The following is a 232,428-nucleotide window of genomic DNA, read 5'->3' on the forward strand; positions in this document are numbered from 1 at the left end:
AAACACATCCCGGAACCACCACATGCCAGAGCGGGATGCTTCCTAGCAAGGTATTTTGTGCATTGTTTAGCAACAGTATTTCTTGACAGATCGCTGCCTTCAGACGAGATAAGCAGTGTTTGCTAGAGGCGTGTGCGCAGCCCCGTGACAGAGACCTCGGGCTGGGACATAGAAGCACAGAATCATTAAGGTTGAAAAAGATGTCTAAGCTCATCCAGTCCAACCATCAGCCCAACACCACCATCCCTACTAAACCACATCCCAAAGTGCCACAGCCACACACTTTCCGAACCCCTCCAGGGATGGAGACTCCACCACCACCCTGGGCAGCCTCTGCCAGGGCTTCACCACTCTGTCAGTGAAGAAATTTTTCCTAATATCCAATCTAAACCACCCCTGGTGCAACTTGAGGCCGTTTCCTCTCATCCTATCCCTTGTTACTTGGTTGAAGAGATGCACCAGCTCCTGTTCCCATGGCAGGTTGCTCCCTCATCCGGAACCACCTCCAAGACTGGGTCCAAACTCAGCCACCTTTCTCTTTGAATCCTTCCCCCCACCCCTTATATGCCCATACATGCAGAACACTACATAACCAAGAACACTTTTCTAAAGAATACCCTAAAATCATCAAGTCAGCAGTGCTTAAACTGCCCTGACTGCCTCTTAAATAATCAATTCATATTTAATTAGCTTACCACAAAAATTCCATTAAATTTAAATAAATAGACATGGCAGGAGTTCTCTGAGGCACAGCAGGCTCCGTTTAAAGAATTCTCTTTGAGTTTGCTAGGTTGGTCTTTAGTCAGTTTGTCGTCAGAGTCCTTGTGTGGCTCTAGCAGGCTCCTGGGCTGCTAAGTAGTAGCCCTAAAGACGAGGATGGGGTGCTGGTGGATGAGGAGCTCAACAGGAGCCGGCAGCGTGTGCTCACAGCTCAGAAAGCCAACCGTGTCCTGGGCTGCATCCAAAGCAGTGGAATCAGCAGGGAGGGAGGGGATTCTGCCCCTCTGCTCTGCTTTGCTGAGACCCACCTGGAGCCCTGTGTGCAGTTCTGGAGTCCTCAGCACAGGGAGGACATGGAGCTGTTGGAGCGACTCCAGAGGAGGCCACGGAGATGATCCGAGGGCTGGAGAACCTCCTGTACGAGGACAGGCTGAGAGAGTTGGGGTTGTTCAGCCTGGAGAAGAGAAGGCTTCAAGGAGACCTTAGAGCAGCTTCCAGGGCTGAAAGGGGCTCCAGGAAAGCTGGGGAGGGGCTCTGGATCAGGGAGGGCAGGGAGAGGACAAAGGGGTAGGGTTTGGAGCTGGAAGAGGGGAGATAGAGATGAGATCTTGGAAGAAATGTTTTGCTGTGAGGGTGGGGAGGCCCTGGCCCAGGTTGCCCAGAGCAGTGGTGGCTGCCCCATCCCTGGAGGGGTTCCAGGCCAGGTTGGATGGGGCTTGGAGCTCCTGATCCAGTGGGAGGTGTCCCTGCCCATGGCAGGGGGTGAAACTGGATGGGCTTTAAAGTCCCTTCCAACACAAACTATTCTATGATTCTATGAACTAGCCTCAAGCAGACCAATTTCCAGGACCAGATTGGGGACATTCATGACCAAAAAGGGTTTTATCCTGCCTGGGCCTTTTCCAGCACCAGTATAGGCACAGTGCCTCTTCATCGCCCCGATCCCTGACATTACTGGCATTTCTGCATCCGAGAGGAAGCTGTTGCGTCATTTTGTCATTGCGGCAACTGCAGGCAGAGCATCACCAGAGAGATTTTGCCCAGGGAGCTGCTGGGACAGATGGAAAGGACAGATGCTGCTCCATCATGTGGAAGGGAACTCCCCGGTGAGACTCAGGACTGACCCTTGGAAATTAAACGGAGATTTGTAATATTGCACATGGGTCATTTTGCAAGGAGGGGAAGGGGAGCTCCTCACGGCTGGGTTTGCATTCCTGTTGTGAAACGTCCTGCTTTATTTCACAGGGCCGTTGAGAGGCTAACGGGGAGGGGGGACACACAGAGACGTGTGATTCCAGCTGGGGTTAAAGAGCTTAACCACTCTGCGAAACAAGGAGCTGTGTGATGGGAGCAGTTTGCAGAGCCTGAGTTTTATTGGTCCTACCATGAAACAGTGAACAGAGCGTGGCTGAGCTCCAGGTTTCAGGGGGAGAGAAGGAAAAGCCATGTACCAAGAAGGGCACCAGTAACCCTCACCCCAGGGGAACCCAAATTAGGAAGAAACAAAAAGTTATGGGCGTCCAGAATGAGGGAAGGCTTTTGCAAGGCTGGGCAGTCAGAGGAGGGAGCTGGTGTCAGAGCAGGGGGCCAGCAGCATCCCGCCCTGGGGCTACCAGGGCAAACGGGACAAAGGCACAGGGCTCCGGTTGGAATATTTAGTCTGATGGGAACAGACTTGCCCACAGTAAGGCCCATCACATGGATCTGACCTGTTACGGTCAACTAAATGGGCTCGATACTCCAGAAGAGAGATTGCTGAAAAGGCAGTGGAGGAGCTGATGTGCGCCTCGAGCTCATCTGTCACCCAGACGTGAGCATCCATCACCTCAACAGGACACAGAGCACCCTTCATCCAAACCCAGGGCACCCAGCTCCCATCCCTCCGCGCGGGTCCCGCACCCCCTCCGCATCCCCTCCCCCGTTCTCCCGTGCCGTGGGCGCCACCTCGCGGGGCAGGGCGGGAGGAGCGGGCGGGCGCATGAGGTGGGCGGGGCCAAAGGGGGCGGAGCAAACTCATTGTCTACTGTTGGGCGTGGCCTCGAGCGGAATGGGCAGGGCTAAAGGAGCAGTGGGCGTGGCCAGGCAATGAGTGCGAACAAGCGGCAGCACAGGCGCTGGTGGGCGTGGTCTCATTCGAAGTGGGCGGGCTAAAAGAAGGGGGTTGAAGAGGGCGTGGCTAGGGAGTGGGCGGGAGGCCAATGTGGCAGTAGTGACGCGGCGGACTCTGGCAGGCGTGGCCCGAGGTGATTGGGCGTGGCTAAAGGGACCGATGGGCGTGACCAAGCGGCCGCGGAGACTCGGGCGTGGCCGGGGCGGACGCCATACATGGCCACCACATGGGCGTGGCCAGGGCGCCAGTGACGTGAGGGCTCTGGAGGGCGCTGGTGGGCGTGGCCAGGCACGGGGTAGGCGGAGATGGGAGAGCGGAAAAGCGGTACTTGCGGGACGGTGTTGGGCGTGGCCAGAGGCAGTAGTGCCTACGGGGCGCCGGTGGGCGTGGCTAAATGGTGGGCGTGGCCAGAGCGAGACCGACTGCGGGCGTGGTGGGCGTGACCAACTGGGCGTGGCCATGGGCATCAGGGACCCGCATTGGCTGCTGAGCGTGGTGGGCGTGGCAGCAGCAGCGGTGATGCGGCGGGCGCTGGGCTGCCGGGGGCGTGGCCTGTCGCTCGGGGGCGTGGCCGCGCCTCAGCTGACCGGCCGCCATTTTGTCAGGCGCTGGGAGGCTGAGCGGAGCCCGGTGTCGGGGCGTGCGGCCGTCGGGGCCGCCCCTGCCGCCTGTCCTCCCGCCTCCCCAGCCCGGGATGTGAGCCACCCGGGCCCGCTGTTCTCCCCCCGCTTCTCGCCGTAGCGGCCCCCGGCCCCTCAGCCCCGAGCGCAGGCCCCACGGCCCGGCCCTGCCGCCATGGCGCTGAAGATGGTGAAGGGCAGCATCGACCGTATGTTTGACAAGAACCTGCAAGACCTGGTGCGCGGGATCCGCAACCACAAGGAGGATGAGGTGAGAGGGACCGGGCCCTGCCGGCTGCCCTGGGCCGGGGGCCCTGGCACCCGGGGCCGCATCACCTCCTCGCTGCTTGCCAGCCCTTCCCCTGTCAGGCCCTGCTCCTCAGCCAGGAACGAGGAGGAGCTGGGGGTTCGGACACCCTGCAAAGTGGATGTTGTGTGGGGCATGTGGAAGCAGGAGTCAGAAGAAGATGACGTTGGTGTAGGCCACATGGGAGAGGCAGTGGGAGAAGTAAGCGTTAGGGGAGCAAGGAGGAGGGAAGGAAGATGAGGAGGATCAGGCTTGGTACGTGCTTTCCCATTGAGCTTGGAGTTGAAATCCCTGGTACGTATCTGTGAGGAATTCCTGCCTGTTGCAGTGCAGTCAAGGACTCTGCGTACCTAATGAGGGAAACTGTGAGGTCTTGCACATGGGTCCAGGCAGTCTGGGGTATCAGGACGGGCTGGGGGGGTGATGTGAATGGGAGCAGCCCTGAGGAGAAGGAGTTAGGGTACTGGGGTATGAGAAGCTTGACATGAGCTGGCAATGGGCACTCACAGCCCAGAAACCAACCGTGTCCTGGGCTCCACCCGAAGCAGTGAGACCTGCAGGGCGAGGGAGGGGATTCTGCCCCTCTGCTCTGCTCTGTTCTGGTGAGACCCCACCTGGAGCCCTGCTGTCAGTTCTGAAATTCCCAAGACAACAAGAACATGGAGATGTTGAAATGGTTCCAGAGGAGGCCACAGAGATGATCCGAGCGCTGGAGCACCTCCTGTACAAGGACAGGCTGAGAGAGTTGGGGTTGTTCAACCTGGAGAAGAGAAGGCTCCAGGGAGACCTTAGAGCAGCTTTCCAGTCCTGAAAGAGGCTCCAGGGAAGCTGGGGAAGGGCTTTTTACAGAGGCGTGGAGTGATAGGACAAGGGGGGATGGCTTTAAATTGGAAGAGGGACGATTTAGATTAGACATTAGGAAGAAATTCTTCATGATGAGGGTAATGAGACACTGGCCTGGGTTGCTCAGGGAAGTTGTGGAGATACTCAAGGCCAGGTCAGATGGGGCTTTGAGCAACCTGATCCAGCCTTCTGGGTGAAATGTGTTCTTATTTCACAGCTTTTGTGGGCAGAAAGCGGTTGCATGTCCTGCCCTGTTATTCTCTCTTGTATTAGAGGCATGTGATCAGGCAATTAGTATAGGTGACATGACTAGTCATCAAGAACACGTTATGTGAGACGTTCCCTGGAGTGTCACATGTTAACTGGGAAGTAACGGACACTAAGGATATGATTTCTGTTCTTTTTCAAGTAAGTAGCCGTGGCCTTAGAAGCTTTCTTATGAGCGATCAAACAGGTTTACTTACTGGAGTATTGTTTCATTATTGTAGAGTTAGTGACAGACTGAAACTATTTGTAGGCAACAGTGTCTCTTTGTATGAGTATGATATTCAAGTGGAATCAGCTACTGAAAGTATCTGGAAAGGCTGTAAACATTTGACTAAATGCAATACTTCTTTTGGAAAACTGTGATCCTTATTACTGGTGTTGTTGGGCTGGAGCACAAATACAGCTTCCAAAACCACTTGTAAGTTGAAATGGCTTTTAAGGCTGTTGTGGATAGGACAAGGTGTTATTTGTTAGTGATTATACCTGGGAAATTTGTAGAATCATTAAGATTGGAAAAGACCTCTAAGATCATTCAATCCAACTTTTATTTTTATCTTAGTATACGTTAAATTTATGGATCTTGATTTGGTGGCAGAGGAGATAAATGCTACTCTGAAGTGTGCAGTGCCCTGCAAAACGTCAGAAGCTATGTGGAGAAGTGAAAACAGTATGTTTCTGTGAACATGAACACACATCCCTGTGTGTTGTGTTTCACTCTGAGCTGGAACAGGTGAACAGTGTGTCCATGGAGCACTTCCCACAGTAGGCTTTGGCCCTGTGTGTGTATGTGTTACACTGCTTTTAGTGAATGGGCTTTATTCTCTTGTGCACAGGAGAAAGTGTTCCATCAGCCCTCTGAAGATACCCCAGTGAAGGTCCAGGCCTTTGTGGCATCAGTCCTGTCTGAGGAGGACTGAAACGATTTCATGACAAACAGCACGTTTTCCGGGACTTCACAAAGAGCATGAGCACTGTTACACAGTCAGGATTAACAAGTTGCTGTGTATCATCAGCCACACCGAGTTTCTTCTTGGTCTGTGACAAGAAATTGGCTTTGATCTCCTCTGGAGTTAGGAAAAAATCCTCCTCAGACAATTTTGTATTTGAAGGAAGGTGTTAGAGGTATGCACGCTCTCTGGGATTTGGTGAGGTCAAAGCACGTGCGTTTTCTTTTACTGTGGGTAAGAGGCTGATGTGAGTTAGTGTGGCTGGGCTGTAGGATGATGGTATTTAAACGATTGTAGCTTGAGTTTGAAATGCAGGCCGACAGGTTTTAAAGCAGGTAACTGTAGAGACAGTTCCTGTTTATATCCTCATGTACAGGAAAAATTAAACCCCAAGCTTCAGGATGTGTTCAGCTGATCAGTAGATGTTGCACTGATGAAATGGGTGTCTTCTGTAGCATAGGCTGTTTCAGAATCTTGCAAAGATTTTGCTTAATTATAAAGAGTGTCTGCAAACTGCACAGGCCTCTTCCTTTTTTCAGATCAGCTGAAGAGGGCTGTAAACCTTCTGCTGGGTGTTGATTCAGTGCTTCACTGGCAGGGGTCATGGTGTTTGCTAGTTTTCAAATGATGTTTCAAAATCAGAATAGTATTTTAGAGGAAGTAGCTGCAAAAATTCTTCCTCCTTTTCTTACAGTACTTCCGTAGTTCATTGGGTCTATTAAATATTGTTCCAACATTTGTGTCTCTCAAGAAAAGTATCTCAGCTTGAGACATGCTCTGTCCTGTTCAGAAGAGCAAATCTGTGTACTTTGGTAGTGAGGATGTTACCTGTTGATCTCAGCTCACAATAATTGCTTTGTGGAAGAGATGCCTCTGGAAAGGAGGTGCTGTGGTTTTAAAATGAAAATGGCATGGAAAGAAATGGAAGTGTGATTGGATTTGTGATTAGATGCTGTTTGGATTTGTGATTTCATTGTGCCTTTTGCAGAAGGCTGATTTCATAGAATCATGGAACAGTTTGGGTTGGGTTGGAAGGGACCTCAAAGCCTATCCAATTCCTGCCCCCTGACATGGGCAGGGACACCTCCCGCTGGATCAGGAGCTCCAAGCCCCATCCAACCTGGCCTTGAACACCTCCAGGGATGGGGCAGCTACCACTGCTCTGGGCAGCCTGGGCCAGAGCCTCCCCACCCTCGCAGCAAAACATTTCTGCCTAAGATCTCATCTCAATCTCCCCTCTTTCAGCTGAAAACTGTTACACCTTGTTTTATCCCTGTAATCCCCAATAAAGAGCCCTTCTCAGCTTTCCTGTAGGGTGTTATTCTTTAGTTCTTGTCTTTTGGAATTTAATCATATAGAAATTGTGCCAATATCTTTTTTCCCTCTCATCTTTCTGGGCAGCCTCTCCTGGTAGATAGTACAATGTATTCCTTTCTGATTCTTTTACAGGTACTATGACAGGCAAGTGTATCTGGCATTTCATGGATGCATTGAGGATGTGTTTGTAGTGCAGGATGTGCCAAATGGTTGTCAGCTGGGTTCAGATGTTGGTTTCTTGATACAGCTCTTCAGCAGACCTGCTGTGTTATTTCTTGGGGGATTTATATTCATTTTATGTTCATCTTATATTGCTGGGGCTCTTAACTACCTACCCCGAGGCCTGTGATGAAGAAATAGAGTGCCATGAGCTCTCTACCCATGCATTTTTAAGTGTCTCCATTGGCTCTGTAGGGGGGACTGTGAGGGTGCTGGAAGCTGCTTGGTGCTTCAGTTCATATCCTTGCTGCCAAGTGCTTAATTACCTATCAGAGGCCATTTTCTTTTTTATTTCTGGCCTGTATCCAAAGCTGACCCATCTATTTTGAGTTTACAACATGGGAAGCAAAGTGGTGGGCTCCCATAATGATGAGATAGTCACTGTCCTGTGCAGGCATACTCTGTCCATTTTCCAGTCTTCTGGGGAAAGCTGGAGCTGCATCATCCTTCTATGAAGGAAACACTGGTGTGGAAGGAATGAAGTAGCATAATGGCATTGGATCTTTTCCTAGTCAGATGTCTTTTGTATACTTTTCAGCAGCCTACAGATGCTTTGATTCCTGGGGTGTTTCCCAGTGACAGCTTAAAGTTTGAGGGAAGGCCAAACCTACAAGAAAGACCGGATTCTATTCCGTTCTCCCCAACCTTCATTCACATCTAAGATCTCATTCTCTCTCTTTCATTGGGAAAATGAATCCTTTCGATAATGAAAGCGGTGAGTCTTTTGCCTGTTAATAGGTGGTTTTGTTCCCCATGGAATAACTTCTGCCACTTTGTGCTCACTTTTTGTGGATGTGCTGCACAACACACTCAAGAGGGCAATGGTTGATACAATAGGCTCTTAAAAATGTAATGGATTTTTTCCCAAGATGTTCCAAGCTGAGAAATTATTTCAGGTATGTTCTCCTGAATGTGAAATAAAGGCAGGGCTAATTCTTTGATGCTCTTTCACTCTTGCAGAATGTACTGCATTTGCAGTTAAGAAGTTTGTTATTCACAACAAGAAAGCTACTGATGCTTGCTATGGTAAGAGGTTCTTTCGTAAACCTGAGATGATGAAATAAAGCAACAGAGGTGTTAAATGAGTGGGGCTTTGTCTGTTCAGACTATAGCCCTCTGTGTTCCAAGCGCCTTTGATTTGCTAGAGGACACTTGAGGGAGAAGGGGTTAAAAAAAGTCCTGCATAAAAATTGTGTTTGCTTCCCTATCAGCTTCAGAAAATCGCCTCCCTCTTCCTTCAGAAAACCTGCTGCTTGTGTGCCAGGGTTCACTTGGTGCAGTTTTGGTAATTGATCGTTTCAGGAGAAAATGCACTACAGAATGCATATTTTCTTGTGTGTGGTGTTTGGAGAGCAGTATCTCAGTGTTTGTTTGCATTTAAGTAGTTGTTTTTTTACGGAAGCAAGTTGGAGAAACGAAAGGAGCAATCGGTGTTTCTGGTTGGAAAAAATATAAATGAATTTCAATTGATAACACACCTCTCCTCTAACATTATGTTGTGTCTGTGCTATGAAAGATGTATCTTGGTGCTCAGACTGGGCTTACCAACCTAGCAGCATGTTCTCGCTCTCACCTCTTAGTGACTGGTACATGAGGACATGATTTGTGTTGTTAAAAAAACTTTCTCCCCTAAATATAGGGCTGCTGCACGTGACTGCACACTTCCAGCTGCTTTGCTGCCACGTTTTAGGATGAAATCATGGTGTGAGGAATTTTAAGGAACCTTTTAACACCACAAAAGTCTTTTGGGCTCAGCCTGTCATCAAGGCTGAAGATCAGTTAACTCAGTGGTCTTTTGACAGCTTGGCCTCCACCCACTGCTGCAGCATCAGCGTTCAGTGGGAGTGGATATGGGATGGAGCATAAGAGGGGATTTTGAGGAATGGTAAAGAGCTTGTTGGTGCCTAAGGCTGAAAACCAGCCCAACTGATAGGCAGCGTGCAGCTCATTGATGACAGAGCTTTCAGGCGCTGACGCTTGATCAGTTCCTGTGTGTCATATGTGTGTTAATATCTTTGAAGGGAGCTCATTATTCCACCCACTTTCAAGTGGATCTGGAGTTGCTATTGTTAATTCTTTGAGCCTGTGAATCACTGGGAAAGACGAAGTCAGAAATAGGAACAATGCACAGAAGAGGGTTGCATAAGGACCTTGCACCACTGGTAAAGCAGCAGACTGGCAGTGGCCTCCGAGACAGCCAGGCCCAGTGTCCTTGTGTCCCTGCCTTACCTGCTGTGTCACAGAAAACACAGGACCTGGAGCATGAGCCAAGACGTGTGCTTTTTTTTTTTCTTGTGTGATTACAAGCAGAGAGCAGCTGAGGCTTTGCATTAGTGCTGCCTCTCATTAGCTTCTTGCTTTCTCCCGTGTTAAATATTACTTAATTGACTGTGGCATAAGTGGGGCTAATAGCTTTGTTGCCAGCCCGGATCCTTTTGTAGCTGTCTCTTCTGAAGGGTTTGAAATGCTCAAACAGATCGCTTTCTCAAATGCGCACATAGAAATACTGCCTAGGCAAGTCCAAGGGAGAGGAAGAGCTTTCTGATTCCTGTCCTATGAAATGTAGTGGCCCAGGCACAGCAGCTTTTGTGAGGCCAGTGGGAGAATGGCTAGAAAAATCAAAGTCGAATAAAGATACCGTGTGTCTGTACTGAGGTCATATTTGGAGTTGTTTGTTTGGTGCAGCGCGCTTTGTCCCAGTGCTGAGTGCAGAAAATGGGGCCTTTTGTGATTTTCTTTAGTGTCAGCAGTGTCCACAGAAGCTACCGAGAAACCTCTTCCTCCGCAGTGTGGGGTGGTGTGCAAAAAGTACCTGTAGGTTTTTCATTTGAGAGTGTTCTGTGGTAGCGTGTGCGATGTGAAGAGCAGTGAGACAACCTGCATGAGAAAGATGAGTCATGGGACCCGTTACAAAGCAGCATTTGTGTTCCTAGGGTTATTAAAAGAAACCTGATCATTGGTGCTGAAAAATAGAAAAGCTTCATAATCTGAAGGAGAGTCTGCTCAAAATCAGGTGGCAGGAAGCGTAAATATACTCTAGTAAGGTAAAAGGTGCAGACTGCAGCGTGGTTAGTGGTAGTCTTAGCTCGTAAAGGAGTTAAGGGCATTTTTTGACTAAGAAGAACACATTCAACATAACTGACAGTGCTTACAAGTCCTGTTGGATACCGCAGCGTAACTGAGCACAGCAAATGTTCCATCCACACTAGCTCACCTCCTCCGCCTCAGCCAGACCAAGTTTGTACACCACGTAGTTGAGTGCTGGGTTTTGTATTAGCTGTTTGTGTTTCATTGTTAATTCTTTTATGACTTGGATGTTCACCCCCGATAGTTTCCACTGAGAGATTCCTGTGTTGAAAGGTGGATAAAGGTAAGCAGGCGTCTGTGTGGGAATGGTGAAACTTTTCCACTGGGCTTCATCTTCATGGTGAACTCAGGCTGCCGGCTCTGGCAGTGTGACTGAGGTCCAGCCTTGAGGAATGTGCCTTTGGCTGGAGCGAGTGGTATGATTGCACAGCAGGAAGTAGCTGAACAAATTTACTTTATTGACGCAAATATTTGTACTGAATTGAAGGAGTCGGCGATGGCTGTGAACCATCCTTTTCTTCATTATCCTCACTTTTTCTTAACTGAGAAGCACTCATAGCTACTTTTACATCTGTGTGATATTTTGTGTTGCATTTTGAGATAATATATCATCAAGGATCTCTTTTTTTGCTGTTTCCCTCTGAACCAGTTCCAGTCAACTGAGTCTTGGAAACAAAAGCTACTTTAGCTCCTTAGAAGGGAGTGGTTCTTACACGCACAACAAAATGTGTGCTGGTAACAAAGCCCACCTTTATCAGAGCCTGGAAATATGTCTGGAACCAGCAAATTGAAAAAGCTGCTGTAAAAGTACTTGCATAGTTTTTTTGCATAGTAATGTGAAAATAAAAGTGCGGGGATAAGTGCTTTTATCTGACACAGCTCTCTGGTTTTAAAAGTTGTCTGCTCACGTATGATTTAGACATCACAGACCCCTGAGGATTGTTTAATTGCTGTGCAATTAAATTAACAAACACTGTGATCAGGCTGGAGACGTATTTGTACGAAGGGGCTGATCAGGCGGGAGATCTTTTAAGTCACGTCTCTCAAGCTGTGCTGCTGATACGCAGCTGCTGACGTGGGCTGGACTGGTTGAGGGTTTGCTATCCCAATTCCCATGGCACCTCAGCCTAGCTCGCCTGGGAAGGTGGTCCAGGATGGCTTATGTAGCTGTGCTCCAGTCTCCCACAGAGGTACTCCTTTACGTGAAATATTCCCTTTGGGTAAGGCGCAGAAGGGAGACTGTCAGGATGCGATGATGCTTCGGGAGGCTGGGGCAGCCACCTCAGGGGGTGCACGTTGGCCAAGGTCTCAGTTGGTGTCACTTTGGTTGGGCAGCAGGCACTCTACATCTGTTTCTTTTCTGAAATCCAGTCCTTCCATGTTACATGGCTGAAGGGAAGATGATGTGTTTCTCTGCAGTGCCTTGCGGCTCTGAGGTGTTTTGTTGGGGGTGGTTTCTATCTGCTCTGACACTGGTAGGCACACACTACTTGCTTAGTAATTCATAAAATAAGGTTCAAAGGTTTTTGTTCGTTTATGAATCGGTTTAGGATAGATGCGAAAATCATGCCCAATTTCAGCTGGAGTGGATAATTTCAGTAAACACGAAGAAAAATGTGCACATTAACATTTCACATTCTGCCCTCAGTGTTGTTTGACCAAGGAGTCTGCTGTCTCGCTTTGATTGTGACTGACAAGAGGATAGTGGATCTGTCGTGTTTCTCATAAATTAGAAAATGAGATGGCAGAGGATGGCCTTCATGCCTCCAGTGTGTATCACTGGTGAGAACAGCGCTTTGGTCTTGGATCTTACAGCTGTCTACGGGATGGGTGAAGAAATCCCTGGAAAGTTAAGTAGCAAAGGCAGACTAAGGGATGTTGAGACACCTATAACAGTGCTGTATTAACAGCCGAGTGTAAGATAAGCTTGGCTTTTTCAAAACGCCTCTCAAGTTGTAATGCATTTTCTGAGCTCTTTATTGCACCTTGCTGCCTCTGCACCTCTTTGCTTTGTTGCGACAAAACTGCTTCAATGCATGGTGTGTAATTTCTCAGTTGTTGCTGATATTGTTGTATGTTTATCTAACTCGCTCAGTTTATGATTTTAGTGAAGTTAGTTGTGAGGTAGTGCATGCCTTAAAATTCTCTTTGTATCCAGACATGGCATACTCCCAATGAAGGATCCTGTTACGTATCTCAAGTAGCTTTTTCTGCAGTACCTAATGTAGTATTTGTGGTTACCTGTGGAAGGAGTTAACATCTAGCATGCCTATCTCTAGGGCTGTGTCCAAGTGAATGGAAAGCAGCATGTTTGCTTTTTTTATCCTCTTATCTGTTTCTTTGGTTGGTTTATTTTGTGCTGTCATGGTACACTGCTTGTGTTTCAGGCACTGTCGTCAATTGTAGGTGTATAAATTCTATTTGGCTAGTTCAGTAGTGTTCGTATGAAGCACAGTGCTGGGCATTTTGATAGAACTCTATCAAGTGATACATGTTTCTTTCCAGCCTTCTTTCTAAGTTGGGGGGTGGCAGCCAAACTGTGGTAACAGGATCTTCTGCCTGAAGCACAAATTCAGAAGTTGCTTGGCCTCCCCAAGGCACCTGTAGTGTAGCTGTGTAGCTGCCATTTGTGTTAAACATCACGGTCACGTTCTGTGGCTGTGTCCAACAGGTAATATTTATTAAAATTATAAAATGAAATGGATCAGTTGTTGCTGTTCTTCTGGCAGTTGGAGCAGAGGGCATCTTCCTCTCATGTGAGGCTGTCATGTGCCTGTGTTCAATGTGATTTCATGGAGTTTAATGGCAAGCATATGTCTCCAAGTGCTGCAAAAAAAGAATAATCCTACAGTGCTTAAAACAAAAGAAATGTCATGATTTCTTCTTATTTCAGTTAATTATTTTTATGTTCTATTTATTCCAAACCTTTTCTGTTTAAGAATGCTGTAGTTATGTGTTTATATCGGATCATATCTTGGTTCTCAGGGCATTCACTGTTTATCATCTTTTCCTTAAAATGCTAATTAACCCTGAAAGTGCAGGAACAACAGGGACTCGTGTTCTCTGGCATTTTGCTGTTTCATCTGGGTGGGAAGCACTGTGCTGTTGCAGTAAGGAGGAGGTTTGAACCTCAGATGAGTTGCGGGAGATCCAGTGGGTTGAGGCTGGATCCTGGCATAGGTTTTAGAGGATTATACTGCATTTGGTTTGCTGGGCTGTGACCCAGGGGGTGAGAATATGAGTTTGCCTTCTCTTGATTTCAAAAGATTGGTGAAGACAAGATCACAGCTGCTTTAATTCTGTTAGAAATGAACACCTTTCATGATTAAATTTAATGTAAATGTTCTGCAGTGATATCCATGCTAATCATTAGCTTCTTCTCATCAGCTGGCAGAAATGCAGTGTAGAGTCACCTTTCCTAGGAGTGTCAGTGTCGTTCCATTAGGTGATTTTCAGCTTTTCAGTCATACATGGCTTTTTTGTGAGGCCTTCTGAAATTGTCAGCAAACCCCAAGTTCTGGCATGGCTGGAGCTTGAAACACAATTTGTGTTTTTCGAAGTTAATTCAAAAAACATGGCTTGGGAAATGAAAAATCCTATAAACTGACAGTTTTGGCTTCTTACCATGACCCACTTTTCCCTTCTTCCTGTGCTCTGTTTCAAAAGGATTCTGTCTTTGATCCTCGATACCTTCCTTCTTACTTTAGCCAGTTGCACTAGTTCAAATGCACGTATCTTCTGGGTAAGGTCTTGGAATTTTTCAGGAGTTTGGGCTTATTTGAAAAATTGGCTGGTGTATTTTGATAATGGGTATAAAATGCTTACTGCATCTGTTTGGCAGAATACATTAAGGAGCAGCAGTCGTGACTTTGCGCTGTGTTCACAGCCTTGAGAAATTACTGTTAACATCTGCATGGCTCCCAGTGTGTTGCTGTAATCCTCCTCCTTCTGAGGGGTGGGCAGAAAAAATATTCACCCTAATGGTTGCTATAGCATTTTGTTAAGGAGCCTTTTCCACCGGCTTGGGAGAGGCTCCATTCCCACTTGGCAGCCTCATGCAGATAAAAGAGCTCCTGTCAGCTCTTTTCCCTGCGCTATCCTCTGCCCTTCAGGTTGTGATGGCAGGCAGGGCAGGCTGGCAGCTCTGCCGGGGCTGCCACCACTCCAAGGATGTTCTTAACGCTTAATGGCTCTGCTTGTTCTCCACTTCATCGGCACTGAAAGGCTTCATTGGAATTGCCTCACTGGCTCAAAGCAGTCTGGCTGAAAATATCTAGAGGTCTGTAAATATTGTGATTTAGCAGTGCTCCTGGGCTGGCTGTCCAGAATGCGTGAGGATTGAGTAGCATCCTGGGAAGACTTCAAATAAAATCCTCACAGAATCAGCGAGGAATTAAAAGTTGAGAAATATATTGATAATATAATCAATACTGTGTATGTAAATGAACCCTGAAGTGTTTTCCTTTTGTATCCCTTCCTATAAGGAATCGCAGAAATAGTTAAGGAAAAACTGAGCCAGTTATATCCTGGGAAGTACTCCTTTTCAATTACCACACTAGGAAATTGCTATATTAGAAGGATTTATGCAAAAACTATCAGTGAATCAATGCTGGGAATAGTGTCCAGATTTTGTCGTGTGTGTAAACATGGGCTTTTTTTTCCTGTAGACACATAGGCCTTCCTGAGTGCCTCCCATTTATTTTTCCCTTCTCTGCATCCAGTAGCTGTTCGTGCTCTCTGGCCTGGCTTGGGCATTGAACAGCCTGCAGTGTGAGAACAGAGGGTGTCTGGCAGCAGGGAAATGCTTTGGTGCAGCCTCCTGTCTGGCACTTGCAGAGGTCAGCGATTGCACAAGCCAGCAGCTGGGGAAGGGCTTCCCTCAGGATCCTCATGCATGGACTATTTTCTTCCCTATTGATGCAGACATTAAGTGTGGCTGCAGATCTGGCTGAGTGTGGTGGCTGGGGCTCAGATTTATGTGTGAGACTAAATAGATCAGTTTTCTTCATATCGCATGTTTCTGGGAGTGCTGCTCCACAGGGCTTTAGCAAAAAGTTAATACCTCCTGATCCTGTAAAGCTTTCTATATATAGGGCCTTCCATTCTCTGTGGTCCTGTAGGATTTGAAGTGCAGCTGTTTTGGAAGGACTTTCTTCTGTTTGTCAAAGCGCCTTATTTGAGTTTCAGATCTGATTCCGAGTTCTGTAATATACTTTCCCAAAAGTCGCTCATTGTGTCAGACTGGTGGCGGGAGTGCCTGCAGGCTGCAGGGGACTTGGAGAGTCTGGGTTCAGCTGTGGCTTTTCCTTCCTGGTGGCTCCTAAGAGCTTTCCTGAAACTTAAACTAATTTTCAAGTAGTTTTCAGATAGATGTACTGGGAAATGACAATAATGCTGTCTGGTCATGGGCATAAAGATGACAACCTGCCTGTTGGTGTTCTGCACTGAGAATCAGCACTGACCTTGCTGACCAAAATGCAAGCATGAAGGATCCCGTGGTGCTCTGATGTGTGCATAAAATATTCAAGGCTGGGTACAATGTATTTATAGATCTGTTGGGTATTATGCAAGTCGCTCTTTCAGCATCTTTAATTGTGTGTTTCCTATTGTCAGAAGGTTTTTTTAGTTTAGGCTGAAGAGTTTAAACTGCCCATGGGAGTTGTCTGGACATGAATGGCCCTCAGGTGATGGTTTAGAATCCCAAATCTTGTGCACCCTGGGAGAAGTCACCAGAACTCTATGATGTTAAGCATTTTGAGGCAATGCTGGGTCTGATTTTGACAGATGTGATCTGCTCACCCATATCCCAGAGGACAGATGGTGTCTCTGTGGAGGAAGGGGTTGTTTGGTGTTTAGCATGCCCTCCCTTAAAATGAAAGTTCCCAATTTTTAGCATTTCTACTCCAAATACAGTCATTTAGAAATATCTTAAATTTCTTCAAGTACATTCTTTTGCCAGCAGTCCTCCCTTGGACGTTCTGAGCTCTGCTCTTCTGGAGAGCAGGGCTGCTGAAATGGCTCAGGTGAGAACTCCTTGAAGGTCAACAAAGACTTCTAGTAAAAGTCTCAAGGTAACAAATGTCATTGCACATGAGCCTATACTGATGCCATAAAGAGCTGGCTTATAATCCTTCCAAGTGCAAGGTTTGAGAGAAAAGCTAATTATTCTGCATGTATAGAAGCTGTTAAACCAATGAAGCTGCTGCTCCTCGGGATTATGTATATTCACCATGCGTCCTGATGGTGGATTCTAATTCTGGTATTGCTAAACTCTAAATGATAGCAGGGTAAATTGTTACTACATGGCTGTTGCTCAGGGTATGAAGTCCCCACATTAAAATTCCATTGCTATCTTTCCTCACCTGAATCACTGCAGAGTCTCTTTGCACTACAGACTATGTACAATCTCTTTATTCTCACCTACCACTTATTAAAAATAACATTCTCTGCTTCTAGTAACAAAATTGTGCCTTGAAGCATGAGTATCCCTCTAGGATGTTGTAAAATACCCAATAAATGTTTGGAATAATACACAAAATGTAGTATAAAGGGGAGCAATGTTAATTAAAGGCAGGTCAGTGGACTTACATGTTGGAAATATCTTTTTGTTGGAAAGCAGTAGTGTCCAAGCAGGATTTTGCTTTGGAACTCTATAATCTGTTTCTGACCTGGTTCCTTTGGCAGTTTTATATTGGATATGAAACGCTGTAGTGCGTGTGGCTTCCTAAGGAGAGATTATTTCTCTGCGTTTAAATTTCCATGATTTCTCTAGCAGATACCCTCAGTACTTAAACCATAATTGTGCGGTGAAAGAATCTCGGGACTGAGCTAAGCTTGCTTCTAAAGTAAAATCCATATGGTTATTTTTAAATCATGCATTTGTCACATCCCTCCCACAGGCCCAGGCGTGATTGTTTGGAAGGAAGTGAAGGACCAATATTGAAACGTAAATATTGTGACGTTTGCCTCTCTGTATTACTGAGAGATTCGTACAAATAACAGTTGCTTATCAAAATGCGTAAATGGCAAAGTTGTGGCCTTTGGAGAGGGAGGAAGTCTTGGCACTGTTGTGGGTACACATCTGCAGAGCCATCCGTATAGAGCATGCCCAAAAGTAGAGTAAATGACAGTATTTTCATCGGTCACAGTAAATTTTTGGGCTGTTAATAGTGTTTGACCTAGTTTTGTTCTAGACAGGTCATGAATGGGTGATCTCTAGTTCCCTGATCCAGTGGGTTGGAACTAGGTGGGCTTTAAGGTCCCTTCCAACCCAAACCATTCCGTAATTCTATGATTTCCATCAAGGCGAGTGGCTGCTATGTGCTCTGGAAATGGTGGAACTCGTGTTTTGGTCAGACTGTGGGCACACAATCTCCATTGAACAGCTTTTTTTCCACAACTATTTGAAGCTAGAGCTCTGGACTGAATGGTGTAAATTGCAGGTGGGTGGAAAGAGAGGGGAAACCACTGAAGGAATATCTGTGTCTTTTGGGTTTTGCAATAGAGCTGGAATTTTTTTTTTTTTGTTAATGAGTAGTTTGGTCAGAATGAAGTGCTTACCGAAAAAGAGTGTGTGTGGGGAGGAATTGGTGTTTGCAAACAATGAATCCTACTGCTTCTTCCCTGACATGCTGGAAATCTGCAAAACTGGTACATGAGCACAAATTATTGTTTGTTTGTCTTCCTCAGGCGAAATACATTTCCCAGTGCATCGATGAGATCAAGCAGGAGCTGAAGCAGGATAACATTGCAGTGAAAGCAAATGCCGTCTGCAAACTCACCTATGTAAGTGCCTTGCTGCGGTATGTTGTAGTTGCATCTCTTTTTAATTCCTTGCTGAAGAGGAGCTGGTCTCCTGTTGGAACAGCTTTCCTTAGGCTGCTGCTTCTCAGGCTGCTGCAGGTAAAAATGCTCCCACGTGTGTCTGACACCAGAGGCTGCACCTTCGTGTTGGGTTCATTGGGCTGGCACCAGTACTGGTACAGTATTATTTCATTTAGATGGGTCAGAAAGCTCATCTCATTTAAAACAAATCCAATTTAAAAAGTTGTTTTCAATTGGGTTGTTTCTTAACCCACAAAGTGCATGAGCACTTAAAATCGGTGTTTGTTTCTCTTTGCGCGGTCCTGTGTTGCAAAGAAGTACTGTTAAAGATTCTTTTTGTGTTTTGTATTTATTTAAAAACAAAATCCAGTAAAAGCCCTTCATGATGACACTTATATACCTGTGTCTGTAGTATCTGAGATTAATGCAAACTGCTTCTGGTGGAACTTGGAGACTTCTTTCATTACTGCAAGTGGCGTAGAGTGAAACATTCTTCATGAACGTGAGATGTTTTATAGTATTAGATTTGGACTTTTGCTCCATCTGCAGTGTTCTGAGGTATTGTGACCTATTTTCTCGAGTCTTGTATTTCAAAGTTTGTTATCTTGGCTTCTCTGCTCACAGTTGCAGATGCTGGGCTACGACATCAGCTGGGCTGCTTTCAATATTATTGAAGTCATGAGTGCGTCGAAGTTTACATTCAAAGTGAGTTCTCTTTGTAACTACAGCTGTCCTCGCTGAGCTGTTTTGTGTCATGAATGCATCGGTACAGCATCTTTTGGATTGCTTTCTTCAATACAGGAAGGAAAGGGATCGTATTTGTTTATAGTAAATGGATAATACTTGCCCTGTTTTTTTCTGCTGGATGCTTGACTGTAGCTGTCAGATCTCTCTTGTGAAAAAAAACAGGGTATTTTTATGTGAAGACCACCTCAGATGCCCAGTAGCAGACATATTTATTTTGTTATGTAATTTTAATTTTTCTTGAAAGGTCTTGTTCACGCTCTGCGTTGGAGCAGACCTTTTTCTCTGAAAAGGGTGGAATATTACTTCTTAAGGAAAAGTTTCCAAACTGGGCTTTCGTACCTGAAAGTCAGGAGTCAACAGAGACAAAATAATGTCATAGTCTCTTCTTCTCCTACTGACAATCCTGCCGTGTTTCTGTATCTCCATGGTCATTGAACCTGTGTGTTCTAGCAAGTAGAGAAGTCGAAGCTGGTTTATTATCCTTAAGATAGTTGTGTTACCACTAGAGGTGTTACTTGTCAGACTTTATTCTTTCCTGATATAAACCTCCTTTGCTGGAGAACACTGTCACGCCTCATTATGCAAACGTCCTGCCTGATTGTTCATCATTTTAATATTCCTTATGAAACTACTAGTTGTTGTTCATCTAAACAGTGTCCAAACTTACTTTAAAATGTTTCTTTTCTCCTTGCCTTTTTCCAGAGAATCGGTTACCTGGCTGCCTCACAGTGTTTTCATGAAGGAACTGATGTCATTATGTTGACCACTAACCAGATCCGAAAGGTAAACCCTTTATTTCAGTAGTTCCATTTTTATTCTTGCACTTCCTCCCTACTTGTATTTTCAAATTTGTACAAAGTATTTATCTTTTAGGAATATAAAGGTGTTTAAGTAGAGTTCTAGTGACTTGGTTTACAGTCTGCTTCCATTCTACAAGCAGAAGGATTGAAGTTCTTAGCAGTCTATAGGCTTCTCTTCTGCCTCGTAGCAGCTCTGTTTGTTGAATACAGCCAATGATGACAGTACCCTGTGTTTATATTGCTGGTCTGTTGGGGTTCCTTGTCAGAGTGTAAGGGGTAAGGAAAGTCCCCGTTGCTGAAGTAAAATGCAGATGTCACCTGGCTCTACAAAATCTCTACCTATGAGGGCCTGTGTTCTTCTGGCAATAACAGATGAGGCTTTGGGCTCCTTTGGTATGTTTGTGTAAAAATGGTGAGAGGCGTGTATAAAGTTGTTCTGTGTTAGTGTACTGGAGTGTGTTGTATTCATTTTCAAAGAGCTTTATCACTTGAATTTTTTTGGAGTTATTGGCTTGCAGCATTGTTTTCCCATTCTTCAGATTGCAGTTACATTTTTAAGGCTCTTAAGTTTAATTTTTTTGAAGTGCCATTGATCTAAAACTTGACTGGTCCAGTACAAGATGTGCCTATATATTTACCATTTAAGCAGCTAAAATGTCTTTTAATCGCTTCAAAAAGATCAGTGGGATGTTACCCAGTCTCTTTCCTAGAGAAAGAGCTTTTCCCTTAATCTTTTAAACTATTCTGCTCTGACAAGTGTATATTTTTAATAATGTCCATTCATTTTCTGTGTTATGGAGGCTTTATTATACTGAATTTCAGACACTTAATAGGTGACTTTGTTCTCTTTTACCTGAGTTTTTACTTAAAAGCATCTTCATTTATGCCTTTTCATATTTCATTGGTCTAGCAACCTTGTACTTTAAGGCAGTTATCAGTTCTCAAAATCCATTACAGAATGAACTGTGGTTTTGTTGCTGCTTAAGAAGTAGATGTCATTATTCTTGAAGTAAAATCTAATTTCCTACCGCCTGCAAAAGATTTTCAACTGAGTTGCAAGTAGTGCAGAACCCTGATGGCCTGAATGTGTTCAGCTCTCCTAAAGCAGCCTCCATGTCCTTGTGAATCTGTATGGTTAATTCTGGTAGTTCACATGGGAATGCCCTGGGCACTTCATTTCTTATTTGTGCTTCCTAATCCCTCCGGTTAAGGAGTGATCCTGAAATGCTCTGTAGTCAGTGAGGTCTGGGTTTATAATTACATTTGAATGTACTCGGATGTGAATATTAAAGTTGTAAAGCATCTGAAACTTAGAAATACCCAAAAGACAACATAGAACTGAAGTATTTGGCCAACACCCTCAGACCCATGGGACAAACGTTGGGGTTGTCCTGTTCAGAGACAGGAGCTGGTCCCAATGTTCCTCATGGATCCCTTCCAAAATGCTATAATTCTATATACATAAGTCCAAGGAAGCTTGACCAATACAATGTATTTTACGCTGCAGCTCGTGTTACGTCTTGGAAAGGAAGTAATGTTATTTCCCTAACAGAGTGATTAAGCTAAGGCACTGTGAGGCCTTTTCCTAGAGAGCTGGTGATGGTTGGGCTTTGGCTTAGCAGCGTTGTTCTGTAATTTCTTAGGACTTTAAACATGTTTGTGATCATGTCATGAGGTTTTTAGCATTACTTGCCATTCCTAAACCACCACCAAGGTGTGATATCTCCAATTGATTTTTATGCTGCAGTCATCCATCTGTTGCTTAATTACGATTCCTCATGCCTGTTATTAACCCGCAGGCTGGCTGTATTTTAGCAGGGTTTGGTCCTGTTTTTGTTAAGAGTTGATACAAATATTCCCATGAAGTAGAAGCTCCACTTCATTGAGTGAATGAAATTGGTCTGAGAAAATTGATTCTCAGCATCCTGTGTGATCTTAAATTTTTGAGCCTGTTTTTCCTTTTTTAGGATCTGAGTAGCCCTAACCAATATGATACTGGAGTTGCACTGACTGGCTTGTCCTGTTTTGTTACTCCAGATCTTGCCAGGGACTTGGCAAATGACATCATGACACTGGTGAGTCCATAAGGTTGAAGTAACTTTTTCGTGTGATTAGAGAGTGTTAAATTGTTCAAATCTGGTAAATATCTGTCAATTTATAACTGTCACATGCAAAAACCGACTCTTTGTTCCTGTGAGGTTGGAATACCTTGAACGTATGTTATTGTTGGTGATAAATGACAGTATTTTGCTCTTTCCCTCAAAGCTGGATTTTCAGAAAGTAGTTGAAAGAAAGAAAAGAGAGAAAATTTCTTTCTCCCAGAAAGAAATTTTGGGACTGTAGCTTGCACATAGGGACCTTGAAGAATTCTGGAAATGCAGATTTGCTACGAGCCTGATTACAATTGTTTCATTAACAGATGTCCCATACAAAGCCTTATATCAGGAAGAAGGCAGTGTTAATCATGTACAAAGTGTTTTTGAAATACCCAGAGTCCCTCCGTCCTGCGTTTCCTCGCCTTAAAGAGAAACTTGAAGATCCAGATCCTGGTGAGTGGGTTTTAGTAAGTTAATTCTGCTCCAAAACATCCACGTATCCATGCTTTTAGGGCTTGTGGAAAGAAAGATACATGAAAAATGCTGTAATGATCTTTTGGGTGACGATTTGTCTGTCTGATAGGTAGGTGAGCACATGAGAGTTTTGACAGGTGTTACCATATTAAAAATAAGTACTTTAAAATGTTTGAATAGCAAACCCAAAGCTATTTAAAGTGTATCAGTGGCGTAAACCTTAATGGGGTGAAGCTACTTAATGATTCCTGATTTGTTGCTCATTTAACTATTGAAAATATTCTAGTTGGATTCAGGGTTTGCATTTTTGTTGTTATTTCCTGTGCTCTTTTACAAAGGTGCAGCTGCTGGCTTGCAATGATAATAATTTCACATCATTTAATGTATCTTTTTGGTGTTTTTTGCATTTAAACCTTGACTCCAGGCTGCTGTTTGGGTCCTTGAGTACCGTGTCAGTGCAGTGCAGCTGCAGCACAGGACATCTGCAATTGCTCTGTCATATTCACGCTTTACTCAGTCTTCCTGGAAGGTGCTGATCTTCCCTCACTGCACCAAAATGCCCTACGTTTGTCTCAAGAACTGCGTGTTGCAGTTCTGTGATCTCCAGTTGATTTGTATAGGTTTAGAGGGAGATATTTAGTTGTTTATACTGGACTAATTTGGTGCAAGCATGAGATGCATCCTCTGGGGACCATGTTTCTAAAGAAAATCAAACAAACCCCTCTCGTCTGCAAACAGAGGAAGGCAATACCTGTTATCCTTGATGGAGAAAAGGGCTGCTCTCCACTAGAACCCCCCCACTCTCTGGACTTATATTTGGACAATATTCCAAACTGAGAACAGTCAATTTAGGGGCTGAGCGGTTAGAAAGGAATGAACTTGTCTTGTCAGGTTGTTTAATTACTTTTGTGTTGTAGTTACGTGTGTCTAAAAAATACGTTTTAGAGAGACAAGAATGTTTTGAAACTTTATGGTGGGTAGGATTATAGATTGTTGTCTGTGTGCCACAAACAAGCTGCCCCACAGTAGGTGAGGAAGGAATGAGGCTGGCAGTGTCCTGTTCTCTCTCATACTGGACCCAAAGCAGATACCCACCTTGATGGATACATCAGAAAATAGCCAACACTAAAGAAAATCCTTTCTCTGTTGTTTTTTGCATTCTTGTGTTGACTCCATCCTGGTTGTTAATGAGACCGAACCGTTCCTCTTGGACACACGACTGTGAACCTTTAGCTGCTTTTGTTCTGGGGGTTCTGCACCAGAAACTTCAATTACAATTAAGGCATTGATGAGATTTCTGCTTTTCCTGCTTCCTTTTCCCAGGTGTGCAGTCTGCTGCAGTAAATGTTATTTGTGAGCTGGCTCGACGCAATCCCAAAAACTACCTTTCCCTTGCTCCGCTCTTTTTCAAGTTGATGACGTCGTCAACCAATAATTGGGTTCTCATTAAGATTATAAAACTGGCAAGTATTCTGGATCTATGTCTACAGGATTGGGGTTCTCATTAAATTACATTGGGTGTGAAGATCGATTTCTTGTTTGGAGTCATAGTTACCATTAAATTCGAATAAAAAGAAACCGGGAATGTCTTCTAATGTTTATGATTGTAACCAAAGAGAGAAAAAAAATTAATATAGCTTGGATTAAATATAGTAAGCTGCAATTTAAATCATTTTGTACTCTTTAAAAGCAGCTGTTGAATCAACTTTCACGTCTGCACTTCTTTTTTAACAGTTTGGTGCTCTTACTCCGTTAGAACCTAGGCTGGGCAAGAAACTGATTGAGCCTCTGACCAACCTCATCCACAGGTAGGTGTGACAAGTGTTACTGTGTTCATCGGGGAATTTTTTGGATGTCAGCATGAATTTCTCCAAAGCATGCATGAAAATTGGAGCAATTTGCTTTTGTTTCACTTCATTTTAAGCCAGAGATTGCTATGGAGCTATACAAAAACTCTAGGCTCTTCTGTTCTCCTACACACGTTGCTTCTTGACTTGTTTGGAAGTACCTTGCCCACTGAAGCAGCATGACAAGGAGAATATTGACGTTTTTCCCATGCGTTTGTCAGCCCTGGCATGTTTTGGAGGAGGTTGGTTAATGTATCTCCTTGATATAGATTAGATAAATTTGACAATATTTCCCTGTCTCTTGTTAAAGCTGGTTTGTAATGTTGTTTTGTATCTAATTCTGCTCTTAAAACAGAAAGTAGATGTCTTGGAGGGAATACATGCATTTTCCAGTTCTGAAAAGGAAGAGTGGTCTTACGCATGAGTGGTTAAATTAAAAAGTTTGTTTCTTTTCATGTGGCAAAGCAAGAAGATAGATGGGAGTAAGCAAATTTTAAATGGATATTAGTGTAGCCACGGAAGCAGCTCTAGCCAAACCATTTCTGTCTGTCTTCCCAGTATTGCTTTAGGGCTGGTTCAAAGCTGACCAGCCAGCAACCTTGCCTCTAGGTACCTAAACAGGGATTTTACAGCAGTAAGCAGAAACGGCACTTCACTGGAAAAAGTAGGAAGATGGACAGTATGTCTTTGAGTGTGTCTTCTGTCCTGCACCTGCCTCCTCTCCCCATCTCCCAGATTATTCATGCATTTTATTATTTCTGAGGACTTAATCCTCTTCAGTTTGGTCTCCATTCAGTCATTTTGGATCTCCTATTGCATATTCATAAGGTAAACCACCCTGCCACCACCACAGACTGGATAGGAGTGGTTCTGAGCGTACCAGAGTCACATACACATGTGCTGAGTGACCTTCATGGTATCGCTGCTGACTGCTGCCTCCAGACCTGTTTGCTCATTGCCTTTGCAGCCCTTGTTTCTGAGTCTGCTCCTGTGCTACTGGGGTGGGGGTTGCTATGTTTCCCTCATGTGTAGATCAGGATTTGTAAGTACCTTTGAAATCCTCTGCACCGTGCACTCAAATGGCAGAAATTGTCATGAGTTTAAATTTTGGGGGAAATTAGACATCGGAAACGGCTTGCTCATTTATAAGGATGAGCACGTGTGTACCTGCACACCAGAGGAGTCTGCTGCCTGCGCATGACTCGTTCGCTTTGGATAGAGAGACTTGATGTTCTCCATCTGCCTGCCTTATTGTGAAGTTTTGACCTTGGGCAGAGGATTTGATTTGATCCTTGGACAAGATTGCTTCAGTGGTTCCTGACTGGTACTGATATTTGAGTAACCGCTCCCTTCCTCATTCCTTGTGTTGTAGTGCTGTTCCTTGCTGCTTCTCCCAGAGGATTATTAGTTTTTTAAATACAAATTAGCCCTTCCTCCCCGCAACAGTTTCTAGGTGATAATCATTTCACCTAGTTGGAAGGTAGATGGAACAGAATACTGGCAATTTCTTGTGTGATTGAAGGTGTTAACTAGCTCCAAGATACTGCTGACACTCTGGAAAATGTGCTGGCTTTATTCCTAATTTAAAATATTTGATTTCTGTTTCAGCACCTCAGCCATGTCTCTCCTATATGAATGTGTGAACACAGTAATAGCAGGTGAGAAATAAAATTTGTAACCTAGAAAAAAACCTTGATGAACTTTGTCATCAATTAACACCATCCGCAAGCCCGCTCTTAACTCCAGTGCTTTTTATAGCTGAAATAAGTCGCCTGGCAAACTTTGATTTGTGTTGCTGTGTAATTGTAACCAAAATCCTTTGTTGTCAGTGGATGAGGTGAAGTTACTACAGCTGTGTTGCGTTCACTAAATGCTAAAATGCTGAAACTCCCTGACAGTAAGTGCTTATTTATATGCGAGCTCCAAAATGTTGCTAGAACTACAAAATATATCAGCAGCAATAGTTAAAAACAGATTGGCGCCTCATGGAAACTTTTACAGTGTTTTATGTGATGAAAGAGCAGGCTTATTTTTCTGTCTGCAATATCATACCTAAAAAAAATTGGTGTGATTCCCTAGAGGTCACTGGAATCATTGGTTTACCATTTCCGTTCTTGAGTGGGGAGGAATGTGAACTCCATAATGGGAATGGAGCGAAGAACCAAGGCAAAAAGGGAAAACACAGTATTCCGGCTCAGACTTGGCCCTTTTCCTATCGCAGTGCGGAAGTAGAGGTCTATCGACACTCACAGTCTGGCCATAAGCCTGTCTCTTGTGGGTGGTTTGGATAATGATGCAGGAATGTGCCGTGCTGGGTCAGTTTGAAGAGGAATGGGTGATCTGTCCCTCCCTCTGTATTTGTTCATTCCTTCAGGGAAATGTGAGATGACATTATGATGGGGAGGGGGAATTAATTCCGTTGTGGACAAACGTGTGCTTCCGTGAGATACAGTAGGATAATTGTGTGGGTCAGAGGGAGATTGGCACGCCCCGGACACCTCAGGAACTGCAATGTAAGACTCGGATTCAGCACAGGAGATGCGATGCTGGTGCCTGCATTCGAGCAGCACTTTGCATGGACAGCCAGCTCTTTGCTTGACCCAAAATGATGGCATCCAGCATGCCTTCCCTGAAATGCAGGTTTATGGAGACCAAAATGCCACTATACTGCTTAGTGACCGAGGTCAGCTCTCGGTAAGAGCTGGTGTTGGCATGGACACGCGGTACAACAGCGGCCGTGAGCAAGATAACACCACCTTTTCTCTGTGGGGCCATGTGGTGCCAGAGAATTAAGAATGTCCAATGTAACCAACAATGGGACCTGATTTTTACCACAAGTCTTTTGCTGGCTTGATTAAAGCTCCAGTCTAATTACATTAAAGTCTGGGATTCATTGCTGCATCGTGTTGTGTTATGGAAATGCACACTTAAAAATTCAGCTGTACAGGAGCTGATGAGATATTTACAGCATTGCCTGCTGTGCCATAGAAGCACAGTAAATCTTAACGAGGGCAAAGCATAGGGAAAAGCAGCTTTGACCTGGCAGTTCCAGCAGTTCCTACCTTTTCACCTTTTTCTCTCGCCCTGCTCTTGTTGCACGTAAGAGGTTTGGAACTACAGTTTGTGTAGCAAACATCTCTCTTCCCTTAGACCTCCCAAAAGTCCAAGCAAGCAGGCAGATGCAGATCAAGGCCTGCCTGTTGAGCTGTAGGATTTGTGGTGTTGCATTTGTTCAGAACACAGATACTAACTGAAGCTTGCGCTTGTGTATTTCAGTTCTGATCTCCCTGTCCTCTGGGATGCCCAATCACAGCGCCAGCATCCAGGTACAGTGCTGGGGTTTGACAGGGGTTATTTGTTCTGCTCTGCTGTGTAATACTACGGGCTGTGGGAACATTAGATTATATTCCTCTGCCAAAAGTTAAAGCAGTAGCTCACTGAAGCACTGGTACTTAGAATCGTGGAATCAGGGAATGACTTGGGTTGGAAGGGACCCCAAAGCCCATCCAGTCCCACTCCCTGCCATGGACAGGGACACCTCCCACTGGATCAGGGGCTCCAAGCCCCATCCAACCTGGCTTTGAACCCCTCCAGCGATGGGGCAGCCACCACTGCTCTGGGCAACCTGGGCCAGGGCCTCCCCACCCTCACAGCAAAACATTTCTTCCTAAAATGTCGTCTAGATTTCTGCTCTTTAATCTGAAAACTGTTCCCTGTTGTTCTGTCCTTGCACTCCCTGGTGAAGAACCCCTCCCCAGTTCTCCTGTAGGCAGGTGGAGTCCCTCAAACTGAAGCATTTGCTGGATAAATTCTCTGATTTCCTTTGCTCTACAATGCAGACTCTTCTCATTTAGAGTTTTCCTAACTCATTTACTCTGTTGCTACTCTCAATACAATCGTACAAAGGTTCCTTTTGTTTTGAAGTCTGTTAATGCATGAAGGCCCTCCTACCTAGAAGCCCGGGATCCTGGTCAGAGTGCATCCTACTGTATTGATATGAAGAGTTATTGATATGAAGAGTCTTTTATTAAAGACTTTTAAGGTTTGTAATAAGCATGGTGTGGTCTTTTTTCCAGCTTTGTGTTCAGAAGTTAAGGATATTGATAGAAGATTCTGACCAGAACTGTAAGTATGTTGCTTGTCTTCATATGGAAGCTTTTAGCAATCAAGCAGTGGAGAGAAATGGCCGCAGTCTCGGAGCAATTGTGTCTGCACAGCTCGTTCGGTGTTGTAGTGCCTGGGGCGTTGTAAGCAGTTGCTGAGGTTTTTAATGTGGAAAGGATTTTTGATAGCGTGTACTTCTTTGTAGTAATCTTTTCTTAGACAAATGACATTAATTACTGCTGTTTGTTGTCTTTCAAATCTAAACCAGTTCTCTTCCCTTGCTGAGGTTTTCCTTTTTCTAAACTTCTTGCTGGGAAAGCAGTGAGGGATGTTCTGTACTGTAACTTGCTTTAGTGACTGTAGAGAACAGTGGCAAGTTCTTCTTTGTGCAAACTTTTTTCCCAGCTTATGAGTTTTTCCCATTGAAAGCAGGACTCCTACTCAACACACCAGCCTCATTGATGCTTTTGTAGTTGTTTTCATCCTTGGATGCCTGTAGTTTATATATAAATTAATGGCAAAACCTGAGGTGCAAGAAGACTGTAAAGGAGAATATGTATGTAATTATATGCCTGTATATGAAATGGAGATCAAAGACTGTAATCTGTGATAGAAAATTTCTCAAAAATTCTCCTCTCGTCCTAGATTTGAGTGTATTAAAGTTGATGTCAGTAGCAGCCCTGGGTAGTAAGATTTCAAGCTCAACACAAAACAGTGTTTCTATATTTGGAAAGAAGTTTTATTTTGTCTTTCACAGTGAAATACCTGGGACTGCTGGCTATGTCCAAAATCCTCAAAACGCATCCTAAATCAGTTCAGTCTCACAAGGATCTCATTCTCCAATGTCTGGATGACAAGGATGAGTCTATCCGACTCAGGGCTTTAGATCTCCTCTACGGCATGGTATGTTTCTACACGCGTTTCCTTTCTTCTCCAGCCCCCATGACCCTTTAGTTAGGAGGCTGATGTCTTAAGATAAACATGCAGCATTCCCTTCCCTTCTGCCCAGAAGTCTTGTGATAACTCCTGTATCTTTGGCACTCTGACAAGTAAAAGATCTAGAACAGCATAAAAGGGCTTTTAAAACCTTTGATTCAGACTGGAAGAAGTTTCTGAGTTCGGGTGCTGTGGAAGGCTCCTAGAAGGCTGGTTTTCAAATTCCTGGGCCCGAGCTGCTCCTTCAGTCCTTCATCTCGGTGCCAAATGGACTGTGGGAATATGGGATAGGTCTGTGCTGTTCTAGGTTGCAGCACACCATAGCTCAGGTTGACATAAGTTAGGCAGCCTGGGAAATGGTCTGGAAACAACAGGAGTTGGCAGCTTTAAGCTGCTTTATCATCAGATTTGCCCTTCATTGTAAAATCTGTTATGCCTTTTAATTATCTGTACAGTTCTCCTGTGTTTTCCTGTGTGTCACCAGCTTTGTGCGTGCCTTCTGCAGCTGTGCAGGGCATAAAATGTGCCTTGGCTGCTGGGACAGTCTTGCCATGACGACGTTTGGTGTCCAGAAGGACTGTGCTTATGATTTATATAGTGAAGTCCCTTTTGTTCCAGGCTCTGTTCCTCCCTCCCCCAGCAAAGTGCACGAAGGGATTGTGATGAACATGTCCTAGTTTCCTATTTTGCGGGAGAAATTGAAAAGTAATAACAGCCTTTGTCTGGCTCCCCTCATGAGGTGGTAATGATAGGATAGTGGTTTTAATATCGTTGCAAAGAGAATTGGAGTTAGTTCTGGAGGTTAAATTTTGCTTATGTTTTTAGTCAAAAGAAAACCTAGGAGAAAGGGTCTGCTGGTTTGCTCCACTACTCAACATGTTAACTGACTGTTTTGGTGGATTTATTTGGACAAATAAGCTTCCAGAGAAGTTAATACAGCTATGATTGAACTGCTAGATTTCTACTGGATGTTTACGACTGTTAAATTTGTTTCATTCTGATGCAAAAATGTTTTAAGCTATTAAATTTGCTGCCTGGCAGAAGCTGATAATTTTCTTCCGGATTTCTGTATTGCTGCTGGTCATTCTTATTCTAAACTCTGCCCACAGCATGGTCTGATCTACTTGTGCTGGTTCTGCTTTAATAACAACATTGAAAAGAAAGAAACAGGTTCCTTTTTCTCTTGTGACTGAAACTGGTGCCTAGAGAGGTGGCTCTGATTTCCTGTGTACACACGACAGGCCCATCAAAGAGCTCGCAGTTGCTTTAATGTGCTTGGCACTGTGGGGAGTGGCTTCGTTTTAGCTCAACTCTTCCATAATTCTTTAACAGGTGTCGAAGAAGAACTTGATGGAGATAGTGAAGAAACTGATGATTCACGTGGATAAAGCAGAAGGGACAACGTACCGGGATGAGCTGCTGACCAAAATCATAGATATTTGTAGTCAGTCCAATTATCAATATATCACAAACTTTGAATGGTCAGTGGTTTTATGTCAATTTTGAGATTATCAGCAATGGTAATGCCTGATTGTCTGCTGATAAAATTGCCTCCCTTTCACTCTTTGTAGGTACATCAGTATCTTGGTGGAGCTGACCCGGCTAGAAGGCACACGGCATGGGCATCTCATAGCAGCTCAGATGTTGGATGTAGCTATCAGAGTTAAAGCTATTCGGAAATTTGCGGTTTCTCAAATGGCCATGCTCCTGGACAACGCTCACCTCATAGCCAGCAACACCCAGAGAAATGGGATCTGCGAGGTGCTTTATGCTGCTGCGTGGATATGTGGGGAGTTCTCTGAGTAAGTGCAAACAGAAGGCAAGACATGGATTGAATGTCATCTTTCAGACAGGGAGTGGGGTCACTGAAAAGTATTTTTTGAGATAAATAGTTCATAATGTGCACCCTAAAGCTAATGGAATGATTGATTCTTTCATGCTCCCTCATCCCGTCAGACTCCAGTTGTTTTTAGCCAAGACAGAAACTTCATTTTGAATATCTGGGGGTTTTTTTATGTCTCTAGTCCTGTCAACTCCTGCAGGAAGAGCTGTGTTACTGTTGTGATTTAGAAGGGGAAAATACGCAGAGAGCAGATGATTGTGTTTGTAGTCTGTCCTGTCTTTCTGCAGCATTTCTTATTGCAATGAGACTTTTGCAAAGTTCTTCTCCATGAGGACTGACGAAATGTTGAGATTTCTTAATTGCTGCCTTTTGTCTGTCCACTGTCTCTACAGACACCTCGAGGAAGCAAATCAAACTCTAGAAGCAATGTTGAGGCCTAAAGTTACAACTCTACCAGGCCACATCCAGGCGGTTTATGTGCAGAACATGGTAAAGCTCTATGCATCCATCCTGCAGCAGAAAGAGCAGTCTGGGGAAAAGGAAGCAGCTCAAGAAATCACACAGCTGATGATTGAGCGTTTGCCTCAGTTTGTGCAGAGTGCAGACCTAGAAGTTCAGGAGAGGGTAAGAGAACAAAATTACTTTGGAGTTTATCGTAGTAAGTCTCTCTTTTGTGTTGGGGTGTATATCATAGAATCACCAGGTGTATGTAACATTCTATGGACATGCATGGCTTATCCAAAGCGTTATTATCAACGGATCGGGGTGTTTGTTCCATAATTGGTGTAATTTGGTGGAAGAGAAGCTCTAGAACTTGTGGGGGAAGAGGGGTGACGTTTCATGTCAAAGCCCAGATCTTATTCTGGCTCAGTACCACCTCTGAAGATTGCTTGCAAGAATTTCACTCCAAACAATTTAAATTTAAAATTAAGCAAGCACGTAAGGACACGAAAAGGATGCTAGAAGTGAGGGTTAACAGGGTTTGGTTTACATCTGCTCTAAACTTGCAGTTTCTCTTAACTGCTCTACTTCCTTAAGGGAATTCTATACTGCTCACTTGCATCTCATTTGATATTTTTTTTGGTTCAGTTTGTTAGCACGAATTCTAAAATTACTCCTACATTTGTTTTTAGGCTTCTTGCATCTTGCAACTAATAAAATATATTCAGAAGCTACAAATAAAAGAAGTCCCTGTAGCTGAGGAAGTAATAGCTTTGTTTGCTGGCGAGCTGAACCCTGTGGCTCCCAAAGCACAGAAGAAAGTGCCAGTTCCAGAGGGGTAAGGTTCCTTCTCTCTCCCAAAGCTGCTGTTAAACTCTTAAATAGTAAAGTCAAGTATATGATGAGAAACACTGAAATACTCAGGGGTGTTGAGTCAAGCTCTGTTTGTGTTTACTGCAATTCTTACCAGCTTGGACCTCGATGCCTGGATCAATGAACCTCCATCAGACAGCGAATCTGAAGATGAAAAACCTAAAACGATTTTTCATGATGAGGAGCAAAGACACAGACACAGACAGCCAGAAATGGATGAAGAGGAACTGGCCAGAGTGAGTTAATGTTCAAATGCTTTTCCCTACCTAATACAGTAGTAGTGTTGCTCTGTATCAGCAGAAAAAGAAGCAGCTTCTATGCATTACTGTAGCTTAACTGTTTTCCATGTTTCCTCCATTCTTGCTTCTCACCTTTGTTTTCATAGAGCATTTAATTGATAAGAATCTCCACTTCTTCCTCTCTTTGCAAAAATAGAAACATGTGAATTGCCATGAAAATACGGCCTTCAGAAGTTACTCGGTCTAATCTGGAATTAAAAAGGCTGTTCTGGAGAATATTAGTTATAGTATTAATGTTATTTGTAGTAACATTCTATTATGTCTTATAACTCCAAACTGGTTTATCACACTCGACCTGCCATCCTGTAGCCTTTTGACAGTGTTGATGCAGTGTTGATTCCAGAAATTCAGGGATATTGGGTTTTGCTCTTTGATGCCTTTTCTCTATTTATAAACAAACATCCTAACTACAAATCTGCGTTTGCTTTCAGCGTCGGGAGGCCCGGAAACAAGAACAGGCAAACAACCCATTTTATATTAAAAGCTCTCCTTCTCCCCAGAAGGTGAGTGAGTCTGAATTACAATCTCTCACTGACCTCTCTTATAATTCTGTGAAGGCTCGGGGAATGTCAGAGCTGCAGCTTTCCTCTGAGACATCCCAATTACTCCCGGGGCAGTTCTGATCACTTAAGAGTGCTGGTTGGAGTGGTTGCCTACGGCTGAACTTGTTTGTGTTCAGATAGTCACAAGTGATCTGGTGTCACCAGAGCAGGCAGCTTTCTACATACAGTACATTTTATGGACATTAAGTCGTCTCTTCTTCACACCATTTTCAGGAAAGAACCTGCTTTGTTCCCTTGCGTGTGCTAAGAACTGCCCCATTTTCCTCAACTCAAATACCAAAATTTATCTTTTGAAGTGGCACATCGTTAGCAACAAAGCACAAACCACGGGTTCTCGAGGGAGTTGCAACAAGCCTTCTTCAGGGCAGCAGCAGTGTTACACTTTAGCTGGAATTAGTCTTTTATAATAGTTGTCAGCTGGCTTTAAAATACACCCTGCTATCATGTAGGATTTAGTACTGAGCTCTTTCATTCCCGTCCTTTAAAATGTTCGCTTAGAGGGTTGAACTGCCTGGAATGTGTTTATTCATGTAGATTTGTCTGGCAGTGCTCAGAACATAACAGCTTCTCATTTTCCCAGCGATACCAGGACACTCCAGGTGTGGAACATATACCTGTGGTCCAGATCGACCTTTCTGTCCCCTTAAAAGTTCCAGGTAATTACAGAAATTCAGTTAAGCAAAAGTAATGATTTCTTACGAATTCCTCCTCCGGTTTTTAGGATGTGGAGCATCCTTTCGTTACTCATAAATATCTCCTTAACTTATGTGTTTGAAAATAGTGCTTTGCAGTTCCTCTCAAGGCCGTATTAAATGTAATTTTGTGATTAAATGTATTGTGTAGCAAAGTCCATAACATCTAAACTCATGTTGTTCAGTGTAGGAAACAGCCACCTTTGGAATATCTTTAGGGCTTGTGAGGGTGAGGGTGATGAGGTGACATGGAGTGGAGTCCAATGACTGTTTTAATATCCTGTTTCAAATATCAAAAGACAGTTGTGTATCTTTTGGGTGGTTTGATAGCACTGAAAAGCTGCTCATAGTGTGCAGCACATTGCAAGTGATCACTTTTAATCGCAGCTGTTTAAGGCTTCCATAACAAAGGCTTTTCCAAGTTGTCAGTGTTAGTACAGCAGTGGCACCAATTCTACTTAAAATATGAATGTTTCGGTTCTCTTTGTAATCCAGTTAATGCCAACAAGAATCTGGGAGCAGAGTAGAGGTCTGTCCTGTTTCTGGAGAGGGGAAGTGGGATAGTAAAGCTGTTGTAGAGGGGCTGTGTGGGGGATGATACAGAAGCACAGAGAAGTGTTGATCCTTCTGAGAAGTTATAGCAAGGTTCACTCCTAACGCATTGTTTCAGCAATCGATGTCGATGTAGACTGTGTCCTGAAAGTATTTTGGCTTCCTCCGCAGGAATGCCCATGTCTGACCAGTATGTGAAACTGGAAGAAGAGCGGAGACACAAACAGAAACTGGAGAAAGACAAGAAAAAGAAAAAGCAGAAAAAGGAAAAGAGAGGTAAACATCATCGCCACAACTCTCTGCACACGGAGAGTGAGGAGGATATTGCTCCAGCTCACCATGTCGATATCATAACAGAAGAGATGCCAGAGGTCAGTTGCTTTGGTTGGTGGTCTAAGTTATGGGATTTATGTGTCTGCTCCTCTGGAGACGCTTTTGCCCAGGAATTGCCAGGCAGTCTGTATTGTTGCAGTTCAAGAGCTCTGATTTTGTGCAGAGCTGTTTAAGAAATGATTGAGGTGGTCCTACGCTCTTCCTTGCAGGGGAAAATGATTGTCTTTGTGCACAGAAAGACAAAAATTGCCACTGGAGCTATTAAAATGCAGCCAACAAACCACATGCACCTCTGCTATAAAAGTGATGCTGTCCAAACAGTCACTTCATTTATTATGCTGTGCTGCTTCACATTAACTTACTGTCTAGTCAGCAGGTTTGCAGCTGATTATAATTAGTTGTGCATGCTAATGATGACATCTGTATTTGTTCCTAAGATTTTCCTTTAATCAAAACTGAACAGCAGTAATTCAAATCCTGCAGTTCATGAAGAACGGCTTTCTGTTCTAAATTAATCTTGTAACTAGATGCTGCATTGAGGTACATTGTTCCTATGGCTTATCGCACCTGGCTGCAGGCTGGCCTGGGCCAGGGTTAACCGTAAACTGGGGTGGGGATGTAGAGCTTTAGCTGCAAAATTGCGTGTGGTTCCCGCTTCAGTGGGTGGTCTTTGTCTCCTGCAGAATGCTTTGCCCAGCGATGAAGATGACAAAGATCCCAATGATCCATACAAGGCACTTGATATCGATCTGGATAAGTAAGTATAAGTATTGATCTGGATAAGACAGTTTTGTATGTCGCTTCACTTCATTGCTACCCAGAATGCATGAGGGAGAGTTTGGGGCTGAACAAGCAAAGGCTCTATCTAGAGTGCACCAGGTGAAAAGACTCATGTCTCACCATGTCATGGATGCAACCTTAGATCATCAGCCAAGCTTGGGTTCCCCCTGCAGTGTAGATAATAAAAGCGAAGCTGCTGAAGTGGCAGATGCTTGGGAGGGGCAGGGGAATTGTTTTTGTGACCGGATGGAGTCAGAGCACAGACAGTTTGTCTGGGATCAGATGAGAGAGTTAGTCTGAACTCTTGGGGGTACCAGGATCTCTGATCTAACCTGCATCAGCATTGAGTGTGACCTGCATTATCTCTGTTTATCTCGGAGCCCCTGTACGTGTGGCAAGCCTGTTGTGATAATGTAACTGGTGACAGCCAGTTTGTAGCATCCGTGTTGCTCTGTGGACATTCAGTGTGGTGCCACTGTTGAAAAATGTTGTTCTGGTGCCATCAAGTGACCTGCATGTCATAACTTTGGCCAAAGTCTGGTCACCATTCAGCTACTGGAGCTGTTACAGCGCTGGCACCCCAGGCTGCAGCACAGCAGAGCCCGAATCCCTGCATGCCACCTGGTACTGCAGCGCAATGAGCCCAGATCCCTGCATGCCACTTGATAATGAGCAGGAGGCTGTTAAGTACTGCACTCGGGGATTTTTTTATTTGCTGTTTTACAAAATCACCACGCTAAAAATAATTGCCAATTTATGGTCTGTGGATGCCTCCTGTAAAGTTTGGAAGACTGTGCAGACATGTGCAGAATGCATAATATTTCTCTCTCTGATACTTTGTGCCATTCTCTGCAATTCTCAAACCTGTAGGGATCTGGCCCCTTAGTACCTTGCAAAAGAAGCGGTATAGCATTATTTGAACACTTTCTGCAAAACTTCCTTTTTGTCACGAGCTGATTGCATTCCTCCAAGTCCACAGGGGACATATATAAAAGGAAATTAATTTCTGCCTGTGGACCTTGTATTTGCATGACAGACCTCGACAGCATAGAAAATACTGAGCAGAGCAGTTTCTGCATGCTGTGCTGCAGGAGGCATCTTTTGGCTTTTGTATTGTTTCCATCTATTCTCTTCCCACTTCATAAGAGTCAGTGTGCTCTCCTGTCATGTTTTCTCATGTCTCTGTCCCTCTTTCTCTTTCTGTGCTTGCACTGCTATGTCTGTGTCACGCTCACACGCAGTCTGGTTTCAGGGAAGCCTTCCAGGTAAGAATATATTGCAAAGTGGCTGACCTTGGTCAGCTCAGGTTGCTTCATTTCAGTGGGCATAAATAGTTGGAGGGTGGTGAGAATATTTGAAGTCGTTGACCTTCAAATTAGTGAGTCTCTTTCATTGCTGATTTTCAGCACTGATCCCTGTTTCTGTATGGGTATATAGCTTGAAGATGAGATCTGTTTACTGTTCAAACAGATGGGGGGCTCCAGCTTGCCCCTAGAGCATATGTTTCAAAGTGGAAAATGAATGGGGTCTGGGTCTTCATGCAGTATAAGTAAAAGGATGCGGATCTGTTGGAGCGAGTCCAGAAGAGGCCACGGAGGTGATCCAAGGGCTAGAGCACCTCCCGTATGAGGACAGGCTGAGAGAGTTGGAGTTGTTCAGCCTGGAGAAGAGAAGGCTCCAGGGAGACCTTACAGCAGCTTCCAGTCCTTGAAAGGGGCTCTGGGGAAGATGCGGAGCAACTCTTGATCAGGGAGTGCAGGGATAGGGTGAGGGGGAATGGGTTTGAGCTGAAAGAAGGGAGATTGAGATGAGATTTTAGGAAGAAATGTTTTTCTGTGAAGATGGGAAGGCCCTGGCCCAGGTTGCCCAGAGCAGTGGTGGCTGCCCCATCCCTGGAGGGGTTCAAGGCCAAGTTGGATGGGGCTTGGAGCTCCTGATCCAGTGGGAAGTGTCCCTGCGCATGGCAGGGGGTGGAACTGATTGGGCTTCGAGGTCCTTTCCAACCCAAACTGTTCTATGAAAAATTTCAGGCAGGTGAGACCATTAGAAATTTTCTTGAATGGGTGTTTGCTGCTCACACACAGAAATTAGTGTTAAGTAAAAAGTGAAGAAATGGAATAAGAGGCCATCAGTGAACTTCCCACCAATTTCTGGGCAGTGTTTCAGAAGAATGGAGGAATTTCTTCTGTTTTTTTTCACAAGTAATGGATTTGGGGTGCTGTGTAAATCTTAACCACTACTCATGCCTTTTGGAAGCAGGTATCTGAAATTAAACACGGGTTTGAAAATGTAATGGTAAAGTACAAATTCATAGTATAAGCTTCCAAAATGAAACAGTTTATTGCTCTAAGATAATTTTCAAATGGAATGATGTGTTCATCAGTAATAATAAAACCCACACCCCTCAAGGGCCGTTTGAGCCAGCCTGTCATTCCACTGCTTCAGTTTCCCACTGTTGCAGATACTTCCCACTCTTTCCCACCTTTGCTTTTCCTTTGAGAGTGGTTTCATAGAAGTGCAGCGCTAAGTTTGTGTTCTTCTGTTGGTGTTACTTAGCCTGCAAGTCTGCAGGTATCACTTTTAAGAGTGATGAGGTATCAGCAAGGGTTTGACTCTCTCAGTCCCCTTCAAAATATTTCTATTAACTTCTAATCCACAAGGGCAGTGTCTGCAGTCACATAAATAAACTTTAGGCACAAAAGCATGCACTTATTTAAGATTTTGGGACCCAATTCTTTAAAAACTTTATCTTGGATGTCCAGCAGATCATCTGAGCTCAGGGAGACTGTTTGGGTGATGCTCTCTTTGTTTTTAAGACCTTTAGCAGACAGCGAGAAGCTGCCAGTGCAGAGACACAGAAACGTTGAGGCCCTGAAGTCACCAGACTCAGAAGCTCCCCCGGTGGAGAAGAAGAGCAAGAAACCCAAAAAGAAGGAAAAGAAACACAAAGAAAAAGAGAGAGAGAAAGGAAAGAAGAAAGAGAAGGAGAAAAAGGTGGTAGAAGAGGAAGAAAGAAAGAAGGTAATTCTCCAAGATTATCATTATCTTAAAAACTGCTGTCCTGAGCCAAATTATTGCTGTTTTGTTGCTTGGGAACAGTCACATTTGACAACTCAAGCAGCTAAACATTCTCAGCCTTTATTTCCTTAATTTTTTAAAACCGTAATAGCAGGTATTTAAAAATTTCTGTTAAGAAAGATAACATTTACTTAGCCTCACAGGTTAGTGGAGTTCAACTTCCTGCAGCCTGCACAGCAGATCTTCCAGAACTCGTCCAAAAGATGAGTTCACTGATATTTTGTCTGTTCTTAAAATGGGGAATCCCCATTCAGTTCCCTGTTTACTTCAGAATCCTCAGTTATAAAACGTGACATAAGTTGTCAGTTACTCTGGAGGCTTGAAGTATTCTTCTCATCAGCTGCTCCGCAGAGACGCGCGTCTCTGAGGTGCAGCCAATGTGCTTCGAATGCCTGTAGGTATTGTGGTGTGCAGGGTAATTAGCAGTTACTGCCAGCTATGGCTGGGTTTGGAAGTGTGCTTGAAGTCTAAAGTTAAGCTTCTGGATCTATTTGCTCCTAAATAATAGCAGCGTCTGTGTGTGACCATTCTGGAATTACACATTTCTCTGAAAAATTAAGATTTTAATTGATTACTATGTTGTTTTTTTAAGAATGATATCAAAACAACCCTAATCGTTTGTTCTTTCTTGTAATTAAGGAGGAGGACTTGGATTTCTGGCTCTCCACTGCTCCGCCACCTGCTCCCACTACCCAGCCACAGGTAGGCACCTTGCCACGTCGCAGGAAACCTTTTCTGACAATTGCATCTTAGCTGTGACACCAGCACTTTGTTGTGCTCTGGAGAGAAGGGAGAGATACGTTTCATCTCCTCAACTTATTGATGCAAAGCGATGGCATTTTATCTGCCTGATTTACAGACGCTTAACGGGAGGTTTCAGGCTCATTCTGCAGTGTAGATCAGTGGATGGAAATAGAGATGCAGCTACAGGCTTGGTGGATTTTAATATTATTGGTGGATTTTAATAGTATATTATTATACAGGTTTATTTCCTAGCTTGAGCTAGACACTAGTTATGTTAATAGATGTGGGAGAGAAAGTCTTGTGAATTTTGATGGGAGCTTTTAGAGGGAGAGGCAGGGAATATAAAAGGATGGATTCCTTGGAGAGGAAGTCTTTTGTGTCTTTGTCCTCAGGTGATCGTATTTGCTGGATTTGAGGCATAATATGAAAGGCTTGATGCCATGTTAGTGTAATGTAATTTTTGAAATAACAGTTGTTGTGGGGGGAGTGTTTCTGTGAAGGTTTCTTCTGGCGTGGGATTCAGTTGTTTCAGCTGCCTTCTGTTAGAGCCATAATCCTTCTACTCATCTCCACAGAGTGAGCCTGAAGCGAGTGCTGCTGTTGTGGCTGAACCTCAAGAGGTAAAAAGAGAAGAAAGGGAAGAGCATGAGGAGGAGGAGGATGAAGGAAAGGTAAGTGGTTTAAATTGCTGTTATCTTTAGCCATGTTCTCCTAGTGTCTCATATTCCTTCAGAAGCAGCAGGCGGGAGGTTCCAACAGTTTCCTAGTCAGTATAGTGACTGCCTGCAAATAGGCAGCAGTAGGATGTTATGCCCTTGAGGAGCTCTAAATGCTTCCTCATAAGAGGTTTGGTTGTTCCTTAAGCCAAAGGTCATGTAGTGTTAAAGCTGAGCTTCCAAACAGCTGAAGAGATTCAACCTTCTACTAGTCCCAGGCTGCCTTGGGTTAAAGTATCGACCTGTGAGTGGGGAGCAGGGGTTTCTGAGGACTTGACGCAGAGTTGCTGTAGGGGTTTAAGGACTCAAGGCTTTGTTTGGGGCTTCTGCTGTAGAAGGAAACTGTGTTCAGTCATCCAGAAGGCTGCACAGGGCAGAGTCTGTTGTTGAAAGGCTGGTAGAAGGGTCATGATGTAATGACCGGAAGTGTAGGGTTTCTGTAAGGGTTTGTTGTAGTTTCTTGTTCTTTTTGGTAGAAATCCTCCAAGCATAAGAAGAAAAAGCACAAGAAAGAGAAGGAAGAGAAATCGAAGGATAGAAAGAAATCCAAAAAGAAGAGTCATCACAGTGAGGAGGAGACAGCAGAGTCGGTGCAGAATGGAACACTAGAAGATGAACCACTACCAGTGAGTAGCTTGCCCTGGGGAAAGGCAGGAGATGAATTCCTTTGGGAGGGAGAATGACAGCTCTTTTCAGAGATATTGGTTACATTATGACCTTGATTTCTTTCTTCGTTTTCAGCCGATGTCCAGTTACCGCCTTCTCGCTGAAAACCCATACGTTAAAATGGTGAGTGTTTCACATTCACATCCAGGTGTCTGTTCTTGTTGTGTCCTCGAAGAGAAGAGGGGATACCCTCGGGATAGCACAGCAACTTCGTGTAGACAGCTTTTAGCTAAAGAACTGTTGAAAGCCTAGGAAGTAGAAACATAACAAAGCTCTGCTTCCATTCCTTTGGATGTCCCACCTAACAAGATTTGAGTTGATATTTCCCCCTACCTAACCGTACTGTGGAGTCGATCACCAGTGTGTGTTTTCATTCTCCTATAGCTGTGCCAAATCACCTTATTTCTGAAGCTTGCTTTATTGCCATACTGTGTTCTGCTCTTTGTTTCTCAGTCTTCCCTGTGTTGTTTTTTTCCCTTCTTTTGCAGACGTATGATATTCAAGGCAACCTCCAGAACGATAGCCAAGTTACTGTCTCTGTTATCTTTGAGAACAAAAGCACTAGCTTCCTTAAGAGCATGGAACTAAATGTCCTGGACTCTCTCAACACTAAAATGCTCCGACCAGAAGGATCATCAGTACACGATGGGATACCTGTGCCCTTCCAGCTCCCCCCTGGTACGTGTAGCTTCACACAGGGTTCTTGAAGTGTGTCTAGTCCTGCACTGCCCTCCCGTGGAAAGAGTTGTTTGAACATCCTGCTGCTTGCTGTTGTCCAGGAAGAGCTGTCCTCCTGCTTTGAACACGCCAGTATTGCCAGCAGAAATCCCAAATTCATGAGGAGCTTGCTATGAGATTTAAAATGAAAAGATTCTTGTACCATTAGAATCTACTCTGGATTTATTCTTGAGCTGTCATCCCACGGTTTTAACAGCAGAAGCCACATGCAGTGAAAGTTCGTGTTAAGTCTGTGTTTATTTAATGGGAAGAAGTATTAGGCACGGAGATGAAGGATCATGGCTTCATACATTGTACAATAGTATGGGTGAATCATTGAGCTTCTTCCAGTTTCACTTTCTTTGCCAAAGCATTAATTTGAATTCTGAAGAAATCTTCTGGGATTTAGTGGCCTCAGATGCATTTTGATTCCCCTGTGGAAAGCAGTGGGGTAGTTGTTTATTCTGTATAAGGCAGTTCTTGACTTGTGTATGACTTTTGTATTGAAAGAAAACCATAGAAACAGAATGTGAATTAGTTCTGAACTCCTTGGAAAGGTGTACGTTTTTCCAGTTTAAATACCTTGCCACTGTGATGTACTGTGCCCAGGCACTCGCTCTGTAACTTCTAGCAGGTGCCAGTGGTCACTGCTGCTTCTCAGCGACCTGAGTGCTGTAACTCTGTTAGCTCACTAACAGAAACTGTGCGTATAACCCTTTCACCTACGTGGAAAACCTCTAACTTGGTTGAGAGACAGTCAGTGCATAAACCTGAGTCACTGCTTGTCTATTTAGTTTATTCTCTTACTTAGGTATGGAAACCATTGCCTGACCTGACTTCTCCCTCTCCTTTCTTTGTGCTAGGAATCTCTAATGAAGCCCAGTTTGTGTTTACACTTCAGAGTATTGTTATGGCTCAGAAGTTAAAAGGAACACTGTCCTTTATAGTCAAAGTAAGTGCAGCTTTCAACTCTGTGCTTCTGCTTCCTTTGGAACCGCGTAAGGGAGCTTGACTTGGGTGGAAAGCACTGCTTTCGAGCTTTTTTTAGGCATCATTTCATCTCTGCTGCACCAGCCCATTCTGTGATGTAAGAAGTATTTTTACATGACATCTTGTGCAAAGAGTGTCCCGAATACTGCGGAAGCATGCCCTAAATTGTCATTCTGGGCAGCGTTTGAGCAATGCAGCCTGAAACATATGCCACATCGTCAGCTAGAAATTCACTGCGGTGGCGCATCTGCTGGGGAGAGGAGGTCCACCAACAGGCGACAGAGGCAGCCCAGAGTCTGTTCCGTCTGAGCTCGGTTACCTAAAGATCAGTCAGACACTTCTACCCAGTACAAGGCTGGAAAATCAGTAATAGGAATTAGACACAGTTAATTAGGATGAAAACTAAGAACAAGAGCAAGGTCAGCTGAAGACATTGTTCATTAGGTATTAACCTGTATAAGACTGTGGGTTTCTAGTCATATTTCAGTAAAATTAATGAAGGAGCTGTGTGAACAGCTTGAAGGAAGTGAACGGAGACAATTGCGTCTGCTTCTGAGTCAGCCATCATCTATTTTAAGGGTTTATTAAAAATAGTGAACTAGTCTTATTTTTAGTACCTAAGAATCTGGGAGATATTCATTCTTACTTTGCTGGGGAAATAGTCAACTGTAAATCCACAGCTCCAAGTGTATAAATTCAGCAGAGTGCAATCACAAGCGCAGCCAGGTCCTTTCAGTTGTGTCCCTCACCTGCTGTAGGTGTGTATCAACCCAGCTACCCACACCTTGTCTCTAACTTCCCTGATGAGGCAGTAGCATGGTGGTTGTTCTCAGACTGATCCTTCAGGCTCAGTCAGGGTCTATCAAAGGGAATTGAGCCCCGAGGTCTTGATCGGTGCCTATTTGGTAGGTGGGGGTGGTGCCTCCTCTTGCTGCCTCGGGGCTCCCATTCATCTCCTTTCCTTTGACCTGTTGCAGAATGATGAAGGTTCAACCCATGAAAAACTAGATTTCAAATTGCACTTCAGTTGCGCTTCATACTTGATCACGACGCCTTGCTATAGGTAAGTGCTACTTAGGGAGCACAGCACTGGTGCTTTTGCCAATCATGTGAAGCTGCGCTTTGGCTGCAAGCCATCTCTGCAAGATATGCAGCGTGCTTTTGACTTTGGTTGCTTGTGATTGCTTTGGCTTCAGTTTGGTTATCTCATGTAATGTTTGACTGTTTAAAATATGCCCAGCAACTTATTTCAAGGGTTTCTAAAGAAGGAGCTATGTGCCCTGTGGGCTGGCAGAGGTTGTGTGGAAGTAGCTCTGGTTGAGGTCACAGGGGATTCCAGTGGAATCCAAAGTGTAATTCCCCTGTTTCCTGTAAACCCATTTGCGTAGAGCTTGGTCGTACTTAGCCTTCTGCATCCTGCGGTGTTTCAAGGTCTGCATGGGGCTCGTGGCAGATCACACTTGGATTTCTGGTACAAGTGTTTATTTTCCTTCTTGTTTTGCAGTGATGCTTTTGCCAAGCTCCTGGAGTCTGGAGACCTGCACATGAGTTCTATTAAATTAGATGGTATTAGCATTTCTTTCCAACATCTACTGGCAAAGATCTGTTTTCATCATCATTTTTCAGGTGAGTCTTCCTCAGCGCAGAACCTTCTGCAAAATTCCATCCTCTCTAATTTCTGTGGTGCTTGGCAAGTGCCAACGCTCCACGGCCTCAGCAGTGATGGAAGCAGGTGATGTTCACATTAAATAAATTGGGAGAGGAGTTTTTTCCCATTTTGTGATACATTGGTGTCCTCAAAGCATGCAACGTTCTCAAAATGAACTCTCTTCTGTCCTTGTGGCTTTCCTCCAGCCCAGTGAGGCGCGTGGCTGGTGTCACGGGAGCAGCTTGCTAGCAACTAGGGCTGTAGCTGTTCTCTGGAGGGCGTAGTTGATCTTCAGTGCTTCAGCGTCTTTCCCCAGTGCTTTGTTTCAGTAAGGGAGCTATTCAGGGTTGGACATAATAACACAAGTCCTGGCTGAAGCAAAACCAGTGGCTCTTTCATCATGCTCTGGAGTATGCATTAGATGTTGCCTCACTGAAAGTATTTCTGGGGAAGAGATTTACATTCTGGTCAGCACTTTTGCTACAAAACGTTTGCAGCTTACTTAAAAGGCCAATGAGTAACCTCCCGATTGTGAAATATCCCAGATAGGACAGGAGGAGCCAGGCACGTACATTTGCTCAGCCCTGACTTCTTCCCCTCACTTGCTAGAACCTTCTGTTCCTTCAGGCCAGACAAAGCAGTAATTCCTCTTTGCGGGAAGCAAGTCTTGTATTAAAGGTTGTCTCACTGAATGAAAACTTCTGCTTTCTTTGCAGTTGTGGAACGTGTTGATTCGTGTGCATCCATGTACAGTCGTTCTATCCAAGGCCATCATGTCTGCCTACTGGTAAAAAAGGTGAGAGCATTGTAACACTCAGAGATGACCCCAGAGAGGCTAAATCTGCAGTGTTTCCTGTCTTAACAGAAAGAGAGAAATGCTCCTGTCTAAATCAACAAGGGACACCATGGGCAATGTAATCTTCACAAAGAGGGTGGGGAGGCCCTGGCCCACATTGCCCAGAGCAGCGGTGGCTGCCCTGGAAGTGTTGAAGGCCAAGTTGGATGGGGTTTGGAGCCCCTGATCCAGTGGGAGGTGTCCCTGCCCATGGCTGGAACTGGATGGGCTTTAAGGTCCCTCCCAACCTAAACCGTTCCACGATTGTATGAATTCTTCTGGCCCCTTTAGCTGTGTTTGCTGTGCTGCTACCAAGCCTGTATCTCCCCACAGGCTTTCTGTTGCCCAGCGTGTACCTCATGGGCAGCAACACCGCTGACCCCTTCCCTGAAGCGATCTCTCATTCCTGGGCAGGAAACTGGCTATTTCTAGTCTGGGAATAAAACTATCCCTGCTTAGAAGAAGAGCTAATGTATTTCTTCTTTTTCTTTCTAAGGGAGAGAACTCTGTATCCATAGATGGGAAATGCAGTGATTCCACCCTGCTTAGCAACTTGTTGGATGAGATGAAAGAGACATTGTCCAAGTGCTGAATATTCCTTATCAAATACTCCAGCTACAAGAAACACGATGTGTAAAGACGAGCAGACCCAATGTTAAGTTTCTCCCTCGTACGCATGTACTATCCTGGGACACGTGCTTTTCAGTTAACTCCACCATTGTTTGCAGTTTAGACATTTTAAGGCTGTATGTTACCTTTTGAATTTCCAAACTTTTTACAAACTGTGGTGTTAACCCTTTCTAGCCCAAAGAGATCCTGGTGACATGACTGGAGAAGGGAGGGAGGGAGGGAGGGAGGGAGAGGTGGCCACTATTTATTCAGCAGCTCACGGTGATCCCCTAATCCTTGCTATCTGCGTGGGATGGGTGGACTAGGCAGAATTTATCAACAGTAGCACAGAGTCTGTTGCTTGTGCTTATTGCCAGGGAAGGTTGACCTGATCCTTAGCCAGGGGATATGTCTTCAGGGCTGCTGTAGTTGATGTACATTTTTAGCAGAGGCTGGTGCTGGACCTGAAGGCCTCTTTCTTTTTTTTTTTTTTTTTAAATACAATTTATTATTATTGTTATTATTATTGTTATTATCTCAAGATCTATTGTGATCAGCATATAAACATCCTCCATCTCCTTGAGCTAATCCAAATGAGCCCTGTGAGAACCGGAATGTTTGAGTTTGTTTATAGTAGTTGCCTTGAGCCTTAACCTTCTTTTAGTGACAGCTGAGAGTCGAGAGTGAATGCATGGAACAGGCTGGAAGTGTTACTGCTCGGTTCTCTGCTCCCGCTGACCACCCTGCAAATGGAGTCTGTCACGCCTCTCCCCTTTGAGCAGTCTTTGCTGATGTGTTTTATGAGTCCACTTCAATTTCACATTCCTGAAAAGCTAAGGTGTAGCAAGAAACTGGAAATCCAAAGGGGTCTGTTCCTGCTTTTTTGTTATCATTTGCTCACCAGCTGAGGTTGACCACTACCAGGTTACAGAATGCCCGCACCTGTAGTCCTCTGGATTCTGAACAGTTTGCAGCGACAGCCCTGTCCCCTCCTTCTGGGCGGTCAAATCAGAGAGATCTCGGTGCTCCCGTAGTGTCCCACGGTCCTGCGCACGCAGGAGCCGGTGCAGGTTCAGCAGCGTGAGTGTGGCTGGGGCCCTGCAGCAGATCTCCTGCGCGGCGTGATGAGCGGCTGCGGCCTTCAGGGGTGGAAAGGGAGGGACTGCAAAGTGAAACCCCTCCTGCTCTACTCAAGTCTTGTGCAATCACCAACTGGGATGTCAGTGTCTTTTATGGAGATGCCCAACTGACGTCCTTCCCTAAAATCTCTTGCTTTTCACCCCCACTCCCAGTTCTTTTCCTTACTGTTCCATACTTGACAAACTGGGAACAGGTGGGAATGGTTTGACTCCGAGGCACAGGTCAGGAGTACTGTGCCATGTACTTTAAGCGTGTCTCGTGGTCGTTACGCTCTTCCCACATTGGGGTGGGAATTGCTGGGACCAGCTCGGTGTTCCGACTGCGCTCACAGGGATGCATCGGCAGCAGGCTTCATGTGCTGGGCTTTGCTATTGGTCAACCTCCCTTGGTTCGCCAGTTTGTGTGGTAGAAACTGAACATATTACAATTGTCTTAAAGGATAATGTTCCTCAATTAGTGTTGTTTTTTTTTAATTCATGGATAAAAACTGTCACTTTAGCATGTAGAGTCTTCTCTTAAGGAATCCTGTGCAGTGATTCTAGGATTTTGAAGCTGTATGATGTGTTACATTCACAAATTTATTTGCTATTGACATTCCCTGGAGAAAATAAAAAAAAACCCAAGACGAAGAGAACACCGTTCCACAGCTGCTGTAATGATTTTGTGTGAGATGATCCAATAAACTTTGAAAACAAAGTTACATTTTGGCTTTGTCAGTGGTCCTTTTACAGGACTCTTTCAGGTCCTATGGACCCAAGAATGAGACAGGGATGTACGTGGGTCTTGGATGCTCTTTGGCAGAGGTAAGGGCAGCTCTCTGGAATTCCAAAGGCTGTGGAGGAGGCAGGATGGCATCGCTAACACCCCAGATGTGAGGTTGGGGTTCCCTGGCCGGGAGCTGGCCTGGATCCATGAGGGACCACTGCCAGTCCTGTATCCCGTTGGGAAACGGCAGCAGCTCGAAGGCAGGAAGTACCAGCGCAAAAGGTCTGAAACAAAGGAGGTGGGAAGGGAAGGGTGCTCGTGTTTTACACTGAGCCCATCTCTGGAGCCACCAGAACTTTGGTTCTTCCACACTTGGAGGAAGGAGGTGCTCAGGTGAGGGAGTTGCTTCTGCCTTCCTTGTGGGCTGGGACTGCAGGAACCTGGGGAACAGCACACGGACCTTCCACCAGCCTTCTCCAAGGGAAGGGGAAGGGAAGGGGAAGGGGAAAGGAAGGGGAAGGGGAAAGGAAGGGGAAGGGGAAAGGAAGGGGAAGGGGAAGGGGAAAGGAAGGGGAAGGGGAAAGGAAGGGGAAGGGGAAAGGAAGGGGAAGGGGAAAGGAAGGGGAAGGGGAAAGGAAGGGGAAGGGGAAAGGAAGGGGAAGGGGAAAGGAAGGGGAAGGGGAAAGGAAGGGGAAGGGGAAAGGAAGGGGAAGGGGAAGGGGAAAGGAAGGGGAAGGGGAAGGGGAAAGGAAGGGGAAGGGGAAGGGGAAAGGAAGGGGAAGGGGAAAGGAAGGGGAAGGGGAAAGGAAGGGGAAGGGGAAAGGAAGGGGAAGGGGAAAGGAAGGGGAAGGGGAAAGGAAGGGGAAGGGGAAAGGAAGGGGAAGGGGAAGGGGAAAGGAAGGGGAAGGGGAAGGGGAAAGGAAGGGGAAAGGAAGGGGAAGGGGAAAGGAAGGGGAAAGGAAGGGGAAGGGGAAAGGAAGGGGAAGGGGAAAGGAAGGGGAAGGGGAAAATAAAACAATGTACAATAAAAAATTATAAAAAGGTAGAATAAAATAACATAAAAGTTAAACCAAAGGAGCACCGCCCCACGCCCCCCCAGCCCCTCCTCCCGGCCCCGCCCCTTCCCCCCGCGGGAGGAGCCGCGGGCGGCGCGGGGTCGCGGCCCCTTTAAGAGGAAGTAGTGCCGGCGGCCGCGCGCTGAGAGGGGCCACGCGGGGAGCGCCGGGTGCTGCGGCGCGGGCGGGGGGCGGAGTGCTGCGGCCGCACGAGGGGAGCCGCTTCCGCGCTGCTGCCGAGGAGCTGCGAGCGGGCAAGTGCGGGGGGGCGGGGGATCTCTCCTGGGGTAGGGAAGCCTTGGAATTGGGGGGGGCTCTCCTGAGGCAGGGACCCTCTGGAATTGGGGAGGGGGCTCTCCTAACACAGGGACCCCCTGGAATTGGGGGGGGGAGCTCTCCTAAGTCAGGGACCCCCTGGAATTGGGGGGGGAAACTCTCCTAATGCAGGGACCTTTTAGAATTGGGGGGGGTTCCAAGGCAGGGACCCCCTAAATTAGACTGGGGGGGGTTGTCTCTTAAGGCAGGGACACTTTGGAATTGGGGGGGGGGGTATCCTAATGCAGGGACCCTCTGGAACTAGGCGGGGGGGGGGCTCTCCCAAGGCAGGGAGCCCCTGGAATTGGGGGTGTCTCCTAAAGCAGGGACCCTTTGGAACTGGGGGGGGCAGGCTCTCCCAAGGCAGAGACCCTCTGGATATGGGGATAGGGGGGGGTTCTCTAAACTCAGGGACCCTCTGGAGTTGCGAGGGGCTCTCCTAACCCCGCTGGGGGTTCACAGGACCCTCCATGGGGCAGGGGGCTGCCTGGAGAGAGGTGGGACAAGACAGGGCCCTCCCAGGGCAGGGACTTGGCTGTCTTTAGGGTCCCCCTACCTCCGGGTCCCAGCTCAGTGCTCCTTGCAGCCCTCAGGAGCGAACCCCAAATCCCAGAATTGGGGTAAACAGCGTGGAGAGGGGCCTCTGGCAGCATTTCCTGCCCTCTGCTCCGCCACACCCTGTGCTTCACTCCTCATCTCCCCCATCCTCCCCCAGCTGTGCTGACAGATGTTTGTGTCGCAGGTAAGGGCGCAGACCTGAGGCTCAGACCCCACTGTCTCCTCAGTGCCCGGAGAACAGGGATCCCCGCTTCCCTGACTCTGTGTGAGGAGGGAGAAATGTGGGAGCCAACTCTGCTGGGAACTGCGGGATGCTGAGCTCACAGCAGAATCCACCAAGAAACCGTTCCTGAGTGCCAGGACAGGCAGAAAGGGGAGAGCGGGAATTCCTCCAGAGGGAGATGAGAGGGGTTGAAGTTGTCCAGCGTGTGGCACAGATGTTCAGAAGAACCATCCGTCATTAAGCTGAAAGAGAGGAGATTGCAATGAGATCTCAGGAAGAAATGTTTTGCTGTGAGGGTGGGGAGGCCCTGGCCCAGGTTGCCCAGAGCAGTGGTGGCTGCCCCATCCCTGGAGGGGTTCCAGGCCAGGTTGGATGGGGCTTGGAGCCCCTGATCCAGTGGGAGGTGTCCCTGCCCATGGCAGGGGGTGGAACTTGGATGGGCTTTGAGGTCCCTTCCAACTCAAACCATTCGTGATTCTATGATCTCTGGTGCTAGGGAAAGGCGCGATCCCTTCTACTGTTTGGAGTTGAGGAGTGGCTGCACTTTGTCCGTTTCCATCCCTTCTTTGTTTAAAGCCCCTTTTCCAGGCTGGAAGGCTTCTGCCAAATGCGGGACAGGGGGAACTTTTACTGGGAGATGGATGTTTCCCCAGCCACCTGCTTATCACGGGCCCCAGGGCTGCATCTGTGCACTCCCGCTTCCTTTCCAAGCCCTAGGCTCACACCCAGCCCCGTGTTTATCTGTTGCTGTTTCTTGGACTCTGTATTCCATATCTTAAATTCACTTTCTGTATGAGTCACATACTTGTGGAGTTAACTTGGGCCAGAGCGTGTGCTTGTGACCTTCAGAAATCCCCGGAGAGGAAGGAGGGGAGTACTGGGAGCTGGTACCAGCTTGGAGATGTGGGAGCAAAAGCTGATGCTCTGAGTTTGGGCTGAGGAGCTGAGTCCAGGTGCTGAGCACGATGCTGGCTCCCCTTTTGGGACTGAGGATGCTCCTTGGGGTTGCCATCGTCAGGAATGAAAGCGGGCGCTCCTGTCTGCTTGGCTGAACCTTGGGGAGCTCGAAGCATCCTCACCACCCTGAGTACCATCCTCCTTCATGGCTTCAGCTCCCCTCCAATGCTGGAGCGGTTTGCTAGATGCTTCCTTGCCCACGTTTGGCTCTTTGATGGGATGCAGAGGACCCCCTGAATTGGAACTGAACTGTGGTTCAGTCCTGTTTCTAGAGGCTGGGCTGTATTGTCCTGTACTGGGTTTTATAACTCCTGCTTCACTGTAAATGGACCAGGGACCTCTGTGACCATCGGATGCGAAGGAAAAGCATTTCCCTTCTCAGTTGTGAAAGCCTGTGGGGTCACAGCTGGGATATTGCAAACCCTGACCTGCCCTGCACACGTCATTCGGATCTAGGAAGGGAATTGCCCTCAACGTCTGAGTTTTAATGTCTTATAAGACAGGAAAGTATTTTGTGATACTTGAGCCATAAATGCTGCTGTAAGTGGATCCATAACCAGCTTTGCTGGAGGTTTAGGAGCTTATCTTTAGGAATACGTAATATCCAGCTAATGCTGTCGATGAAGAGTGCACCTTGGGCTGCGTCTTTATCCTCCCGTTCCCAGATGCCCCTGGGAGGCAGAGTTCTCCGTGAATCTTGTTTCAGCCACTGCTGGCTTCCCGCTGGAGCTGCTGTGCTGAGAGTGCCGTTCTGCTTCCAATGAAACGGGAGATCTTGGGGAGAAATGTTTTGCTGTGAGGGTGGTGAGGCCCTGGCCCAGGTTGCCCAGAGCAGTGGTGGCTGCCCCATCCCTGGAGGGGTTCCAGGCCAGGTTGGATGGGGCTTGGAGCCCCTGATCCAGTGGGAGGTGTCCCTGCCCATGGCAGGGGGTGGAACTGAATGGGCTTCCAACCCTTCCAACCCAAACCATTCTTTAGTTCTACAGCCATCTGTACCCTGTCCCAGTTTGAAGCCAAAGCTCAGTAAGGCTCATGGCTGGATTGAAAGCCACAGCATTTTTTTTTCTTTACCCTGACTGCAGGCTTCTTCTGGGGCTGTCTGATGGGCCTTTGGTTTTTTCTCCCTTCCTTCTCTTTCTCCTCTCACTCTGTGGCAGCAGGTCCTGTGATGTGGTCAGTCTTGAGGTGATCTCCAGCTCCACATCAGTGGGCTCATTCCTAGTCCGGAGACATGCTAGTTTATTGCTTTACTGCCATATCTCCTCATGGAGGGGAGGGCAAGCCTCATGGGCATCTGCCTTCAATGCTGCTTTTCTTCTGAGAGCATCATGTTAACTTGGGGAGAAGAGGAATTTATTTGTCTGTGGGATTAGCTCTGCCGTGGGAAGCGTTGGCCTTGTGTCTGGCTCGTGCTCTGTCTCAGTCTCTGGGTGAAGGCGCTCGTAGCCCTTGCATCTCCTGTGATTCAAACCTTAGCCACCCTGTTAAAACTCTTTTGTCAGCCTAAGTTAAAATTCCTGCTCCAAACCGGTGTTACCTTCTCCTTAGGTGGGGGCAGATCCCAATGGAGCTGCTATTGGCTCAAAAATATCCCTGCCCAGCATGGACAGTGATGGGGAGCCTGGAAAAAAGGTGTTCCAGGCCAGGTTGGATGGGCCTTGGGCAGCCTGATCCAGTGGAAGGTGTCCCTGCCATGTGGAACTTGATGAGCTTTAAGGTCCCTTCCAACATTCATATTCTATGATTCTCTGAAAAGCAGAGCGAAAGGTGTAGCTGAGAACTTGGACTCAGCAAACACTGTGCTGCTCCATGCGATTCCTTTGCTGGGGGACGGAGTCTGGCTGCAGGAGAGCAAAAGCCCTTCCCGAAGGAGCAGGATGCAAAACACGGCCCCTGCAACCTCACAAAGAGAGCGCTGCTCCTAGCGTGCCGCCAGCCGCCCACTGCCTGTGGTTCATCCCAGGAATATTTGTCTGTGCAGTTAACCTGTCTCCTGGAGTCGTGACCCAGCTTGTCGGCTTAACTCAGCGCCTGCGGAGCCTGCAGCGGATTAGCTCTGCCTCCGCACGCAGCCGGCTTGGAATTGCGAGCGGGATCCGTGGAACCCTTCCAGGAGAGCTGTGTCTCTGGCATCGCTACGGATGCAGATGTCGCGTAAGAGGCAAGAAAATGGGCTCAACATCAGTAACACTTCAGGCTCTGACAGGGATTCCTGCTATGCTGCGGCCACTTCTGGGCTTGCAAGTGAAGATTTTTAAAGTTCAGCCTCTGCTGCCCGACCTCCCCCTTTTGGGAAGAAGTGACCTTTTACAGAAGTTACTTTCTTGTGTGGCTTTTCCACCCGCCGTGGGGAGGATGCCTGGGGGCTGAGGGGGCACCCCATGCTGGAAATCCAGCCTTGCGTGCAGAGGATAGAGGCGCTTTGGCCTTCCCTCTTCCCTGCTAGAAAGGGTTCTCCAGCCCCATCCTTACCTGCTTCCAGTGAGGATCTGCTTGTGGTGGGAGCTCCATCACACAAACCCCGTAACGTCCCTTCTGCTGTCGCCACGTGGGCTGGATCCATCCGTGAGCTCCAAGGTGGGCGATACCTTGCCTGCTTCTCCATCCTGCTCCTGATGGTGGACAAACGTCTCTCGCTGCTCGGTGAGGGGGAGCGGTTTTCAGCTGAATGAGGGGATATTTAGGTGAGATCTTAGGCAGAAATGTTTTGCTGCGAGGATTGGGAAGCCCTGGCCCAGGATGCTCAGAGAAGTTGTGGCTTCCCCATCCCTGGAGGTGACCTGGGCTTTCCGCTGCGTTTCTGTGTGCTGCCCCACAGGCTCTGCTTGGGTCACTGCGTCTCCTGCTAACCCGGCTGTGGCTCAATTTAACAAAGCTTTTGCCTTTGTGGTATAAACTTAATTTGACTTTAAAACTAGTCTGAAGACAGGGGAAATGAAGACACCGGTTAAAGCCAGGTATAACTATTTTTGGTCTTTTATTATTATCTGCTTCCTTTTCTTATGCATAAGGCAATGCAATAGGCTCTGTGTTTGCATGGCTTAGAGGCGTGTAAAGGGATTGCCCTGCTCCTCTTTCTGGGAAGTACCGGGAGCTGGGCTGTCGGTAAGATTCTTACTTGGGAATTTCCATATTGTGCAGCAGATTTGTATCACGGGGCTGGCAACAGCAAAGCTTTCTTAGGACTGACTTTGTAGTGTGATATAAAGGGCTCTTTGTTTGCCTAAACCTTGGGATTTCAGCATTTAAACTGTACAGTTTCTGTTAAGCGTGTTGCGAAGGCTGCAACTAAAGCAGTTTTCCAAGAGAAAAATGTGGGTATTGTCCTGCAGAGCAGCAGAACAAACGCGCTGCTCGTGTCTCGCCCAGCCTGGGGCTGTGGGTGCAGCTGGGCTGGATCCTCTCACGGCTCCCTCTCCTTTAACTTCAGAGCAGCTTCTGCTGCCAGGAGCTGGCGTGGATGAAAACCAAGGGATGCCGAGGCAGCTGCTGGGTTCTGCTCCTGGAGCAACCTTGCAGCAGAAAGGAGAGAAACACGACCGAGCTTGCGGAGGGGAAGGATGAGCCTTTGGGAAAACGCTGGCAGCTCCCTGGGCTGTGAGGCCGGAGTCAGTGCCAGACAGGAAGCTGGCTGACGTGGAAGCGCCGTCTTGCTGGGATTGTGGATGGCTTGGCGTGCCTGCCGTGGCCGCGCTCAGCTCTCCGCCTGCTCTGCATGCTCCTCGCCATGCTCTGCCTGGGCAAAGGTAAGCGTGTTGGACGAAGCTTTGCTTCTTATAGCGTAGAATAGTCTGGAAGAGTAGCGCAATCCTCATCCCGTGAAGGCGAGCTGTTGCCAGAGCAGCTCCAGAGGCAGAGGAACCGGCTGTAGTGAGTACCAGTCCGGTCCTGCTTGTCCTAACTGGTCTGATCCTCACTCTCCATATTAAAATCTCTGCTTTGATTGTAGAAAAACGGGATCCTGTGAATCTGAGCTAGTGGAGAACAACAGTGAGAAGGTGTTTGTGAAAGGAGGAGGGGAGTTAGGGGAAAAAATGTCCTTGTGCGTCTATCTGTTCTTTTTCATTTAAGTTCTTCATTTTGAAGCCACTTTGATTCTTTATTTTCAAGCCACTTTGCTCTTTGGGTGTACTCTGCAAGTTCAGTTTTGACTTGGAAGTGCCGGCTGCATCCAGTGCGTTGTGGCTGCTCTGTGAAACCAGCAGGGATGGGTTTGTGTCCTTTATTTGAATCTCTGGCCTGAGCGACGTGATAGCAGTGAGCGAGGACACTGAGAACAGCGAGGGGAAGCCGGGGGTTCCGTTTCAGGGAGCCGTGGGGAAGGAGTGACCAACTCAGAATCATCACCGAAGGGCTGCGATTATAGGAGTTTTTCATCTGGAGTTGGTGCAGGTGCTGAGCATGTCGGTGTCACCTCACGGGACACCAGCAGAGCTGCCTTCAAAGGCAGCGAGAGATCAATTCTTTTCAGTAATGCCTTGCGCTCAGGGGTTTTACGGGCTCTCTGAGCAGCCAGGGAGCAGGATGTGAGCTGCTGCGGTGCTGGGGTCACTGGAGGGAAGTGGCTGCTGGTATGACACCTCCCTAACCAGCGGGACCCTGCGGATTGCGGCCGCGCATCAAACGGGACTTTCATCCCCCCTCCCATTTTGAAGAAGGAAGCTCTGCCCCAGCGCCTGCAAGCGCTCCGAGGAGTTGAGGCGAGAGCTGAGCTGTCTTGGGGTGATCGGCTGGCGTGGAAGATGCAGGTAGGGGCTTGCTGGCGGGCTGACTCGCGGTGAGTTTGTTTCCCAGCTGCTTTAAACCCCTGCACAGCATCAGCGGTGGAGGGGAGCGCTGGGTGTTGCTCAGGCAGGCTCTGACGAAGCAGTCGTGGGGCTCCTGGGAGAGGGTTTTGGCCATTCAGCCTCTGCAGGAGGGCAGAATCCAGCAGGAATGTTACTGATGCCTCGAAAGCTGCAGCGGGTGTGTGAAGGGAGGTGGTGTCCCGGTGTTTCGGAGGAGGCAATTCTTGCCTTTTTTCATCCATCTGAGCTGTACTGAGGTCGCAAAGAGCAACTGCTCTGGGCGTCCCCTGCACAGCGCCTGGTTTTAGAGTCAAGCAGCACCGCAGGATCTGCTGTTCCCAGTGAGGGAAGAGAGAGGAATTCCCAGCAGAGCGTTTCCTTGGATCGCCATCGGCAAGAGGGAGGAGGGGAGAAACTGAGCTTTTGAGAAGGGCAGGGGGGGCCAGAGCTGGATCCCTCTCGCTGGGAAGCAGGGGACTGAACTGGTGTAACATGGAGCTGCTGCTCCCATGTCCTTGGGAGCAGCGGAGGAGACGGAGGTTTGTTTGTGCTCAGCCTGCCACAGCACGGGGCTCTGCAGCAGCTGTGTGATCTTGGAGGGGTGGCCAAGGTCCTCTCGGAGCACCGGTGACGTGGGCTGTAATCTTGACTGGCTGGAAAGGAGGCATAAACAAAACGTCCTGCGGGTTTGTTTGGGGAGATTAATTTTTTCCCTTCGTCTTTGAAGCTTGCGGATCACATCCAGGTGCTTTGCGTGTCCCATAACCTGATCATCCCCAACCTTTGCTTTCTCTTCTGTGCAAAGGCAGTGCCTCAGCGCTGCCCGGGCTGTGACTCCTGCCTGTGGAAGTAGGTGTTTTATGTATGATATCATCTTTGAGCAATGTCAGGGATGCTTTTGGTCTCTGTGCCTGTTTTTTTTCCCTAGAGCTAAACGTTTCTATAGCTCAGCTGCAGCCCAAGACTGTAATTAAACAGGCTGCATCTGCTTGAAGTCCTAGCTACTCATTTCGCTAATGTCTTCAGATGGATGCTGGATGGACTGAGAGACGGTTGCTGCTGCGTCAAGCTTCCCGGTTCTCATGAGCAATCTCTCTGTAGGAAGAGGAAGTTGTTTGTAGGACAGATATTGCCTCGATACCAAATAAGCCATGTTTGAAGCCTCTTCGTCCTGCTCAGATGACAATTTCTTCTGAAAAATGGTCCATGTTTGCTTCTTGTTGCGGGTGGCCCAGCCCACGGGATGTCTGGGTGTTTCCCCTGTGGTTTTTCCATTGTTTCACCCCATCCCCTGCTCTGTGCCGAGTCATAGAATCATGGAGTGGTTTGGGTTGAAAGGACCTTCAAGCCCATCCAGTTCCACCCCCTGCCATGGGCAGGGACACCTCCCACTGGATCAGGGGCTCCAAGCCCCATCCAACCTGGCCTTGAACCCCTCCAGGGATGGGGCCACCACTGCTCTGGGCAACCTGGGACGGGGGTCAGGTCCTGTAGCTGCAGCCTGAGCCCTGCTTGAGGATCGTGTCCTTATCCAGCTGAAGGGACACTGCCTGGCTGCAGGCTCTGGCCAGCATGGATGCACATGGATTCACTGGAATTTAACAGATCATACGGAAAATCAGTGGGAATAGCATTGAACTGTGTTGAAGGATGCTGCCAGCCCTCCAGGGACTGTGGAAGGTGATGCTCGTGCTTCTCTGTGGCTCTTTTCTTTTAAAGGATGTTTCTTTCTCCATCTTCAGTGTAAGGAAATCATTGCGTGCAAGTCCTTCTGGGACTGATTTCCTGCTGGGAAGAGCTTGCAGACTCAGCACCTGCTCTCTGCATCGTTGGTTACACGGAGGCCAATCCTGCCTTCGCTCCGGACGTGGCACCGCGGTGGGGTGGGTGCAGTCCCCTGGTGTTTCCGCCCACCGGTGCGCCTCGGCGTTGTGCCGCAGGATGTGGCCAGGCTCTGACACAGCTCTGGCAACCAAAGCTGCCACCTCATGCTCGACCGTCCCTCGGCTGCTTCCTCTAACCATGTCTGTGGTGGATCACACACCTCATCAGGATGTGTTTGCTGGGAGTGTGGATCTCCCGTAAGAACAAGTCTCACAAGGAGAGGCTGAGGGACTTGGGGCTGTTGAGCCTGGAGAAGAAGAGGCTGAGGGGAGACCTCATCGCTCTCTGCAGCTCTCAGGAAGGAGGTTGGAGCGAGGTGGGTGCTGGGCTTTTCTCCCAAGAGAAGAGACTCAAGTGATAGGAAGAGCTCCCAAGTCATAGGATGAGAGGAAATGGCTTTGAGTTTCACCAGAGGAGGTTTAGGTTGGATATTGTGAAAAATTTCCTTACTAAAGAGTGATGAAGCCCCGACAGAGCCTGCCCAGGGCAGTGGTGGAATCTCCATCCCTGCAGGGGTTCAAAAACCATGGACATGTGGCACTTTGGGACTTGGTTTAGTAGGGATGGTGGTATTGGACTGATGGTTGGACTGGATGAGCTTAGAGGTCTTTTCCCAACCTTAACAGTTCCATGATTCTGTGATTCTGTGCTCCTGCACAGAAGAGGTTCCTGAGCCTGTTTCTGCAGGAAAAGCAGCACTAGGAAATGTCAAGCCTGTTCTTAGTGGGACAAACTGCAGTGGTTTGGGTTTTCTTCCTTGCTATAATTAAATAAGAAAAGAAGAGGCCTTGGTTTAAATCTTTTTAATCTTTCTCCAGGGAAGAAATGCTGATTAGCGCTGTGCAGCATCTGTTAGAGAGGGGCTGCGTTGCAGCAAAGGTAGTTTTGACCTTGAATTTGGGGGTTTCTTGCCAACATGAGGATATTATTTGCACAACACTGTGGATCCTGTAAATCCAAGTAGATTTTTGCTTGGTGAAAGGGTTTTGCTTTGCTTGCCTGCTTATCAAAGTATGGAAACTCTTATTTGCCAGATTCAGGAAGGCATCAGCTTTAGTTCGTTTCTGTTACTTCATTTATTTCTCTGTAAAATAATATTTTTAGTACACGCAGCTTTCTGCCGTGAGCTTCCATCAAAGAGCAGCTTGACACGAATTATCCACAGGGATGGATGTGGGAACAAAGGAGGTATAATTAGCTGCAGATAAACAGCGCCCTTTCAGATCTTAGCATCAGTCTCACCCTCTTGGAGCTAATTCCTTTCCACAGACTGGAAGAGGAAGGCGAGGTTTCCCTGTTCTTCCAGCTTTTGACCAGCCTTCAACTTGAAGTGAGCTAAAGTGAAGTGAAAAACATATTTATGGTCTGTCTGCACCTGCAGAAGAGGCTGTGGCTGATGTTATTTCAGGATATTCTCTTTCTGGGTGCCTGAACTGCAACTTCTTCTTTTTCTTGTTCCTCTCTGCTCTTCCGTGTCCTGTCCTCAGTGCTGCGGCTGCGCGTGTGGCTCCTGCTTTAAATGGTTGGAGAGCACCTGGCAGGAGAGAGAAGCTTTATTGTGGGTTGTCATAACCTCCCCTTTGAGGTGAACTCGGAGGGAAGGGTAGGGGAAAATCCTGATCCAGGTGAAAGACTGGTCCAGGTAAAACCCATCTTAAAGTTTTACCCCTCTGTGGTGCGGCGGAGCTGCGTGGTGGTGGAGTTTCTCCGTGTTTCTATGCAGTTTGGGTCTCGGTGTGGTGATGCTGGGGGTGAACGGCAGCCATGTCCCACAGAGTCGCGTGCGGAGCCCACCCCTCGGTGTCTGGATTTGCTCCTTCCCATCCCATCTCTTCTCTGTGGGGCTGGATCCTTCATCCCTGCATCCGCAAGAGAGACTGTGCAGGGCTGACTCTTCCTTCAGCCTGAATCACCCCCGAGAGCCGAGCCGACACGCTGTAAAGGGGAAGGGAAAGGAAGGAAAGCTGGCGTTGGCTTCCTCCCCCTCCTCAGATCTGGGTCGAGAGCCCAGATGGCATCCCAGATCTCTTCCTATGGGATTGAGGCAAGGTTTCCTGTGGAGAGAGCTGCTCCTAATCGCTGCCCTTCTGTGCTGCCTTGCAGATCAGGACCAGATGAGCAGCGGGAGGTTGCTGTGAAGATCAGAGTCACCCCAGCCCTGCCCCGGGAAGTGACCCAGCAGCGCTGCGTCTCTGGTTGTCATCGCTACGGACCTGGAAAAGAAGAAAGAGAAGAAAAATGTCCCATGCTTTAAAGCAAGTGTTCAATAAAGACAAAACCTTCCGGCCCAAGCGTAAGTTTGAGCCGGGGACTCAGCGGTTTGAGCTGCACAAGAAGGCTCAAGCCTCGCTCAATGCTGGCCTGGACTTGAAAGTCGCCGTCCAGCTGCCACCGGGCGAGGAGCAGAACGACTGGGTGGCTGTGCACGTGGTGGACTTCTTCAACCGCATCAACCTGATCTACGGTACCATCAGTGACTATTGCACAGAGCAGTCCTGCCCCGTCATGTCGGGGGGACCCAAGTACGAGTACCGATGGCAGGACGAGCACAAGTACCGCAAACCCACAGCCCTCTCTGCTCCCCAGTACATGAACCTCCTGATGGACTGGATTGAGGTACAGATCAACAACGAGGACATCTTCCCCACCAATGTCGGTGAGTTCAGCTCCAGTTGTGACTGGGAAGCTGGTACAGAGCTTTCTCCTTGGAGCCCTGAGGTCTTGTTTCTGTTCCAGGTGATGCTGTTGGTCACCCTTGTAGCAGGGTGGTTTCGTTTTGTGCTGCTCAGTGTAATAAGCTCTTCTGAGCACCTGGGAGACTTCATAGCTCTTCTGGAATGTTAAAATACCCAAAGCTGTGCCAGGTTTGGAGGCATGGGTACCTTGAGGAAAGCCAAGCTGAGCCTAAGCAGCAAAAACAAGAGGCTGCTATTAGAAAAGTCAGTCTCTGGCAGAGCAAAGCTAGAGGAGGCCGTGAAAATGATCCGAGGGCTGGAGCTCCTCCTGTATGAGGCCAGGCTGAGAGAGCTGGTTTTTTTCAGCCTGGAGAAGAAAAGGCTCCAAGGAGACCTTAGAGCAGCTTCCAGTCCTGAAAGGGACTCCGGGAAAGCTGGGGAGGTCCCTTCCAACCCAAACCATTCTATGGCCCCACTGACGGGCTCCTGACAGACAGCTCTTCTAGAGCTGATTGTTAGCTTGCGTTGAACATGTGTGCTCTGTGTCTGGTGGCCTTGTTTCCATAATGAGCCTCTTTATTATTACAGGCTGGCGTTGGCTGACTCTGCCCTTTCTGGCTCGATGCTTCCTGGCGTGCCCTCGGTTGTTTGTTGCAGCTGGGTGGGATGCTGACACGTGCATGGAGGGAGGGGCAGCGTTTTATCTATTGCCAGAGTGATGGAAACCAGAATTCGACCTAAGACACCTAAATCTGCTTATCCAAACACAGCTTTGTGTGCTGCCTTTGGGACGAAGATTGTTGGGGTTTTTGTTTATTTTGTGTTGAATAAGATGTGAGAATTCAGTATCTAAAGCATTAGGTAAATGTGATTGATCCCATTCAGAGCTCCCATCTTCTGGGATGCAAAAGATAAAACGCAGCAGAGTTCCTTTTACTCCTGCCCCAGCATTTATCATAGAGTCGTGGAATGTTTTGGGTTGGAAGGACCTTAAAGCCCATCCAGTTCCAAACCCCTACCATGGGCAGGGACACCTCCCACTGGATCAGGTTGCTCCAAGCTCCATCCAACCTGGTCTTGAAAGACCCTTCCCTAACCCTAACTTGGTCTTTATCCCATCAAAGCCCGGATGGGGCAGAGTTGGCCCCTGCTTGGGACACATCTGTCGCACAAACATTTCCAGGTCTCCAAACGCTGCTTAAATCTGATACCGAGTGAGCAGAGGAGGGGGAAACAGGGCTGAAACAGCCAGTCCTTCCGACAGCCAGAGCACTGCAATCCTCCCCACCCGTTCCTCCTGTTGCCCAGATGCCTGCTGTGCTGCCTGGTGTTGGGACTCTTCTGCCAGACTTTGGGGACTCTGAACAGGGTGTTTGTTCTGACAAGCTTCCAACAGCAGGAGGGTTGTGGTTTGGATTTTTTAATTGTTATTGTTGTTGTTTTCAGCTCAGCTTTTCCCAGATTCTTCGCCCTGAAGTGCTGCAGTTCTTGCAGGGCACTGAAAGGTTTCAACTGATCCTCGCTCCTCCAGAAACCACCCGGGTGAACTTTAAACCCTGATATTCTCCTAGGGTGACCAGTTGGCCAGGCTTCGTTGCCAGGCCTCGGCTGAACAAATCCCAGAGGACTGATGGCTTTAAAGAGGACCTTAATGTCTTTAATTTTTAACTGAAGAGCTACAGACATATCAAAAAACGAGATAACTGTGGGATGCTAACAGCACCAGCTCTTTCTTTTGGGAAGTTGCTTGGTCATATCTAATGTTTTGCACTGTTTATGTAAACGGGCTGAAAAGGAGAAGAAGAAAACTCTATCAAACTGAAACAGCTGCTGGGGTTTTCAAGGCTAGTCTCTTGTTTTCAGTCACCGGCAGTGATCAATGGTTTGCAGCACTCTGTCACTGTGCTTTGAAATATCTGATCCAGACGGAAAGGGAAAAGAAGAGGGAAAGTGGAAATTTCCAGGGGCAGAAGCTCTTCTGTCTCAGTTTGTCTGTTTTATCAATTTGTTTTAGCCCCAAGGAACCAGTTTTAACTTCACTGAACGTTTCTCCTGGTCCTGTCTCCCCTCCCAGGTACTCCCTTCCCCAAGAACTTCCTCCCAGTGGTGAAGAAGATTCTCTCCAGGCTCTTCCGAGTCTTCGTCCACGTCTACATCCACCATTTCGACAGGATCACCCAGATGGGGTCGGAAGCCCACGTGAACACTTGCTACAAGCACTTTTACTACTTTGTGAAAGAGTTCAATCTCATAGACACCAAGGAGCTGGAACCACTGGTGAGTGGGATGGAAGTGGATCTGTCCAGGGCTGCAAAAGGGGTGGAGGAGTTGGAAAGGTCTCTCTTGGTACCTTCTCAAAACTGCCTAAATTGAGGACATCAGTTGGCCTTGCAGTTTGGCTCTCAGGAAAATGGGAGTCAGGATATACAGACACAGCCAAGCCAGGGTCATTTGGGCATCAGCTGGGGGAAGCTGATGTTCTCCAGTGACTTCCCTGCGTTTCTAGCAGCTGGCTGGCCTTGTTTGCGTGCCCCGTGTCCTCCAGGATGTAGATGGCTAAATCTGCCTCTCTGAGTTTAATTCTCGTGCTGAAAAACAAGGGCAACACCACTGCCTTTGCCGGGGGTCTGAAGGATGAGGAATGTGGCCAGGAGGTGGGGATGCACTTTCTAAAGCTGTGAGCAGCAGAGCGAACCTGCAGAGCCGCTGGGCAGTGGAAGGGTGTTGTGAGCGTGAGTGGTGGTGGGAAGACAGCCCTGCCCAATCCGCAGCTCTTAGTAACAGCGTCACTGCATGCCTGAGAAGAGTATTTACCACTCCACACAGGTGAGGTTTTTTCATCCACACCCTTACCTGGCAATCATAGAATTATGGAATGGTTTGGGTTGGTAGGGACCTCAAAGCCCATCCAGTTCCACCCTCTGCCATGGGCAGGGACACCTCCCACTGGATCAGGGGCTCCAAGCCCCATCCAACCTGGCCTGGAACCCCTCCAGGGATGGGGCAGCCACCACTGCTCTGGGCAGCCTGGGCCAGGGCCTCCCCACCCTCACAGCAAAACATTTCTCCTTAAGATCTCGTCTCAATCTCACTTCTTTCAGCTCAAAACCTTTCCTCCTGATCCCATCCCTGCGCTCCCTGATCCGGAGCCCCTCCCCAGCTTTCTTGTAGCCTCTTTCAGCACTGGAAGCTGCTCTAAGGTCTCCCTGGAGCCTTCTCTTCTCCAGGCTGAACAACCCTAATCTGGATCTTCATTCATGGTCCCTTGCTTTTCTGTCCCTTTGACAGAAGGAAATGACCTCCCGGATGTGCCACTGAGATCAGACCCTCCTGCTCCCACCTCGGCGTCTCTTCTGAGGACTCAGAGTCTCACTCCTGCGTTGGAGACATGATTCAAGGGGAGAACAGAGACGTTTTGTTAAAGAAATCTCTATATTTTTAACGAGTTTCAATGTAAAACTGTGATATTGCAGGAATATTTTTTTAAAGATGCTCTAGATTAACTAGTTTTTTATAGTAATTTCTATAAAAAAAAGAAAATATTTGGGGCCTCTTGGTGGAACTGCTTGCTCTTTGAGGAGGGAAGAGCCGCCCTGTGTTGCCTCGTCCCTGTCTCCTCACTGCAACGGCACCAAGCAAGCCGAGCCAGATGCTTCAGACAGAGCCGTGTTGTGTAGCTGGTGCTGCCATGGAAGCGGTACTTCCCTCTGGACACCCATTTCCCACTCGTGAAGGGAGGTTACGTGGGGATTGGGGAAGAAATGTTGGTGTACGTGGATTCCCTGAGGTGCTGTTTGGTTCCAGCACCTCTTCCACTGGCTGTGAATCCAGTTTTTGGACAGAGCTGCTTTTGTGTTCGCCCTCTGCTTGGCATCCTCTCCCCAAGGCTTGGCCCACCTTGCTTTCCCTCTGAAAAAAAGTTGGACTTGGATTTCTTCCTTGGCTGGACCAGTGCTGCTGCTGCTGATGGAGCCGTGCTGGAGCGCTGCCGATGTGAATCTGCTCTTGCATTTTATACCAGCTCCAAGCTGAGCTTTGCCCCGTGCACAGCCCTGGCAGCATCAGGCCAACCAGACCTGTGCCTTGTGGTCATGAGCAGAGGGAATGCGCTGGAAAAGGCGTGGGGAAGTCTTCTCGAACACCTGCACTTCTCCACCTCCTTGTGGTACGCTGACCCTGCTGAGAAGGAACTGGGCTGCTTGCTTTCCAGCTGCCCGTGGACCATTTTCTGCTTCCCGTTAGGGTATGGAGCCTTCTCCCTGAGCAGCACATCCCACTCAGCTGCACAAATCTCATAACCAAAGTCTCTGGTGTGAAGGCAGAGACCACAGCCCTCGCCTGCTGCTTCCCCAAGCGACTCTGCTGCCTGCCGAGAGCTTTGCAGCGCCCCAAGGTAGGTAGATGGCTCTACCTAAGGGTCTGGGGTTACAGTGAGGGCAGAGGTTTCTATGAACAGGGACCAAACCACCACTAACTCATTCTTCCTTACCAAGTTTTCCTGTGTCCTGGAATCTCTGTACGTACGTGACTCTCATTTCTTGTACTATCGTTAGGACACTCGTACAAATACCACTATAATTCTCTGAAATGGATCCAATAAATTATGGTGTATTTACATAGCGCACTCCGATTGCTAAACGTCTCATGATTACAAGCTCGTCAGAGGCTTTCTATCGGCAAAACAAACACAGTGTGTCTGAACTTCTCGGGAAGCGTGCTGGAGAGCTGCTCCCTACAGCGCCTGAAGCTCCAGGTGTTTGCTCCTGGCTCTGCTGCCCTGGGCTGTGATTCCTCTCGCTCCCCAGGTGTCCGGACTGGGCTGCTCTGAGCCCCACGCACGTTCCCAGGGCTGTGGGGCTGGAGCTTGACCAGCAGCCTTGTCCTGACTTGCGTCTGGAATGTCACTATTCCCAAGGGGTGATTGTCCCAACTCTAAAACTGGAGTGGATGTGGTCTGGCAGGTTCTTCGCTGCCACAGAAAGGAGCTGCGGGCACAGACATCCATGGGGATGGACCAGGTTGGCCAAGTGTTGCATTCACTATCTGCAGGTTGTTTTCCAGGCCAGGATTGGGCTCTGCAGCTCCCGGTTCTGCCTGCTCGCCACCCATGGCAGAGGTGCTGAGCCCTCCCACTGCCCTTGCAGCCCCTCTCCCGGCATTCCCGGCACATGGCTCAGCTGGAGCCACATCTCCTTTTCCCGACTGGGTGCTGTGGGCAGAGCCCCCCATGGAGCTGAGCTCCTTTGCTGCCTGGGTGAGGGTGCAACACCCACCCAAGCCCTGCAGTGCCCCGGGAGCGAGGCTGCATCCTGCATACAACCAGGGAAAGGCACAAATCCTGCAGGGAAAGGACCTGAGTGCTGAGTTATGGAATGCTGTGAGCGGTGCTGGGTCAGCCCGTGTTGCTTCTCCCCTGTTTTCTCTTCCACACGGACCTCGGATGCTGTGAGCGCCGTGTCTGGGTGTGCGCATCGCCTGTCTTGCTGTCACCCACACAACTGCAATGCCCTGCCTTAGAATCATGGAATTGTGGAATGGTTTGGATTGGAAGGGATCTTCAAACTCATCTGGTTCCACCGCTGCTTTCCTCTGTTCTGCATTTTTGGGGGTGAAAGAGCTGGCTGCTTCCATGCAACACCAGCTCAGCCAAGGGGGGAGGAGGAGGAGGAGGAAGAAATACATCATTAGGGGAGAAGAGCCACAGGGCCTGAAGCTGCAGCTGCAGCTGAGCCTTTCCTGTGCGGCAGTGCAGGATGTTGCCCTGACAGGTTTGCAGAGCCACCGCAGCCAGCGCTCAGCCTTGCTCTACTTCTGCCTCCGCCTTTTCCCCCTCCGCCGCCCAGGCAGCTCCCTGCTTTCATCTCCCCATGCGGGGCCTCCTGTTTACTCGCCTGTGAGCCGCCAGCTGCTGCCTGGCTGCAAGTGAGCTGCAGGATGCTGGCGCATGGGCTGCAGCGAGCACCGAGAGCTGAGCCCAGCCTGGGGGCTGCGACCTGGACCTGTCAGGGCTTCCATCGCCTGTCTCCTCAGGCACCAGTGGGCTGCAGACCAAGGCATGGCAAACACTGCTCAGAGCCCAAACGAGAAGAAATTTGTAGGTCTAGAGCACAAATCCAGGCTCGGTGGAGAATGGATTGAGAGCAGCCCTGAAGAGAAGGACTTAAGGTGCTGAGGGAGGAGAAGTTCAACACGAACTGGCGATGCGTGTTCACAGCCCAGAAACCACTCATGTCCTGGGCTGCATCCAGAGCAGCGTGGCCAGCAGGGAGGGAGGGGATTCTGCCTCTCTGCTCTGCTCTGATGAGACCTCACCTGGAGCCCTGTGTGCAGTTCTGGAGTCCTCAGCACAGGGAGGACGTGGAGCTGTTGGGGTGAACCCAGAGGAGGCCACGGAGATGATCCGAGGGCTGGAGAACCTCCCACCCAAGGACAGGCTGAGAGAGTTGGGGTTGTTCAGCCTGGAGAAGAGAAGGCTGTGGGGAGGCTTTAGAGCAGCTTCCAGTGCTGAAAGGGGCTGCAGGAAAGCTGGGGAGGGGCTCTGGATCAGGGATTGCAGGGATAGGATGAGGGGGAAGGGTTTGGAGCTGAAAGAGGGGAGATTGAGATGAGATCTTAAGGAGAAATGTTTTCCTGTGAACACACTTAGGTTTCCCAGCTCCTGCTTTGCACCCCCATTTCGGGGCTGCTCCCCCACGCCAAGGGACCCCCAGAGCTCAGAATGAGGATGGGACCGAGGAAGGGTGGGCGCCCACGGGGTGGGGAAGGTGGTGCCGTGCCTCAGTTTCTCCAGGCAGAGGAGGTGCCTTGGGGTAAATGAGCAGCAGAAACCCACAGCCGAAGCAGCTGAAGAGAAGGCACAAACCCATCCCAGGGTGATTTCACCCCAACAATGCCTTTAAGGGGAGATGTGGAGAGCATCCCTCGTCTCTCATAGGGAAACGGCCAACCCAGCTCTACCACCACATACGGGCCAAAACCCAAGGGATAAAGAGATGGAGAGGATGGGCTCAGGCATCCACAGGGGAGATCATGGAATCATAGAACCATGGAATGGTTTGAATCGGAAGGGATCTCAAAGCCCATCCAGTTCCACCCCCTGCCATGGGCAGGGACACCTCCCACTGGATCAGGGGCTCCAAGCCCCATCCAACCTGGCCTGGAACCCCTCCAGGGATGGGGCAGCCACCACTGCTCTGGGCAACCTGGGCCAGGGCCTCCCCACCGTCCTCATGAAGAATTTCTTCCTAATGTCTAATCTAAATCACCCTTTTGGGAGGGAAATCCCTGCAACCCCCCAAAACCAGGAGCAGGAGAGCCAAGAGCTGTGGTTTTGGGGTGTCTGGGGAGAAGGGGAGGGAAGGGCCTTATGCCACATCACAGTCGGAGTCCCACCTTGATCACTGGTAGCCAGGGGGGAGGCAGTTCCAGGCAGAGTGCTGGAAGATGCTCGTGGCTGCATCCCCGTCCTGGAAGATGCTCGTGGCTGCATCCCCTGTGCTGGAAGAAGCTCGTGGCTGCATCCCTGTGCTGGAAGATGCTCGTGGCTGCATCTCTGTGCTGGAAGATGCTCGTGGCTGCATCCCCTGTGCTGGAAGATGCTCGTGGCTGCATCTCTGTGCTGGAAGATGCTCGTGGCTGCATCCCCTGTGCTGGAAGATGCTCGTGGCTGCATCTCTGTGCTGGAAGATGCTCGTGGCTGCATCCCCATCCTGGAAGATGCTCGTGGCTGCATCCCTGTGCTGGAAGATGCTCGTGGCTGCATCCCCTGTGCTGGAAGATGCTCGTGGCTGCATCCCCTGTGCTGGAAGATGCTCGTGGCTGCATCCCGGCAGCCCGTGGGGTTCACAGGAGGGGGGGGGGATGTTGTTTGCCAAGAGCAAAAATGAACTTGAGACTCCTGTTTTTTTAGGCTGCCGCTGGCAAAGCACCAGGAAAGCCGCGACAGGGAGGGAATGTCCCCTCCTGTGGGGACAGCGCGGGCACAGAGCAGCAGATGCCCCCAGTATCGCCTGCGAGCCACGGGGATGGGGACACGCTCCCCTCTCCAGTGCTTTCCCAGAAGGGCCACCGTGTCCTGCCTGTGTTCCCGGCACGGAGCCAGCGAGCTGCTGGCCGCCAGCCCTAGTGACTGTCCCCTTGTCCCAGGAGCAGCTGTCACCTCCTCCATGGAGCCCCAGAGCCCAAATCCAAAGGGGGATAAACCCTCTGCCCAGTTGCTCCGGTCCGGATGTTGGGTCAGGGTTGGGGGGTGCCAGGGCTCTGCAGGGTCCCCGCGGGGTTCGGCCCAAGGGGCATCGGCTGCTCTGGCTAAGAAAGAAAGGACATTTCAAAATGCTTGGAAAACTGCCGGCTTGGGATGAGGGATGGAGGAGCAGGTGGCCACGGGGCTGCCCGGGGCTGGAGCAGCTGAGAGGGACAGCAGAGCTGCTTGGGGACACCTCCTGTGCCATCCCATGCTCCTGTTTTCCCAACCCCAAAGGTGCAAGGAGGGAATGAGCTTGGGATGAGGCAGAACCTTCTGGGAATGGGAAGGGGAGGTGAGCTTGGGATGAGGAAGGACCTCCTAGAGGTGGGAAATGCAGCCTGGGGGCCCTCCAGAGGGATGGGGTGGGATGGGATGGAATGGAACAGATGGGGTGAATGGGATAGGTCGGGATGGAATAGGATGGAATGGTACAGATGGGGTGAATGGGATGTCGTTGTCCTATCCCTGCCCTCCCTGGTCAAGAGCCCTTCCCCAGCTTCCCTGTTGGCACAAAATCATGGAATGGTTTGGGTTGGAAGAGACTTTTCCAACTGGGAGCAGCAGGGATGGGGAAACCCTGCACTCCTCCCGCTGCTCCTGCCCGTGTGGGGCTGACCCACATCCCAAGGGATGCAGCGATGGGCGGCTCTGGGCATGGCCAGGCACCATCTCCGTTCCGACTCGCGCTCCCTCCGCTCTCCACGCCAACAATAGCCGTCTTCCAGCACGGCCCCGCGCGCTTTCCTGTTTTCCCTCAGCCGACCTCGGCGCGTGGGGCTCTGCCAACACACAAGGATCTCCATCCTGGTGGCACCAAGGGACAGGCGGCGCTGCAGAAGCACGGCCACCTCGGGGGTGTTTCGCTGCTTCCGTACGCCGGCAAAAAGCAGGACACGGTGGGTTTGCTGCCGCTGGCCCCGGCTTTGCAGTCCGTGGAAGGCTGGATGGGACCATTGGGTGGAGTGAGGAGGGCAGAGGGACCACCAAGTGGATGGGTGGCATCAAATGCATCCAAATTGCATCTGCTGAGGGGTATGGTTTAGGGATTGTTAGGAATGGTTGGACTCGATGAGCCAGTGGGTCCTTTCCAACCTGGTGATCCTATGATTCTATGAAATTCACGGTTCTCTGAAAAGATTTGGATGCTCTTTGCCGCACACTCCAACCGTGAGGGGTCCAGAACAGCTCTTCATGGTCAACTCTCCACAGGGACAACTCTCCATGGGGACACGGACAACTCTAACCCTAAGTCTAACCCTGATTCTAATGGCTCCATGCAGAGAGTTGTTCCATGGAGAGTTGACCGTGATGAGTTGACCATGATGAGTTGACCACGGAGAGTTTTCCCATGGTGAGTTGTTCCCATGGCGAGTTGTCCCTGCAGAGACTTGTCCTATGGAGGATTGGCCATGGAGATTTGTCCCTTCCTGGGCCATGAGCTGCCAACGCCTCCTCTTGCTGGGCGTTGTCATGGCCTCTTCCGCTGCCCATGGCTTTGTTAGGAGCACATGTGCCGTTGTCGCTGGAGCCACCGGAGCGGGGACCTGCTGGAGCCCCACACCTGCGAGGGCTGCTGGGAAGGGCGGATGCAGCACAGGATGTCCTACTTCGGCCTCCAAAACACACGGGCACGGCTGAAGCCCGGAGGGAAGCAGCCGGGGTGAAGCTCCGGGGGGAAATTCAGCTGGATGTGTCCAGCAGGTTGTGTGGGAGACAGGGAGAGATGTGTGATGCACCGGCACAAATGTGTGTGCAGGCGAAGTAATGACATGTGAGCTGGCACTGGTGTGATTGCCTGTGTGTGTGCATGTGTTTACACATGTGTGTGCATGCATACATGTGTGCATGTTCATGTGTGTGTGCATACATGTGTGTGTGCGTGTGCAAGCCAGCCCTCGGGTGACTGCGCAGCTCCGAGTGATGCACCTGGAGAGGCTGTGCCTGCGTGTGTGTGTGTGTGTGTGTGTGTGCAAACACCACGGGGGACGATGCTCTGCCACCTCCTGCTTTGCACACACACTCATGTTCCACGCTCACTATTCACTCGCTGCAGGCTCCTGGCCTCTCTGCGTGCTCTGCACGCTCCCTCCAAGCTCACTGCTCACACTGCTCACACTGCTCACACTGCTCACACTCTCTATTTGCTCCCTGCAGAGCACGCAGAGACCAGGAGTGTGCAGGGAGCGAGTAGTGAGGGTGGAGTGTGAGAGGGAGTGTGCAGAGCATGCAGAGAGGCCACGAGTGTGCAGGGAGCAAATAGTGAGTGTGGAGAGCGAGCAGTGAGTGTGCAGGGAGTGTGTAGGGAGTGTGCAGAGCAAGCAGAGACCAGGAGTGTGCAGGGAGGGAGCACATAGTGAGTATGAAGTGTGAGTAGTGAGGATGGAGAGAGTGTGCAGAGTGTGCAGAGCATGCAGAGAGGCCACGAGTGTGCAGGGAGCAAATAGTGAAGATGGAGAGTGAGCAGGGAGTGTGCAGGGAGTGTGCAGGGAGTGTGCAGAGTATGCAGAGAGGCCACGAGCGTGCAGGGAGCACATAGTGAGTGTGAAGTGTGAGCAGTGAGGATGGAGAGAGCGCGCAGAGAGCGTGCAGAGCATGCAGAGAGGTCATGAGTGTGCAAAGAGCAAATAGTGAGGATGGAGAGTGAGCATTGAGTGTGCAGGGAGCGTGCAGAGCATGCAGAGAGGCCAGGAGCCTGCAGGGATCACATAGTGAGGATGGAGAGTGAGCAGTGAGAGTGCAGGGAGTGAGCAGGGAGTGTGCAGACAGTGTGCAGAGCATGCAGAGAGGCTGTGAGTGTGCAGGGAACCAATAGTGAGTGTGTAATGGGTGTGCAGGGAGCGTGCAGAGCATGCAGAGAGGCCAGGAGCCTGCAGGGAGCAAATAGTGAGTGTGAAAAATGAGCCGTGAGCATGGAGGGAGAGCGCAGTGAGTGTGCAAGGAGCGCGCAGGGCACGTAGAGAGGCCACAAGCGTGCAAGGAGGGAATAGTGAGCATGGAGGGAGCGTGCAGGGAGGCCGGGAGCCTGCTGCGAGGGAACAGCGAGCAGGGACACGACACGCAGCGCCACGGTGAGCGTGCATCGCACGCGCGGCGAGCGCCCGGCTAAGGCAGCGCCGCGGGCTGGGCGAGCTCCCAGCCAGCCCTGGGTGTCCCCGCCGCCACGGGCACCCCTGGGTGCCCCCCCCGGGGCTGTGGGTGCTGCCACCCTGTCATTAGCGGCTCAGTGACCTACATGGCAGCGTGCGCAATTTTAGAGGCATGTGGCTCCGCTGCCAGAGCCGCCCGACGCGGCCGGCACGCTCCATGGCATTGGCCCTGACCCTGGCCCCATCCCCTGTCCTGGATCCCTGTCCCCATCCCTGTCCCTGTCCCCATTCCTGTCCCTTTCCTGGTTGCCTTTCCCCATCCCTGTCCCCATCCCTGTCCCCATCCCTGTGCCCATCCCTGTGCCCATGCCCTGTCTCTGACCTTGTCCCCATCCCTGTCCCTGTCCCCATCCCCAGTCCCTATCCCCACCGCCTATCCCTGTCCCCATCCCAGTCCCTGTCCCCATCCCCTATCCCTGTCCCCATTCCTGTCCCTTTCCTGGTTCCCTGTCCCCATCCCCTGTCTCTGACCCTGTCCCCATCCCCGTCCCTCGTTCTGGTTCCCTGTCCCCATTCCAGTCCCTGTCCCCATCCCTGTCCTGTTCCCTGTTCCCATGCCCTGTCTCTGACCTTGTCCCCATCCCTGTCCCTGTCCTGTTCCCTGTCCCCATCCCTGTCCCTCGTTCTGGTTCCCTGTCCCCATTCCAGTCCCTGTCCCTCTCCCTGTCCTGTTCCCTGTTCCCATGCCCTGTCTCTGACTTTGTCCCCATCCCTGTCCCTGTCCTGTTCCCTGTCCCCATCCTTGTCCCTCGTCCTGGTTCCCTGTCCCCATCCCAGTCCCTGTTCCCTGTCCCCATCCCCAGTCCCTCTCCCCATCCCCTATCCCTGTCCCCATTCCTGTCCCTTTCCTGGTTCCCTGTCCCCATCCCTTGTCTCTGACCCTGTCCCCATCCCCTGTCCCCATCCCCTGTCCCCATCCCCATCCCTCGTTCTGGTTCCCTGTCCCCATTCCAGTCCCTGTCCCCATCCCTGTCCCCATCCCAGTCCCTGTTCCCTGTCCCCATCCTTGTCCCTCGTCCTTGTTCCCTGTCCCCATCCCTGTCCCTGTCCCCATCCCTCGTCCTGGTTCCTTGTCCCCATCCCAGTCCTTTGTCCCCATCCCAGTCCTTTGTCCCAACCCCGGCAGCCAAACCTCTGCACATTCCCCCTGTCCTGCAGCCGCTCCCCCCGCCCCTCCACTAATTAAGGCACCCTCATTAGCAGCGCTAATGAAGGTCTGGGGTGCCTGCGTTGTCCCGGCTCTGAGAGGGACACGGGAGCAACTCCCGGAGCCCCCCGGGATTGGAGGGCAGGAGGGGGGCTGGGACCCCACACTGGGGTGGACCAGCCTTGGGGGGGCTGCAAACACAGTTTGGGGGGGCTGCAAACACAGGTTTGGGGGCTGCAAACTCAGGTTGGGGGGCTGCAAACAAAGGTTGGGGGGCTGCAAACTCAGCTTGGGGGGCTGCAAACAGCTTTGGGGGGCTGCAAACACAGGTTGGGGGGGCTGCAAACTCAGCTTGGGGGGCTGCAAACAGCTTGGTTGGGGGATCTGCAAACACATTTTGGGGGGGGCTGCAAACACAGGTTTGGGGGGGGCTGCAAACAGCTCGGGGGGGGGCTGCAAACTCAGCTTTGGGGGGACTGCAAACTCAGCTTTGGGGGGGGCTGTAAACCCAGCTTTGGGGGGGCTGCACACTCAGCTTTGGGGGGGCTGCAAACTCAGCTCTGGGGGGGCTGCAAACACAGGTTGGGGGGCTGCAAACTCAGCTTGGGGGGGCTGCAAACACAGCTTTGGGGGGCTGCAAACACAGCTTTGGGGGGCTGAAAACACAGGTTTGGGGGGCTGCAAACACAGATTGGGGGATCTGCAAACACATTTTGGGGGGGCTGCAAGCCCGGCCTTGGAGGCTGCAAACACAGGTTTGGGGGGGCTGCAAACTCAGCTCCGGGGGGACTGCAAACTCAGCTTGGGGGGCTGCAAACACAGGTTTGGGGGGGGCTGCAAACACAGGTTGGGGGGGGCTGCAAACACAGGTTTGGGGGGAGCTGCAAACACAGGTTGGGTGGGGGGCTGCGAACTCAGCTTGGGGGGGCTGCAAACTCCAGCTTTGGGGGGGCTGCAAACACAGGCTGGGGGGAGCTGCAAACACAGCTTGGGGGCTGCAAACCCAGATTTGGGGGGGCTGCAAACCCCCCAGTGAAGAGTCCCCAGGAAGCAGGAGGAGGAGGAGAAGCTGGGGGGGGGTGCAGCGCATGGCAGTGGGGTCACCGGCTGCGTCGCTGGGGTGAGGGGTGACGTGGGGAGCCCCAAGGGGAAACGTCTGCATCGGAACGGGGTGGGGGGGGGTTCATCGGAACGGGGGGGGGGGTTCACTGGGTGCGCCATGGCGGCAGCGGGGCGCGCAGCCAATGCGGGGCGCGGGCGGTGAAGTCATGCACGGCGGTGTTGCAGCCATTGGCCCCAGCGCTGCAGCTCAGCGCAACGAATGCGTCTGTTCTCAGCGCGTGGCGTCACACGAGTGATATTGGGGTGGGGGGGTGGGGGGGGGAAACACATGACACCCCCACACTGTGACAGCCTCCCATGGTGCTACTGAGCCAGGATGGGGGTTCTGCTCCTATATGTGTGTGTGTGGCCCCCCCCACCAGCACCGCTGGACACATCTGGCAGGGCCTGCGCAGGCCGTGCTGCGGGGATGGGGGGGCAGATGCAACCCCCCCCCCCCTCATTGAGCCTTGGGGTGCAGGAATGAACACAGGGCTGGGGTGTCCCTGTCCTGGGGTGCAAGGGGGGGGGCTCCAAGGGGTGTCCCTGGAGGGGACAGGGACCAAAAGGGGTGTTACGGGGGGGGGATAAGGGGGTAAAGGGGTGTCCCTGTTCTGGGGTGCGATGGGGGGGGCTCCAAGGGGTGTCCCTGGAGGGGACATGGACCAAAAGGGGAGTTACGGGGGGGGGGATAAGGGGGTAAAGGGGTGTCCCTGTTCTGGGGTGCGATGGGGGGGCTCCAAGGGGTGTCCCTGGAGGGGACAGGGACCAAAAGGGGTGTTACGGGGGGGGATAAAGGGGTGTCCCTGTCCTGGGGTGCAAGGGGGGGCTCCAAGGGGTGTCCCTGGGGGGGGTGTCCCAAAGGGGTGTCTCTGACCTTGGGTGCAGAGGGGACTCTCCAAGAGGGGTCGGCACGGAGGGGGGTGGGGGGGGCAATGTCCCAAAGTGATGTCCCTGAGCTTGGGGGGGGGGGTGTCCAAGGGGTTGTGTTCCTGCAGGGGGGTACATAACAGGGACCCCAATGAGTGCCTCAGGATTGGGGGGGGTCCCCAAAGGGGTGTCCCTGTTGTTGGGTGCAGTATAAGGTGCACAGGTGGGAGGTAGAGAGGGGGCCCAAAGGGGGGGGGATCCTCATCCCCTGGTGCAGTGGTGGGGGGGGGGGAGTCTGAGGGGTACCCCCATCTCTGAGTGCAGGGGGGGGTGCTGAGATGTGCCCAGAGAGAGGAAAGGGGGGGGCTGTGCCAGGGAGTGGGGGTGCAGGGGTGTCCCTGCCCCCCACCCCCGCAGGGGTGGGGGGCGAGAAAGGAATGTGTCCCTTGGGGGGGAGGGGGTGCAAAGGGGGTGTTTGTGTCCCTGGAGGAGGGGGCACAGGGAGTTGTTTGTGTCCCTTGGGGGGAACCAGAGGGGGTGTTTGTGTCCCTGGGGGGGGGGCACAGGGGGACATTTATGTCCCTTGGGGGGATCCGGAGGGGGAGTTTATGTCCCTGGGGGGGGGCACAGGGGGACGTTTATGTCCTTTGGGGGGATCCGGAGGGGGTGTTTGTGTCCCTGGGGGGAGGTCGAGGTGTGTTTTTTTTGTCCTGAAGGGATGTATGGGGGTGTCTGTGCCCCCCCCGCAACACTGGAGGGGGGGGGGGGTGTGTGTGCAAGAGTTGGGGGGGGTGTCCCCGGTAGGGTCCGGGGGTGCTATTTGTGCCCTGGGGGAAGGACCGGGGATGTCAGTGCCCCTCCTGCAACACTGGGGGGAACCTGGGGGGGCTCCGTGTGTGTGTCCCGGGGGGGGGGGGTTGTCCCTTGGAGGGGTTCGGGGGGGGTATTTGTGTCCTGGGGGGGTCTGTGGAGGTGTGCGGGGGGGTATTTGTGTCCTGGGGGGGGGTGTCTGTGTGTGTGTCCCGGGGGGGGGTTGTCCCTTGGAGGGGTCCGGGGGGGGTATTTGTGTCCTGGGGGGGGTGGATTGTCCCTTGGGGGGTCTGGGGGGGTATTTGTGTCCTGGGGGGGGTCTGTGTAGGGGTCCAGGGAGGGTATTTGTGTCCTGGGGGCGGGGGGGGGTTGTCCCTTGGAGGGGTTCAGGGGGGGTATTTGTGTCCTGGGGGGGGTGTGTTTGTCCCTTGGAGGGGTCCGGGGGGGTATTTGTGCCCTGGGGGGGGTCTGTGTGTGTATTTATGCCCCGGGGGAGGGACAGGGGGTGTCTGTGCCCCCCCCTGCAGCACTGGGGGGGTGTCTGTATGTATGTCCGGGGGGGGTTTGTCCCTTATAGGAGATCGGGGGGGGTTGGAGGGGGATGTTTGTGTCCTGGGAAGGGGTTCCGAGGTGCGTTTGTGCCCCCCCTCCCCGCAGCACTGGGGGGGGGAGATCTGCGTGTGTATTCTCGGGGGGGGGGCGGGGGGTGTCCCCGCGGCGGGGGCGGTACTGGGCGGTACTGGGAGGTACTGGGCGGTGCTCTGCCCGGTCTATAAAGCTGTCGGGGGCGGTGGTTGCGTGTCCCCCCCCCGGCGGTGAGGAGCGGAGCGGTGCGGGCTGCGGCACCACCAGCAGCGGGGCGGCTCTGCGGGTGCGCTGGGAGGAGGAGGGGGGACACTGGGGGGTCCGGGGGGGGCTTACAGCCCTCTGACCCCCCTCTTCCCATCCCTCTGACCCCCCCCCCCTCCTTCCTCTCCCCGCAGGTCTCGGCCTCCCCCCCCCCCCCCGACTCCCCTCCTCCGGCTCTGCCCGTTCCTCCGCCTCCCGCCCCCCCCCCCACCTTCATCCTCGGTTTTTTTTGGTTTTATTTTATTTTTCAACCCCCCCCCCAACTCCGTCTGTGCCAGCAACGCCCCCACCCCCCCCCCCGCAGCAAGATGGTGCAGAAGAAATCAGAGATCCCGGGGTTCCATCGCTCCTTCAAGGTAAAAGGGGGTCTTCCTCCTTCCCTGAGATGCTCATGGGATGCTGGGGGGGGGGGGCTCTGGGGGTTAAAGGGGGGCTCTAGGGGTTAAGGGGTGGGGGGGGCTCTGGGGATGCTCCTGGGATGCTTTGAGGGGGCTCTGGGGATGCTCCGGGGCTGGGGGGGTGCAGGCAGGGTCGGATTCTGCGCTTTGCAGTGCTCTGTGCTGCATCCCCTGCCTGGAGTGGAATGGGGGGGGGGTGGAAATGGAGCTGCTTTCTGCCCCTCGAAGGAGGGAAGCACTGGGGCGGGGGGCTGCCAGCCAAAGCAGGCAGTGGGAACACCCCCCCCACCCCCCCCAGTGTCCCTTCTCCCTGGGATGCTTTGGGGATGTTCATGGGATGCTTTGGGGGGTGCTCCTTGGGGGTTGAGGGGGCTCGGGGATGCTCACGGGATGCTTTTGGGGGGGGGGGGCTCCTGGGGGTTGAGGGGGGGGCTCTGGGAATGCTTCAGGCCTGGGGGGGGGTGCAGGCAGGGTCGGATTCTGCGCTTTGCAGTGTGCTGCATCCCCTGCTCCGGGGGGGGGGAATCGAGCTGCCTCCTGACACCCCCAAAGGAGGGAAGCGCTGGGGGGGGGGGGGTGCTGCTAAAGCAGGCAGTGGGACCCTCCCATCCCCACTGGGTTTCGAGTGCTGCTGGGGGAAGGGTCCGCAGCCCCCCCCCCCCCAGCCCTGCTGCAGCCTTTGCTCATCCTCAGGGTGGATGGGGGGGGGTGGTGGGCTGCACCCCTTCACCCTTAATCTGCATTTAGGGTGCTGGAGTGGGGGTTCCCTGCGGTGCAGGGCGGGGGGTGTGTGTTCCCCAAGCCCAGCCCAGGACCTGTTGTGCAAGCATTTTGCACGAGGGCCAAATCCTGCCCGCACGGCGCACACGTCCTCCAAGGCAGGGCTGCACCCAGGGGTGCTGCGAGCATTGTCAGCGCCGCATCCATCCCAGCTGCTGTCACTGGGTTGGGGAAGGGGCCTGATCCTGCTGGGTCCTGACACCCCATAATGCTCACTCTTGTCCCGCTGTGCAACCGAGCAGCGGCTTTATGGGATCTTTGTTTAGTTTGGCATCCCAGCGCTCCGAGGGATGCTGGGAGCTCACCCGAAACCTGCCCGGCTTATTTTAGCTGACACCTAATCCTGCTTTGAAGGCTTTTGGCTGGAGTTTGGCTCCCCCCCCAACCTTCACCTCTCCATGGGTGGGGGGGGTGTCAGGGATGGGGGGGGACAGACACCTCGGATGCACGGATGGAGCACAGCGTCCGCCCCGCGTCTCCCATCCCCCAAACCTTTTGTGTGATGGTGCTGCGGCAGCTGGCAAATCCCCGTACCCCCATGGAACCCCCCCAGAGAGGCCTCATCCTGCTCCTGGTGCAGGGATGTGGGCTGAAACAGCTTCTGCTGGGGGTGGACGTGGGCTGTGACCCATGGCTGGGGGGGTTTCTGGCATCCGAAGAGCGATGCTGCCTTCTGCAAATTCAGATTTATTTTTCTTGGGGGGTCGTTTGGCCCTGGGGATTTAGAATGGTGCTTGGGGAGGGGGTGCTGTGGCTTCTCGGTGGTGGGGATCCCCCCCTAAGCTCCCCCAAAAGGGCTGCGGACAGGAGCTTTCTGGCAGTTTCTGGCGGTGGTGGCCAGAGTTCACCGCTCTGCGCTGGCACCCAGCCCGGGCACCGGGGCACTGGGGCAGGTTTGGGAACGCCGCCGGGAGCTGCCACCTCCACCCAAACAGATTTCGTAACCCCACAAAGGATGGGGCCCTTCTGCCTCCCCATCTGGGCACCCCCGGCTCTGCCCTGGCCTGGGGGGGGGGGTGGTTTGGGGGGCAGAGGGTCCTGGGGTCCCCTTTAGATACAGGGACTGGAGCCAACTGCTGGGATTTGGGGGGCAGAGGGTCCTGGGGTCCCCTTCGGATACAGGGATTGGAGCCAGCTGCTGGGATTTGGGGGAGCAGAGGGTCCTGGGGTCCCCTTTGGATACAGGGATTGGAGCCAACTGCTGGGATTTGGGGGGCAGAGGGTCCTGGGGTCCCCTTTGGATACAGGGATTGGAGCCAACTGCTGGGATTTGGGGGGCAGAGGGTCCTGGGGTCCCCTTTAGATACAGGGACTGGAGCCAACTGCTGGGATTTGGGGGGCAGAGGGTCCTGGGGTCCCCTTCGGATACAGGGATTGGAGCCAGCTGCTGGGATTTGGGGGGGCAGAGGGTCCTGGGGTCCCCTTTGGATACAGGGATTGGAGCCAACTGCTGGGATTTGGGGGGCAGAGGGTCCCGGGGTCCCCTTTGGATACACGGATTGGAGCCAGCTGCTGGGATTTGGGGGAGCAGAGGGTCCTGGGGTCCCCTTTGGATACAGGGACTGGAGCCAACTGCTGGTATTTGGGGGGCAGAGGGTCTTGGGGTCCCCTTTAGATACAGGGACTGGAGCCAACTGCTGGGATTTGGGGGGCAGAGGGTCCTGAGGTCCCCTTTGGATACAGGGACTGGAGCCAACTGCTGGGATTTGGGGGGCAGAGGGTCCTGGGGTCCCCTTTGGATACAGGGATTGGAGCCAACTGCTGGGATTTGGGGGGCAGGAGGCAGTGGTTGCCACGCCCTTGGCTTATCTGGGGTGCAGGGAGGCTTTGGGGGGCAGGAGGCAGTGGTTCCCATGCCCTTCACTTATCTGGGGTGCAGGGAGGCTTTGGGGGGGCAGGAGGCAGTGCTTCCCATGCCCTTCACTGATTTGGGATGCAGGGGGAGTTTGGGGTGCAGGATCCATCCCAGCTTGATCCCACCACATTGCTGATGCGTTGCACCACCAGAGCGGTGCCGGGTGGGCTCCAGCCCTCCCCGATCTTGCAGGGAACTGGGAGAACTGGAGCCTGGTGGCTCCAGAGCCCATCCTACCCTGTGGCTTTTCCTCCTTCTCCCTGTCTGTAGTTCAGGTTTGGGTGGAGATTTGGGTTGGGTTGGTGGAGGAGGTCCTGAGATCATCATCCCCCCCTCCCTGACCCCTCGTGCTGGCCTGGGGCTGCCGACGTGGAGGCATCACCCCATAGCATCATCCCCATCAGGAGATGTGGTCAAGCCCTTCCTCCTTCTCCTCCCATGGCTCTACCTGAGGTTCTACCATGTTCTTTGGTGTCCCACGCGTGGGGTGGGTGAGCAGAATGTGTGCCAAGACCAGGACCACCCTACTGGACTCTATGGCTGATCCATCTCACTCCGGTTCTTGGCCTTTGCAGGGACAAAACCCCTTCGACCTGGAGTTTGACCAGTCCAACCACCTGGAGCCCGTCTTCAACTTTGAGTGCCCGTCCCGTCCTGGTGAGCCACAGGGCTGCGTCCCAGTGGGGTCCCCCCCCATCCTGGACCCCTCTAGGGGGCTGCCCTGGGGGTGGCGTGGGGCGCGTGGGGTGACTGACGCCGGTGCCTTTGCTCGGGCACAGACATGCCTTCAAGTCAACCCATCGATATCCCGGACGCCAAGAAAAGGAACAAGAAGAAGAAGCGCTGCAGAGCCACCGATAGCTTCTCCGGCAGGTTTGAAGGTGAGCATGGCCACCTGGGGTTCCCCTCGCCCCCCTGGAGCCCCTCTGGTGTCCCCAGGCTTGGGGGACAGCAGTGATGTCCCATGCTGCGGTGGGGCCAGCAGCTCAGATGACCTCTCTGCTGTCAGATGTTTATCAGCTGCAGGAGGAGGTGCTGGGGGAAGGGGCCCACGCCAGAGTCCAGTCCTGCATTAACCTCATCACCAACAAGGAGTACGCGGTGAAGGTAACCCCCTGCCTCAGTTTCCCTTTCACGCCCTGGGCTCTCCCAGCTCCTGTGACCCACTCGGTGCCGGCGCAGGATGATGTTTTCGTGGGCTGGAGGAGGAGGAGGAGAAGGGCAGGAGTGTGGCAGGGCTTGGCAGGTGACACGCTGTCCTCTGCCACCACCCAGCTCTGGGACCTTGGTCACCGCCCTCAGCCATGCTCTTCTCCCTATAAATTAGGCAGGAGATTAATGATTCCATGATTTTAGGATTAAATGAACACTTGTGACATGTCTGGGAACCCCAGGAGGTGTGGGGGTGTGGTGCTGGGGTGTAACGAGCTCCCCCTCGCCCCACGGTGGCCTCCGTGTCCCTGTGGGTATGTGGGTGCTGGAGGAGGTTGGGTCGGCGATGTTGGTTCTGTGGCTCCACACGGTACGAGGAGGAGCCGGAATGGGCCCTATGGAATGGTTATGATTGGAAGGGACCTTAAAGATCATCCAGTTCCAACCCCTTCCATTGGAACAGTCAAAATGGAGCTAAACGGAAGGGGACTTTTGCTCCCCCCGTTGCCCAAAGGGCTGCTCTAGTGGGGAAACTGAGGCAGCGGGGAGGGCTGGGTGGTGGTTGGGCGCTCTGCGTGCCCCAAAAAGCTGGTGGGACCCCCATTCCCTGCCGCTGGGCCATGGGTCGGGCCTCCTGCCCACCCCACGGCATTGTCTGCCAGGCGCCCGCTGTGCCAGCGCCCTTCTCCGCTGCCGTCACACGGCTTGGCCGCAGCCCCGTTGAGGGAGCGGCTTGGCAGCGCCGCTGGGAACAGCCTGTTCTGCTGCCTTAACCCCTTCGGGCACCCTATCCCTGCCTCCACCCGGCCCTGGGGGTCCCCAGCTCTGCTTGGGTGGGGGGTGCCAGTGGCTGCCAGCCTCATTCCTCCCCCCCCAATAGTGATGCTTCTCCCTGAGTCTCCCCTTCTTTGCATTTCAGATCATCGAGAAGCGCCTGGGACACATCCGCAGTAGGGTTTTCCGCGAGGTGGAGATGCTGTACCAGTGCCAGGGACACAGGTAGTGCGGGGTGGCCACCATCCTGTCCCCCCCCCCCCCACCATGGCCAGGGAGGCTGAGACCGGGCTGACACTCGGGACACGTGTGAACCAAAGCTGAGCCGCCGTCCCGCGCAGCGTTCCCTCCCCGCGGCCTCACCGGGAGCATCTCGGGGGGACACGAAACAGTTTGTCATGACAACGGGGGGGGAACCACAGTGGCTAAGTTGGAGCCAAGCCATGGGGCGAGCCGAGCCGCTGCTGCGGCGTTTGCCATCCCAGAGCCGAAAGCAGTTTGTGGAGAGGGGCGAGCGAGCCAGAAGGGTCTGCGAGCAATTAGGGAGCGGAGCCAGGCGCCTCAAGTCCCTCTCCCCCCCCTGGAATGTGGCTTGCGGGGGGGGTGCCTGGCTGTGTGGTTTCAATCATAGAAACCCACTTTTCCCATCCCCTGTGTCCCCTGTGGATCCGCACTGGTTTGGGGGTGCAGAAAGGGGGGTCCTTGAAGGTTAAAGAAGGGGGTGCTGTGCTGATGCCACTATCCCTGCAGGAACGTCCTGGAGCTGATCGAGTTCTTTGAGGAGGAGGAGAGGTTTTACCTGGTGTTTGAGAAGATGAGAGGAGGTGAGCGCGGTGCCAGAGTGGGGAGAAATCCAGGTGGTGGGAGCCCCCCCAAAACCTTTACTCTTAACTCCCACCCATCCTCAGGCTCCATCCTGACCCACATCCACCGGAGACGCCACTTCAACGAGCTGGAGGCCAGCGTGGTGGTGCGGGATATCGCCAGCGCCCTGCACTTTTTGCACAACAAAGGTGAGCTGGGACACCCCAGGGTGCTGCCGGGGGTCCCCCAGGGATGCTGCAGCCTTCTGCCCGGGGGACAGCAGCGGCTCCGGGTGCGCAAGGTCAGGCTCAGCCACATCACGGGGCTTTTCATGGTGCAGAGCCTGTTCCTCTGGTTCAGCCGGGACTCTTGGCCTCGCAGCAATAGTTTTGCCGTGACGCAGGTGGTGTTTTGGGTTGGGAAGGGAGGGTGCCCTGTGCCACCCCCAGACTTTTTACCATAGGGGTCTTGCAAAGGGATATTTTCCCCCCCTCATTGTGTGTTCTCCCCCTGCCAGGAATCGCACACAGGGATCTAAAACCAGAAAATATTCTGTGTGAGAGCCCAGATCAGGTGAGTAAGGAGGTGTAGGGGTTGGATGGGTCCCCGTGGGGGATGCTGCTGCCACTGCAGCACACGGGGTGCTGTGGAGGGAGGCTGTAGGTCCCCAGGGGCTGCTGGGGGGGGGTGTGGGGGGAGTCACCGGCAGCTCTTTCCTCCTTCCCAGGTCTCCCCGGTGAAGATCTGCGACTTTGATTTGGGAAGTGGCATCAAACTCAATGGCGATTGCTCTCCCATCTCCACCCCAGAGCTTCTCACCCCGGTAAGCGCGTGAGCCCTGGGGCTGGGGGGCTGTCCTGCAGGCTTTGGGGACAGGACTGTGTCCCCTTCCTCCCTGCTCATCACGGATGCTGTGTGTCCCCCTCCTTGCTCGTCTCAGGCGTTGCATGTCCACCTGCCTTGCTGTGTTGCCCCCACCTTGCTCGTTTGCTGCCTGGGTCCATGTCATCCTCCCCCCGTTATTTGTTGTGGATGCAGTGTGTTGTCCCCCTGCCTTGCTTGTCACGTATGCCACGTGTCCCCCCCTCTTTCATCGTCATAGATGCTGCGTGTCCTCCCTCGCATGCAGTGTCCCCCTACTTGCTCATCACAAATGCTCCTTGTGTCTTCTCCCCCTTGGATGTCCCGGGCGCTGCATGTGTATTCCCCCCCCTCTTTGGATGTCACGGATCTTGCTCATTGCGGATGCTGTGTGTGTGTTCTCCCCACTTGGATGTTGCGGATGCTGCACGTGTCCCTCCACCTCAGATGTCATGAATGCTGTGTGTATCCCCCCCCTTGCTCATCGCGGATGCTGCGTCCATCCGTGTCCCGCTCCCTGTGCCCCCCTCCTTGCTCATAGCAGATGCTGAATGTCCCCCTCCTTACTCGCAGTGTCCCCTCTTTGCTCGTCACGGATGCTGTGTGTCCCCCTCCTTGCTCGCAGTGTCCCCTCTTTGCTCGTCATGGATGCTGCGTGTCCCCCTCCTTGCTCGCAGTGTCCCCTCTTTGCTCATCACGGACGCTGCGTGTCCCCCTCCTTGCTCGCAGTGTCCCCTCTTTGCTTGTCATGGATGCTGCGTGTCCCCCTCCTTGCTCGCAGTGTCCCCTCTTTGCTCATCACGGATGCTGCGTGTCCCCCTCCTTGCTCGCAGTGTCCCCTCTTTGCTCATCACGGATACTGTGTCCCCCCCTCCTTGCTCACAGTGTCCCCTCTTTGCTCATCACGGATGCTGCGTGCCCCCCTCCTTGCTCGCAGTGTCCCCTCTTTGCTCATCACGGATACTGTGTCCCCCCCTCCTTGCTCACAGTGTCCCCTCTTTGCTCGTCACGGATGCTGTGTGTCCCCCTCCTTGCCCGCAGTGTCCCCTCTTTGCTCATCACAGATGCTGTGTCCCCCCTCTCGCTCACCGTGTTCCCCTGCACTCATTATGGATGCCATGTGTGTCCCCCCTCCTTGCTTGCTGTGCCCCCTCTGCTCATTGTGGATGTTTTGTGTCCCCCCCGCCCTGCGCTCGTCACAGACGCTGTGTGTACCCCCATGTATGTTTTGGACGCTGTGCGTGCCCCCTTGCTTGCCGTGTGCCCCCCTTTGCTTATTGCAGATGCTGCGTGTGTCCCCCCCTCACTGTGTCTCACCCCCATACTCATTGTGGATGTGCCCCCCCCTTTGCTTGCCATATCTGCCCCTCTGTTCATCGTGGATGCTGCATGCCCCCCCCAGCTCGCCGTGTCCCCCTCTGCACTCATTGCAGATGCTGTGTGTTCCCCCCCCCGGTGCTTGCCATGGATGCTGAGTGTCCCCCCCTTGCGTGTCATGGATGGCTGTGTGTCCCCTTCTTGCTTGTAGGGCCCCCCCCCCCCCAAGCTCATTGTGGATGCTGTGTGTTCCCCCCTTGCGTGTTGTGGATGCTACATGGCCCCCCCCTCGCCCATCGTGGATGCTGCGTGTCCCCCCCTGTTCTCATTGCGGATGCTGCGTGTCCCCTCCTGTGCTCGCCGTGGATGCTGCTTGTGTCCCCCCCCTTGCTCGCCAGGTCCCCCCATCGTTGCTTATCACGGATGCTGTGTGTCCCCCCCTTGCTCACAGTGTCCCCCCCTCACTCATAGATGCTGTGGTCGCCCCCCTTGCTCGCCAGGTCCCCCCACCCTTGCTCATCACGGATGCCATGTGTGTCCCCCGCTTTCTTTCCATGTCCCCCACCTCGCTCATCATAGATGCTGTGTGTGTCCCCCCCTTTCTCGCCATGTCCCCCCCTCGCTCATCATAGATGCTGTGTGTGTGTCCCCCCGCTCACCAGATCCCCCCCACCCTTGCTCATCACAGATGCTGCGTGTCCCCCCCTTGCTGGCCGTGTGCCCCCTTGCTCATTATATATGCCGTGTGTCCCCCCCTTTCTCGCCATGTCCCCCCCTTGCTCATCACAGATGCTGTGTGTGTGTCCCCCACCTTGCTCGCCAGGTCCCCCCACCCTTGCTTATCACGGATGCTGCGTGTCCCCCCTCGCTTATCATAGATGCTGTGTGTCCCCCCTCTTTCTCGCCGTGTTCCCCCCCTCGCTCATTGCGGATGCTGTGTGTGTGTGTGTCCCCTTTCTCACTGTGTCCCCCCCACTCATCACGAATGCTCTGTGTGTGTGTCCCCCTTTCTTGCCGTGTCCCCCCCTCACTCATCATAGATGCTGTGTGTGTGTCCCCCCCCTTTCTCACCGTGTCCCCCCCACTCATCACGGATGCTCTGTGTGTGTGTCCCCCTCTCTCACCGTGTCCCCCCCACTCATCATAAATGCTCTGTGTGTGTGTGTCCCTTTCTCGCCGTGTCCCCCCCACTCATCACGGATGCTCTGTGTGTGTGTCCCCCTCTCTCACCGTGTCCCCCCCCACTCATCATAAATGCTCTGTGTGTGTGTGTCCCCCTTTCTCGCCGTGTCCCCCCTTTCTCGCCGTGTCCCCCCTTTCTCGCCGTGTCCCCCCTACTCATCACGGATGCTGTGTGTGTGTGTGTCCCCTTTCTCGCCATGTCCCCCCCGCTCATCGCGGATGCTGCGCGTCCCCCCTCTGCGGCGGCGGCCGCAGTTACATAATGCAGGGAGGGGGTCTGGCGCACAGCCCGGGCTGCCGTGAGCCTTAGCAACAGCAGTCCCGGCGGAGGCGGCCGCGGGGAGAAGTGGGTCAGGCGAGAGGCTGAAGGGGGGTATGGGGGGGCCACCACCATTCTCCTCCTCGTGGCTGAGTGGGAGCTGTGTGTCCCCCCTGCAGTGGGGCGCTGCTTGCGTGCAATGCATACCCTGCAGTGGGGACACCCCCAAAGCCTCCAGGGTGACCCTGTGTTGCAAGGAGCGCTCCCACCCTCTTGGGGGGACCCCGAGCCTTCCTCCCCCACCACTCTTCCCCCGCCCCCCCCAAATCCCTGCTTCCCTTATCACCAACCACATGCCTCAGTGCAGGGTGTTGCCCTGCACCCTGGTGTTTTTGGGGTGCTCACGTGCCTGGGAGGGCAGAGCATGGCTGATGTAGGCTCTACCACAGCAGAAATGAGCTCCCAAACCCCCCTACACCCTTTAGTTTCTTTGCATTCCCCCCTCCCAGGGCAGGTGCTGCAGTTCAGAGGTGTCCTGAGCTTCCCCGTTCTCAGCAGAGGGGCCACCCCGGTCCCTGCAGGGATGAAGTCCCGCAGCAGGTGCTGCAGGCTGGGGTTCTTGTTTTCCTGCGATGGCATCAGCTGCTGGCGAGGTCTCTCTGCCAGGCTGATTATCTGCTGGCTGCAGCTTTTTTTTCCCACCCCCCCCTTCTCCCCGCGTCACGAGGCCGGTGTGGGCTGCGGGGTCACGTGCGCTTGGAAAGCCCCAGAGTGAGTCCCAGGAGCGATAGGGGAACAAGCCCTGGCTCTCTCGCCTCTCCTTGCAGCAGCGTTAACTCCTCCGGCCCCGCGTCCTGCGCCTGCAGCGGGTGGAGAGGAACAAGCAGAGCCGGCTTCTCCCAGCCACCTGCGTTCCGCGGCCGCTCCCAGGCAATGGGGCGGATGCTGCTCCAAAGCCGGTTGGGTGGAGGTGCTGCAGGGTGTGGGTGCCCACAGGAGGAGGTTGCACCCCTTTAGGCTTCTTTGGTTTTTTTTTTTTGGGGGGGGGAGTGACCCCTGGAGATGCATCACCTGTGTGATGGAGCATGGAGGATGAGGCGTAGAATCATAGAATAGCTTGGATTGGAAGGGACCTTAAAGATCATCCAATTCCAACCTCCTTGCTATGGGCAGGGATGCATCCCACTAGATCAGGATGCCCAAGGCCCATCCAACCTGGTCCTGAACCCCTCCAGGGATCTCTTCTGGCAGGAACAAACTTGGGATGCAGCCCTGTCTGCACCCTCATTTCAGGGGTGCAGGTCTGTATCTCCAGCAGGACCCTCCGCACCCCCAGCCAGCACTGCCCTTCCCCATCAGTCATGGAATCGTTAAGGTCAGAAAGGACCTCTAAGCTCATCCAACACCACCGTCCCTACTGAACCACGTCCCGAAATGCCACATGTACGTGTTCTTTGAACCCCTGCAGGGATGGAGGCTCCACCACTGCCCTGGGCAGCCTCTGTTGGGGCTTTGCCACTCTGTTAGCGAGGAAATTTTTCCTGATATCCCATCTAAATGTCCCCTGGTGCAACTTGAGGCCGTTTCCTCTGTCCTATCCCTTCTTACTTGGGAGAAGAGACCAACACCCACCTCCCTCCAACCTCCTTCCTTAGAGCTGCAGGGAGCGATGAGATCTCCCCTCAGCCTCCTCTCCTCTACACTAAACAGCCCCAGATCCTTCAGCCGCTCCTCAGAAGACTTCTTCCCCAGCCTCATTGCCCCATCCTTCGGGGTCCCTCACCTCTCCCTCTCTCCACAGTGCGGCTCTGCTGAGTACATGGCCCCAGAGGTGGTGGAAGCCTTCAACGAGGAGGCGTCCATCTATGACAAGCGTTGTGACCTGTGGAGCTTGGGTGTCATCCTGTACATCATGCTGAGTGGGTACCCCCCTTTCGTGGGCCACTGCGGCTCCGACTGCGGCTGGGACCGGGGCGAGGCGTGCCCTACCTGCCAGGTGCGTGCGGGACCCCCGGTATCGCCGAAACCCACCAACGGTTTGGCATCACTGCTGCTGGCTCATCCCCTTTTATTTCTCCTCCCTACTGCAGAACATGCTCTTTGAGAGCATCCAGGAGGGGAAATACGAGTTTCCCGACAAGGATTGGGCGCACATCTCCTTTGCAGCCAAAGACCTCATTTCAAAGCTGCTGGTGAGAGATGCCAAGAAGCGGCTCAGCGCGGCGCAGGTCCTGGAGCACCCTTGGGTGCAGGGGGTGAGTGCTGCCAACCCCCCCTACCTCTGCTCCCAAAAGCTCCCGTGGGGTTAGATCTGATGTGGATCTGAACCTGGCTCTGACCTGACTCTGTTTTATTGCAGTTTGCCCCAGATAACACCCTGCCGACCCCCATCATCCTGCAGAGGTGAGTTATGGATCCCCCTGGGATGGGGAGGGGATGTCGCAGCCCCCCAAATCCTGGCTCCTCTCCTCGGGTGTTCTGCCGCAGCGCTTGCTGTCAGGCCAGCGGTTGCATCATGTGGTTTGGGTTCCCGAGTCCAGCGTGGTGTTGACGCAAAGTGGAACACTCTGATATTCGCCCTCCGCCTCCCGTGCTGAGCCCCTGCTTTCCCTCGCAGGAACAGCAGTGCCAAAGAGCTCACCTCCTTTGCTGCCGAGGCCATCGCTGTCAACCGCCAGCTGACACGGCGCGATGAGGATGAGGAGGAGGAGGCGGAGGAGGAAGCACGACCCATCATCATCAAAGCTACCTCACGGGCCATGCAGCTCTCCCCACCCTCCGAGTCCAAGCTGGCCAAGCGGCGGCAGAAGAGCAGCCTGGCCAAAGCGGTGGCCGCCGGGCAGCACCTGGTGGCCCCTTTAGTCCTGGTGGCCGACCAAGCCTGAGCTGTGCCCCTCAGACCTGCTGTCCCCATCTCCCCCTTCCTCTTTCTTTCTGTCTTTCCCCTCCCATCCCCTAAAAACCCCACCATTTCTGGCTGGTGACAAGATCAGGACTCGTCCCTGTGGCTGGTTTCCAAGGTTTTGCTGATCTTGTAGGTCTGGGGGTGGGAGGGTTTGTTTAAGATCTTTCTTTTTTTAAGGTATTAAATCAAGCGTGAGGTTGCTTCACCCAGGGCACACTCAAAGACATCTGACGGACACACGGACTTTTGTTTCCCTGACTCTTGGTTTCTCCTCTGACATTTTTTTCCCCCCCCCCCCCTCCCCTGACACCAAAGGACTCTTTGTATCCGCGGCTGCTTTGACGATTTCAGCTCATTTCATACTGTGAACAAAAGCTCCTCGGTCGCATTTTCAACAATGGGAGTTGCGTTTTAACCTCATCCCTCCCCTTGGAGCTGCGGGTTTTTCTCTGATGTTGGGGTAGATCCCACAAACCCCATTTCCTGGGTGTTTTGAAGGCACCTTCTGGTGCAGGGAACCCCTCCGTCCTGTGCTTTGCATCCCCAGCTGTGCTCCAGGGGGATGGGGTGAGTTGTGCAGGGAACGGCTCGTGCCGGGGAGAGACGGTGCCAGCGAGGGTACAACACCCTGTCCCACCGAGGCGCTCTCTTTCCTTGGCAGCCTGCTTCCAGAATAAGCTATTCAGTCCATTATTTTATTTTTTTTTCTTCTTTTTATTAATTATTCTTAATTTTAAACTGCTAGCTGTGCTTCTCTCCAGGGCACGGAGAATTGTCTTCCTTTCCTCCTGCGCTCCAGCCAGCGGCATCCCAGGGGTAAGGTCAGAGCTGAGGGGGATGCGCAGGCAGCCGGGGCCACGCGTTTGTGCTAGGTTGGGTGTTGCATCCCTGTCTTTGTAGGAAGGGCTCATGCCTTCGTGGAGCCGCGAGGAGGAATGAGGTCTCCAGGGTAGCTGGAGCAGCCACAAAATAGTAGTGGCGTGCTCTATGGAAAGAAAGGAAACTCTGCTCCGTTAAAGAGCTTTGGGATCTGGCACAGGGTGGTGGGACCTAGCATGGCATCGGGCTGGCCCCGTGGCTGCAGTGCTGGAAGCATCTGGGGGTGCAGAGGGTGCTGAGTGCCCAGGGATGCAGATGGGTGAGCAGCCAGGCTGGTGGCAGCATCCAAAGGACCTGGGATGTGGGTGCAGGATGATGGGGATGAAGGTTTAGGGTCAGGGCAGCAGCACCCAGGCAGTGCGTGGTCTGATGGGTGGCTGGGGGAGCTGGGTATGCGTGTCCGTGCTTGTGCATCCATGTGCTTGACCGTTTGCCTGCACAGCGTTGCCCTTGAAGCTTGCTTTGGGGAAGGGAGGGAATGCATGCAAGGAGGGACTTGGGATGCTGAATTGGGACAAAGGCCCTTGGCTGGTTTTGCTCTGTCTGGGCATGTGGTGTCTGCACTTGAAGCCAGGCTGGCCTCCAGCTCCTCCAAACCCTGCCTTGGACCAAGCTGGAGCAGCAAACCTCTGCTCCCTGCTGCGGTCGTGCCACTGAGCTGTGCCCGCTGCTGTCCCCACGTCCCCTGGCAGGGAGGGTGCCCCTTCCTTAGCAATCTCCCTTCCAACTCAACGCTTTTGGAGCTCTATATTTTGAGAAAGCAGCCTCGGCCCATGGTGTGTGCACAGGTGAAGGCTTTGGGAGCTTTTTGGGAGCTGGGGAAGAAGCTTCCTCGAGTCTTCAGCTGAAGACAGTCGCTGTCTCCGAAAACAAAAGAGTTCTCCTTTCTATTTTAAGACTGCTGACAGCAATACTATGCAATATATGTTGGTTTTTGTTTCAGGGAGGTGTGTGTGAGTTATCTTGGGAGATGATGATCCAGGTGTTGATGGAGTTTGGGGTAGGGACTGTCTTTTCTTGCCCTTCCCAGCCACGTGTGGCATCGGAGGGTTGGGAGGGCACCTCTCCCACCCCCAACCACCTCGCACTTGCGATCCACCCTCTCCCCCAGCTGCTGCCGGTCCCATAACACGGAGATGGGAGCAGTGGCGAGGGGAGAGACACCCCCTTGCAGGCACTGGGGTGCCCCGAAGAGGCCTCCTTTAAAGGAAAAAAAAAAAGAAAACAAAATCCATCTTGATTGTACGTTGTTACTTTTTATAGCTTATTTTGTTTTATCCATTGTAGATAATTCCTTGTTCTCTTATATTAAGAAATACTTGAATGATGTACAGTACGCGATGCCTTGAGCTGGTATTGTGAACGCTGTTGTTAATGCTGCACGCCACAGCCTTTTGTTTTAGAAAGAAAAATCCTTGTGGGAAGGGGATGGCAGGGGGTTGGCCCTCCAATTTATTGGGTTTTTTTTGTTGTCTCCCCCGTGCTTTTGTTGGCAAACTGAATTTCCTCCCCTTCCCACGCGTAAGACCCATCTCTTTTAGAGAGACACACACTCTTTTGAGGGCTGGCACATGGCTTGGGTGACCGTGCAGCGCGGGAGCTCGTTCCCAGGGGTGCTGTGCTGATGTCTGGGCATCCTGAGCCAGGGATGCCAGCAGATGCTGTGGGTGTTGGCATCGAGGGGGATGGATGTACCCAGGGAAGCAGCCAGGCTCGTTGCTGGTTGCGTTGCGCTTTGGCTCGGAGGGTTGGTTTGGCCGTGGACCTGGTCCTCCTGGCATGGCAATTTATTGCAGGGGGACACGTGCCACCGGGCTGGGGAGCTGCCAGCAGGTCCAGAGTGCGTGGCAGGGGCTGTGCGGTCGTAGAACATCCTTGAACGCCTCTTAGAGCTGAGGAATTGGCTCTTGAGACACCTTGAGCTCTGATTTATGGTGGCGCTGGGGAGGGGACCCATGGGTGCCTCGGCAGGGCAGGTTCTGCACTCGCCAGGTTCGTGCCAGGGCTGAACATCCCCAGCAGCTCTCCTGGGTGGTTTCCAGACAGATGCTCCTCAATCCGTGGTCCAGCACCAGCTAAACCGCGCTCACCAACGCCCTCCTTCCTCCTCTTCCTCTTCCAAAGCCTTTTCCCCCACTGTAGAGCATCTGTCTTGGAAACCAACTTCAAAAAGATATTTTTTGTTGGTTTTTTTTTAAGCTGGAAATTTTAAGCGTTTTGGCTTCCTCTCTCCTCTCCCCCCCTTCCCCCCCCGCCCTTCCTCCAGCCGACTAACTCGACTTAGAACTGGTTAGAAACGTTTACTGTGAAGCTAACTCTCTTTTTTTAATCAAAAGAGGAGAAACTTTCTCCACTTTACAACTGATGAAGACTGCCAAAGCTTGGTTCGACAAGTCACGTTACCGCACTGTTGGGTTGTACACCAGCAGCCTCCGCTTGGGGGGCTGGCAGGGGAATAAAAATGAAAATAAAAACAAAACAAAACAAAAAACCACAAAAAAGGAGAAAAAAAAAAAAACCCTACAAAAACAAGCACTTTACTGGATGTACCAGGTGAACTGATACAGCGGAACTGAAGTTTTCCTTTATAACAATTGTTGATGCCAGAATTTTGTATTCTGTTTTGTAAGAATTTAATAAAAATGCGTTGAGACCTATGGGGTTGGCGTGTGGTTGCGTGAGGGGGTGAGTATGGGGTCCTCGGTTAGGGGGGGACTTGGGGAGGCAGCAAGGTGGGAAGTGACCCCCCTCAGAGCTCCCTCCCAAAGGATCTTCTTGGTGTCTCCTTCTTCCCAGCTTCTTCCCAGCTTCTTCCCAGCTTCTTCCCAGCTTCTTCCCAGCTTCTTCCCAGCTTCTTCCCAGCTTCTTCCCAGCTTCTTCCCAGCTTCTTCCCAGCTTCTTCCCAGCCTGCTCTCCTGGTTCTTAGAGCCGCAGGGTGGCAGGTTTGGGTGCCAGGAATAGGGGTTGGCAGCAGCTCAGGTCCTGACTCACTTTTCCCAAGGAGGTGGTGTGATGGGCTAAAGCTCCAAAGAGAGGTCACGCTGCAGCGCTGTGCTCGCTGAAAGGAGTGGCACGGAGGCTGCCCTGCCACCCCTGGGACAGCCTTGGCTTGTTTTCCATCCTCCCTTGTTTATCAGGTGGTGGAGGGGGAAACTGAGGCAGGAGGAGAGCGTGTAGGGGGATGCTGGGAAGCAGCAGAGATTGGATGCTGGTGATCAGGATGTGGGAGAAGAGCTGCAGGAGTCCTGCTGTGCTTTCTTCTTGAGGCAGGGAAGACCTTGTTGAATTTTTGAGGAGCCAGCAGCCCCTCCAGTTTTGACGATGGACCTGCAAGCTCTGCCAGGGACCGCTAGCTGCTGCTCCTGAAGAAAGCCGAGCTGAGAAAGCCCTGCGGCACCTCGCTGCCAAGAAGTCCACACTCGCAGCTTGAAAAATGGTTCAGTGCTTCCTGTCACATCTGGATCCAGACAGGGCTGCCAGGTAGTGTCTCTCCTCTCAGGATGGCCCATGGTAGGACCAGAGCTGAAGTCCTCTGTGTGCGGAGGACAAGGAGGAGTGTGTCTCATTCCTGCCTCTGGAGAAAAGCTACTGCTCCCTCCAATGCTGGAGCCACCATATAAGTTACGCCAGGTGAGGTTTAGATGGGATATTAGGAAAAATTCCTTTATTGACAAGAGTGGTGAAACCCTGGCAGAGGCTGCTCAGGGCAGTGGTGGAGTCTCCATCCTTGGAGGGATTCAAAAACGTGTAGCTATGGCACTTTGACATATGGTTTAGTAGGGATGGTGGTGTTGGGCTGATGTTTGGGTTGGATCAGCTTAGATGTATTGTCCAACCTTAGTGATTCTATGGTTCTATATTGTGACCCTGGATGTTTTAGGAGCATCCAGCTCTTGGCTGACCTTCTCTTCCCCCCTGCCTTGTGTATCCTGCTATCATCCTCCTCTTGGATGTTGTCTCATGCGTCATTGGGTCCTCAGCTGTCCATTCCAGAAACCCTTCCTCTCCTGCCCTTGGCTCATGGTGTAATCCTGCCTTTCAAGAGCGGATCCCAGGCAGGTGGCATCGAAGGAAGCTTTGCTGCAGAAGCTGGTTTAGGTTTTAATCCATAAAATTTCATCACGTGGTCCCTCTTCCCCCACACACACAGTTTTTACCACCTCTAGAAAGCACCCAGTCGTCGGAAACCATCTCAGAGCACGTGCGGAGAAGGGCAGCTCTGAAAATAACCCAGCGCTGGGTTAAAATAACCTCTACTGCTGCTTGAGCATCAGCCCAAAATAGGTTTTCCTGCTGGGGTAAGGGTGCTATAAATAAGTGTGAGGTGATTTGCATCCGAGAAAAGCCCCACAGCGGTGATACTGACCTGGTGGCACCGTAGAGAGTGAAGATGCCACTGCAGAGCTGCTGGGGTGGCCTGGAGGATGTGGTGGGTCAGTTGGGCATCGGGTGACCTGGTGGCTTGTGTCAGTTCTCGGGAGTTTCCTGAGCCCTCAGGTCAGGATTGGATGCGAGTGGCCATGGCACTTGGGGTCATGTCCAGCCTCGGCACAGGGCACCAAGGAGGCAGGGGGAGAGAGGAAAGCGTCTCCGTTATTTTGGGTGTAAGGCTGGCTGGTGGCAAGAGACAATCTGGAGAGTTAACAGACATCGTGACTCACTACCTGCTCAGAAAAAAAAACCCTGGAGTGAGGGCACCTCCAATCTTGGGTTCAGTTTTGAGCCCCTCACTCCAAGAAGGACATCGAGGAGCTGAAGTGTGTTTGGAGGAAGGCAACGGAGCTGAGGAAGGGGCTGGAGAACAGGGGTTCTGGGAGCACCTGAGGGACCTGGGGCTGTTTAGCCTGGAGAAGAGGAGGCTGAGGGGAGACCACATCGTTCTCCGCAGCTCCTGGAAAGGAGGCTGTGGTGAGGTGGGTGCTGGGCTCTTCTCGCAAGCGATAAGATGAGAGGAAATGGCCTCAAGTTGTGCCAGGGGACGTTTAGATTGCATCTTAGGAAAAAAAGAGTGGTGAAGCCCTGGCACAGGCTGCTCGGGGACCCTTTACAAGGTAAAGAAAGGCTCCGTGTCCTCCACCATCAAATTCCAAGCACTTCAGTCTCCCTGATTTCATTCCAGCTGCTCGTAGCTTGCTCCTGTACAGCTGAGGCCCTTTTTCCAGACCTGGATTTGGTCAGCCTTCCCCCAACCCCAGCTGAATCCCACCGAGTGAGCTGAACGACACCAATCCCCCCCCTCCCCGAGCTGTAGGGAGGCTCTTCATCTTCCCGCAAGTACCCCACCAAGAACAGCGTTGCCTTTTGCTGAGTATCTTAATTTGTGAAGAAATTTGTTGGCTATCAGATCCAGTGCCGTGCCATTTTTAGGACCATTTGTTCTCAGGTTTATTTTGGGGCTGTTAAAGCCTCCCCTACGGTGTTATTCTTCGATTGCATTTCTTGCGCCTAATACATTGCTGATCGCTGCTGTGTTGGTCCAGAACGCTGATGTTGCCCCATCCCGCGGAGCCAACCTGACAGTGTCCCCTGGGGATTTCTGTGCTATCCTTATAATCCCTTCTTATTCATAGAATCATGGAACTGCTGGGTGGCTTAAAGCCCATCCAGTCATGGGCAGAGACACCTCCCACTGGATCAGGGGCTCCAAGCCCCATCCAACCTGGCCTGGAACCCCTCCAGGGATGGGGCAGCACCACTGCTCTGGGCAACCTGGACCAGAGCCTCCCAACAAAACATTTTTTTTCCTACCATCTCATCTGAAATTCCCCTCTTTCAGCTGAAAACCGTTCCCCCTCATCCTGTGTCTGCACTCCCTGATCCAGAGCCCCTCCCCAGCTTTCCTGGAGCCCCTTTCAGGCCTGGAAGCTGCTCTAAGGTCTCCTCAGAGCCTTTTCTTCTCCAGGCTGAACAACCCCAACTCCCTCAGCCTGGCCTTGGGTGGGAGGTGCTCCAGCTTTCAGATCATCATTTCTGTAGCTGTGTTTCTTTACACTGGTCCTGGGTTGAGCCTCTGGCTACAGCCACGACACAGAACATCCTTGTTCATTTTGGTACGTGCTGAAGAAACAGGATCTGTCTAACGAGTCACAGCAGGGCCTGCGTGGAGAGCAAGTCACAGAGGAGGGAGATGGTGCCAGAGAGATTGCTGTTCAACAGGGAGCAATCACTGGTGCTGTACTGCTCTGATGGGCCTTAAACAGCTGGACTCAACGGTCTAAGAAGTCTTTTCCAACCTAATCACAGAATCACAGAATCACAAGGTTGGAAAGGACCCACTGGATCATCGAGTCCAACCATTCCTAACACTCCCTAAACCATGTCCCTCAGCACTTCATCCACCCGTTCCTTAAACACCTCCAGGAAAGGCGACTTCGAATGATTCTATGAATCTCCTCCTGTCCTGATGGAGAAGCACACATCCTTCTAGACAGGCACACTAAGCCCTCAGAGACACCACCGCTTCTTGAGGATGCCCCATGTGGGGATTTAGGAGCAGAGAACACTATGGTGTAGAAGTTTTAGCCTTCACCACATCGATCCCCATCATTGCAGGCTTGGCTTGGACATTCATGCACCTCCTGGGCAAGACATGGACCTCTTGGTGACCTCCCAGTGGCACTGCTGGAGCCAAAAGCCTGCTGGACCAAGCAGCCAGAATCCACCCACCGTGGGACAAGGCTTCAGCCACCCCTGCCAGGAATAAGGAGTGTCCAACTGCCCAGTTGGGTGCAGGCAGCAGTCTTTAGCTCCCTCTAATGTTTATGGCTTGAATGAAGCATCCAAAAGCCGAACAGGATTGAGCAGGAACCGGGCAGGAGTCCAGATATCAGGATTGTTAGTAAAAAAAAATGTGATGCTGAAATGCATGGAAGTAGCTCAGCCAGCAAGGGGTGACATGCTAAGCGAATGGCATGAAAGACAAAAGGCTGCAGGGTTTTTAAAAGAGAATACGTCTGCATTAAATGCTTGGTTAAAGAACCACCCCTCCAAGAGCTCCTACTCATTCACAGAATCACAGAATCACCAGGTTGGAAAGGACCCACTGGATCATCGAGTCCAACCATTCCTAACACTCCCTAAACCACGTCCCTAAGCACTTCATCCACCCGTTCCTTAAACACCTCCAGGGAAGGCGACTCGACCCCCTCCCTGGGCAGCTGTTCCAGTACCCAATGACTCTTACTGTGAAGAATTTTTTTCTGATATCCACCCTGACCCTCCCCTGACGGAGCTTGAGGCCATTCCCCCTTGTCCTGTCCCCTGTCCCTTGGGAGAAGAGCCCAGCTCCCTCCTCTCCACAACCTCCTTTCAGGTAGTTGTAGAGAGCAATAAGGTCTCCCCTCAGCCTCCTCTTCTCCAGGCTGAACAACCCCAGCTCTCTCAGCCGCTCCTCGTCAGACGTTCTCCAGCCCCTCACCAGCTTCGTTGCTCTTCTCTGGACACGATCCAGAGCCTCAACATCCTTCTTGTGGTGAGGGGCCCAGAACTGAACACAGTATTCGAGGTGTGGTCTCACCAGTGCCGAGTACAAATGGAGAATCCCCTCCCTGGCCCTGCTGGTGACCCCATTTCTGATCCAAGCCAAGATGCCGTTGGCCTTCTCGACCACCTGGGCACACTGCTGGCTCATGTTCAGTCGCTGTCAACCAACACCCCCAGGTCCTTCATAGTACCATGGGACAGTTTGGGTTGGAAGGGACCTCAAAGCCCATCCAGTTTCAACCTCTGCCATGGGCAGGGACACCTCCCACTGGCTCAGGGGCTCCAAGCCCCATTCCACCTGGCCTTGAACCCCTCCAGGGATGGGGCAACCACTGCTGTGGGCAACCTGTTCCAGGGCCTCCCCACCCTCACAGCAGAACATTTCTTCCTAAGATCTCATCTAATCTCCCCTGTTTCAGCTCAAAACTGTTCCCTCTTGTTCTGTCCCTGCCCTCCCTGATCCAGAGCCCCTCCCCAGCTTTCCTGGAGCCCCTTTCAGGACTGGAAGGTCTCCTGCATGTCCAGACCAGGTGCTGGGATGGCCAGCTCTGAACACCATAGACCTGTGGCTGCAGGAGTTTCCCAAATTCATCCACATGAAGTATAACACAGATTTAAAAGAAATACAGCAGAAACAAGTACTTGACAACATGATAGGAACCCGGGGTAGAAGCTCTCAAACAAAATCAGTGGTGTAACACCACCGCTGCTCTGTGCCACTGCAGCATCTGGCCACAGCGGTTGATTGGTAAGAGTTATACAAGGGTCTGAAAGCTTTGAATCCCTACAAAAAGAACAGAATTTGCCTATTACAGAAACCAGGCACAGAAAAGAGAAGGGGCAAGCAGGACATCTCCTCACTGAACGCACCAAATCAAGGAGTATGTGTTTGCTCTCGGACGGACCTCCAAGAGCTGAACACAGATCAGGGGATGGATAACAGAGAAAGGAGGAATGTAATTACCCTGGGAAGAATAAATCACTTTAACGGTTCAGTTACTGAGATCACAGTAAGGCAGTGGCACAGCCTCTTAATTAATCTTCAGCTTTCCAGACTGCTCCTGCCCCTCCGTGCCATATTTCCACTTTGTGCTGGCTGGTAAGGAGATGGAAGGGTGGAATGCTGGCTGGAATGCCTTTCTGCTGAGCAGATGTTGTAGGAACTTAGGGCAGGTGAAGGATCAGGCTGACGTGGACCAGCCTGTCCCCAAGGTGAGATGCTGCCCGCCTGGTACGTGCAGGGTAAGCCTGAGATGCTCCAGGGATCACAATGCTCCAGGGACCATGCTGCTCTTGGCCCAGCAGGGACAGCCCTTAACTCTGAGCTAATTGTTCTGAAGAATTAAGATGAAGGGGAATGGCTTTAAACTGGAAGGGGGGAATTTAGACTAGACAGTGTGAAGAAATTCTTAACAATGAGGGTGGGGAGGCCCTGGCCCAGGTTGCCCAGAGCAGTGGTGGCTGCCCCATCCCTGGAGGGGTTCAAGGCCAGGTTGGATGGGGCTTAGAATCATAGAATAGTTTGGGTTGGAAGGGACATTAAAGATCATCCAGTTCCACCCCCTGCCATGGGCAGGGACACCTCCCACTGGATCAGGGGCTCCAAGCCCCATCCAACCTGGCCTGGAACCCCTCCAGGGATGGGGCAGCCACAGCTTCCCTGGGCACTCTCATAGGGAAGAAATTCCTCCCTCTGTCCAGTCTAACTCTGCCCCTCTCCAGTTTATCCCCATTGCCCCTCGTCCTGTCACCACAAGCCTTTGGGAACAGCCCCTCCTCAGCTTTCCTGGAGCCCCTTCAGGCACTGGAAGCTGCTCTAAGGTCTCCTCAGAGCCTTCTCTTCTCCAGGCTGAACAACCCCAACTCTCTCAGCCTGTCCTCATACAGGAGGTTCTCCAGCCCTCGGATCATCTTTGTAGCCTCCTCTGGCCCTGTTCCGACAGCCCCATCTCCTGATGTTAAAGATTCCCTCCCTCCCTCTCTCCCTGCCCCTCCCTCTCCCCTCCTCCCCCGTTCCCTCTGTACCCCTCCTTTCCCTCCTTCTCCCCTCTCCCCTTCCCTCCCCTCTCCCCTTATCTCCCTCCCTCCCCTCCCCTTACCCCTCCCACTTTCTCCCCTCCTCCCTTCCCCTCTCCCCTTTTCCCTCCCCTCCCCTCTCCCCACCCATTCTCCCCCTCCCCTCCCCGTTCTCCCTCCCTTCCTCTCCCCCTCCCCTCCTTTCCCTCCCCCTCTCCTCTCCCCTCTCCCTCCCCTTACCCCCTCCCACTTTCTTCCCTCCTCCCTTCCCTTCTCTCCCCTCTTTTCCCTCCCCTCCCCTCCCCTCTTCCCACCCATTCTCCCCCTCCCCTCCTGTCTCTCCCTTTCTCCTCCCCTCCCCTCCCTCCCTCTCTCTCTCCCCTCCCTCTCTCCCCGCCCCTCCCTCCCCTCTCCCCCCTCCCTCTCTCCCCTCCCCTCCCCTCTCCCCTCCCTCCCCCCGCCCCGCCTCCGCCGCACAAGATGGCGGCCGGTGGGAGCGGCGGCGGCCCCGGGGGCCTTTCCTCCTCGTGCCCTCAGCCGCCGCCGGGGAACGGGGCCGCCGCCTCCTCTTCCTCCTCCTCCTCCTCCTCCTCTTCCTCCTGCACCAACGGCGCCTCCTCACCGCCCGGGCTCACCTATAACCAGTGCGGCGCCTCCAGCCCCGCACCCGGCGGCGGGGGAGGAGGAGGAGGAGGAGGAGCGGGGGCAGCGGCTGCGGGGGCGGCCGGGGGGGCGCTGCAGCGGGAGCCGGTTTACAACTGGCAGGCGACGAAACCGACGGTGCAAGAGCGATTCGCCTTCCTTTTCAACAACGAGGTGCTCAGCGACGTCCACTTCCTGGTGGGGAAGGGGCGCGGCTCGCAGCGCATCCCGGCGCACAGGTGGGGAGAGGGGAATGGGGGGGGAGAGGGGCTGGGGGGGCCTCGGGGGTCTCGGGGAAGGATGAGAGGGTCTGGGGGACACACTGAGGTCTGGGGGAGGGGGATGAGAGGGTCTAGGAGTGCCTCTGGCGTCTTTGAGGGGGTCAGAGGGGTGAGATGAGAGGGTCTGGGGGGCCACTGAGATCTGGGAGAGGGGGATGAGAGGGTTTAGGAGTGCCTCTGGGGTCTTGAGGGGGTCAGAGGGGTGAGATGAGAGGTTCTGGGGGGGCCTCTGGGGTCTTGGGAGGGTCAGAGGGGTGAGATGAGAGAGTCTGGGGGGGCCTCGGGGGTCTCAGGGGGGATAAGAGGGTCCGGGGGGGCCTCGGGAGTCTCAAGGGGGATGAGAGGGTCTGGGGGGGCCTCTGGGGTCTTGGGAGGGTCAGAGGGGTGAGATGAGAGGGTCTGGGGGGGCCTCTGGGGTCTTGGGAGGGTCAGAGGGGTGAGATGAGAGGGTCTGGGGGGGCCTCTGGGGTCTCAGGGGGGATGAGAGGGTCTAGGGGGGCCTCTGGGGTCTTGGGAGGGTCAGAGGGGTGAGATGAGAGGGTCTGGGGGGGCCTCTAGGGTCTTGGGAGGGTCAGAGGGGTGAGATGAGAGGGTCTGGGGGGGCCTCTGGGGTCTCAGGGGGGATGAGAGGGTCTGGGGGGGCCTCGGGGGTCTCAAGGGGGGATGAGAGGGTCTGGGGGGGCCTCTGGGGTCTCAAGGGGAGATGAGAGGGTCTGGGGGTGTTCTCGGCGGTCAGAGGGGTGGGATAAGAGGTTCTGGGTGTGCTTCTGGGTTTTGGGGGTGCTCCTCAGGTCTAGGGGTGGGAGGAGGGGGAACTGAGGTGCTCCCGGGCATCTGGGGATGCTCCTGGGGGTTAGAGGGGTGGGATGGGAAGGTCTGAGGATGGGAAAAGGGGTTCTGGAGGTGCTCCTGGGGTTCTGGGGATGCCCCTGGGGTCTAGGGGTGGCAGGAGGGGAACTGGCCTGCTCCTGGAGTCTGGGGATGCTCCCAGGCATCTGGAGGTGCCCTTAGGGTCTGGGGATGGGAGAAGGGCATCTGGGGGTGCTCCTGGGGGTCTGGAGGCCTTCCTGGGGGTCAGAGGGTTGGGAGGAGGGGTTCTTGGAGTGCCTCTGGTTTCTGGGAGTTGGAGGATGGGGACTGGGGTGCTCCTGGGATCTGGGGGTGCCCCTGGGGGAGTCAAAGGGGGGGAAGGAGGGAGTTCTGGGGGTGCCCCTGGGGGCTGGGGATGGGAAAAGGGAGTCTGGGGGGAGGCCCTGCGGGTCTGGGGTGGGAGGAGAGGGTCTGGGGGTGATGCTGGGGGTCATAGGGGTGGGAGGAGGGGTTCTGGGGTTGCCTCTGGTGTCTGGGGTTGCCCTCGGGGGTCAGAGGGGTGGAAGGAGAGGGACTGGTGGTGCTCCTGGAGGTCTGAGGGTGGAAGGGGAGTGTTTAGGCCTGCTCCTGAGGGTCAGAGGGGTGGGATGAAAGGTTCTGGGGGTGCCCTTGGGTTCTAGGGGTGGAAGGAGGGGGCCTGAGTTGCTCCTGAGTTCTGGAGATGCTCCTGGGGATTGTAGGGGTGGGAGGAGGGGGTCTGGGGGCCTTCCTGGTGGTTAGAGGGGTGAGATGAGTGGGTCTAGGGGTGCCCCTGGGGGTCAGAGGAGTGGGAGGAGGGGTTCTGGTGATGCTGATGGGGTCTGATGGTGGGAGGTCAGGGTCTGGAGACCCTCCTGGGGGTCAGAGGGGTAGGATGAGAGGTTCTGGGGATGCTCCTGGCTCCTGGAAGTGGGAGAAGTGAGTCTAGGGGTGCTATTGGAGTCTAGCGGGGGGAGGAGGGCGTCTCTGCATGCTCCTGAGGGTCAGAGGGGTGGGAGGATGGGGTTTGGGGGCTCCCTTGGTGGTTAGAGGTGTGGGACGTGAGGGTCTGGGGGTGCCCCTGGTGTCTCTGAGTGCCCTGGAGGTTAGAGGGTAGGATAAGAGGCTGCCTTTAGGGATCGGGAGGTGTCCAGAGGTCTGGGGGTGCCCTGAGGGTTATATAGGTGGGATGAGAGGGCCTAGGGGTGCCCCTGGGGGTCAGAGGTGTGGGATGAGGGGGCCTGGGGGTGCCCCTGAGGTTAGGGAATGTCTTGAGGGTCAGGGGTTGCTCCTGGGAGTGCCCTGGGGGTCAGAGGAGTGGGATGAAGGTGTCTTGGGGTCCTTCTGGAGTCAGAGGGTGCCCTGAGGTCAGGAGGTGCCTTTGAGGGTGATCGTGAGGGTCTGGGGGTTGCCCCTTGAGGGGACCAGGGCGGGATGAGGGGGTCTGGAGGTGCTCTGAGGTCAAGGAGTGCCCCTTGGGGAGAACAAGATGGGATGAGGGGGTGTCATGGTGTGCCCCCCTGGGGATCGAGGGGTGCCCTGAGGTCAGGGGGTGCCCCAGGAGCTGTGGCAGCCTGGCCATGCCATGCAAGGTGGTTGGGGGTCCAGGGCCTCGGGCTGTGTCCTGGGTGCAGGTTTGACTGTGGGGGGCACAGGGTCTTTACTTTGCTGCCTCCTTTACGGATGGAGAAAGGAGGTCGAGTCACTTCACCCTGTAATAAGGGAGGACACGCTGGCCTTGTTGAGGCCTCGCTCTGCTCCGCCACGGTCTCAGGGGAGCCCGGCAGCAGCGGGGTCTGGAGCATGGCCCCCCACCCCAGTTTGGCCATGAAGGTGATGGAGGTGACGCTGCCCGTTGATGCCGTCAGACGCTGTCGCCTCACGTTGCGCTCAATGTTGTGTTTTGTCCTGAGGTTACAGCCCTAGTGGTGGGGTTCAGCTGGGGCACACGCAGCGGGGAGAAGCCCCAAATCCCTGGATCCTGCTCAGATGCAATCCTTGGTTTTGTGGGTAGTGAGGGAGAGCAGGAATAGTCTCCAAGATTGCCTGATCTCTGCCACTGGATACAGGGATTGGTGAGAGTGTTGGGGATGGAAAGAAGAGAGCAAAGGTTTGAGAAACCTGATTTCTACCACAGTGTTTTCTTTTAAAAATAAGCTTTATTGAGTCTTTTCTGTGTTTTGGGGGTGGTGTGCTGCTCTAAAACCAACACTGTGGTTCTGGGAGAGCTGCACTGGGAGTGGCGTCTGGGCACGAGGTAAGCAGGAGAGGTTAATGGATAAGGCCAAGCTGCCATTTAAAAGTTTGCAGCTCTGAGCCACTCGCTCACTGAGAAGCTGGGAATTTCTTCCACTTGGATAGTGCAAAACTGATGGGGCTGATTGACCTTTGGCTGCTTCTTGGAATAGCTCTGGTGAATCGACCCACCGCCCCGGGAAGTGCCTCCTGGGCTGCTCGGCTGTACCAGCAGCGAACGCAAGAGCCTTTCACTTGCAGATGGGACCTGCTTTAATTGGGGTGGAGGAAGGCTTATTAGCACACTTGGAAGTGGTGCCTTGCTCCAAACCATTTCAAACTATCGCTTTTCTCATCCGTGATTGCGCTTCTTCAAGTTTCCCCTTCAGATTTCCTTTTTTCTCTCCCTTTCCAAACAAAACACACTTGTTCTAGGCTGGGTTGAGCATTGAGGGTGTCAGTTCTGTTCTTTTATAATTTGAAACTTAATTAGTATTTGAGCTTGCTCCTGTTCTGAGAACTAGGCTTGTTAGGTGGGGAGGGGCAGCGTTCACCCCAGAAATAAATTGAAAGTAAGTGAAGGTTTAAAAAAAAAAATAGCCCCAAAGTGAAATGCTGCTTAATTGCTCTGAAATCCATCTGGTGCTCTGAGTGGTGAAGATAGAAGAGAGTGTGTCGTGCCATGATATCCCACTTATGGATTATATGGATATTAGTAAAACAATCATGTATGATATCACAGTTGGGATATCCTGGTGATTCATGAAATACTGTGGTTATTTCAGAAACGGAGAGGCTTAAAATAAACCCACCCAGACCCCTTTTGTGCTCAGTTCTCCCATAGCAGCCTGACAGCAGAAGATATTTTGTGCTGGAATTGAGTCGCAAAGCAGCCATGAATTTAATTTGAGAGGCCTTGTATTGCTTCAGCGACCCAGGGCCGATGTTTGTGCTTTGATTCTTGGTGTGCCTAGGGACGTGGTTTAGTGGTGGACTTGGCAGTGTTGGGTTTATGCTTCGGCTTGATCTTAAAGGTCTTTTCCAACCTAAATAATTTTGTGTGTGAAATAGCACAAGTTAACATGTCAGTATTGCCACAGTCTGGTTTTATTGAGTTAATTTTCAGACTGGGCCAGGTATAAAGCATGGCTGCAGTGGGAGCGTATCCTAAATTGAGTTCTTGGATAGCAGCTGGTGGTGCCTGGAGGAGCGGTCTGCAATATCTTGTCATCTCTGACAGGGCTACATGATGTGTTGGGAGTTGCTGGCTTTGGCAGCAAACTGGTTAGCACAAATAATGAGAGAGTCGCAGTCCTGCGAGAGCTGGAGGTGACTGTGGAGCTGCTCCTGGGTTGGGCTTTGATTGCTCTTGGTTGCAAACACTCATTTTGCGTGGGAAAGCCCTGTTTGTGGATAAATGGGACAAGTGGCTGCGCTGGGTTTGACTGAAGGTGCATCGATCCAAGCATCTGTCCTGTGAAGCATCTGCAGCCCTGAGAAGATCAGACATTTTCCACCTTTGGACCTTGTGGAAGTTGCTTGCGTACCATGGAATAAGCTCAAGTCTCTGCACCGTGACCTTCTTACAGCTGAACCAGCCACGAAGAAGATGGAACGGCCTTAAGTTTTTTTGATGTCAAGGGTAATGAGCGCTGGACCAAACAAGGTTGGTTGCCAAGGTCAACGCGTTGATTAGGCCCAGCAGTATGAGGGAAGAGGTTTTTTTTTCTCGTCCTTTGCCAGATCTGCTTCATCGAGCACAACATCAATGAGATTAGAAACATCTAAACCTCGTCGGCCAGGAGCTGCAGGAGTGTGATAATTAAGCTTGTTAACTGGCCAGAAAACATGGCCCGAAAGGGAACAGGGCGAGCACGTGGTGTAGTGATGTGTTCCTGCGTGTACTCCAGCTGGGCAATCTGCAGGTTGGGGAGAGAATGGGTTTTGGCTGCTGTTTCCAGGTGTTTCTCTTCTGAGCTCATCCTATCCTTTCTTGGATGTGTTTTGACTTGCAATACCTGCATTGCCATGTGCAGTGGTGTCCTACCACTCAGTTCCTGGGGTTGTGTGGCTTCCTCTGGAGGGTTTTGAACCTGCCACCTGCAAGTTTTGCCTGATGCTGGAAAGATGCATCCAGCAAACAGGAATCACCTAAGCACAGGATGGACAAGGATCTGTTGGAGCGAGTCCAGAGGAGGCCACGGAGGTGATCCGAGGGCTGGAGCATCTCCCACCCAAGGACAGGCTGAGGGAATTAGGGTTGTTCAGCCTGGAGAAGGTTCCAAAGAGACCTTAGAGCAGCTTCCAGTACGGAAAGGGGCTTCATGAAAGCTGGGAAGGGGCTCTTGAGTGCAGGGATAGGACGAGGGGGAAAGGTTTGGAAAGAGAGGAGATTGAGATGAGATGTTAGGAAGAAATGTTTTGCTGTGAGGTTGGGGAGGCCCTGGCCCAGGTTGTCCAGAGCAGTGGTGGCTGTCCCATCCCTGGAGGTGTTCAAGGCCAGGTTGGATGGGGCTTGGAGCCCCTGATCCAGTGGGAGGTGTCCCTGCCCATGGCAGGGGGTGGAACTGGGTAGGCTTTGAGGTCACTTGCAACCCAAACCATTCCATGATTCAAATGATCATTGTTCGCTAGCTTCTCATCACCTACAAGCTCCAGCACATCACATGCTGCTCTGTTCCTGTGCCAGCTCTTCTGGAACAGATATTTTAAGATCTCTCTGCAGTGGAGCGGATGGAGGAGGGAGATGGTATGTAGCGGTGGGATGGTTATGGTTCTCGAGTGGTTTACTTTATTATCGGTGTTACCGCAGTGCTCGGAAAGGGAGCAGGACTGCTGGGTATACAAATTAAACCAGGTGACAGCAGAGACGCCAAGGTGAACAAGGAAGCAGTGAATATCAGTGGGTAGGAAGCTGTAAGTAGTGGAGTGAAAGCGTTAGAAGTCAACTTTGGATCCCTGTGCAGACAAAGCAGATTATTGACCCCATGGAAGCTCCTGTTGCTCTTGTTGCTGAAAGACAGTTTGATTCTTACGTGTGGGAATGAAGAGAAATCAAGCACTGCTTTCTTAGTTCTTTTGCTGTGCTTCTAATGATTTCTCTGCGTCATTTCAGCAGTCTGTTTTGTTTTGCTCACCTTTCAGCTTTGTTTTGGCCACCACGCTGTTGTTTGAAAATAACCCTCTGCTAGAATTCCTTGTCTGACAAAGGTGAATTCCTAAGCTGAGCTCAGGTACCTTCATTTTTGCATCAGGCAGTGCTCGAAGAGAGGCTTGCTGTGTCCTGGTCACTACAGAGCTTTGGAAAAAAGGAGAGGAAAACAAGAAAGTGCCCTGTTACTCTGCCTGTTTGGCATTATAATTTTCTCCCATCTGAAACAAACCCCATCTCTTCTGTACACCTCTGGTTGGAGAAGGCAGTGGGACTGCATAGGAGAAGCGGTGTGCATCCCTGCTTTTCCTGGAGCAGCTTTGGAATAGCTCTAAGCATTTGTTTTAGCAAGACACTGTGAATAGGGAGGGATTTAAGGAAACTTAAAATCCGGAGGCCAATGTATCTCTGGCACCTCCCGGGATCCCTTTAGGGCTCAGGAGTTTAAGGGAATCAGACTGGCTTGCCTTCAAATGAGATAGAAGCACAGATATGAGAGGTTTCTTTAAGCAAATGCCCTTTTCAAATCACTTCTGAAAGCTGTCTGCTCCTTGAGCGGAGCTCCTTGTGTACTGTCCCGCCAGCGAAAATTTTAGTGTAATTAATTCATGTTAATTTTTAGGAGCAAATAACACCTGTGATTGTCTTACCACCATCACTTGTAGGAACAAGGATTTTTGTTTCATTTCGCAATTCTGGTGTTGTGACCAAGGGTTTTTTATTTGTTCTTGCCATTTTTCTTCAGAATTGTCTGATAGAAAAGTGCCTGTGTGGACTTTTTTCCTTAATTGCTATGGTTTGTCCCTCGCTCTCCTAACTGATCAGGAACAATACAGCCTGGCTTGTCAGCCAAGCAGCTCATCATGGCAAACAAGCCTGGCACGTCCACAGTGCTGTGCTCCATTGTGTCCGTGGAAAGCCTCCTGTGGATGAGAGGGGAGTGGAAAGGGAGAAAATGAACAATTTTGTTTCAGAGGAAAAGAAAAAAAAGGCTTCTGTGTCTTTCCTCCTGCAGCAAAATCCGACTGAAATTCCTGTTTAGCCATAGACTCACCCTGGGGGTCCAACAACCAGAGGTTTCTATCCTGTATGGTTACCTGCCTGCAGTTCTTGGTGCTGCTCTCTGGAAGCGTGCAACAAATTCTGCTGCAGCCAGAGCCCCTGGATTTTCCAGCTTCTCCCTTTTCATGCTCGGCTGAAGGAGTGGTTGCAGTAATGGCCTCTGCAGCCTGGGCTTCTCCGCTTCCCCTGCTGCTGAGCCGTGACCTCTGTGCCCTGTGCTGCATTTCGCTTCAGGGCACTGCTGGATTGTGGATGCCAGGAACGAGGTTGCTTTACTGGGCAACGCTAGTTTGTGCATTTTCAGACCATGCAAGTTCTCAAAATGGTTTTTCTATGGCACAAGGCAAGTACAGCAGCTTAAATATACACAGGCCCCTCAGCAATCCAAGGCTATGCCTCCTCCTAAAACAAGGAGTCGGTGTTTATCTGTGAGGGAAAGCATCTTGCTTACACGGGAATGCTGGAATATTGTTTTCAAGCTCAGACCTTATTTGTGGGGATTCTTGCTTCCTATTTCTTTAGGGCCGAGAAAGTGCCTCCTGCTGTTAGTTGCCACATGAACTCAGAGCAGTGCAAAGGGTTTTTGTGCACCTAGCCGTGCTGGTGTCCTTTGAGCAAGGTTTTCTCTGCCTTCTAGGCAAAGCCTGAAGCAGGTTTTGCCTGAAAGGAGATGGCACTGTGTCTGTGGAAGGCAGCTCCTGTGCTGGGTGCTGCGGGAGGTGCTGGTGTCTGCAGTTCACAGTGCAATCAGCCTGTTTTGAGGGCTTGCTCTGCTGTCAGCAAGGCTGCCTTCCTGCGTCTGGGGAGGAGGGAGGAAGATGGGACGAGTTTTCTTTATTTTCAGTATGCAGCTGTGGGAAATTGCACCAAGGCTTGGGCTTCGTTCACTAGAAGTCCTTAACTTTGTTGTTTTCTAGATTCTTGACCTCGTGAATGGTCTGTAGGCTCCTCCAAGGACTTTGCAAAGCAGCCACATATATTCTCTTCCACGATGGACAGACTCTTGCTTTGGGGAACTGTTACTCCATCATATACTGGCTCAGGGCTCAAAATTAAGTTGCTTGCGACTTCAGTGTTCCTACAGCAAAGCGAACAGAAAATCCGACACTCCCTCCTGTTGCAAAACAGTTTTGCTTTAACACTAGGAACGTTTTGCTTTCCCTGGGGGTGGCCTTGGGGAATAGCAACCAGCCTGGGATGTTTTTGGAAAGTGAATATGGTTTAACATAAGGTTGTGTTTTTTTTCTTGCTTGTTTGTTTTTTAATGGTAGGTTTGTGCTGGCTGTGGGCAGCGCAGTCTTCGATGCGATGTTTAATGGTGGAATGGCCACAACTTCTACAGAGATTGAGCTGCCTGATGTGGAGCCCGCTGCCTTCCTAGCTCTGCTGAAGTAAGCTTCTAAAGTACAGTATATCTGGAATGAACAGAATTATTGTAGAGAAGGATGTTCTTAATGAAAGTAGTGAAGTTTTGTAGAGTGGAGATGGTTAAGTTTCTAAATAAAATGCCTCTCTGATCTGTTCAAGGGCTTTAAACGGTGGGGTGAAACCCTCTTTTCCGGGGTAAAAGTCTGGTGTAGCTCCTGCCCCAAAGTATCTGACTCGTTATGTGTTTTGGTTTAGCGGTAGTTAAATGAGCGTTCCCTCCTGCTGCTGATCTGCGGTATGGGCAAAACTGAACTGGATGGTTTATAACTTGTGAATAGACATAACTCTGTATTTATAGCACGCAGCCGCGGGGAGGTGTTCTTTGGAATAAGTACACGTGCTGGCCCTTGTAGTTAAGTTGTTCAGACCTTGTCTCCTAAACTCTCCTTCATAAATTGGTTCGATTTGATCCAAATGCTATTTGAGGGAGATGGGGGAAAGAAATCTCCCTAAAGCTCTGTATGCTACAAATACTCAGAGCTCCTTTAGGTTATGGGCAAATGAGCAAGTTCTAACAGGTAAGCGAGGGTGTGAAATCAGTCTCAGCCCTTCTGTGTGGTTTCTGCCCTGTGTGTGTTCTGTTCCTGTCTTGGAGAGTTGGTTTGGAATTTCCACGTGCAGCACCCATCGTAGGCCTGCTTGCGGGGGGAAAGGAGGAGGAGAAGGCTGTGACATCCTATTCACCAATTGCTTTAAGCTTGGCTGGTGCTGTATAACACCCTGGCGCAATCCTGAATGTGTGCTGAAAAGTCATTGTCCTGTTTCTATAGGATTTCTGTAACCTACTTCCAGGGATTTCCAGTCCTGTGCTCTTGACATGCTCCCTGCTTGCTTCCTATTGGGAACAGCGACTATGTATAGCTTTGGCACACTTCTTTCTTTACATTCACAGTGTGCTTCAGTCACAGCTGTGCTATCTTAGATTTAAAATCGATCTTTGCTACAGTGAAAGACCAGAAATAATAGGGAGCCCCTTCCCCCTCCTCTTTGGCTCATTTGGAACCAGGTACCAGCAGAAGGGGAATCCCTTAAACTGGCAGATGAATCCATCAGCCAGGTAGATCTCTGGTGGGCTTTAAAACGCAGGGAGGCTAAAATACCAAGTGAATTTGGAGGCAAACTCATGTTGTTTCCCTGTCAGTGCTGAGATTTTGGTACTTGTATAAACAGTATGATCATCTGAAAAGACTAAGGTGATGAGTTCAGCTGGATTTCCAACCGGAAATACTTTACGTTCTGTATGGGAGATACTGTGTGAGGTTGTCATGGTGCCTCTAAAGCCTGCAGCTGTGCAGGATAGCTGTGCACATGGTTCAGAGACATCATAGATGGTTAATTCTAAAATCAAACCCTCACTTTTGGAATGCTCAGTGTGTAACTGTGCCAAAGGTGGTTTGGGTGCTGCAGTCCAGTTGGGAACTTACCAAGAAGGTGGTGGGGACCTTCTTAGGGTAAAACCAGTCCAAACGCTGATCTGATGTGGCAGCTGGTCCTTACGTGCATCTCTGGACTCGGTCCAAGCCACGACCTAGTGCTGGAAGATCAGGAGTTTATCAAGGAACAAAATGCTCATCCTGAATGTTCAGTGGAAGGGTCCTTCTGGACAACAGATTGTGATTGGACTTTAACGTTAGAGTGAGTCCAGACGAGGCCATGGAGATGATTGAGGGTTGGAGCACCTCCCGTCCGAGGACAGGAATGTTTTGAAGCTGAAAGAGGTGAGATTGAGATGAAGAGGGGAGATTTAGATTAGGAAGAAATATTTTGCTGTGAGAGTGGTGAGGCCCTGGCCCAGGTTGCCCAGAGCAGTGGTGGCTGCCCCATCCCCGGAGGTGTTCAAGGCCAGATTGGATGGGGCTTGGAGCAACCTGATCTAATGGGAGATGTCCCTGCTCATGGCAGGGGGTGGAACTGGATGGGCTTTGAGGTTCCTTCCGACCCAGACCGCTCTGTGATTCTGTGGTTGCGTTTGTGGGTCAGTGCCCTTTTAGTTCTACTGTAATTGCATAAGAGATCCATTTTTATTATTATTTTTATGGTGACTTAAAGAATGGTTTTGATTGTCTGGGTTTATAATCTGAGTGTTTTAAGTTGATGCTGCACTCTTTCACAGTTGGAGCCTTTCTTGTCTCATAGCTACAGTGTTTGTACTATCATAAAGATAAGTCCTAACACAGTGCAGTAAATAGGAGTTGTTTTTAGAGCAAATGTATTCTTTTAGCCTTGTATCAAAAAGGATTACTTAGTGAAAATAGGACTGGTGAAGGGATGTGTGCAAAATACATTCATGAGCTTGTGGCTTGATGCTGTTACTAACAGATGCTCTAGAGCAGCACAAAAGCCCGCTTTCAGCAGCAGTGAGAGTGCTTCCCTGGCTCTGAATCCCCTTGTTTACGCTTCCCTGAACTGTGTCCTGGCCCTCTCTAGCTGGAGGACCTGGAGCTCTGCTGCCGCAGGTCCCTCTGGATAATAGGGATGCAGCCCATCATCGCCAGCAGAACCCTGCAGGATGCCTCTGGGCACAGTGGCCCCACAATGTGTTGCTGTGCCCCATCTGGAGAAATGCAGGAGGAGAAATTACTGGAAATTCCAAAATATCCTGTGGTATTAGAATGCCAACCCCTGTTAACACACTTCATATCAAGCCTCTGTGCTTTGTGCCTTTCAGATCCTGATTGGCACATCTGGACTGGTTAAAGGAAAACCAGTAAACAAAAGCTCTGCATGGGATTGGGGCTGACATCGAGCATGTAACTGGTTTTACTGAGCTCAGCCTGTCAGTTCCTGCTCTCTCTAATCAGCATGCTTGAGTATGAGGAGGCTTGGTCCAGCTTCCTATGAAGAGCTTTGTTTTTCCATGTGGAATGAATGTACTTCCTTGTTTTGGCCTAACTGTGAAGGTCCATCTTTGCTTGCAGCCTGGCAGTCCTTTTTTTTTTCATTGCAATTAACTCTTGTTTTATGCTGAAGTCCTAATTTATGCTGTACTTTAACACCTGGGTAGTGGAATGAAACCATTCAGTACAGAAAGTGAAGAGCTGAGGGGAAAGCAGGGTATGGATAACACACCTCATCTGCAGGGAATGTGTTTGCTTCTGGTTGCTTTTGAATTACTGTGGAAAATGGAGGCTCTCCTCTGAAGCGGGCAGGATTGAATTTTTGTCTTTGTTTAGTCTAACTGAACAGCCAAAAAATGTTAATTTTAAGCAATACACTTGGCCAGAGGTTGTTGTAGCCCAGTGGAAGTGGCAGAATAAATGTTTCGCTGGTGGTGGGGTGCTGAGCAGAGCGAGGTGTTTCACAGATATCCCAGCTATTTCATTCAGTGTTGTACTCTAAAGAGTGGGTTTGGTTTGTGTGTTTTTCCTTTTAAAAATAGAGCTTCTCCTTGGTAAGCTAGAATCAGTGGAAAGGATGTGAAAACTCTTCCATCTCTCCAGGATAGGAAATTGGGCCAGGATGATGGGCAGAAGCACAAACATGTTTATTTATGAATTGCAAAGATTTTTACCCTGTTGTCTTATTGGCTTCACCAGAACAATGTTTGTTTGCATATTTTTCAGATTTCTTTATTCAGACGAAGTTCAGATTGGACCAGAGACTGTTATGACAACCCTTTACACAGCTAAAAAATATGCAGTTCCAGCCCTTGAAGCTCATTGTGTGGAGTTCCTTAAAAAAAACCTCCGAGCTGACAACGCGTTCATGCTGTTAACACAGGTGAGTTTGCAGTAGTCTGCATTAAGTCCTTTGAGCAAGGAACAAGAGGAAAACCGACGTTTTCTCAGTGTTACAGAGTTGATCATCCCAAATGGAGCAGTTCTGTGTCATTTTGAATTCCTCCTTCCAGGAATCGAGTGTTCATGAGCAGGTTCTTACGGAGAGCAATGAAATACAGGAAACGTTGGTGCCATTTCAGTTCGCCTTTGTGTTTCGGTGTGGCAGGCGATTCCTTCCAGAGGGTGAGCTGAGAAAGAAATCAACAGGGTGGAAAAAATTCATCTGCCAAGAAGGAAGGTGAAATGAGAGGATTTTTGCGTGTTCGGATTCAGAAATAATCCTGGTGTAATAAGCTTTCTCTGTGCAAAGCTTGCTGCATCTGGGTGGTCAGATGTTCTTTGAAGGGCTTTTTTTAATAGTTTCTCTGAAATGAAAGTGATAGACAGAAAATGCAGCTTTTTCATGGGTGCTTTGGTTTATTTTCCTAGGAGAGGAACAAAATTCTCTCTTCCTCAGCCTGTTCCAGCTTACTGCAGGCATGCAGACCTGGTGTTTCAGTGCAGCTCAGTTTCTTGACTCTGTGAGGCCAGTCGGGCATCCCTGTGCCCCTCTGATCCAATCTGTGAGTGTTGGACTCCTCCATTTTCCATTTAGCTCTCCTGAGCTGCAAACTAGAAGGCGGTGTTCACAACTTCTGTTTCTTTTGGAGATGATCAAGCTTTGCATGTGAATTGATTAAATCAACATCGCTGTTCTTTGTTTCCTAGTCCCATCTTTTCTTTCTTGTCCCTGCCACCTTCTGTGCTGCTGGCTAAAGTATCGCTGCCTTCCTCAGCGTTGTCACCTCTGCGTTGCAGTGTCCACAACACTGCCAGGGATCCCCTGTTGTGGCTGGTGTGGAAACAAGAGACAAATGGACATTGTGGTGTGAATTTCTTCCCTTTAGGGAAAGGGCATGCTTTTTACTTCCTCTGGGGGAATATTTCTGTTCAGCCAGCTCAGGAAAGCTGCCGTGATTTCTGATGTTAAACCTTGCAGAGGAGCTTTCGTAGCTGCCCTGACTTGGGAACAGTGCACTAAGGTGGTCTGGCTCCCAGAGCTTGTCCCGTCTTGCCCAGGATATCGGTCTTCTGGCTTCTTCCCTCCTTGCCAGGAGTTCAGGCATCTCTCAGGCTCTGACTGGGGTTACCATGTTGGTGACAGAGTCCACACCAGCAGTTTCTGCAGAATTTGAAGCAGTATTGGCCTGAAGCAGTTGCTGCTTGAGCTCTTTGCTTGTTTGCTGTGATTAGTCTGAGATTTGATTTGAATTTAAATATTTGTATCAAGTTCTTCAAGTAGTTCCGCGTTACATTGCTGTCGTAGGCACTCGTCACTGTGCTATTTGCAGCTATTGCTGCAAAATACTGCGTCCCTTTTTATGTATCCTCTTTTTACCTTGGCCCTTTTCCACATGCCATAAATGCCAGCCTCCAAAATGTGGGGGGAACAACACCACAGGAAGGTTCCCTGGGAAAGATTCAGGACCTAAAGATTCATGCTTGAGTGATGGTAGCCAAATCCGTGCCCGTATCTGATGAATGGTAGGACAATTGTAACTCTGGCTGCAGGTCTCCTGTTCTTTGGGTTCAGCAATCTGAAAGATCAGGAGCTTTTATCCAAGAGCTGAGAAGAGATCCTTCCTGCAGGCTGTAGGTTTGAAGAGGTATCTTGTACTCGGCGTGAGGATTAGAGGTGTCACCTTTTTGGTGGTGTTCTTTTTGCAGGGATTTTTGTGGCATGCTCAGTCTCCGCAGCCTGACTTCACAGCTTTGGCAAGGTAACATTTAGGTTCCTGGTGACGTCCTTGCAAGTCACAAAGATCTTTCTTTGGCAAAAGAGGAAGGGACCCTAATTTTTCATATATCAAACCAAGATACTAACTGGCACTGGGGCCACTGAAACGCCAGATGGAGACAAGCTTTCCTGGTTCCTTTAGTTTGTGGCTTATCCATTATGATTCGTTATCAGTAGTGATTTGTACCTAGTTTATGTTCACTGTTGCGGTGTATCAAATCTTTAGAATGTTTGAGGCTGCAATTCTTTGAGAAATGTATCTGATATCTCAGTGAGTGGCTGCGTGAGGCTCCTCACTTCATGGATCTGTTCTCAACATCCTCTCGGTTCTGGTCCTTCACTGTGAAAATCAGTCTGGTTTCTGCTTTAACTGCAACAAACTGACGATTCCTACAGTCGGTAACTGGATATGGATCTTGTACAGAACATTTCCTGACAGATTTAAGATTTTCTACCTAAGACTGTAGAGCCCCAAACCTCCTTTGAGTATGTCATTGCTGAATCCTGCTGGTCCAGCAGGGGGGTTGGAAATGGAAGGTCTTTAAGGTCCCTTCCAGCCCAAACCATTTCATGATTCTATGGCATTGACAGCATTTCAAGCAACTGCTGATCTCTGGCAGAAATTTCGGTGCTTCATAGTGAGCCAGGATCCTCTCTCATGCCAGATGTACACGCAAATGTCACTTTGATCAACAAAGCAATAATGGCTCACCTAAAGCTGCTGTGAGAGTGCTCCAAGTGTAATGTAAGTCCTTCATGTGTCAAAGAGAGCTGCTACCGTAGTAAAGTCTGAGTCAGTCACAGCTCTGGGATGCCAGGAGTACAAGGTGCTGGCAATCCTCCAGCCCCGGGAGCAGGCGACGACTGCCGAGACCTCCCTGGTCCCTGAGAAAATGGTAAGTTGTTTCTGCACTCGAGATCTAATTGCCTTGTGACCCCTACAGCCTGTGAGCAAGGGTGAAGCAGAAGATGTTGATAGTGCTGGTGTCCATGAGCGAGTGAATTCCCCCCCCAAAACAGTGTTCTTAAACTTTACCTGGGGCAGTGAGTTCAAGTCCCAGTCTACTCTTGTGGTGATACGAGGTGTGACATTAAGGCAGTTCCTTCCTAGATGGCAAAACCAAAGCACTGGAAATAAGGCACCACCTTACTGGCTTTTGTGTGTTTCCCACCTCGCTTCTCTGGGTACAGGGTTAGTAACGTCTTGGTAGTCCAGTGAGATCTGAAGTGGTAGCGAAATTCTTCTGAGACTGCACTTAAGTCGGGCAGAGAGATTCTGAGCAACTCTCCAAGTGGTGTGCAGGCTCTGCTTGTAATAGTAACCTATTTGGAGGTGAATTCTTTAAGGTAACTGGATTAGAGCAGCTGTTTCTGTGCAGAACATGCAAATGTACTGAGCAGGCTGTGCACCCCGCAGGGCTTTGCGCATCTCCCTGGGATGCGAGATGTGTGCCTGCTAAGGTAGTTCTGGTAATACATGAGATCAGTGGGACAGTGTTCTTCCTAGAGTGAACGGGCCTGGAGTCATTGGGCAAAGCTTTCTTCTGACTATAAAGATGATGCAGTAGAAATTGCCCATGCTCAGCTGATGTGGTCAGCATGGTGCTAGAAAGCACTGTGTTAACTGATGTGAGGGTAAAACAAAGACGTGCCTGAAGACAGGCACAGCTCGACCAGAACCAATGCCAAACGCGGATTTCTCTAGTGTTTGCCTTGTCATGCTTAGCTGCTTGTGAAAGGCTGCTGCAGCCCAGCGGATCCATGATGCAGTCAGGCGTGGTATTGCTAATGAAGATGGGCCCTGGGAGAGAAGGGAGGGGTCCTTGCTTAGTGGGAGCTTCCTTTTGCATTAATGACTGCTTCTTCATGACTAGGCAAGACTGTTTGATGAGCCTCAGCTGGCCAGCCTCTGCCTAGAGAACATAGACAAGAACACATCGGATGCCATCAACGCGGAGGGGTTTACAGACATTGATCTGGGTAAGCTTTTTTTTCCCTCCTCCCTATGTGCTTTCATAACAGCCTCCAAAGTTATTACAGGTTAATGCTTGGCCCTTCTCTTTTGTGGCTTTGCCGTTCTGGAGCAATCTGTTGAACGAACAGCCTCTGGCACTGAGTGGTAGAGACAAGGCATTTGCAAAAGACTCTGCTTGCTTGCAGAAACACCCTGGAATCTGCTTACTTTGGTGCAACTTGATTTTTTGGGCATGATACAAAGCCTGTTTCCTCTGCTGATGTTGGCAGGTTTTAAGTGGGTGTGACTTGCCCTCTTTTGTGGAGTTGGCGTTGTTCCATGAGTCTTTGTCAGATTTTGGAGTCAAAAAGGTGTTGCATTTTTGGAAGCAAGAACTGCCTGTTTTAATTATTGTATGCACCATTAACATTCAGCTTTAACTTTCTTCAAATGAGGTGGACTATGGAGGTAAGACACGAGTAACCTTCTGGCTTTCATGCTGCTTGCTTCATCCAAATGTGATGTCAAGTAAGTTGCTATTCATTCCTCTGCACTTCCATTAATGTGCCAATTAATCGGGCACCGTTTGCTGCTCCAGTGAGTTACTTCCTTATGGAATATGCAGATAAATCTTTCTCAGAGGCTGCAGGCAGCACTTTTGGGCAATGCTGTTGTTCAGTTGCTTCTCTTTTATCCCCTTGACTGTATGTGGGGCACTTCTGGCTGGGTGAAACCAGGTGGTTTGGGTTAGTGCCTAATGTTACTCTCTGTCCTTCCTTGCAGACACTCTGGTTGCGGTGCTGGAGAGGGATACCCTGGGCATCCGGGAGGTTCGTTTGTTTAATGCAGTGGTTCGCTGGTCAGAGGCTGAATGTCAACGACAGCAACTTCAGGTGATTCCAGAGAACAAGCGGAAAGTACTGGGCAAGGCACTTTCCCTTATCCGCTTCCCACTGATGACTATTGAGGAGTTTGCAGCAGGTAACTGAACAAAGGCGTTTCTGGCAACCTGTTCTTTGCTTTCTCTGAACTACACAGGACCCAAGTACATGAAAATTGATTTTTCTCTGTGTATCATAGAATCATGGAATGGTTTGAGTTGGAAGGGACCTTAAAGCCCATCCGGTTCCAACCACCCTGCTATGGGCAGGGACACCTCCCACTGGATCAGTGGTGGCTGCCCTATTGCTGGAGGTGTTGAAGGCCAGGTTGGGTGGGGTTGGAGCCTCAGATCCGGTAGAAAGTGTCCCCGCTTATGGCAAGGGGATTGGAACTGGATGGGCTTTGAGGTCCCTTCCAGCCCAAACCATTCCGTGATTCTGTGGAGTTTTGCATGAAGATGTTTTAACTGGCAAATGCGTCACTCCCTTCCCTTAGAGCAAGTAATTTGAAGCATTTGAGAGCTGAATTGCAGCAGCGTGGGATAAGTTCAGACACGATCAGTAATGACTAATTTTTGCTGAGCAAAGTGTCCGTAACCTCATTTATCTTTTAACGGTCAACTTCCTTCAATTCTTTCATCTCTACCTATTGCAGCGTTGGAAGACGTTGTGTCTGCACAATGTTGTGCTGGATTTAACCAGCTAAAAGTCCTTTTGGTCCAAGAAGTAGGGAGGCATTTGCTTCCCACATTAAAGAGCCCTTAAGGCTATTGTTTCTCCAGTGCGCAGCAGTCTTGTTTCTGTTAAGCCTCTTGCAAATAGAGGTGCAGAGCAGCTTTTGAGTCTTAAGCTAAAGGACTGATTCTTACGCAGTTTTGCTTTTGGAAGTATTTGAAGTAGTTTCCGAAGCTTGAGTTTAGCGTCGCTTTGGGAAAACCATGCAGTTACTGGAGGAAAGATGAGAAGGTGTTTAACTCTCGCTAAAATTGCTGGCATTTTCCCTAGGTTCTACAATAACGGTGTTAGAAAAACCCAAAAACCCTAAAGCAGGGATTAAATGCCTGAGAGAAGGGGAGGATCAAAGCAGGGGGTGAGCTGATCCACCTTTGTCTTGACTGAAGAGCACTCCTGTACTTTCTCAATTGATGATAACCAGGTGACGTTCCCTCCCGCTGCCCCTCGTGGGCTTTCACAGTGCCTTAACAGTAATGTTGTAAAACACCAGTGCCGATGCATGAAAATCCCTGTCTCTTACCGGTATTATCATCTCCTGAGGGAGCGGAGGAAGGATTAGCTGAATGTTTGAGGTTTTTTAAGCCAGTCTTGTAAGCCAAATGCATTTTGGCTGCAGAGCTGGGCGCTTAATTGCACATACGTGCTCTGTACAGAGGCTCTGCAGTCCCTGACGAGTGTGCGAGTAAAAGGCAGGCGGCATGTTTGTCTGAGTTTTCCCTTCCTGACACACCAGCAAGATCCCACGTGTGACATGAGTTTGGCCCACACTCGCTGCAAGTCCAGTTTGCCTCCCTATCTAAATCCCCGAAGGATTCTGGTTGCTGAAGGCTGATGGCATTGCTCCTTTCCTGCTCCTCTGCAGGACCTGCCCAGTCGGGAATCCTCACAGATCGGGAGGTGGTGAGCTTGTTCCTCCACTTCACCGTCAACCCAAAGCCACGAGTGGAGTTCATCGACCGACCGCGCTGCTGCCTGCGGGGGAAGGAGTGCAGCATCAGCCGTTTCCAGCAGGTGGAGAGCCGCTGGGGGTACAGTGGGACTAGTGACAGGATCAGGTCAGCTCCTCTGCTAATTCTGCTGCTGATAGATTCGGGTTTACTGAGCTCTCAGCCTGCTCTAGGCCTAACCTTGCATGGTTACGTGCTAAACCCTGGTTTCCACCAAGACTTTAAGTAAAGCCTTCGATGCCGTTTCCCACAGTGTTCTCCTGGAGGAACTGGCTGCTCACGGCTTGGGCGGCCGTACTCTTCGTTGGGTCAAAAACCTGCTGAATGGCCAGGCTCAGAGAGCTGTGGGGAACGGAGATAAATCCGGTGGCAAGCACTGTTCCCCAGGGTTCAGTATTGGGGCTGATTCTGTTCGATATCTTTATCCATGATCTGGATGAGGGGATCAAGTGCTGCCTCAGTCAGTTTGCAGGTGATGCTAAGCTGGATGGGAGTCTTGATCTGCTGGAAGGCAGGAAGGCTCTGCAGAGGGATCTGGACAGGCTGATTCCATGGCCTGAGGCCGACAGGATGGGGTTCAACAAGGCCATGTGCCAGGTCCTGCACTTGGGCCACAACAATCCCATGGAACCGCTCCAGGCTTGGGGCAGAGCGGCTGGAAAGCTGCCTGGCAAAAAAGGACCTGGGGGTCCTTTTCCAACGTAAACAATTCTGTATAAGCCTTAGCACAGACTCTGAAGGGGAAGCGTTTTGCTGAACAGAAGCCTCACTTGCTGCATTAACCTCACATACAGCTGCAGATTGCCACTTTGCTTCTGCATTGGCTACGGTTTCCCACAAATGTGGCCCTAGCGTAGGCCTCTTGGGGGGTTATTCCTCTCCTTTCCAAGTGGCTCCTTGCAGCTGCAGGGCACGTGGTGGCTGGAGTCACCAGGTAGCTGGTGGCTTCCTCTAGTTGACCAGTGCTCCATCAGGATGGTTCCCTGCTCTATTACAAATGTAGATGTGGCTTGTTGAAGCCCCTTAATCTCCGTTTGAGGGAGAGATTAAGACAAAGTGCTTGTTGTGCCTGCTTTTCTGCTAATAGCTAGTTTGTTTAGAGCTGAGCTTGTAGAGGAACAGCAAAGCCCAGTCGTGTTGATGGAGATGTGGAGGTGTGGCACAGACCATAATCAGAAAGCCTTGGTTATATCCTGATTTGTTTGTCTTGGGTGGAAGGGGGACTCATGTTAATATAGTTCTTCAAATTTTTAAGCCTTGTCATTGATAGTTCTCCAGCGCATCAATGGAACTGTCAGTTGGATCTTCTGGTCCATTCATCCCCTTACAGGAGGTGGTAACTGGGAGAGCTACTGGCTCCAAACACTGCTTTCAGATCAAATGTTCAGAGACCTTTGGAGCTCATATTTGACTTTTAATTTCAGCTGCTGGCAACATCAGGGTCAGTCTCCAGTATGGTTGGTGGGCATTTCCAGCACCGAGTGTGCTGTGTGGCCTCCAGGCTGCCACAGAGGTTTGCTTGAGACATGCAGGGCTGAAAGAGTTGAAGGGTGAAGAAATGAAACTGGTGGTTTGGCAGGCACCGAGGCTTTCTTCTGCCTGAGAAGATGGAGCTGCAGTGGGGCTGAGGGGTGAACGTCCTGCCCCTTGCTGCCTTAGGCAGCAAAGCTTCCTGCATTCAGGAGCTGTTGAATCTTATTGTCTGTTCTTGGGTAAATCTTGAGTGCAGCTGCATCCAGCAAATACTCAGAGGCATGTTAATGATTCTGTGGTGCTCAGCACCAAGATACCTGATGGCGCTCTGAGTGGTCTTTGCTGTTACCTTGCTGGAACGGCTGCTGCTGCCGTGAGTGAGCACTGTCTGTGCTCTGCCTGCACCTGGCTGCCGGTTCGGGATGCTGACATTGGACTGCAACCTTGAAAATGCTTTCTGAGCCTGGACTCTTGAGTCTGGAGGTGGGATTGTGCAGCTTCGTGTTTTACACAAGCAAACAAAATCATCGCTGGTCCATTAGGGTGGTGTAAGCCTACAAATTACAGTTTCGGTGAAGGATTTCAGTTATTAGTAAGAATTGCACTTAAAACTACGTTATGTTTGAATAAATCATAGGTATAAAATGAAAGCAAGTAAAGATGCTTTTTTATCATCCTTGTACTCAAACAATAAGGGAATGGTGAGTTGGTCTGACTTTCCTGATCTGTTCCTGCAGGTTCTCAGTAAACAAGAGGATATTTGTAGTTGGGTTTGGATTGTACGGATCCATACATGGGCCAACGGACTACCAAGTGAATATACAGGTAAACTCTACTGCATTAAAATATTCACTGCTGTAGGGACTAACTCGCACATTTTCGCGAGTATGCAACAAAATCTGGAGTTGGAAGGGGCTGAGTTTGCTTTCTGGATAGGGAGGTTGGCAGCTGGAGCGACAGCCAGATGGGGCACTGGGGATCAGAGGGATTACTGCTCTTGATTTTATGCAACCTCCCGTTGCACACGTCACTGCGGTATCTCCTCAGTCTGCTCACAGCCTACGTGTCAGAGAGTTGTGACGCAGTTGGAGAAGAAGCTGTGTGTGTTTTCATACACTGAGCAGGCCAGGCTGATCTGCCTCACAGTGCTGCAGCAGTGGTTGGGTAACACAGTAGTACTCGGGCTGTCTTTTGCTCCATGCTGTGGAAATGCAGCGGAGAAGCCACAATTCAGTAGGGGAAGAGAAGGAAGCGTTTGCCGAGTCTGCTGGGCCTGTGCAATGCCGATGTGCAGCTTCATGTTGTCAGTGTCTCATTTGAGATGACAAATGGGACTGAAGGAAACTTCTCAAGTCCGTGGTGATCTTGCTTAAAGGTTGAGGTGGTGTACAGAAATAATAGAAACATGGAATGGTTTGGGTTGGAAGGGACCTTAAAACCCATCCAGTTCCAACCCCCTGCCATGGGCAGGGACACCTCCCACTGGATCAGGTTGCTCAGAGCCCCATCCAACCTGGCCTGGGATACCTCCAGGGATGGGCAGCCACGTAACACCAGCCTGGATCACTGGAGAAGAATCATTCCCAGGACAGTTACCAACCCAGTACAGCTGATGCGATGAGCACAGTCTGTCAGCACTTTGTCCTTAATGTCAGGGTCTCCTGGTGCCCCTGAACTCTTGGAGGAGGAAGGCAAGTAGAGACGTAGATTGAGAATGCTGGCCTGTAGCCTTCTGCCAGGCGTTGGGGTGAGGAAGGGCTGTCTGAGTTCCAAGCCTTCAGTTATTGATACGATCACAGCACCAAGGATGGACACAGGAATGGAGTAGCGCAGTCATGGTGGGGCTGATTGGACTCCCGAGTCCATCAGACTCAGTCCCGTTCTGGGGCTGCACACAGATGCAGGGCAGCATTCAGCTGACTCTGAGATTAAACCTGAACATGTCTCTTGCAGATCATCCACACAGACAGTAACACAGTCCTGGGGCAGAATGACACAGGGTTCAGCTGTGATGGATCATCCAACACTTTCCGGGTCATGTTCAAGGAGCCTGTTGAGATTTTACCCAATGTCAACTACACAGCATGTGCTACTCTAAAGGTACTGCCCTGGGGCCACGTGGGGAGAGGAGAAGCTTGTGGAGCTGGGTGGGAGCAGCCTCTGTAGTCCCTTCAGTGCGATGTGGCTCTGGCTCTGCATCTTTCAAGAGCTGTAGCATCATCTCGATGGTCTGTTCTGCAGCCACACATGAGTGTCCTCACCAGCGGCACTGAGTTGTGTTTTAACTTGTCTTGCAAGCGTATGGTAATTAACAGGCTGCATTAATAATGGAGGGATGGGGTTTGTGATTTTTTTGGTGTATATGGAGAAGCTGTTGGTTCTGTGGACATGAAAGCCAGAACCTGCCAACTATGGGTGAAACAGTTGATAAATTTAACAATTAACTAAAGTGTGATATTAAGTTCTGAAAACTTTGCTCAAAATACCTGAGGTGCAAGAACCAGAAAGAAAAGGGAGGTGCTGAGCTCTCCAAAGCTCATTTCTCTGGCCAAACCCCTTGGAGGCAGCAGGGTCCTGCAGGGCTGCCATCCCCATCTTGATCTGTTCTTGTCTTGTCACCATCGCAGGGTCCAGATTCCCACTATGGAACCAAAGGACTTCGCAAAGTGATCCATGAATCACCAACAACGGGAGCCAAAACCTGCTTTACGTTCTGTTACGCGGCTGGGAACAACAACGGCACTTCTGTGGAGGATGGACAAATCCCAGAGATCATCTTCTACACATAGTGCAGCTGCGGAGCTGGCTCTGGACTCTTCTCTTTCCCTGTCACCTTCCAAACTAAACTTCTGGCTGAGTTTGACCACACCGATTGGAGCCACACTAGCCAAAGGTCTCTGTAAAACCATTTCAAAGCTGATGTTTTGCCTTGTGCTGGTGATTCTGCTGCTGTCGGGTACCAGATGAACTGGGGTACCGGTTCCATTTGTTGGTTGTCTGTGGCTACTCGTTTTTCACTTCACTGATTAATCCTACCTAATAACATCCATTTTTTTGACTGTAACGAATGTAGATGCTTTTCCACCAGTCAGGAACATGTAAACAAGCGGCTCTGGTTGTGGTTATACCCGCTGTGAGGAACTGATCCTGCACAAAGACACAGTTGGGGCGGTGTGGCCCCTCTTCTTTGCTCCAGCTCAGCAGGCGAGGTGGGGTGGTTGGTGAGATGTTTTCCATGCGCTGCCGCAGTGCCTGGCACCTTCCCTCCTGCCAGCCCTGGGAAAAGTTATGGGAAGTGGCCTTTTCCCTGGGGCTTTGTTGTTTCAGCACTACACGGTCTTGAGGGAGACCTCTGAACTGGAGCGCCTTTGGAGAAACTGCAGCGTTTTCAGGCTGTTCTCTCTGATTTGTGACAATCCTTCACCTTGGGCAGTTGGCAGCAGCGACCCAGCCTCCTCTGTGGAGTCGGGATGGGGCAGCGGCTCCAGCTGAGCAGACTCTCTGTCCTCCCCTGCTGCGCTGGGGCCTGAGGTGCTTCTTTCAGACTTGGTAGCATGTTTGGAACGATGGGTGATCCTCGCACACCCACCCTGTGCCGCCTTCAGGGTACCCATCCCAGTCCTTACCAAGCTAACTGGATCCCTGCGGACAGTGCCGGGGTTTGTCAGCTGGAGCAAGCGAGGGCCCCTTCTCACCTCCTCTGGTTCTGCTGTTGCTGCTGTTTTCATGCACGTTTCAATGCATTTTCTCGTCGTTCCTTTGCATTGCTAACCCACCTTGGGCCACTTCGCAGCCCCCTGCTCTGCTCCTGGATAGGAAGAGGCTTGATGTGCTGCTGCTGGTTACCTGACGGCACAGCGGAGGGATGAGGATTTAGGAAACGGATGAGGAACACTTGCCCTGCGTATGTTTGCAGCCTGCCTGCTGGGACAGGGGCAGGGGGAAGGTGTGATATTCACAGGTATCGCCCGGCTTTGGGCTGTTGAGCTACATAATCATGAAAATTCCCTCCCGATTGCCCGTCCCCGCGAGTTGTTCTGCTGTAGCTGAGCAGGAAGATGCTGTGCCACCAGGGAGGAGGCGGCTGGCTCGTACCTGTGGCTGCCAGCGCTGTGAAGACCACGAGCCTGTTTCCTCCCCTTCTGCAGAGGAAGTTGGAGTTCCAGGACTGTTGGGCAGCGTGGCCAGAGCAGGCCGAGGTCTGCGGGGGATGTGCTGGCAGGGGTGCTGCTGCCCCAGAGGTGCATTTCCCTTTGGAAACCTCTCCCTCTGCTCCAGACACTCGGAACCGACAGAACTCACCATATTTACCCCCCAGAAGTGTAAATCTGGTCACCTATGGCCGGGGCAGGGCGCTCGGTGCCCTCTCCTCCTGCGGCTCTGGCTCTGCCCTCAGCCTGGGGCTGCCCGGATGTCTCCTCAGCTGCACAGCAGTAAATCAGTCAGGATCAGCCCACACTTCAGAACCAGCAGCCGTTAGCGATGTCACTCGTTTGTCATGTTGAGCTGTGTACGTTGTCAGCCTGCGTTGGGGCAGGACAGTTTTAATATGGCCAGTACTGAACAAAAGAAGGGTCCACGGCTTCATTATCAAACCTGGCTCTGTGCAATGCAAAGTGCTGGAGACGGATGAAGGGAGCAGATCCTTCCCCTCGGGATACACGCAGCTGCACCCGCCCGCACCTCTCCTGCCTCTGCCTCTCTTGTCCAAGGCTGGGGGGCTTCATCGCCTCCCTCTGTGATCTCTTGGCTGTGGCTCCACAGGGCGGCAATCATGGAAATCATGGAAGCTGAAAGAAGCAAAGCTGTTCCCTTGGCTGTGGAAGGAGCAAGGCTGGAGGGCCGGTATCGCACAACCCACACAGGCCTCTCCCTGCTGGCGCTTCCCTGGAAGCATCTGCTTTACCAAGATTTCATTGTGCGGATTCTCTTCCCAAATCCAACCTCCTTGCTGTCACCCCCAGGGTTGGTCCGGTCGCTTTTCCTGGCACGAGGGAGAGGAGTTGAACTGAACCTACACCCGAGCACCTTCTGTCCCTGTGGCTTCCCTGCAGTTTGATACAACTCTGGCTGTTGTAGATAGATGAATGTAACTCCTTGTTGGACAATGCCTGTTCCCAAAGTCGGAAATGTTTGGTCGTCCCATGTCACCTTCCAGCAGAACCGGGATGTCTCCACTCCAGTGCTATATTGATGAATGTATCCGATGCTCTCGTTCCGTGCTCACACTCTGCTTTTGGCCAGCTTCGTGATTTGTAAATAGGAAATCAATAAAGACATCAGGGTGTCTTTACAGCGGTTTCATCGTTAATTAAGAGAGCTGCTGTGGCAAAGGGACCTGCGCTGAGCCCATTCCTGTCTGCCCTGGATGAGAGGTGCTTTGCCCCCCGCCTCTGCCTTCCCCAGAGTCCAAGGGAACGGCGGATCACTGCAGGGAAAGCCCAAACCCTCCAGGGAGCGAAATTGCTGTGGAACCTGGTTGAACCCACACTAAAAGCTGCCCCAGCCCTCGCAGAGGTGGGTTGGGGTGTCTGAAAGGGGGGGGGACCCTGCTGTGAGTTGGGGAGGTGGAAGGGGCCATTCCCCTGCCTGTTGTGCAGCTCCCCAACAGGCGCTTGTGGTGAGGTGGGTTCTGGTCTCCTCTGGGCAGTCTCTTCCGAGCTCCATCCAACCCTGGCCTCGAACCCCTCCAGGGATGGGGCAGCCACCACTGCTCTGGGCAACCTGGGCACAGAAAAACATTTCTCCCTAGGATCTCATCTCATTTTCCCCTCTTCCGCTGAAAACTGTTCCCCTCATCCTGTCCCAACACTTCCTGATCCAGAGCCCCTCCTCAGCTTTCCTGGAGCCCCTTTCAGCACTGGAAGCTGCTCCAAGGTCTCCTCGGAGCCTTCTCCAGGCTGAACAACCCCAACTCTCTCAGCCTGTCTTTGTATGGGAGCTGCCCCACTGTCCCACCTTCAGGCCATCGCACGCAGAATAAAGTGCAGAGTTTAAAGGTTTGGGTTTGTTTTGTTTTTTTTTTTTAAATTTTATTTTTTTTAAATTGGTTTTACTAAAAAAAAAAAAAAAAACAAAAAAAACATAGCCCCTAAATCCTATGGCTTCCAGGAAGCGTCGGAGCAATGGAAATGCTGGTTCTGTACACGTTGTTTAAAGCAGTAACTGAACTTGCAATGGAACAAACGCCCTCACGTACAAGCGCAGGGTTTGGCCTCCTTGCTGGAAGGGGTGTCTGGGGCGGATGGAGCCTGTGCCCACAGCCCTTCCCACCGCGGCTCCGTGACCTCGGTCTGGGCTGCACTTGAGAGCCGCTTCCAGGGGGAATTTAAGGCGATTTTTAACATTTTGCTGTTGCCTCCTTGGGGAACCAAGGGGCAAAGAGCGCACGGGGGGCACGGCTGGGGCTGCCCCGGCCCCTCCTGCCTCGCTGAGCCCCAGGAGAAGCCAAAGCCGGGCTCAGTCCCGAGTTTAGGATGAAGGAGGGCAGGGGGTGCGGTGCCCCGGGCGCAGCCACGGCCCAGGGGTGCAGAGAGGGATGAGCTCCCTGCGCCCCCCAGAGCTGGGCAGTTCAGAGCAATGGTTCAAAGCAGCCACAGACGGTCCCACCCTCTTCCAAAGCCTCAGTCCCCGCCGTTTCGGGGCTGAACAACAGGATTTTGGTAAAGATAAAAGTGTGATGCCCGCCCCCTCCCCCCAATGTGTTGTGATCCGTACACACAGCAGCGCAGGGGGTAAAGTGATGTGGGAAAGCTGTGGTGCCCAGGGGAGAACGGGGGCTGTAGGGCGCTGTGTCTGTGTCTGTGTCTCTGTGGTTGTGATTAAGCTACAAAAAAAACCCCCCATTTCCCGCCCCAGGATCAGGCCCGGCCCCAGCACAGGTGGGAAAAAGCCACAGGAAGAAGCCACAAGACGATGCCATGGGACGAGGCCACGGCCTCAGCTCCGCTCCACCCCAACACTGTCCAACCGCACTCCCCGTGTGCCTCCCGGCCCAGGGGCTCGGACACAAAGCTCGCGATCCGTAAATCCAGAGGGGCCAAACAAACGCTGGCCCTGCCGATCCCTAAAGCTGAGGTGGAAACATCCAGCCCTAGGCCAGCGCGGTGCTGGAGGAGGCTGCGCTGCCTCCCTCCATGGGTCCCCCGGCGCATCCTGGTGCCCCTGTCCCCGCGTCCCCCTGCCCTGGGAGTCCTCAACCTGTTCCTGGTGAGACCAACCAGCGCCTGTGTCGCTACTGAAAATGCATGGGAACATACGAACTCTGGAAACGCATCTCCTCCCCTCACACCAGCACGTCCGGAGGCTGCACCGCTCCCCATCAGAGCCGTTAACGACGGGGGGGACCCGATGGGGCTGAAAGGAAGAGCAGAATTCGGTCACACTGAGGCTGACGGGCAAAGACTGAGGACTCAGTACTGCACCGAGACTCACTTTAAATTAACTTAAGAGACAAAGAAGCAACAGAAAAAAAAAAATAAGATTCCTCCTCAGCCCACTGCTCTCCCAATTGTCTTCTGCTTCTTCTGACAGCGATGGGTCAGAGTCTGTAGAGTTGATCCCCCAGTTTCGGACTGGTTAGACTCACAAGCAAGTGACGCTGCGGATTGGGTTCCGTTTGTTTTTTTTTCTTTTTTATGGTTTTTTTTTTTTTTTTTTGCTCTTTTTGACAGACGCAGGAACTTCGGCGAAGTTGGGCTTGGTTTGAGTCACGGCCACGCGCTGGGCAAGTGGCGGAGGGAAGGACAAGCAGTTTGGGGAGGCCCTGCTCCCCGCCTGCGCGCGTGGGGCGCTGGGAGAGGCTGTCCGGCTCGGCCTCCCCCCCCCGGCCCCGGCCCATCCGAGGGGGCTGCCGCCGGCTCCGCAGGTCAAGATCCAGCCACGGCCGGAGGGAGAGGAGCCATCGCGCACGCCGCTCCACCCGGCCCGGCAGCTCACTTGCGACGCTTGGTGGTTTTCCTCTTCCTTCTCTTGAAGAAACAGCAGCACCTGGAGATGAAAGGGACACCTCATCAGCACCCGGGCCGGGATGCAGATGGAATCGGGGCAGAACCGAGGGGGATACGGAAACCCCTCAGTGTCTTGGTGAGTCCTAAGCGGGCAGAGCTGCTCTAGGAAGGTCCCTCATTGGACCAGGAGCACAATGGTGCAAGTGACACCAAGCAGGACAAGTGACACTGGCCCTGGCATGCAGTTCCGGAGGCTGGAGCTGAGGCCAGACTCCAGGAGAAGGAACAGTCCCAATCTGTGGCTACCCCTCTGCGCCGGCTTTGGGGCAGGCAGGGCGAGGTGGGAATGGGGTGGCCCTGCAGGGACAGCCTGTGCAGGGTGACAGGGGACTGGCCACAAGGCAGCTGCTGAACCCTGTACGTATCCCGGCCCGGCGTGAGGGAGGCAGCGAGGTCGCATCCTTACTTTGTATCGTCTGTCACCTCCACCTCGGTGGGGGCGGTGATGGGGGCGTTCGAATGTCCTGCGGTCGGGTCGTCCGTGTTCAGCTCGCCGTTGGTGGAGCTCATCACCTGGGGAGACACAAGCGTCAGTGCGGGGCACGGGACACTCCTTGGCCTCGTCCCCATCCCACAGGAGCTGCTCCTGGAGAGGTGCAGCCCCAGGAGGTGGCACAGCCCCCCTTGCCCTGTGTGAGGCAGGAGCACCGAGCTCCCCATACAGGATGGTGCCCTCGCCTTGACAGCACAGCTCGGCCTTGGTGCTGAGCAGCCCCATCGCACAGAGGGGTCTGGCCCCCTCGGCATTCCCAGGAGGATCCCCACTCCTGGGAACACCTGCACATCCCACCAGAAGTGGGGCTTGCTGGCAGCCAGCTCCAACGGGAGGCACGGCCCCGCGAAGCTGTTGCTCCGAGGTGACCTTGCCATGACCAAGCAACCAGACCCAGTTCTTGCTTGCCAGCACCACTGGGTCCTGCGGCACTCAGCCCTGTGCCCAACCTGCGGCCTCGTGGTGCCCCTACGCTCCTGCCCGCTCGCTGGGGCAGCGGCGCCATGCGCGGTGCGGGGTGATCCAAGTAACCAAAGCAAGGATGGGGTTGGCACTGGCAACCGGGATTTGCCTGAAATCCCCCTCCTGCACCCGCTGCCCCCAGGCAAAGCCAGGAGCTCCCTGGGGCTGCGCAGGCCAAAGGATCGCCAAGCTGCTCGTCCTACCCAGCCTCGTGGAGGAGCTGCCATCCGACAGCCACAGTGCCCAGGGCTACGCCAAGCCACAGCCCCCTGGAATGAGCCCGGAAGAGTCACCAACACCCCCGCAGTGCCGGGCGCAGGCGGAGGACGGGGCAGGATTTGCAGAGCAAAAGCAAGGAGGGGACGCGGTACGGGAACAGTGGGGCAGAGCGCAAGCCAGCCCCAGGGTCTGCCTGGCCCCACGGCAGCACCTGGGACCAAAGCCTGGGACTGAGCCCCAGCAGAGATTCACTGCAGAGCAGCAGGAATGAGCAGAAGCAATGGGGATGGAAGCAGAGATGGAAGAAGCAGCGCAGGACCAGCCGGGGGGGCCCATCACGGATGCCCTTGCATCCCTGCGGGCTAAACCCCCCAACCCAAGAGGGGCCGAACGGCAGAGGGTGGGAGGCTGAGAGGGTGACGGCGCAAGTGCAGGACCAAGGCAGGGAGACAAGGCCAAGGGCTGCCCAGGGGAAGGGAGGAGAAGCAGGGCTCAGAGCTGTCGCTCTGGTCAAGGAGGCACAGGGAAGGTCCTGTGTGAGATAAGGCCGCATTGTCCGGCACTGCTGGGACATGCAGCACTGGGGGCAAAGCCGATGCCCACATGGCTGCTTGTACCGCTGTGCGGCACAAAGCCAGTGCTCCGATCATTTCTAACCACCTCTTGACTCCCACTAGCAGCGCCAAGGTAGCCCGGCAGCCCCTGGGGAAGCAGCACCAGCCTCATCTGCGAGCCGTGAGCATCTCACGTCATGGGGACTGGGAAGCACAGCCCCTACGGCCAGGTCTTGCAGCCAAGGCAAAACCCTGGGCAAGCGCGGCCCCGATGCCGCCCTGGGGCGAAGGAGTGGGGCTGATCCCCGGGCACAGCCAGCAGACTGACACGCAGATGTCGGCCTGCAGCAGGCCACGTGGGCAGGTCGTGTGGCTCAGGTTGGCTCTGCTCCCTCCCGCGCCCGCCCCTGCCCTCGGCGCGTGGTTGCAAGTACCTGGACGGACCCCCCGAGCCTGCCGGCTGCCAGGTGAGCTCCCAAAGGCTCCTCGGCAGGCTGCCCACCGGCCTGAGGATCCCACACCTCCGTCCCCTCGGGCGGCTGCTCGCGACAGGCAGGAGGAACAGGATGGAAAGAAACAAAAGAAAAGAAAAGAGGAAGAATGGGGAAGAGAAGGGAGAAGTGGAGGGAAGGGGGCAGGGAGAAGAGTGGCAAAGGGAGTCGAGAAAATAAGACATGCAAAAGCAAAAACAATGACCGGAGCAGGTCGAGTTTGTGATCGCGGAGGGCACTCGTGCAGCACCATCCCCGCAGTTCCCTGGCACGAGTCCTGCTGCAACACCATGGGTTGGCCCCTTCCCACCAGGTACACGCACACACGCAACCCCAGCCGTGAAGCTGGTTCTTCCCTGCACTGGGTATGTCCTCTCCGGGCTGGTGAGGCCACGCTGCCCTGCAGAGCACGGCCAGCCCCACTCAGGGCTGGCAGCCACGCTTCAGAGCGTGCTGGGACAGCAGGGAGGTGTAGCCAGGCCGAGGGGACGCTGGTGGCCGCTCTCCTGCAAGCGCAACAGTCCAAGGACGACGCAGGTGTCTGTTTTGTTCCTCAAGGGTACCAGGCTCCTTGGCTGTGCCACAGCGGAAGGTACCCACTACCCAACCCTTACCACAGCGAGAACAGCACGGCCCCACAGCTGCTGGGGGCCTCTGCATCCCCAGGTTAGAAAGCGCTCCCACGTTGTGGGAGTTTTTTGCTTTGTTTTTCCCACTGCTTTCGAGAAGAGACGTTGAACACAGGATTTCTCAGCTGCTGGAGGTGGAGAGCAGATCTTACTGGGAGCAGGTTCCCAGGAACAAGGCAGAGGGGCTTTGAAGACATCACCCTCTCCCTAAGGAAGCGCTGCCCAGGCACCAGCCAGCGAGAGCCAGGGCTGTCCCAGGCTCCCCGTGCTCGGCCGGGAGCAGAAAGGGGCACCACGGAGCCAAGGTGCACGTGAGGGAGGACAGGGTGCTGCACCCTCAGCTCCAGCCCGTTTGCAGGTGCTCTGCTCCCTGTGGAGCTCTAAGACCAGAGGAGGATAATACATATAGGACTGCTGGGGAAAAGCCCGAGGCTCGCTTTTCATGGCAGCAGCCCCAAAGCTGTTTCCTGCACCAGGGTAGGATGGGCCATGGCACCAGAGAAGGGCCAGGCAGCCCAGGTCCTCTTCCACAGCCACCCAGGCAGGGAGCTCTGACCGTCTGCCTGCTCAGTCCCAGCTCAGCCCCGCACACTCCACCAACTCCCACGGCAAAGTCAGCTCCTGTCTCCATCTCGGGGCCAAGCGTTGCCCCACAAATTCCCCCAAGGCCCAGGCAGCCCCCTCCCTTTTCCTGTGGCCCATCGATGAAAGAGACACCACGAACTGAACAGCACCATTACTCCCACAGGGGCACGGCACCAGGATCACCATCCTTAGCATGAGGTGGCTGAGCCTGGGCTGTGCCCACAGCTGCTGGCTGCAGCCCTGGCACTTCCCCATCATGCCACAGCCTCCCACGGTTGCTTCCTCCTTTCCCCTGGCCCCAGGGACACCGTCCTTGTCCCCCCATGAGCCACAGACCTGGACAAGGAGGAAGCCCTGCGGAAAATACAATGCCCCAGTGCCTGCCTCCACCCAGAGACCCTCCTGGGCCCTGTGGAGCAGAAGCTGGAGCTGTGCACAACCACAATCCCGTGCCCCGTCTGGGGCCGCGCTGACGCTCACCTGGTGTTTGGTGTGTGGCTGTGCTTTGTCTCTGTTCGGGGGCTGCACCTGCACTTCGCTGTGCATCGTGCCGATGGGGGTGGGCTGGGGAAGGGACAGAACAACATCAGCTGTGGCACAGCAGCCCTCCTGTCACCCCCTGATCCAAAGAGGCAAACCACCCCAGAACTGGGGCCTGATCCCAGCTCCCACCCTATTCCAGCAGCTCCACGCTTGGTGAGGGGCAGCAGCGAGCCCATGGAGGGTTCCTGTGGCAGAAAGCAAGGTGCCAACTCGACTGCTGGAGTGAAGAACTCCAGGAGCCTCACATTTCTGCGTCACAGCTTTAATGCATAGGCACAACAGCCCCAGCTTGGAGCTGCCTGCTGGTGTCTGTGAGGGCTGGAGGAGCTGCTCTGTTATAGAATCGTTGGGTTGGAAAAGACCTTTGAGATCATTGAGTCCAACCATACCTGTCCAATACTGAACCATCTCTGAGCACCTTGGCTGCCTGTCTTTTAAATGCCTCCAGGGATGGAGGCTCAACCACCTCCCTGGACAGTCTCTTCCAGTGCCTGAGAACCCTTTTGGCAAAAAATTGGTCCTGAGATCCAATCTAAACCTCCTCTGGCACAACTCGTGGCCATTTCCTCTTGTCCCATCACTTGTTACTCCAGAGACATAACCCTCCCTGCTGCTGCGCTGACTCCCCACCACACTGCCCACCGTCCCCTGGGCACCCAAGGACGCAGCCCCCTCTGCCCACTCCCTCGGCTACTCACGAGTGGTTTCCCTGCCCAGTCGTATTCGTAGTCGAACACGTAGCCGTTCCTCTCGAACAAGTCTGTGAAGAGCTTCCGCAGGTAGTCGTAGTCCGGCTTCTCGAAGAAATCCAGCCGCCGCACGTAGCGCAAGTACGTGGCCATCTCCTCTGTGGAGACAGAGGGCTCAGTTGGACAGGGAGACAGGGTGCCAGGCCAGCAGGCTCTGGGGACAGGGACATGCCCTCACCTGGGAAGTTCTCACAGAGCACCTCCACGGGAGTGGCTCTTTTGGTGTCGCCGATCTTCTGATACCTCTCCTTTAGCGTGTCAGCCTGGCGGAAATAAGGAGCAGGTCAGCAGGAGGGCCAGGCACATCCCCAGGAGAGGGGAAGGCACTGCGTGCCATTAGACCACAAAGGGTTTCTTGGTCCCCATTTTCCAAGTAACAGTGAGAGCTCATTCCCAGGGAATCCCCTCGCCCAGGACAGGTCTATAGGACAAAAACCAGGGACTGTGGTTCCAGGGGAGCAGCTGTGATACCCACAAAGCCAGGTGACACAGAAAGAGGGATGCTTACAGCCACTCAGCACAGCAAGGGCCTGGCGCAGACCTCAGAGCAACAGCTGGGGTGTCCACTCTCCCACACACCAGGGGGGAAAAGCTCTCCACTCCCTGCCCTGATGCTGCCCCTGGCAGGGCAGAACCAGCCCCACCATGCCCGGGAAGCAGGAGCTGGCAGTTACCTTCAGGCCTTGCCAAGGAAGGCTCCCACGGAGGAAGTACATAAACATGTGCCCTAATGCTTCCAGGTCGTCCCTGCGGCTTTGTTCTGCATGGAGAACACAGACATGGACACATTCTCACCACGTAGAATCATGGAACAGTTCAACTTGGAAGGTGCCTTAGAGCCCATCCAGTTCCACTCCCTGCCATGGACAGGGACATCTCCCACTGGATCAGGGGCTCCAAGCCCCATCCAGCCTGGCCTTGAACCCCTCCAGGGATGGGGCAGCCACCACTGCTCTGGGCAACCTGTTCCAGGGCCTCCCCCCCCTCACAGCAAAACATTTCTTCCCAAGTTCTCATGTCAATCTTCCCTCTTTCTGCTTAAACTCGTTCCCCCTTGTCCTATCCCTGCCGTCCCTGATCAAGAGCCCCTTCCCAGCTTTCCTAGAGCCCCAGGGACAGCACTCCAAATCCCCCACCAACATCTCAGGCTGAAGAGCAGGGCAGTTCACCCCCACCGGCTCCTTGGAGCTCAACCCCCGAAGTCCCCTTTCCCCTCTCTTTGAGCTGAGAGGCAGGGCTGGCCACACAGTGCACACACCTTTCCCAAGGTGGGTGTTGATGCTCATGTAGCGCGCTGTTCCTGTCAGGCTCTTGTGCTCTCGGTAGGGGATGTGTTTTTTGGTCTCGGGATCAATATACTCTTTGGCCAGGCCAAAATCGATGATGTGGATGGTGTGCTGCCGCTTGCTGCCCGGCCGCCCCACCAGAAAGTTCTCTGGCTTGACGTCTCTGTAGATCAGGCTTTTGGTGTGGACGTACTCCATCCGTGTGATCTGGAGGCAGATGGAGATGTCAGTGCTGTGGCAGAGACTCACCAGCCTGCAGCCTCCTCCCCCGGGCCTGACTCTGCTTTGACTGCTTCACCCCCAGCCACAACCCAGCTCCCCTCAGCTTGAGGAGCTGGATTGGAAGGACACAACAACTCTCCCAGCCCTGAAATACAACCTCAGTCTGGCTGCATCTCGGACACGCACGGCAAGATGCTCAGCTTGTACTCAGAAAGGGGCTGCATAGGGCTGAGGGAGAGCCCTCCTACATCAGGGTGAGGCATAGAGGGAGGCAGTTTCCTGCAGCCTGCTGGGCACTGACTCACCCCTCCATTCCCATCCCCTTCCCTCTGGGACCCTCACACAGCCCAGCCGTTGTCCCCACACATCACCCTTCTCCCCTGGGGTACTCTGTGGCCAGCGAGGCCACGGTGAAGCGTGCAGAGCTGCAGGAGAAAAGGAGGCGCTGCGCTCACCAGCTGGATCGCGATCATGAGGACAGTCTTGAGCGTGAAGGTCCGATCGCACAGATCAAAGAGATCTTCTAGACTGGGTCCTAGCAGCTCTAACACCATGGCGTTATACTTCCCGCAGGGGCCAAAGTAGTAAACCTGAGGAATTCCTTCTGCAAGACACAAAGCAGGGGCTGTCAGGGGTGGCAACAGGGCTCAGAAGGACACGGCCACGCTGTCACGGCCATGCCGGTGCTGGGAACAGAATGGGGGGCTGCAGATGGGGGGATGCCTTCACACTGCCCTCCCTCCACACCCCAGACAGCTTGGCTCTGCTCTTGGCAGGAGAGCGAAGGAGGCAGCTCCATCTGCATCCCTGACTGCTGCGGGGGAGGTGGGAGGAAAGAACTAAATAAAACGAGATCAAAGATTAGAGGTGGCTCTGCGTAAAATCGGCCTCTCCCAGCTGAGCAGATGGGTCAGAATCGCTCATGCTGAGGAGTGAATCTGCAGAGTCACATTTATAGGAAGGCTCTCTTTCCCAGCCCTGTCACCCAGGTGTCCGACTCCCTGCAGCAGCTTGGTCCAGCTCCATACCTGCATTGCCGAGCTGTTTGTAGAACCGATACTCCAGGTGCAGCTGGGGGGCTCGGGATTTTATAGGTTCCTTAGAGGAAAGAAGGAGAATGGTTAAGGTTGTTACAGGGAGCAGGATGTTAGAGAGGTCTGGGTGTCCTCTTCACCTCCTTCCCATGCTGGCAGCAGCTAGACTGAGAGCATTTGGGGCTGAGAAAAACTGGTACAAAAACGGAGATGAAGAGAGAAAACCAGCCCACATGGGAGCCGGATCCACCCACTCCAGAGAGATTCAGGTGCTGGGAGAGGCATTAATGGGAGCAGGTATCAGTGGGACTACTCCCTCCTGGAAGCCTGGCACCAGCTTAGTGCAGCACAGGCCACAGCGAGGCCCTGGATAGTCACGGAATGGTTTGAGCTGGAAGGGCCTCAAAGCCCATCCAGTTCCACCCCCTGCCATGGGCAGGGACATCTCCCACTGGATCAGGGGCTCCAAGCCCCATCCAACCTGGCCTTGAACCCCTCCAGGGATGGGGCAGCCACCACTGCTCTGGGCAACCCGGGCCAGAGTCTCCCCACCCTCACAGCAAAACATTTCTTCCCAAGATCTTATCTCAAGCTTCCCTCTTTCAGCTGAAAACCATTCCCCTTGTCCTATCCCTGCCGTCCCTGATCAAGAGCCCCTCCCAGGCCCAGATCACCCCACCTGCAATGCCCTGTGCTGCTCTGCCTGCCCTCAATTCCCAGCAGCAGGCACAGCTCCCTGCGCAGGCACCCATCCGTCCCAGATCTGATCGCAACCCGCTCCAACAGCCTGGGGAAGGGGAACAATCTCCTGAACATCCCTACCCTGACCACGAAGAACTCACCAATTTGATAGCTACGTATTCATTCGTGTAGAGGTTCTTTCCTGCAGGAAGAGATGCAAAAAACACAATTGAAATCAAGTGAGCTGTGGTGGTGTAACCCCCCCACCAGCAACTGAGCACCCCCAGGTGCTCACTCTCCCCTCTCGTGGGATGGGGGAGGATTGGAAGTGTGAGAAAACTCGTGGGTTGAGGTAGAGCCAGTTTAATAGGAAAAGGAAAAGCCACAGAGCAAAGCAAGGGATTCCTTCATTGCTTCCTATTGGCAGGCAGGTGTGCAGCCACCCCAGGAAAGCCGGGCTCCGTCACACATAGGGGTGACTTGAGAAGACAAACACCCTCACTCCAAATGTCCCCCCCTTCCTCCTTCTTTCCCAGCTTTATCTGCTCAGCATGGTGCCCCATGAGGTGGGATTCCTTTTGGTCACTGGATTTGGCTGCCCCGGCTGTGTTCCCTTCCAGCTTCCTGGGCACCTGTCACTGGTGGGGTGGGATGAGGAGCAGAAAAGGCTTTGCTGCTGGGTAAGCACTGCTCAGCAATAAACTAAAACATCCCTGTATTATCACAGTTTCCAGCACAAATCCCAAACACAGCTCCATAGTGGCTGCTGTGAAAAAAATTCCCTCTAGCCCTGCTGAAACAGGGACTACAAACCAGTCTTCACATCAACCCCACATCACAAACACCATGGTCCCCTGAGGGCTCCAGAACATCCCAAACAGGTTTGGTGGCTCATACAACACCTAAAGAGGTCTCCAGGCAGGAGCAGGAACCCTCTGTGATGAGTTGCAACACGCCTGTTAATTAGCCCAGATGGGGTAGGTGGATTCCTCTGGGATGGGATGCAGCCAACTCTGCTGGGAGGGGGCAGCATCCCCACCCAGGAGTGCAGGGATGCAGGTGGCCAAGGCAGGAGCAAGGCTGGGACTTGTTGTTTCCCCCAGGCACATCCCTGCAGGGAGAGGGGCTGCCTGGCTCTGCGAGGGCTGTCTGGAACTGGGGGATGCTGCTCTGTTGACACTGGGACCCCACAGAGCATGGCAGGGGAGAAGGACCCCCAGCAGCACTGGGCAGGTTGAGACATTGCAGCTGGCAGTGGTTGGAAGACACCGCAGGTGGGTGGAAATCCCTTCCCTGGGGTCACTGCTGTGGATGGGGCACAGATGCGTGCAGCTCAACCGCATCCTTCAGGATGCTCCCGCCCTCCCACGGGCACAAGGGAAGCCAGGAGCAGACCCACAGTGCTGCAGGGAGAGCCAGGTGACTGTCCAGGAGAGCTGAAAGGGCAGGCCAACACCACACACCCTTCAAAATGTCTTCCTAGAGAGCTCAGCGCCTTCATGGGAGTTTTCATAAAATCATTAAATGGTTTGGGTTGGAAGGGACCTTAAAGCCCACCCAGTTTCACCCCCTGCCATGGGCAGGGACACCTCCCACTGGATCAGGGGCTCCAAGCCCCATCCAACCTGGCTTGGAACCCCTCTAGGGATGGGGCAGCCGCCACCGCTCTGGGCAACCTGGGCCAGGGCCTCCCCACCCTCAAACACCAGAAAGGCTGAACTAAGGGTGTCTTCACATCACTCTGTTCACCCCAGAGAACCAGGAAGGTGTAAGGAAGGTGTTCCACCTAGAAAGCATCAGGATCACCCCTACCCCATCCCCAAAAAGACAAGGATTAAAGAGGTTTGCAGAAATATCTGAGCGCCCTTTCTACCAGAGCCCTCCAGGACATCGGGGAGATGGGAGTTAACGGCAGCAGGTTCCCTTCCATGACATGCAGAGCCAGCAGACACGCAATGCCCCTGCCTGCCTGGCATGTGCGTATCTGATGGAGCTGCATCTGTCTCCTCGGATTTTCTCCAAGCAATTTGCTCAGGGAACCAAGCTCCTCCTGGCATAAGATTTCATCTGCTGCGACTGCTGCTCTCCACCTGAAGCAGCAATAAATCCTTGCCGGGTGACATCAGAGCCAGCTGCTGAGCGCCAGAGTCGGCGGCAGGATTACGGGAAGAGGGATGAATGGGAGATATTAATGGAGCAGCTCCTCCCAGGGCTCTGCAGCCAAGGAGGGGCTCAATCCTGCTGCTTCGCTGACCCTCTCCCATCCCAGGGGACCTCTGCCAAGCCTCTGTAAAACCAAATCCCTTCACAGCCATTAGGAAGCAAGGGAATAAGAAGGCAGAAATGCCTGGTTGGCACAAGTGAATGCCAGACCCAGGGATTCTGGCCCATCACAAACTGGGGAGGAGGAGGAGGAACTTCCCCCAGACCTACGCATGGCTCCAAGGAGCACAAGGTTCATTGAGAACTTGCCTGGGGCAGCTTACATCCCGACTGACTCCAGGGCAGCCCCCTCATCCTTGCTGCAAGAACGGTCACCTCTGAATGCATTAACAGGGTGAGAAGGCAGAACCTTAACAGGGAGAGAAGGCCACAAGGCGGCAGGGAGGAGAAGCGCGTGCCAGCAGCTTATCTTCCACGCACTAGGACCTCTGTGTTTTGCAAACAATCTCAATGGAGAGCAAACCAGCCTCACACGCCAGCTGGGATGCAGGGGCAGGCAGAGCCCAGCCAGGCATCGGGTCCCCACATGCTCCCGGCTAAAATGGGTTCCAGCCTCAAGGTCCTACAGTTCAACCAAAAAACATCCCCCTCCTGCTGCCTTCAGGGCAGTAACATGCACCCAGAACACTCACAGCTGGATTTTCCCTGAGGTCAGGTTGGAAAAAACATGGCAGGATGCCTGTCACCTTGGCAGAGAGGCACTGCCAAACCGGCCCTGCACAGCAGGGACCGAGACAGGAGCTTTCCCAGCAGGGCTGTGCTTGGAGAGGTCCACCCCGTCCTGTTCTCACCAGGCTGATGCCTCCTGTGGCTCTCTGGCACAGAAAGCTACCTGCAGAAACACTCCGGGAGCTGGCAGCCCTCTCCCAGCCTAAGAAACAAGCCCAAATCATTTGATAGCCCCATGGTTCATCCCTGTAATGTTCAGAGGCCCTGGACAAAGCGGACAGAAGAGATGGGGCAGCAGAGACCATTGCAGCTGTCAGATGACCACCATCCTCTTCTCTTGACAAAAACATGGTGTGACGAGCAGAATGCGCTATCAGGAAGGAAAAAAAAAAAGAAAAAGCAGAACAGCAGGGAAGTAGGGGCTGTGGGGTCCTTCCCGTGGCTAAGAACTCCCCACTCCAGCTCCTGGAGCAGCTCCAGTGGTCGCCTGGGCTGCTGAGCACTCACTGATGGTGGGAACTCTAACACCTAAAATGTGGTGGAGACCACAGAGCACCATGAGTAAGTAGGACCCAAGCAGGCAGCACTGTAGGATTTGGAGGAGAAAAGGTGCTTTTAAAAGATAAAAGTAGCAGGATAGGTGGCAGAAAGCAAATATTTGCATTTGCAGAGGCCTTTGCCCTGCTCAGGGCTGGCGGTGCCTCTGAATCCAGCTGCCAGCACCTGCAAGACACGGCATGTCTGATCGGAGCCAAGCCAAAGCATCCCATCGGAGGAGCCGGCCAGAGCTGGGGTCTAGGGTTTAAAAGCCAGACGTGGCTGTCTCTTAGCCGTGTGTTCGCATCCCATTCCCAATGGCGGACTTGGCAGCAGCGGGATCCGGCACCTGCTCCTGCGCATCACAGCAGCCCAAGAAGCTGTGCTCCCACCCGCGTCCCCATCCAAGTGGCTTCCCCTGTGCCAGCCTCTCCGCTGCCCTTGCTCGGGGTGCTGTACCGACCACACTGGGAGCCTGCAGCAGGAGTTGTGCCTGGGACCTGCGATTTGGCTTCTCCGCTCAAGGAGTGCAGGAGAAGACAGCTGAGCACCAGCCCAGAACCACAAGCACCGCAGCCCTAGCGCTGCGAGCTGCATCAGCCCCAGCAATGACAGCTCCCTGGGGCATTGGGTTTTGATACCATTGTGGGGGGAAAAGCTATTTTAGAGTTTGACCTTCCTCTAGAGGAGGATCTGGAAGACCAAGAGGAAAACCCAGGGTGAGCCCATTAGCAAGAGGAGCAGTTAGGCAGTGAATGAGCTCTTCTCTCCCTACGCCCGTGAGCTACCCTGGTGCATGGTGGGGCTGCAGCACTTTTAGAAGCAGCCAAGCCCTTCGCCATACATACACTAGATGGAGGTCTTGACGGAACCAGAGATGGAAGGGTGCCACAGGCAGTGTGCTGACCCAGCCGTATTGTCCAAAAGGACTGATTGCTGCCCCTGAGGAGTCACTCCCCAGGAAAGCCTGGGAGGTTGCAGGCCAAGGGTGAGAGCCACAGCTCAAGGGAGCTTGGGAATGTCCCCAGTACTCGCACGTCACCGTTCCACTGGGACATGACCCTAGCCCAGCTGTAGTAGTGACCCTCTGCTGGCTCCTACACCCCACAGGACCCTCCCCCCCACAACACTTCCTCCCTCCAAAACGCTGGGTTTACTTTGTAAAAATAAGTTAATTGCCAGCTTTTAACTTAGAAGGAAACTGGCTGCTGTGTTTCCATGCTGTCATTAGACACGAACACAGCAGGCAAGGGGAGACGGGGTGAGCACAGAAAGGGTGCAATAAGCACATTTGCAGAAGTTTAATGCAAGGAGAAGAGAAGCACAAGCTCTACTGAGTCCCTGTTCCTCCCCAAACCCTGGTTTTGCTGCCCTGGAGTAGCACAGCCTCAGACCAGGCTTGGAAGGGGTTCAGCTGGGAGCCCCTGCTGCAGGCGGTCAGTGTGGCCTCCCCTCCCCATGCCCCAACCTCTGCCAGCCGCTCCTGGCAGGGAATCCCAGCCCCCGTCCAGGCTGTTTGTCCATGCCAAGGCAGCCCAGCAGGACAAACAGCAGCTCCTAGCTCCAAAGGGCAGCTCTGAGGCAGCCCAGCAGCAGGCAGAGCGCAGGGAAGGGGGCTTGTACAGCATCCAGGTGCTTTGGGCTCATTCTTGAGCTTTATGGTTAATGTCTGGGTTTTCGTATCTCTCTGCCCACCCCAAAGCATCACTGAGGAGCTACTAAGAGGGGCCTGCTCCAACAAAGCCTCACTGCAAGTGGTAGGTGCTGTTTTCACTCCTGGGGTACAGGCAGCTGGCAGAGGCAGTGAGATGCAGGTTCCTGCAGCTTGGCTGTAGCTCGCTACCACGGAGCAAGAGCCACAGGCCGCCCCCACTGACACCAGCCTCCCCCCGGCAGGGACCTGGGCCGGGGAGCTGCAGACAGTAGGGGCTGCTAAGGGCTGCACTACACAGAAAGAGAGAATGGTTTGGGTTGGAAGGGACCTTAAAGCCCATCCAGTACCATACCCCTGCCATGGGCAGGGACACCTCCCACTGGATCAGGGGCTCCAAGCCCCATCCAACCTGGCCTTGAACACCTCCAGGGATGGGGCAGCCACCACTGCTCTGGGCAACCTAGGCCAGGGCCTCCCCACCCTCACAGAAAAACATTTCTAAGATCTCAACTCAAACTCCCCTCTTTCAGCTCCAAACAATTCCCCCTCATCCTGTCCCTGCACTCCCTGATCAAGAACCCCTCCTCAGTTTTCCCAGATTGCTCAGGATGCCAAGGCCAGCAGAAACACAGAGGAGCAGGATCCAAGCATGGCTCTGGCAGACAGAAAGTCCTGCCCAAATCATTCCACTTCTGCCTTCTCACAAATCCTTTATGTCAGTTCTTTTTACCTTCTCTTTCTAAACTTTTGACTTTGGCTGCCTCCATACGCAGGAGGTCACTCGTCTCCATCTGGGACCCAGAAGGACTGCACGGCACACTGGTGAAACTGGGCAAAGCATTACCTCTCTCAGGAAGACAACTTCACCTCCCTCCCTCCCCCACCACTGAGAGCTGGAGGAGTCACCTCCTGACATGTTTTTGCAAGATCTCCTGGCTTTTTTTGATGAAAAGAAAAAGTCTGAAGAAGATTTGGAAGCTTTTAAACACTGAGCTACGCTTTGGCCTCTGCCTGGACTGATACTCCATTCCCAGGGGAATACTGATTGTCCACAGCAAGCACTGGGAGCATCCCACATGCCACCACTTCACAGCAGGATCCCTCTGGTCCTTTGCCATTCATCTGCAGTTGGAGGAATCCCTACTTTGTGTGAAGTCCTGACAGCATTCCTGAGCCCTGACGAGGCGCAGAGGCACACCTAAAGGAAGAGATGGGATTTTAGGAGAAAAGTCACATACTGCTGTGAGGAGATCCTGTGCTCCGGTCATTACCACGTTACAGCCAGGCACTGCAGAGTATGCCTGGGCAGGAAAATCACACAAAGGGCCTAGAAGCTTCTCTTGCTGGTGGCAAGGACAAACTCGCAGCGAGAATCGACTGCTGCAGAGCCCCAGAGCAAGATCTCTCCACTTGTCCATTCGGCCATGAGCAAACTGAGCCAAACTGCTCACAGGTCCCTGCAGCAACTCCACTCCGAGCAACCCAGACTCCCAGTTTCACAGATGCTCCTCAGACCCATGTGAGACCCATGGCCACTTCAGTGCTGTCCCCAAAAGGCAAGAAGTGACCAAGGCAGGGCATCATGCCAACCCTTAGTGCTGAGCACGCCTGACAAAGCAACAGCCACGGCCCAAGACATTCCAGACTCCTGCCTGTACCAGGATCCTGGATGACAGCTCGCCCAGAAACAGGTACCCACTGTGGGATGTTTGCTGGTGAACAAGGGAAAGGAGGTGGAAGGACACAAGTAGAGCCTGCGCAGCTCAGAACACCCCAGCCAGAGCAGCTCTGCAGAGAGGGACCGGCAGCAGGAGGTGCAGCATTGCTGGCGGTGTCCGGATTGAGCGGACAGTGCAAAATCCCAAAAGCATAGAATGGTTTGGGTTGGAAGACACTTCAAAGCCCTTCCAGTTCCACACCCCTGCCATGGGCAGGGACACCTCCCACTAGACCAGGCTGCTCAAGGCCTCATCCAATCTCTCCTTTCACAATACCTGGCTTTCAAGGAAAGCTCAGAGCTCTTCATGACACTGGGAGAGACAGACCCTCTGCTACTGGGCACGGGAACCACATGGCTGGATTTTAAACACAGCATTTTCCCAAGCTCTGCAATTAAGCCGTGATCCCATCGGGGAGTTTGGGACTAGGACAATTTAGCCTGGCACCAACCAGTCTGTCACACTGCAGAGAGCTAACATTAACTCTCCACAGACAGCAGCAGCACCGTGAGGTGGGTAAACTCACCCCACCCCGTGTGCGGGTGCCTGAGCTGGGGCTGCTGGTGGTGCTTCCCAACAGCCTCCCACCTCTGGCTCCTTCCGCACACAAACAGCCTGCTGGGACGACCACGTTTACTGCAGGTTTAGCTCAGGGCTTGGTTTGAAAAGGCACTGCTTAAAATATCCCAGAGCAATGAGGCCTAAGGCTGTGACGGGCTCCCAGCCTGCTCTGGGGACAGGCTCTCTTCCCTCTCTGAGGGCACAAGCCCTTTCCCAAAGCACTCACAGCCAAGGCCAATGCTCCGCCTGGCAGAGACTCCATCAACACAGCCAAGGCGCATTCCTGGAGTCACCCAGACTGTGCGGCTGGCACAGCGGTGCCTGGCACTGCCAGGCCTCTCCCAGACACCTGATGCCAACTGAAGAGTAACAGCTTGCTGAAAGCATCCTGGTGCATGCAGTGTCCTTGGGAGGGGAGCAATCCACCCACTCTCTGAACTAGCTTGCTTGAACCACTTCCCAATAAACTTGGTTCAAACTGGAGAATGACCATGGAACATTTTTGAGTTTTATTCAGTCCTTTTTCTCTTCCCTGCATAAATTTTTAGGAGCTCTCTGAAAAGCAAGGATCTTACCCAGGATCAAACAGAGACTCTTCCCTAGATGCTCGCCCCAGCAGAGCAAACACCCCACAGGCGCTGCTCTCCATTCCCTATGCACAAGCAGAGTGAGATCTGGTGAGCACACAGCGAAGTCATGCAAAACATTCCTCACCAAGTGCTCCTGGAGGGGACACGCAGCTCTGTTTCCAACAGCCAGGACTGAACCCTGCTCTCCCCAACAAACCAAAAAAGCAATAGGTATGGGGTGGAGATGGGAAACACCCCTGCAACCAGTCCTTTAGGTTGCGATGGGAAGCACAGCGTGAAGGGGCTGAGGAAAAGGAAACTCTGTAGATGAAGTGAGGGCTACCAGCACTGTGCAACACTTCGGCACCATACGGCCCAGCCAACACCCTCAGCACTGATGGCCGCAGGCACCTGCCAGCTCCTCATGCTGCAGGAGGCGGGTGCTGGGGCAATCCCTGCACAAGGAGGGATTATAGCAAGTACAGAAAGAGCCCTTCTCACCTAGACGGAGCTCTCCAAAATTGCCGCATCCGATCTTCTTGCCGACACGGAAGTTGGGACCCACCATTAAGACACCCGAGTTGGTTCCAGCACTCCGGCTTCCATGACTGCTCCTTCCTCCACCTGTCTTGGACATCCTTTTACCTTCCTCCAGCTCTCCTTTCCCTCCTCTCTTATCAAAATCCATAAGTTTGTGATACCCCGGCCTCTCCACGGTTACGCTGCTGCCATACAAATCCCAGAGCTGCCGAAAATGGAGGGGTGAGGACAAAAGAAGCAGGGCTCTTCTTGGTTAATACAGCATCACGATGAGCGGCGGGAGGGCGGGGTGTGGAGAAGGAGGGATAAGCGGCCACCCACGGGTGCTGGGCTACTGAAACGTTAGTGCTTTCCAAGGTCCTGCCAGGATTGTCATCATCGCCTGTTACAGGGAGCTCTTTGGTGGAGGGAACATCCTGCGGAGAGGGTCCTCCCAGCACGGCTCCAATGTCTCCCAGCTGCAGAAAGGAGAGGGAGAAAATTAATACGAGGCAACGGGGAAGCAGAGGACAATAGGGCTCCAGGCTCCTGCCCCCAGCTCCACAGAGCCCTTCCAACAACTTCCCTGCGTTACAGGTAACTCCCAGTAACCAAGAGGTGAGAGAAGCTGGGGGATCTGGTTGCCCAGAGAAGTAGTGGCTGCCCCATCTCTGGAGGTGTTCAAGGCCAGGTTGGATAGGGCTTTGAGAAATCTGATCCGGTGGGAGGTGTCCCTGCCCATGGCAGGGGTAGAATTGGATGGGCTTTAAGGTCCCTTTTCCAGCCCAAACCATTTCCACGACCTCTGACCAGGACCGGCACAGGGTGCCCCACGTCTAAGACACTAGCACAAATGAATAGATAAAGTCTGGCCATGGCAAGAGGTGAAACACTCAATGAGTGGCTCCAGGCTGGAGCCAGCAAAGTCACTTCAGGAGAACAATGTAACTGCAGGCTGCAGGGAGACCTTTCAGGCACTGGCCAAGGAGTTCTGAGCCAGGCTGGTGCTGCTCAGACCTGCGAGTCCACAGGAGAGACAGACACATGGAAACCGTGTGTCATGGGTTGCCACTGTGCCAGGAATGCTATTTCCTACAAAGCAAAAAGAGGATATCCCCCCCAGCAGCCAGGGAGGATCCCTGCGGGCCTAGAGGCTCTGGCCACCTGAGTTAGAGCGCTTCCCTCCAGCGTCAACCTCTGCTGCTGCTGGGTCAGGACCTTTACACTAGCGATCCTGTTGTGGGATGCGCAGAAGATGAAGCCTGCAAGGAGCTGTGCGTGTGTGGGGCATGATCACGCTTGGAGCTTCCACAACACCCGCCCAGGCCTGCTGGGCCAGGGGAGAACAGACACAGGCAAGAAGGAACACAGGACTGACTTGTACTGCGCTCTCCTCCATGAGAGCTTCTGATTGCCAAGCTCCTGATTGCTGCCGCTTCCTCTGCTCTCACCAACAAACAATTTAATTGCAAAGCTTGGAGTAAGACATGGTGGCCACCAGGGCTGCTAGCCACAGCCTGGGTGAAAGCTGTGGTGACACTTGTTGATAGTAGCTGATGGCCACGACAGCTGCTCTGTTTGCCCACCTCACGTGTGCAGCTCCCAGTACAGGTGTGGGGAGGCCCCGTGCTACTGACGGGGTAACCTGGCATTCCCCTCAGCCCTCGGACATCCCTGCCCATTCCAGAGGGTTTGACCAGGTGACCTTTGCAGGTCTCTTCCAACTCAAACCACTCTAGGATTCCATGACTTTGGCTCCACACAAGCCCACCACTGTGCAGTTGGCTGTGTCCACATGGGCACCACCCAACAGCAAGGATAAATCAGCCCCTGGGTCCCTTCCAGAGGGCTGGGATGAGCTCTGTGCGCTGGGAACCAGACTGCCAAGAGTAAGCCATGCTCTCCAGCCATCCAGGTCTCCACCGGAGCTGACTGGGGGAAGGTGAGGCTCAGTCTCTCCTTACAGGGACACCCAGGAGCAGGACAGCCAGGAGCTATGCATGGAAAGCACCGAGGGTGCACTCCGGGAGGCCACTCGAGACAGACAGACAGACCAACCGGCATGCACATGCACGCTCTACTTCCCCCCCAGCATTCCCCACCTCTGGTTTTCCTTCTAGCTCAGCCCTCGCTGCATTTGGAGCAAGCGGAGCTGGGAAGGCAGCTCTGTGCCAACTCCTTGCCTATTCCCCAGCTCTGCTCCCCCTCTCACCCCTGTTCTCCGCTCCTCTCCAGGCTCCTCTGACGCCCACCGAGAGCCCCGCTGCTGCGGCCTCATCACCTGCGGGTTAAACAAGCAAACCCACGCCCCTGCAGTGCTCAGGCTCCAGGAAATGAGCGCACTGCAAGTCCTGACGCTTGGCCAAAGCCCGTAAAAATTTTTTATTGGCTCCCAATAGCTATTAAAAAAAAAAAAAAAAGGCTTCTTGTGCTAAAGGGTGCATGGGGGTAAACAGGGGGCAGTCTGAGAGCAACAAAGGAAAAGAGACACTCAAGCCGGAGCTCGGCATGGGAAGGATGGGCCATGTAAGGGTCTGAGCTGCTCCCTGAGGCTGCCCTGCTCCCAGTCCCACCCGATGCTGCCACCCTGTCCACAGCACCCTGGCACAATGCCTCAGCTCTCCAGGAGGGACCAGAGCTCCAGGGTGCTGGCCCAGCTCCTTGGGCTGTTGTGGGTGCACAATGCCTGTCTGTAGGACATGCCTGGTCCCAGCCTGAGGAACAAGGCTTTCAGGTGGGATGGGAGCCTCCTTCTTCCCTTACAGGCTCTGTCCTCCAGGCTAGCATCTCCTGAGCATCCCTGGAGCTGAAGATCCTTCCAAGGTCAACACCTGGGGACCATCCTGCTGCATCCAACACATCTCAACTGAGGGAAACTGAGGCATACAGAGCCTTCCAGCTTCCCCAAAGGCAGGCAGGCTCCTGCTCCAATAGTCCCTTCCCCCGGCAGCCAGCGGTCTCTGTCCCGTGCCAGCAGGAAGTGGGGTGGGAGCGGCAGCAAAGCAGGGCTTCCCTGGGCTTTGTTCTCCCCCAGCCCCTAGCACACACAGCCAACACGTGATATCCTGCTCATTCTTTGCTCCCCCAATAATTTCCGCCCTGGGTTCAGCACATGGCGATGCCCTCCCGCCCATCTCACGCTTCTTCCACCTCCGCCGGCTTCGTGCAAGGATGCCGAGGAGACATTTTTCCCAGTTCCCAGGGTGAGAGGCACGGCACAGCTCTTCCATGTCAGGAGCCACCCTCTCTGGACTCAGGGAAGGGGAAGCAGCCAGTGATGTACAGGCCACGCCACTTCATACCCCATTTTCAGTTTGAATCAGACCTTTATGTTCAGTCCCAGGGGACTACAGGCCCAGACTGTTTGCACAGTCAGGTGGCTGACAGCCAGAGCTGAGGGAGCTCCAGCCCCGCACTTAAGATTGGTTTTTTTTCAAGAGTTATGGGTCAAACACAGACAATGGAGTGAGACAGAGCCCTAACAGAAGGGAAAACATACCGACTCTTTCCTGCGAGCACTGGGAGGCCTTGCTGTCTTCCCCCAGCCTGGACAAAGGCATGCAGCAGCGCAACTCTCCAGCCCTGCCAGCAGAGAAGTGAGCGCTGGCCTTGAGAGCAGCCCTCCAGAAAGAGCCTGGCTCCAAACCCCAACTGCAGGCAGCTGGGCCAGGGCAATGACCAGCGAGGCCACGGCGACGACCTCCTCACCGCAATTCCCCCTTTCCCAAAGCCAGGCGGTCAGAGCAGCAGGAAGTCTCTGAACCACGTCTGTATGAGTCAGGGCAGGGCAAGTGATGCTCCTCCAAACTCTGCCCACCAGCCTCCCCCATGGATGAGCCACAGGGAGCCAAAGAAGCTATTTTTGCATCTGGAGAGCGCCAAGGAGTGGCGATTGCTCTTCATACATCAGTACTAAGCAGGACCCACCTCTGCATGGTGTCAGAGACTGGTCAGGTTTTCCACTCTGTGCCATAAAGAGATCCCTGGCCTTTAAAATTGAGAACAACCTAATTAGAAACAGAAACCTTTGGTAAAATCCCAGGACTCCCACCGCTCCAGAGCAAAAAGCCCTGTAAGACCTGTTTGTTAAAATCCAGCAGCCTCTGGATGGGCAATGGTGACCCAGACCCACCCCAGGGCAGTAGCACCATGGGGAAGACGCCCCAGATAAAACTGATGGCACATTTTCAACAGAAATGCTCAGCCCGAAGGTCACAGCAACGCAAGAAGCCTCAAAAAAGCATTTTCTAGGCTGAATGACAGTTGGGGTTTTTCAGCCTGGAGAAGAGAAGGTTCCAGGGAGACCTTAGAGCAGCTTCCAGTCCTGAAAGGGGCTCCAGGAAAGCTGGGGAGGGGCTTTTTACAAGGGATGGAGGCATAGGACAAGGGGGAATGGCTTTAAATTGGAAGGGGGAAGACTGAGGTTAGACATTAGGAAGAAATTCTTTCCCATGAGGGTGACGCCCTGGCCCAGGCTGTCCAGAGGAGTTGTGGCTGCCCCATCCCTGGAGGGGTTCAAGGCCAGGTTGGATGGGGTTTTGAGAAACCTGATCCAGTAGAAAGTGTCCCTGCCCATGGCAGGGGGCTAGAACTAGATGGGCTTGAAGGTCCCTTCCAACCAAAACCATTCTGTGATTCTATGTATTTGTTGGCCTGGTATCAAATCCGATGCAAGATGAGACACAGACAACTTCTTTCTGTGTTTGAGGGGAAGAGGATAGGAGGAATAAGATTAAAAAAAAAAAGGAATTGGCCCGAAGGTTGGTAGGAGAATTTCCAAAGTGAGCTGCGGTCTTAAAACAAATCAGCGCTGCCCTGCAGTGTTTGCAATGCAAGGGCTTCAGCCAAGAACCTGAAAGTGAAACAAATTGAAGGCAAGTGCAAGCGACTCCCCAAAACAGAACCACAGGCTGAAAGTATCATAACGGGGGAAACCCCGACTCCAGCACTCACACGACGGAGGAGTTTGGGTTGGTTTGGTTGAATTATTGGGATCTTATTATTTGCCATCTGGCTTTAAGCACATCAGGTCTGCCCCACTCCCATTTACGAGCTTCTCACTGCAGCTGTGAGGGTGAAAAAAAAAGGGAATTAGGAGGTGGGGGGTTGGTTGTTGGGGGATTTTTTTAAGAAGACAAGCTGTGGTTCTAGTGCTGGCCCTTGGCTCTGAGACCTGGGACTGGGACTGACATATCCCAGGTCGGGAAGTTCCTGGCCACGTTTGCAAGTATAAAACAGGGAAAAGTAGTATTTTTAAAGATTTCTTTCCTGTGTAGAGAACGCTCGTGGCTGCTAAGAAAGGACTTGTACAGCACCATCTGGGGCACATTGTTCTAGGGCCTTTACACACATGGTGTTCCTGCCCAAAAGAGGTTACAGTTAAACGGGGTAAGACAAAAGAGAGGAAGAAGAGGAAAAAATAGCGTCTTGGAGCAGGGAAGTGATCAGTGAAGGTCAGGGAGAAGGTCCATGCCACTTCTCGGAACAGAGTCCAAGTATCTGGGCCCAGCCAGCACTCCTGGGTGGATTTGATGCTGTTAGCACACTACACCAAGCCCTGATCTCTGAAAGCCTCCAGGATGCTTGTGAGCAGCAGAGCAAGAGAGGGGATTCTGCCCCTCTGCTCTGCTCTGACGAGACCTCACCTGGAACTCTGCAATCAGCTCTGGAGTCCTCAGCACAGGAAGAACACTGATCTGCCAGAGCAAGTCCAGAGGAGGCCATAGAGATGATCCAAGGGCTGGAGCACTTCCCATATGAGGCCAGGCTGAGAGAGTTGGGGTTGTTCAGCCTGGAGAAGAGAATATTCCATGGAGACCTCATAGTGGCCTCCAGCACTGAAAGGGGACCCAGGAAAGCTGGGGAGGGGCTCTTGATCAGGGAGGGCAGGGATAGGACAAGAGGGAACCATTTTCAGCTCAAAGAAGGGAGACTGAGATCTTAGGGAGAAATGTTTTTCTGTGATGGTGGGGAGGCCCTGGCCCAGGTTGCCCAGAGCAGTGGTGGCTGCCCCATCCCTGAGGGTGTTCAAGGCCAGGTTGGATGGGGCTTGGAGCCCCTGATCCAGTGGGAAGTGTCCCTGCCCATGGCAGGGAGTGGAACTGGATGGGCTTTGAGATCCCTTCTGACCCAATCCATTCAAGGATTCTATGATTCTATGATTACTTGAAGCTGGTTTCCCCGTGTCCTGCGCTTTGCTAGCAGAAGAGAAATACAGCTGCATCCAGATGAGAGATGAAAGCTTCTTGAGAGCACAAAAAAAAAGAGAAGCCCTTGACACTATGCAGCTCCAAGAACAGATCGCTGCCAACTGAAAGCTAAAAATAATCGCAAATACCCCGATGTCCATCGACTGGCTCCCAGTGCAAGAATCCAGACCAAAAAGCAACCGGTGACCTTACACAGCTGAATCCAAAACCCAATACATTTGAGAAGTTTAGGAAGCAGATGGAGGCTCATCTTACGAGAGGATCAGAAGTCTTAAAATGAAGCAAGATCCAACATCTTTGAAGCGAGCTACAGACGGTCCCAGATGATGTCTGCAAAGATTTGTAGTTAAAGTAGTCCAGCCTCCAGCGTCAGTGGCCAGCCCTGAATGGGGAAAAGCTGTGCCAAGACACAGAAGCTTCCCGAAAGGAGCAGTCATGGCAAGCACCACAGAGCAGACCCTGGTAATGGGTATGGTCAAGTCGAAGTGGGAGTGGAGGCACCAGAGGGATGCGAGGCAACTCCCTCTCCTGTGAGAGGGCAGGAGAACCAGCGCATCCCTATGCCAGTACTCCAAGAACCCAACATGTGGAAAGGCACCAGGCTGCCAGCAGCCTCCAGGCACCACTGCAGCACTGCCAGGGCCGTTCCATCTGCCCAACACCCAACATGAGGCCTCTAGAAACCCAGGACAAGCAGGACAACTCTTTGTACTCATGCATGGCTCTGCCTCGGGGTATTCCAGGTCGAGCAGACTCAGGAGAGGAAGAAGGAGCAGCTTCGGAATGAGAAACAGATGCTGAAGGCAGGGGAGAATCCCAATTCATTCCCACCTAATGCTGTGAACTTCAGCAGTACAGAAGGTCCTCCCAAATGTTGAACCCACACCTACATCCCTCATGGAGCCACCATTCCTCCCATGGCAGCAGGGAGCAGAGGCAAATGCATTCTGGAGGGACAAGACAGACAAAGAGTGTTGCATGGCCATATCTGGCCATGAAGCCAACTTCTCCCAACAACTCTGCTCTGGACCAAGAGGAAGGGAAAAACCTTCCGGAGTGTCACAGAGCAGCAGAAATCTGTCCTGCTGTGTCTGCAGTGCCCTGGGCTGGCTGAGGTCCTCTCTCTGGGCTGAAGCTCCTCACTTCTGCTCTTTCAACAGCTGAAAGCTTTGAGGAAAACCCTGTTCACGCAGATACCACAAAAGGGGAATCCAGTGGATTTTCCAAGATATAAAACTAATGTGACTACTTCTTACATTATGGAAATACCATGTTCAAAACATGCTGGTCCAAGCCCAAAGCTGGAACAGCCAACACAGAATCACAGAATAGCTTGGATTGGAAGGGACATTAAAGATCATCTAGTTCCAACCCCTCTGCCATGGGCAGGGACACCTCCCACTGGATCAGGCTGCCCAAGCCCCATCCAACCTGGCCTTGAACACCTCCATGGGTGGGGCAGCCACAACTTCCTTGGGCAACCTGTTCCAGTGCCTCACCAATCTCAGAGGGAAGAAATTCTTCCTTATGTCTAGCTTGAATCTGCCCCTCTCCAGTTTATACCCATTGCCCCTCGTCCTATCACTCCAAGCCTTTGTGAGCAGCCCTTCCTCAGCTTTCTTGTAGCCCCTTTCAGGTACTGGAAGGTCACTCTAAGGTCTCCTCGGAGCCTTCTCTTCTCCAGACTGAACAAGATCAACTCTCTCAGCCTGTCATGTACTGGTCAACATGACCAGTACAACCAGACAACCTGTATTGGAGTGACAGCAAGTGCATGCGCACACACACATCGCTTGACCTACTGTGACTCAATCGATGTTTAAGAACAAAACTAAAGAGAACCAGGCCACCTTTACACTGAGGGGGGAACATTCGCACACCTCAGCACCAATTCAATAAAACTCCTCTCTCAGCCACTTTCCCAGCAATCCACAACACCTGCATAGTTCCTGCTTGATGGCAACCACAAGAGCATCATCCGCTGACGGTAGCAGGCTCAGGTTAAAGCAGAGATGGCGTCCAGGCCTCCCTGCTATCTCCAATGCTTTTCCCAGCTCCCAGTGAGGCGGGAGCCAGCACAGCTCTGTTTACTCCATTTCCTCCTTTGTGCGCTCATGTTGGCGTCAGCACAACAGGAAGCTCTTGTTAAACAGTTGGTTACTTCACTGCTGATGCAAACCCACAGGGGAGCCGAAGTGCAAAGCACAACACCTTTCCAGGGGTGGAAGGGCCTCACAGCTCCAGTTCAGGGCTGGGATGAGAGCTCTCTGCTCTGCCGCTGCCTTCCTGGTGATCTGGGCACGTCCTGACTTCCTGGTCCTTCGCATCCTAGCTAGTACATTGGGATAATGACTCCCCCGCATCTGTCGCGTTCATTTGAGGTCCCCTGGGAGATGCTGGGCTCTTTACTGGCTTCTGAACAGCACTGAGAGCTCAGCAACTGCCATGATTGTCACAGCTCAGCAACTTTTCCCTTGTATCATAGAATCATAGAATCCTTAGGGTTGGAAGGGACCTTAAAGATTATCTTTTTCCAACCCCACTGCCATGGGCAGGGAGATCCCACTAAATCAGGCTGCCATCCCACTAAACAAGGCTGAAGGTATCCTTCAAGGTCTCCTTTAGGGAAAGCACAAGGACCTGGGAATTGACAGGAGGAACTCCTGCACCAAAGAGAAACAACATCCCATAATATCCCTCCACCATACCTGCGCTCCTGCTGCCCACACAACAGGTCATCGCCCCCCATCAGTGGTAAATATCCAATGGTCCTAAAGCCGTTTTTTGGATCCTCATCTCAAGCTCACCAGGCCGCTCATCCCAAAGAGTGGCCCTTACCTGGAGCCCTACAGCCCGTCTTTCTGATCGCTTCCTTATGAGCCATCGCATCCCTCATCACACAAACCCGGCCACTGGTTCAGCTTCAGCTCTCCCAGACTGAGTCATCGATCCCACAGCAGCCGCAGTCCTGTCACCATGGTCACTGTGCCAGAAGCGCTCGGAGCGCAGTTTCCCCTTCGACACGGGAAGGGTTGCGGTTGCTTTCCCCCTCCAGCCAACAGCGTGGTTTCGCTTTTGGCCCCACAATGTTTACAATTAGGAAATCTGCAAGGGCAGTTTGTCCAAAACATGGAGATTTTTGCCCTCATCCATGTTGTTTCTTGAAAAGAAAACTAAAAGCATGAAGCCAAGGGAAATGTTTCCATCAGGATTTCTTCTGCTGTTCAGAAGATCCTGAAAATCCTAAACTGTGGCAGCAAAGCTTTTAATCCAACATGATCGAAGCGTCCTCGTTCCAAAGCTCCCCTCCCTTCCTGGCTTCCCAGATCTTAACTGAGCACATGGGGTGTCTGCAAGGGGAGAGTACTCCACCTGGGAGCCTTTATCTCTGCTCAGCCTCAGCACCTTCAGGCTTTGCCACCCGCTGTGCCCACGGATGGGCTCTCGGTGCCACTGGGGAGAGCTTGGACACAGCTAACACTGCTCTTGGCAGAATAATTAGTGAAAACCCCACTAGTAATTATACAGAATCATAGAATGGTTTAGGTTGGAAGGGACCTTAAAGCCCATCCAGTTCCAACCCCCTGCCATGGGCAGGGACACCTTCCACTGGATCCAAATTCAGCACAACCCAGATCCTTGACGTTTTAGAACACAAAGAAGCCTGCGGAGTCAACAGCTCTTCTAGGACAACTCCTACACCTTCCAGGAAAAACAGCCACAAAGCAAACCTCATGGTGCTCCTCTCTGGCTCCTGTGAGCTGCCAGTTAATCTGCTTCCAGCCAAACATGGGACTTCACTCTTTGCATTGGTGCCCCGTCCAGCACAGTTACACCTGGATGGAAAATATTAACTATGCTTGACCAAGGAGCCGGAAACACTCTGACGGAAATTTCAGCAGGAGCACAGGAACCATGCAAAAAGCTAAAAATACTTCTCTAGGAAAAATAATAATAGAAATAAATACATGCTAAAATAGGAGCAGATCCGAAATCTAGAGAGATCAAACACAGCACAAGTCAGACAAAGCCATCCAGGAACCAAGCACCTACGAGAGTCAATTCACCTTTCTGGGCTCATCAGCCACAAATGTAAACTTCTAACTACAGAATCCATAACACCTCCCAGAAAACAGACCAAAGCTTTATTAGGGAGTCTTGAAGGGAAGCAGTTTTCTGGTTGACTTTACAGACACCACAAAAGGAACCATACGCCTGGATTTACCGAACGTGCAATTGTGCCCAACTAAGCTGCAGGGCAGGCAAGAACCTCCTGGTTCTTGTGCCACGTACATCTCTGGAGCTGTTCTCTCAGTCCCCAGATCCAAAACAGAGGGAAAAGGCAGCAACGCCAAACCGCCATGTGGTGTCAGGAATGTAAATGCCCTGGCTGCAGGAAGGAGTCATAGAATCATGGAAAGGTTTGGGTCAGAAGGGACTAGACACCCATCTAGTTCCAACCCCCTGCCATGGACCGGGACACCTCCCACTGGATCAGGTTGGTTCAAGCCCCATCCAACCAGGCCTTGAGTCAGCCTGCTTGCCTTCCCATCCAGTCCCGCCATAACGGATGTTACCAGCATCTTCTACCTGCTCTCTACTCCAGTATCTCTTCTCCAAGACCAAGTCCCAGCTGCTGGGCCAGGAGAGGTTCTGGAACACCTCAAGACCAGCAAATGACACAGCTCCAGCTCCAGGGCGCTGCCCCGCTGTGCATACTGGCATCGCTTGGGTGTTCCTGCTCACAGATGGACCAGTTTCTGTCAGAGAAACTGCCACTTGCATTGCTATAACTGGGAAAGGGACGCTGTGGGTGGCAGACGGGCAACTGGAGCAGCAAACCTGGTTCTGAACAACGGAAAAGGCACGGGCTTGCCTTCTGCCTCTGCATGAAGTAAATTACCCAAAGCTGTAATTCCGCAGAATCTATCACATCTTAACAGTTCAGCACAAAAAAGCCAATTAGGATGTTGAAGTGGTTTCAGTTTTACTAACGTCGAGTTCAGTACTAGATGAAAGGAAGTTCATTAGAGACAAAGCTGACTCGCTGGCTGGGAGACCTTAAAAGGACAGAGTCAGAGTCCAGCTCCAGGTTCTCCATCCCTTTCAACAGCCTATATGCTCCAGTGGTTTCCATGGGACACAGGCACCCCAGCCAAGACGCTGACGATTCCTTCCAAGGCCCCACTCAGCACCACAAGAGCTGGATTCAATAAGGCATTTCGCACTCAGAGTCACTTGAACAAGTGGTCTCAGCCGTCGAGCCCCTCGCATGCGCCGGGTTTGGCGGCTCTGCCAGTGGGTTTTCCATTCAACCCACACAATACATCCACAATGCAGCAAGCTCCAGTCAGACACCGGATACTAATCAAAATCATGCCACTGCCAGAAGGCAAAGCTGAAACCAGATGCTTTTTAAAACTCCACAGCAGTTGGCTAGCGGAACACTTTTTACCAGTCCCGTGCCGACCCCCTTCCCCTTCTCTCCCATCCACACATTTACCAAGGCTGGTGTAAGAGCAGAACCTATTTTTTGCCCATACAGCCCCATCCTGCCCAGTTCTTGCACCGATTCCACTGTCAAAAGCACATTCATCTTGGGAAAGAGCCTGTAAAGGTTCCATTTCTACAGTCAAGACCTGATATTGCTTCACTCCCCTCATTCCCAGAGCATAAAGCATAAGGACTGTCTGTACAGCCAACATTGACCCCAAAAAGCTTTGGAGCAGAACAATCCAGATGGATCTGACTGACACACTGGGAAAGGTCAAGTCCCTTTGCCCACCTACTGCAAAACCTGAGGTTTGCCTTCATGCCTGGTGACTCTTCTTTGCAAGCAGGTGTCCAAGGATTGCACCACGTTTGTGCCCTGGGATACAGAGAAGCCCGAGGAGAGCTACTGCTTCAGCCTTTCAACCACCTGGAGGAGGTTTCCTCCCAGCAGAGGAACTTGACAGAACACCAGTGCCGGCGAGCCAGGCACTCTCTTCCCCAGTGAGTGGGACACCACAGCAACACACTCAGCACTTCTTCCTCCCCACAGCCTTTGGATAGGCTCCCAAATAACCCCGGTGACTGGGAACAGGCTGCTGCCCTCAGATACTCACAGGATGGGTCTCCCCACAACACAGCTTGAAACTGGCCGAGCTGGCTCAGCATCACTGACCAACCCACAATATCCCCAGTCACTCACAATTTCCAGGGAGCAGAAGATCAAAGATTGGCAAAGCACAAACCCTCAGCACATCCATTTCCCCTCCCTGAAGCCCTCAAGCAGGGCTCCAGCCCCCCTCCCTCTGCTCTCATCCACACAGCCTCTTCACGGACAAGGGACACGGAGAGGGGGCCTTGGCACTCTGTGGGGCTGTGTCCCTGTGGTCAGCAGGGAAAAGGCTTCCCCAGAGCAGGACAGGGAGCAGACATGGAGTCTGAGGATCATCAGTACATGGCAGCAGACTGGCAATTCATGTGCCAGAGTGCAAACCCACTTCAAAAGCAGGCGATGCTCACTATGCTCCTGGAAGTCTCCATCTCTGCAGGGCAGGACACCCCCGTCACCCAAACTGGAGTTGCACTGCACATCCACAGCAGACCTTCTTATAGTATCACAGAATTACCTCAAAGTCCACCCAATTCTACCCCCCTGCCATGGGAAGGGACACCTCCTACTGGATCAGAGGCTCAAAGCCCCATCTAATCTGGCCTTCAACACCTCCGGGGACAGAGCAGCCACCACTTTTCTGGACAGCCTGGGCCAGGGCATCTCCACCCTCACAGCAAAACATTTCTTTATAAGATCTCATCTCAATCTAAGCATCAGCACGACCACTTTATCTTCCTGATGTTCCTAGTTACAAGCTCCACGGGCCTTCAAGACAGCTGATGCAAACGGTAAATGCCCCTGGGCTCTTATACTACTCCTTCCAGCAGCCAGCTCCAAGTATTTCACCAAGAAGTGCCATCACGGAAGAGGGAACCGAGGCACACAACTGCCTAACATCGCACAGGAAGCAGTGGGAGAAAAGAGGGAAGAGCCTGGTGGTCCCTGGAGGCTGCTGTGCCCTCTCAGGTCACCCGTGAGGAGGTGGCCCTGACCACGGGGCACTTTCTCGAGGCCAGGGCAGTCACCCACGCAGGTCAGAAGCCTGGCTGTGGGAATTGCCAGATTGGTTTCAGATTTGTTTCCTGGTTTGCATTTCCGGGAGGCGGGTGGGACGGACACACACAGGCAGAGCTCAGCCAGCACCTCTCTCCTCCTTGCTCGTGCCACCTTGGGCAGGCACCACCTCTTGTGAGAAATCATCAGGGATACAGAGGGACACTGGCTTGGCTACGGCAGGGCTCTGGCCAGGCAGTGATGGGGTAAGGAGGGTCTCCCAGCCGTTACAACCAGGAAAGGAGGGCGAGCTGTGCTGCACTGCCCAAGAAACTCAATGCAGAGTCAGGGAGGTGACAGGACCACTCACAGGGCAGTTGAACGCTCAGCAGTGCAGCTAAAAGCCCAGAGCAGATGCTGGCTGTGGGCCAGGCAGCTTGAGGTGGCCCTCAGGAGGGATGAGGGATGAGGTCCTGCAATCAGCTCCTGCCAGGGGAGTGCAAAGCCCATCTGGGTGGCTTTGAAAAATGAGACAGATTTCCCAGTCACCTTTATCTGCACTTCTCATAGGCAGTTGCTGTAATACGGATTCACCTGGAACACCAAATCACAGCGTTTTTCCCCAACCCTGCTTCAGGACCAGAGCAGAGAGGAAGCAGCAAACGTGAACGCCACGCAGCACTGCAGGAATGAAAACCACAGCCTGTTTCATCTCCTACCCCCAAGATTTGGGATGGTTACTCATCCTGCAGGGAATGGGGACAAGCTGAGCACTCTGGGCCCTTTGACTAGCAGGGGTTCCAGGACGGGCTCCCAAGGAGCCACTTGTACGCCAGCCATAGCTTACAGCAGGAAAGCAGACCCACAAGGACTCCCCGCTCCACACACCCTACCCGCCTGCCAAAGGCTTCTCCACCACACCGTTGAGATGCGCGTGACAGCAGGGCTCCCCCGCTCCCCACCCATCTGGGGACTGTCACTCTGAGAGATCTGTTCGGCCTCCTGTCGTGTGCATCACTCCCAAACCCTTCTCCACCAGCAGGATCTGGGTTGGCATAAGCACTCTGAATAGTAGGATTTTTTTTTTTCCCCTTCACCCATATCCACTTGACAGATCCAGGTTGGGAAGCAGCTGCAGATCTGGGGTAGCCTTTTGCAAGACAAGGCAGAGGAAAAACGAGTGCCTGGATCCAGATCTTTCTTCTTTATTACCAAGCTATGGCTAACTGCAACTTCATCAACTTCCCAAGGGCCACAGGGGGACAACACCAGCTCTGCTCTGTTCCAGGCCAGTCACCTTGCTCTAGAGTAGGCTCTTCACCCTAGAGAGCCCTGAAGAAGGGTGGGCAAAGGGGATGTCATTCCCGCTGGGAACAAGGGCTGTTTCCATCTCTGGGTAGCAGAGCTGCTCCTCTGCCAAGCCAAGCTGTCCCACGTGGAAGCAAACACCACTTTCCCATCTGTCTTCTTGCCCTGCTGCTCGAAGACCCACATGTTTCTTCTCGAATGGCAGCCAAACTTTAGATATTGCTGGGGAAAGGAGGAGGGAAGAGAAAGCTTCCGGGGGGGTCCCAGGGAAATCTCTCCACAAAGAGCTGTTAAACTCCTTGTGCTGAGATGCCAAAATTACTTCCCTACTGCAAAGCCACACGGGAGCTGGCTCCCCACCACCCTGGCTTACGGACATTGATCCGGACTCTCCATCCCATCACAGATAGACCTGAGAACCAGACCATGGGGAGGAACGAGTAGCACCATGCAATGAATATTTACTGCAGAGTAACTGGGGCGGAGGGATGCTTTGTGGCACGGCAGTTCCATCAGCTTACATGCAAGCGTCAGCACCATCCTTGGAGAAGCAAGGAGCAATACGTGAGGTACTTATCTTCCCACTCCCCCTCTTACAAGACCAAGCAGCTCAATCCATTACACATTTTCCTTGGCACTTCTCAAATGTATGGAAGAGACCTGCATATTTTACAGATGGGGAAGTGAAGCGGCATGGAACAAATGCATCCATCATCTCAGAGAAGAAAAAAGGGTGATTCCCAACTACCTGAGACCAATTCCTAAGATCTCCACAAACACTGCAGCAGACTGCTGGCTTGTAGGGAGCAATAAGCTTCAGGACAAAAGGGGCAGAGACCTACATCCCATTCCTGGTCATGTCATGGGATCTCTTCATTCCTCCCCCCCCCCACACAGAGGATCAGACTCACAACCATTTATTAAGCACCATGTATTAAGGACTCTGTCTGGTTTGCCACCAGCTTCCACAACAGGAAGGCACGTTCCAAAGGTTGTTTCTCCTCTTCCCTCATTCTTCACACAGGATCAGAAAGGACCAAAACAGGAACACCACAGAGTGGCTACAGTCAAAAAGGTGCCTATGGAGGTGCTGAAGACTGGGAAACGAAACTTTTCAGGGGGGTCATCCAAAAGACTACTGTCTCCAACAGGCAGATCCAGCACAACCTCGCTGGTTCCTCCCTCTACCTGCCCTGTCCCAGACCTGCTTCTCCAGGCCCTACACAAAGGGCTTAATTTATAAAGCCAGAGGGATCACCCACAGGATACACCCCCAGGAGGACCCATTTCATCTTGCTGCTATTAATACCTGGAACATTACTTGCATGAACAAAATGTCCCTTCTCCCTCATTTCTGGGCTCTCACTTCTCTGATTTGTCCCAGAAACCCCAGCCAACACACGTTCACCCTTCTCCAGTACACACTTCCATCCAAAATCCAAACTTGTTTCTTTTTTTGGAGTTAATTACTGATGTTTCCAGTTCCCATCACCTCTTCCAGTCCCTGCAGACAGGACACAGCTCCCTCGGCTCCCTCATTCATTCTGCAGCCAATTTGTGGGCCCAAACCCATCAACACTCACTATGGAAGCAGGCCAAAACTTCCCACGACTGCTCAGTGCTCCCCCTGTGATCTGAGGGGCTGCCAGCCACGCTCCGGCACATGAGCCCCTCTATGGCCTTCCCAGCTGAGAATGCAAACACAGAAGGGCTCTGGGCTGCCACAGCCCTTGGGTTGAATGCACACAGCTCAGTTACCACCACCGAGCTCTCACCACCATCACAGATGGTACCTGGTGCCTGCAGAGTAGGCAAAGGAGGGGAAAAGTCAGTTTGTCACCTCCCTATAGAGCCCCTGATCCCCTCTTGAGCTCCAGCAGCACACCACCCTGAGCTCGACGGGGCTTCAACTCACTCTGACAAAAGCCTTTGCTTCCCCAGCACCAAATCATCACTAAAAGCCAGGGTTGTGCTCTAGGTGGACTTGGCTCTCCTCAGCGCAGCTTCAGACCAGGGTTGAGGGCTCGCTGCAAGCCCTTTGCTGCACTGGAAGGAGGAAGTTCTTAACCTTTCCAAGCCGGGCTGAACTCTGCACACAGGAGCCCCGGCAAAGCCCTCCCCTTGGGCTGGCTCACAAAGAGCTGCTTCCCTTTGATTTTGCTTCAAGAGAGAACATGTTCTTTCTGTAGCTAAGCAAAACTCAGCTCAAATAGTCAAGGATGGCCAAAAGCATCCAATCGAGAGCACAGTGCACGAGAAGTCAAGGTTACCACCTAGGTAAGGAAGCCTAGATTTCACATTCAGCCCCAGAATTTCTAATCTGCCCCATCTAAGCGCAGCTACAGAGATGGCAACCAAGGCCCAGGCTCCTTTCCACGGCCACATCCTCACACACCACCACTGGCCCGTACAGCATGGGGAGATGTCAACATAACCTGACCTGAATTTGGATGTGCACCACCAGCATCCCAGCACACAGCTCTGCAGATCTGCTCTCTGCCCAGAAGCGTGGGACGAGCTCAGCGCTGAGCAGTGGCCGCAAACACCCTGACAGGCTTACCGGGGTGATGGTAATTGTTGCACGCTGCAAGCAGGATCATACAGAAGGGCGGGAGAGGACAGCAGAAGCCACAAGAAGGTCTAGGGAGTGGGAAATCTTGCCATTAGCGGGATCCACTGCAGAGGATTTCACAGCTGATGAACTCTCGCCACCAGAGACCACATAGACAGCAAAAGCAGCAGACCATTTCTTTTCCGATAAGCTGCTTTTATCAGGAAGTTTACGCACGCTTCAGCCTGGCTGCCCACACCAGCCCCAGCTAGGAAGCAGCTCCAAGCCTGGGCCTTTAAATCCCCCTTGGCAGTGGGAGTGCAGAAGCAGGGCTGTGCGAGCAGACACACCCTGCATGCTGCCTGCTCCAGCCCCAGCACACAAACATTTCCTCCGGGCCGCTCCCGTGCTGCAGCACAGCCAGAGCAGCCTCAGTACCTGCCAGGGCTGTGCCAGGAGAACATAGGCTGTTTGACACGATTTGTACACGCAGAGAATTGAACTCCTTCCCTAAAATCCCCCCTGCTTCCCCCTACCAGTGGACGTTCTTCCCTCACGCTTCTTCCTTAAGGCAAATATTTAGAGTCTACCAGGCATTCCTCATCACAGGCACAAGTTAAATATTGGCCCTAAAACAACAGCAAGGGCCTTTAAATGATTCTGGCTGGAAAAGTACCGCTCTGGACTTTGATTTCTGGCTCAGAACAGAAATAGGAGCAAAGCACCGAGCATGACACTCCTCTCCCAGGAGAAGTCAGATTTCAGGCTCCACACAGCCCCTGCCAGAACCACAACCACCAGCAGAACTGTCCCCTGCTCAGGCATTATCACACCTCGGGTGTCTGCTGTCACCAAGCCAAATCTGCTGCAGCATATCCTCTGCACTCTGCACAGGACTATTTGGAATCTTGTTCTCAGATCTGCACTGATTCAACCTCAGAGAGACATTAGAGAAGACATGGGAGCCATGGATGCCACCCAGGCTGCAGCGAGGGCATTTGCCCATGTTGTTCTCTGCTCTGTGGCTACACGTTGCCATTCCCAAAGGGACCCACCTTTCTACCCAGCTGTGCCTGGCAAGCTGATCTCTCTGGTGCAGGAGATGCTCTGGGCTGTTCCTGCTGTGCAGGCAGCCCAGCTCCCTGACAGACGTGCCAGCTCTTGCAAAAAAACTCAGCAAAGAAGCCCAAGAAGTCAGAGACAGAATCACAGAATTATGGAATGGTTTGGGTTGGAAGGAACCTTAAAGCCTAGGTGGTTCCAACCCCCTGCCATGGGCAGGGACACCTACCACTGTATCAGGTTGCTCTCAGCCACATCCAACCTGGCCTTCAACACTTCCAGGGATGGGGCAGCCACCACTGCTCTGGGCAACCTGGGCCAGGGTCTCCCCACCCTCAAAGAAAAACATTTCTCCCTAAGATCTCATCTCTATCTGTTCCCCCTTGTCCTATCCCTGCACTCCCTGTTCAAGGCCCCTTCCCCAGCATTCCTGGAGTCCCTTTCAGTATAGGAAGCTGCTCTGAGCTCTCCCTCCTCATAGCCTTCTCTTCTCCAGGCTGAACAACCCCAACTCTCTCAGCCTGTCCTCGTACAGGAGGTGCTCCAACCCTCCGATCATCTCTATGGCCCCCTCTGGACCCGCTCTAACAGATGTCAGCACAATAAACAGAAGAGGGAAGGGTGAGGAAAAAAAGAACATGCAGTGAAGTCTGTACACCTGAAGCACAGCTGCACCCAGGCTCTGGGGCACTGTGGGCATTGGTCACACAGAAGAGGGGAGCAGAGCTCCTGTCATCACTCCGCAGGCAGCCTCAAGTGGCCACAGCTGCTGCAGAGGTGGCCCTGCCTTCCCCCACAGCAGCCTGGCACTGCCGAGCCAGGCCCCTCGCAGCAGCCTACGCTGCCACATTGCCATGCTGCCCACACACCGCCTGTGCCATTCTCTCTGTAGCCAGGGCAGAGAAGCTACCAAGAACCACCTGAAACCAGAGTTTGCTCCAACACAAGGGGTCTGCCCAGCGTTTCCCTGTGGCAAAATGCCACAAGAGATTTGCAAAGGCATGTAGTGACAGGATGAGGGGGAACGGCTATAAACTGGAGATGGGAACATTTAGACCAGACATAAGGATGAAATTCTTCACGATAAGGGTGGGAAGGCCCTGGCCCAGGTTGCTGACCGATGTGGTGGCTGTCCCATCCCTGGAAGTGTTGAAGGCCAGGCTGGATGGGGCTGAGAGCAACCTGATCCAGAGGGAGGTGTCCCTGCTCATGGCAGAGGGGTTGGAACTGGATGGGCTTGGAGGTTCCTTCCAACCCAAACCATTCTATGATTCTGTGATTTACCTGGAGAGCTTTAGCTAGAGAAGGAAATCCAGATCAGCAGAAGTGTGAACAGCACGCTGCACAGCAACTCCCATTCAGTGCTTATTCTATATCCACTGGGTGTTCAAGGAGCTTCACTTCCACTCTCCCAAACTCAGAGCTGGCAGAGTTGCTAAACCTTAGGAGTTGCATTGCTTGTCTCTCCCTGCTCCAAGCAGTGGAGAAAAGGGCCTGAGCCCCGAGTGCTGCTTCCTGGCAATATCCCCCTGCTACTGCCCAAGATGAAGAGCCGTGATGGTCTGTCTGCTAGGCCAGAATTCCTCTCTCTACTCATCCCCTCCACTGAAACACCTTCTACTTCAGGCTGCCGGGGGCTCTGTCAGAGCCTGTCCTTGGGATCCTCTGATAGGGCACACCCTCCTATGAAAACAGCACAGGTTTAAAATCAGCTGCAAGTTCCCCTGGAGGAAATGTTAAAGCTCCATCCCTCCAAGCACTTCCTACTCCTTCCAAAGCTTCCACAGTGCAGTGAGTGATGAGCTCCAGTAAGCAGGAATTCCAGAGGCTCAAGGTGAAGACCAGCATGTGCCCACCAGCAGCACCACCTCCAATGCCTCATCCCATGCACACACAGCCCACACCAACCAGAGGCAAATGCTGGCTGTGAGCAGTCCCTTCCAACATACAAACCGTTCCTCCACTTCCAGGACCTGTCCTAAGCTGTGTCCTTAATATTCTCTGTACTTGGGAACACAAAAGCCAGGCTTCAACTAGAACCAGCATCGCCTTCCGGATAAGAGGAATCAACATCGCTGGGGGTGGGGGATTCCAGGAAAGCCTGAGCCTGCCCCTCACCCACACACTCAGCACAGAAGGTGCTGGAAAGCACCATCCTCTCCCTTCACCAAACTGGGGAGACCAGAGCATAGAAAAGAAACACTGCCAACAGCCCAGGCTAAGGAAAAGGAGAAGAAAAAGGGTTTCTTGCTTTGTTGTTTGTCCCTCAGTGCTGTCTAACAAGCAAAAACGAAGTGAGATTTTCTAACTGAAAGCACTGGGCAGTGACAAGCACCTGTAGGAACAGAGTTTCTGAGCAGCACAAAGCCATCGCTCCTCTGGTCTGGTTTGAATTGCATTACTGCTCCTGTCAGAGCCCATCAGTCACTCTACATGCATGCTACAGACACTCCTAGCAAGACTTTCCAGCCTCCAGACCGGGAAGGGGCCCAAATCCCTGGGGAGGTGGCCAGGCACCCATACATCCCTCCCAGCACTGCTTCTCCTGCACAGGGCAGAAAACCTCTTCCAAAGTAGAGCTGTACAAAATCCAAGTCCAAGGCCAAGCATAACCTCTGTTTATTAACTTAAGAACATCCTCTCAGGCTGACAAAGCCTCTGCATCACCCGCCAACTGTCTAATTCACCATGTGGAAAGCAAAAGCCAGGCCTCTCTCATTAAAAACCATTATATAACATTAAACAAAGGGCTACAGGACACTCTTTGGTTGGTGGACATGCAAAAATTAATGATTAAAACAATTAACGCTTCTTTGCTTCAGCCTCAGCGTCTCAAACTCCCTGGGAGCCCAACGTGCACCCTATTGTCAAGACCTGGCTGCAGCAGTGTCTTGGCTCTTCCCATCTATCGCTCTCGTGTTCAACTCACTGCCACAGACACTGAACAAAACACAGCACTTCCCAGTGCAGTTTCAAATCACCATCCTCACCAAATGGCTGTGGGGTTGTATCCTGCTGCGCAGCACTGGAGAGGAAGAGATCAGCCTATGGCACAGGGAACCCTCCCAAGGCTCATCTCCTCCAGCCACCATAGAATCACAGAAACATTAAGTTTGGAAAAGACCTGTAAGCTCATCCAGTCCAACTGTCAGCCCAACATTATCATCTGTACTAATCCACGTCCTAAAGTGCTACAGACACACTTTTGAACCCTTCCAGGGATAGAGACTCACCACTGCCCTGGGCAGCGTCTGTCTTTCAGTAAAGAAATTTTTCCTAATATCCAATCTAAATCTCCCCTGGTGCAGCTTGAGGCCATTTCCTCTCCTCCTATTACTTCTTACCTGGGAGAAGAGACCGTCACCAACCTTCCACCAGAATACAGACTGCATGGGCACTGGGGAATCTTCCTGGACACATGGTGAAGTTCTCTGTCATCTTTTTGGAACCAAAGAAGCCAAGTTTTTCAAGATCCAGTCGAATTCCTCTCCTCAAGGAGCAAACTCTCCTTATAGTAGGCTGTGAAAGAAATCACGGACATCTCGCTCCATGCAGCTGTTTAAAAAGCCCTGCAAAGACCTACCTACCAGTTCTAGCTTCCCTGAAGCACAGTCTCCTAAATCACAGTGTGGGATCACCTCAGCCTTTACCAAGCGCACCAATCTGCTGCAACGTCACCATCGCAGTGAGCGGAAGACAGATAGACGTTTTGTGGTTTCATAGGCGCTGTGCTTGCACCCAACGCGTCCTGAACCACTTCTCCCTCCCTGTCACAACAGAAAGATCACAACTCTAGCACTGCGGCTCAGACAAGACTTGGAAGGGCAGATCCGTGTTTCACCCCGGCTGCCAAGCATCCATCCGGCAGCTGCCAGTGTAGGAAAGACACGGCAGCAGGGATCCTGGAACATCTCAGCTCCAGGCATGCTCCGCACTAAGCTTTTTTTAAGCCAGTTATTAGGAATAATGCACCAACATAACACGCAAGGGTGGGGGGGGCTGTGCAACAGGAAGGGCTGCAGGGCTGCAGCCTGCGCAGAGATTTAAAGGAATTCCCCAGGAGATGGAGGGCAGCTTGTGTGAATCTGGGAGCCAGATGGAGAGCCAAACACTCTCCGTTCAGCTGCCCCCACAGAAAGTCACCTTTACACTTTCCTCACCGCTGACTTACAGAATCATAGAATGGTTTGGGCTGGAAGGAACCTTAAAGCCCATTCAGTTCCAATCTCCCTGCCATAGGCAGGGACACCTCCTGCTAGATCAGATTGCTGAAGCCCCATCCAACCTGGCTTTCAACACCTCCAGGGATGGGGCAGCCACCACTGCTCTGGGCAACCTGGGCCAGGGCGTCCCCACCCTCACACAAAAACATTTCTTCCGAAGATCTCATCTCAATCTCCCCTCTTTCAGCTGAAAACTATTTCCCCTCATGCTTTCCCTGCACTCCCTGATCAAGAGCCCCTTCCCAGCTTTCCTGGAGCCCCTTTCAGTACTAGAGACTGCTCTAAGGTCTCCCCGGAGCCTTCTCTTCTCCAGCCTGAACAAAAACTCTCTCAGAGTCCTGTTTCTTCTCTACAACGATGAACTTTGCGGAGACACGGACCACCAGCAGGAGGTATAAACATCCATCCTAATAAAAACTAATTATAAGCACACAGCTTTTCTAATGGGAAGATAACTTGTTCTCCGGCAGAATCTCAGAGCTACCAAGAGCTGCTCCCACTTCTTCCCCTCCTGGCTCGCAGATACAGCAGGACTGGAGCAGTCCTCAACTTGTGCCACGTCTGGGCCTGAAGAAGGAAGCTGTTTCACAGCTTCTCACTGCGTGCAGGACAATCCAAATTTGCCCAGTCAAAGCTCAATTACAGGGCTGTGGGCAGAGCTGTTCCCACAAGCTCGGAGCAGAAAGACATTGTGAGCATACAAAGACAGCTCCTGCGCTGGCACCCGAATCTCTCCCCCGTCAAAAGCACTTCGCGGGCAGAAGGTTTGGCTCCTGAAAAAGCTGGAAGTCCCAGAAGCAACACAACGGAAAACAGGCCACGCTGGACCCAGACCCAACGTCAACCAGCCCTACTGAGGAAAGGTGAGCAGCTCCTCTCTCCCACACATCCCCAGGAAAGAGCCAAATCAGAGCAGGCATTGCTGCTCACCGGAGGTTTCCACTCCATCTCCGACAAAGCCCTCAGTGCCCATAGCGCTGCAGTTCCTCTCTCTGAAAGGCAGACACAAACAGCTTCCTACCCAGACTGGCTCATGCGAAGACCGGTCCTTTTAGCAGCCTGCAATGCCGCCAGACCGGAGCCTTGGCACACACCTGGATAGACTAGCCAAAGCAACAGATCACTGTTCCGGCCTAGCTAATCCGAGCTCCTCTTAGCTAGGAAAACCACGGCAGGGAGTGAGGAGAGAAGGCTACAGAGCACAATCAGGCCCGAGTCCAGTAAACATGTTTATTGGCAGTTGCTCTCGGACATCGTCTCTTCCAGCCCAGTGGGGCTGGAGGGGGTGGGAGGGAAAAATACTGATTGTCCACGAGCACAGCCCTCATGTCATTCCCATTGATCCGCTGAGTCACTCCCGTATTAACAGTTTTGACAACACTCAGGCTGCACAGGAGCTCAGAAATGGAATACAAAACAAGAGGCGATGCGAAGCCTCTCTACGCACTGACACTCGCAGGGCAGAATCCAGAAACCTGCTGAACTGCGAGTGCCAACTTCCTTCTCTCTGCTCGCTCTTCTCAAGAGCTGCAACAAGAAAACCAGACACAGACCGCACTGCGAGGGTAGGAACACAGAGCTCCATTCAGTGCGCCCAGAGAAAGTGCCCGGAAAAAACAGTCTCCCCTGCAAACCACCACCAACTGCACCCCAGTCGTTTATGTAAGGGCAGACTGGAGCGGCAGATGTTTTTGCACAGGAACTACTGATTAATAAGGTCTTTAAGCTAACGAGGAGATCAAACCCTGAGGCAGTGGCAGGGGAGGGCAGCATCTCTGCGCAGTCCCCAGAAGGGGGAACCCAGGCACTCCCCACCACAGATCCAAGCAAAGCTGCCACTGCCAGGGCTCAGAGCATCCTCGTCTGCTCTGCAAGGCTCCAACCCACCCAGAGGCCTCCAAAGTGCCAAAATCATCACCAAACAATGCTCTGAATTCGAACAGAACCAACAAATCTTTGGCAAGTTCCTCCCAGCAGCCAAGCCTGCCCCGCCACAGGGAAGGCCTCTCCACAGGATCCCCATGGAGGCCTCCTGCCCTAATTTACAGCACTTCTTTTTCAGATGCACTGGCAAACACCAAACGTTTTCTCCACTCTTACATAAGGCCCCACTTTTAACCCCTTGCACCGCAGTGGGGCGATGGGGGCCTCAGCAGGCTGACAGGACAGTCCATTTGGCAGATGGATTCACACCCTCCTCAGAATTCACCTCCAGATATCCAACCAGTTGTTGTACAAAAGGAAAAACGATGGATTAGTTAATGAGGCAACTTCCCAAATCACCAGCGCAAACCATTCGTATGCCCGTGATCATTTGATGTGGGTCCTCATTACCTCCAAAAGGGACCCATTTCATGGCAACCTGAAAGAGGTTTTAACAGACTTTGGGGTTTAACTTCAGAAATGTTCCTGCCACAGCAGGCCCCCACTCTGCCCGGACCACAACTGCTCCTCAAAAGACACGGCACCTTCCCTACAACAAGAACAGCCCCACAGCTTCACATTATCTGCCCCAATAGGTCCAAGAACCTCCCTCGATTTCCTCTGTCGGCCACTGGACAGGAGCCCTGGGCCTCCAGCAGTGGCCCAGCTGGGCCATTGCAAAGCTCTCGTCTTGGCTGCCTTACGAACAGCTCAAGTTCAACCGCTCAAGTCGGCTCCTGTCTGCCTGTCTGGCGGGGGGCAGAAAGAGGGGGTATTTCTCCTGTTTCTCATCCTCACCAGCCTTGCTAAAGGGAAAAAAGAATCTGTTTTAAATACCCAATTCAGCACAGCCCCCTACCCCAAACACTTCCCAGCCTCTCTAGAGAAAAGGAGGCTGCATACAAAGGAGCCAACATCCTGCACGGTCCTGGCTCAAGTGGGCAGGGCGCAGGCTGTGGGGGCACCGTCCATCCCCAGCCCTGTCACCCACCCAGCCTCTTAGGGGCCTGCAATAGCAGGGGGACCTGCACCCCTTCTCCAGGACAATAAAACAGGAAGAAACAGGAGGAAATGGGGTGAGGCAGCCCTGGGCCCTCAGTCCCAGGCACAACGCAAGCCCTACAGCCCCCTCAGGGCCACTCTGTGCCACCCCACGCACCCTCATCCCAAGCTCTACGCCTCCCCCAGCCCCCCAGGTCCTGCCTGCTCCCCCCAGGCCCGCAGTCCCACTGGTTCCCAACCTCCAAGGGCTGCTTTGCTGCCCCCACCCCCAGCCTGAAACCCTCTCCAGCCCCTCAGCTCCACAGCCCCCAGCCCCACCCTACCACCCCCTCAGGCCTCCCACAGCTCCTCAGCCCCCTGGGACTGCTCTGCCCCCCTCTCACTACCACCCCAGCCCAGGCCCTGCTCACCCTTTAACCGCCCACCCCATCCCTACGGCCCCCTCAGGCCTCTAGGGCTGCTCTTCTGTCCCCCACTGCCCCCAACACAGGCCTAGACCCCATTCAGGCTTCCAGGCCCCCCAAACCCAGGCCCTTCCGACTCCCGAGGCTCCCAGGGTCTGCCCCAACTAAATCCGCAGCCTTTGCTCTGTTTGCTCCCCCCGGCCCGAGCCCTTAGCACAGGCCTGGACCCCTCCCCAGTCCCTCAGCTCCACCTCCCGCCAGCACAGGCCCTGCCCATCCTTTAATATCCCCATCCCTATGGCCCCCTTAGGACCGATCTGCTGTTCCTCCCCTCAGGCCTAGGCCCCCCAGTCCCCCCATCTCCACATCCTGCTCCCCCTCGACCCCCCCAGCCCCTTGAAGCCGCTCAGCCCCCCCCTCCCTCCTGCAACCACCACCCCCAGCCCAGGCCTGGACTCCTTCCCAGCCTTTCAGTTCCCCTCCCCAGACTTACGGCCCCCTCAGCCTCCCTCTGACCCCCTCTTCCCAGGCCTGGACCCTTCCTCAGCCCCTCAATTCCCCCTCCCCTAGTCATACGGCCCCCTCAGACCCCTCCCAGCCCCTCTACCCTCCCCCATCCCAAGCTTAGACCCCTTTCCAGCCCCTCATTCCTCCCCCCATAGACTCACGGACTCCTCAGAGCTCCCCCCCCATCCCAGGCCTAGACCCCTCCCCAGACCCTCAGTTTCCCCTCCTCAGGCCCCCCCAACCCCTCAGTTCTCCCCCCTCAGCCCTAGGCCCCTCTCAGAGCCGCTCTGCCCCCCTCCTCACAGGCCTGGACCCCTCCCCAGCCCCTCCGCTCCCCTCCCCCTCCCTCCCAGCCCCTCAAGGCCGCTCTGCTCCCACCCGCAGCGTTACCTGGGCGGGCGCTCAGCGCCGGGCCGCGCAGCCGCTGCCCCGCGGCCGCCTGCCCATGGCGGCCCCCGGCCCGGCTCCCCTCGCGCCGCCTCCCCTCACCACTCCGGCCGGCCCGGCCACCAGCGCTACGCCACCGACGTAAGCTCGCGGCTTTCCTACGAGGGCCACACCACGCCGCCGGCGCAAGTGCGCTTCGTGAATACTGACTGCGGAGCCGAGGGGCCCGGCGGGGCCGTGCGCAAGCGCAGCGGGCGTGGAAGGGGGGGAGGGGGCGGTGCTACGACGTTTGCGTAACGCGCGTTCGAGAATAGCAGGCGTGAGGGGGAAGCGGCGCGACCGCGGTTTTGCGGCAGCGCGGGGCGCTTTACGGCAGCGCCGTGATTGGCGGTCAGCATGCTGTTGACTCCGTGCTCCCCAGAGCTGGGCCCGAATCTCCTGTGGGGACCGGGGCTCGCGTGGCTCTCGGGCCCTGCACGGTGCCAACAGCTTCTTCACGGCCCTTGCAGCCCCTGCACGGTGCCAACAGTTCCTGCGTGGCGCCCACGGGCCCTAAGCGCCGCCCACAGCACCTGCACGGTGCCCATGGCCCCACGGTGCTCACAGTTCCTGCGCGCTCTCCGCGGGCCCTCCGCGGTGCGGGCGCTGCTATATGGTCCCATATGGACCAGGGCCTGTGTTGGGATGGGTCCTACTAAAGGTGCCCCCCGGAGTGAGGTGCAGCACCCCCATAGTGACCGGGAGCAAGAGGTGGATGCATGGCCCCGCTGTAGGGGACAGGCCCTGGGCAGGGACACCTCCCACTGGATCAGGGCCTCCAAGCCCCATCCAACCTGGCCTGGAACCCCTCCAGGGATGGGGCAGCCACCACTGCTCTGGGCAACCTGTTCCAGGGCCTCCCCACCCTCACAGCAAAACATTTCTTACCAAGATCTCTCAAACTCCCCTCTTTCAGCTGAAAATCATTCCCCCTCATCCTATCCCTGCACTCCCTGATCAAGAGCCCCTCCCCAGCTTTCCTGGAGCCCCTTTCAGGACTGGAAAGCTGCTCTAAGGTCTCCTTGGAGCCTTCTCTTCTCCAGGCTGAACAACCCCATCTCTCTCAGCCTCAGTACAGGAGGTGCTCCAGCCCTCGGATCATCTCCGTGGCCACCTTTGGACTCGCTCCAACAGATCCTTGCTGAGATAAGCAAGAGGTTGGGATTAGGAGCTGTCGTACTGAACAGCTGTGATGGAAACGGCTCTTTTAGGATTCAGTATCTGCTGTGGCGCGGAACTGGGGTGTGAAGCCACCATATGGTAATTTGGAGCAATAAATTCAGTGATGAGCTAAACAGAGTGGTTCAACTCACCTTCGCTGTCAAACAGCACGTTTCATCCAGGGATAACAGCCTCTTTCCAGGCAATAAACCAGAGCCAGGGGCCATTTCTGAGTCTGCATTGCTAAGGAGAAGTCGGGAAAGACCTCAACGGTTGTGCTCAGGAGATGCGAATTTTTCACCACCACCCACCCCTCTGCTCATCATTGCCTTCGTTAGAGAACAAGAATAACAGGAGCACCTTTCTTAAGTGCTTATCAAGTCCAAACCACAGCGTGCTGCTCGCATCCCAGCACAGAGGATGCCCTTCATCCATAAACATGCCGTTCTTTTAAGGAGAAAAACAACATGTGGTGGGAGACTTTGCAGGGGAATAAACATTTCACCATTTCCCTCTGCCAGAGAACTCTAGTTACCTAGGAACAGACACTGCTAATGCGGCCAGTTCTTCTCATCAAGCACAGGATGAGCATTTATTGTCTTGTGATCATGAGGATAAACACAAAAACCAGAGCTCCACAAGTGACATGAAACATCGCACACGTACACGCCACACGATGCTGAACAAAACCGGGAGCCAGGGCCAGGTTAACAGCGTTAAGAAGTCTTAGAAATCTAATGTAAACATTTAAAAACCTTACAGAGGAGGCAAAAAAAACCCAAAACACCTAAGCCACGGTAGTTGAGGCAGCATGTTGAGTCAACTTTCTGGAATTACGTTTTCTGGCAACAAAGAGGATGGGGGGAGGATGAGGGATGGCAAATCCCATCCAGAGAGGATCAGATCCCATCCAGAGAGGATCAGATCCCATCCAGAGAGAGTCAAATCCTGTCCAGAGAGGGTCAGATCGCAACCAGAGAAGTTCAGATCCTGTCCAGAGAGGGTCACTCTTTGGAGAGATCTTGGGCAGCAACTGTGCTTTTAGTGTCTGGTCCAACTATTTTGGTGAGCAGGCTTCTCCACCCTCCCTTTCCTTGCATCAAGCATTTTCCACATGGGTACTTCTAAACATTATTATCCAAGGGGGAAAAAGCAGAACTAGAGCATCGAGTCCCCAGCAATGCTTCTCCTCTCAATTTCTTTGCTGAAATTGCTAAACTGACACACACACACACAAAAAAAAAAAGAGATACCAATCCCCTTTGGAAAATTTTGGCAAGAGGCTGCGGCTGGCAAGGAGCTGGAGGGAGCGTAGTCCATGGGCGCACCATGTCCTGGCTTCCAAGTGAGGCCAGCCTTGCATTTGGCCCCCTTAACCTCCCCTCACTCCCTCGTAGTGCAATCGTATTCCCAGGGAGTTAATCGACAGGCAGTTCTCTTATCGCTCTCTGATGGCAAGCAACAAAGAACACTTAAAATTACACTTGACACAAGACAAAGGCACCTAAAAGCTTGACAATGCGATGTTCTGTTAAGAAGACTTCAAGCGATCGTACTTACAAGCACATTGCACACTTGCAAGGCAAAAAACCCTCATGTTTGGGGCACGTTAAATATCCCGGACCCAGGAAAAAGCCGGTTTGGCAGCAGGGCATCAGCATTGCCTGTAAACAGAAACTCAGGGAGGCTCTGCCCTCTGCTTCGAGTTTGCTTTTACTTTGGCCCTCGTGATAAAGGTGCCATGCAGACTTCAAGCTGTGCTGCGCTCTATTTACAGTATGAGGCAGGAAAAGTTAATCGAGCAAATGGGAAGTTCTGCGGGGGCAACGGGGAAGGAGTTCTCCTTCGTGAATGATTACTTTATTAGTTAAGGCACATATAGAGGCAGTTTTCAAAAGATCCCTTGCAAATCAATTCCCCCTAGCTAGGACAAACTCTTTGCTCCTTTCCAAGAGCCAGTTTTGTTTTCCAGTTACTCAGTGTGAATTTGGAGTGATCCTGCTTACACCACAACATCTCTATTTCATCTGAGAGCCTAAGCCGGACAGGTTCCAGCTCTGACCCATGGAGTGCCCAAGTCTCTGCAGCGGAGCACTCCGTCCTTCACAGGGTCATCAGCTGAAACTTTCAGAACTGAAGACTTTCAACACTCACTCCCTATAAAAATATTGGGAACTGGCCTCCCAGGTTGGACAAAATTCACAGCAGGCTGTTCACAGCAGGAGAAGGAAAAAAACACAGCCTTTGCTGCAGGACATGGGAATTGGATGGCTCAGGCTACACGAGTCCTGATGTGCATGCACGGAACGGAGATGAACAATGAGAGAGATGCTAGCTCTCAGGGAAAACAATCCCTCCCAACAGCACTATCCTCTCTTGAGCTGTTTCTTGGAGAAAAGGAAGAATCTCTCTTTCCTTGCTCGTACCTGGAAGGAAATGCTTCTGGCTCCACCAGGTCTGCGAGCTAACGTCAGGCAGGAAGAGTAACGAGCTTTCCACTAACCAGACCCCAGTGCTCAATATTTGGATTTCAACCACCCTGGTAGAACTGAAACTGTTCATTGTAACGTAATTACAAATCCCAAACCGCACTGGGGCCCCAGCGCTGAGATCAATAGTTATCTGCACCTGGCTGCTGGCTGGGAGCCCAGAAAAGAGACCAACCCAGCAGGGCAAGGTGTGTCCTGCAAGGCATTCCTCGGGTCACCACAAAACCTGGATGCCACAGAAATGGAATTTAGATGGCAGAGAGATCTCGTGCTGCCTACCTGTTACAGGGCAAACGTCACCCCAGCAGCAAGGTCCAAAGCCCAACGTCAGCCAGTTTGCCAACCGTTTCCAGTGGGCTTTGAATCAGGCTTTATGAGCGATCATTAACCAAATGAGATGACTCTGCACCTTTGAAGCACACAGATCTGGCACAAACTTTTGGCAGCAGGGAAAGCAAGGCTTCTAGCAGAACAACAGTCCTAGCCAGGCAAACGAGGACTCTTGTGGACGTGACACCTGCACAACAAGCACCGTTACCTAAAGGGTTCTTCACCAGAGAATGCAAGCAAAGGAGGTTATTTTACAGATACCTTTGATATCTCTAGTACCGAATAATTTAGGTGTTGTGTTTCCCTTAGAGTGAAAAATTCCAGATTCTTCATCCAGGAGAGTAAACACTGGTTGCTACAAATGCTCTGATTGCGTTTGTGACAGCCAACTCGGCGCGCTGTGCAGCTGATGGAGACCAAGCAGGAGGCAGGAGAAGGAGCGATCGTAGTGTTTGCCATGGTGGGGAAGTCAAGCCCTTTTCACCTACAGTCAAGAAGAGGATTCCCTTAGACAAGGGCAGTGAACGGTTGGTTCCTCAGTCTGCAACGAAGCAAATACTGGTAACTCAACGCAAAGAAAGCGCTTTCCGATAAGGCCGTGCAGTGCTCTGGAGGTGGCAAAGGCTGACAGCACAGATCTTCTGCGGTGAAGGGGAGACAACAAACAAGAAGCCCCCAAAGATGGCTGGGGTGCTTGGGGGGGGGAATGCAAACGATCTTTTCAAATAACAATAATAAAAAGACCAAAAAGAAGAGAATCCAGGCAGTTTGCAGCTCTTGCTGCTTAAGGCCATTGGTTTCCCGGGGGATAACTGGGCACTGTGGGATACTCTGGCAGGCTGTTCCCAGAAAAATTGTTGTACTGGGCCTCCCTGCTGGGGGGATTCCTCCATGTGCCGCTGTTCCACTCGTCCTGAGCCTTCTGAAAGCTTCCACCAGCCCCTCGGTAGATTTTATGTACCTAATGGATGAAAGAGAGAAGACAAAAGTCAGCAACAGGCACCCACACCTCTTCCTCCCAAGAGCCAGAGTCACTTTAGGTCTGTATCGTGTATTTCATAGACTCACAGAAAGTCCTGAGTTGGAAGGGACCCACAAGGCTCATCGAGTCCAACTCCTGTCCCTGCACAGGACACCCCAACATTCACATCGTGTGACTGAGGGCACTGGCCAAATGCTTCTGGAATATTGTCAGGCTTGGTGCTGTGACTGCTTCCCTGGGAGCTGTTCCAGTGCTCCACCATCCTCTCGGGGAAGAGCCTTTCCCTGATGTCCAAACTAACCCGCCCCTGACATCTTCCTGCCATTCCCTTGGGTCCAGGCTCACATCTGCTCCTTCTCCGTCCCTTGTGAGGAAGCAGTAAACTGCAATGAGGTCCCCCCTCAGTCTCCTCCAGGCTGAACAGGCCCAGTGATTTCAGCCGCTCCTCAAATGACTTTCCCATTTGTTTCTCTTTCTGGAAAGAGTTACGCTTCCAAGGAACAAAAGCACTTAACAATATAATAATACAGCAAACAGAGGTGCAAATAGATGATATCAACCCAAGACTTGAGCCCATTTCAGCCACAAGTCTGGGATTTAGGGGAAACCTCATCGCTCTCTGCAGCTCCGTGAAAGGAGGTTGGAGTGAGGTGGGTGTTGGTCTCTCCTCCCAAGTAACAAGGGATAGGAGGAGAGGAAATGGCCTCAAGTTGTGCCAGGGGAGGTTCAGATTGGATATTAGGAAAAATTTCTTCACTGAAAGACTTTTGAAGCCCTGGCAGAGGCTGCCCAGGGCAGTGGTGGAGTCACCATCCCTGGAGGGGTTAAAAATGTGTGCCTGTGAACTTTAGGACATGATTTAGTAGGGATGGTGGTGTTGGGCTGATGGTTGGACTGCATGAGCTTAGAGGGCTTTTCCAACCTTAATGATTCTATGATTCATGCCGGGGATCCCACAGCAAGGCAGCTAGCCCAGGCCAGCAGCCTGAAACCTCTCTAAAACTGACACTACCACCGCCTTTTCCTCTCCTCTGCCTACGAACCTTTCCAGGCAGTCCACCTTCAAATGTTATCCATCTCCAAAAGTTATCCTCTTTCTGCAGAGGACCAAAGACCACCTCCCCTCCTACCGCCCTGTCCCCACTGCAGCATCTTGAGATGCTTCACCTTTACCATCAATGCCCACCCCAGCAAGCAATGAAGGTGGCTTCAAGTGACGCAAAGCAACACCACCACATGAATCGGTGACACCACCCAGCCTCAGCTGTCCTGTGTTATCCAGATTTCTCCACTAGACACTCCGAGAGACACTGCCTACACCACAAAACCTGTGGAAGAACTGAGGGCTCACTGCGGCTGCTTAGCTGCCAGTTCCCATTACTGTGATACGGCTACTCCGCTAGTCAGGGAGACATCTGAAGCACTTACCCTCACAATGCAGATGAGCATCGCGACCGCTGACATCGTAAACATAATGGCAGGAAACAGCATGAACACAGCAGCTGCAACGTTGGTGCTAAAGAAAGTAACGGCTGCCAACCATCCGCTGGAAGAAACAGAAAGAAAGAGACAATAACATCACAGGCATTTAAAGGTTTTTAAGCATCCTGACCATCAGAGAAACTGTTTACTCACACCCAGAAATCACAAGGCAGCTTTAAAAACTGTCGAAAATGAAAAGATCAATGAAGAAAATAGACAGAATTCAATACAGCTCAGGCAGGTGTTTCCCCAAGACCTCCAATCTCCTTTGCTAATGCAGCCATGGACCTTTAAGGCAGAGCCAGTGGCACAGACTTTGGGAAGAGAAGGTTTATTCCCAAAGTGGTTTTGATTTGCAGAGGTTGTGCACATAGAGACCAGACCTGGGAACAGGAGGGTCCCATCATTCACACTGCATCTCTGCTCCTTCAATGGCAATAACCCAGTAGGGCAACGGGAGAGGAGCAGCAGTCAGGAAAACAAAAAGCCATACGGATTTTCTATGATTTGTAGTGTCAGCAGAAATCGCTTTCAAGTCTCTAGAGGCAGAAAGTTAAAATGCCAAACAATTATAACATAACCAGGGACAGACACTAAAATGCTCCCATTTATTTTAGGGCAGCTCTCACAATACTCGCTCTCTAGGCCAGCAGTGACTCATCCTGCACTGCTCACCATGTCCTGCGAATACTTAGAGGACAACGCTAAGAGAGGATCAGATGGCTCTCGAAACTGGCTGGTTAAATGGTAGAAAGAAACGGACACTGTAGGAAGGCACTAAAAAGAACAAACAGACACTCGACCTCTGCCAATACAGCCATGAAAACAGAACTGTGTGCTCCAAGAGCCGCTAGAACCATGCCACAGAGGAAAACAGAAAGCTTCTGCTCCACCGGAACTCCCACCAGTTTCCCAGAAGTTCATGGATACAGCCCACAGGCCGGAGCTCTCAGGCATGGGAGCCGAGCGCTCGCTGTAAGAGCATCCCACTTACCAAGCTCCCCATCCCGAGAAACCAATTGCCTGCAGGATGGCAAGGATAAACTGTGCGCCGAAGATGAAGAAAAAGGCCATAAAATTGAACGAGCTGTCCGATCTGTGGAGGAAGAGAGAAAGTTAGGAGGAGCCTGGGCGCCTCATGTTGCCTCACACCCATGTTTGATCCCATCACATCCAATCCCTCAGAAAAGATCCCTCCGTGTACTGTGAAGGATACTCCTCCTTCCCTGGCAGTGAAAGCACACAGATCCATCAATCATCAGCACCAAATCCCTTGTAAAAAGCCTGGATCCTGCAACTGCTCTACCAAATCAACGGCATATGGGATGATGCATGAAGAGAATCTGTCTCCTGCAGGACGGAGGGCTGGAATCCTTTCTCTGACCAAACACCCACGCCAGCACAGCCGGATACCTGTGAAGCTCAGCCACTGGCAGACAGAGTTTAGCCCATATGCTAAAAGTGATCATTAAGCATGAGAATTCCATCTGGGAATGTCTCAGTAGCTGCTCATCATCACGATTCCACACCTGTGGTTCATAATCCAGCACCGGGACACAATAGGAGGACAAAGAGGCACAAGAAGAGCAGGTGGTACCATGTCCAGGGAAAGGCAGAAGCATGCTCCACATCTTTGGGGCTCTCCACCTCCAGGATGGACAGGATGAGAGGGTCCTAAGATGTGAGGACCTTTAATTTATGCAGGTATAACAGACAGTATGAATATGATTCCCACCAAGAAGGCTGAGCAGATACACTCAGCTCTCTCCATCCTGGGAGATGGGGCACAGCACTGTCCTGCCTGAGTTTTGGCACTGGCACAGAACATCTTCATCCCATCAAACCAGCTAACGTTGACGAACCAGCCTTTCTCTGTAAGCCCAGGCACATCTAAAACGCCACAAACTACCATTTTTAATGAAAGGAATGATTCTCATTCTCTCAGGAACTCAAAGGGCCCATGATCCCTGGAGGGATTTAAAAGCCATGTAGATGGGGAGCTTAGGGACATGGTTTAGTGGTGGAATTGGCAGTGTGAGGTTAAGAGATGGACCTGATGATCTTAAAGTTATTTTCCAACCTAAATGACTCTATGATCTTGTAGTCTATGATCTATTTACAGGACAGGTTTACAAAAAACACTTCAGTTGCTTCTGAGGCAGCTTTGTGCAAGAGTTGGTTCACAAAAGAGCTCCAGTCATTCCCAGCTCAAACCCTGAAAGTATTTTAATATTTATGACTTCAATATTCCTATGTTAATGTTTATTAGTATGATAATTCTAGTCCCTAATGCCCAAAGAGGCAGTGAGGGAGGCAAGAATCATAGAATCATGGAATGGTTTTGGTTGGAAGAGACCTTAAAGCCCATCCAGTTCCAACCGCCTGCCATGGGCAGGGACACCTCCCACTGGATCAGGATGCTCCAAGCCCCATCCAACCTGGCCTTGAACCCCTCCAGGGATGGGGCAGCCACCACTGCTCTGGGCAACCTGTTCCAGGGCCTCCCCACCCTCATTGTGAAGAATTTCTTCCTAATGTCTGATCTAAATCTTCTCCTTTCCAATTTAAAGCCATTCCTCCTTGTCTTATCACGCCATGTCCTGTAAAAAAGTCCCTCCCCAGCTTTCTTGTAGCCCCTTTCAGTACTGGAAGCTGCTCAAAGATCTCCCCAGGAGACTCAGGCTCTGGGGAGGGCGATGCTGAGACAAAGGGAAAAGCCTCCAGCCAGACCCCTCCACTCTGAGCCACATGTGTCTGTGCGGTCACCTCCCGCCTTTCAAACAACAGCCACAGATGCTGTGACAGAGATCGGCCATCCCTGAGTATCCTCATGATCCCACCCTTCCAATACCACCTCAGAGTGCAGGAATGAGATATAAATACTTTAAACATAGACTGTTCGCAGTAGTGCCTGTCATAATCCAGTTACCAAGGATTAGGCTTGAAGCTCAGCCTTCAAACAGCCTCTTGCAACTACGACCTGAAAGGGTTGGAGGAGTCACCGTTTGAAAGGATCTGTGGGAATTAGCAAGGCTACACAGAAAAGGTGATTTCTGATCCCACTTTCGGGTGCTGATTTGAGACAGCTTCGTCCTGCACCAAAGCTATACAGCTGATTTAATATTTATTAATTAACTGGATGCAGTTATGTGACAAAACCTGTACGAAAGCATCCTCGCAGCACATGATGCCAATATCGAAGGGTTGGCTCTTCCCAGAATACAGACAGTGAGTGGCCAGACCTCGCTTTCTCAAGTCACAACAAGACACAGCGCTGTCCCACTCCAGGGTTTTCCAAGCCTCTTCCACAACTGATGTCCAAGGCTCGCTACAAGGTCCCTAAGGCTTATTCTTTTTTTAATTGCAGAAGTCTTTACCCAGAGTAACCTCAGGGACCTTCCAGTATTCAGTTGCATAAACACACACAAACAACAGTAAAGAAAGAATCAGAAACCATCCCCGTGAAGCCCAGAGGAGGTCAACGAAGAGGAATAATTTTTCCCAGACTTCCAAATGGAAACTGCTCTTTGAACACAGCTCGAGCTGGGACTCGGAGCCCCTGGGCTTCTGAGCTCACTAGGGATGAGGACAGAATCCCAGCCTCAAAGGGCAAGAGGTCGAAGCTGGTATTTTCATGGCTTTTAAAGCTTTCAGATGAATCCATCTCAGCAGCCTTTCCATCAGAACCAACCCACCCCTGTATTCCATGATACACCACCAGTGCATTACCTGCCCAGCGTTGTAAGTGTAAAGGCAGAAGAGCATTTAGACAATTAATTTACCATGTACCCACCAGCTCTTGTCTCTATCTGCTGCTTTTGCCCTTATCTAAACCAACTCATCACAGAATCTGCTGAAGATCCCCGTGAGGACAGGCTGAGACAGTTGGGGTTGTTCAGCCTGGAGAAGAGAAGGCTCCAGGGAGACCTTAGAGCAGCTTCCAGTGCTGAAAGGAGCTCCAGGAAAGCTGAGGAGGGGCTCTTTATCAGGGAGTGCAGGGACAGGATGAGGAGGAACTGTTTTCAGCTGAAAGAGGGGAGATTGAGATGAGATGAGATCTTCGGAAGAAATGTTTTGCTGTGAGGGGGGGGAGGCCCTGGAACAGGTTGCCCAGCGCAGTGGTGGCTGCCCCATCCCTGGAGGTGTTCAAGGCCAGGTTGGATGGGGCTTGGAGCCCCTGATCCAGTGGGAGGTGTCCCTGCCCATGGGAACTAGATGGGCTTTGAGGTCTCTTCCAATCCAAACCATTCCATGATTCTATGAATAATCAAGATCTGCAGTACTCAGGCTGGAAAACGCTCAGGACCGTCACAGCTCTGATAGCATTATGCATGAATGTCTGAATAATGCCTCGTGATTCCCAGCAACCATGAGCAAATGCAAATGATTATTAATTAAAATGAAAATGTAGGATGGCTTTAAATATTTGTGGAGTTTCAGAAGGATTCACTCCAGGGAACTGCTTTTATCTAAAAAGCGAAGCAGCTGAGCCCTCGAGTACCCAGAGATGGGAAACAGAAGAGTTCTCAAAAACTAACAACCTAATAGTCTTCCATCAAAACAAACCTCAATGAAGCTTTACCAAATTAGCATCTGTCTCAATGTGAAACTGAAGTGAGGCTGCTGCTAGGCTCAAGGTGTTTAATTAATATACAACTTTCATCCTCATTCAAGTAGCAAACATATCATAGAATGGTTTGGGTTGGAAGGGACCTTAAAGATCATCCAATTCAATGATTGCTGCTGCTCGCCTTCATTCCTAGACAGGTGACCCTCAGTCCTACAGCTGGTGTTTAAAAGTAGCCAAGTTCTTAATTTTGATAGTAAACAAGACCTTCAGACACCAGGTCCTCAATTGTTACCCCAGACAGATCTCCATACGGACACTCCCCAGTAACAACCCTGTCTCCCTAGTGGAATAGAACCAAATCGCCTCACTGGCTTCCACTTACCGAAAGGCTTTGTACGCAGGTCGGAACCAGCAGATGTAGCCGCAGGGACTGAAGAGGATCAGCCAGAGGATGGCCAACCCAAAATTGACGCCGTAGCCTCCTCCGATCCACCACGCCAGGCACGCGATGACGTTCACTACCAGCGTGATGCAGTAAACTGTAAGGAGGGCAGAGGAAAGGCCATGAGGTTGTGCAGCAATATGGATTCATGGAAAAAGGAACCAACAGCCGGTGTGGTAACGGTCTACGTAACAGGTGTAGGAGGAAACTCAAGCCCAATAATGCATCTGCTCCAAGCCAGGTGCAGGTTCCTAATGGCCTCAGGTGCCATCAGCACAGACACATCCATCTCCAGGGGAAGCGCTGAGGCAGAGGGAAGAGGAACCTCTCTGGGGAGGACAGAGAGCTCAGTAGCAACCAGTGCAACCAATACCCACCTCAGACCAGCGCTGTTATGAATTACAAGCAAGATTCAATCCTCTATTTGTAGCAAAAACCCATTTGTGAGAGGAGAGTGGTGTAAACCACTGCCCTGTACCCAGCCTCAATATTTTTGTCTCCGTGCTCGCTGCAGCTGCCTCGAGGGCTCCTGCAGAGCCAGAAGAGTGCCTTGTGGGCTCGGTCTCTGCTTCCCTGGGCCTCTGAGGAAGCCTGGAGTTAGCTTCAGGGCTTGTAAGTGCGGCCTCGAGCGAGGGGATAAGCAAACTCCAATCAGGCTGAGAACACAGGACCACAGGGGTGGCTTAAAGGCCCTCTTGCATCCCTGTTTCTGCCACTCAGATAAAAAGGAACAGTTGACAACAGCCCCTAGAGCGCACCAGGGCTGCGCTAAGCAGACATACATGAAGTGATGCTGCTCCCTGCTTTCCCTGAGGCTCAACACCACCACAGAGCTGGGCTGTACGCTTCCTAGCTGTCACAGGCTGAGCTGAGCCCCATGCCAGGGGCTCCCCACTTTCCTCCCCACACTCCTGCCAATGCTTCAGGGCCTCCCTGCAGCCGTCTCTGCATCTCCAGGCTCTGCCAGTGTCAAACAGGCTCCTGTTCTGGATTACAGGTGATAACTTTTAGGAAGCTTCGTGGAAACCCGTATCAACTAGCACAGGTCAAGAAAAAGGATAATGCTGAGGGTCCAAACACAAAAGACCCTTCTGGACCTCCTTGTGATGAGCTCACGCTAACACTTTGCATTCTGGTCTGATTTATGCAGTCAAAATTAAATTTGTAAGCGAACACGCCCTGCCCACCGCTTGCTTCACTACATAGAATCACGGAACGGTTTGGGTCGGAAGGAATCTTAAAGCCCATCCAGTTCCAACCCCCTGCCATGGGCAGGGACACCTCCCACTGGACCAGGCTGCTCCAAGCCCCATCCAACCTGGCCTTGAACACCTCCAGGGATGGGGCAGCCACCACTTCTCTACACATGGTGGCTTTGTAGGACACCAGCATCACAGCGCTGGTCCTTTGACATCTGCCTGACCTCTCCATCTGACTTCTTTTCCCTCCTCTTGGCACACACCCACCAGTCCTCACACAGCTTGCGGGCTAGTGAACCAGTGCAAAGCTGTGTGGTCATAAAGTAATATCAAAAACACAGTCAGGAGAATCTAGCATGGAAAGCATCTGAGCCCAGCTGCTGCTTTGGACACACAAATTAGATGAGAGTTAAAATAAAACTGCTTTCCTACAAAGAAGATCTCTTCTGAGTAGCTAACAATGAGGCTTTATGCAAAACGGTTTGGATGTGTCTTAATATTGCTTGGAAGAAAAGAGTTTTAATTAAATTTAATTTAAATTTCATTTAAATCTTAGGAAGAAATGTTTTGGTGGGGAGGCCCTGGCCCAGGTTGCCCAGAGCAGCGGTGGCTGCCCCATCCCTGGAGGTGTTCAAGACCAGGTTGGATGAGGCTTGGAGCAACCGGATCCAGTGGGAGGTGTCCCTGCCCATGGCAGAGGGTGGAACTGGATGGGCTTTGAGGTCCCTTCCAACCCAAATCATTCCACGATTCCATGATTCTATGACTTTTGCGTTTCTACTTTTAACTCCGCCCTTGTCTTATTTACCACGTTCCCTCCACATAAGCCTCTCTCTATCCCATTCCATCCCATCCCAAAAATCTGGGGAGACCCCAAAAGAAAGTGGCTGCAGATGGAAAGGCAAAGCTCCTGGAGAGAGTGCCAGGTCTCTTCAGCCAGGCAGAGTTGCCCAAATGGCTGGCACAGTCCCAGCCTGCTATTAACTCAACTGAGGAGCTTTGTTTCGGAGGAGCCGCAGACAAAGGCAGCTTTACAGCACGCAACATTTAACCAGTTAGTCTGAAGGGACAAGCAGTTTCTTCAGGCAAGAAAATTACAGAGCTCATTTCAGCATCTCTAAATAACGAAAGAACAATGGAGTGATAGATTATGCTATTATTTATGCACACAAATCTCTCTCATACACACATCCCATGCATTTGGAATAAAAGCCGTGCCACCAAAATGCGTATCTAGCAGCAAACAAGCTTTCCTTCAGCGAGAAGGGTAAATAGGATGACAAGTGTTTGGGGGGAAAACGATAAGCAAGGCAAAAAGATTTTTAATCTTCCAGTGCGTTCCCTGTGGTTCTTGAGGCCTGCAACACCATTTTTATCCAATTTCATTCCTTGGAGAAGAATGCTCAGTTGTCTGCAGCTCCTGGAAAGGACGTTATAGAGAGGTGGGTGCTGGTCTCTGCTCTCAAGTAACAAGGGATGGGATGAGAGGAAAGGGCCTCAAGTTGCACCAGGGGAGGTTTAGATTGGATAGTGGGAAAAATTCCTTCACTGACAGAGTGGTAAAACCCTGGCAGAGGCTGCCCAGGGCAGTGCGGGAGTCTCCATCCCTGGAAGGGTTCAAAAACTGTGTAGCCATGGCACTTTAGGACATGGTTTAGTAGGGATGGTGGTGTTGGGCTGACGGTTGGATTGGATGAGCTTAGAGGTCTTTTCCAACTGTAATGATTCTACGATTCAGGTCAGGGATCCCACAGCAAGGTAGCGAACCCAGGCCAGGGGAACGAAACCTCTAAAACCCACACTGCTGCTTCAGCAGGGTCTCTCTCCGCCTTCCCTCCTCCTGTGCCATCAGCCTACTGAACCTTGCCAGAGAGTTCTACTTCCAAATCCCACTTTCTGCAGAGGACCAAGGACCACTTCTCATCCTAAGACTCAATCTTAAGAGGTCTTTTCCAACCTTAATGATTCTATGATTCTCTCCTTTCCTCACCAGCAGCTCTGTGGCAAAGACTCAAGACACAGCAGCTTAAAACTTGAGCATAAGGAGGAATTATTGTCATCAACTCATTGCAGTCAAAGCTTTGAAGCACATAAGTCGTCAAGATCTACAATTTTTCACTACACACACATTTTCACAGCGCAGGTTTCTTAGTCAACTTACAGATCCATACGTGGTAGATTCTCTTCACCAGAGACTGATAATCGATAGGAATTTCATCAGCGAAGTTCTGGTAGAAACATGGTTTCAGAGGGATGAACTTGGGGAGCGGTGGGAAGTTATTCACTTTTTCTGCAACTCAGAACACAGATATTAGCTGAATGCAGAAACATTCCCAAACACTGAGCAAATGTAACATCCTCAACAACTTCCCAATGCAAAGCCAGGGACTCAGGAATCAAAAGGGAAAACCATCACCAGCTCCGGCCATCCACGTTACTCATCCATAGCTTGGGAAGAAATAATGTTTTAAAATCACAGAATCGTGGAAGAGTTTGGGTTGGAAGGGACCTCAAAGCCCATCCAGTTCCAACCCCCTGCCATGGGCAGGGACACCTCCCACTGGATCAGGGGCTCCAAGCCCCATCCATCTTGGCCTGGAACCCCTCCAGGGATGGGGCAGCCACCACTGCTATGGGTAACCTGTTCCAGGGCCTCCCCATATTCATTGTGAAGAATTTCTTCCTAATGTCTAATCTAAATCCTCCCTCTTCCAATTTAAAGCCATTCCCTCATGTCCTATTGCTCCATGCCCTTGGAAACAGTCTCTTCCCAGGCTTCCTGGAGCCCCTTGAGGTACTGGAAGCTCCTCTGTGGTCCCCCCGGAGCCTTCTCTTCTCCAGGCTGAACAACCCCAGCTCTCTCAGCCTGTCCTCATAGCGGAGATGCTCCAGCATAATTAAATGCCTAAATCCCTGGCATTTCAGCTGCTGTCAGCTTCCAGACAGAGCACAGGCTGGGCTGTGTGTGTGTGTGTGTGTGCCTAGATGTGCAGTTCTGCGTGTTTGGGAATGTTTGCTCCTGCCTTCCAGTGCTGATTAAAGTTTGATTCCAGGGCATTGTGACTAATTGTCTCTAGTCTGCTTCAGCCTCAGTAAACAGAATTAAAAACAACCAGAGGAAGAGATGAAGAATGTCCTGGGAAAACCTCCAAATGGCACAGAAGATGAGAGGAAATGTCTGAAGAAGAACTGTCAGCGCAAGAGTTCCCCTGCTCTTGCCATTATCGCTGTGTGAGAAGACATTTCGCAGAAGCAGTTCTTCATTTGAAGGTTGGCAGGGAGAGCCTGAAGCTGTTAGCCAGGCTTTAGGAGAGAAAAGGCTTCACTTCACGCAAAGGAAAGGCTATTTTTACGCAGAAAACATGGTGAGGATAACGCCTACTGCGAGTACATCAGGATTAAATATGGAATCAAGCCTGAAGTCACCAGCCCAACTCGACTTCTCCTTATAAAAACAAACATTAAGTCTTCTTCCCCTCCTCATCCATCTCCTCTAAAAGCATTTACTTTCATTCAGCTGCCGCTAGTTACTGGTTAACACCTCCTGCCGACCCCATCCCATGTACTGCCCGTGACCCAGAGCTCCTTTCAAAATCCGTAGGAATTTGGACTTCTTCACACTCATTTTCTGTTTGCTATAAACACCTACTGGGCTTCCCCCCGGCCAGCCTGTCTCCGCAGGGCAAAACAATGCTGGATCAAAGGAAAGAAAGCTTTTAAAGCTGGAGAGACAGCTCTCTAGGGAAGTCAATAAGACCAAGATTAACCGACCGCAGTAAAAGCACGTTCTCTAATAAGCTTCCTTTTTTTAAAGGATGAGGAAAACCATGTTCTGCCCCCTGCAACAGCTGAAGCTGCGAGTTCCTTTGGTTCTGCTCTCTTCCATGTTCTCTCTCCTGCAGCACAACTTTGTCATGGGCCATAAAGCTGCTGCCCAGAAGTCTCTGAATGGTGGGGCCAGACCCAACCACCCTGCCAGGCACCAGCCACTGCAGTTTGTCACTTTTCCAGCTCACAAAATGCTCCAAGCCCTTCCACAATTGTTTGCTAGGTACACAAAGATAGGGTTACACCTATTCTTTACTGCCACCCCACCGCAAGCAGGCAGGTGCCTGCTTTCTCCCACCCCACGGTTTTCAACTGTTCTGCCTTATTTCCAAGAAGACACAAAGGAAATCAAATTAAAATGTCCCTTTTCGTGTTTGATGGCACAGCTTGGAGTGCTACAACCCTCCTGGCAAGGGCAGGATCAACACATCAGCTCAGCAAACACAACCCCAGCTTGCAGAAACCAAACTGTATTAGCAATAAGCAGCAGCCGCGTGCAAATCCCAGATGTTCTCTTATCTTCAAAAGGTTGGGAAGGATTTTGTTCCCAATTACACTATAAATAAAATTAAGATGTATTGATATCAACAGTACAGCTAGGAACGCTGTGGAAGCTGTTCAGCCTCTGTAAGGAAGGAATTATTCGCGTATGCTTTTTTTGCAGATGAATTCCATCTTCAAACAAGTCACACCGGAACCTTTACTGCCAGAACACTAACTTCAGCTGGCAAATCCACAGCGGATACAGCACAGAAATGACATGACCAAGGCAAGGGAAAAGCTTAAGGGATCGCTGAGATCTCAGGAAGAGACACACATCGCACAACTGATGCATTACAGCCATCACAGCACAACGAAAACCATTCTCAGACACCATTATTTCTCCACTGCTATGTTTTGAGGTGCTCTTACCTGCCATTTCTATCAGGAGGGATTCCCAGTGAAGTTTCAGTCCAACAGCAACAGATCTATTGGAGAAAGAAAATCAGGTCAGCACATAGCACTAACTAGCATCCATAAAACCTCCGGAGAGTGGGAGCATCTCCAGCACCGTGTTTGAGCCTGAGGTTCCCACTACAAACTTCTTGTCTCTGAATGCCCTGAGCAGTCACGCTGGGACCGTACAGAAAGGATCGTGGTTTCTCCTTGTACATGGAGAGCTCCACCTGGTAGCAACTCATTCAGAACAACTTCACTTTTAATACTTATATTATTCAGTAGCAAACAACCGTCCTGGTAGCTGTTCCTGGCAGAGGCTGAGGAGGCACAGCCAACATTGCCAGAACACGTGTACCTGCCAGGCAACGAGCAGGGACAGACGGGGCTGGGTGGGACCCAGCAACGTGCATCCATCAGAAGGGAAATTTATCCCAGCTCACCAGACTTAATGCCTCATTTAGGCGCTGAGATGATTTGTTGGCTCCTGGCTCTCTGCAGACGTTCCCAACTCCTGCAACAAACAGATAATCACTGTGAGCTGAGAAGTAAACGGCTGTTCAAAAACAAGTTGGTCAGCTGGTACCCAAATGCCAATACCCCTTGTTATTGTAATAATTGTGCCCAACCCTTCCGAAAACGCAGATTCATTCTTCTCGTTACCGTCACTGAACACGGCAGCGATTCTGGAAGAATCCAGCCCTGTCAAGTTTACTCAGCACCAGCCACAATGCTGGTTTTGGCAGAGCTGACCCTACAGAAAAAAGGCGCAGAGAGGTCTGCGCTGAGCTTTGATTCTGCCCCTTTTTTCATTAAGGCACATGAAAATGTCAGGTGCCAAGAGCTGCAAATCATGGCACGATTTGGGATGGAAGGGACCTCAAAGCCCACCCAGTTCCACCCCCTGCCATGGGCAGGGACACTTCCCACTGGATCCGGTTGCTCCAAGCCCCATCCAACCTGGCCTGGAACCCCTCCAGGGATGGGGCAGCCACCACTGCTCTGGGCAACCTGGACCAGAGCCTCCTCACCCTCATTTCTCCCTAAGATCTCATCTCAATCTCCCCTCTTTCAGCTGAAAACCCTTCCCCTTTGTCCTGTCCCTGCCTTCCCTGATCAACAGCCCCTCCCCAGCTTTCCTGGAGCTCCTTTCAGTACTGGAAGCTGCTCCAAGGTCTCCCCAGAGCCTTCTTTTCTCCAAGCTGAACACCACCAACATCAGGAAGCTTGGAACTGGATGGGCTTTGAGGTCCCTTCCAACTCAAATAATTCTATGATTCTACTTCTTTCTCAAAAGAGAGAGGTGCTAGAGAATTATATAAAGGACGGGCCAAAAGAGGAGTGCAAAGTGGGAGCAGAACTCATTCCTGCTTTGCCAAAAACCCACCGAGTGACTCAAGGCACCTCCCTTGAGACCAGACCCGCAAGATACAGACTCCTCTCCTGCTACTTCCAAACAAACCCAGAAGAACCCAATATCTGAAGCTTTCCATGCAGCAAAATTCACCAGCTCTAGAGTCTTGCTTCAAGATATTTTCCGTACTGCTTTTATGCCTCCACTCTGATCAGCTGACTGCAGCGAGGCTGAGAGCTTCCACGCACCCCTACGCTCCAGGGTCTAACCTAGAGCACTTTGCTGAAATCAAACAAATCCACATGCAACAGCGGAACTGCCAACACTCCCCGCAAGACAATGATTTACTGATTAGAGCACAAGCGGCACGAGAAGATCTGGGCACAACGCACATCTGAACGTGGCTGAAGCCCTGCAGTGAGGGCTGCCAGCAGAGACCAGGCTGTCAGGAGTCGCTTCACGCTGCTGCGGGGCAAGAAGAAGAAGAAACAAATGGCCTCAAGCAAGGGCACCCTGCAGGGACTGGGGAACACGTGGATTTGAATCTCCAAGCTGGGCAAGAGTGCTGGTTTCAGCTGGGATGTAGTTCATTTTCTTTCTGGTAGCTAGTGTAGCACTGTGTTTTCTGGATTGGGGATGAAGAATGTTGATAACACAAGGATGTTTTAATGGTTTTTAAGCAGTCAAGAACTTTCCAGCTTCTCACACTGGTGAGTGGTACCTGGAAAGCTGGAAAGGGAAACAGCCAGGGCAGCCAATCCCAGTGATCAAAGGGAATCCCACCCCATGGGGCGCTGTGCTCAGCAGATAAAGCTGGAGAAGGAAAGCGGAGACATTCGGAGTAAGGGTGTTTGTCTTCCCAAATCACCCCTATATGTGATGGAGCCCGGCTTTCCTGGGGTGGCTGCACACCTGCCTGCTGATGGGAAGCAGTGAAGGAATCCCTTGCTTTGCTCTGTGGTATTTCCTTTCCCTACTAAACTGGCTCTACTTCAACTCAGGAGCTCTCTCACTCTTCCAATTTTCCCCCATCCCACCGGAGGGGTGAGCAAGTGCCTGGGTGGGATCCAGTTGCTGGTGGGGGTTACACCACCACAGTGGGGAACCAGCACAGCCTCTGGTGTTGTGAGATAAGCAAAAGCTTTGCTTGTACACCTCTCCAGTTGCTTTTATAAAGAAAGCGGTGACTTTGTGCTGGCTCAAAGAGAAAAAGCTGGGTTTGCATCTCATTCAGACACCCAACCCTCACCAGGAACTTCCTAAAAGAGCTCAAGGGAGCAGATGTCACTCTGCAAGGCACCAAAACGCTTGGCTCAGCTTTGTGAGAGTGCATTTCTATAGCTGATGGATGCAGTTTGTATTTGACAGAGTTTCCCCTTCCCATCGCGCACTGCCAGTCCCCGCGGAGCAGAACGCTTCCTCTCAGCGACACCAGTGCAATGCAGGATGTGCTTTAAATGAGACAGGGCCACAAAACCAGCCACAAAAGGAATTCCAAAAGCCGCCCAGCACAACCAGCAAGAATGGGCAAACTGTTTAGAGCAGCGCCGCTGCTGCCGAGAAAACACACAGGGAACAATAACAGCAGCCAGAGTTTGCCTCCAACCACGGCAGCCAGCACCAAGGGATGGGAGCTCCCAGGAACGCCGGGGCATTTTGCTGCCCCCTCTCCTCCTTGTCTCCCATGCTGGAGTTGGTGAGAAAGCACAATTAGAAGCCATTCTGCTCCAGTCTCTCCCAGACTGTTTACACAGCCACATCTGCCTCCGAGATGGGCCTTAATTTAGGTACTATGGGATGCACAGCAGACAAATACTGACTTCAGCATGACCGCATCCAGAAGTAAGCTTCTCCAACTCCCTGAAAGGAGGTTGTAGCCAAGTGGGTGCTGGTGTCTTCTCCCAATCCTATTGTTTGTCACTCGGGAGAAGAGCCCAGCACCCATCTCACTCCAAACTCCTTTCTGGGAACTACAAAGAGTGATGAAGTCTCCCCTCAGCCTCCTCCAGGCTAAGCAGCCCCAGGTCCCTCAGACATTCCAAGAACCCCTGGGCTCCAGACCCTTCCCAGCTCTGTTCCCTTCTCTGGACAAGTTCCAGCCTCTCAATGTCTTTCTTGTAGTGAGGGGCGCCAAACCAAACCCAGGATTCGAGGTATGGCCTCATCAGCGCCGAGTCCAGGGGAACGATCCCTTCCCTGCTCCTGCTGGCCACACCATGCCTGATCCGAGCCAGGATGCCACTGGCTTTCTTGGCCACCTGGGCCAGAGCTGGCTCATGTTCAGCCACTGTTAACCAGCACCCCCAGGTCCTTCCCTGCCAGGCAGCTTCCCAGCCACTCTGCCCCAAACCTGGAGCGCTGCATGGGGTTGCTGTGTCCCTGTCACACCCTCTCTGTCCCCTTCCTGCCCCAATCACCGTTGTCCCCATCACCTCCTCCCTGCCCCCACCACCACTGTCCCCATCACCTCCGTCTCTGTCCACTCTGTTCCCCGTCACTGTCCCTATCACCTCTTCCATGCCCCCCTGCTGCACTTATTGTCATTGTCCCCATCACACCCTTCCTGACCCCTTCCTTCCTGTCCCCCCTGCAGCCCCCATCGCCATTGTCCCCACCACCTCCCTCTCTCTCTGTCCCTCTCCACTGCCCCCATCACCTCCTCATTGCCTCTGCAGCCCCCCTCCACTGCCCCCATCACCTCCTCCTGTACCCTCTGCAGCCCCCCCTCCATTGCCCCCTCACCTCCTCCTGTCCCCCCTGCAGCCCCCCTCCATTGCCCCATCACCCCCTCCTGTCCCCTCTGCAGCCCCCCCGCCATTGCCCCCTCACCTCCTCCTGTCCCCTCTGCAGCCCCCCCTCCATTGCCCCCATCACCTCCTCCTGTCCCTCCTGCAGCCCCCCTCCATTGCCCCATCACCCCCTCCTGTCCCCTCTGCAGCCCCCCCGCCATTGCCCCCTCACCTCCTCCTGTCCCCTCTGCAGCCCCCCCTCCATTGCCCCCATCACCTCCTCCTGTCCCCCCTGCAGCCCCCCCTCCATTGCCCCATCACCTCCTCCTGTCCCCTCTGCAGCCCCCCTCCATTGCCCCATCATCTTCTCCTGTCCCCTCCTCAGCCCCCCCGCCGTTGCTCCATCACCCCCTCCCTGTCCCTTCCCTCTCGTTCCACCCCAGGGCCGAGGTGGCGCTGCCCGTCCCCCCTCGTGCTCGCCCCGCGCCTCCTCGAGGCCCCGGCGCTCCCTCCCGGCCCCGATCTCCCCCGAAGCCTCCCCAGCCCCGTACTCACCGTGCGCCCCTCCAAGAGCCCCCGCCGGAGCCCCGCCCCTCCGAACCCGCCGCGGGACACGCTGGGAAAGCGAGTCTCATCGAGGGCTGCCGCTGCCTTTTCTCCCGTCTGAGTGGACTACAATTCCCGGCATGACCCGCGACGCAATATCACGTGACTCTCACGTGAGGCGTCAACCAGCTGCGGGGCGTGGGTTGAGAGGCAGCTGACTCGGCTACGGCGGCCGGTAGGGACAGAATTGCTCGGGGACGGGAGGCGCGGCGAGGAGCAGTCTTTGTCCCTGTACCGGCTTCTATTGATGTCGCCGTCCCGCGAATGGCAGGAAGATGCCAGGGGAGGCTTAGGTTGGGTGAGGTGATGGAGAGCAGCCCTGCGGAGAACGACTGGAGGTGCTGGGTGATGAGAAGCTCCACATGAGCGGGGAACGTGCGTTCGCAGCCCAGAAACCAACCGTGTCCTGGGCTGCATCCAGAGCAGCGTGGCCAGCAGGGAGGGAGGGGATTCTGACCCTCTGCTCCTCTCTGGGGAGACCTCAGCTGGAGGATTGGGTCCAGTTCTGGAATCCTCAACATAAGGAGATGGAACTGTTGGAACGGGTCCAGAGGAGGCTACAAAGATTATTCGAGGGCTGGAGAACCTCCTGTACGAGGACAAGCTGAGAGAGTTGGGGTTGTTCAGCCTGGGGAGGAGAAGGCTCCCAGGAGACCTTAGAGCAGCTTCCAGTGCTGAAGGGGCTCCAGGAAAGCTGAGGAGGGGCTGTTCCCAAAGGTTTGTGGTGACAGGACGAGGGGCAATGGGGATAAACTGGGAAGGGGCAGAGTTAGACTGGGCATAAGAATTCCTTCCCTATGAGAGTGGGGAGGCCCTGGCCCAGGTTGCCCAGGGAAGCTGTGGCTGCTCCATCCCTGGAGGTGTTCCAGGCCAGGTTGGATGGGCCTTGGGCAGCCTGAGCCAGTGGGAGGTGTCCCTGCCCATGGCAGGGGGTGGAACTGGATGATCTTTAGGGTCCCTTCCATCCCAAACTGTTCATGATTCTGTGATTCACTGAGCTGAGCTTGTTATGTTAATATGGAAAGGTTTATTGGGAGGGAGTGATCAGGCCTTCTGCCTCCAGAAGCATCACCATCACTCAGGGAATATTTTAGCTATAAACAGCAGAGGTCACTCTGCCCCAGTAAATCCATGCTACTGGGCCACCAGTATGAGAGCTGGGCAGAGTCTGGGTACAGACACCAGGCACTGGGTCACCCTCACACCTCGGTTCTGTTCTGGCTGTGCCCCAGGGGGGACAGGCACTCATTTATCCTGTCCGCCACTGATCCCTAAGGGTGCTGGAGTTGAGGGGACTTGAGCCCATCCTCCACCAGCTCCCACAGCCTGCTGGTGTTAGAATCATGGAATGGTTTGAGTTGGAAGGGACCTTAAAGCCCATTCAATTCCACCTCCCTGCCATGGGCAGGGACACCTCCCACAGGGACAAGACAAGGGGGAACGGTTTTCAGCCGAAAGAGGGGAGATTGAGATGAGATCTTAGGAAGAAACGTTTTGCTGTGAGGGTGGGGAGGCCCTGGCCCAGGTTGCCCAGAGCAGTGGTGGCTGCCCCATCCCTGGAGGTGTTGAAGGCCAGGTTGGATGGGGCTTGGAGCTCCTGATCCAGTGGGAGGTGTCCCTGCCCATGGATGGGCTTCTAAGTCCCTTCCAACCCAAACCGCTCCATGATTCTATGAGTAATACCCGAAATGCAGCCTTGTGTCCAAATCCAGCCATGGAGCAGTGCTTCTGGCACACCTTGGTCATGGAGCCGCTGAAGAAATGGAAGGATCTCCATGCATTTGAGGGCTTCAGCATCGTCTAGGTTGGAAAAGACCTTTAAGATCATTGAGTCCAACTGTAAACCTGAAAATTTTGGAATCACACTCACTACGTCGAACATTATTATTCTTTTTACCTTGGAAAGCAGACTTTATTTTTCTTCCTGTCAATTTTGTGCAATATACATCGATAAACCTAGAGAATACACCTCAAGAAAAAGCTTTCCATCCATACATTATATTACTTTTTATTTAACGTCATGAAAAATTTAGACAACGCTTTTGTCCTTAAATAAACATTTCTCCCTCCCCTGCCCTCCCTTCCTTGCTGACCGATCCGAAAAGAGGAAATTTTATTTAGTGCTTTGCTTTTCTTTAAAAAAATAGAAATTACAATCTTACAAGACAAGAACATTCAATGAGAACAGAAGCATGTTCCTAAGTCTAAAAAGTAAAACAATTCCATAAAACCTGTCGGCATCCACAGGTTGGTGTGTGTGGAGGGTGGCAAATGGAAAAAAAAACGTTTTCCATTTCTTCCTTTCATTCATATAGATTAAAAATAACATAAAACCGACCGAAACTTTATATATTTTTTCTCTTTTGCACCAACATTCACAAGAATATATTATATATATATTTTTATCCATTTTTATACACAGTGTGAGGGTTCTGGAGGTGGAAATGCACACTCAGCTAAACTGCCAGAGCGAATAAACACACACAGAATTAATCTTCATCTGGAAAAGTGGGATCCCTCGTGGCTGGGGACGCCCTGCTCAAGGGCACCGCTGCCGAGGGCTGGTTGAAACTAAAGCGGCACAACCTCTCGTGGGATGGAAATGTCTCCGAGACGTCGAGGACCAAGCATCGAAGCGAGTTCAGGCTCTTGGGGCTCCCAAGCAGTGAATTGAGTCGGAGCTCTTGGGGCTCCCAAGCATCAGCTCTGCTTGCCACACGCGACTCTGGCGTGGGGGAGAGTGGAATCTCCCTTTTTCAGGTATTTCTACCCGGGCTTTTCCATTTCCCCTTTCCCTGTGAGTGCGATGCTGGGCTCTGCTGAGCCGCTATCTCCTGGGAGCACAGACGAAGCATGAGGGTCACCACGGCCCCATCTCTTTGGGCAAACCACAAGCTGAGGCTGTGGTTGCAGAGGTGCCACGGGGGTTCAGCACATCCTCTCTATCCCTTTGGACGCGTATGGTCCCTCCCAGGCAAGAAATCACTTAAATTGACATTGAATCACTTATCCTCTCCCAAGAAATCATTTAATCGACGAGTCGGTTCCTTTAAAGAGAACGTAGAAGTGGGGGTTCCTGTGGTTTGGCAGGTTGACTTACACATGTTTAATACTTTCAGTCTCCCCTAGATTCCCAAAGGGGCTTTTATTGCTCAGAATCCATGAGATGGATGTGTCGTAACCCAGAAAATCACAACTGCTGACAAGGGCTCAGTCTTTACCCGATTTAAGGTGCTTTCTTGTTTTCTTTGCCAGATGAAATGAATACGATGGCGTTGACCATTGGTGCATGTTGGCTGATGACTAATGAGGACGTAAATAAGGGTGTGTGCTTTTTTTTTTCCTCAAAAAACCATTTCAAAACACCTGCGGCTCTTTCCTCCAAGAAAGGGAATGCTGCTGTCCTGCAGAAACAGAGGGCGAAAGCCCTCTCTGCAAAGCACATTCATTTTTCTCAAGTGCTTTTCCCCGCAGAGAGGAGCCGGGAAGCGAACAGTGCTGTCAGAAATGATGCTTCAAAAAAAAAGGCACGACCCTCTAGATGAAAAAAAGGCAGCACTGACGTCATCACTTCTGTCAAAGCTTTAGGATTCCAGAGAGCAGGAGACAAGCACGACACATCCCCACCCCGGTGAACGCTGTGCTGGAGGCATTGGCACTCAACTTCGCACGGGAGGGTCAGCAGCCTTCACCGGAGATCTGGGACTTGGAGGTACGAGGCTGCCCACCTCCGATACGGTCCAAGAAGCAGTTCAGATGGTGGTGAGCAAACCCAGAAAGCACACGGTTCTACATGGCAGACGGCAGCTGCCAGGGAATAGCACAATCCCAAGTTTTTCTCTGCCTTATACCAAAGCAGAAACCTCATCTTGCCCAAGACTGGCAAGTCTTCCCTGGTCCGTGTTCTTCCCTAGGAGGTCTTTTAACCTGAATATCCCCTATCATCACTAAGAAAGCTGCTCATTTAGTTTAAGGGGTGCAATTATGGAACTGAAGGTCTTCAGCTCACACTCAGGGATGATCCAAGCTGATGGAGGATGGGGTTGAAATCAATACAAAGCAGGAAGGGGCTTGGGATTTTAGCCCTTTGCCAGCAGAAACTGGGGCTGCCTCGGCACAGTTCTTTCCCTTGTAGCTTTTGGCATTCGCTGCAGGAGGAGCAGGAATTGTGACAGGAAAACCATCAAGCGGCACTGATGGCTGCAGGCTATTGCAGCATCACCCCACAAATCCATCCCTCCATCCCTTCTTCACCTTTGGAACCTCCCAAGCTCAAAGCAGCAGGTCCCGACCACAACACAACTTCCCCGGGAAGGAATAAGGACCTTTCACTTCCCCCTTGACTCCCTTTCTCCCCCTAAAAAGCCTGCAGGTCCTGCTAAATAGAGAAAAATCCCCAAAATAACAGTTCTACAGAGCTGCTTGAGGGGAAAAGCCCGAGTCCAACTCAATCTGTGACAGCAGCCACAGTGATGCTCCAGGCATGGAAAGGAGGACCCGGCAGCAGAACCAGCTCGGGGCTGGGTGGAGGAAAGGCCACAAAACCTCCTCTGGCTGCAGAGTTTTACTGGTTGGTCTTGATAATAAAACTATACATGACAGCCAGCACCCAAAGAGCCGCTGCCTGCGAAGAGCGTTGGGATGGGCATCGAGTCTCGGCGCTGTAGCCACACCCTTGAGCCACTGTCTCAAGGAAAAAGCCCCTCTCCCAGAAGCGCTTGGGATGCAGAAAGGTAACATGAGGCAGGTGGACCGGCTGAATTTACTTCGAAAAGCCAGGCTATCTGCCAGCCGGATGGGGAGCCAGGCAGGCATTTGGGAAAATCATAAAATCACAGAATCGTTAAGCTTGGAAAAGCCCTCTAAGCTCATCCAATCCAACTGTCAGCCCAACACCACCATCCCTACTAAACTATGTCCCAAAGTGCAACAGCCACATATTTTTGAACCCTTCCAGGGATGGAGACTCCACTACCGCCCTGGGCAGCCTCTGCCAGGGTTTCACCGCCCTTTTCAGTAAAGAAATTTTCCCACTATCCAATCTAAGCCCCCCCTGGCACAACTTGAGGCCAGTTCCTCTCGTCATATCACACCTTACTTGGTTGAAGAGACCCTGCAAAGCTTTCCCCCACTACACTGGGTACCCTTTGCCTCCTCCACGGGGAAATCCTACCTGAATCCCTGCCCCTGGCCACAGCAAGGACTTTCTCAGCCAAGCCGTGGGCATCTCATACCCTGGGAGAAGGAATAAAGCAAAGACTTCGCCTTCACCCTCTCCTCAGCTCCAGACAGGAGCTCAAAGCTGCTCCCACCAGCCTGGCTCACTGCTATCCACCCGAGTCTGAATCGCTCCTTCGTTATCCCATGCCTTCTGTTCGGGTAAAAAAAAAAAAGAATACAATAAAAATAATAATTAAAAAAAAAAGACAATTAAAAATCCAGAGACAGAGAGTGCAGCCAGGACAGCAGAAAGGGCCACGCACGGCATGCGCTCCCCTGGATCCATGCACTGCGGGGAGAAGCCGCTTCCTTCCCACTGCCAGGAGCATCTCCTCTCCCGAGCGGAGATTTCACATTCATTTCACTGGAATGGCAAAGTCCGTTTGCTTTTTCCTTCAAGGTGCTTTACATTCAAGAGCTATTGCAATCCACAGCGAGGAAACGAGACTGGGGAGGTTTCCCAGCCCCGCAGGTTCTCTTGAGTTTGATTATTTGATTTAAATAAACTGCCCCAAACTTCTGAAGTTCAGTTCATCTCCAAATTTTGGGGAACTTAAAGGGGGACGGCAGCTCCCAGCCTTAGCTCTCCCGTGGGTCGCTGTACTGCAGCTCCGAGTTGAAAACCTCTTTATAGAGGGGTGGGAAGTTCATGGCAGTCTCCGGGTGCAGGAGACGGAAAAATTCCAGCTTATCCAAGTGCAGGTTGCAAATGGTCTTCATCAAGGGCAGCTTGGAAACCATCTGCAGGGCAAGAAGGAGCTGGTGACCACTGGGTTCATCATAGAATCATCATCACGGAATGGTTTGAGTGGGAAGGGACCTCAAAGCCCATCCAGTTCCAATCTCCCTGCCACAGGCAGGGACACCTCCCACTGGATCCAGTTGCTCCAAGCCCCATCCAACCTGGCCTGGAACCCCTCCAGGGATGGGGCCACCACTGCTCTGGGCAACCTGTTCCAGGGCCTCCCCACCCTCACAGCAAAATGTTTCTTCCTAAGATTTCATCTCAATCTCCCCTCTTTCAGCTTCAAACCGTTCCCCCTCATCCTCTCCCTGCACTTCCTGATCCAGAGCCCCTCTCCAGCTTTCCTGGAGCCTCTATCAGCACTGGAAGCTGCTCTAAGGTCTCCCCACAGCCTTCTCTTCTCCAGGCTGAACAACCCCAACTCTTTCAGCCTACACTTGTACAGCAGGTACTCATCACGGATCATCTCCATGGCCTCCTCTGGACTCGCTCCAACAGCTCCATGTCCTTCCCGTGCTGAGGACTCCAGAACTGCACACAGGGCTCAAGGTGGGGTCTCCCCAGAGCAGAGCAGAGGGGCAGAATCCCCTCCCTCCCTGCTGGCCAGACTCCACGGCACGGGGCTGCCCCTGCTTGCACCGTGACGGGGATGTTTGGCCCTTGGAAAGAGAAATTCCTTCAGCAGGTCCCAGGACTTGCCCCCCCAAACCCAAACATCCACCAGTTCTGATGTCTCCCCAAGGCACAGCCGTCATTCCCCCTCTGGGCTCCCCACAGCACACACACACAGCACCGCTACCTTTGAGAGCTTGTCCTCGGCGGAGTGTTTCTTCTGGATCTCGTGCTGCAGAGCCACGTAGATCTTGTCCTGAAGCTTCTGCACCTTCCTGGACTCGGTCAGCCACGGGCGATCTACGGAGACCACCAGGTCAGTGCTGCCATAGGGCTCTCCTCATGCTCTTTTAACCCCTCCTGCTCTCCAGGAGGGTCTTGGGGATGGTAGGTGGGTCAGGCAGCACCTTCTCCCACCAAGGACTTCGGGCAGATGCATTTTTTGCCACTTTAGATACTTTTTTACCCCAACCTCTTTTGCTGGGAATAACTTAAACCATCCAGCCAGCAGTCCTGAGACTGATCATAGAATCACAGAGTCATGGAATGGGTTGGGTTGGAAAGGACCAAGAAGCCCATCCAGTCCCACCCCCTGCCATGGGCAGGGACACCTCCCACTGGATCAGGGGCTCCAAGCCCCATCCAACCTGGCCTTGAACACCTTCAGGGATGGGGCAGCCACCACTGCTCTGGGCAACCTGGGCCAGGGCCTCACCACCCTCACAGCAAAACATTTCTCCCTAAGATCTCACCTCAATCTCCTCTCTTTCAGCTGAAAACCCTTCCCCTTTGTCCTGTCCCTGCCTTCCCTGATCAAAAGCCTCTCCCCAGCTTTCCTGGAGCCCCTTTCAGCACTGGAAGCTGCTCCAAGATCTCCTTGGAGCCTTCTCTTCTCCAGGCTGAACAACCCCAACTCTCTCAGCCTGTCCTCGTACAGGAGGTCCTCCAGCAGATCATAAGTGATTGTCACATCATGGGAACTAATTGCTTCTTGCAATCATCCCTTAGTTGCCTCAAACGCGGGCACCAGGGTACACTAATCTTTGAAGCAAGATAATTTATTGGTCAGGTCTCCCTTGACACAAGACCACCCCCGCTGCCATCTGGCTCCCCCATCCCCACTCCAGCCCCCCTGCACCTGGGGAGAGCAGAACGGCAGCAGTGAAGAGGGCGAGCTCCTCATCCGACAGCTGCAGGCGGCACAGGGTCCTCCCCAGCTCGAAGACAGCGCCAATGAGGTCATCACAGCCTGATGGAGGGGACAGAGGATGATGCCACCACTCTGCATGACCCAGCAGCACCCCTACACCCTGACCCACCAGCTGACCTGAACCAGCACCCAGGGCTTTGAAAGGTTTTGGAGATAACATGGGGACCTGGCAGAGGATGCTCAGCATCACTGGGCTTTGAGTTGGGGTAGAAAGCAGGTCCCAATCACAACGCACATCAATCCAGTCCCACCAAGAGTGGAAGGAGATTTAGCCCAGCCGTGTTTCACCTGGTTGCAACCCCCAGCCTCGCCTGGGTGTCAAAATAGAGGAGAGACCCCCCAAGAAAGGCGCAGCCAAGTGGCTCTTACCAAGCGACTTGAACATCTGCACGCCACCGAACTTCCCCTCGAAGAGGATGGTGTTGTTCAAGGGGTTGAACGCGCGGATCATGCGGATCAGGAGCACCTCGAGGCAACCTGACGTAGGCAGGGCAGGGGGGGTTCCATCATCCCAGGACCAAATGGAAGAAAGAGAAAAGTGCCCAGTGCAAGTTTGAAGTCTAAATTGTTCACTCGCAAGAGCAGAATGGTTATGCCAATAAATCCAGTTTGGGGGTTGGTTTTATTTAGGTTTCCAGTTGTGACCACAATATTTTCACCAAAAGCAGATATTATCCAGGCACTCGCAACCGGACACAGAGATTGATCGAGGTCACGGTGGAGCAGCAAGAGAGGAGAGGGGGGAAAACAAAACAAATAAAGAGAAAATGGAAGGAAGAACTGAAAGAAGGAGTTAAACTCGCAACAAAGGGCAACGAAGCTGGTCAAGGGTCTCAAGCAAAAGTCTTATGATGAGCAGCTGAAGGATCTGGGGCTGTTTAGTCTGAAGGAGCCTGAGGGAAGACCTCATCACTCTCTGCAGCTCCTGGAAAGGAGGTTGGGGTGAGGTGGGTGCTGGGCTCTTCTCCCAAGTAACAAGGGATAGGAGGAAAGGAAATGGCTTTAAGTGGAGGTTTAGATTGGATATTAGGAAAAAATTCTTCACTGAAAGACTTTTGAAGCCCTGGCAGAGGCTCTCCAGGGCAGTGGCGAAGTGATCGTCCGTGGAGGGGTTAAAAAATAGGTGGCAATGCACTTTGGGGCGTGGTTTAGTAGGGATGGTGGTGTTGAGCTGATGGTTGGACGGGATGAACTTAGAGGTCTTTTCCAATCTTAATGACTCTATGATTCTATGAAACTCAGCGTGTTGGGCACGACCAGCGTTGGCTTCAGGACACAGCAGCCCACCGAGATGCTGGCACACACCCCCTGTGTGGGGCAAGGCTCTCAGCTCCCCAGGCTTGAAAGTTTATAAACTGGGCAGCTTTTCCACTTGGCATCTCGGGGCTTTCAGACACGCATCTCCCTTGCTTGGGTGCAGCATCTCTGACTTGGGCAGAGAGATGGGTGGGGGACATGGGTGTGTGCTGCTATCATCCTCTTCTCCCCAGTTTCTTGCTGGGAGAAGAGAAAGGCTTTGCCTTCCTGCTCCCCTTTGGGTTTGGTGCTCCTTTTCCCAGCGGAAAACCCACTGCACTCACTTCCATCCCAGTTTCTTGGTGACTTTTGGTTTAGGGTGATCATGGAGAAAGACCTCTGCTCAGGACAGTCACTCTGTGTCCCATCACCTTTGAACATGGCCTTCAGCTCCTTCCAGCCCAGAACCTACTCCCTGAACACCGAGGCTGAGCCTGGGGGCAACCGGGGTGGTGAGGGAGGGGAAATCCTGAAAGGAAAGAACTAGCAGAGAGAAAAGATGGGATAAACCTTCGGCACGGCAGCTGCTGCTTGGAAGAGGCATCAGGGATGCAAGGGGAAAGGCAGGGATGCAACGAGGTCAACAGGGACGCGAGTGGGACAGCAGGGACGCAAGGGGGATGGCAAGGGATGCAAGGGGAAAGGCAGGGATGCAACGAGGTCAACAGGGACGCGAGTGGGACAGCAGGGATGCAAGGGGGACGTCAGGGTCCCCTGCTCTTACCGGCTTTCAGGAGGATGATTTGGTCGTTCTGGCAGAGCTCCATGAAGCCGTCGATGCGCTTGGCAAACTCCACCACGTACTGGATGGCATTGGAGATCTGCAGCGAGCACTGCTGCCACATGGCTTCGCAGCTCTGCCGACACAGCGGGGAGGTCCCTTAGGGCTCGCTGCCACCCTGTCACCCGGGGTTTGCTGCCACCACATCTCCTTGGCCCTGCTGTCCCGCTCCATCCCCACTACACGAGGCAGGGAAGGGACCCAAGTGCACATGGGAGTGGTGGCACTAGGACACCTGCACATCCCCGACACCCACACCCTCAAATCCCCCTCACTTGGGCTTTTGCAGCTCCCAAAAGACCCCCCTCAACCTCCTCGCCTTCCTCCCTGCAGCACCAGGGGATGGCGGTGGACCTTGGGGAGCCGAGGGGGTTGTGGTGCTCACCTTGCTCTGCAAGGTGCGGATCTCCTCAGGGGAGTAGAGGCTCCATGCCATGCGCTTGAGCTCCTCCGTTGTGTACTGGCATGTCTCCAGGTGCGACTTCACCACGTTCTGGGCCACTCGGTCTGCAAAGTGAGGGCAGCGGGTGATGAGACCCCATCATCCCCATCCCATCCTGTCCCGAGTATCCTGGGTTGGGCTGGAGGAGTGAGGGGCCCACAGGCAATGTCACAGGGATCTGAGGAAGCATAGGGCATTGGCGATTGTCCCCGAAGCAGAGGGAGAGATGTTCTGCGCAACCTCAGGTGCACTAACTCCATCAGTGCTCAGCCTGACGAAGGGATAGGGTTGGAGATGTTCTGCATGACCTTAGGTGCGCTGAGCTCCACCAGTGCTCAGCCTGGAGGAGGGGATGGGGTTAGGGATGCTCTGAGAGCCAAGACTGGGTTGATCCCTCACTGTGAGCACCCAGGGCTGGATGCATCCTGCAAAATACCCAGGGCTGCGCACCCCACGCGTGCCCGGCATCGTGCCAACACTGCGCCAACGCTCACCGATCTCGAGGACGGAGATATCGGGAGCCAGCTGCCCGCCCTCCAGCGCGCCGTGCGCAAACAGGGCTGGCTCCAGCATCAGCTCATAGATGGACTCCTGCTTGATGAGCGTGGCATCGGCCACGTCCAGGCTGGACTGGTCGGGCGATGGCTGCGCCGAGGCAAGCAGGTCAAGGTTGTAGTAGGTGCTGCTGCCGTCTGGGGTGAGGGGAAAATCAAAGAGGAGCCCATCCGACAGTGTGGAGATGTCATCCAGGTCTGAGAGCCCACTGCTGACACTGGTGGTGTAGACACGGCTCAGGGGCTCAGGCTCATCCTTGGTGCCGCCGCTCTGCTCCTGGCTCTGCTGGTGTTTCTGCACCTCGGCGTAGAGGCTGTCCCGCTGCTTCTTCGACATACGCCCAAACTTCACCGCTGCCCAGGGAGGAGAGGACGGCCAAGTTAGGGTGGCTTTGTCCCAGCAGAGCCACAGTTTTGACCTCAGAAGAATCCTGGCTCCCAGCGGATCCCATGTTTTGGTGGTGTAAGAGCCCTGAGCAGGGCAGGACCCTGCCAGACGCATCCCCCCACCCCAGACCAACCCTGGCTCAAACAGAACAGAATCAATTTAAATCTTCCCTGTGGAAAATGCAGAAGCATTTCTTGCTCCCCAATGCCCTCCTTCCCCTCAGCTTGCCTTGAGAGCCCAGTGCCCTCCAAGGAGGAGCTCCAAGGAGGATTGAACAGGTCCCTGGAGATGCCGGGCATAACTCACCGTCGCGGGACATGCCGAGCGCCAGGCATTTCTGCAGGCGGCAGTGCTGGCAGCGGTTGCGGTTGGTGCGGTCGATCAGGCAATTCCTCTGCCGGGAGCAGGAGTAGCTGGCGTTGTTCTGCTGGCTCCTCCGAAAAAAACCCTGCTCGGGATGGGGATGTGTTGAGAAAGCGCCCGGCGGGATGCCAGCCCCCACAGCCACCCACTCTCCGACACCCATCCCCAGGCTCACCTTGCAGCCTTCGCAGGTGATAACGCCGTAGTGGATCCCTGAGGACTTGTCTCCGCAGATCTTGCACGGGATCACTTCGATTTGGGCTGTGGTGGAGGTAAAAACAGGGAAAACCACAGTGGTTAATGATGGCCCTGCCTCTGTGACAGCCGCAGCCCCATTTGGCAGCTGGGGAAACTGAGGCACAAGGTCCGGACCCACCAGCAACTCAGCCCTTCCTGGAGACCTCGCAAGGATGCTTGTGCTTCAGAGAAGACCCCAAAAAGGCTCATATAGGGTACAGGGTGCCCCCATCTGCTCTCCAAGCCTCTTTCTACCCTTCTCCTGGGTAGAAAAGCCCTTTGAGCTACAAAAGTACAGCACATCCATGCTCCACTCCTGCCTGGGATCCCACTTTAGGCTCATTCTCCTTATTTTTCAGCGGGTGTGTGCGCACTGGTGGGGCACCACAGACAGGCACATCCTCATCACAGCGACAATCCCCATCCCTGCACCCACGGATGCTCTCCTGCCAGGGGGTCTCGCCCAAGAAGAGAGTCTAGGGGGGCCCCCCAGCACCCCTGGCAGCTGCTAGGAGAACCCAGGACCAATATAGCCATCGCTGGCTCAAGGTCCCAGCCCCCTTTCCTCCACAAATCCGCTTCCCTCCTTGCTTCTGCTTCGCTGGCACTGAGCTGCTAATAGGCTTCGTCCTCCTCATTTTCCAGCTGCCCCAGATCTGGGCTGTCGGGCAGAGCTGGCGGGGGGGACACAGGGCACCCCTGGGACTCGTACGTGCCTCCCGGCATCTCTGCACCCTCTAATCCCCTCTCCAACCCCCTCCCAGCCTGGCAACGCTCTCAAGGGTGCTGGGCAGCCGCCGCTGCGCCAAAATAACCCCCGCAGCCAGATTATGGTTATTTCAAATCTCCTGGGCCTGTGCAAATCCCCAGCTTGGGTAATTCCCTTCTGCCTCTTTTCTCCCCTGGGAACGACTGGGGCTGGTCAAGGGATGCGTTTTATGGGATGCTGTTAGCAGGGACCACCCCTGCGAGCAGCTGCGGTGCTCAGCCTGCACCCCAACAGCCAGTGGTGCCCTGGGGTCCCTCGCGCAGCGTGAACTTCGTCGTGCAGTGGGGCAGCCGGGCTGCCATCGGCTCCTCCGGGATGCTATGGGTCCCCCCCGCCATGGGGCAGATTTGTTCCCAGCCATATAGGGGTGCCAGAAGAGGGATGGATCCCTCCCAGAGCAGTGGTGGCTGCCCCATCCCTGGAGGGGTTCAAGGCCAGGTTGGATGGGGCTTGGAGCATCCTGATCCAGTGGGAGGTGTCCCTGCCCATGGCAATGGGGTGGAACGGGATGGGCTTTGAGGTCTGTCCCAACCCAAACCATTTCATGACTCTATGATCCCTCCTCCATCCACCGACTCGCTGCTCAGCTCCTGCCCCAGATGTATGAGGTTGTTTGGGGGTTCATCCCACCTTCCCAGGGCTGCTTCCAGGCTTCTCCCAGGGCTGTGTACTCATCCCCCCCACAACCCAAAGGGGATAACATCCCACCCTAAAGCCTCTGCCCATGCCTCTGTTGTATTTCTGGGCCTGGGGCAGCAGAGCCACCTCCCCCCGGGGCTGGGAGGGAGAGAGCAGGGCTGGCCAGGGCATCCCCCCATCCTCCAGCCACCCCAAACACCGCAGCCCCGGGGTCACCCCTTTGGCAGGGGACCATCAGGACAACGTGCCAGCAGCCCCATCTCTCCAGCAGGATCTGACACCCAAAATTCCCCACCTCTTGTGCCGCCAGAGAGGGGTGCAACCTGCAAACTGTGGGGACCCCTCCCCATCCTGCCCCAAGCTCCATTGCTGGGGAGCAGTGGGGATGGGGGCATGGGGAGAGGATGCCACCCCTGGGAGGAAACAGCGTCGGTTCGTTATGCAACGTAATTGCAGCCGCCGGGAGCTGGGGTGATGCATCGCTGGCACACCTCGCCCTCACGCCCGCGGCCGATACTCCTGGCCCCCCCCTGCAATTATCGGCATCGCACGCCTGGCAAAACAGCTGGCGCTGAGCATTGTCCTTCACCTGCCTGCACCCACCCCGCCGAACCCCAGGGTGCTGCTCCGCTCACCCCACCGGCCCCCAAGAGCCATTTGCCAACCATGGCCATGGCTTCATGGGATGCTCTTAGCACGGAAAGGGTATGGAGCTGTTGGAACGGGTCCAGAGGAGGCCACGGAGATGATCCGAGGGCTGGAGAACCTCCTGTACTGAGGCTGAGAGAGTTGGGGTTGGTCAGCCTGGAGAAGAGAAGGCTCCAAGGAGACCTTAGAGCAGCTTCCAGTAGAAAAAGGGGCTCCGGGAAAGCTGGGGAGGGGCTGTTGATCAGGGAAGGCAGGGACAGGACAAAGGGGAAGGGTTTTCAGCTGAAAGAGGGGAGATTGAGATGAGATCTTAGGGAGAAATGTTCTGCTGTGAGGGTGGGGAGGCCCTGGAACAGGTTGCCCAGAGCAGAGTTGACTGCCCCATCCCTGGAGGGGTTCAAAGCCAGGTTGGATGGGGCTTGGAGCCCCTGATCCAGTGGGAGGTGTCCCTGCCCATGGCAGGGGGTGGATCTAAATGGGCTTGAAGGTCCCATCCCATCTAAACCAGTCCATGAATCTACAATCCCGATAGCTGAGTCCTGCCCCGTGCCCTCAGACCCAGGCAGAGGGGACCCTCAAGAGACCTCTGCACGCAGCACGGGCAGAGCTAAGGCAGGGGACGATGATGCTCTCCCAGCTCCTCCTGAGCCAACCATCATCTCTGGATACTGTGAAGGAGAAGCTCCAACTGCTCTCTGTGTGCCTGCATCCTCTCGGGGCTCTAATTAGCATCCTGCTAATTACATGGCCGTGCCTCCAGCCGGCACCTGACCCGCTCCTATGACATTCGCCCCAAATAACTGACGTGGAGATATGGCCGTAACCCCAGCACGATGGCAATTACAGCTCAGAACAGAGTTTAATTGCCGTTGTGTTTGTAAACTCCACATGGATCACCGCCAGCATCCCCTCATACCATGGCCACATCTCCCCCACAGCCGGACAACCCCAGCAAACAGGACATGGGTGCTGGGGGTGGTGGGCACCCACATCCCCCAAATCCCACTGCAATCAGCGGAAACATCACAGCAGACCCCACACGCCGGGCATCCCCCCCTCCTCCGTGCCTCAGTTTCCCCACTGGGGGATACTGGACTCGTCTTCCTCCCATCACAACCCTGTGAGCATCAGCCTTGCTGTGCAAAGCGGGGTATTTTCGCGAGGTGAACCCCTTCCCTTTGTTCATCGGGGAGGCAGGCAGTGATACTACACCTCGGAGACCGGGAGGCTAAAAATAGGGGGCAGAAAAAAAAAAACCCAAATGGGGTTAAAAAAAATAAATAATAATCTCCAGGCAGCAATTAAAATGTCCCGGCTGCGGTATTTGCTCTCCTCCCACTGCAAATACCTCTTGCCCAACTCCCGGCCCGCTGCCACCACTTATGTAAGCAGCACCGCAGCACCGTCCGGCGCTGGGCTCGCTTGTGCCGGCACTGGTTGGCCCCCGGTTCGGTGGCCAGCGTGGCCCCGTGGCTGCCATCCTGTCCCACTGACACACTTTCTGCCCGTGGTCCTGCTTGCGTAACGCCGTGGTGTTAACCCTTCCCGCAGCCGCGGTGGGAGGGAGACGGGGCTGCCCCCCAAAACAAGGCAGGATCAAGATGGGGATCCATACTATCCCTCTAGGGCATGGATACCATCCTCCTCCTCTGCTCCCACCCCAGGGCTCAGGTTCCCCGACACCCCCAGACCCAGCCCTGCGTCCCCTCCAGCCCAGCACTGGGCAGAGCCAGAGCCACCCTCCCTGGTGCAGAACTGGCCTTCCTCCACCCTCCTCTCCATCACCTGCATCCCGAAGGCAGGCATCTCTCTTGCACCCCAAAACAAGGCAGGAGCAGCACAGGGATCTGCACCCCTACATCTGCTGCGAAGCAGCCATGGGTCTCCCCATCCTCCTCCTCCCACCTCTCCCCTGTAATTTCTCGCTGCTTTATGGAGGGGGAAGCACCCCCAAAAACCTCAGCACCCCACGCCACGCTGCAATCCCACTCCTGCTGGGGGTTTCCAGGAGCTGCCCCCCAAGCACCCAAGGGTGCTCCAGCCAAAGGGTGAAGAACCCTTGGTGGGGGCGCATTTTGGGGGGGGCACTGCAAAGCCCTCAGCACAAAGCATGAAGCAAGCACACACACCTTTCAACCTACAGGGCTGCGGTCAGGATACGACCACCCCTTCCTCTGGGTGGGCTACGGGAGCAAACCCACCCTCTTGGGTGCCCTTTGCTGGGAGGAAGAGGGGGAAATAGCCCAGTTGTGGGTGCTTTGGAGGCCCCCGTGGCCATCTGTGCCCCAAATACCCCCTCACTGCCGGGGTAAGAGTGGGGCAGGCGGCTTCCCCAGTGCCCTGGCTCATTACCCAGCAAACCTGCTGGGAAAGTAGGTCTGCGCCCCATCCCGCTGCCGCGATCGATGCCGTAGGACAGGCACCTCCGGTAATTAGCAGCAGCCCCAGCCAGGGCACAGGGATGCTCTGAGGCTCTGACACTGCTGCTCCCTCCCCATCCCCGAGCAAAACAGGGGTGAGGGCACAACCCCCCACTGCGCTCTGCATCCCCCCCAAAGCATCCAGAGCATGGGAAGCAGGATGGGTCCAGGCTGCACAGGAACATACAGGGACTCGCAAGGACCCACAGGGACATTCAAGGACAGATGCTGCCATCCCACCTCAGCATCCTCGCCCCAAAACGTGGCTCTGCTCCCCTGTTCCCTGCGGCAAACTCCAACCCCAGGACCTGGGCTGCATCCGCCTCCAGGAGCCACTGCGCTTCATCACAGCAACTGGCCGGGAAGGTGGCCGTGGGGTAGGGCTGGTGGTGGAGAGGAATTAGTAAAGGGAACGATCGCACTTCTACATCTGCTGTTGGTTTTGCTTTTAAACAGGGTCCCACGCTGGGGTCTCCGAGCACCCTGGCATTTCGGCTATCATAGAACCATGGAATGGTTTGAGTTGGAAGAGACCTCAAAGCCCATCCAGTTCCACCTCCTGCCATGGGCAGGGACACCTCCCACTGGATCAGGGGCTCCAAGCCCCATCCAACCTGGCCTTCAACACCTCCAGGGATGGGGCAACCACTGTTCTGGGCAACCTGTTCCACCCTCACAGCAAAACATTTCTTCCTAAAATCTCATCTCAATCTCCCCTCTTTCAGCTCCAAACCGTTCCCCCTTATCCTATCCCTGCCCTCCCTGATCAAGAACCCCTTCCCAGCTTTCCTGGAGCCCCTTTCAGAACTGGAAGGTGCTCTAAGGTCTCCTCAGAGCCTTCTCGTCTCCAGGTTGCACAACCCCGCTGTCAAATCTCATCCCCATCCATGCACCAAACGGGTAACCCTGAACCGGACGGGGCTGTGCGATGCCGGGGAGGTTTGCAGCACGCAGCCCTGACTCAAAGCGTGGGCTCCAGGCTGCAACGGCACCGCAGCACCGGGGCCGTGTGGGCAAAGAGTCGGTTCAATAAGGAAAATAAGCCAATAGCGCCGGGCTGTGATGTCGGAGGTGAGAACCGAGTTGTTAATTGATGAGCAGAGATTTCTTGGAAACTTTGGGCCAGAACATGCTTTGGGCTAAAAGGTGACAACCTGGGCTCAGTCACCCTCCTCCTGCCCCCCAGGATGATGACCCTTGGGCCACCTTGGGCCAGATGGTGCTTTTGAGCTAAAAGGAGACAACCTCTTCACACCCTGCTCCTCAGGATGACTTCTGGCCACCTTTGCTCATGGCCACGCAACCGGTGGCTTCATAGCCACCCTGATCCCTGGGAGGGTGCTGGTTTTTCCCTGTCCTTTGGTGCAGCTCATGTCCCCGGCTTGGAAATCGTAGGGAAAAATCACAGCAGTGGGCAGGCAATGAAGCTCCCCGACATGGTTCCAGCTCCTGCCCCGGTCGCTTTGGTTCACCGGCTCCTTGGAGCACGGCACCGCTCCAAGGCCAGCCCCACTGGTGCGGGACGCAGCCCTTTGCACTTTGGCTAGTGCCGGAGGGTGGCAAAGGCGCGGCAGCAGAGAGGGGGCCCTGCCACCAGCTTGGGGTGGGGACAAACTGGGCTGCAGTGGGAGAATATCCCCAGCCCCGTGGCTAAATCAAAGGGGAATTATCTCCACGGGGCTAAATAAAGGTGGTGAGAGCGGCTCCGCTCACCACATCCAATAAATCGGGTGCGATTTAGACATTAGCTGCTCTTTAAATAGCTGCTGCCGAGTTCAAAGTTAAATGTGACGGGGAGAAGGGACGGGCAGGGGATGCTGGGCTGCGCGGTTAACCCGCTGCCACCCATGGGGCCATCTCCTCATCACGGCCCTTTCCCTCTCTGGGTGCTGCTGCTTCCAGGGGTTACCAGGGTGAGGGATCCCAAGTCCTGCCTGGATCCCTTGGGACACCTCATTGCCACCAGCCACTTTTCTCCTCTAACCTTATTTTTGGGAGGTGAAAGGCATGGACATCCCCATCTCCTCCTCATTCTCATTCCGTCCACATCCCCATCCCCATCTCCATCCCCATCACCTCATCCTCATCCCCACCACCTCATCCTCATCCCTATCCCTATCCCTGCCACTGCATTGCCATCCCCGTTCCCACCACCTCATCCTCATCCATGACTCCATCCCCACCACCTCATACCGTCTCCATCCCCGTGCCCACCACCTCATCCCCGTGCCCACCACCTCATCCCCTTCCCCACCACCTCATCCCCTTCCCCACCACCTCATCCCCATCCTCATCCCTGTCCCCACCACCTCATCCTCACCACCTCATCCCCATCCCCACCACCTCATCCTCACCACCTCATCCTCGTCTTCACCACCTCATCCTCACCACCTCATCCCCATCTCCACCACTTCATCCCCATCCCCGTCCTCATCTCATCTCCATCCCCGTCCTCATCCCTGTCCCCACCATCTCATCCTCATCCCATCCCCGTCCTCATCTCATCTCATCCCCATCCCCACCCTCATTCCCACGCCACGGTACCCAGGACGGGCACAGCCGTCGCGCAGAAGGGCCGATGGGTGCTGGCCATCCCTTGCCCGCGCCAGCGTGTGCACGCTACCGAAACGGGCAGGGAAGCTCCTCCTCCGCCCTCTCTGATTTTTCCAATGACAGATCTAGGTCACTAGGACAAGTTGGAAAGGCTGCCGAGCCACCGCACGCTCCTCGCCACGCTGCTTGCAAAACAAGCGAGCAGGAGGGCTGGAAACCCTATAGGATTATACAAGGCAAAGCCTCTCCGGCCAACCCCGGCACAGCCGTAGCGCGGGGAAAGACAGGAGCCAGGAGCTGCTGTGGCCCCTGGGAGAGGAGCCGAGGCGGTTTTGGGGTAGAAAACTGAGATTGAATCCATTTGGTATCACCACGCGGCACTTGGGTTGGATGGGGACCCTGTGCTGGGTGGCACTGCGGAGGAAAAAAACCCGATGGGGGAAAAGGATGTGAAATCGGGGGGGGGGGGGTTGACCCTTAATTAGGGCCAACGAGCACTAATTGGGGAGGGGGGAGTAAAAATATCTTAAAATGAAGTTCAGCCAGCTGTTAATTAAGCCAGGTGCTGGCTGTGCGAGCCCTAAGAGCCAGGCGGTGTTATTAATTAGGCAGGTGTTAATGCTTCCCTCTGTACTAATAAAGGTGAAATCCCGGGATGCGATGGGATGGGAAGGGGACGTGGGGGGCTTGACATCGCGCTGGCCTCACGGTTACACAAGAGCACGGGGAGGGTGGCAGAGCCCCGGCACCCACAGACGCACCAGAGAGGGAGGAAAAACCCACGTGAGGAGCTCGAAGATGGAGATCCCCATGCGTACACACGAAAATGCACCCAAATATTGCACCAAAATATACTCCTAGATACACGCACCCAAAACCACACCTTAGAGATGTGCAAGAGCAAGTCCTGGCGGGAATGAAGGGCTCAAGGATAGCAGGCGATGATGGAAAACGGCGTGAAAGGGGGGGATAAAAAATATCCCACCCCATCAGCATCAGGTCCCAGCAGCTGAGTCGGGAAAAGGGATGTGGAAAGCTGGGTTCGGCCACCTCTGCGTCACCATCACCGAGCTCTTTCGGATCGTCCCGCCAGAGCCTTCCTCCCTCCATCCTCCTCCTCCCAAGCCACCCGCTTTGCAAAGTGGAAGTGGTGGTGGGGGGGAAAAAGTAGGAGTTGTTTTTAATAACAGATCAAATCAGACAGGCGCTGGCGCAGCTCAATGCCTTCCCTGGATAAGGGGTACCCGAAATCACGGCGTGCGTGACCCCGCACAAGCGTTCCTCCGGCTGCACTGGTGCAGCCCCAAAGCACCCCAAAACCGCCGCGGAGAGGGGGAAAAGGAGGGGGAAAAATACAACAAATCCAGCCCTGGTGGGAGCAACATATTGAAGAGGAGATTAAGGGGTTTAGTGCGAGGAAAAGCTTAAGAGCGGGTCTAAGCCGGCGTCGGAAAGCGAAGCAAAATAAACAAGAATTTTATTCCTAAGGAAGGGGGGAGCTGGAGGAGGCAGAGAGACCCCGGTGGGGACGATGCGGGGCTCCCGTCATCCCTGGTGGGGCTGATGCCAGGTCCCCCGTGTCCCCAGGCAAGCTAATGCCGGGTTGCCCTGCATCCCTGGGTGGGCTGATGTGGTCCCCCTCCAGCAGGGTGGATGCAGGTCCCCCTTTTGTCCCCTCTGGGGCTGATGCAGGTTCCCCCTGTGACCCCTCTGGGGCTGATGCTCCGTCTCCTGCATCCCCGGTCAGGCTGAGGCAGGTCCCCCCGTTTTCCCTCCAGCGGAGCTGATGCCGGGTCCCCTCATGTCCCCCATGTCCCTCTAGGACGGAGCTGATGCCAGGTACCCCTGTTTTCCCCGTGTCCCCAGTGGGACTGATGCCGGGTCCCTCCGTGTCCCCCCGTGTCCCCCGCGGGGCTGCTGCCAGGTCCCCCCAAGTCCCCCTGGGTCCCCAGCGAGGCTGATGCCGGGTCCCCCCGTGTCTCTCCGTGTCCCCAACGGGGTTGATGCCGGGTCCCCCCAAGTCCCCCCGTGTCCCCAGCGAGGCTGATGCCGGGTCCCCCCGGATCCCCCTCCTGCGGAGCTGATGCCGGGTCCCCTCGTGTCCCCCGTGGGGCTGCTGCCCGGTCCCCCCAAGTCCCCCCGTGTCACCAGTGCGGCTGCTGCCGAGTCCCCTCGTGTCCTCCGTGTCCCCCTCCTGCGGAGCTGATGCCGGGTCCCCTCCCCAGTCCCCCCGTGTCCCCACTGGGGCTGATGCCGAGTCCCTTCGTGTCCCCCATGTCCCCAATGCGGCTGATGCCGGGTCCCCCCGTGTCCCCCTCCTGCGGAGCTGATGCTGGGTCCCCCCAAGTCCCCCCGTGTCCCCAGTGCGGCTGACGCCGGGTCCCCCCGTGTCCCCCTCCTGCGGAGCTGATGCCGGGTCCCCCCCCCAGTCCCCCCGTGTCCCCAGTGCGGCTGATGCCGGGTCCCCCCAAGTCCCCCCGTGTCCCCAGTGCGGCTGACGCCGGGTCCCCCCGTGTCCCCCTCCTGCGGAGCTGATGCCGGGTCCCCCCCCCAGTCCCCCCGTGTCCCCACTAGGGCTGATGCCGAGTCCCTTCGTGTCCCCCGTGTCCCCAGTGCGGCTGATGCCGGGTCCCCCCAAGTCCCCCCGTGTCCCCAGTGCGGCTGATGCCGGGTCCCCCCGTGTGTCCCCCCCGTGTCCCCCGCGGGGCTGCTGCCCGGTCCCCTCCTTCGGGGCTGCTGCCGGGTCCCCCCGTCTCCCACCGGGGATAACTTTTCCCGTTGCCCCCCGCCCCGGGACGGTCCCCCCTCTCGCTCTTTCCCCCTCTCTCACCTCGCATGGTGTCGGGCAGCTCTCAGGGTCGCGCCGGGGGGCGCATGGGGCGGCGGCGGCACCGGGAGATGCGGGGCGGCACCGGGAGGCACCGGGCGGCTCTGCCTCCTGCCCCTCCGCCGCTGACCCACTTCTGCCCGAGCATGCGGCCGTTCACATGACGAACCCGCCCCGCCCCCCCAAATCGGTTTCATTTCCAACCCCACCTCCTGCCCTTCCTCCTCCTCCTCCTCCTCCTCCTCCTCCTCCAGCCGCTGCCGGGGTTCGGCGCTGCGCTGGGGGCTGCGCCTCTCCGTGCTCACCCCTGCACCCCCGATGCTGCCCATGCACCCCCCAGCTCGTGCCCCTGCACCCCCGCTGCACCCTCCAGATCTCGACTCAGCACCTCAAGTGCTGCGTGCCCTGCACCCCCCAGGTCTCGACACTGTACCCCCAAGTGCCCGATCTGCATCCCCCGGTGCTGCCCCTGCACCCATCAACGCCCACCATGCACCTCTTGATGCCCACCCTGCACCCTCAGTTCATGCCCCTGCACCCCTTGATGCCCACCCTGCACTCTTGATGCCCACCCCACAACCCCAGTTCTTACCCCTGCACCCCCTTGTGTTGCCCCTGCACCCCTCGATGCCCACCCTACACCTCTTGTTGCCCACCCTGCACCCTCAGTTCTTGCCCCTGCACCCCTTGATGCCCACCCTGCACACTTTATGCCCACCCTCTACCCCCAGTTCTCACCGCTGCACCCCTCAGTGATGCCCCTGCACCCCTCGACGCCCACCCTGCACCCCTCAGTGATGCCCCTGCACCCTTCAATGCCCACCCTGCACCCCTCAATGATGCCCCTGCACCCCTTGATGCCCACCCTGCACCCCCCAGTGATGCCCCTGCACCCCTTGATGCCCACCCTGCACCCCCCAGTGATGCCCTTGCACCTCTTGATGCTCACCTTGCACCCCTCAGTAACCCTTGCACCCCTCGATGCCCACCCTGCACCCCCCAGTAATGCCCCTGCACCCCTCAATGCCCACCCTGCACCCCTTGATGCCTACCTTGCACCCCCCAGTGATGCCCCTGCACCCCTCAGTGCCCACCCTGCACCCCTCAGTGATGCCCCTGCACCCCTTGATGCCCACCTTGCACCCCCCACTGATGCCCCTGCACCCCTTGATACCCACCCTGCACCCCCCAGTGATGCCCCTGCACCCCTCGATGCCCACCTTGCACCCTTCAGTGATACCCCTTCACCCTTTGATGCCCACCCTGCACCCTCCAGTGATGCCCCTGCACCCTTCGATGCCCACCCTGTATCCCCCAGTGATGCCCCTGCACCCCTTGATGCCCACCTTGCACCCCCCACTGATGCCCCTGCACCCTTCAATGCCCACCCTGCACCCCTCAGTGATGCCCTTGCACCCCTTGATACCCACCCTGCACCCCTCAGTGATGCCCTTGCACCCTTCAATGCCCACCCTGCACCCCTCAGTGATGCCGTTGCATCCCTCGATGCCCACCCTACACCCCTCAGTGATGCCGTTGCACCCCTCGATGCCCACCCTGCCTCCTGGGTGCCCACCCCTGCACCCCCAGTGCCACCCGCCCCAGGGAGGGCCGTGCCGGTGCTCGCCCTGTCCCGGCTCGCCCAGGCACGGGGCCGGCTGCGTGTCCTGCTGAATCACCGAGCGCATCCATGCTGCGCCCCATTCCCCGTGTGGCTCTGCTGGTCCTCCCTGGATGCCCTGCTTGGCACAGGGATGCTCCCCCGGGCAGGAGAAGGCGCACACTCTGAGTAGCTCAAATGTGACCCCACGCCAAGGTGTGGATGCTAAAGTCCAAGGGGTTGGGAGACCTGTGGTTCGGAAAAGTGGGAGCAGAGGAAAGCTTTGGAGGTGGCAGAGAGCCACTTCCACCCTGTCCTTCATGCTGTGATGCACACGGAGGGCTCTGGGGCTTGGGGTTGGATCCTGGATAATGGAGTGCTCCAATGTGCTCCGGAATAGATGCGAAGAAATGTTGGCTCTGGACTATGGAACAAGACCTTGTGGTGCGGCGTCAGCACGGGCAAAGCCTCATGGCTGGAGATTGTGGTGAGACTCTTGCACCAGGTCACCAGAATCCCTGTGGTGCCACATCACAGGAGGTTGGTCCATGTCACAGCCAGGACAGGGCTCAGGGTGCAAGGGATGTGGTGCTCAGCAGTGCCCGGGGATGCCTGGGTCTTGGGGATGGTGGCACTAGCCTGGAGACTTGTGTGCAGAGATGGCATCGTCCATGGACACGGCATCCACCATGGACGTGGGCATGGCATCCTCTGTTGATGCGGCATCCACCATGGACACGGCATCCACCATGGGCATGGCATCCTCCGTGGACATGGGCATGACACCCTCCATGGCCGCAGCATCCTCTACAGATGCAACATCCACCAAAGGCATGGATGTGGCGTCAACCGTGGGCACAAGGAAGACATCCGTCATGGCCACACCTGTAGCATAGCCATGGACACCACATCAGCCATGGGCATGGACACCACGACAGCCATGAGCATGGACACCACATCAACCATGGGCATGGACACCACAGACATGGGCATGGACACCACGACAGCCATGGGCATGGACACCACAGCCATGAGCATGGACACCATGACAGCCATGGGTGTGGACACCACATCAGCCATGGGCATGGAGGTGTCATCTCCCACAGCCACATATGCAGCCACCACCAAACGTGGCACCGCTGCCTCTCCCCTGCCCTCGTGGCTGAGCTCTGCAGAGGCACCACAGCCTTCAAACCCTCAAATGAAGCCAAGCACGGCTGATTTCACCCCCATCCATCCCCAAGCCCGGGGCTGAGCTGGGGGGCGCAGGGACGTGGTGGCAGAGGGGGTCTCCCCACCCCACATCCCCGCAGCGGCGTGGCTTGGTGACAGCATCAACGGCCGGTGGGGCTGAGCGATGGTGGCACTTGGTGCGCTCCCACCCGCGTGCCGAGTTCCCGCTGCGGCCGGGGATGGGGACGCCGGCAGCCGTGGGTGGGGGGCTGGATGGCAGTGGGGGGCAGAGGGGACCGAGCCGCCTGCGCGCTCCAGCGCTGCTGTCAGACGCGATTTTGCTGATGGCGATTGGGACGGGGTTCGCTGCTCTCGCCAGTTGGATTCGCTCCTTCCTCCCGGCTTCCTTTTCCCGCATGGACGAGCACGCGGATGCGACGCAGGGCGACATCTCGCCTCGCTCTTTGCTGGCTCCGCTTCCAGTGGGGGCTTTTGCAACCGTTGCCCCTGAAATCCCATCCCAGCACCCATTCCGAGCGGCTCCCGGTGGCGGCAGCCCTTATGCCGGCGGCGCGAGGACACTGCCCATCCCCAGAGGTCACAGAGCTGCCCAAAAGAGGTCACCAGCCTGATTAGCCCCATGGGGAAACTGAGACCGGGAGCGATGCGGTGACTCTCCGGGGTGGGCAGGATCCTCCCCAAAGACAGCGGCCAGCTTGCCCTCGTGGCTGCTGTTGGGATAGTCGTGACCAAAGCGTGTTGGAGCGAGAGCGACACTGCGCCCCGGCGCAACCCAAAAGTACGAGGTTGCATAAGCAGCACCACACCTGCCGTGAGCAATGCCACGCCGGACCCACGCAGCCCGGCACCCGCTCCCTGCCACCTCCTTAACCCTTGGTGCACAGCACCCAACCTCCATCACCGATGGGTGTTGGTGTGAACGAAGGACCCGCGCACCCCGGCACCCGCTCCCTGCCACCTCCTTAACCCTTGGTGCGCATCACCCAACCTCCATCACCGATGGGTGTTGGTGTAACCCAAGGACACGCGCACCCCGACACCCGCTCCCTGCCACCTCCTTAACTCTTGGTGCACAGCACCCAACCTCCATCACCAATGGGTGCTGGTGTGACCCAAGGACCCGCGCACCCCAGCACCCGCTTCCTGCCACCTCCTCAACCCTTGGTGCACAGCACCCAACCTCCATCACCAATGGGCATTGGTGTCACCCAAGGACCCCCGCACCCCGGCACGCACTCCCTGCCACCTCCTTAACCCTTGGTGTGCATCACCCAACCTCCATCACCAATGGGCGCTGGTGTGGCCAAGGACCCATGCACCCCGACACCCACTCCCTGTCACCTCCTTAACCCTTGGTGCACAGCACCCAACCTCCATCACCGATGGGCATTGGTGTGACCCAAGGACACGCGCACCCCGACACCCGCTCCCTGCCACCTCCTTAACCCTTGGTGCACAGCACCCAACCTCCATCACCGATGGGTGTTGGTGTAACCCAAAGCACGTCCTGAGGGCAGAGGAGCTGCTGTGGGGTCCCCCAAGCAAGGGTGGCCTTTTGCAGGTCTGGGACTCGGGTTTTGGGGCCACAGAGGAGGAGGTGGAGAAGTTATACCATAGCAGGACCGCTTTTATCTCGACTGGGTCCTCACTCTGCAGACTTGGCCGGGTTTACATGGGAGTCCTGATCCTGGCAAAGCCAGAACCGAGGCAAAACCCCTTCACCAGGGGTGACAGTCAAACCCCAGGCATAATATTTGCTGTGGAGAGAGGAGCAGCATCCTCTCCCCTCCCAGTTGGGATGTGGGAGCACCAGAAGTCACTGAATCTCCCCTAAAAACCATCTCCCCCTCTGTGTGCCGGGATGTGGTGCCGTGGTTGGCGCAGGGATGCTGATCCCAGCATCTGACTGGTGCTTCTCCAGGCAGAGGACGATGCCAGAGCCAGAATCAGCTCTGGGGAGCTGCACCCACCCGGGTGATGCCTGAGGATGTGTCCGGAGAAGCTGGATCTGGTCACCCACAGCACCGGTGGCACGGGGAGGAGATGGATAAGAAGGAAAAATTGCCACCCCACCACCATCCAGCCCTTTTCCCTGCCCTCCTCCCTGGCCCAGCCTCGCTGCCTGCTCCGTGCCCGGAGCCAGGATGGATGCATTGAAGCCACAACCACCTGCCCGGTTTTGCCACCAGGATTGTCCCAATTGTCCCCTGGCTGGCCTGGAGACCAGCAGGAATTTGGGATGACACCATCGCGCCTTAATCACTGTTTGCTCTCCCTCGTGCCCCACCCAGCCAGAGGGGAACCTCTCTGCCCGCCCAGCATCACCCCAACCTGCACCCACCACCCTCACCCCACCCTGGGGACCCCCGAGCCCCGCGCTGGGGCTGTGCCGGGCTGTCCCCCGCTCACCGAGCCCCGGCACAGCCGGCTGGCAGAGCTGGTCCCCGTGGTGGCTCTTTGCCATGGGCACTGCCAGGTTGCTTCGCCTCCCCGTGACTCAGTTTCCCGTCGGGAATGGTTGACCTGCCCGGCAGGGAGTGGGTCACGGGGTGAACACACTGTCAATCCCGTGGTATCCGTGGCCCAAACCCCGTCCTTGGGTGCCAGCACGGGGATGTGTCTCTGCTCAAGGGTCTGATGGGGATCCTGTTCTCCAGTGCCCTTGTCTTGCCTTCCAGAGCCACGTCCTCATCTCCAGTACCTGGTCCTGCTCTCCAATGCCCATATCCTGCTCTTCAGCATGAAATCCTGCCCTCCAGTGCCAAATCCTGCCCTCCAGTGCCAGGTCCTGCTCTCTGATGCCCATGTCCTGCTCTCCAGTGCCATGTCCTGCCTTCCAATGCCCCTATCCTGCTCTCCAATGCCCCTATCCTGCACTCCAATGCCATGTCCTGCTCTCCAATGCCCATGTCCTGCTCTCCAATGCCCCTATCCTGCTCTCCAATGCCCATGTCCTTCTCTCCAGTGCCCCTTTCCTGCTCTCCAATGCCCATCTCCTGCCCTCCAATGTCCATGTCCTGCTCTCCAATGCCATGTCCTGCTCTCCAATGCCATGTCCTGCTCTCCAGTGCCATGTCCTGCTCTCCAATGCCCATGTTCTTCTCTCCAATGCCCATGTCCTGCCCTCCAATGCCATGTCCTGCCCTCCAATGCCATGTCCTTCTCTCCAATGCCCATGTCCTTCTCTCCAATGTCCATGTCCTGCCCTCCAATGCCATGTCCTGCCCTCCAATGCCATGTCCTTCTCTCCAATGCCCATGTCCTTCTCTCCAATGTCCATGTCCTGCCCTCCAATGCCATGTCCTGCTCTCCAGTGCCCATGTCCTGCCCTCCAATGCCCATGTCGTGCTCTCCAATGTCCATGTCCTGCTCTCCAGTGCCCATGTCCTGCCCTCCAATGCCCATGTCGTGCTCTCCAATGTCCATGTCCTGCTCTCCAGTGCCCATGTCCTGCCCTCCAATGCCCCTATCCTGCTCTCCAATGCCATGTCCTGCTCTCCAATTCCAGGTTCCTGTGGCTGAGGGACCTGGGGGTTGTTTAGCCTGGAGAGGAGGAGGCTGAGGAGAGACCTCATCACTGACTACAAGTGCCTGAAAGAAGGTTGTGGCGAGATGGGTTCTGGGCTCTTCTCCCAAGGGACAGGTGATAGGATGAGAGGAAATGCCCTCAAGTTGCACCAGGGAAGGTTTAGATTGGATATCAGGGGAAATGTCTTCATTGGAAGGGTTCTCAGGCACTGGAGTGGCTGCCCAGGGCAGTTGTGGAGTCTCCATCCCTGGAGGTGTCTCGAAGGTGGGTGGATGAAGTGCTCAGAGATGGTTTAGCAGTGGACAGGTAGGGTTGGACTCGATGATCTCAAAGGTCTCTTCCAATCCAAAGATTCACCGATTCTCCAGCGCTGGGCTCCAGGGTGGGTGTGGGCAGCAGGGATGGGATGGCTGCAGGGGAGCCGTGCTTCCAACCACCAAACCTTCACGTGTCTCATCAGCTGCCAAGGAGTGCACTGTGAAGGGGGAAACTGAGGCAACTATGGGGGTGTACCCCACAGCCTCCTTGGGGCTGTTCTGTGGGACTGTACTGTGGGGCTGTGCTCTGGGGCAGCGCTGTGGGGCAGTGGGTGCTGCTCAGCCCCCCAGGGCAGCGACCAGTGCCAAGCAATGTGTGGCGAAGGGGGAAACTGAGGCAGCTGTGGGTTGTGCCCCACACCCGGCAGCCTCTGTGGGGCTGTGCAGTGGGGCTGTGCTGTGGGGCTGTGGGGCAGCGGGTGCTGCTCAGCCCCACCGGGGCAGCGACCAGTGCCAAGGAGTGCATGGTGAAGGGGGAAACTGAGGCAGCCACGGGGTGCACCCCACAGACTCCATGGGGCTGTTCTGTGGGGCTATGCCGTGGGGCTGTGCCTTGGGGCAGTGCTGTGGGGCAGTGGGTGCTGCTCAGCCCCCCCCAGGGCAGTGACCAGTGTCAAGCAATATGTGGTGAGGGGGGAAACTGAGGCAGCTGTGGGTTGTGCCCCACACCTGGCAGCCTCTGTGGGGCTGTGCTGTGGGGCTGTGCCGTGGGGTAGTGCTGTGGGGGTCACTGCCAGCGGGGCAGTGACCAGTGCCAAGGAGTGCATGGTGAAGGGGGAAACTGAGGCAGCTATGGGGTGTACCCCACAGCTTCCATGGGGCTGTGATGTGTGGCCATGGTGTGGGGTCATGGTGTGGGGCTGTGGGTGTTGCTCAGCCTCCCCCCCCAGGGCAGTGACCGGTGCCAAGCAGCACGTGGCGAGGGGGGAAACTGAGGCAGACGCGGGTCGCACCCCACAACCTCCATGGGGCTGCGATGTGTGGCCATCGTGTGGGGCCATCGTGTGGGGCTGTGGGTGTTTCTCAGCCCCCCCCAGGGCAGTGACCGGTGCCAAGCAGCACGTGGCGAAGGGGGAAACTGAGGCAGCCGCGGGTCGCACCCCACAGCCTCCGTGGGGCTGTGCTGCTGTGGGGCTGTGTGTGCCCCCACGCAGGGCCCGGGTCTCGGTGGGGCTCAGACCCTGCTGTAACCAGACCCCACTCAGGCCTGACCCGCTCACGTAACGCCTGCGCTTATGCAATACCCGCTGCGCGGCCGCCATACGGGCCTCCAGCGCCACAGCGATTGCCTGGCCCCAATCAGCGGCGGTGCGGGATAACGAGGCTAATTGGGGCCAGGGCTGGCAGGGCTGCCAGCGGGCCCGGGCGTTTGCTCTCACCCCACACTCCGAGGAGGGGCCCAAATAATTAGCGGCTTCTGAGTCTTCGTTAGGGAGCGGGGAGCGGGGGTAGCATCCCCTCGCTGCTGGGCTACGGCAGGGCATCCCCACTCCGTCCCCATCTTTGTCCCATCCCCATCCCTGTCTCCCCCTTCATCCACATCCCTGGCCCCATCCTTGTCCCCATCCTCATCTCTGCCCTCATCCTTGTCCCCATTTCTGGCCCTGTCCCCGTCCTCAGCCCTGTCCCTGTCCCCATCCCTGTCCCCATCCCATCCCTGTCCCCATCCCCATCCTTGTCTCATCTACATCCCTTTCTCCATCCTCACCCACAACCTTGTTCCCATCCTTGTCCCCATCCCCATCTCTGTCCCTATTCCTGTCCCTGTTCCCCTCCTCATCCCTGTCCCCACCCCATCCCCACCACTGTCCTCTTCCTTGTCCCATCCCCATCCCTTCTCCATCCTCACCCACATCCCTGTCCCCATCCTTGTCCCCCTCCCTATCCCTGTCCCCATCCCCATCTCTGTCCTTGTCCCCCTCCCCATCCCTATCTCTGTCCCCATCCTCATCTCCATCCCTATCCCTGTCCCCATCCCCATCTCTGTCCTTGTCCCCCTCCCCATCCCCATCTCTGTCCCCATCCTCATCTCCATCCCTATCCCTGTCCTCATCCCCATCTCTGTCCTTGGCCCCATCCCCATCTCTGCCCCCATCCCTGTCTCCATCCTTGTCCCCATTGACATCTCTTTCCCTATCCCCATCCCTGTTCCCCATCCCTATCCCCGTCCCCATCCCATCCCTCTCCCCATCCCTGCGTAACCGGGCTGTGGCTGTGTGTTCCCGCGGGTTGGGACGGAGCATCCCCTCGCTGCTGGGCTGGCGCGTGGCATCCCCACAACCATCCCCATCCCTGTTCCCATCCCTGTCCCCATCCCCACCCCCATCCCCGTCCCTGTCCCCATCCAAGCGTGCCCGCGGCGCAGCGATGCTCAAAGTAGGTCAGTGGGCCGAGGTGCTGGGCAACGGGAGCAGCCGCAGCATCCGCGCCGGGAGGTTCGTTTGGGGGGAGCACGGCTTGTCCCCCAGCCGCCCTCGGCTCAGCCCATCGGCTCCGGGGTCCTCCGGGTGGGAGACCAGAGCTAGATGAGATCTTAGGGAGAAATGTTTTCCTGTGAGGATGGGGAGACTCTGACCCAGGTTGCCCAGAGCGGTGGTTGCCCCATCCCTGGAGGTGTCCAAGGCCAGGTTGGATGGATTTTGGAGCCCTTGATCCAGTGGGAGTTGTCCCTCCCATTTAGTTGGACTAAATGACCTTCATGTTCCCATCCCACCCAAACCATTCCCTGCTTCCATGGGTTGGACTGCAGAGCCCTCACACACCTCATTGCAGAAATGATGCCCAAATAACAGTACCTGATGCCCAAGACCCCCCATATCCCCCCTCCTTGTTGCCCTCAGCCCCACGGTGTTGGGGTACAGGGGGGTCCCCGAGGCGGCTCTCACCCCCAACTCGGGCAGCGCTGCCTCCGCTCAGCACCAACCCGGACACCGTTGCCGAATCTCCAGCGTAATAATTAGGAGATAAACAGGAAAGAGGATAGGGGCAGATTTCATATTCCACCCCAATCCCCGTGAGACAGATAAAAGCAGAGTGGGGGGACACGAGGGGGCTTTTTTCCCACTTGTTTCTGCTGAATCAAACATTTTTCCTCCTGCTTAGAAGATTTTCCCTGCTCCTCCCGTCCCTCCCTCTCCCTCCTTAATGAGGTTTTTGCTGTAGAAGTCTCTGCGCCTCTGCCGTGGCCTTGAGTTAATCTCCAGGCACCTTCAAAGCCGGGTTGTTCCTGGCTCCCCCTCCCCTGCATCTTTTTGAACTTCCCAGCCACAAAACTGCCAAATTTCACTCCGTGCAGTTTCTCCGGTAGCGAACGAAAGGGATTCGGAGTGGCTGGGGGTACACAGAAGGGACACAGCAGCCAGGGCAGGGACGTGGGATAAAGACTCCCTAGGGATGTCCATCCAGGTGGAAAAGCAGCTGGTCTTTGGAGGGGAGGTGAAAAAGGGATATTTGGGGCTTTTCCACCCCTGAAGTGGAAGATTGTGGATATATTGCAAAAAGAAATAGCCCTCAGCTCTGCCAAGATCATGGCTGGAGCGCACTTTGCTGCTGGCAGCGAGGACTCTGCGGGAGGACGGGCAGAGGATCAGGGGTGCAGGGAGGGCTCAGAGCATCCCAGGCTGTGGGACCTTGGGGTTGACGGCAGGAGGATGGGGTGTTGGCCGAAGGGGGTTTGGGAGCTGTGTTTGCATCCCGACACACTCTGGATGCAGAGTGGTCCCCAAAGCACCCATCCGTTGGGTGATGGAGCACTGGAACGGCTCCCAGGGAAGCAATCACAGCGCCAAGCCTGCCAATATTCCAGTAGCGTTTGGACAACAGCCTCAGCCCCACGGTGTGAACGTTGGGGGTGTCCTGTGCGGGGACAGGAGTTGAACTCGACGATCCTTGTGGGTTTCTTCCAACTCAGGACATTCTGTGATTTTCTGATCCTCAGGAGGCTTCTGGGCATCCTCACCCTCTCCATCGCTTGGGGAGCTCAGACCTGACCACAAAAGGTCTAAAAGCGTTGAGAGGGGAGAAATAGGAGCTGAGAGAACCCGAGCTGCTCGAGTTTGGGGTGCTGCACCCTCCAACCTGCGCTCTGCTCCCTCCTCCGGTGTCCCCGGCCGCCTGCTGCATCCGTACCTGGGCGTTCCACTCCAGAGCCGATCTGAAGGCTTTAGTGCAAGTTAATCCCAGCAATCCCTTAATTCCAGGGACCAAAATAGGAAAGATCAGTAGGTCAGTGGGAAAAGCTCTTGGCCAAAGTTAACACGTTAATGCAGAGAGAAGGCGAGAGAAAGAGCAGGGAGAGGAAAGCGATTGATCTCTCCGGCTTCTCCTCATGCCTGGACTCAGGTCACCCTGCATCCCACCTGTATATTTTGGGGATACTGATGATGGATGGGCCAAGGAGTCTTATCTGCTGCAGTTTGGGAAGGGAAGGGAGGGTTTTTTTGCCTTCCCACCCCAGCCCTCACCTCCCTGTGATGATTTCACTGCAGTTTAAATCCCAGCCTCCAGAGGTGAAAGGTTGCGTATTAGCACGCTGCACTGCTGAGCGTCTCTAATTAGGGCTTGGCAGGCTCCCACCTCGGTCCCGTAAGCACCTTTTTGGCTGCGGCTCTGGAAAAAGCCATGCCGGAGGACTTAGCTTTTAATACAGCCAAAGCCCAGGTGAGCCATCCACCGCTGCCAAGCGGGCAGGTCCCTGCCCCGGTGGTGGGTCCTAGCCCAGAAGGGGCTTCACTGAGTGCTGAGACCCCACTGGTCCTGCGGTGCTGGTGCTGGTGCATCCCACTGAGGACCCCAAGCCTTTTCCTTCATCCCTGCCTACCTTTCCCTGCATCCTTGTCAACCATTCTCCACATCTATGCCCACCTTTCCCTGCATGCCTGCCCAATTTCCCTGCATCCCTGCCTGCCTTTCCCTGCATCTTTGCCCACCTTTCCTTGCGTCCCTCCATAACTTTCCCTGCATCCCCGCTCACCTTTCCCTGCATCCTTGTCAACCATTCTCCACATCTATGCCCACCTTTCCCTGCATCCTTACTGACCTTTCCCTGCATCCCTGCCCACCTTTCCCTGCATCCTTGCCCACTTTCCCTGCATCCCTGCTTGCCTTTCCCTGCATCCTTGCCCGCCTTTCCCTGCATCTCTGCCCACTTTCCCTGCATCCCTGCCCACCTTTCCCTGCATCTTTGCCCACTTTCCCTTGCATCCCTCCACAACTTTCCCTGCATCCCTGCTCACCTTTCCCTGCATCCCTGCCCATCTTTCCCTGCATCCCTACCCACCTTTCCCTGCATCCTTACTGATTTTTCCCTGCACCTCTGCCCACCTTTCCCTGCATCCTTGCCCACTTTCCCTGCCTCCCTGTTTGCCTTTCCATGCCTGCTCACCTTTCCCTGCATCCCTGCCCACCTTTCCCTGCATCCCTGCCCACCTTTTCCTGCCTCCCTCTTTGCCTTTCCATCCCTGCTCACCTTTCCCTGCATCCTTGCCCACCTTTCCCTGCATCCCTGCTCACCTTTCCCTGCATCCCTGCTCACCTTTCCCTGCATCCCTGCCCACCTTTCCCTGCCTCCCTCTTTGCCTTTCCATCCCTGCCCGCCTTCCCGGTGCTTTTGGGCAATAATATCGCCATGGGAGCAGTTTCCTTAAATCCATCTCTGTTACCACAAGCAGCTTAAGCACCAGAAACTCTCTTCCTCTCTGCGCTTTTAATACGATCCCGGCTTAGCAAAGCCCCAGGCTTAGCTGCTGCCCCTGCAGTGCAAGTAAGGAGAGGAGAATTAAATAATATGAAAGCAGAAAACAAAGGGCTCTACTTGGTTTAAGCAGCTGGAAGGGGGGGGTCAGGGTGGCCCAACCCTGTCCATAGGGAGCCACTGGGGTCACCTGTGGATGAGGATGCTCGGTCGGATGATATAGGGTACAGCCCTGCTGGGATGCTTCGTTTTTATGGGTCAGTGGGTCAGGGATGCACAGATGCTTTCAGACATTGCTCCTGCAGCCAAGAACCAAGTTCAGAGACACATTCACCCTAAAGGTGACCTAAACACTTTGCTGTGCTTTTTTTTTTTTGGTGGTGAATATTCCCGTTTTCCAGAGTTTTTCCATCCTGGGTTCTGCCGGAACCGGCAAACAGCTTCAGGGAGCTCAGTGCTCTTTACATTGGCATCATCACACCAAGAAGTGGGTCTTCTTCAGGGTTGGGTGCATCCTGGTGCCCAGGATGGTGCATCCTGCCTGCCAGGCAGACCCTGTTCCTCATGCTGCGCCGATGGGATGGGGGTTCTTGCTCATTTTCTGGATCCTGGATGCCAGACAGACCCCACTCCCCATTCTGCGCTGATGAGATGGGGGTTCTTACTCATTTTCTGGATCCTGGATGCCAGACAGACCCCACTCCCCATTCTGCACCGATGGGCTGCAGGTTCTTGCTCATCCTCCGGGTCCTGGCTGGCCAGGTTGGCTTCCATCGCTGGCACCACAGCTCACCTTGGACTCCGCTCCCGGCACAGCCCTGGGTTGCTGGGGAGACGAGCTGGTTTATTTACCATCAGAGCTGCGATAAGGAGTGTGAAAGGGGAGGCGAAGCACATGGTGTCCAATGTGCCTGGTTTGCTTTCCACCGCCCGGGCACTGCTCACCTTTTGCTGTTGGATTGCAGCACTGGGGGCGCAAAAAGCACCACCGCAAACATCCCCCTGCTCAGCAGAGTCAGTGTGCCATGAGGATTTCGGGTATCCTTCGTTCTGAACCCCATTTTCTCCAGGCTGGTTGGGAATAGAGGCAAAACATTGCAGGACCATAGAATCATTAAGGTTGGAAAAGCCCTCTAAGCTCATCCAGTCCAACCATCAGCCCAACATCACCATCCCTACTAAACCATGTCCTGAAGTGCCACGTCTACACATTTTTTGAACCCCTCCAAGGATGGGAACTCCAGCACTGCCCTGGGCAGCCTCTGCCAGTGAAGAAATGTTTCCTGATATCCAATCTAATCCCTGGGCACTGTGGGTGCCTCATGGCTGGATGCTGAGACACTGCGGTGGGGATAAAAACTCGCATGAAAGCTGTCTGCGGCGGCCTCCTCGCTCCTGTCCTCGGCTGCGGTCCCCGCCGTGGTGCATCCGCCGCCGGCGCTGGCACAGTGGCCCAGATCTGCCATTCCGCATGGCTTCCCCGGCTCTCCCCGGGGCTGGGGGCCGGCAGGCAGGGCGCTCGCTCTGTGGCTGGCGCAGCCGCCCGCTAATCCAACATGACTCTTCCATTAGAGACGAGATGCCATCAAAGAGCTTTTCGGTGTAGGAATTAACTCCTTCTCCCACCCTGGAATTCCTCAGCTTGGAGTGCGGGTTCTATCTCCATCACTCGCATAGGTTGGCTCCCCGTTGGCAACCCCAGCCTGGTGATGGGCTTCCTCTGCATCTCCCATTCTCCTCCTCGGAGGATGTGGCATGGGAGCAGAGACCCAGCATCGTGGGCTCAGCAGGACCCCTGCACAGCAGGAGAAGCCCCAGCACGGTCAGCGCTGGCCCCAGCTGCAGTGCCAGCCGCTTCCCTTATTGATCTCTTCTCCTGCTATTAATTAGCAGCTTCAATTTAGCTCTCTCAGAGCCGCAGCTCCCTGTGCAGCGCTTGTCTCAGTTTTGGCTGTTCTTCCCCCCTGCACACTGGGGCTGCTGGCGAGTCGATGGGACCCAAAGGAGGAATGCAGGGAGCTAGGGGGCAGTTTGGGGTGACCATCCAGGCCTGGGGGTGCTCCCTGAGCTGTGGAACCTGGGATGGGGCAGGGACCGATGGCAGGAGAATGACCCCTGCTCGGGAGCTGGCGCTTAGCCCTGCAAGAGGACAAATGTCTCATCCCAGAGGTGTCAGCATCTCACATCCGATGTGATGCTCTGGTGAGGGGACAGCGGCTGCTCTGTGGTGGCAGGCGGCCCAAGAAGCAGAGGAGCATGCAGTCAAAATGCAGCACAGGGTTTGCCCTCCATCCCCCTGCTCCAAGGAAAGCCACTCTCCCATGCCAAGCTGTCCCTCATGTCCCTGCTCCCCTGGAACAATTCCGGGGAGGTGACAGTGGTCCTTGGGCCCCTGCTCCAACGTCAGCATCCTGACAGAAAGGAGAGGCACGGCTGATCCTGCCTGGTGCTGAGCCCAGGGTGGCGCCGGTGCCCAGCCTCCTCCTGCCTCTCCCTTTGATGGAGCAAATGGTGGGTGAATGCATCCCTTGGACACTCCTGCCAGTAGCGTTCTCGGGGCTGGAGTCTGGCCCATGGTGGAGATCAGGATCCCATTCTCCTGCCCGTGGTCCTGGAAGGTGGCCAAGACTCCCTGCAAGATGCCTGGAGGGACAGCTCACCCCCAGGATACAGTGGGGGAAACTGAGGCACAGAGCAAAGCGGGGACAAGTATGATGCCAGGGTCTGCCCAGGTAGAGACGAGGTCTCTGAGGCATCATCTTAGCCATCAGGCTGCGATGTCCTTGTCCCTACCGTGGGAACTGGGGGCTCTGCTGCCCTCCAAGACCGCATCTAAGGAGGCTTCAGAGGCAGTGGGCCCACCAGCAGCCCCCAAGCTGCAGGAAAGCAAGCAGACATCTGCTCGGGGAAGGTGTCTGGCGGAGGCAGCTGGAGAAGAGAGGGCTGCACCCAAGTGGCGTGTCCTCGCTGTCACCTTCCCCATCACTGCCATGTCCCAGGCCAGCGCCAGGGTCTGGAGACCTCGTGCCCAACCAGGCTGACTCAATTCGGATCAGGATCCAACATAACACCAGATGCAAACCCGTGGCTCACGGTGGGGACAGCAATGTGCCGGTGAAGAGCTGAGTGGGATCCCAGCCACTGTCACCTCCCGTCCCACCATGTGTCCCTGAGAGAGGGACTTCCACTACGGTGACGGCCCTGCAATGGTTGAGGGGGACAGGACTGGGGATGGCTGCTGTCCCCATCCCTCGCGGTGACCCCCGGGACAGCCCAGCCCGGGGTGAGGTCACTCCAGGTCACCCCACAGTGCTTTGGGCATCACCAAAGGCAGTTTGGGAGGTCACGACAGAGACCCCAACCCCATGCCTGGGGGTCTCCCATCCTCCCCCAGAGCAGAGGGACCCCCTGAAAGACAAATCCATTCTTCCCACCCCAGGCAGGGTCCAAAATGCCCCCCAGACTATTTTTGTGGGACTCTGGCTGCAAATCGGGGTGTATCACCCTTTTTCCACATCGGACAGCTCAGACTTCATGGCAGGGTGGGGATGTGGTGGCACTGGAGGAAACCCTCCCCAGAATCGTGGTGTGGAGCCACTCATGAAATATTCAGGTTGTTCAGTGCGATTCCTGCCTCGCCGTCAAAAGCACCATGAATATTGCAGGTGGGCATTAAAGTTTCACGGCCGCCACTCTTCTACGCAACCCTGCTAACAACAGTTACCACTGGAAGCCCCTCTGCTGGGATGCATCACATCTTCACCAGGCTCTGGTGACCCATTTCTCTCTGGTTTTCACCCAAATCAGGTGGTGGTGACGGCTTGGGTTCCTGAACTGCTCCAAAAGCAAACCAACTCAAACTTCTCACTGTGTCCTCAAGAAGGAGCGGCACAGCTCAAGGCAAAACCACAGGAGAGTGCGAGGTATGGCCATGGACCATGGACAAGCAGAGGTTGTGGCCACCTCAAAGCTTAGCCACGCTCCCTGCTGCTCCGACAGCAGCGTGGCCTCACTCCTCCAGACCCCTGGGTGAGGGAAGAGGTTTGCAGCTCCCCCAGCACCTCAGAGGGTTCCATTCTCCATGCCATGAGCTTTCCAGGTCAGTCCCCATCAAAAGGAACGGTTCCCTTCTCCTCCACCTGCTCTCATAACTCTGCTCTTCCCGTGTTTATATAACAGCGACGTCTCCTGCGGACTGGGGAGAGAATTGGCCAGGGAGAAATAATGAGGATAATTCAAGTCATTTGGGAAGATGAGGTTTGCGAGGTGCTCAGCATCTTCCACCTTTTACATGTTGTCTCTAATCATCCGCAATCTCGGATGGCCATTGATGGAGCTCGTTGCTGTGGTGACGGATGAATAGCCCTGGGATTGTACCATGCCAAAAAAGTGCTGTCCTTCCATCAACAACAACAACAAAAATATCATTTTGTTCAGGAAATTAAGCAGTTTGCAACCAAATAGCGGCAACTGAAAGGGCTCCCGCATCCATTCTTTCCTCCCAGCTCCCACAGCCACGTTGGGTTTGTCAGGAACGTGCCCGGCGCCCTGGAGAGTCCTTTGTGTGCGCCGGACAAGGAGAAGGTGCTAATTGCAAGGGGGTTTCTAACCCACAGAGTTTGGTCAAAGGATGTGATTCACCCCCGGCACTTTCTTCCCTAAATGTGTGTCACGCAGGCAGAGAACGCAGGGTGCTGGGGCTGGCGCAGCACTAGGTTAATGTGTTAGCTCTGCACGGCTGGACCAGAACAGGGGCTGGGAGCTGGGAGAGAGGGAGGTGACGATGGCCAACGGCCACAGCAGGGTGTTGGGGCTCAGGTCCTGCTCCATCCCAGGGGAAGGGGCGATGCTCAGCGGCGAGAGCCAGCACCGCGTTCCCAGGCTGCAGGAGGAGGGTGACCAGTTGAGTGGGAGGGGGGCACAGGGCTCCTGCTGTTGTCAGCCTCCACGGTTTTCCATTCAAACTCCCTCCCAGATGTTCTCATTTAATCCCCACCGCTCTGGGAGCAGCTGCTGGAGATGCTGATCTCGAGCTGTGCCGCTGGACAGTGCGAAGCACAGCCCGGGGCAGGGGGGGGAAGGTTACCATGAGGGTGGTTTGCGGTCTCCTCAACCAGGGGTTCATCCTGGCTGTGGATTTGCCTTGGGATGGAGGCGTCTGACCCTCCTGATGCTGGAGACCACACACAAAGCTCCTACCACGTCTGAAGGCCCACGC

General features: G+C 53.2%; 7 protein-coding genes across 15 annotated transcripts; 4 read left to right on the top strand and 3 right to left on the bottom strand.

The window, feature by feature from the left end:
- Positions 1 to 3,401: 3,401 nt before the first annotated feature.
- Positions 3,402 to 47,475, top strand: AP3D1 (adaptor related protein complex 3 subunit delta 1). Of its 2 annotated transcripts, XM_054049895.1 has the most exons (33): positions 3,402 to 3,721; positions 18,127 to 18,222; positions 18,886 to 18,966; positions 19,711 to 19,791; positions 21,776 to 21,883; positions 22,228 to 22,357; positions 23,702 to 23,841; positions 24,113 to 24,186; positions 25,834 to 25,883; positions 27,502 to 27,551; positions 28,302 to 28,350; positions 29,087 to 29,232; positions 30,598 to 30,746; positions 30,837 to 31,067; positions 31,501 to 31,732; positions 32,242 to 32,387; positions 32,520 to 32,658; positions 33,153 to 33,224; positions 33,865 to 33,940; positions 34,700 to 34,899; positions 35,545 to 35,618; positions 36,883 to 36,906; positions 38,458 to 38,662; positions 39,359 to 39,421; positions 40,039 to 40,134; positions 40,656 to 40,805; positions 40,921 to 40,968; positions 41,334 to 41,523; positions 42,426 to 42,514; positions 43,530 to 43,615; positions 44,057 to 44,178; positions 44,917 to 44,996; positions 45,532 to 47,475. In XM_054049895.1, the coding sequence occupies exons 1-33, from the start codon at positions 3,626 to 3,628 to the stop codon at positions 45,625 to 45,627; spliced, it is 3,669 nt and encodes a 1,222-aa protein (XP_053905870.1). In that variant the 5' UTR covers positions 3,402 to 3,625; the 3' UTR covers positions 45,628 to 47,475. The 2 variants fall into 2 exon arrangements, with proteins under 2 accessions (XP_053905870.1, XP_053905871.1); XM_054049896.1 differs by lacking the exon at positions 36,883 to 36,906.
- A 2,398-nt stretch (positions 47,476 to 49,873) lies between these two features.
- MOB3A (MOB kinase activator 3A) lies at positions 49,874 to 64,578 on the top strand. 4 transcript variants are annotated; one of them, XM_054050038.1, is made up of 4 exons: positions 49,874 to 53,174; positions 59,372 to 59,924; positions 62,018 to 62,220; positions 63,232 to 64,578. In XM_054050038.1, exons 2-4 carry the CDS (start codon positions 59,507 to 59,509, stop codon positions 63,259 to 63,261), a joined length of 651 nt encoding a protein of 216 aa, XP_053906013.1. In that variant the 5' UTR covers positions 49,874 to 53,174; positions 59,372 to 59,506; the 3' UTR covers positions 63,262 to 64,578. The 4 variants fall into 4 exon arrangements, with proteins under 4 accessions (XP_053906013.1, XP_053906009.1, XP_053906010.1 ...); XM_054050034.1 differs by lacking the exon at positions 49,874 to 53,174 and adding an exon at positions 54,202 to 54,343; XM_054050035.1 differs by lacking the exon at positions 49,874 to 53,174 and adding an exon at positions 54,356 to 55,345.
- An 11,812-nt stretch (positions 64,579 to 76,390) lies between these two features.
- On the top strand, positions 76,391 to 91,768 carry MKNK2 (MAPK interacting serine/threonine kinase 2). Its single transcript, XM_054049993.1, has 13 exons — positions 76,391 to 76,467; positions 79,720 to 79,801; positions 79,924 to 80,025; positions 80,154 to 80,251; positions 81,216 to 81,295; positions 81,821 to 81,894; positions 81,979 to 82,083; positions 82,392 to 82,447; positions 82,602 to 82,697; positions 87,295 to 87,489; positions 87,584 to 87,748; positions 87,853 to 87,896; positions 88,111 to 91,768. The coding sequence occupies exons 1-13, from the start codon at positions 76,420 to 76,422 to the stop codon at positions 88,376 to 88,378; spliced, it is 1,413 nt and encodes a 470-aa protein (XP_053905968.1). The 5' UTR covers positions 76,391 to 76,419; the 3' UTR covers positions 88,379 to 91,768.
- A 7,468-nt stretch (positions 91,769 to 99,236) lies between these two features.
- On the top strand, positions 99,237 to 125,570 carry BTBD2 (BTB domain containing 2). 2 transcript variants are annotated; one of them, XR_008447253.1, is made up of 9 exons: positions 99,237 to 99,656; positions 108,246 to 108,365; positions 111,966 to 112,122; positions 115,833 to 115,938; positions 116,696 to 116,893; positions 118,391 to 118,539; positions 120,686 to 120,773; positions 121,902 to 122,048; positions 122,576 to 122,715. XR_008447253.1 is itself a non-coding variant. In XM_054049984.1 (8 exons), the coding sequence occupies exons 1-8, from the start codon at positions 99,256 to 99,258 to the stop codon at positions 122,735 to 122,737; spliced, it is 1,452 nt and encodes a 483-aa protein (XP_053905959.1). In that variant the 5' UTR covers positions 99,237 to 99,255; the 3' UTR covers positions 122,738 to 125,570. The 2 variants fall into 2 exon arrangements, 1 of the variants encoding a protein (XP_053905959.1); XM_054049984.1 differs by lacking the exon at positions 108,246 to 108,365 and having other exon boundaries at positions 118,391 to 118,583; positions 122,576 to 125,570.
- A 471-nt stretch (positions 125,571 to 126,041) lies between these two features.
- On the bottom strand, positions 126,042 to 171,233 carry CSNK1G2 (casein kinase 1 gamma 2). 3 transcript variants are annotated; one of them, XM_054050007.1, is made up of 13 exons: positions 171,031 to 171,233; positions 144,338 to 144,834; positions 136,067 to 136,107; positions 135,219 to 135,288; positions 134,646 to 134,794; positions 133,941 to 134,175; positions 133,357 to 133,442; positions 132,861 to 132,945; positions 132,632 to 132,780; positions 131,871 to 131,954; positions 130,120 to 130,224; positions 128,364 to 128,470; positions 126,042 to 127,937 (listed from the first exon to the last, which is right to left on the bottom strand). In XM_054050007.1, the coding sequence occupies exons 2-13, from the start codon at positions 144,522 to 144,524 to the stop codon at positions 127,883 to 127,885; spliced, it is 1,353 nt and encodes a 450-aa protein (XP_053905982.1). In that variant the 5' UTR covers positions 144,525 to 144,834; positions 171,031 to 171,233; the 3' UTR covers positions 126,042 to 127,882. The 3 variants fall into 3 exon arrangements, with proteins under 3 accessions (XP_053905982.1, XP_053905981.1, XP_053905980.1); XM_054050006.1 differs by lacking the exon at positions 130,120 to 130,224 and adding an exon at positions 165,926 to 166,100 and having other exon boundaries at positions 171,031 to 171,224; XM_054050005.1 differs by lacking the exon at positions 130,120 to 130,224 and having other exon boundaries at positions 171,031 to 171,224.
- Positions 171,234 to 172,792: 1,559 nt separating this feature from the next.
- On the bottom strand, positions 172,793 to 193,200 carry SCAMP4 (secretory carrier membrane protein 4). The gene is made up of 8 exons (XM_054050056.1): positions 193,124 to 193,200; positions 188,929 to 188,999; positions 188,462 to 188,517; positions 185,883 to 186,011; positions 182,463 to 182,619; positions 178,505 to 178,606; positions 177,457 to 177,574; positions 172,793 to 176,007 (listed from the first exon to the last, which is right to left on the bottom strand). The coding sequence occupies exons 3-8, from the start codon at positions 188,466 to 188,468 to the stop codon at positions 175,831 to 175,833; spliced, it is 690 nt and encodes a 229-aa protein (XP_053906031.1). The 5' UTR covers positions 188,469 to 188,517; positions 188,929 to 188,999; positions 193,124 to 193,200; the 3' UTR covers positions 172,793 to 175,830.
- Positions 193,201 to 197,215: 4,015 nt separating this feature from the next.
- LOC104060929 (nuclear receptor ROR-beta) lies at positions 197,216 to 215,038 on the bottom strand. 2 transcript variants are annotated; one of them, XM_054049992.1, is made up of 10 exons: positions 214,882 to 215,038; positions 204,961 to 205,046; positions 204,729 to 204,870; positions 203,975 to 204,388; positions 203,424 to 203,545; positions 202,982 to 203,114; positions 201,331 to 201,438; positions 200,890 to 201,000; positions 199,939 to 200,051; positions 197,216 to 199,135 (listed from the first exon to the last, which is right to left on the bottom strand). In XM_054049992.1, exons 1-10 carry the CDS (start codon positions 214,886 to 214,888, stop codon positions 198,974 to 198,976), a joined length of 1,398 nt encoding a protein of 465 aa, XP_053905967.1. In that variant the 5' UTR covers positions 214,889 to 215,038; the 3' UTR covers positions 197,216 to 198,973. The 2 variants fall into 2 exon arrangements, with proteins under 2 accessions (XP_053905967.1, XP_053905966.1); XM_054049991.1 differs by lacking the exon at positions 214,882 to 215,038 and adding an exon at positions 212,043 to 212,113.
- Positions 215,039 to 232,428: the final 17,390 nt, after the last annotated feature.

This window comes from Cuculus canorus, chromosome 27 (assembly GCF_017976375.1).
Source record: "Cuculus canorus isolate bCucCan1 chromosome 27, bCucCan1.pri, whole genome shotgun sequence".
Classification (NCBI taxonomy): domain Eukaryota; kingdom Metazoa; phylum Chordata; class Aves; order Cuculiformes; family Cuculidae; genus Cuculus; species Cuculus canorus.

Bases quoted from the DNA above. Each gene is read 5' to 3' on its own strand.
- BTBD2 (XM_054049984.1), top strand. From the start codon at position 99,256: ATGGCGGCCGGTGGGAGCGGCGGCGGCCCCGGGGGCCTTTCCTCCTCG. The intron at 118,584-120,685 runs GTCAGCTCCTCT...CTGTTCCTGCAG, and splicing joins GGGACTAGTGACAGGATCAG to GTTCTCAGTAAACAAGAGGA. The intron at 122,049-122,575 runs GTACTGCCCTGG...TCACCATCGCAG, and splicing joins CAGCATGTGCTACTCTAAAG to GGTCCAGATTCCCACTATGG.
- MKNK2 (XM_054049993.1), top strand. From the start codon at position 76,420: ATGGTGCAGAAGAAATCAGAGATCCCGGGGTTCCATCGCTCCTTCAAG. The intron at 82,448-82,601 runs GTGAGTAAGGAG...CCTCCTTCCCAG, and splicing joins TGTGTGAGAGCCCAGATCAG to GTCTCCCCGGTGAAGATCTG. The intron at 87,897-88,110 runs GTGAGTTATGGA...TTTCCCTCGCAG, and splicing joins ACCCCCATCATCCTGCAGAG to GAACAGCAGTGCCAAAGAGC.
- LOC104060929 (XM_054049991.1), bottom strand. From the start codon at position 212,091: ATGGCCAGCACCCATCGGCCCTTCTGCGCGACGGCTGTGCCCGTCCTG. The intron at 203,115-203,423 runs GTGAGCACCACA...CTGTGTCGGCAG, and splicing joins TCCGCACCTTGCAGAGCAAG to AGCTGCGAAGCCATGTGGCA. The intron at 199,136-199,938 runs GTAGCGGTGCTG...CTTGCCCTGCAG, and splicing joins CCGAGGACAAGCTCTCAAAG to ATGGTTTCCAAGCTGCCCTT.
- MOB3A (XM_054050038.1), top strand. From the start codon at position 59,507: ATGTCCCATGCTTTAAAGCAAGTGTTCAATAAAGACAAAACCTTCCGG. The intron at 59,925-62,017 runs GTGAGTTCAGCT...CTCCCCTCCCAG, and splicing joins CATCTTCCCCACCAATGTCG to GTACTCCCTTCCCCAAGAAC. The intron at 62,221-63,231 runs GTGAGTGGGATG...TCCCTTTGACAG, and splicing joins CCAAGGAGCTGGAACCACTG to AAGGAAATGACCTCCCGGAT.
- SCAMP4 (XM_054050056.1), bottom strand. The intron at 178,607-182,462 runs GTAAGTGGAAGC...CTTCCTCCACAG, and splicing joins CCTGCGTACAAAGCCTTTCG to ATCGGACAGCTCGTTCAATT. The intron at 176,008-177,456 runs GTAAGTGCTTCA...TTCATCCATTAG, and splicing joins TGCTCATCTGCATTGTGAGG to GTACATAAAATCTACCGAGG.
- CSNK1G2 (XM_054050007.1), bottom strand. From the start codon at position 144,524: ATGGATTTTGATAAGAGAGGAGGGAAAGGAGAGCTGGAGGAAGGTAAA. The intron at 136,108-144,337 runs GTGAGAAGGGCT...CTCTTCCTGCAG, and splicing joins TTTTGGAGAGCTCCGTCTAG to GAAAGAACCTCTACACGAAT. The intron at 133,443-133,940 runs GTGTGTGCACTG...TTCTCCATGCAG, and splicing joins CAACACCCACCTTGGGAAAG to AACAAAGCCGCAGGGACGAC.
- AP3D1 (XM_054049895.1), top strand. From the start codon at position 3,626: ATGGCGCTGAAGATGGTGAAGGGCAGCATCGACCGTATGTTTGACAAG. The intron at 33,225-33,864 runs GTGAGTGAGTCT...TCATTTTCCCAG, and splicing joins GCTCTCCTTCTCCCCAGAAG to CGATACCAGGACACTCCAGG. The intron at 33,941-34,699 runs GTAATTACAGAA...CTTCCTCCGCAG, and splicing joins TGTCCCCTTAAAAGTTCCAG to GAATGCCCATGTCTGACCAG.